Source organism: Aedes albopictus, chromosome 2 (assembly GCF_035046485.1).
Source record: "Aedes albopictus strain Foshan chromosome 2, AalbF5, whole genome shotgun sequence".
Taxonomy (NCBI): Eukaryota; Metazoa; Arthropoda; class Insecta; order Diptera; family Culicidae; genus Aedes; species Aedes albopictus.
Window position 1 is genome coordinate 122,638,296 of NC_085137.1, and position 285,425 is coordinate 122,923,720.

The window sequence follows — 285,425 nt, forward strand, 5'->3', positions numbered from 1 at the left end:
GAAGAAGTTTTGTGGTATATCAGAGCCCTTTTTTTTATTTGTGAATGACCCCTTAAAATCAGTTTTTTCGTTGTAACTTTTTCCAGACATTTTTGGGAATTTTCAAATAATCTACAAAGTTATTAAGTATGACAAAATACGTGTTTCTTCTGAAGACGGCAACATTGTATCTTTGAAAGTTTTTGAGATATTCAATAATTTAATTTGAAAAGTAGCCTTTTTTACGGCTTTGTGACATTTACAGAGACAAAATGGGGCAAGATTTGTCAATTGAATATGAAAGAAGTTTATAATAGGTGTAAATTTTGTTTCAACTCAGACTGGACACTTGCATCCTTGACAGAAAAATTGAGCTATGAAATATTTTAGTTCGCAACTGAAATTTTCAAAAAACTCAAAAAGTATTGAAGATAGAACTTTGTCTTATTAAATGAAAACATGCATTTTATCATATATAATAAGTTTGTAGAACATTTGAAAATTCCTAAAAATGTCTGAAAAAAGTTACAATGAAAAAACTGATATTTAGGGGTCGTTAACAGAAAATGACCCATATCTTTCAAATCTTTCATTGTAACTTTTTTCAGACATTCTTAGGAATTTTAAAATGTTCTACGAAGTTATTATATATGATAAAATACATGTTTTCTTTAAAGACGACAAAATTCTATCTTTAATACTTTTTGAGTTTTTTGAAAATTTCAGTTACGAACTAAAATATTTCACAGCTCAATTTTACTGTCAAGGAAGCAAGTGTCCAGCCTGAGTTGAAACAAAATGTACACCTATTATTAACTTCTTTCATATGCAATTGAAAAATCTTGCCCCATTTTGCCTCTGTAAATATCACAAAGCCGTAAAAAAGGCCATTTTTTTCAAATAAATTATTGAATATCTCAAAAACTATAAAAGATACAATGTTGCCGTCTTCAGAAGAAACACGTATTTTGTCATACTTAATAACTTTGTAGAACATTTGAAAATTCCAAAAAATGTCTGGAAAAAGTTACAACAAAAAACTGATTTTAAGGGGTCATTCACAAATAATGGCCCATATCTCTAGAAATTGAGTAGATAGAGCAAAAATTTGTTCGGCAAGTTTTCTCATAATGATATTTTCTACAACTTTGCTGAAGACATAAACACGCTATCTTCACTTATGAAAAATATTGAATTTCTATCTCACTTTTAGGTGGATTAATCACATTAGTGATACTTCCAAAAGAAGGGCTTTGATATACCATACAACTTCTTCGAAGACACCAAATCTCTAAAATCAATTTTTCATGCCCAAAACAATTTCGATCACGAAATTGGGCCTTTGGAAACAGTGTGCGAGGGTTTCCACCCTCAAGAGATAGTAAAAAGTCTAATCTTTCACCTACCGACTGAGCCATCTGCAACATTTTGCGCCGGAAATTGTTACATAAGGTGAAAGTACACCTCAAAATATGATAAATTTGCCTATAACTTTTTTGTTTTAAGATATAATGACTTAGCATCTTCAGAAGAAATGTGTATTTTGACGTCCTAAACAAGTTTGTAGAAGGTCACAAAACTGTAGGATTTTATCTGTTAAAGCTACACTGAAAAAAATAATTTTAGGGGCACTTCGCACAAAAGGCTCCATATCTCGAAAACCGTAAGAGGTGGAGCTTTGATATGTTCTACGAAGTTTTTTCTCTTACTATGAGCTACAACTTTGCCGGAGACGTCAAACTTCTAAAAAAATAAAAATAAATATCTCACTTCTAGGGGGATTAATCATTAATTACATTTTATCAGAAGACGCCAGAAAAACTTTGTAGAACACGCCAAACCTCTATAACCAACCTAAAAAAAAGTTATACAGTTTTGATCGCAAAATCATCGATTTCGAACACTGTGCATTGTCAATGGTAGTTACGTCAACTATGCGATCATGGTCAGATCAGCCTGTAAGTACTTTCCAGTTTACCACGTTAGCTTTCGGTACTTCGCGCAGTGTTCTACGCCGGGCCGCCGGTTGTTCAAGACCACCACCTCAGACAATCGAGTGGGCAGTAGTCAACTCCACTTCTTCGATCGATTCTCAGCGCGTAGACATCCAGCGTAATGTCGTGAGCGAAACCGACGATCCCCACCCCCACCAGGAACTCTAACCTCACCCAAGCAGCACACAAGTCACAAAGGAGTGTCGACAGCGCAGGTCATCATTTCCAAGTTATTCTGCCTTTGAGTTACATGAATGTAGCTCCTGTACAAACAAAAACCTGCGTTGTCTACACTCCTTTGTGACTTGCGTGCTGCTTGGGTCAACACCTCGTGGTACATGACATTCCATAATGTCGGATCCAGGATGGAACCTTGCGGGAATCCTGGAGTAATGCGAAAGCACTTCCGATCCACCTCTGAACGAGCAGCCGAACTGGTTGCTCGAGAGACAATTTACACCCTTGGTGTGTCTCAACATTCTATTAAGGATGATCTTTGAGCACCTTTCCCGTCGTGTCCATCAAGCATATTGGTTCATATGCCGACGGGTATCTGGGTGGTTTCCCCACCTTTGGGAATAGAACCAGGCTCTGCCTCTTCCAAACTTCTGGGAAAACTCCCTCGTTCAGGCGTTTCTGCATAGCGAGCTGCCAGAGACCCTCGAAACAGAACAGGCCTTTTTGCTTGCCCTTGTATCGGTCTTCAGCGTGGCTTTTGCAGCAGCGAACACCACCTGTCGATCGTTTCGCTCTTCCTCAGATAGTGCTTGCTGTATCCACCGCCTAGTCCGGAGGCAGGCGCATCGCAGGTCCGCAATCGCTTTTGTCCACCAGTAAGCCGGTGGTCTAGGCATGGTCGCATCGCACACACGCGAGAGCACCGCTACCAACTAGTCGCCGCCAACCTCAAGTTCGTTTCGCATACGGTGGAAGGCCTCCATAAATACACCTAATATAATGCCTTCCACCTGCGAGGGCTTGGCCTTGCCCTAGCCGCCGCTTCCTCTACCCGATGCCTACTTTTATTGTAGTTGATACTGTAGTGAACCGATAGTGTATTTATCGTCTACTCTCCTGTGCGAACTACGTGTTAGGCCAAGACTTCAAAAAGTAACGTCAATAGTGATACAATCCAGCATCTGCATGAGCTGCTCGATCGACCAACGCAGAGATGCATGGCAGCTACTGAAGATCATCCCGTTTACTTTGGCGACCACGAAGCCCTCATAGGTAGTGGACACCAACTCCTGTACGGGGTATTTACCCGTCGTTCATATGGTCGCCATTTCTCTGGACCTATCCGAAACCCATTTGCCGTTGCCGGCGGGCTCTCGGTATGGGACCGCTATGATGGTGATAACGCCGTTTAAAACACAGAAATACGCAATGGTATTCCCTTATCGGAAGAACTCGGCGTACCTTCCGTTGAAAGAATCGCATGAGAAATTCTTTTTATTTTTTGAAGGTTTATCAAAACGCCAAATTCAGAGCTTATCTAAACCACGCGGTAATCGAAGGGGCAATAAAATTTCAATTTTGGGGTCGATTGTGGAAATTTTTGTTATAAGTGAGTTAAACTTGAGCCATTCAGTGCCTTGTCTATGCTCAGTTGTTGACTAAGTCAGAGACTAGTTCGTGCTCGCTAGGTGTGCTTGAAGATTTTCATACTCATTTGTTTTTGTATAGGGAAATGAAGTGCTATTTGACAATATTCGTTTTGGGATTAACAATTGTAGGGCAGTTTCAAACGGCATCAGCTGGAAATTGCCTACAATGTGAGAATTGTTCTGAAGAAATAACAGACTACAGCATCAGTGAGCCGTGTGATACCCAATGTGCTGTTTACAAAAGTGCGATAAATGTTACGAGAAAAAAATTGAATCTTATGTGAACAATATTTTTCAGCTGGGATTAATCAGATTGATCGTGGATGTTTCGAAAGTACGGAGAATATTGTGCTGGTTTGCCCGAATGATAACTGCAATTTCCAGCGAATACCATTATGTGAACAATGCACGGATTTGGAAACATGTGGAACTGTTGCATGTGGCAGAGCAGATGACAAGTGCTATGCCGGAAAATTAGGTGAGTGTGTCAAATGTGATTACGCAGTACATGGTGCGCGCGATTTTTTTTTTTTTGCACAACTTGAGGCCGGCCACCTTAAACGCGTATTAAAAATGATTAAATAATAAACCTGTTTATAGTATTTTTTTCTAAGAAAATAAACTTTAAAAGCTCCCTGATGAACCTGGGATTTTTAACGAAATACATGTAAGTAAAAAGAAAATCGAGTTAGGTACTGTTCCTTTTAATTCCACTAAGTCGAGTCAAGTACAAGACACTGAAAACGACCTTACAGTTGAGGTCGAAATACGTTACTGTCAAAGGATTTAAATTCTTGATTGAATAAAAAAAAAATGGTACTTAACCCAATTTTCTTTTTACTTACAGATATACCACTAACATGCCCAGGTTCATCGTCATCACATTGTTGGATTTCTTCGGAAAGCTTAAGGATATTTCATAAATTTTGGTATGGGATTTTATCATAAATTCTTCCATGGATTATTTTTTTTTCAGATATTCATCAATAACATTTTTAAAAATTCTGCTACGATTCTTCTGAAAACTCTTCCAAGAACTTCCACTGGAATCCCTTGGATAATTTTGTCAGGGATTAGAAAAAAAGCTTCATTTTGGTACTGTTCCTGCAGAATTCTTTCAGTTATTCCAACACGAATTTTTCAGAAGTAATTCATGAATTACAAATACTAGAGAAATTGTCAATGATTCTCTGATGAAATTTCTAAAGTTATTTCTGGTGATACTTCCAAGATTGCAGGATTTTTTTATTTTTTATGAACAAAATTCTTTGAAACAATTTCTTAAGTAATCTTTGGGGAAGTTTGAGCAGGAATCTCTTACTCAGCAGAGGAACTCCTTCGAGAGATTCCTAGAAGAACTCTGAAGAGATTACTAGAAGAAATTTATAAGAAATTTTTGGAGGAGTTTAAGAAAAAAATCCTAGAGGAAAAGTCCCTGAGAAGATTTCTCTCACGCTTGAAGAATTTCCTAAGTAAACCCGGAAAATTTTCTGAAGGTATACTTGGAATAATTTCTACAATAATAATAGAATAATATATTCTATAATAGTAAAAATGAATACGATCAGAAATTGTAGATCAAAGTATTGGAGGAATTCTTAAATATGTTTTTCTAAATAAATTTTTGATGGGATTCTTGGAGGATGTTCTGAAGCAAACTTGAAAGAGCTGATGGAGATACTTCTGGAAGAGTTCTTTTAACAATTTCTTGCAAAGTGTCCGAATGCAAATATCTTAAACATTTTCTTAAATAATCGCAAGGAATTCTTAAGGAATGCCTGGAAATTTGAAGAATGCTCTGCAGTTATTCCATGTAGAATTATAAGAAATATTCCTGAATATACGCCAAGAAATAAATACACTTTCTAAAGGAATTTCTTAAGCTATGTCTGAGAGAATCTCTGGAAGAATTTCCAGGATAAAGAAAGGAGCTTCTCGGAAAGCTTCAACAAAAATTGCAGAAAGCAAAAAAATCTGAATTTCTGAAATACATACCCCTCTAACAATCACTAATTTTACAAGCACCTTTACGACGAATTGATTCAGCATGATGCTGAATAACATTTGGATAATTTTCAGCCACAACCTTTGTTCGGGTTTTGTTCACACAAATTTGGAGAAACTTTAAAGCATAGTGTTGTGTACCAACTGAAATGTTTGTTGTTAAATCGTTTTACAAATATATAGTAAAGCTGTTATTCAGCTTTTGCAAAAATGATTAAAAATTAAAAAAATGCAAAATTTTTCAATTTCCATGAGAGTTTATGATTGGAACTTAACGCTGTGAATAAATATTGTGAAATAATAACTACACATAAATTTACCTAAATCCAGATTCAAACTCGAGACCCGTCGATTGCCAGCCGCATGTCTTCCTATCTGCGCCATCCTAGAGATAATTATTGCAGCGCTTAAATCAAAACATAAACTTCCCTTGGTTAAATAATGATCAGACTCTGACTCCCATACAGCAGTGGTGAATTAGCACAACATTATGGTTAACGACTGAACAACAGATTAATTCAGCTGTTGTTCGGTAAAAAAACACGTGTTTTTCATCATGTACTCTGAGTCAAAGTATGATGAAAAGGAAGTGCTTATTTGACTTGTGAAAAACACATTATACAGATACATGTCCTAATTTTTACATGAACTTAACAAGAAGCAGAAAAAAGTCTTGTTAAACAATGTTGTAAAGGAATTACTGCGAGTCGAATAAAAATCTTATTAAAAGCTTGAAACGTGTTTTAAATTATCATTATTGATACCAATGCGATAAGTTGAACATTGGCTACTTTTTCAATTGAAAAAGCATTTGTACAGTAATGTGTACAGCATAATTTTAGTTCAGCTATAATTACTATTATAAAGCAACAATTCAGCATGCATGCTTGTTTGCGGCTGGCGATTGTTAGTTGGGTTGGGCCGTTTGAATTTGGAAAACTTGGGTAACCAGCCCTGATTTCATCATCTTTGGTTACATTTTATAGTTAAATAGACTAGAAGAGGTTCTTAAAACCAGACGAGCTTGGTGATCTAATTGCTACCGCTTCTGATTCATATGTAGAAGGTCCTGGGTTCAATCCCTGGCTCGTCCCTTACCTCCTACTTTGTATCTTTCTATCTACTTTCTCTCTCACTCTCTCTCTCGTACATATACTTCTCATGTATATTCGTATGTTCGTAGCGCGTAGCGATCGCTAGAACCAGAAACGGATTGAAAAAAAAGGCGTTTCCCTTCTTTCCAACTTTCATCACAGCACAGTGTCAATCTATCATACAACGACTACAAGTTATGCAACCAAGCGAACTGTGCCGCTTCAGAGTTGTCTTCACACAATCTATCGCTTTACGCCTGGCATCCTTGCACCAATGCATGATCCATGTGCCAAAAATACCACCAACATCCGCATGACCTTGTGCAGGCGCAAATGATTCAACGGCCTGATGTGGGCGAGCGATTGCAATCATCACTTCCCTCCCCTTCCCCATTGACCTGCAACCTGACGCAGCAGGCGCCATTGTCGCCTAAAAATACAAGACCACCAACGCTCACACACTGAAGATGCCTGTTAGTCCCAAGCAGCTATCTCATTGGTTCCTTATGTGAGTGTAGCTGATCTGGCGATACTGGAGTAGCAAATGCGGGTGGTCAATCAAGCTCAAGCTCAAATAGACTAGAAGAGATTCTTAAAACCATCATAAAGCTAAAATAAAAGGTATTAGGTTTTACTACGGTTCAAAAAACTTCTACAAGATTAACTGCCCATTAAAATGTTACTTGGGCATGACAGCACTTGTCTTACAGCCATTCCATAGAAAAACGATATGGTGCAACTCCAATTGTCGTGAAACTTGGTGACTTAGTAGTTTTTCGAAAATAATTAGACCCATATTTTTTTTCTCGTCATGTTCACTAGAACCGCCTAGTGGCAGCATTTCGAAAAAAAAGTGTCCCACTTTATGTAAGTCTATGTCATAATGATCAATTTTGCCGAAGACACCAGCTGTCTCTAAGTTATCGAGATTCTGAGATATGAGGTTTTGGCTGTTCTTAATTATTATATACGCCGCCGCCGCACAGTGGTACCGCCATAGGCCAAAAATCGAAAATTTGATTTTTTAGTTCATGGGTTAGTATAGTTCTTATAAAACAATGATGTTCCCATGAATATAGAAAAGCTAATTTTATGTAAGTTTCTGTTACATATTTCGCTTGAGAGCATGGGTACTAATATTCAATTTGACATTTTCAAAATATGTTAACAAATATATAACTCTTTTTTGTTGTACACCACGTCTTCGTATAACAAAACCAAGTGGATTTCCAACTGGTTTTCAACGCAAAGAATCAGAATACAGTAAAACCTCCATGAGTCGATATTGAAGGGACCATCGACTCAAGGAAATATCGAGTAGTGGAACAAAAATCCTTTGGGAAGCTTTTTGAGGGGACCATCATAGTAACCCAGAAATTATTTTTCAGTATGGAAAAATTTACCTCCATGAGTCGATATCGAGTCAAGGAACATCGACTAATGGAGGTTCGACTGTAAATGTATATCTGACAAATTCAAAGCACCAAGAAATTAAACTGGATGTTTTTGGATTAATAAGGATGTGAGTAATAAGCACATAATTTCACACTTAGCATATATACACGAAGGAAATTATTTATGATCGCTTCCCTGAACAAATGGAACCACTGTGCGCCGGTGGAATGTGCTTCGGCGCACACGTCTACTACGATTCAGTAAACCACGACAGCACTCAAGCTCACGAGCGATTAAATTCCCACCTTCGCTCTAGGTGTGTCATTTGAGCTAAAACTGAGTGCCAGACAAAATTTCCTTCGCAAGCATTATTGATAGCAATAGCGAGCTTGTCGAATTGCTTATACTTCTTATCGCGCTTATCGGCGGATTCTTCATTTTGTCAATGGCGTCCGAGTGTTTACGATCTACGAAAGCATTAGATTACTGTCATAAACTTGACTATGGGTTGATAAGCTTTCCAAAACAGATTGCCAAACTGGAACTGGCGTCTGCGTCGTCTGTCACGTCGATGCTGGTGGTCGTGACTAACTTTCCGAAAGGCGAGCTTGATTTCTTGATTACGACTATAGATCTGGGGCTCTTAACTCCAAGCTAGTTTGGATGAATTTACCTAATATTGTCAATTAGAATCAATAACTTTCCAAAAGATTTCATATATGCAATGGAGGCATTTCAGGAAGTTTCAGAGTAGTTTTGGCGGGATCCATAGGCCTTACGGAGGCGTTTTCGGAGGTTTTGAAGGGTCTCAAGTGTGTTACATAAAGTGCGAGGGGTTTTAAGGGAATTTTAGAGGCATTTCAGGCACTTTTGAAGCATTTCCGGCGGAATGCAGAGGCGTTACGGAAGCGTTATGGAGTTTTCGGGGGTTTCGAAGCGCCGCAAGTACGTTACATGGGGTCTGACGGGGTTTTAGGGTGGTGATCTACGAGGCATTTCATGAAAGTTTCAGTGCAATTCCGGTGGGATTCAGAGGCGTTACGGAAGCGTTACGGAGGAGTTTTTGGGGGTTTTACATGAGGTCCGAGGGGGTTTTAGGGGGATTTTGGAGCCATTTCAGGAAGTTTCAGATCATATTCGGCTGGATTCAGAGGCGTTACGGAAGCATTACGGAGGAATTTTCGCGGGTTTCGGAGCGCCTCAGGTGCGTTACATGGGGTCCGGGGAGGTTTAAGGGGAATTTTTGAGGCATTTTAGGATGTTTGAGAGCATTTTCGGCGGGATTCAGAGACGTTACGGAAGCGTTACGGATGAGTTTTTGGGAGTTTCTGAGTGTCTCAGGGTTTTAGGTGGATTTTTGAGGCGTTTCAGGAAGTTGCAGAGGATTTTCAGGGACCCCATCAAAAAATCCTTTGAAACGCCCCTAAAATGTTATAAGATTTAAAGATGTTCTTGAAACACCCTGATACGACCCTGATCTAGCATACCGCGAAACGCCCCTGAAATGGTATCATACGTCCCTAAAATCTCCAGAAACGCCCTTGCAATGCTCCTGAAACCTCCTGAAATTCGCTGAAATTACACTCAAATGCCGTGAAACGTCCGTCAAACCCCTTGTAACGCCTTTTAAAGGCTCTTGAGATCTGCTGAATTCCCTTTAAAGCACCCTGAAACGTCCCAGAAACCCCCTAAATTCTATCAAAAAGCCCCTGAATTTCCCGTAATCCCATGAAAACGCCAACGAAACCTGGCATAACGCCCTTAAAAGACACCCCAGGCTCTGAAACAACCCCCTGAAATGCCCCTGAAGCCCCTTGGAACCCCCTTTTTCTGGGCTCTTTGGAAACTTTATGGAAACCCCCTTAGCCCCACCTCAAATGCCCAGGAGCAAAACCTGTTCTCACGAATTAGATACCCTCATTACAGACCAAGCATAATTAATGCACAAATTTTCCTTATTTTATGCCTTTTTTAATTTATTCACATTTTTTAATTTATGTGCATAAATTGTGGTTTTAGTGTATTTGGAAAATGTCGTTCATCACCACTACCATGGAGTTTAGAGCCTTAGATCAGATCTATAGTCGTAACACTTAATTTGGGGTTATACACAGCCCCTCCGACCCTAGAGGTCTAAGGTAAGCACAATATCTGCCATGCAAGCCAGCCTCTACAAGTGTTACATGTAAGCTAATGTATCTAACATAAAATGCTTAAAACTGTCAAGTAATAACCTAACATTTTGCATAAATCGTTTATTCAGATGGTAATCAACAAATCATCTTATTGAATGCCTTAAAAATTGCCTGAATTTACTTGCTTGATGGATGGCTGTCAAATATCAACAAAAGCGCATATTATGCCATAAAATCTGGGGTAATTTAGCAAAATTGTGACGTGCTATGGGACATATCCGAACCCGGATTTAGATAAAGTGGCCTAAAATCTGTCAGAGACATACAGACAAAAGAATGTTTCGCTGTGAATCCATCAAAGTACCTCTGAATTTGTCATCATTAAATGATAAGGTGTTCCCATTAAAGCCTATCGAAATGGTTATTGGTAAGGCAAGAAGAAGGAATTTTGTCCACAATAAAAAGATACTTTGGACACCATCAGAAAGGGCTGTGGCGGCGATTGAAATCAATATCCGGGTCAGATAATATGTACCACAGTTAACTGTACCTTATCATACAGTACTGTAGAGGCGTGGCTCAAAAATAAGCCACTTTTAAGAATGGGCTAGATTGTATACATTCCTTAAGATCGGGTCTACATTTTTTGTTACAATTCGGGTGGCTTACGTCATCGAATACGACAAACATGGTTATCGTTCATTATATACCTGTAGCAAGTATTGGTTGATCAGGTTTTATTATCTCACAGGGTACCATCCATTGATGAATAATCGCGGATGCGTTGCTCACTACAGTAGATGTTTGATAACTAGAACACATTTACGTTCCACACATTCACTTTTTGTTGCAATTATGATGGAATTACCAACAATCCATGGAAAAACGGAATTTGTATTACTTAGACATACTTTCCGGAAGATGTGGATGTTGAAGCTCCACCAGAAGTAGCAAATGTCTCTTATTGCAGAAAGCTGAATGAAGCTTTCATCATTGGTTGTGATGCAAATGCTCATCATACAATATGGGCTACACTTCTTAGATTTCATTTCAAGAATTCAAGTCGATTAATGTAACAGAGGTGATTAACCTACCTTTACAAATGCTTACTTACCTTACCGGTCAGGATAAGGCCTGAGTGGTCTCTCCTGTACATAGTAGCCGTCTCCATTCTACTCGGCCCATGTCTATGTGTCTCCAGTTTCTGCGAAGGGTTCGCCAATCGTCCTCCACTTGATCGACCCACCTAGCACGCTGCACTCCACGTCGTGTTGTACCGGTCGGATGACTCTCGAGAACCATTTTAGTCGGGTTGCTATCCGACATCCTGATGACGTGACCCGCCCATTGTAGCCTCCCGATTTTCGCGGTATCGTCTCAAATTTGCGAACTATAATATCAATATCATCAGCGAAACCAAGCAACGGAACGGACTTCGTGAAAATCGTCCCACTCGTGTTTATCCCCGCTCTCCTAATTACACCCTCTAACGCAATGTTGAACAGCAAGCACGAAAGACCATCACATTACCGTGACCCTCTGCGAGATTCGAAGGGGCTCGAGAGAGTGTCCCTGATACTCGAACTACGCACATCACTCAATCCATCGTCGCCTTGATCAATCGTATCAGTTTATCCGGGAATCCGTATTCGTGCATAATCTGCCATAGCTGTTCTCGATCGATTGTATCATACGCCGATTTGAAATCGATGAACAGGTGATATTTATTTATTTATTTATTTATTTATTTATTTTTCTACATCTTCAGTAAGGATACTGTACAGACTGATTTATATACCTACTTACTATCTAATTTGATTACTATCGCTTGTAATCTACACTGAACGCTTTACATACAGAAAAAAAAACATACACATTATTCAACATTTCAATATATCTGACAAAACATTAAAATAAAATAGTACAATTCATAATTTCAAACAAGTGGAAGCCGAATTTCAAATTGAAAATCAAAATCGTTCAAAACCATTTTTAAATAGATCGAATAAAACGGTCCGGACACCATGTTGTTTCGGTGTGCTCTTTGAATTCACGGTAGCGTATTCCTTTTGGCCAGGTTAATGAGTTCAAAGCTTTATCTCGACACCTTTTATCGATTTCAACTTTAAAAGATATAAAGTCCAGTGAAGAAGCATCTTTCCAGGTAGGTTTGAGGCAGTTGATCGCATAGATTTCATTCACACAAAGAGCATCGCTGACCATTCGTTTGACTTCATCCTCGCTAACGTCAACCGCAATGTTCGAAAGGTAGAGTTTGAAAGTTTCGTTACGCCCATTAGGAACCTCAACACGATCCTCGATACGATCAGCCGTAGACATTGACACATCGGGTGCAATTTTCGTCTATGATAGTAGTGAAACATCTTTCGGAGGTGATGATAATGCATCACACGAGGCAGCATTCGATGAAATATGAAATGAAGTTTTCAATGTACCGATCGTTCCATTCAACTGATTTACCATTTCACTCAAGTTTGCAATTTCACTTCGAATGCTATCAACCACTTTAACATCTGGAGTCTCCAACGCCCTCGCTGCATTAACGGTAGAGCGGAAACGCATATTTTCCATCAAGGTTTGGCAGTCTTCGCACATCCACATAATACTTCTATTCAGGCATGAATCAGCTTCACTATCCGATAGTCCAACACATTTTGCATGAAATCGACGAATACTTTCGCAGAAGCCTTCGCACACAACCAAGATATCTCCAGCAGATAAAACGTTTCGGCATTCACAGCATTTTGGTTCCATTCTGTCGCACCCTATTTTGGAACGAGACTTTGCTATTCAACGGTAGATGGCGTGTAGCAAGTATTTACACATACAGAGTCCGATGCAAATAACAACGATGATGATGATGGCTATTGTTTTGACGAAGATTCCACCAGAACAGATTTTTTTCTCAGTCAATTTCGGTACAAACAAGCAATTAACGTATTTGACTCCACGGGCACTGGTAATGTAGGACGACAGTCACCAATCAATCGATCGACAAGCTCGATTCAAACGGTAAAACGCACGCAAAACGTTGTTTCAATAGAGCGGTAAAACAAGCACAATCGTCTAGCAAGCAGACATACATTATGTGGGTACGTTGTATTCGCGGCATTTCTGCTACACCTGGCGGATGGCGAACATCTGGTCCGCTGTTGCGCGTTCACCCATAAATCCAGCCTGGTATTATCCCACGAACTCTCTTGCAATCGGTGATAGACGGCGGCATAAAATTTGAGAGAGTATCTTGTAGGCAGCGCTCAGTAGTGTGATCGCGCGTTAGTTCCCGTAATCCAACTTGTCGCCCTTTTTGTAGATGGGCCGCACGATACCTTCCATCCATTCCTCCGGTAATACTTCCTCCTCCCCAATCTTGGTAATGACCCAGTGTAGTGCTCTCACCAGTGTTTCTCCACCGTATTTTAGAAGCTCGCTTGGTAGTTGATCTGCTCCAGCGTCTTTGTTGTTTTTCAACCGGCCAACCTCCTCCTCAATCTCTTGATGGTCAAGGGTCGGAAGTCTTTCGTCCTGTGCACATACTCCTAGATCTGTTACCACGCCACCTTCGGTACTTGTAACGTCGCCATTGAGGTGCTCATCGTAATGCTGCCGCCAACTCTCGACCACCTCACGCTCGCTCGTGAGAATATTCCCGTGATTATCTCGGCACATGTCGGCTTGTGGCACAAAGCCTCTGCGCGAGCGATTCAGCTTCTCGTAGAACTTTCGTGTGTCCTTAGCGTGGTACAGCTCTTCCATCGCTTTGTGATCTCGTTCTTGCTGCTGGCGCTTCTTCATCCGGAAGCCTGAGTTCTGCCTGTTCCGCGCCTGTTTGTAGCGTGCTACATTCGCTCTCGTACGGTGTTGCAGCATTCTCGCCCATGCTGCATTATTCTCGTTTTTCAACTGTTCACATTCACCGACGTACAAGTCGTTTCTGTGATTCGGAGTCGCGAAGCCTAGTGCTGTAGCCGAGGTGGATCGGATGTCGGATGTTTTGAGCGCATGCATACAGCGACCAAATAGTGATCCGAATCTATATTCGCACTGCGGTATGTGCGGACATTGGTTATATCAGAGAAGAATTTACCGTCGATTAGAACGTGGTCGATTTGGTTTTCTGTTTGATGGTCGGGTGATCTCCAGGTGGCTTTATGGATATCTTTGCGGGGGAAGAAGGTGCTTCGGACTACCATACCACGGGAGGCTGCAAAGTTTACGCATCGCTGGCCGTTATCATTCGATACGGCGTGCAGGCTATTTCGCCAGATTACCGGTCTGTACATTTCCTCCCTTCCTACCTGCGCGTTCATGTCGCCGACAACGATTTTCACGTCACGCGGCGAGCACCCATCGTATGTTTGCTCTAACTGCGCGTAGAACGCTTCTTTCTCGTCATCGGGTCTCCCTTCGTGTGGGCAGTGGACGTTGATGATGCTGTAGTTGAAGAAACGGCCCTTAACTCTCAACATGCACATCCTTGCGTTGATCGGCTGCCACCCGATCACACGTTGTCGCATCTTGCCCAACACTATAAATCCTGTTCCCAGTTCATTGGTGGTGCCACAGCTTTGGTAGAAAGTAGCCGCTCGATGCCCGCTTTTCTGTCACACTTTCTGTCCAGTCCAACAAAGTTCCTGCAACGCCACGATGTCGAAGTTGCGGGGATGTAGTTCGTCACATCCTGCGTCACATCCTGCGAAACCTAGTGACTTGCAATTCCATGTTCCAAGTTTCCAATCGTAGTCCTTATTTCGTCGCGTAGGTCTTTGCCGATTGTATCGAGTCGTATTTTCTCCTATGTTATTCGCAATGGGGATTTTTACGGGTGGCTTATTGGGCCTACGCCAACACTCCTGTCTCGCCGGAGGGCCATCGTGCCAGTTCTGTTTAACGTCCCAACCAACACTGGGACGACCACGCTGATGGGGCTACCACTTTGGATCTAGCTGGTCGTGATGCAGCATTTCTTACTCAGCCGCTGGACGCCAGATCATACGCTGTTACAGCCTTCGTGAACAGACACTCGAGACGTACCTCCTCAATCTAGCTGAAGTCAGAAGGACAACAGTGCCCAGGCTGCGCTACCAGCTAAGCACACAACTCTTAGCTGGCGGTATTTATCATCGCTTGACCCGTGGAAGCATGAGGTAGGAACTCGTGAGGACCAGAGCTATGTTGGACGCTCTCCTTATCGAGTCACCGTTTTGCAGCCCTGTTTAGTAGAATCTTACCACTGAAACAGGTGGTCCGTAGTGTTCCCAGCTAACACAAAGTCATATATGATGTTATATAGGATGCTAAAGTATTGGCCATTTGCGTACATGCTTCCATTTACCTGTGTGTAAAGTGTACGCATATCGCCTCCACTTTAGCATCCTATTTAACATCATATGTTCGATCGTGTTTATGCTGGGTTATTCTTAGCCAATCAAAACAACCGCTACCGACACTACACAGCTATCTAGGCTGATCGGGAAAAGAAATTAACATTGATGCTTAATTTCTTAACGAGCCCGTTCAGCCGGATTCATTGACCCTTGCTGAAATTTATCCTATGTTTCATTTAAAAAATCTTTCACGAGGTCCTAAAAAAACTCCCAGTGATTCTTAAAGATTTTTTTTTCTTCTCATTTAACAATTATTGTATGAGATGAAAGATTTTCTTTGAGAATCTCTGTGAGTTTTTTTTTCGGGACTAGGAGAGATATAGTAATTCCGACCACTTAGACTTGAGATAAAGATTGCAAATTTTGACACAAAATAAAATTGAGTTTTGACCAAATCATTATTGTTTTCCATCAAACTTGTACTGAAATTTAAAACGTATAGAGTACCAAGCCACTTGGGCAGTGGCTGGTATTTTGGGCAGTTTCTGGCTCCGAAGCAATTGAGATGAAATTTTGTGCACGGCTAGATACTGTAAGTATCTCACCGCGCTCCAAAAATATGTCAATTGATTCAAAATTGGCTGAGTTATAGCAGTAAAGTGCCCAAAATAGAAGCCTTGTCGAGATGGTTCCACTTCCCTAGGAATAAAACGTTTTTGGCAAAGTGTTGTGAAAAAAGGAGAGCAAAGTTGTGTTCCAAATATGGGTAGACAAAATCGGGTCACTAAGGTATTACATACCCATTTTTAAGTCAATACTACACAATGCTGGAGTCCGCTTGGTGCAATAAATAATTCGGCCGTGATTCGACCCATTTACTCCTGTGTGTGTGCATTGATTACACAGTGCGACCCGATAACACGCGGTATGCCTTAATCAATGGATAATGCGAGGGCACAGTCTATAAGTTTGGCCTGATAGATTAGCCGTAACTTATAAAAGAGTGTGCTATCGCAGACAATTCAGTTCCAAATTCAGTTATTAGCCAGGTAGAGTGGTACGAATATTTTAATGCGGGCAAAAGCATTGACATGAAAATGTGCCACTCGAAGAAAGTGATTAGGGCTTGGCTGTTTGCCATACTGATGTTGGGTTCTTTTGATCAATATCAAGCTCAACGCATTTGTGTAGCATGTACAGATTGTCCAGAGGAAGCAAGTGGCATCGAAACAACTGATCGTTGCGGTTCATTTCAATTTCCAGAGAATTGTGTCATTTTTATAAGTGCGGTGGTACCATTTCAAAGTGAAGAAAAAATAAGCTACATTGTTCATACTTTTTAGATAGAGAAGGTCTTGTAGAACGTGGATGTCTGGGTAGCCCAAATATAATTATTCGTTTAAAATCGTGTGGAGAGGACAGATGTAATACAGACCGTGTACCTATTTGTGAAGAATGTTCCGATTTGGAAGACTGCAATTCTGTACCATGTGGCAAACTAGATGATGAATGCTACGCGAGTAAATCAGGTATGTTTTCGATTTTCTATTATCACCATTAAGCTGTAGACAAACAAACTAATAAAGTGAACTATGGCGAAACTTAGTGATTAAAATCTTTTGAACGAATCTATCTCGTAATCACAGAAAGCAGTTGAACTAATGGTAAATGTCTTGAAATAACCGGCTTAGTATCTAGGACTATGAAGTGAGGAACAAGCAAAGCCAATTGTGTGTATAAATTGTATACACGCTCAGAAAACCGTTCTGATAAACGTGAACAAACAAACGCAAATATGAGAACAAGCAAATATACACCGTGAGCTGGAACTAGTTCCAGCTGTCAATATGGGCGTTCTAGAAACCGTGACATCTAGTTCACGGTGTACATTTCTTATTGTTGTTATGGTTGCTATGCATAGTTCCCGTTTGTTCCCGTTGCCGTGACTGGGAGTGCACGTATATCGGAACGGATTTTTTTGCGTGTACATTGTACCGAATCCATATGGGACTATTCACTTGTTCTAAAAGTGCAATTATAGCAGCTCATACGTTTCTAGTCAATCATGCCGTCAGACTAGTTCCTATAGTCAGTTGTGATGGGTAGGAAATGTTCGAATGTGATGGTTGTTGTTATCATTAGAGACCGAGAATACCTCTGCATCTCCACAATCAGGAGGAGTTTTTGCTAGTTGAGAAGATTGTGAGGGTATGTATACAGATATGCTGAAAATAGAATTCGCAATCGAAATCTATTCCAACATTCTATCAAGCAAAATTGAGCAAACGAATTACAGTTTTACTTTGGAACCAGCACTGACAAAGTTGAGCGATTCATTTGTAAACTTGTTCCCGCTGCTGGTGCTACGCACTATGGACCACCTGCTCCGGGGGTCAAAGTCCACCAAACAGGTAACCCCAATCCAAGGTTTTCAGGTGACCCGTGTTGATGATGAATGGTTGAGGGGGTTTAAAACATGCTCGATCTTAAAGGACAAACGTCTTGCAGTCCCGCTTCAACAGTGCATCAGAACTTCAGACGCACAAATCTCAAGAAGCAAGATTAAAACAACAGTGCATTTTATTATTCTGGTCTTGCTCACTTGTAATAAGCTTAAAATAAGAAGTTCAGGTGCACTGTTTTCTTTTTACGAAGAGATTTGTGCTTTCGAAATCGTGAGTAGGTGCCAAAGTCGGCCATTGTGGCGGCCATTTTGGGATTCTAACAAGTCTGTCCTTAACAGAGCCCGTACCGTTGGTAGATCACCTTTCTGGGTTGCGTTGCGGTGAAAGATCTACCAAACCGAACCCTAGTTCTAACTGCTTCCAACTATGGAACAGCCTATTTTAAAGGAAAAACTTTGCCCCTTTTTCATTTCATACCGTGGTAAAAGTGATAGGTCTCGGGTTGGTGCTGGACGAGATGTATCTTGAAACAAGGGAAAAAGGGATTAGTAATTCTAATCTTTTATTCGATGTTCACTGATTTGAGGCAGTAGGGACTAGAGTTCCGATGCATGGTCAATATCGGTATCATCCTTGACTTTATCGTTAAGGGATCCGATTTTGTCTATCAATCAAAAACTGTAACAAAACCGAATACTTTGTAACTTCTCAATGGTGATAAAGTAATACGACATGCACTATACAAAGGACACGGGGTATACCACAATAGATCAAATATTGGTCGCCGTGATTATGTCCCGAACAGAGATAAAGTCTGGATTGTGCTCTCATAGTTTTAAAGTGAAGTATATTGTGAATTTACTGACTTCTCATAGAGTGATACCTATACGTTACCCTTGAATTTCGGTGCATTAAAAAGTATTCGGAGCACCCGCACAAGGCTTTCCTTTTTTTTCTCGTGGCTGTGATTAACCAATCGCAACTGAGTGCTGCAATGTCCCTTTCATCTTTCGCGACTAAGGACTTGGAAGAAATTGTCATCCGGCAGGGATTCCAAAGGGAAGTGTTTGTAAAGTGACTGTGTTCCGTTTTAGTGATGTACAGGGGGTGACCAAAATGTTTAGGATAGGCAACTTTTTTTTCTCTCATAAAAAAGTTCAACATGCTGTAACTTTTCATAAAGTGCATCAAAAATTCTCAAATTTTGACTGTTTGTCAACCAATTATGTGCATCATTGGTACAAATTTGAGCTCGATTGGTTAATCTTTCACGAAGCTAGAACCGTTCTCTAAAACACTAATTTTTAGACATTTAATCTTTGAGCTGTCATATCTCGGCGACCAGTGAACCGAATTGAATGAAATTTTGAGCGATTATCAACAATATATTAATGCTTAAAAATTCTTCAAAACATAGGTTCTTTTCGAACATTGATTTTGTGAGATTATTAAGGGAATTTCTTTGTCAGTTGTTCTTGCAACATAGCATGGCATGCTTTGATGACATTTAATTACCAGGACTGTTCAGCAAGCACATAACTATAACATGAAAATGCTCTATTAAAGAATTCAAAAAAGTCAACCTTACCACAGTATTCACAAATCATAGGGGTGAGTAATTTCGAAATCATCATGGTAGAGGTGAGCTGCGCTCCCGTTATCTCAGACATTAGCTATTGAAGGGTTACTATTCGTTCCGTACGCTATGACCGCTCAGCACTAAAGTGCAGAACTTCCGGACTACACCAAAAATGTGTAACACTTACACATTCACAAAATCAGCTCCTGCGTCCGCAAAATCGTGAAATTTGCAAAAAAAAAATGTACGGAAATATAGCTAGGTTTACTAGTAAACAAAAAAAATATCAAAATTTCAATCTAGAAGAGTGTACGAGCTGTTTTTTTTGAATGTGTAACTGTTACACATGTTTGTGTGGTCTGGAAATTATGCACTTATGAGAAGGCCTTACACATATTAGATGCTGAGCGGTTTTAGCGTGCTTGGAATCTACACCGAAACAAAAATTCTCCTCCACTGGACCCGATCCAGAGCCAACCGCTTTTAGTGCCCCTTGATGAATGTCCTCTTCAACTGCAAAGAGTGCGCGGCCTGCCTTGGAGCAGACAGCATTTCTCTGGTTTTCTACTGAATAATACCATAGTAGACCGGCCCACATTTGTATGAAGCGAAAAAAAAGTTTTCAAAATTCACGGGGCACCCTCTGGAATCGTGCCTTGGGATGAGAAGAACAATCTGTGAAAGATTCAGCTCAATCGGTTAAAAACTGAGCTGGCGCAAATGAGTTGAAGGTTTGTATGGGATTCTTAGTCCAAATATATGGGAAATTGGATGACCTCCAGTCTCTCATACAGCACGCCGGTTTGGCGAGTTCGATTTGACTCAGAATTGAAAGAATAGCAGTTGATACCCTAATGAACAACTTTGTAGAAGACCATATCATGATAAAACTTCATTTAGTTGCGGTTTTAGCCAACGAAACCAGGATTAGGACATCTTCCCCCGCTTATTCTCGGCTGTTACATACAGCACGTGTTTGCCGTTCGAAACTTGCTCACTACATCATAGGCGGCTATGTTGTCCTTCATTTCCATTGCTCACGCATGTGGGTGAGTATCGAGACAATGTAGAATTACATAGCTGCCTATGATGTAGCGCGCAAGCTACGGCCGACCAACACGTGCTGCATATAACAACCGAGAGTAAACGGGGGAAGATGTCCTCATCCTGGTTTCTTTGGCTAAAACCGCAACTAAATTGAGTTTTATCATGATATGTGTAGTAAACAGTCGTTCAAACTCGTGTTTGAACAAGAAAACTGAAAAAATCAACCGACCAACTGTACCTCCACATTGGAGACATCCGTCTGTCGCAAAACTCGTTAACAAACTGAATTCGAGGTTTCACACGAACGACCTATCAGCCAACTTCGTCCCCATTCACCCACACAAACACATTCAAAGCCTTCGCCGATGCCGGCGGCACTCTCCCTTCTTTTTTTTTGGGTACCGTACATCCAGTCAGCTTCATTCACACAACGGTGTACATAAGGGCGCTTGCATGTGTCGGTGAATCATCAACCATCACCGATCTGGTCGCGTATTGCGACTGACTCTGCGGCTGGTGATCATGCAGACAGCAGGCAAACTGTTCATGTTCGGCTTTGGCGGTACGTATCCCGATCATATGGATAAACCAAAATCGATTCTTCTCTAGCAAATAAACACATTTTACAATTTATTAAATTAATTTCATAGTTAAGCCTCTATACACTACAATCGCTTTCTTCTCTACTCTTGGAAATATTGCATAAAAAGCATTTAAATTATAATTCAATCCTGAATTAGGCAAGATTAAATTTCAATTAAGTTCAATTTGGAACAAATTTCATTAAATATTGTTCAATTTGACATAAGCTTCCACTAAGTAAGAAATTATATTTACCCACTTTTACTATATTTCTATCTGGTTTTGGTGAAATTCATTATTATTTCCTTTTGTGTAAATTGTATTCTACTTTCCTTAAAAAAAACTTGTATTTCACCTAGCATGCAGTTTGTAACACCACTTGGCAATGACAATTGAGAATTTATAAATTGTATCTTGTAAAGGTTGACTTAAAACCCCAAAATTCATTTACAAAAATTCACTTTCTTATTTTAACAAGTTCTTTTTTTTTTTGACATACATATACAGTGCCGATTCGTTCGTTGGGGACTCGTTTGATGGGCTGTCTCGATGGTTGAATGTTCACTGGTTGGGGCAAAACCCAATCAAAAAGCACTGTCAATGTCAAAACGAGTTTGATGTCTGACTTTCGTTGCATCGCAGCTCCTATATATGGAACGTTTGTGCAAGTATGTGAGTGTTTCGTGACGTTTTTTTTGTCATTTGCGTGTGTCCTGAGCATTCTAATCAGTTGTCACTTGACCCAACGAACAAACACGGTTCGCTATTCGGGGCGCAGTCGTGACCCAACCAGCGAATCCGGGCTGTGTTTCATGTTACATACTGCCCCTACAAAATAGCATTCATAGAAAAATATAAACATATAACATTAATTCAAAACGTTATTCATATGCAGAAAAATCCCATATGAAATGCCTCACTGCACATCAAATAACAGCATCAATCCGCATTCAATCTAAACCCAATCGGAATCCTAGTACTATCCAAACCAATAATAATGCAATTCTAATTCTTAAGGAAAAAAATTATTCAAAATTCAATCCAAATCCAATTTAAGTTTTGATCCAATATAATCGACCATCCAATTCAAATCCTATTCGAACCCAATTCAAATACAAATACAATACAATTCAATCCAAAACCAAATCTAATCCAAATATGATCCTAATCCAATCCAAGTCCGATCCAAATCTAATCATATCCCAATCCAAATCCAATCTATTTGCAATCCAAATCCAATCTAAGTCCGATGCAATCCAAATCTAAAATGAAACCAAATCATATCAATATATAATCCAATCCAAAATCAAGCTAAATCCAATCCAATCAAAATCTAATCTAAATCCGATCTAAATCCCCAACTCTTAACCAAATCCGATCAAAATCTAATCCAAATCCAATCCAAATCCAATCTAAATCCAATCCAAATCCAATCCAAATCCAATCCAAATCCAATCCAAATCCAATCCAAATTCAACCCAAATCCAAATCCAATCCAAATTCAATCCAAATCCAATCCAAATCCAACCCAAATCCAAATCCAATCCAAATTCAATCCAAATCCAATCCAAATCCAATCCAATTCAAATGTAATTCAGTCCAATCCAATCCAAATCCAATCAAAATCTAATCCAAATCCAATCCAAATCCAATCCAAATCCAATCCAAAACCAATCCAAATCCAATTTAAATCTAATCCAAATGTAATCCAGTCCAATCCAATCCAAATCCAATCAAAATCTAATCCAAATCCAAATCCAAACCAAATCCAATCCACACCCAATCCAATCCAAATCCAATCCAAATCCAATCCAAATCCAATCCAAATCCAATCCAAATCCAATCCAAATCCAATCCAAATCCAATCCAAATCCAATCCAAATCCAATCCAAATCCAATCCAAATCCAATCCAAATCCAATCCAAATCAAATCCAAATCCAATCCAAATCCAATCCAGATCCAATCCAAATCCAATCCAAATCCAATCCAAATCCAATCCAAATCAAATCTAAATCCGATCCAAATTCAATCCAAATCCAATCCAAATCCAATACAATTCAAATGTAATTCAGTCCAATCCAATCCAAATCCAATCAAAATCTAATACAAATCCAAATCCAATCCACACCCAATCCAATCCAAATCCAATCCAAATCTAATTCAAATTCAATCCAAATCCGATCCAAAACCAATCCAAATCCAATCCAAATCTAATCCAAATGCAATCCAAATCCAATCCAAATCCAATCCAAATCCAATCCAAATCCAATCCAAATCCAATCCAAATCCAACTCAAATCCAATTCAAATTCAATCCAATACAATTAAAATCCAACCCAAATCCAGTCCAAATCAAATCTAAATCCAATCCAAATCTAATCCTACTCCAATCCAAATCCAAGCCGAAACTAATTTAAATCCGATCCAAATCCAATACAAATGCAATCCAAATGCAACCCTAATCCAAATCTGAGTTAAAGCACATGCAAACTCGGCTCCAATCCAATTCGCTCCTCGATCGACTAAAAACTCAAATCTAAGCGAATGCAATTTGAAAAACAATTCGATGCTGAATCAAATACAATCTAATTCAATATCAATCGAAACTCTTTGTTTCGAATTGAAATCCAATCCTCCGATCAAATCCTGTCTAAATCCAACCCAAATCAAAGCGAACTCTAATCACAATTTGATTGACAATCAATTTGTAATGCAATCTAATGGGAATCCAAACAAAATATAATCCAAATTCAATCCTCATCAAGTCTCGATCCATTTCGAATTTCCATCTAACTGAGTCTTAATCCATTTCAAAACCATTTCAAATCCATTCATGATAAACTTCAATACAATCAAGATCCAATCCAAATTCAAACCAAATCCAATCCAAATCCGATCCAAATCCATTTCAAATCCAATCCAAATCTAATCCAAATTTAATCCAAATCCGATCCAAATCCAATTCAAATACAATTCAAATCCAATCGAAATCCAATCCAAATCCAAACCAAATTCAATGCAAAACTCTGCTCGCTCTGAAATTTAAATAAAATAGAGTCCTGCTCGCTCTGCTTTCTCATTTATACCATTTGATCACATAAAAAACAATACCGAATGCTACTCGCTCTGGAATTTGAATTGTGTAGAGTCCTGATCGATCTACATTTGAGTTTATTTATTGCATTCAACCACAGAAAAAAAAATGCCACAGAGTCCTGCTCGCTCTAGAATTTGAATAATGTAGAGTCCTGCTCGCTCTACTTTTTTTTATTGCATTTAATCACAGAAAAAAAATGACTCAGAGTCCTGCTCGCTCTGGAATTTGAATAATGTAGAGTCCTGCTCGCTCTATCTTTTTTTTTTTTATTGCATTTAATCACAGAAAAAATGACTCAGAGTCCTGCTCGCTCTGGAATTTTGATTATATAGAGTCCTGCTCGCTCTATTTTTTTTTTTTTTGCATTTAACTACAGAAAAAAAATGCTTCAGAGTCCTGCTCGCTTCGGAATTTGTATAAAGTAGAGTACTGCGCACTCTACTATCCATTGTCGAATTTTCCTCCATGATTTGTATCAACCTTCCAATTCGTACAATTGTTCATATACCTACCAGCTACGCCATGTAGTAAACAGTCGTTCAAACTCGTGTTTGAACAAGAAAACTGAAAAAATCAACCGACCAACTGTACCTCCACATTGGAGACATCCGTCTGTCGCAAAACTCGTTAACAAACTGAATTCGAGGTTTCACACGAACGACCTATCAGCCAACTTCGTCCCCATTCACCCACACAAACACATTCAAAGCCTTCGCCGATGCCGGCGGCACTCTCCCTTCTTTTTTTTTGGGTACCGTACATCCAGTCAGCTTCATTCACACAACGGTGTACATAAGGGCGCTTGCATGTGTCGGTGAATCATCAACCATCACCGATCTGGTCGCGTATTGCGACTGACTCTGCGGCTGGTGATCATGCAGACAGCAGGCAAACTGTTCATGTTCGGCTTTGGCGGTACGTATCCCGATCATATGGATAAACCAAAATCGATTCTTCTCTAGCAAATAAACACATTTTACAATTTATTAAATTAATTTCATAGTTAAGCCTCTATACACTACAATCGCTTTCTTCTCTACTCTTGGAAATATTGCATAAAAAGCATTTAAATTATAATTCAATCCTGAATTAGGCAAGATTAAATTTCAATTAAGTTCAATTTGGAACAAATTTCATTAAATATTGTTCAATTTGACATAAGCTTCCACTAAGTAAGAAATTATATTTACCCACTTTTACTATATTTCTATCTGGTTTTGGTGAAATTCATTATTATTTCCTTTTGTGTAAATTGTATTCTACTTTCCTTAAAAAAAACTTGTATTTCACCTAGCATGCAGTTTGTAACACCACTTGGCAATGACAATTGAGAATTTATAAATTGTATCTTGTAAAGGTTGACTTAAAACCCCAAAATTCATTTACAAAAATTCACTTTCTTATTTTAACAAGTTCTTTTTTTTTTTGACATACATATACAGTGCCGATTCGTTCGTTGGGGACTCGTTTGATGGGCTGTTCAACACAATGATCTTTCAGATAAAAACGAATAAAATGCTCATAACAACATCAAAGTGGCAATATTTCGTTATTTTCTCGTAGATTAAGGATGGATTTTATTATTTTCAATTCAATCCATGTAAAAAGTTTGCTTGGGGCGATACAATTGTGGTTTAAACATGAACCCAGCGCTTAACTCCTCCATGATCGGATCAATTACCCTACTGATACATTTCCTATGATTATTGATTTACATATGTGTCAGCTAGTGTATTCTTCTTTACCGCCGCGTATTAAATCCGACAAAGGTCTGGAATTGAGCATACTACGAACAGCATAGGTTTTGATGCTAATGCATTGGCAGAGAAAGCTCTTGATATGATGTAATGTAAAGCCACCACGGTTCATCTTAAAAGCAAGTCCAAGATTTGCATTGGCAGAGGAAGCTCTTAGTTATTAACTGTGAAAATGCTGATAATTGCAACAAGCTGATGGACTTTCATGCCTGTTGTTCAGTATCGCCCTGGAAGATGTTATGCGACGAACCGGGCTCAACAGCCGGGATACGATTTTCATGAAATCCGGCCAATTTGCCTGTTTCACGGATGACATGGACATTATTGCAAGAGCATTTGGGACGATGGCAGAACTGTACACCTGAAACGTGAAGCAATAAAGGGCCGACTGATGGTGAACGCGTCAAAAGTAAAGTACATGCTGGCGGGCAGAAACGGAAACGACAGGGCGCTGGCCAATCCTAGGCAGCAGTGTTACGATAGGCGGGGACACGTTTAAGGTTGTGGAAGATTTCGTCTATCCCAATAGAAATACACTAGAACTCCAATGGCGCTGTAGTCACTTTTCGTATTTAATTAAATTTATAACTTTATTTGTAATAATTGATTGTTTTTAAATGTCCAGCTGATAGAGGATCTTTTGTTTTGGTAAACAAAATTTTTTTGACACTTCTAGTACCGCTACTGACGCTGTAAGGGCGTGGCAAACTAGATGTTAGTCACACGAATAGTCGCGACATTGGACTTCTGTGGCTAGTTATTCTACTTCTATCCCGGATCCTTTATTTACGACAGACAACAACGTTAGCCGTGATATATGGAGGCGCATCATCAGTGGAAGTCGGGCCTACTATGGGCTCCACAAAAACCTGCGGTCGAAAAAGATTCACAAGAATACCTGGAAGGCAGCGTGCAAGGTGCAGAACGATCTGGCAGTAGTGTTGGCAGTAGGGTGGGGCTAATTTTAAAAAATCTCTCCGGGATATGATTTCCCAAGTGGATAGTGATCTACTAGTCGAAAAAGGTGAGCTGTACAAAAATGAGCGATTTCGGTTGATATTTAGGGGCGGCGCAAAGGGTTTAGGTGAAATTTTTGCAAGAGCAAACCATCAAATAAAATTTCAAATTTAATTTTCAAACACAACCTTTTTAGACTAAATCGGTGATTCTAGAACCCAATTGGGATGTTTAGTGAATAAAATATTGTTATTTTCTATAGCCTAATCAAAAGTGTTCATTTTTCTGAGTATAACGTGATTTTATTGCGTTCCAATTCATTTGTTTTCATGGTTAAATAAACAAAACACTTTTAACCCTAAAAGGGATACCTTCATGGCCTCAGTTTCGCCACCTCGCTGAGTGTGTTCCATCAAAGACGAGCTCTGAAAGCGCCTGGGGTCCAAATGGACCCCAGGTATCCCTTTTAGGGTTAATTTCCGTCGATAAAATGACAGTTCGACTCGAACAAAAAAAATGCCCCATACAAACTTTAAATGCATTTAAAAAATAGTTCCCGGGCATTAACAATTAAGAAACTTTGGATTTTGACTAATTTTTGAACGGAGATTCCGATTATGAAATAATCTGGATACCCCTAAAGAACCCAATTGGGCTAAATTTGTGCTCAAAATTGGGATATCTTCACTGGTTTCTGAGATATTTGAAAAAATATGTCGTATTTCGGTATTTTTTTGGTTGGATACCAAAATATGACTTTTTTTTTATATATCTCGGAAACCAGTAGAGATGGTCGGGGCCCGTGGCGCAGTGGTCCACACGTTCGCTTCATAAGCGGATGGTCATGGGTTCGAACCCAGCCCCGGCACTTGCAATTTTTCGTCAGTTGCTCTTCCCCCCGAGAGCAGCTGGCACCTGACCCTCTTCGGAGCATATAGCTCTAACGGACCCGGAATTCGGATATCGGCGAACCGCAACTCATAATGGACCCCCAATCGGACTGGAAAAAGAACAGCAGCCACACATCAGCATCACCGTGCTCATCATTCATCATGGACAGGGTAGAAGAGTGAAAGAAGCACTCAGGCAACCAGTTCGATGAAGAAGAATAGAATAGAATACATTTAGGCGCTGTACAAAGTGGAAGTGCAGCGTCCAATTGGAATCGCTCACGTAATACCCTAGTGGATAAAAGAGCTGAAAATTAGGTCAAGTGATTAAGAATAAAAAAAAAATGACCAGTAGAGATATCGCAATTTTTAGCACAAATTTGGCCCAATCGGGTTCTAGGTTCACTGATTTAGTTTAGCAATGTTATGTTTGGAAATAAAATTCGAAATATGGGTTGCTCTAGCACAAATTTCACTTAAACCCTTTGCGCCATCCCTAAACATCAACCGAAATCGCTTATTTTTGTACATCTCACCTAAGGACTGTTCAATTTATAAAACGGACAACTTGCTTGTGCGATATCTTTTTTATTTTTCAATAAAATCATTATCAGTTTTTTGCATAACTTTCTATAGCTATTCTCAAACGTAGGAAAAATATAACATTAAGCAAAATGTTCTTTATTGTGTAACTGAAGCGGTTTTCGTAAAACATCAATAAAAACCCATTTCTCAAAATTCGACATAACTTTCCACATACTTAATATGCATATTTTCATGAAGTTTTCAATGTATTGGAATCTTATACTATTCTACTAAAGGTAAAGCTTAATAGTTGGTCAGTAATAATTCACTGGCTTGATATGGTGAGTTGCCTTATTTTCATAGAAATTATGGAAAATTGTTCTTTTAAGTCTTGTGCTGCAATAACATCACGGATTCGGCTAAAAATTTGTCCAGAGTAGTAGAATATTGCTCTCTGAATGATACAGAAGAAAACATTACTTATAATTGCATTTTTCATCAAAAATTTAATCCATATTATATGGCCATATTAAATACTTTTTGCTCCATTGATGCAGATTTTCGACTCTAGCGAATCTTGTTATTATTTTTTTTCAGCAAAGTTCGTCCTATGTTATTGTACACCTTATTTAATAATAATCGGATGCAAAATTTTCATTTCCAACATTATTGTTATGCAAAATTTGCATTAGGTTGCATTGTTATTTGTAAGAACCTTCAAAGAACGAAACCGTTTTGATTACTGTGTCTGCAATAACGCACAGTAACCAAACCAGCAATGCTATTAAGAAGCAGTTTTCTGCATTTAAAACCACATTATTCCCACTTTCGACTGGATGCATAAAAAAATTGATTATTTAATATTTTCATGCCCTTTTTGCTTTACAATTGAATTTTATTGAAAAAATCGGATCTTACTTGAGACTTTAATATCTCAACATTTAATTTTCCGATTGAGTTCAAATTTTGCCAGAATGTTTATTACTCATGCTGCTGCCGCATGACACATACTTTTCTTGTATTAAAAACGATATACCATATGTGAACAGTAATTTTATATATGTTTTCAATTTTCAGCAATCAAAAAATTCACCTTATTTAACACCTGGCCGATTTTCTATGAAATAAAACTATTTTTATTCGATTCAAAAATGATCATTGTAATGACAGATGATGTACTGAACAACGAAGCAAGGGTGGTTAAATTTGAACTACGCGTCTTCTTTTTATAGCCTTATAAAGTTGTCCGTTTTATAAATTGAACAGTCCTTATTTTGACTAGTAAATCACTTTTCAATTGGAAAATCATATCTCGGAAAGATTTTTATTAAAATTAGCCGCACCCTAAGCTGGCAGTAGCAGTACGCGACCAAGGATGGATGACTGCAGCCACGAATTGAAAATTATGGTAAAGACTTGTCAATGCAGTTTTATTATTATTGAAAAGTAATTCTAAATAAATGATGAATAAAGTAGTTCTTACAGAGATTTTTTTATAGACGCTTCAACCACTTTGGTCAATCGCATCTAATTAAAGGAATTGTCCAAAAGTTCTTTCATGGATATCTCCAGGAGTTCCTCCTGTAATCACCCCAGCAGTGCTGCAATTTTTCGACAGGCCGTTATGATAGCGATATTTTGCTTTTTTCATTTTCTCTGTTTTGGTTTTCCTGTCAAAGTTGCTATCCAATCAGCAACGCGGGAGCGAAATGAAATAGGTACTCACACTTGCACGCAGCGTGCTGAAAGCGAGAGCTGACAGGGCTAAATTTCCATTCAATTTTCTGTAGTTGAGTGTTTTCACCCGTGCTAACGTATAGGGCACTCACTCTCACAAGCCACCGCTTGAGACGAATGGCCTTTCAGCATGAGTAGTGTGTGGATGATTGGGAATTGATCTTGTTGGGTCGCTCACGAATGGAGCTCTCGGACTCTGTCAGTTCTCACATCGAGGAACTGAAAACCTAGGTGCTGCGGATAGAAACGGTTTTATTTCTCAAGCTAGCCAACACACACCAACACACTCCCGGCACACAGCTTGTAAACACGCACGAGCGTTCAATTTTCTTGCAAACACCTCTCTCAGCGCAGTTGTCAAACATGCCGTCGCGACGCTGTTCGGAAATGGTAAACATGATCAATCCACCATTATTCCAATTTTGTTGTCGTGTTCAAAGTTTATTATTTTCCATTCGCGATGGAAATTTGGATGGATAGTTGTTACAAAATCAGCTAAAATGGGCTCAAAACAATATTTATTCTTCTCCTCGCTTTCCAACGGATTGATAGCGGCAAATGGAGATATCGTGACAACAGTTTTGATTATATCCGCAGTACCTAGATAGCAATACTCTTCAATCAAGCACACAGGTACAACAAGGTTTAACATAACCTCTATCTTCAATGTTTGGCTCCGAATGTTTGGCTCCCGCTGAGAGAGCATATTGAGTCAGTCCGCGACACTCAGCTGAAAACGACCGCCGCAGTCATTCATTTTCAGCTGAAAAACAGGCACTGAGACTGATAGTTTGCAGGACTGCACCCCAGTAGCCCAGAAGAATTCAAGGAAGCCTCTAGGTGATTTATCAGGGTTCATTTCAGAAGCTCTGAGCAACGATTTTTCTGCGTTTTTTTTTTTGTCAATAACTCAAAAAACGAGTAGAGATATCTAAATTCTAAGCATATTTTTGGCCTCATGTTTTTTAAGCCCCATACAATTTTTGACAACTTTAGGCCCTATGAGGGACCAATTTGCCTTAAGATACGGACTTCAAATTTTGACACGATCATTTCTGAGCTAAAACTATTATTTTCCAACAACGAACTTGTAACATTTCCAATTTTTGCAAAACAAGGGACGACCTAATGGTCACATGACCTGTTATTCAATAAAAAGACACAATTATATACAAAGCGTGCCGATTTTAACGGAGATGTTAGACTAGGCGCACCACGATAGCGTAGTGTATGCACGTAGTGTATTGATCCCAATATCCTACTATGGTTGATTTTACTTATACTGCCGTTCTACGCCCAATTGACCCATGTAATATGGGAATCCTATATAACAATTATGCATAGAACGGCAGTATAGCCTCAGAAACTATATTAATATTTTCAATCAACGATACAGGAAAAATAAAAATTTGTGTGTTTATGTCTCCGTTGGATTGAGTCGGATGTACCTGCATGGAGATCGACATACGATGTATAAATCTTCACCACTAAATTCATCGACTCTAAGAAAATTCCTTAACACACACTAGCTATATTGTTTTAATTTATTGTAATATATCATTATTATTCCACAGATGATCGCCGCGGCTGCACTTCGGATGGCTATTACGATGCAGATTTGGACGGTTTCGAAACATGTGAAACGGACAGATGTAATCGGGTGCCGAGCTGTGTCGTGTGCAACTCTGCTGAGCAAAGCGACGCGAACTGCTTGGATGAGCCGGGAGAGTTCATTGCAACGTGTCCTGAACATGGAATTATTAAGAAAGAAAATTGCTTTCGACATGGTACGTTCGTAAAATCAAACGATTGTAAGTTCGTACAGGTTCAATAAGTTTGATTGTTGGTTTCAATATTTCAGTTGATGGGGAGCAGTTCCAGCTTGGTTGCACCTCGGCAAAAGATGCTCCTTCGAAATGTGAAGATACTGTACCCTGCAGAAAATGTGAAGCTGATAATTGCAATGCAAAAGGTTTGAAAATATATTTGAAAATCAGAAGCTGGCCGTTAGCACGAATCTCCCTATTAACACACGGTGTAGAAAATGCAATCTTACAGATCTCGCTCTTTTTATGCTCTTTCATTTATAGCTTTCCAAACGTGCTACGTCTGCAATAATGAGATAAACTGCCCACAGAACCAGTTGTTCGCCAATCAGGTTCAGTCACTGCCTTGTTCCGAATACAACGCCGGATGTGTTATGGGGTATGACTGTAAGTGGAAATGTTAATCAATGATGAATCATTTGTGGACATTACATACAATAATGAAATCTGGTTGCTCGCACAATGATCAAAGACACTAGCATTCTAAAAGAATCCAAAAGTAGAATATGACAAAGTAATAGTTGGTTTAGCTAAATAATTGAATAATGACTATGAGAATGAGGGGAAAAATGTACAGCTGTGTTCGTATAAAAAGCAGTGAAAGCTGTTTTCCTTACAAAATAGCCAACTTTGACATGCTGTAACTTTGTTGTTCTCCTATGAGCGAATGATCTGAAAATTCGACAGCGAACTTCAAATATGGTGAATTTACAAAAGTAAAACTCTATGCGAAATTGATCAAAATAATTACTGTTTGTTCTGATTTGTTTTTTATTCAGCAAACATTTTTATTTTATTTTTTTAATTTAAACATGAACTTGTTCGAATAACGTGCAAAACCTTCTTCAAGGTAAAGCTGCATTTATTTACACTGCTATTATTTTGAACGATTTCACATTGTTTTCAATTTTTTCTCACGAGCTTCGAAAATTCGCAGATTTTGCTATAACAAAATTCATCATTGTAGTTCGCTGTCAAATTTTCAGCTCAATCGCTCAAAGGAGCAAAACAGCAAAGTTACAGCATGACAAAGTTATCTATTTTGTATGGAAAACGGCTTTCACTTTTTTATGTATGTATTGAATGATACACCTCGAAACTAAATTCCGCGGAATTCCACGGATTTCACCTAGGTGAAATTTATGATTTTGAATTTCGTTTCGTTTCGACAAATTCTAAAAATTTCGCCCCCTAAAAATAGATTTTGACGAAATCAAACGAAATTCCGTGGAATGTCTAATACATTTCGAAAACAAATAAAAAGTGTAAATGCACACAACACCTATCGAAGATCTTGCTTATCTCAAGTTACAGAAAAGAGTTTAAAAAACCATCTTGAAAAACGAGAGATAAACTACTCCCAGGTTCTATAATAAAGACAGAAAAAGTCTCGAATATACTTCTTATCTTGTACCTACCATCAAGATCTTTCTCAATAGGTATGCTTTCAACATTTGCGGTATGCGGAACCATACTTAATATTTTGGTTAAATTTTCTGCTGAACCGAATGCAACAAACACGAGTTTAGTTTCTCTCTTCAGTTTAGATTCCCAACTGAAAATTTTAGCAGAGGAATGCAGCATATTAGAATAGCACGATATAGAATTTAGGATGCACTAGCAAATGTTTTCAGTGGAACTCTTGAATGAGTTCCACATCAAATCTGTATGACGACGCGTTATACACGGTTAAACTCTTGTTTCTTTTGCTGATAAGAAATCCGTAAAATTTCATGTTCGTCTTTTTGTTTTTCATAGAGCTCTACTTCAATAAGAAAGTTTGAAGACACTGAAAAGAGTACTTTGGCGATATATGGATGAATTTAAGTTCAGTGGAATCTTAAATCATGTTTTTAATTGTAAAATTTGTCAGATATGTTCAGGTGAAGACATCGATGTAGGAGTTCATAGCGGAATTCTTGGAGTATTTCAAGTAGGAGTTTATACCGATATTTTATGACGAACTTCAGGGGTAAATTGAAAATGTCAAAATTTCAGACGAGCATGACAAACTCTACCAGCGCTGCGTGCGCAGCCAACTTTTATACTAAATTTAGCTGGATTCCATCAGATTATTCACCAACATACTCTGGGCTGATGATATCAGGTGAGATTTTTTTTTTCAGATACATAATTTCTGAAAAATCTTTTTTAATTTTTTTTTTTCTTCAACTGTTGCAACAATATGTTTTGTTCTAGGTTAGTTGATTTCGGGACCCACAGTCTCGAATCGACAGACCCGAAAGTAGAACTCACATTTTACAAGTCTTTTGGGAGTGGTATTTGATCCCAGGTCCTCGGCAAAAAGGACATGCACTTTAACCCTCACACTAGGTCCGCTATAGTCAAGATCTATCTGGTAGAATTCTTGGCCAAATACCTCGAGATGATTGTGTTTTATTTTTCGAACTTCAAGTTTGTCTATGCCTTCATATTTAATGAGTGCGCATAAATTTCTTACGTTTTCTTTTCCATTTCCATATGAGTTTTACTGGATATTTTCTAAAACATTCAATCATCTATAAATTTTGCTATTCAACAAAGCTTGATTGGTAAACTTCTGGCTGATGTTTCCATATCATTGCTACAGGTTTCAATCGGCACTAGAGCATCTTACATATAGCATAGTCGCAATTATGTAACACATTATTGGTTTGCTTTTATTAAGTCATTGGAGCAATCTCATTAGGTTATTGGTGTAATTGTTCAAATTTTCAATATAGGTCGCGAAAAATTAAAAAATATATATATAAATGGCACTGGTAGCAAAAGAAGCTAGGGTATGAGAGTCTTTGTGGAAATGTAATTCGCGCCACCGCAAACACGCAGTATCAATTCGCACAAAATTATTGTAATTGCAAAATTCCGCGGAACCTTTTCGGAAATTTCGTTTCGTTTCGAAAAATACCTCTCTCTCTCTTCTTGGCGTAACGTCCTCATTGGGACAAAGCCTGCTTCTCAGCTTAGTGTTCTATGAGCACTTCCACAGTTATTAACTGAGAGCTTCCTCTGCCAATGACCATTTTGCATGCGTATATCGTGTGGCAGGCACGAAGATACTCTATGCCCAAGGAAGTCAAGGAAATTTCCTTTACGAAAAGATCCTGGACCGACCAGGAATCGAACCCGTCACCCTCAGCATGGTCATGCTGAATACTCGTGCGTTTACCGCCTCGGCTATATGGGCTTGAAAAATACCTAGTGAAATCGAATTTCGTATCGATCTCACGAAGCATTTTTGAATTTCGTTTCGTTTCGTACCACATCATATCAGAAATTTTATATCTCGTTTCGTTTCGTTTCGGCTTGAAAAAATCCCATACCGCATACTCTTAATAACTACCACCCATTGTTCCACGATAACAAATCCCAACAGCAGTGGGCTGTCCAACCTGATGGGCAGAGGTATTACTATATTGGCAAAAGAGGACGAAACATGGATTGGGAGGGTATTTATAGTCTAGTAACAATTAGCAAAGCCTACTAATTAACCTAAGGTTTGCTTTTCAACACAACCCACGTAGATGTCATCACTGTTCCCTCCATATGCTTGCAGCCAGCATCAATTGAGTTTGCTCATAAACAATGCATTTGGGTTCTCTAAGCATTATTGGTACAAAATGTGGTAATGATGACCATACGTGATGTTATCGCGCCCTAGTGATCCAACCAATGTGATTTGATCAAGCGAATCATTATGTTTATACAATCAAGATCATACAATTATAGGGTTGTTTAATAAACTCGAATACACCATAGAACTGGAATTAATTTCACATCTGTAATTCAGATTTTCAAAGTAAATAGGGGTACTCACTAAACAGATTAAAATGCTGCGTAAGCCATGAGTTTCTGCTTATTTGAAATGTTTCATGATTTTGCGAATGAAATAATCAAAGATTGCCTTGGTGATCGCGACGTTTAATCAGTTCACGCTGTTAAGTAAATCCCCCTAATGTATTTATTGAAAGGTCACATAATACTGATCAAATAATTTGGTTTAAAATATCGTCTTCTTCTATTTGTGAAGAATGAGCTTAAGTTAAAATTCACAAATACAAAGAAACGTAAAAAAAGTCTTCTATTGTGGATTTTAGAGGCTACGTAGTCTTTACTTTTGAAACGGATTTATTGTTTACCCAACCTCATTAATAGAAAAAAAAGTCCACATAAATTCACCGAAGTGTTGTTGAGTCATTATTAACAATTATAGTCAGGACAGTTAAAGTTAGCCGAAACACTAGAGACAAAGCGAGAACATTATTTACCCCCTGGTGAAGGCACCATCCCCAAGTGCCGAAACGTTGGGTAAATAATAAACCCTTACCAAAAAGTTCACAGTTAATAAGTGCAGTCCATCCTGGCAAGCAAGTCTTCCAAAGATGGAAATCTAGTGACCATGATAAGATTTCGAACGTGTCGCGGTTGAAGGGCATTGCGCGATCTTAGCAACAACGATAGAATTTTGTCGTCAAGCATCATAAACAAACCACGCTCTGCGAAGAACGAATCGCTTAGCATGTGCAGATTTATCCATCTCCACGATATTTATCCATCTCCACGATAATTAACTTTCACTGCATGCGATGAAAAATTAAAGTCTCTCACTGCAGCACTCGCGATAATTATCTTTCTCTCTATCCACAACTTGCTTTCTATGCCAAATCATAACTGTCACTGCAGAAGATTATCCGGATAAACAACAAAGTATAAAATTTTTCACTCAACCTGGAGAGTAGTATAACATCCATTGGCGTAGCTAGGGGGGTTCCAGGGGTGCCTGGCACCCCCTAGAATGAATTTGGCACCCCCTAGAATTTTTCCTTGATAGTAGGGTAAAATGGAAACTTCACACGATAACTCCAACATTTATTAATGACGCATTTGAACAAAACTAAAGCTACAAACGAAATGACTTCATTATTTATTTTACGTATTAGCGTTTTGAACTTATATTCTATAATTAAAACACTAAAAAATACGTTTTTTGCTGATCTATTAGTTTAGGACCCTCTAAATAGGATTATCTTGAGACGCTATATGAATATATCAGTTTTTCGGTTCTTACAAAGGTCTGGGTGATTTATTTTAACCATTGGCCCTAAAACTGCACCGCACTCGCGCTGTATAAGACGAGCATGGTTGTTGTATCAGCAATTTCATTGGAAATTTGTTCTGAAATTTCAACGGCAACTCATCTGAATTTCCTTCCAAAATTCTTTTTTCGATTTCTTTACAAACTTCTTTAACAATTTTATGGTAATTTCTTTGTAGTTATTCATAATTTCATTGTATTTATAATTATTGCTTCTAAAAATTGCTTCGGCAATATGTCCATATTTTTTTCAGCATTGTTTTTTTTTTAAATTTATTCGGAAATTTCTTAGGGGATTCCTATGGCTGCATCATTGATGATTTTTTCGGCGATTCCTTTGAGAATTACTTCGGTGTTCAGCACTTTCTTTGAACATTTCTTTTGTTATTTATGTGGAACATCTTACAGTAATTTCTTTCAGATCTTCGGCGATTTCAGTAATTTTTCGGTAATTCCTCTGAAATTTCCCTAGGCAGTCAATTTTGAAGTTTCCTAAACAGTTATGTTTGAAATTCCATGGGAATTTTTTTCACAATTTCTTTTGTAGGGTATGTGTTCCATCATTAATCTCACGCTCCCATATTCATCCTATTCGAAAACAAGCGGTTACGGCACCGATTTATTCCGTTCTTTTTGTTTTCATGGGTACTCACTTCTAACAAAAAATACAAAAATAAGAAACAAAACAAACAGCGCTTCAATCCTTTGTTTTTCGTAGGATGAAAATGGGAGCCACATATATTCTTCGGAGATTTTTTCGGCTATTTCTTTGTGAATTTCTTCGCCCATTCCTTTGCAAATCCTCTGACAGTTCCTCTGGAAATTCAAAAATTCACAATTTAGAACGGAATTGTGATTTCCAAAATAATAGCCGAAAAAATTTAAAATTGAGTTTCCGAATCAATTTGCAAAGTAATTCTCGAAGAGATTCTCCATTAAAAAACCCGAAGAAATTCCCAAAGAAATTGCTGGATACATTTCCATCAAAATATCATAAAAAGTTTCCAAAACATTGGCAACTGTTTTAGAAATTTCTTAGGTAATTTTGATGCAAAATTAAATTGCCAAAATATGTTCCAAAGGAAATACCGATAAAATTTCCATGATACTTTCCACAAGTATTATAAACATTTTTTTCTCAAAGGCATTCTCAGAAAATATGCCGCAAAAATTTTGGAATAAATTTCCAAAGAAATTACCGAACAATTTTCCAAATACAATGCCAGCAAAATTTTTAAAGGAATTGTTGGCAAAATCATCAAAAGAATTTCTGATGGAATTTTAGAATGACTTCCAACAGGAATGGCAAAGGGAGCAAATTCTGAAGGGATGTTCGAAATAATTCTGAAAGAATTGCCGAAAATGTTTTCAAAGAAATTCTTGAGGGATATCTATAAAAACATTGCCGAAGAAATATCCAAAGCATTACCGAAAAAGTTCCCAAAGCAGTAAGAGAGCCGTAGCGTGGTCCCATGGCACCCTTGGTTAGGTTGGCGCCCCACGACAATTAAGGTTAATATAGAACGAAGCCACACCTTGAATTTTCAAAAGCACAAATCTGAGGAACCAATTGACGGATCGCCCTGAAAACTTGATCGATTGGCCACATGCCACATGGTGGTGACCAATCGATCAAGTTTTCAGGGCGATCCGTCAATTGGTTCCTCAGATTTGTGCTTTTGGAAATTCGAGGTGTGGCTTCGTTTTATGTTCACCTTAAACATTGTTAATTTGTCTAAATATGTAGTTTTTTTATTCAAATTTTCTTCAAAATTTATATGTTGGTGTTTCGAAAAAATATATTCCCTTCGATTTTGTTTTAATTTTCTTATAGTTTTTTTTTCATTCGTGTAGTTTCTGTAGGAATTTCAATTGGAGTTAAGCAAAAAAAAACGCAAGTATAAGTACAAACACATTTTGCATTTCAAGAATCTCACTAAGACCAGCTCAATAATTAGAAATAATATTTCAGATTCATAATATAAATAAATTATGCATCATTTTTTACAGGAAATCTTACAGTATTTTTAAAATTTTTGTTTGTTTTGTACTGAATTGAGTTTCACGGGCTCTCAGGAATCCTTAAACGAACTATTTTACCAATTTTCGGGGATTAGTAAAATTGGGTTTACCTGACTTTTTCCATAAAAAATACCAAAGGTTTCTTCTGAAGATAAATCCAAATATTTCTCAGAAGATCCGTAAGAAAATTTTCAGTAATCATTGGACAAACCATGGATATGGAAGAATACCAGGAGAAATTCCTGAAGGAATCTCTACAGAGGTTTTTGTTCTCTGGAAGAATTCCTGCTGGAATCATTGGATTAAATTATGCAAGAATCTCTAAAGGAGTTTCAGCAAAAATATCCGGAGGAATACTGGATGAGAATTCTGGAGAAATTTCAGCAAGGATTTCCAATGGGATTCATGGAGTAACTCTTGCATGAATTCGTGGAGCAATTTATGAAGAAATGCCTGATGGAATGCCTGTAAGAATTTGTAAAGAACAACTGAAAGAATTTAAGAAAGAACACATGTACTTGGAAGAATTTTAACGGCATCACTGAAAAAGTTTCTTAAGTATTTTTTTGGGAATTAGAAAAAAAATCGCTAAAAGGTTTTATGAGGAAATCCCTGGAGGAGGGTTCGAAGGAATCCAAGAAGGCTTTCAAAAAAAAGCATTGAAGACATTTTGGATGGAATCAAAGGCAGATTTTCTAATGGAAATTTCTGAATGAATTCCAAATTTACGATTTTTTGGAGGAGTTTATAAGGAAATTCATGAAGAAACCTTTTCTAGGAATTCTAGCAGAAATATATGGACCATTCCTTAGTAAGCATGAAACAATTTCAGAACGGAATAGTTCCTAAGCGATGTGTTAAATTTCTTGTTTTTAAATAAATTATAGATGACTTTCAGAAGAAATATTTAGTCGAGTTTGTAAAGAAAGTCATAGAAGATTTTCTAGAAAAATCCCTGGAAGAATTTCTAAAGGGATTCTTCGGATTTCTAACAGAATCTCTGCAAGGTTTTCCTTAGGAATTTATGGCGGAATTATTGAGAAAATCTATTGAAGTGTTCCTAGGCACCTAATCCTTAAAGATACTTTTGCAGAAGAATTCCTAAGAAAAATTTGGAACTCTGAAGATATTGTGGAAAATTATTTAATAAAATTCTTGAAAAGATTTCCGGACAAATCTTTTGGCTAGTTTCTGAATAAACTCCTAGATAACTACCTGAAAGCCTCCCTGGAAGAATTTCTGATGGAGTTTAGAAATTCCTTTGAGAAATTACAAGAAAATCTGCAGAAGAATTTTTTATTTGTTTTATTTTTAAGGATTTCTGAATGAGTTTCTTAGAATTTTTTAGAGGAATTCTTGAAGAATTTTTCGAAGAAATCCCAAGAGAAAATTGCTGAAATATTTTTTGAAAGATTTTCTGAAGGCAACTCAGCAAAACATTCTGAAGAAATACTTGGTAAAATTGATTAAGTAATTTCTGGAATATAATATTTTATTTGGGGGAATAGGAATAAAAAAAACCTTATGGTATTTTTTAGGGTGAAAATGACGTAAAAAATTCTGCTAGATTTGCAAGAGACTAAGCGCAAACAGACATTTGCTGGAAATGATAGTTTTATGAACTGAAAGAGTATTGTCTGATTTGTTTTTCATTTAAAATACTTTTCAAGCACTGAAAAATATTCCATTAAATAAATGTGAAGAAAATCCTCGAACGTAACCTCAAGACTACACACGTAACCACAACTCTCTGTGTCAAGACTTTTCCCAGTGCGAATGTTTTGGAATTTACAGAAAGAAACTTTCACTAAACTGCCGAAAGCTTATTGATTATGTTTTGCTCATTACAAAATACTAAAATAGCTTCTCAAAACAAAAAAGTATTCAAATTCCCATGTAACATAAAAATTCAAAATAATCTAGAGAGATCTGACTTTTTGAAGAATACGGAAGAACATAAAAACATATGATCATTCTCAAATAGTGTTAATGATTTAATCGTGATAACATTCAATAAAACAATAGCATACTCCTGTGTCCTTCAAGCTTTAGGTTCTTTCGGTGCCATTTTGAGGCTGGCGCCGTTGGCGGGAACAACCTGGCCAACCGTACGGAACGGATCTGAGCAGAATCGGAGAGGTTTGCCAGATATTTTTTCAAAGGAATTATTAATGAAATTCCAAAGAATTTTTCGAAACATGTAACATTAGAATTGCCGAATGTATTCTGAAAGAAACTGCTGGAGGAATTCCTTAAACAATTACTGAAGAAATCTTAAAGAAAATGCCGAAGTAAACAGAATTGAAACATTTAAAAAAAATACGACGAATTTCCAAAAAAAAATGGAAATTCAGAAGATATTTGCAAAGGAATTTGCGAGGAAGTTGCTAGAGTGATTGTCGAATGAATTACCAAAAAATAAACAACTGACGTAATTGAATAATGCTTAAGAGATTCTTAAAAAATCCGAATGATTTGTTGATGAAATTGAAAAAAAAAATGCCAAACAAACTTCTCATGGGATTGCCACAAAAGTTTCCATGGTAATTAATTACCAATGAAATTATCACAGGATGTATCGATAAAAACCAAACATATTGTCGACGAAAGTCTCAAAGAAATTGCCGAAAGGAGTCCAAGTAAAATGCATAAGAAATTTTCCAATTCCAAAGAATTTACTGAGAAAATTCCAAAATGTATCTAAATTGGCATACAAATGGTAATACAATTTCCAAATAAATTGCCGGGAATATTCCCTGAGGAAAACAACAAATAAACTCGATTATCTGGTCGAGTTTTGGAACTGCCCAAAACATGTGTCTTGTGAACAGAATTTTGTTAGAAGCAGAAATTTTGTCACTGATTACTAATCAAAGTTTTACGAAAGTGAAAATTTTAGCTTCATACAGCATTTCATTTACCAGATACATGTTTGTGAAGCTTAACAACGCAACTCAGGATTGATTTGAAATTGGTGTCTTCTACAAAAAGTTTGTAATTCAGCTCAAGAATAATGCGTTGATGTCACCAACACGATTTGACGCAGTCGCGCACATCTATTTACGATTGCAAATTAATTTACGGGTTAGTACTTCCCGTACCGCATATTATACAAGGAAATTGATGGTAGATCGATATTTCCTTTTACAAAAAAAGCAAATTAGAAACTTCTGAAACTGGCACCCCCTAGGCACCCCCTAGGAAAAAATCCTAGATACGCCAATGATAACATCTCCAATAGTGTGGCTTATACTTATACAGTCGACTCTCCACATGTCGTTGTTCTACATCTCGATATCTTTCCCTATCTCGATGGTTTGGTCGGTCCCTTCAATCTGCATACATTTTACCTTTCTACATGTCGATATCTCCTTATCTCGATATCTCTCTATCTCGATGCGATCTCGTTCGTTTTTGTTCGAGATTTTCTCTCCATATGTCGATATGCCCGTTTTTACAGGTGCTAGATCTAGTTTCTTAGGTGCAAAACATTCTGTGAAGGTGGAGTGACATCTGTTTGTTGACGGTTTTTCCTAGTTACGGACGATTTTTCAATCTAGTGTGCATTACAAATTTGTTCTTGAGTTCGATCTCTCCCTATCTCGGTGGTCCCTTCACTATCGAGATGTATAGAGTCAACTGTATGACAAACAGAAACATCGAAACATGCTTAGACTTACCTCCTGAATCAGTCGTTTTGGACTCCCAGAAGCTACTTTCAAAATTTGAGCGAAGTCGGTTAAGCCGAAGGGGGTGTTCAACGAGCTTGAAGTTTGTATGAGAAAACTTGACCAAATGTATGCAGAAAACTTAAGTTTTCGATTTTTGCCTAGAACATAACTTTTTCACAGGCGTCGGATCATTTTGCGGTCTACATTAAGTTGTTTGGCCAGGGCCGGATCTAAGGGGGAGCCAGGGGGTCAGGGCTCCTGGCCCCCACATTGTAGGGCCCCCCACAAAAACCGTTTTGGCATGCTACACATTAACTTTATTTTTTATTTTGCTCGAGTACTGTTCAAAAACAATGAAAAACTTATTTGCTCATCGCATTCGTACCTCCGAGGGAACTCCACGAGCGGTCCGGCCCCGGGCCCCCACAATCCTTAATCCGGGCCGGTATTTGGCATATATGTAATCACCTACAAGAATACCAAAGGTTTTAACTATTGAATATTTACAGCGCCACCTAGCGGCAAAAATCGAAACCTAAAGTTTTCTGCATACATTTGATCAAGTTTTCCCATACAAACTTCAAGCTTGCTGAGCGCCCCCTTAGACTTAACCGATTTTGCTCAAATTTTGAACATAGCTTCAGGGGGTCCAAAACAACTTATTCAGAAGGTAAGGCGTTTTTCTATTTTTTTTTTGTTTGTTTTTTCATATAAGTGTGGGTCACCCACTCTCCACCGATGCACGAGATGAATAATTTGACATTTAAGCTGTTAGTAAACAGGGTCAAATATTTATCCAAAAAGAAACCAATGCTCAAACGTCTTGTTTGACTCGATCGAATTTTCATTAGTGTCAAACTGATATTGTTTCTTGAGTTCTTTCCTTGTCAAATATTTGACCCTGTGAACTACTGGCCTTAGTGGTGCAGTGTACATATACATAAACTGTACTTGTCTCCATGGCTATCTTGATAACACGACACCGTTCACTCGCTCAGACGTCAATCGGATGAAAATTTGCAGTAGGTAAGTTGTGAGTGAGCGCCAATTGAAGAGAACAAACTTTCATCACGCAAATGATTCTAAATGAGAGCCTTTTCAATCGTCTATGAGTGCATGGCCAATATCATAGGCTGAATTATCAAGATAATATCACCTTTATCGTTACTCACGTGCGTGAGGAAAAAAAATATGCCTGGTTATAACTTCAAATTGATCTCAATATCCTATACATTTTAAGAATTCATAGTATTTAGTTTTTTTGAGCAAAAATAAAACTACTTTAAAATCACCCCGACTGCCTATTAGGGTAAAGGGTCGTAAATAAATAATAATAATAATAAATTTAGAAGTTTTCTGATTTAGTGTAATTTTTTTATTAGAATAATATCAACGATATTCTTCAAACATCTTGTAGACAAATATGTAAATGTTTTAAAATCCTAAAATCTATGGGATACTGAGATCAATTTGAAGTTATAACAAAATTGTACAGTTTTCCTGAAAATTAGTAGATTTTTTTTTTTGTTTAGATTTTTGGTCTTAGGTCTTTGGTCATAATGTTATGAAAGCTTCTTCTGGATAAATATGGAAATTCTTTCAAAACATTAATTGTATGGGATATTCAGATTTATTTAAATTTGTAAAAAAAATACTCTGGGCTATTACAAGTGTATTTTTCCCACGAAGAAAATACGAAGTTTTCTGATTCGTTTTTTATGTAGATAATATACAATATTCTGAAATCCGCTTCAAGACCAATATTAAAAGTTAAAAATCGTTTAATCTGTGGGGTATTGAAATCACTATCAAATTTATGTGATATGTGAGTCGAGCGTTGTCCTGTTGATGAACGAAAACCGGTCAAAGAAAGGTAAATTCAAGGGGTTGGTCACTCGGCACATTGTGCCCGGCACACATGCCGGCACTTCTCGGCACACATGCCGGCACAATCCGGCACACATGGGCACAACATAGAAATCCAACTTTGCGGTATGGAATCAAACTGTCATTATACTTACGATTGCAAAAAATCCCTTCATACAGAATCTAGACAAGTGTTCTGGGTGGAATTTTGTCGGTAAACACCGACTAGACCAATAACATTCGCCAAAAATAGATAATCCTGTCTATTAGCGCAAAAACATTCTAAGAAAATATTCCACTGGGCACATTCGGCACACCTCCGGCACGTTCGGCACACTTCGGCACACACTGAAAAACAACCGGCACAGTTTAGGCACATATTGGCACACGCTCAAAAATCACGGCACAAATGAAGTGTGCTGAATGACCAACCCCTTGGGTAAATTGGAATATCTTGACGGTAGTAAGAGCTATAAGTGTTATGTCTTGTCTCATTTCACACGTATTGGGAATGAAATTAAGGAATAATTTGAGGTATATTTAAATGTACATTTTTTCTGAAATAATCGTAGTTTCCTTTTTTTTTGTGTAATTTTTTGATCATAATAATATCTACAATGATTTTCAAACTTCTTCTGGATAAACGTGCAAATATTTTAAAATCATAAACTGTATGGGATATTGAGGTCTTCTTGAAATTCCATCAAAAATGTTCCTTTTGTCATAAAAAATACATAATTTTGTGTATGTAATTATCGCAGTACTTCGGGTGAAATATATACACAACAATTATTTTACAACACTTGTTTAATCAGCTTACTGTCAAAAAATCATTTGATCACCACATTAAATTTAAAGTAGATATTGGGGACTTCTAAGGTGATGATTTCTGGAGCTCGATTTGAATAGGTCGTATGTGCTTTTGTCGATTAAAAATTCGATCAGTTGGATTCGCTTATTATAGCGAAAACCGTTGAAATTGAGCAAAGTTTATACATACAGCAGAATCCTCACAAAACAGGCTTTCTGTTCCATCATTAAAAGTTTGCAAAATATCTGCCATATTGCTACAATGACTAAAATAAACTGATCGAATTTTAAATCGACAAAAGCACATACGACCTATTCAAATCGAGCTCCAGATTTTGCTTGCGGTTTTCTGTAGGAAAGTGAAAGGGTAGATTTTTTTGCACTCATACGCTCAAAAGAAACCCCGTAGGAGGTTTCCCTGCTTTTAAAAACCTTCGTATTCACTAATAGGGTAGGTAATCATGAATTGAACCAAATTGCGGCTTTCTGAAGCAGCGGCACTTTTGATCGATTTTTTCATCCACATGGAAATAATTTACTACGGTAAGGTCTCACGTATATGAAAGCCACAGGTATTAGCTTTCCGTAAAGTGGCAAAAAGTTAACATTTGCACCAAATTTCATTGAGAAATTCAATTATTTGTCAATAGTGATTTTAATCTTAATTTGAACCATCGTAATCATAATTTGAACCAGTTTTAATCTAGATTTGAACTAGTGACGGCAGCAGCTCGAGCAATTCCCGCAACAGCCAATTTCATGCTAAACAACTAAAAATCACATGGATCTGCTCATTCTTATAACTCTTTTTCATTAGGCAGTGGAATTTCAGCTCAGAATGTTCGGAATCCTTCAGGAATTCGAAAACTAAATTTGGAATTTTCCATCGCCCAAGACTAAACAAAGCAACCACTAGCGCAGTCTGCAGGCCAACACTGGAAGCTCGCCCCCATTCACTAGTTCAAATCTAGAGTTCAAATGGTTCAATTCAAGATAGGATTCTCCAAGTAAGAATGACTTAAATTTGATAATTTTATGACAAATAATGCGGAATATTATTCGGTTGATCGATTCTACGATAAATAAGCTTTCATTTCACGTGTTCACTTATTGCGTGTGATACAATGCCTGAGCTGTACGAGTGCACCGAAAATGTGCTTTCTCTGGGGGGAAATGGGTGGAATCTCAGTGATTTTTCAATTGCCTGTTTTCCATGACAAAAACGCATTTTTCAATGCTTTTAAAGCCCATGTTATCAGGTTATATTACGGAAAGCTGTTTACCATCTTTTTCGGGACAATATGTGCCTAAAAAATACGTCGTTTTAATGAATTTCGAAATGGTTCAAATTAAGATTACAATTTGACTAGTTCAAAGTTTGGTTTCTTACCCTAGAAGGTTCAAATTAGCGTTCCAACTTTTTTGAGGCATCGGCGTTCATGTGTTACTGGTTTTGGGAAATGCTGGTGTGAAATAACGTTGACTTGAATTTGTATGAGAATAAACTGCACACAATATATATACTGTCCATCAATGTTTCTAAACTATGAGTAGTTGTAATACCATTGTGTTTTCTGTTGAACTATTTCAGACGATACTAAATTTACACTTCGAGATTGTTCAGATGAATTACCAGCGGCGATGCTTGGGGACATTGTCGTAGCGTGCGACACTCCCAATTGTAATTTTGCCGAATTTCCTTCACATTTGAAATGCTATCAGGAAACGTTAGGTGAAGTTGAATTCTGCCGGTCGCCGGATGCAACAAAATGCTTCACAGTGGAAGACCAACTTGGAAATAAAATCCGTGGTTGTAATACGGACGAAGACTTTGCAGACATATGCAAAGAGTTGGAAAATTGTTCGGTTTGCAGTTCTGATGGGTGTAATGAAGATACTGTACCAGTGGAATGCGTGATTTGCAGTGGACTAGATCAATGTCGAAATGACCCGCAGCGTCGGGTTTGTGAAGATGCCAAGTTCTACGAAGGATGTTACACGTATCTTGGCAGTGGCAGCCTAGAGAAAGGTTGTCTCAATGAACTGACGAGTGGAGGAACGACTTCGGATGCCAAGGAAGCATGTGGTACCGATAATGCATTGTGTCACAAGTGTTCTGAGCCGAATTGTAACGCAGTTCACTGTTTGAAGTGCGATTCTGAGATAGATGACGAATGTGTGGAAGGAGACCCGGATGCAGTCGAGTATGAAGTATGCTCACCTGAAGACAAGTGTCTTATGTTCAAAGATGGTAAGTAGAAAGTAGGGAATGGTATCATATGATGAAAACCCAGTTTCACCAGTGTCTTTCTTTTCTTCCAGATCAAGGATACACTAAACGAGGCTGCACTAGCAATTTTGACGCGCCTGGTGTTGAAACTACCGATCCTGGCAAAAACTTTGGGCTGGTTCCAAGCGAAGCAATCAAGTGCTATCAGTGCAACGAAAACTGCGATGACCTCAGTGATGAGCAACTTAAATATTGCAGCCGTAATTCCGTGCTGGGGTGCTATTACATTTATGATGGTATGTAAGATACTTACCCTTCTACACAACTGGAAAATTTACTATTCGGCCTGAGAACACGGAAATTATGTTCACAAAAGTTTTGGAACACTTTACACTTTATCAATTATAATGGATCAGTTAGGCTTCTTTGAACTTCTCTTATCATGTTTCAATGTTTCATGAATCCTCCAACTAAATTATAATTTTCGAACAGGATTTTCCGTTACAAGACGTGGTTGTTTGTCCGAAGAAGGATTGGGTTGTGGCAATGATCAAAATTGCTTCGACTGCGCAGACAAAGACGGCTGTAACGCGGAAAAAATCAACGAGTGCTATCACTGCACTTTTGACGACTCGGAGGGAGATTGCGTCAGCAGCGGGGATGCTGCGACTTGTTCTACAACGGGAAACTGCGTGGTATACATAAATCAAGGTATGCGAACTGAACTGAAACACGGTGGACAAATCTCGATAATACTCATTAATCTCTGCAGATTAAAAAAGAGTGTTCGAGATTTCGACAACGAACACCGTATGAGACATTCCTGTTACTAATGAAATATCTTACATTCTAGAAGGAAAATTTGTGCGAGGATGCGAGAATGATATTCCACCCGCGGAGTCACCGAAGTGTGCCAAAACATGCCATGGTGGTAAATGTAACGATAACGATGTTTGCGACGCTACAACTGACTGTAATGGAATATGTAGCGTAGTTTCGGCCGCTGATAAGTGTTTGCGTTACCAAAATGTGGATCAAGTACAGACGGGTTGTTTCGAATTTAGGGACGAAATTTGCTTGGACACAGAACACTGTTACGCGTGTGATCAGAACCTTTGCAATGGAGAAGGTATGTATTTAGTTTTAAGTCACTAAGAAGAAGAATTTTAAGTCACAACAAGAATTCCATTGTCATTGTACTAAATTTAATTTTAAACTCGTAAAAGCTAAACTTTACTTGAGGATTATTTGGAGTGAGGGGGCCAGAATCAAAGGGGTGTAAGTGACCATTTTGTCGATTTTGAGCTAAGCATATCATTAAATTCTTCAGATTTCAAGCTTTCAGGACATTTTTAGATTGTTTCTACGATGTTTGAAAAAAATACAAGAAATCAGAGAAAATTGGGCTGATTTTGAAACTCCATACATTTTGTATGGGATGAAAAATTGGTCAAAAACTTTAAACCGCATTTACTCGAAAGTGGGTTTTTGTCACTTACATACCCCTTTGCTTCTAACCCTCTCAAGAATTTTGATAAACAGGTGTGACAAACATTACGTAGAATTGACAAAACAAGATATTTTGCGGATTGCTGCATCATCCAAACTGATCTTAATTTCAAAACATAAAGTCTACGAATGCGCATAGTTCCGCTATAGTTTAGGTTGTACATATTTACTAAAGCCTAGGCTTACTATTCCGCAGAACCGTTACCTGTTCTGTGGCTAAAGCGCCGGTCTAGCGAATACGGAGTCGTGGGTTCGAATCCCACCAGAACGCGATTTTTTCCACAATTTCATCTCACAATTTGCCACTCTTTATGAACACTCAACTCTCTGTGTCTTCTCATTTTCAAGTTTACCCCAGTACGTTCAGTCGTGCCAGCAAATTAGTACAAGCCTGTATAGGGCAACATAGACATCTGTGGATCAGTGCTTCTCAAACTTTTTGAAGGTATCGCTCCCTTGGAACTGAAGAGGAAAGATGAACACTAAGACGTTTAGTACTTAAAAGTTCTCTATTTGACGCTACCCGTGGCAAACACTCCAAAGTCTAGCAATACTAAATCCGGTAACAAATTGAATATTAAGTCCACGGGTTGTTTCTGATAATCCTTCAAAAACTCATCCTGGGATTCCTTCATGAAAAATTTAGCAAATTCCTTCAAGGACCAGGGATGGGATCATTCCCATGCATTCACTTGCTACTATCTCAGTTCAGAAGTATGCTATTAACAATGTATGGATGGCTTTAATCATGTAGTTTTAACTGAATGTTTGCCGAAGGGTGCTGTCCATAAACTACGTAGACTCATTTTAGGCCTTCTAAGACCCCCCTCCTCCCCCACCGTAGACTTTTGTTCATACATAGTTATGCCACATGGGCATAACTGAGCTGAAATCTTTTGTTTTTACATTAATTTTCCGTTTTACAATTTATTACTGCCCTAATACTATGTTAGTTTGGGAAGCCGAAGTACTCGCGGCTGTTTCGAGGTTAAGGATTGGAAAAAATAAAATAAAATTGGGAAGGAGGGATTTATGGGTTTAAAACTAAATTATTTGCTGACTTATACTAAAAACATTGATGGGATACACTGTCCATATCTGTAACGTAACCAAAAAGAAAGGACTTTATCGGTAGACAACGAAAAGAAGAGGACAAACGGAAGGGGGTGACGACAGACAGGGGAGAACAACAAAACCAAAAGGCGGACAACGAAAACAAGGTACATAATACATCAAACTCTGACAACAACACGTTACAAAAGCTGGTAAATCAGGTTCATGTATTCCAAATCAAGTCCTGCCAACACTTCTCTAACGGGTTTCTGTTGTTTTCCTCGGACCCGGAGAATTTCATGCAGCTCAGATCTGACCTCATGATACTCATTGCATCCCCACACGACATGTTCGATATCCTGGTAAGCCACGCCACAGATACAGAGATTACTTTCTGAGAACCCAATACGAAAGGTATGTGCGTTCAACAAATAGTGATTGGACATCAGCCGACACATCACACGAATGAAATCGCGGCCTAAATTCAACACCATGGCTTCTTTGACACCTGTGGAATGATGGAGTGCAACCATCTACCCATCTCTCCATCTCTCCATCTCTCCATCTCTCCATTTGTGTTGCCAGTTGATCAAGGTCTCCTGACGGGTCAATGCAAAAAAAATCGTCGAAGGTGATTTGACGCTCGTAAATATCGCTAGCGCCCACCTTAGCCAGAGAGTCCGCTTTCTCATTGCCCGGAATCGAGCAATGTGACGGGACCCAAGCTATGGTAATGGTGTATGAGCGTTTGGACAAAGCACTCAAGACTTGGCGTACTCCATTCAGGAAGTACGATGAGTGCTTCATCAGTTTCATTGACCGAACAGCCTCCAGAGAGCTTAGAATGTCGGTAAAGGAAAACTATTTGCATAAAAATAATGAGAAGATCAACGAATGTCATCAATATGTTAAAAGATAGTTTAGTTTCCATACTTAACAAAAAAAATATAGAAACGGAGCCAAAACTACTTTCAGTATTTATTACAGCGTGTGCCAATGATACGAACCGTGTACCTGTTATGGATACATTTTTTAACTTCGGTCCCTTTTCGCACTATTTCCATGCATTCTTTATGGGATTAATCGTAACTGGTACACTATGGCGAAAAAGGGTGCAAGGAAGTCGAAATTTTAAGAAAAATGATTTGTTTGTACAATAATTTGCGCAAAATGTGGAGTTTACATGAGTGCAACCATCTTTTGTGAACGTGATCTGTTTTTCGCATGTTTTTCTTGTCGGCTTTCATCGTTAAAGGGTGAAAATCAACTATGGCGAATAATTGTTACTATAGCCATTATTGGAACACTTACCCTATACTGATTTTTGCTACGATGCCGCTGAAGCGAGTTAACAGCAAGTGAATGTAACTAATTGCAAATCCCATCCCTGTAAGGACTGCTACAGAAGTTTTTCCATGTGTTCCTTCAGGATTTTTTTTTTCAAATATTTATGAAAGTATTACTCTTGGAATGAAAAATGTTGTCCAGGAGTTTTTCTTTTGGATTTCTATAGGAATTCTTCAAGATATTTCCCAAGAGATTATCCTAGAAATTTCCCAGGGGTTCTTCCAGGAATTTCTGTTGAGATTTCTTCAAAAGATGCAATTACAGTTACAGGAGAAATTTGTTCACAGAAATTCGGAGATTCTTTCAGATAGTCTGTCACAAATTCCTCTAGGGTTTTCTTTAGAAATAGGGAAATATTGTAGAAACTTCTTCAAAACTTATTAATGGAACTTCTCCAGAGGTTCATTCAGGGACACTCTCAGGCATTTAACAAGAACTTATTCTATAAAATTCTCAAGAAATCCTTTGGAAGTTTCTCCAGGGGGTTTTTCTAGAGATTCGTCCAGGAATATCCCCCGAAAATACTTCAGAAATTACTGCAGGAATTTCTGTCCAGGAATTCCCCCAGAAAACGTTCGAGAATTTCTCCTAGGAATCTTCAGTCATATCACCAGGAGTTTCAAAGAAATTCCTTAAGGCAATCCTCTAGGGATTTTTTTTCTGATTCCGTCAGGGATTCTTTCAACAAATTTTCCAATGTGCAATTTCTGGAAGAACTTCAAAAAAAAAAATTCTCGAAGGAAAATCTGAAACAATTCCTGAGGAACCCTCTTCTAAATGAATCCCAGGAGATATTTCTGACGGAAACTCAGGTTCAATATCTCAAAAAACAAGGATTTTCTAAAAAAAAAATGAAGGATTCCTTGGAAGGCCTTACTATATGATTTCAGAATAAATAATAAGAGGAATTTCTGAAAAATCAATGGAAGAACTTTTGCAGAAATTAATTGCTATAATTTCTGAAAAAAAGGAAGGAGTCTCTGATTTTTTAAATAAGGAATCTAGGGCAAAATTTCTGAAGATGTTTCTGATCAAATCTCCAGTAGAATCCGGGGTGCCGCGGTACCCCTTTGCATCCCGCTCCTTCTTGTGTTTATCAAGGAGGATGAGTGAGAAAAAAGGAATAGCTAGATTCGCCAATGATCTGGAGGAACGGAGGAATGAATCTTTAGATGAATTTCTGAAGAACTTTCAGGAGGAACGTCTGTAGAAACTCCTTAGTAAACTAGTGGAAACTTGGGTAGACTTCAAGACCAAATTCGTGGAACAATCCATGGGAATTGAGATTGTTTGCTGCGGAGTTTTTGAGCACAGATTAACAGACGTAGCACTTAGAAAGAACAAATTTCATTGAAAAACATCGTCACGAAAACGTAATCGCCCAATGCTAAACGTACTGTGTTTGGCCGGGCCAGCACTAGATGGCGGTAATGCGCAAACGTCAACCTGTTGTAACTTTGCATTGGCTTTAGAAGCAATAGGCTTCAGATTGCCAAGCTCATTACTTCAATCAGGTCATATTTTTTCAGCATTTATACTGCTCCCATTCACATAACAGCTGTCCCATTTGACATTTCACCACTTTTCAGTTAACTGTTATCAACTAAAGCTCTGTTTCTTTCCAGTTGTTGCGGAGTGCTACACTTGCACGGACTGTCCCATCATCGCACAAAAACATTCAACGCAGCTATGTGCAGATATCAACGATCGATGCTACACGGTAGTAGATAATGATGGGTTGGTGTTACGTGGATGTCTTGAAGATATGAGTCCTGAGCTAACCGACCCTGCCCTATGCCGCGAAGCAGCTTGTAATAAAGAACCATTGTCTACGGGAAATTCGTGTTACCAGTGTACAGTGGACTGCGATACCACCGATGGACTTGATCCTTCACCTTGTAGTGGCCCGTTTGAGGGATGCTATACTGCACAAGATCTTTCAGATCCGAATCTTAGCATAACCCGAGGTTGCGCTACGGATGCTGATTTTTCGGAAAAATGTCAGCAATTCAACTGCATAAAGTGCGATGGTGAAAATTGTAATACGGATCCGGTTCCATCGGAACCGTTGTGGTGTTCAACATGCTCTGAGAGGGAATGCTTCGACTACACGCCTCCCCAAGAGTGCAAAGAGGGCATTCTGTTTGATCGCTGTATAGAATATGTAGTGTTCAACACCCCGATTTATAAGGGATGCCTTAGCGAGGGAATCCCCCAGGTGATTCAATCTGATTGTTATGGCGAAAGACAGTTTTGCGGTTTATGCGAAGGTAAATTCTGCAATACACCCAAATTATCATGTTATGAGTGCTCAAGTCCAAGCAAAGACGGCTACGACTGCATTGCAAGTCCGGATAAGTTGGGGATGACTACCGAATGTGGCGGCCATGCGTATTGCTACAGTCGCGTAGATGAAGGTACCGGTCACCTGAGACGGGGCTGCGCCAACGATGCCATTAGTAGATGCACCGAAGGGCCTCTGTGTAAAACATGCCAAGATCACAACTGTAACGTCGTCATGGTACCGATGGACCGTCTGTATTGCTACCAGTGTGAAGGTGTGAGCTGCCTGACACCTCTCAACCCAGAACCGTGTCCAATCTACAAGGATGGTCAACAATGCTACACATACGCAGAGGAGGAAAGCATAGTATATCGTGGATGCACCGATGATTCGGAACCACACTTATGCGATGATAAACCATGCGAATTCTGTAAAACAAGAGGATGTAATGACCACGAGACTATAGTACCGAATACACTGTCCTGCATTCAATGTACCCGTAATAGCGAATGCGATGGCATGGCTTTTGGACAAAGATGTACCAAGGATCTTCTACTGGGTAGATCAGATAGTTGTTACACGCAATATCATTTGCCAGGTATTCCCATCGAGAAAGGTTGCGTATCAGACTTATCCGAGTCGCATCCATGCAAGCAAAATAGCCCAAATTGTGAAATCTGTTCAGAAGAAAATGATTGCAACCGTGGGAAAGCTCTCTGTTATAAGTGTAACTCAAAAACCGATGATGACTGTTCGGAGATATTAAACGGATCAACCCTGACCGAGTGCAAAGGCGAGTGTATGACCCTGGTAGATGACTACACCGAGAGAGGCTGTGTGGAGGACTTTCCGGTAGAGAGTGTAGCCAATTGTGAAAATTCGGAGCTGTGCGAAGTCTGCCAAGGCAAGCTATGTAACGACGGAATGCTACCGAGCACTCGTTTACAGTGCTACGTTTGCGAGGGCTCGGATTGCATTGAGCCTTCGCCAGCATTGTTAAGAGCTTGCGCGCGATACGATAAAACCGACCAGTGCTACACTAGCGTGGAGAGTGCAACTTGGGTTCAGCGTGGTTGTTTGTCTAGTTTGGTAGACAAAAACTGTGGCGAATACTGTCAGCCTTGTCAGGTCAAGGGATGTAACAACGAAAAGGTCATGCAACCGAACACCCTATCGTGCGTGAAATGCGAAGATGGCGATTGCGTCGGAAAAATGGAAGGCAGTAGTTGTACCTCATCACTACTTTTGGGAAGACAGGACTGGTGTTACACGTATCAAGTGGGCGGAACAACTTCGAAGGGATGTCTCAGTGATTTGAAAGAAAGCGATCCGATAAGGGATTCTTGTACAAGTTTGGAAGATGAGAAGTGCGTAATATGCAGCAATGACAATTGCAACGGAGAGTTTCCCTATTGTATCACTTGTGATTCTGAAAATGATCCAACCTGCGGTGGATATATGGCCATTGTTCCTGATGATATGAGGACGCTTTGTGATGATTATAAATGTGTGAGCTACGTTGATGGTAAGTTTCAGTTTCTGCATATGAATGATGCTTTATGCTCATAAATTACATGTCCTCCACCACCTCGAATGTATCTCCATCTATAGTAATGCTACTTTCCACATAAATCCGGTCGTTTTCGGTTCATGTCATCCGTAATACAGACAAGTTGGCCGGATTTTGTGAAGAGTGATGTTGAACTGTAGCAGTATGTCACCTTGTCACAGTTCCCGGCGAGATACGAAAGAACTTGGTAGTTCATGCAAAACCCTTGATAAGCATCTTTGAAGTTTTTGAACTGTAGTGGTTTGCATCAAGAACCCTCCTTTTGCATTAGACAATAGAATGGTTAACTTCTCGCAGCGTGGGTATTCGTTCATTCCAGCCATCTGCTGCACTAACGTAGTCATTTTCTCCGTTGTCTTGGTCCCCAGTGCCTACGTTCTTTGTGTCTTTCAATCAGCTCAAGTCCTTTCGGTCAAGAAGCTCCCGTCTTCATTCCTGTATATGTCAGTTCCTGGATGTTTTATATCCTTCAAAAGAAGAATAATTTGGATTTTAACAAGTCCAAGGTTTATGCAGTCTCTGCCGTATGGCTCAACCACCACCAGTATTTATATTAGCGAAGGTCCATCAATTAGAGATGTTAGGTATCTAGACAAGTAGGTCTAAACTAGAACGTTCCTACCAGTTCGTAGACATTGCAGTCCTTCGGATGGTTGTACCTGTAGGAACACACTACCCTTTGGGAATTTCCAAAACCAATCATAAAATTTAAACCATAAAAACATGGCAATTACAGAGCAAGAACTAATTTATCCAATATTCGACTTTTTAAATGTTTCAAGGAACAATTCAGAAAAAAATATCATTGAATCATTTTGAAACTTTCTTCGAAAATTCCAATAGATACTCCTTCCAAAATTTTCCAAAAGTTCATCTCAGAACATCTTGCAGGGTTGCTTCAGTAATTACTGCATAAATTTCATCAGAACTCATTCGTAAATTTCTCAAAGGATTCATTTAGAAAACCATTCAATTCATTTTTCAAAATGCCCTCCAGAAAGTCTTCAATGAAATCTTCAAGCAATTCTGTCAGGGTTTCCTTCTGAGATTTCTCTAACTTAGTATTATAAAAAAAAAACTTTTAACCGGTAGGGGATCGCGTCGTGTACTGAGTACACGCACCATGGAAGATGCACGCTTGTTGTACTCAGCGTGAGTGTACTTACTTACTGTCAGTCCTGGGCACCCACGGTGGTGCAGAGGGCCAAATTGAAAGATCTCCATCCTGGGCAACTGCCAGCCATCGCCTTGACCTGTGGCCAGGTCAAATTTCTGTCGACTTGCTTGATTTCGTTGTTGAGGCTGCACCGCCATGAGCCTCTGGGTTTGCCGCCACTGCGATGTCCTGCTGGGTTCCAATCTAACGCTTGCTTGCAGATTTCGTTTCCGCCCCTGCATATAGTGTGGCCGACCTCCTCCACTTTCGCTTCCAAATTTCTGTCGCTATCGGCTTTTGATGACATCGACGATGGAGCTCCACGTTGGAGATCCAATTGTGGGGCCACCATGCATGAATTAAATACCACAGGCATCTATTGATGAAGACCTGCAGCCGTTGCGTGTTCTCCACTGATACACACCGTTTCACTGGCGTATAACAGCACAGATTTCACGTTCGAGTTGAAAATTCGGATTTTGGTGCGTCGACTAATCTGGTCGTTTTTCCATACATTTCTTAAGCTCGCAAATCCCTGGGCATAGTGTATCATTGTACTTGCCTCACAATATACAAATTCATGCAATGTCTCGCAAAGAAGGCCCTTAATAACTGTGGAAGTGCTCAAAGAACACTGAGTTGAAGAGATGCAGGCCAAGTTCCAGTGGGAACATCGAGCCATACAGAATAAGAAGAAGAAGAAGAACCTATGTCGATCTTGGTGCCGCCATCGGCTGCCATTTGGCTACCATGATATTGGAAGCTTTCAACATTCTCCACTGATTGCCCACTCCAACTACCGTAAAGCTGAAAGGGTTGACCGTGTTTACTTACATCCAACGATTTGGTCTTGTTGACGATGATTGTAAGACCTGCCGCTGAGGAGCGATTGGCAAGATCATCGAGCTTGCTCTGCATATCAGAGCGCCGTTGAGCTAGGGGAGCAACGTCATCAGCCAATTCGAAGTCATTTAGGGCCTGTCCATAAACTACGTAGACTCTTAGGAAGGGTGGGGGGGGGGGGGCGGTGGATGTGGTCAAAGTCTACGCTCCGAACAAATTTCGAAAATTTTGTATGGAAAAAAGTCTACGAGGGGGAGGGAGGGGGGTTCTGAGATAGCCAAAAATGGGTCTTTTTACGTAGTTTATGGCCAGCGCCTACCCGGCTGTTCAGGCCCGTATGAAGTTAGTCATCAATATTAACTTATTTTCTCGATCAGCCTAGATAGCTGTGCAGTGTCGGTAGCGATTGTCTCAATTGGCTAAGCATAACACTACGGACCGCCTGTTCCGGTGGTAAGAGTCCACCAACAGGTGACCCCTAATTCATGGTGTGATGCGGCTTCATGCTTACCGTGCCTAGGAATGAATGGCTAGGGGGGTCAAATAAAAACCTAACCGCAAACGGAGCCTGTGGAATACCAGGGCGTCCTCCATAGTATTTTGCCCTTACTGCGCCAACCGGAGCAATGGTGCAGTGGACCTTGTGTTTCTCCGAGACAATCGGCTGCCCTTCTTTAGTCTCACTTGAGGCTGAATAAGGGCGGGATTATGAAGATGTTGTTAATTAGTTTAAATTTTCACCTATATGGTTTCGCATTATGCGATTTACACAGTGTATTCTGTGTATCCTCGCCTTTGGCGTTTTTTAATCGATACCGATCTGGTTTTGTTGGTGCTGTTCTTTGTTGTGCTGTTGTTGCGAAGAGTTTAATCTTGCCTAGTTTGGGTAGTGGCTACGGTTAGGATAGCTGAGATCAATCTTCAGCATAAAAGAACAGCAACAGTCAATCTTTGCAGACTTATGCAAAATGGTTCAGCCCAAGAGACCTTGGTCCAAGAACCTTACTTCCGCAAGGAGAATTTCTATCTAGGAAACCTTGTGAACCCGGTGTTTACCACTTTCAGTAAACATGAAATGGCAAACTCACGTGTCATGCCTCGAGCCTGTGTGCATGTCAACAACGCAATAGTTGCTACACTCATCTAACCACCAGAGATGTATGTGCTATCACAATTGATGTATCCGTTGGAAACCTCAACAGGAAATACGTCTATTGTTCGGTTTATTAACCGCATGATGAACCATCCCCTACGGATGCTTTCAAACAAGTCATCGCATACTGTACTTCAAAAGGCCTTCCGCTAATTGTTTGCAGTGATGCTAATGCTCACCATATCATATGGGGCAGCTCAGACATTAACTTGAGAGGCTCCAGTTTGATGGAGTACTTAAGTAGTACAGATCTTTCATTACTTAACATAGGGAACCGCCCAACCTTCATGGTATCTGCTAGAGAGGATGTGTTAGACATAACGCTTTGCTCTAGTTGCATTAGTCACGAGCTGACCAATTGGCATGTGTCAGATGAAGAATCTTTATCTGGCCATCGCTACATCTTTTTTGAACATTTAAATGTTACTTCGCAAACAATGCGTTTCAGGAATCCCCGGTCAACAAACTGGAATCTTTTTACTGATTTGATTGCGGTCAAATTTCACGGATACTGACCATCCATTGACACTCCAAGTGATTTAGATGATGTCGTTGGTACTACAACTACCTTCATCATGGAAGCTTTTGAAGAAGCATGCCCTCTGCGGTCTGTGAAAATCACAAGAGGAACCCCTTGGTGGAACTCTGATCTGGCGAAACTCAGGAAACAATGTAGAAAGAGTTGGAACAGACGACGTTCGGCTGGTTCGGGGGCTTTCAGGTTGGCTCGCAAGGCCTACAGGAAAGCTCTCCGGTCTGCTGAACGATCCGGCTGGAAAAACCTTTGTACAAATGTTTCCAGTTTGAGGGAAGTCAGTTTGTTAAACAAAATCCTTGCGAAATCTAAGGATTTCCGAGTGAACGATCTTCGTTTGCCAAATGGTGAACTGTCTTCCTCTGATGAGGAAGTTTTGGAATGCCTGTTCAGCACACATTTCCCTGGATGTGTGGATATTACATCTTCGGATGAACCTGATGTCATTTCTTGTAGTTATGATTCCCTGGCCTCGGCTCGGAGTATTGTAACTATAGAATCGATTGAGCACTTAATAGCTTTTCTCCTTTCAAATCTCCTATGGCAGATGGGATTTATCCCATTTTGCTTCAGAAAAGATTTGATTATTTCAAACATTTTTCGAAAAAAAAATATACTTGTTTGCAGTTTTGCTACAGGGTATATTCCCAAATCTTGGCGGGATATTACTGTGAAGTTTATTCCGAAAGTAAGTCGTGCGTCGTATGAAAAAGCAAAGAGTTTTAGACCTATCAGTTTGACCTCTTTTCTTCTGAAATGCTTAGAACGCATTGTGATGTTCATCTGGCCAACGTGCCTCTTCATGTGAACCAACATGCCTACCAATCTGGTAAGTCCACTGTGACTCTTTTACACAAGGTTGTTTACGATATCGAGAAAGCATTCGCTCAAAAGCAGTCTAGGAAATTGAGTGTTTGTGGATGCCCCCAAGGGGGAGTCTTATCACCGCTTTTGTGGAATCTCGTGGCAGATACGCTATTGAGGCAACTCAATAATAGCGTTTTTCCTACTTATGGTTTTTCCGACGACTACCTACCACTTAGCATTGTTATTTGGTATGTGTATCACCACCCTTTTCGACCTGATGCAAAGCGCCCTTCAGGTAGTTGAGGGTTTGTGTCGCCAATATGGCCTTTCGGTTAATCCGAGTAAAACATATATTGTTCTTTTTATGGGAAGGCGAAACCGTAATGGCGTTCGACCTTTGCGTCTCTTTGATTCTGAAATCGATGTGACTGAACAGGTAAAGTACGTTAGAGTCATTATTGATTCCAAGCTTTTCTGGGCACCTCACATTGAGTTCAGAATCAAGAAAGCTTGTATGGCCTTCGGGCAATGCCGGCGAACCTTTGGTACAACTTGGGGTCTAAAACCCAAGTATATCAAATGGATCTACACAACTGTTGTTCGGCCAATGGCCTATGGAAGTCTAGTGTGGTGGCAAAAGGGCGAAGTGAGAACGATCCAATCAAAATTAGGCCATCTCCAAAGGCTGTGCTTAATGGCGATGTCTGGAGCGTTCTCTTCAACTCCCACGGCAGCGCTTGAAGTTTTCTTTGACGTTTCTCCATTACACATTCATCTCAAACAAGACCCAGCCAACAAATTGATTCACTTTACTCTGCTACAACTGTGCTAAGTGAACTTCTATCCGTCCAAAACACATTGTATAAGATGCACCAAATATGCTCTATTCGCACAAATTTGGAGGCCATATACGTACATTTTGAAAAAGCCACTTTGAGTTATACAATTTCAGACGAATTCATTTGGCAAGTAATATAACTTCTTTTTATAACTTTGCTTGGCAATATATACGATTTCATTTTCACATGTTAAAATATAAAAAAAATAAGTTTACAAGCTGTGATTTGAGGACCTGCAGCTTATTAATCAGATACCCTACCACTGTGTCAACCAGTGATTGTTGTAGGATGTGAAATTTAAACAAATATAAATAAGTAGGAGGCTGGTCTGAATGGCCACAAGTACCCCTGTTGGGTGATAAAACTGTCCACTCAAACTCAGCCAACAAATTGGTTGTCATTACACTATAACGTACTTAATTATGTGAATATTTATCCGTTCAAAAGGGGTTTAGTAAAATGCACAGATTTTCTCTATCCATATAAGTTTTGGATGCCTTAAACGTGCATATTTTTTTTTTTTCTTCACTTAACCTAATTTACAGCTCTATTGTCCACTGGGGCACTACGTGAGCAATTTCAATTGACAGCTGCACTTTGTACAGTGCCTAGATTCTATTCTACTTTATCGAACTGGTTGCCTTTCTGCTGCTTTCACTTTTTCTACTTTATGCCTAGTAGAATGATGAGCACAAGGATGGCGATGAATGACCGTTGTTCCTTTCCATTCCGATTGGGGGTCCATTATGAGTAGCAGTTCGCCGATGTCCAGGTATCCGGGTCCGTTTGAGCCATGGGGCTCAGAAGAGGGTCAGTGTCAGTTGCTCTCGGGGGAAAAGCAACTGACGAAAAATTGCAAGTGCCGGGGCTGGGAATCAAACCCATGACCATCCGCATATGAAGCGAACGTGTGACCAACTACGCCACGGACCCCCGCACATCAACGTGCATATTGACAATATCATTTTGATATGTATGCAATTCCATACGAATTTATTAGGCGCATTATATAATTTCATATATAACTTAGTTTAGTGCATTATATGATTTTCTTACCACAAACAACAAAACAACAACAAAGTCGTGCTCAGTCTCTTTCTCAAAAGTGTGATTTTAAGCTAAAACGGTGGTGAAAAATTACAGCAAAGTGAAAAATAGGTTTGGGTGGTTTCGTAAATCTATTTATTTATGGTAACATAAGGCTGTGCAGTTGAATGCAGTTGGGAGCGCGAGTAACATCTACTAAGAAGAGCGCAGCTGCTGATCCGCGATACGGCTGGGTTGGTTCTTGAACACAGCTGCAGTAGGACAATCAGGTATGTGAATGTAATAAAAATCGCCTGCATCTTTAATTGTTTGAATTGATCGATGCGCCTAGCGAAACATTTTACAAAAATAATTTATTTCTGTCATCCAATGGCTCTCCAAGTAGATCCCCGCACCGTATAATTTTACTTTTACAAATATGACCCCTTATGTAATCTCACATTTAAGATTACAATGGAGTCGCAACAAGTGCATTTGAAGTTGTTGAAGAATGTCAACTTGCAATTGTATATTTTTAAACGCAAAGTTAAAATTACTTATGTTGCCAAATAAAATCGGATGAAATTGTGGGCTTGTTATACGATTTCACCTAATCTGTTATTGTACCTTATATAATTGTAACTAAATGTGTTCATTTATACAACTTTAGACTAACATCCTTATATGACTTCTGGTTTGCTGGGGAAGCACTTTCTTGTACTTACCGCCTATGGGTACTCGGTTTACTAGAGGAAACTCCTGTGAACCGCAGTTCAACACACACCTCGTTGATTCTACTTTTGGTGAATTGGGACAAAGTTGTCCTTGCTAAGTGATCTTACAATTGCTTGTAATTTCTCATATAGGACATTTTCCACGAAATTCCCTTCCCGGGAAGAGTGGAAATCTGGATATCTGGAAAGAAGTATTTCAGACGGTATAGTATGTTACACTGATGGCCCCCTTCTCGAATGTCGAGCAGGTGCTGGTGTTTATTCTCGTGAGCTAAGGCTGTATCAGTCTTACTCACTTGGTAGACACTGCACTGTTTTTCAGGCCGATATCTTTGCTCTTATGTGCGGAGTGCAATCAGCACTTCAGCAACACGTAATGGGTAATATACTTCTATTCTGATAGCCAGGCTGCAATTAAAGCACTTGCTTTGGCCAACTCCAGGTCGACGATAGTTATCGCTTGTCGAACTCAATTCGAGAAGCTAAATTCAGCAAACGCTGAATTGGCTGATGAGTTAGCTCGCACTGGAGCATCACACGACTTCATTGGCCCTGAGCCAGCTATTCCGATACCGAAGTGTTGGGTAAAGTTTCAGATTCACACCTGGGCTGTCACTCAACACACACAATACTGGAATAGTTTGCAGTCATGTCGTCAAACCAAATTGTATTGTACTGAACATCTCCAAGGGTGGCGAAGTATCTTACAAATCTGTCAGAGCAGAATGGCAGCATTCTGGTCAAAGCATTGACTGGCCACTGCCGATTCAGCTATCACATGGCGAATATTCAGCAAGCTGATTCATTTGCATGCGATAGCTGTGAATCCGATTATGGAACTTCGTATCATTTGATATGTAATACTTATTAAGTGAAACTGACTTCAGAGACCTGAATTTTCAGGATATTCTGTTGTTCTAAACCCGCTGTGGTAAAGAGCTATAGGCTCTCTTTCGCTTTATGCGTTATTACAGTGCCCTTTTTAGGGCGCTGTTTGAACCCTTTGTGGTACGCTTATGCGTTAGTACCTTCTTCCAGGGTATTTTTTTCCTATTTCCCTACCTGTCCTTATCCCCATCCTTATCCTTATTTCCTTTCCCTCAGGTAGATGATGAAATAGGCTATTATTTTGGCGATGGCACACATGTCCCAGAAGGAGGATAATGTTCCTCTGGAGCCGGCCTTCTGATACCTGATACCTGATAGTGCGCTGGATAGAGGACCAGGTCCGCTGTCCAGCGCACTATGTCCGACGTAAGGTTTCCCGTACGGATTGTAGCGTGTGGGGAAACTTCCGGTTTCAACCGCGACGACAATACGCCACTTTAAAATCTATAGATACATGAAGGACCTGCAAGTTTTTTTATTCTTCAATTATTTACTTAACATAATTTACAGCTCTTTTGTCCACTAATGTTGATGTGTGGCTGTTGGTTGTTCCTTTTTTCAGTTCGGTTGGGGGTCCATTATGAGGTGCCGTTTGCCGATGGTCATGTATCCGGGTCCGTTTGAGCCATGGGCTCAGAAGAGAGTCAGTGTCAGCTGCTCTCAAGGGGAAAGAGCAACTGACGAAAGCGCCGGGGTTGGGATCGAACCCATGACCATCTGCTTATGAAGCAAACGTGTGACCAATTGTGCCACGGGTCCCGGTGACCTGCAAGTTGTACTTCCCAAATTTATCGAGAATCTGCCGCATAGTTGTTCCGAAGTTAGGTCAGACGCACGGATTTGGAGAAAAATCCAACTTCGCTAGTCGAAAACTCCGATTTTCAACTAAATTGAGAATACAAACTTACGAGGGCCAGAGCTATGTTGGACACTTCTTCCAGATTCCAACTCACCAGTTTACGCAGCTTGGCAAATTCCACCAGAACCACCACAACACAGACAAATTAATTTGAAGTATGCACGTTTGAAGTCTAATTTTTGACATTTGCCTACCTTCTTCCACAGAAAATGGCTATACCCGGAAAGGATGTGGTGACGAGACGACCAACTGTGATGGCAAAGAGCTGTGCGCCGAATGTACCGAATCGATGTGCAACAATGTTGCATTTCCGGAAGGTCGCATCCTATGCCATCAGTGTGATGATGACTGTAACGATAAACCAACCGGTGGACCTACACCGTGTCAAAAGTATGATTCGGTAGACTCCTGCTATGTGTTCGTGGCCGGTAAGTTGTATTCATCTATTGATCTTTGAATTCGAAACTAACTTGGACCTCTCATATCAGATGAATCGATAACCCGAGGATGCCTGTCGGATGAACAAATCGATTGCAAGCAGGGCACGTGTTTGAACTGCGCTAGTAATGGGTGTAACGATCAACCATATCAATACAGCAGGTCACTATCCTGTATCCAGTGTGAGACTGCACGAAGTTGCGCAAGTGAGACTGAACCAGTTGCCTGCGAAGGGTTGGCTATCCTAGGGGAGGCTGATGAGTGCTACAGCCTCGTAGTAAACGATGAAGTGATAAAAAAGGGCTGCCGAAGTGCATTGGATGATTGTAACGCGCAGGACTGCCACACTTGCAGCTGCAGTGGCTGCAATTCAGCACTTGGGAACACCATAACTTGTGCAGATTGCAATGGAGAAGATTGTGGAAACGGAATCACTGGAGGCGTTACATGTCAAAGCTCGGTGGCTTGTATATCTTTCGTTTCAAGAGACGGTATCGTGTCTAGAGGATGCATAGAAAACTTTCAAGATAAATGCTCTGATTTCGGAAGCAAACATGACACTTGTTTTGAATCCAATTGCAATAGAAACGTTTATCCTGAGGATAGGATTATGTGTCACCGCTGCACGAATTGTTTGGAGACTGTTGGAAATCCTGAAATATGCCCCACTTATGTGGAGGATGACAAGTGTTATACAGCATTATCTGTTGATGGTACAACCGTGTCTCGTGGATGCCTGTCTGAACTACTTACTCCTTGTAATGAACCGTCTTGCTTCCCTTGTGATACATCTGAATGCAACAACGATAATCCTTTCGATCCAGAAACAACCGATCCAACAACCGATCCAACAACGGATCCAACAACGGATGAAGTGACCGATGAAACCGCCGACGGCACAACCGACGAAATAACCGAAGAAGTAACCGACGATACAACCGGTGAAACAACTGACGATACTCCACCCCCAGCAACATTGGCTTGCCTTCGCTGCCAGGAATCCAGTGAAAACCCTTCGTGTGCGTGGGGCTTCCAAACGAGTGCAGCCGAGCAGTGTCCCTCGGAGCACGCAACCGGTTGCTTCACCTGCCGCCAAGATAGCCTCACAGTCCGTGGCTGTTCGTCGGATGAAACGAAAAACTCGTGCACATTGGAACCGGAAACGTGCAGTAGCGATGGCTGCAACAACCAGAACCAGCGAACTCAGCGTTGCGCCCTGGGTTCTAGCTCTTCGTTCGCCGTGAAACCTTGCGAAGGAATCGTGGAGTACGAGAAACGCGGTTGCTATGTGTTACGGAGCGCGTTGGGCGTCATCACCGAGAGAGGATGCTACGCAGATCTCTCGGAACAAGAGATGCGCACTTGCGAGACGGACAGAAATGCGTGCTATCTGTGTCAGGAGGACGGCTGCAACTCAGGTGTGCTTCTGCGCATTATGAACGGTTTGATTTTCACTCTTGTAACGCTAGGATTTGTAAGAAATGTATTATTGTAAAGAAATTTATAGGTTAGTAGTGACAAGTCGCATTCCTTAAGTAGGGGACATGCAACTGTCTAACCATGGGCAAACCATCCTATTTTTAAATAAATATAAATGAATATTTTATAAAGAAAGTCATTAAAAAAACACATCAAACAGTTCCTTTTATCTGTCGAACCCCAAAGCCCTAGTCTTGTAGTGAACTGGAAAAGTTAGAATTTTGTCAGTTAAATCTTCGGCGAACTTCAGTGGTGGCGTCAATGTTGGCTAATGAAGAATTTTCCGTTCGACGAAAAGTTTACTCCGACTGGAGTGGGAATCGAACTCACACTCCGTAGCTTCGAGGATCGAGGATAACACCTAAGTCACGAACTTGCTGTACTCGGTCAAGAGATATACCTGCAAGCGAATAATCAAACGTTATTGGCTTCTGCTTCCGACTGAATGTGATAATCTGGCATTTTTTCACACTGAGAGTAAGTCTGTTATCAAACCGGGATAAAATCATTTGAAGCTCAATGCAGTCGTTGATGCACGTAACGACGATGTACAACTTAGCATCATCCGCATAGAATAGCCTTACTCCTGGCGATAATATCAACGTCGCATCGTTAATAAATAGCACAAACAACATTGGCGTAGCTAGGATTTTTTCCTGGGAGGGGCCAGGGGAGGCCTGGCTTGAGTTGAATTTTAAGCGGGATGGGCACCCGATATGTGAATATGCAAATTGGTATTGTAGTTTTGAGTAATCAAAATGACTGTTTTAGATTTGTTCATAGTTTCGTGAACTATATGAGTACCACCAATTCTCCCAAGATTTTTTTCCATCGCTTGCTTCAGTGATTCCATCATGACTTCTTCCAGAAATTCAATCAAAAATTCATCTAGGGATTCCACTAGACATTTTTTCGGGGATTTGCCCTGGGATATCTTTAGAGGTTCCTACAGCAATTGTTCCATATAAGCGGAGCACCCAGCGGAATGTGATACGCGAGAGCAAAACAAACACGTGTGTTACGGTCGAGTATAAAAGTACAGAATGAATTTTATTTGACAAGTGATACACTGTAAAGTTCAAGTACCCAAATATCTTATGGGATTTACCCAGTGAATAGTTTGTTCTTCACACCCCTCCTCAAACGAATCACGCTTCAATTCCCATGAAGGTTCGGTGCCTGGAGAATGGCATAACTGACAGACCCTTGGTGAGTATATCGGCCGGTTGATCAGCCGTCGGGATGTAGCATAAGTTCACCTTACCTTCTTGGGCGCACTCCTTGATGAAATGTAGCTTTACCTCAGTATGCTTGAGTTTCTTGGATGAGCCGTCCGACTCGGCAATGGCGATTGTAGACTGATTGTCTTCGAAGATAACCGCAGGCTGATGGTCATGGATACCCAATTCCGTGAATAGCTTAGAGATCCACAAAACTTCGCAAACACAGTCAGCCAGCGCATAGCACTCAGCCTCGGTCGAGGAAAGCGCCACGGTCCGCCGCTTCTTGGTGCTCCACACTGTCGTAGCACCGTAGATCTGGATTAGGTATCCTGAGACCGAATGTCGGTCGTTCACGTCAGTGGCCCAATTTGCATCGGCAAACCCCACTATTTGGCGACCAGCAGTATCCGTTCTCCTGTAGATCAGTCCATATTCCGGTGTTCCCTTTAGATAGCGAAGCATTCTTTTTGCGTGTTGCCAATGTTCTTCTCCAGGGTTGCACTGGAACTGGCTAAAGTACGAGACGGCCGCGCTCAGATCCGGGCGAGACGTCACCACCAGGTAAGTTATGCAGCCGATCAGTTCCCTATATGGTTTGTGCAAGTTCTGGTTGAGTTCCGCTTTCTTAAGCTGCAAGCCTGGCTCCATCGGGGTCGATGACGGCTTACACGACTCCATTCCGAAGCGCTTCAGCACAGAATCCACATACTTCGGCTGACTCAGCTTCATTACGCCTTTCTGTCTGTCTCTGTCGATTCGAAGTCCCAGGAACATTCGAGCTTCACCGAGGTCCTGCATCTTGAATTCCTTCCTCAGCATTCGCTTCACCGTCTTCACTTCGTCCAAGTTCTTCGCGATGATCAGGACATCGTCTACGTACAGCAACAGGTACACTGGTCCTGATTTGCCTGCCCGGACGTACAGACAGCTATCCTCCTTGCATCGACGGAATCCGCACCGTGAAATAAATTCATTGAAGCGGTCGTTCCAGGCCTTGGACGCCTGCCTCAACCCATAAATGGATTTGTTAAGTCTGCATACTTTATCCCCCTCCTCAAATCCTTTTGGTTGACGCATATAGATGTCCTCAGTAAGGACTCCATTGAGGAAGGCGGATGTCACGTCCATTTGATGGACTTCAAGGTCGAACTGATTGGCAAGAGAAAGCATTGTACGAACGGTCGACATTTTGATGACTGGCGCATACGTTTCCGAAAAGTCGAATCCGAAACGCTGCGTGAAGCCTTTGGCGACTAAACGCGCCTTCCGCTTCTGAACAGAACCATCCGGGTCGAACTTGAGCCGGAAAACCCACTTGCAGTCAATCGGTTTTCGCCCGGCCGGCAAGTCCACCAGCTGCCAGGTGTTGTTTTCAGCCAGTGACTTCAGCTCCTCGTCTATGGCCAGCTTCCATTCAGGCCAATCTTCCAGTTTCTGCAGCTCCTCGACGGTTTCAGGAACATTTTCGACGTAGCTTTCGGCGTTCAGTGCATATGCGATGCACAGGTAATCACTCAGCTTCTCTGGGGGCTTCCGAACTCGCTCACTACGACGTAGACCTTCTTCCGCGTCACCGTTGTTCCCCTCCTCAGCTTGATCCCGATTTTCGCCGAACAGCCTATCATCCGCTTCATCAAACACCTCATCATCGGAATCTTCATCATTGCGGGAACCAGGAACGGAGCCGCCTCCAGCGTTAGGCAATTCACGCTGCGCATCCTCACAATCAGCAACGATTCTCGAAGAAAATGGTCCAAGCAGTCGACCATGACTCACTCCGTGGCCGACGTCGTTCGAACTCTCCGACTTGCATTCGATGTTCCGCTGTCGCAGGGCTGGTTCATCCACCACGACATCACGAGCGATGAAAATCCGCTTGCCGTCCCACAAACGGTACCCGCCACCGCCGTATCCAACGAAGTAGCTGATCTTGCTGCGAGAATCCAGCTTTCCTCGCTTCTCCTTCGGAATCAGGCTGTATGCCTTGCTCCCGAGTACCATAGCTCATACGGTGTCTTATTTGTGGTTAGCGCTGCCGTAGGGCTCCGGTTGACGAGATAGACGGCCGCCAACACAGCCTCGTTCCACATATTCCGATCCAGTCCGGAATCCGCTATCATTGCTCTGGCCTTGTCGAGAATGGTGCGATTGAACCGCTCACTGACCCCATTCTGCTGGGGAGTATATGGGACAGTGAACTCCACCTGAATACCCTTGCCTTTGCAGAAATCAGCAAATGCCTTGCCGACGTATTCCCCACCGTTATCGCATCGTAAACGGCTGATGCTGGTATCGAAATGGGCTTCGACCATCGCTACGTAGGTTTTAAAGCAATCAAACACCTCATCTTTTGTGCTCAGGATGTAGACCGCACAAAAGTGAGTGAAATCATCTGTAAAGGTAACGAAATAGCGCTTACCATTCCATGAAGCCGGGGACATCGCACCGCAGACGTCGCTGTACACCAACTCGAGAGGCCGAGAGCTCCGCGGAAGTGGCATATCCTGGAAGGGTTTGCGTGTCTGCTTGCCTTCCACGCAAGGGACACACACGCCACCGCCGCCACTGTTTACAGCTTCTTTCTGCAGCGACATTCCTTTCACCATATCTTCACGGATCATCTTCAGTAAGCCACTCTTCCCAATGTGGCCGAATCTTCTGTGCCACAGTTCGGCATTTCCGACAGCCTTCTGCGACACTAGCACCTCAGAGTTCACTGGTTTCTCAATGTCAACGTTCAGTTCGTACAGTCGATCCGACCGACTGCCCGTACACACAACCTCACCATCCCGTTTGATCACCGCACTGTTCTTGGAGGAAATCACTTCCATTCCAAGCTGTCCCACGCGACGGATCGAGAAGAGGTTGTAGTTCAAGCCCGGGACGAACAAGACGTTGTCGACGACGCACTTCAACCGACGTTTCCCGACGCGAGCCACGATATCCACTTTTCCCTTGTGGTGGCTACTAAGCACTTCACCCGATGCAACCTTTATCATCACTGGTGCATCTAGCTTCTGCACGTCTCGGAGGTATTCAGTCGAACAAATCATGTGGTCGGACGCGCCGGAGTCCAAAATCCACTTGAATCCACCTTCCCCACACAATTTTTCGTTTTTGTCCACACAACTACTGACGAACGTGACCTCCGTTTCACCGACGTGTGCTTTTTCCTTCTTCTCGAACTTGTTTTCCTTCTTCTTCGGCTTTACGCCATCCGAATCGCGACGATGGGGACACTCCGACCGTTTGTGCCCCACCTTCCCGCACGAAAAACACTTCAGTTTCGATTTGGCACTTTTTCCGGCGAATGCCGTTGATTCCCCACTTCCTCTAGCATCGTCACAATGTTCGCGCTTCACACTCTCACTCAGCAGACGGGCTTTGACAAAGTCAAGAGTGCACTGGTCTGCCGACAGTGTTTCCAACACGGTGACGAGTTGTCCGTACGATGGCGGCATCGTTTGCAGGAGGTAAAATACCACCAACTGTTCCTGCAGTTTGATTCCGGCTGACTCCAAGTCCCGCACCATCCGCTCGAACTGGAGCAGATGCGCCTGAAGCGGTCCGGATTCCTCAAACTTCATCGCTGACAGCTTTTTCAGGAGGTAAAACTGCCCGGAGATACCCTTCCGAGCGAACGTATTCTCAAGCGTCGTCCAGATTTGCCGCGGCGTTCGCTTGCCCTTGATGTATTCAAGTTGCGAGTCGGCAATATTCCGGACTAGAACCGACTTGCATTTTACGTCCTTCTTCTTCCTCGCCAGCAGTTTTTCCTCCTTCACGCGCTTGACGTCTGCACTGTCGGTCACCAACACCTGAATTTCGGCTACCTCCTCCGGTTCCGCACGAATGCACTCGATGAGGTCCAGCTCCTCCAGGTGAATTTCCATTCGGAAACACCAGTTGTTGAAATTGGCACCGTCGAAAAGATAAACTTTCTTTTCCTCCTCCATTTCAACGCACTGCGCACTACCGACGACGTCAACAGCAACGAGAAATCACTCACACTCGCGACGACTTTATTGCCACACGGCCCGGGGCAACACAACTTTTTGCCAAGCTTTTTGCCATACGCTGCGGGGCAGCTTCTCCTTCCGACGACCAAAAAAAGTTTCGCGACGCGTTCCAACGTGCTCACAAAAGGGGCTCGGGCTATGCTGGGATCATAACCTATAATTCGGAGCACCCAGCGGAATGTGATACGCGAGAGCAAAACAAACACGTGTGTTACGGTCGAGTATAAAAGTACAGAATGAATTTTATTTGACAAGTGATACACTGTAAAGTTCAAGTACCCAAATATCTTATGGGATTTACCCAGTGAATAGTTTGTTCTTCACATTCCAGTGCTTTTTTCGAGGTTTCCTTTAGGAATTTCTCCAGAGATCCTTTAAGGTATTTCTGCAGGTATTTCTCCATATATGGCTTCCAGAATTCCACTAGAGATTGCTCCAATAGTTACATCTGGAATGATTCGAAGTATTTCTGCAGGAATGTATTCCAGAAAATCTTTTAGAAAATTTTACTTAGAGATTATTGAAAAATACTCCAAGAATTGTTTGAAAAAATTGTACAAAAAAAAAACCTTTAGGAATCCTAGTATTCCTTCAACAATTACTGCAGACATTGATTTCTTCAATTTTTTTATCCAGAAATATTCCTACAAAAACTCTTCCAGGTATTCGCTAAGAAAGCTCTCCTGAGATTCCATAAAGAGTTCCTCATGGGGTTGCTTCCGGGATTCCTCATCGGATTTCTTCAGAAATTACTTCGAGTTCCTCAAGGGATTCACCGGAAATTTCTTCTGTTATTCTTTCAAAAACGAATTCCGGGATTATTTCAAAAATGCCTGCAAGAACTCTTGTTGGGATTCCTTCAGAAACTCCCCCAGGAATTAATCCAGGTTTTCAGGATTTCCTCAGGAATTTTAGCGGTTTCTTCAGTATTTCCTCTAAGAATTCATCGGAAACTCCTCCTGGAATTCTCTCAGAAATCGAACTTTGTATTACATCATAAATCTTGAGTTTCCTCCAGAAACTCCTCAAGGGATTCCTTCGGAAATTCCTCCCGGATTTTTTTCAAGAACTATTCCAGGTATTCCTCCTGCCAATCCTCTAGGATTTTATTCAGGCATTTCTCCGGGGTTCTGCAAGAGTTCTACCAAGAATTTCTACAGGAATTACACCAGGTATTTCCTCAGGAATTCCTCCGGGAAGTTATTCTAGAATGGATCCAGGAATTCTTCCAGGGTTTCATCCAAGAATTAATCATAGAATTTGTTCTGTAGGGTTTCTTCTACACATTCCTCCAGGAATTATTTCATGGATCCCTCCAGAAATTCCACCGATGATTCCTGCAGTAATTCCTCCTGAAAATCCTTCTGGAATTCCTCCTGGAATTCCTCCAGAAATTCCTCTGGAAATTCCTCCTGGAACTCCACCAGAAATTCCTTTCAGAATTCCTCTAAAAATTTCTCCAGGAATTCCTTCAGAAATTTCTCCATGGATTTCTACCAGAATGCCTCTTGAGATTCTTCAAGGAATTCATTCAGGGATTCCTCAAGGTATTCGTTTAGGGATTCCTCCTGGAGTTCTTCCATTAATAGTTCCACGGGATGTCCCCAAGATTTCCTATAGAGATTTGTTTAGGAATTCTTCCTGAGGTTCCTCCAGAAATTGTTTCAGGGATTCCTCCACGTTTATTTCCAAGAATTCCCCCCGGCTTTTTCCCAGCCCCCCCCCCCCCCCCCTTTAGCTACGCCAATGACAAACAGTAAAGGGACGACGTTTCGTTTGGATTTGATGAAGTTCCAGAACTGCTGCGGATTTTGGCGTAGATTGTGCTGGGTGCGGTAGATATACCGAGTGTACGGGACCTTGTTGTAAACTCTATACTCCCTGCTAGCGGCGTTGAACAGCTGTTTCAGATACTGCGATCGACAATTGCAATACCGGTGCAGTGCGCCAGAACGACGACGCTTCTGTGACCGTAATCGTTGATTTGACCATATTGGCTTTGGAGGGAGGTCTGACCAGAGGAACATGGGAGGTAACTATATCGCTGACGACATTGGTGAAATAGTCCACCGCATCATTGACGTTGTCGATCGTGAAGAAAAGTCTCCTATCTCAAGAGAGAAACGCAGCATGCAGAACAGAGTAATCAGCTTTACGGAAGTCGTAACTAGCCGCATCAAAGTTAGGAACGAAAGCAAGTGGTACTTTACAACGAAGGTCAACTTCAAGCGGTGGGTGATTAGCGTCAATAGCCGTTAGCGGTTCAGTAGCAGTTCTCACGACACAATTGGGTATTGCAGCATCATTCACGAGGATATGGTCTAGTAATCGTCCCCTGGAGTTCTCGATGGCGTTGATTTGCGTCAGTCCGTGTAGGTTGAATCCGTCCAACAGCGCACCACAAGCAACTGTTGGGCACGAACGAGCTACGTCGTCTTCCATCTGCACTCCGCCGTAGTTGGTACGTAACGCATTCCGTTCAAAAACATCGAGGGTGCGTTGATCCTCTGCACGTAGTGTCTATGTTTCGTGCCCATAGAGGACTACTGGTCTAATCAGTGTTTTGTAGACGGTTAACTTCATGTGATGCTGAACTTTGTTCGATTGTAGAGTTCTGCAGAGTCCAAAGTAAGCACGATTTCCTGCCACAATGCGCCTCTGAATTTCTCTGCTGGTGTCGTTGTCGGCGGTCACCAGTGAGCCCAAGTACACGAATTCTTCAACCGCCTCGATTTCACCATCGTCGATATAAATTCGGGGTTGCGGGCGTGGTGATTCCTCCCTGGAGCCCTTTGCCATCATGTACTTTGTCTTCGACACATTAATGGCACATTCGCCTGGCTTCACTCTTTAGTCAGATGTACGTTTCCGCCATCGTCTCAAATTTACGAGCAATAATATCAATATCATCAGCGATACAAAGCAGCTGAACGGACTTCGTGAAAATCGTCCCACTCTTGTTTATCCCCGCTCTCCTTATTACACCATCTTACGCAATGTTGGACACACCTTGCCGTAACCCTCTGCGAGATCCGAAGGGACTCGAGGGTGTCCCTGATACTCGAACTACGCACATCACTCGATCCATCGTCGCCTTGATCAATCGTATCAGTTTATCCGGGAATCCGTATTCGTGCATAATCTGCCATAGATGTTCTCGATCGATTGTATCATACGCCGATTTGAAATCGATGAACAAGTGATGTGTGGGCACGTTGTATTCGCGGCATTTCTGCAACACCTGGCGGATGGCGAACATCTGGTCCGTTGAACCGCGTTCACCCATAAATCCAGCCTGATATTGCCCTTCGAACTCTCTTGCAATCGGTGATAGACGGCGGCATACAATTTGTGGCAGCGCTCAGTAGTGTGATCGCGCGAAAGTTTCCGCAATCCAACTTGTCGCCCTTTTTGTAGATGGGACACACGATCCATTCTTCCGGTAATACTTCCTCCTCCCAAATCTTGGTAATGACCCAGTGGTGTGCTCTCACCAGTGCTTCTCCACCGTATTTTAGAAGCTCGCTTGGTAGTTGATCTGCTCCAGCGGCTTTGTTGTTTTTCAACCGGCCAACCTCCTCCTCAATCTCTTGAAGGTCAGGGGCCGGAAGTCTTTCGTCCTGTGCACATACTCCTAGATCTGTTACCACGCCACCTTCGGTACTTGCAACGTCACCATTGAGGTGCTCATCGTAATGCTGCCGCCACCTCTCGACCACCTCACGCTCGCTCGTGAGAATATTCCCGTGATTATCTCGGCACATGTCGGCTTGTGGCACGAAGCCTCTGCGCGAGCGGTTCAGCTTCTCGTAGAACTTTCGTGTGTCCTTAGCGCGGTACAGCTCTTCCATCGCTTCGCGATCTCGTTCTTCCTGTTGGCGCTTCTTCATCAGGAAGACTGAGTTCTGCCTGTTCCGCGCCTGTTTGTAACGTGCCTCATTCGCTCTCGTACGGTGTTGCAGCATTCTCGCCCATGCTGCATTCTTCTCGTTTTTCAACTGTTCACATTCGCCGTCGTACCAGTCGTTTCTGTGATTCGGAGTCGCGAAGCCTAGTGCTGTAGCCGAGGTACTACCTATGGCGGATCGGATGTTCCTCCAGCCATCTTCAAGTGTAGTTGCGCCAAGCTGCTCTTCCGTTGGTAGGGCCACTGCTAACTGCTGCGCGTAGTCTTGAGCCACTTCTACGTTACGCAGCTGCTCGATGTTGAGCCGCGGCGTTCGACTTCGACGCGTGGTGATAACTGTCGAAAGCTTTGAGCGCATGCATACAGCGACTAAGTAGTGATCCGAATCTATATTTGCACTGCGGTATGTGCGGACATTGATTATATCCGAGAAGAGTTTACCGTCGATTAGAACGTGGTCGATTTGGTTTTCTGTTTGGAGCGATTCCAAGCAACAGCATCAAAATTAAGCAAATTTTTTAATTCATGATTTTCTATTGAACTGAAACTTTGCACAGTTTTTCAGTTCCATCTAAATCGCCATTTTTCGATATCAAATTTTAATTTTGAATCACGACTAACTTTTCAAAAGGGTGTATGTGAAAATGGTTCAAAAATATTCAAAAATCTGCACAGCCAAAATGGTTCGTTCGATTGCTATGAATTTTTCAGCAAAGTTAGATAACTAAATGGTGATTCCTAAGAAAATATACACTGTGAAAAAAAATCTTTTTTAACATTAAAAAATATCATTTTTGCCACAAAAACTCAAATATCTCAAAACCCTATCTTTTTACCAACGTAATTTTTTTAGCGAAGACGGTCCATTATATTAGCAATCTACCATAAAAATTTGGTGATGGTAAACTAATAAACAAAAAAGTTATAACATTTCAAACATTTCACAATTTTCACATTTGGTAAATATTTTTTTCTGTGTAAATTATTTCGGTCAGAAATCGCAGTTTGATGCTGATTTTATTGTTAAGCAAAGTTAGATAACTAAATGGTGATTCCTAAGAAAATATACACTGTGAAAAAAAAATCTTTTTTAATCTTAAAAAATGTCATTTTTGTCACAAAAACTCAAATATCTCAAAACCCTATCTTTTTACCAACGAAATTTTTTAGGGAAAACGGTCCATTGTATTAACAATCTACCATAAAAATTTGGTGATGATGAACTAATAAACAAAAAAGTTATGACAATTAAAACATTTCACAATTATCACATTTAGTAATATTTTTTTTAAGTGTAAATTATTTCGGCCGGAAATCGCAGTTTGATGCTGATTTTATTGTTAATGGTCGTGCGTGAGTAAAACAAGCTGTTTTTATTATGTATTATGTATATTATATGTACAGTAATGTTCCGATTTTATCACGCCCTCCGCGCATTAGTCGTTTAAGGTACACCGGAGCAAGTTGAAATGGGTGGGGCAAGATGAAACACGAAGTTTTGAAACAGATTTCAATACAATTTTGTAATTTTTCTTTCGTTAAAAGATTGTTTGAATCAAAAACTATGCGTTACGGCGATCAAACTATTTATTATCATTAGAAAACATCATGTTAACCCGCTGTTTCATCTTGCCCCACCCGTTTCAACTTGCCCCGGTGTACCTTATTCATTAATTTGCTGTTACATTTGAGGACAAGTGTTTTCCCTCTTCTTCAAGATGAATGTTGAGAGCGTGTTTTGCAACGTTAAAAATATTGAAATGGGTATAGATGTTGAAGAATATTCCAAAACATTTTTGAAAAGGGGCGTGATTAAATTGTTTAAACAGATGTCGCTGATGGTGCGGTGGCATGACTCTCTGCACTTAGCACTTCTGGCAATTTCTCAGTTGTTGTCGTTTTAGAACTTCCTGCGCCCTGCTTTACCGATGATATACAGATGGCTCGTTTGTCAAAGTCTAGACGGCAGGACGTGCAAGTAAATTTGTATTCAATGTGGGCATTTGGGCATAACGAGTCTCTTTCAGTTTATCTATGGTGCTTTCGGTGAGATTTCGTAACTCTTTTGAACATTTTTTTTTTCATCAAACGGTCTACAAGAGAGCGTTGAGTTGAAGACCTTTGAGAAAGCGACTGTTCATGTTGTTCGTTAGATTATAATAAACAAAATCACTTATTAGTTTTAACTGACTAGTTTGGTGTTGTTTGCTTGACTGAAGAAAAAAATTACTAATAATTAATTTAATATCCATAGCGAAGTATTTCTTTGCTTTTTCGTGAGCATTGTCATGGTATGTATACAGACACACAAACGTAACACTGACGAAATTTTCATTGACCACGCCTTTAACGATCATTTTGAATCTTGGTTGTGGCTTTCATAACCAGAAGAGCGCCCATCGTGCGTTTGACGTTTCACACCAGCGCCTTCTGATGACGATATTGCACAACGCAGTGTTTCGTGAAACATTTCCACCAGGTGGTGTTAGTGTGAACTGGGCGATGGATTTTCACGAAAATTGTTCTAGGCGTTTCGTCTGTTTGTCTATGGTATGTACCTCTCATGCATTTGTTGTTGTTGAAGTTACTCACATTCTTCCGATAAAGTCTGTTCTTTAAGAGGTAATTTTTTTTTTTAGATAAACTAGACGTATACGCGTATATAAAACTTTTATTATACAGCTTTTCTCTTAAAAATAAGTTTAATTCCATTTTTCTTATAATCAACAGCTTTTCAACACTATCAAGGGATTTTTTCACCAGTCACGTACAATAAAAAGTATGACACTCTCAATGTTTTTGATCACAACACTGGATCGCGTCTAAGTTTCAAATAGATACTACAGCAATTATGAATAATCAAACAAAAATATCATGAAAACAATTTGTTTAATTCAGGCGGTAGCCTTTACAATAAAATCAACATCAAAATATAATTCTCGAAATAATTTACACAGAAAAATTTTTTTTTTTGTTACTAAATGTAAAAATTGTGAAATGTTTGAAATGTCATAACTTTTTTGTTTATCAGTTTACCATCACCAAAATTTTATGGTAGATAGCTGATATAATGGGCCATTTCCCCTAAAAAATTGACGTTGGTAAAAAGATAGGGTTTTGAGATATTTGAGTTTTTGTGACAAAGATCATATTTTTTTAAAGTAAAAAAATAAATTTTTTACAGTGTATATTTTCTAAGGAATCATCATTTAGTTATCTAACTTTGCTGAAAAATTCATAACAATCGAACAATCCGTTTTTGCTGTACAGCTTTTAGAATATTTTTGAACTATTTTCACATACACCCTTTTGAAAAGTTAGTCGTGAGTGAATGTGAAGGTTTAATATCGAAAAATGGCGATTTAGATGAAATTGAAAAACTGTGCAAAGTTTCAGATATTTTTGAAATGGTCGCTCAGGATCGACTGACATGACTCCGTGGAATTCCTCTTTGATGGTCGGGTCTCCCACCGAGTTCAACCCTGAGCAGCGGGCGAGAGCGAAACACGCCACATCATCTGGCAACACCCTTTCGCTTGCCGCTACACACCAACACATGCAAGTCGGGCTCTCTACCGACGGTGCCAGCAGAGTGTGAATCATTCCAGTTTCAACCGTGTATCGAGTAGCATAATAAAGTATCCCTTCCTTTCGTTTATAGTAAAACCGCGTTCAGTTATTCCCGAGTGAAAACCATTCCCACTGCCTTGCTTGGTCGCCAACAGGTTATGGTGCCCAGTGGATGATTGGAAAATCGGTCGCTCGTTTTTCCAAAACGGTAGTGTTTTCGTCGGAAGATTTTTTCGGTGCGGTTTCGCGTTCCGGTTAGTGGCTGGTGACTTTGGTGCAGTGCAAAGAAAGGCAACAAAATGGCGGACTTGTCGAAGCTCTCGTTCGCGCGGCTGAATAATGAAAATTGGCAGTCGTGGAGTTTTCGAATGCGCATGTTGCTGATTCGTGAAGAACTGTGGAGTGTTATAAGCGATGAGAAGCCGGAAGACGCGGACGATGATGACTGGAAACGTGATGACCAACGAGCCATCGCGACGATTGGGCTCTGTTTGGAGGACTCTCAGTTCAGCATCATCAAGAAGAAGGAAAGTGCGAAAGAAGTGTGGGAATCATTGAAGACATATCACGAGAAACCGAATATGACGTCGCGAGTGTCCCTTTTGAAAAGGTTGTGTTCGATCAATTTAATCGAGGGTGGTGATATGGAAAAACACCTTGTCGTGCTGGACGAGCTGTTTGAGCGCCTCGATAATGTAGGGCAGAAGCTTGATGATACTCTCAAAGTGGCGATGATTTTGCGAAGTTTGCCTGACAGTTTTGACAACCTTGTGGTGGCCTTGGAAAGCCGCGCCGACGCGGACATTACGCTCGATTTCGTAAAGTCAAAATTGCTGGATGCGTACCAGCGTCGTGTGGATCGTTCGGTCGACGGAGTGGGGCAAGAAAAAGCGATGAAGATGAACACAAAGCGTGACAAAGACAGAGTGTGTTTCTACTGTAAGAAACCGGGACACGTGAAGAAATTTTGTCGCAAGTTTTTGGCAACGCAGCAGGGTGACAGTAGTGATTCGGACTCGGCCGGCAAACAGCCGCCGCAAAAAGCGAAGCAGGTGCAAAAGTCGAGTGAACCGTTGTGTTTTGTCGCGGGGCAAGCTGTGAAAAACGAGTGGATTCTAGATAGCGGAGCCTCATGCCACATGAGTAGTGATAAGAGTTTTTTCACCTCGCTGGTGGAGCGCGCCGGGGCGGACGTGGTGCTCGCTAACGGCAAGAAAACGAAAACGGCTGGCTGTGGTGAAGGACTGATTCGCGGTGTTGATAGTGACGGGAAACCGGTGGAAATCCGTATCACCGAGGTACTTTTCGTTCCGGGACTGGACGGTAATTTGCTTTCGGTTGGGAAAATGGCGAGTAAAGGCTTCGTAGTGCATTTTACGGAAGCGGGTTGCAATATTGTGAACAGTACGGGTTGCATTGTTGCCGTGGGTGATCGTAGTGGTGCGCTGTATAAACTGAAAACGGCGGAGCAGGCGATGCAGTCGGTCAGTGACTGTCATACGCAGATGTGCCGACATCTGTGGCACCGGCGCTTCGGTCACCGGGATGCGGATGCAGTAAACAAAGTGATTAAAGAAAAACTCGGAAGTGGTATTCGTGTAACGGACTGTGGAAGAGACGAGGTGTGCGAAACATGTCTCGAGGGAAAATTGGTCCGGAAGCCGTTCCCGAGTGTAGTGGACAGAAAAGCGAAGAAGATTTTGGACCTCATCCACACTGATTTGTGTGGGCCTTTCAGCAACGTCACACCGAGTGGAAATCGTTACTTCCTGAGCCTGATCGACGACTACAGTCGGTTTGCGGTCATCTACTTGCTGAAAGAGAAGTCGGAGGCCAAGGAGAAAGTGAAGGATTTCGTCTACTTCTGCCAGAACTACTTTGGTAGGAAACCGAAGGTCATCAGAGCTGATGGAGGCGGTGAGTACGTAAATAAAGATCTCTCTAATTTCTATGCCAAGGAGGGCATTGTTGCTGAATTTACCACCGCTTATTCACCCCAGTCCAATAAGGTAGCCGAGCGTAAAAACAGGTCACTCCAGGAGATGGCCTCGTGTATGCTCCTAGATGCGGGGATGGAGAAAAAGTACTGGGGCGAAGCCATACGCACAGCAGCATTTCTGCAGAATAGGCTGCCGTCACGCGTGATCGAAGGTACACCATACGAACGGTTCTATGGTAGGAAGCCGGAGTTGGATCGACTCCGTGTGTTTGGTAGCGACGCGTACGTCCGCATACCAGACGCGAAGCGGCGCAAGCTGGATCCCAGATCAAGGAAGCTGACTTTCGTGGGATACGCTGAGGACCGGAAGGGGTATCGGTTCCTGGATCGCGCCACGGATACGATCACTGTCAGTAGAGACGCAGCGTTCATCGAATGGAAGAATGGTTCGTCGCAGATAGAAATCACCCCTATTCGTCAGCACTGTGTTCCAAATCGTGAGCGGAAGCAAGGAACGGCGGACGAGAAATCGGATGATGAGTATTCAGATGCCCATGCGAGCGGAGATTTCAACGGATTTGACGATGCAGCAGTTCAGGAGGAGAAAGTGAACGAACAATCAAGGAAGCAGTTGCCATTCCGGAAGACGCGAGGTGCGATGCCTACTAAGCTATCGGACTACGTGGTTGGTATTGCAATGTGTGCCGCAGAAGAGTCTACCATGTTGTGCAGCACTAAGGAGGAGCTGAAAGCTAGAAGGACCACCGAGGATCCAGATCTACAAGCCAAACCCAAGAAGGAGTTAACAAGGATGAAACCAGGACCCGTCAAGCAGAAGAAGCATACGTCAGCCTTCAAGCGTAACAGATTCGTGAAGGATTTTTCTGACTGTGAGTCGGAGATTGAGGAGGAGTGTCGGGATATAGCAATCATCGACTCCCACCGAGTTCAACCCTGAGCAGCGGGCGAGAGCGAAACACGCCACATCATCTGGCAACACCCTTTCGCTTGCCGCTACACACCAACACATGCAAGTCGGGCTCTCTACCGACGGTGCCAGCAGAGTGTGAATCATTCCAGTTTCAACCGTGTATCGAGTAGCATAATAAAGTATCCCTTCCTTTCGTTTATAGTAAAACCGCGTTCAGTTATTCCCGAGTGAAAACCATTCCCACTGCCTTGCTTGGTCGCCAACACGTCGAACCTTCAGGTACGAGTTTGGAGTGTTGGAGCGAGGTAGATTTGTTGGCGTAGGTATGTTGTTATTGAAGAAGATTGAACAATTGTATATACCTGGAATGAATAAAGAGTGTAGCGGTTGCTGATTGAGGTATCAGTCGGCAGCCGTCTAGTTTGATGGAAGATGTCTAGAGTTCTTTTTTCATTGTAATTAAGAAACACCCAACTAACAATCACTCATTTTACAAGCGCCTTGACGACGAATTGATTCAGCATGATGCTGAATAACATTTGGATAATTTTCAGGTACAACCCTTGTTCGGGTTTTGTTCACACAAATTTGGAGAAACTATAAAGCATAGTGTTGTTTAGCAACTGAACTGTTTGTTGTTAAATCGTTTTACAACTGTTATTCAGCTGTTATTCAGCTTTCGCAAAAAAAGTTGAAAATAAATAAAATTCAAAATTGTTCAATTTCCACGACAGTTTGTGATTGGAACTCAATGCTGTGAACAAATTTTGAGAAATAATAACTACACATAAATTTACCTAAATCCAGATTCAAACTCGAGACCCGTCGATTGCCAGCCGCATGCCTTCCTATTTGCGCCATCCTAGAAATGATGACTTGCAGCGCTCAAATCAAAACATAAACTTGCCGTGGTTTAATAATGATCAGACTTGGACTCCTATTCAGCAGTGGTGAATTAGCAGACATTATGGTTAACGACTGAATAACAGATTAATTCAGCTGTTGTTCAGTAAAAACCACGTGTTTTTCATCATGTACTCTGAGTCGAAGTATGATGAAACGAAAGCGCTTATTTGACTTGTGAAAAACACATTATACAGATACATGTGCTAATTTTTACATGAACTTAACAAGAAACTGAAAAAAGTCTTGTTAAACTATGTTGTAAAGGAATTACTTCGAGTCGAATAAAAATCTTATTAAGCGTTTAAAAGTGTTTTAAATTATCATTGTTAATACCAATACGAAAAGTTGATCACTAGCTAATTTTTCAATTGAAATAGCATTTGTACAGTAATGTGTACAGCATAATTTTAGTTCAGCTATAATTACTATTATAAAGCAACAATTCAGCATGCATGCTTGTTTGCGGCTGGCGATTGTTAGTTGGGCAGTCATCGACGGAGCTAGCCTCGCTATGGCCTGCGTGGCCATGGTGGGCTAGCCTCCAACATAAATAACATAGAAAATAGCCCGTTTTGTTTTACTCCAGACAAGGCTTCATAATTGTGCCACAAGAAACCTTACCCAACTTCATCTTGCTGCAAAAGCTTGTGAAACGTCAAACGCAACAATGTTTACATTGAACAAGCTGTGTGATAGCGCTAACAGATTCTTCTTCACAGCTTCTAGCTGAAAGAGTGTTCTTTAAACGGCTACGAAGCGCTGCTGTTTTGTGTTTTGGAAACATTACAAAACGTACTGTATAAAAGCAGCTGTTGTAGTGGCTGGGACTCTTACTCGATTTGCACATCTTCCGGAAAATCTTCCGGCATTGAATTAAAGTGCAATAAAAGCAATCCAAATAATTTCACAGCACAGAGATGGATAGCTGTAAAGAATTTGTGTAGTAGCTATATATCCCGCTTAAAGTTTGTTTTGACAATAATGTTTACATCCGACAAGCCATATGTTTCTTTATTACAGATTCTAGCCGTAATGAAATCGCATAACGGCCTTTAAAGCGCTGCTGGTTTGGGGAATTGTCAGTATAACGAATTGTACTGTATAGTAGCAGCTGTTTTGTTAGTGGGGACTCCTATTCGATGTGTTCAAGTTTTCACATCCTCCGGGAAATCTCCCGGAGTTGGAATAGAGTGGAGTAAAGGCAGCCCCAGTGACAAGCAATGGATTTCTGAAAACCGAGTTTGGTAGCTGGATGGTGCTTGTTTTGCAGTCGTGTATTAGCTTATGCTTTATATTTGACTAGCTTTCCTTTTATTCAGCGTTGACTGCTTTTACTCGATGGTTACACAACAGAAAGCAAATGACTGAAGCACAGACAAACAGACGTAACTCTTCGAACATTTTTCGATTCAAATCATAGTCACGGAAACATATTCGCCCAATGCTAAAGGGACAATGTTTGGCCGACCACCAACTAGGTGGCGGTAGTGAGCAAACGTCAAACTCGAACAAAAACTATGCGCGCGCCACGGTTGGGTAGTTGGCCAACTATCAAATTTTGAAAAAGACCGTTAAATCGGTGTACGATGGGAATCATCAGAGTGTTACGTCTGTTTGTCTGTGACTGAAGCTTATAGCGCTGAAAATGTTAGTTGGGGTAGTCAATTTTTGATTTTTGGCCACCTGAATCACCTTTAGTGGTGAGGTAGCATAATCGGCATTATTATGCGCCAGCAGATATGCAAACTTATCGACTCTTACGGGTTGTGAAATATTTCAAATACTTACGATTAAAATTTTTGCATTGGCGTAGCGTCGCGACGTCCACAATAAACATAACGGTTTTCATCGATCAGGCGCGGACGCAGTCATTCATTCATAAAACGAGCGAGCGCATATAAACAACTCCGTTAAACAGTGGGGAGCGGTGGAAACCAGCATTAAACACTCTCGTGTGTTTTAAAGTGAATTTGGTTCGGAAACATGTCGAAGAAAGTGTTCCAAAGGCTTCTGCGTTCTCCGGCAAAGGTTCGGCCGACGGATTTGCTATCCGACCGGGAATACCGTGATTTGTCGTAAGTAGAGTCCATCAAACTCTTTACCATTTCTTCATTCATGATTTTGTTTTCATTCATCCCGCCTGTAGAGCTACGTCATTCGAGGAATATTACCGAAGCAATTTCAACACGGAACAGCTGCGGAACTTGACAACGGCAGAAGCAAACCAGCTGGAAATGTTCTATCTTTTGCGAGAAAGTAAGTTGATGATGTTTTTCATTTACGTATCTTTTTCTCAATTGAATTTCTTTTTAGAAAAAGCCGATCGCATCAAGAAGCGTCTCCGTGATAAACCGCCACGAACTGTGGCTCCTCCGGTGATAGTACGCTACGTGCCTGGTTCTGAGCAGCCGGGGCCCGTGGTGGAAAACGCTGAGGACACCGTGGAACAAGCCGCACACGAAATTGATCTTGTGGTGGACAATATTGAGAGACAGTTGGCTGACGCGCCGCACTTGGATCATTTACCAGAGCAATCGTTGGCTCCGGTGCAACAAGAACCGATGGAAACCTCCGCTCCGGCAGAGGAAATTCAACGTGCCCTGGACAGTTTGGACGTGTCCATGACCCAGATCGATCTTTCCCAAGCTATGCCCCCGAGGGAACTGTTGCTGGAAGAGCCTCCAGTAGAGTTGCCGCCCGTTCCCCTAGGTGCCGTTGAGGCAGATCTGGACCTTGGTCCACCGGGAGACGCCGCAGCTTTTTTCGGAGTCGATCACCCAATGCCCGTTAGTGATCGTGCGATTTTAGATCGTCTGAGGCAGGAGTTCCCAACGCTTGGCCGGCCGCCCATTGCCGGTCGGTTTGAGGAGTTGGATGTTGCGCCCATGCCTATAACAGATGGCGCGGACCTAATGCCACCACCTCCAGCGACCGTAGAAGCAGGAATCAGTGCTTCAACCCCGATTGTGCCGAATCCGAATATTCGCCGGTTTTACCACACCAATCTCAGTGCAATCAAGGCGCCGGCCTTGGCGGCAGAGGAACCGCAAAGGACAGAGCAGGAACCACAGGTAAGGAAAGACCCCCAGGAATCTGAATTCCTTTTGTTTTCAAACAGTTGCGTAACTAGCGGGGTGCTGGTCAGACTCAAAATTTCTCTTGTACTCACATTGATTAATAACCCTAGACAGGACGTTGAAGTACTAGTCACTAGTCCCAAGCCATTCAATATTCTAAAAGTCTTGACTACGCCACTGTTGTCAGATACTATAAGAGAATATCGCTTTATTGTCTTCATTTCTCAGGTTGGTCCACCGGTTGGAACAGCAGATACTCCAGTAGATAACCTCGTCGAGGATGCATCGCCACCAATCATTGAAAAAGTCGCAGAAGATCGAGCGCTCCCTGAACCGATTCAAATTCCCCCTTTGGAAACAGTTCCTACGGTGGAAGCGATGCCAGTACAACAGGAAGATGTGGTCGCTCCACCTACTGTACCTGCTCCAGAACCAATTGAATCAAGCTCATCCGAAGGCCATCCGGTTCCACGTCCTCGCCGATCTCGTAAAACTATTCAAAAAGTTCCCACTTATACGGACAGTTCGATTCCCGTTACGATGAATCTCCGATCGGTATTTACGTTCGACACTAACGATGTCCCGGAAATGTACGAGCAGAGTCGAGCCTTGATTCAGTGCATTATCGATTCGCGGCCCGCCGGAGCTGTTCGACAAGGACGTCCTTCGGGTCCCGAAAGACCCTCACTTCCAAACGGCATCGAAGAGCATCCCATTATGCGTGACATTTCGGCTACCCAAGCTGAGTTGAGCTCCATCAGGGAACCAAATGTCACCAATCAGTCCAAGTTGTATCCGATTGCAGAGAGACCACAACGTGAGCAACAGGAAGAGCAGCAGCTTCCTGGCGTATCCATGTCGGTACCAATAGGAGAAACCACGCTTCCTCCGGTGATCGAACCTGTGGTACCACCGATTCCATCACTGGTCGAAGTGCCCCTCGAGCACACCAGTCAACTATTGCTGGACACCGGACTCGGCAATCAAATGCTCTTCCCGGATTCGTCCGTGAACATTTCCGTGCCGCAAATCGTCATCACAGACACCAGCACGTCGCTCGATACCGGAATCGGCGTGAACCGGGAAACTCCGGACGTGGCTGAGAGACCACCACCAGCTGAAAGATCTCGCGCGATTCAGACCGACTCGGGTGCAGTTTCAACGGAGCCCGTGCAAGTTGTTCCGGTTCGGGGGGAGCCGAATAGGAACGATGATCAGGTAGCGCAGCCTCAGGACACATCACATGATGGGGTGAGTACATACCTTTACATACATTTGGGCAGGGGTTCATCTCAAACAAGAAGCATTACTTTTTTGCACTTATCGCCTATGGGTACTTGCTTTACCTAAGAATACTCCGGTGAATCGTAGAACAACATTCACCTCGTTGTTTGCACTTTTGGTGACGAAGTTGTTTTTGCTCTAAGTGATCACTTACAATTGTAATTTTCCGTATATTCAGGACATTTTCCACGAAATTCCCATGGTCCATACAATTTTTTTTTTATATGAACGAAAGACCACGCGGAAGGGAGGGGGCGGGTTCGGAATCTCCGAAAAATGACCACGTGGTTTATGGACAGCCACTTAGAGGGCTGAATTAAAAGGCACAAAACTGTTACAGTAATCTTTGCTCTTAGGTGCGAAGCGCTTTCAGCACATAAGCAACAATAAATGGGCAAAGTCATATACCTACTGCCTGTGATCGCATAATTGTTCCATATGGATAGGAAACCTATTATATCCGGGAGCGCACAATGGTCGAAAAAATATAAAGTTCGGCCAAAACTCTTTTTATGTGTTTAATCGAAGTTATAGGTTGTCTTGATATGTTATATAGTATTTTTAGTGTTTAAAATGGGGTATTCAAAAATTGTGTAACCTCAATAATTTCAAAAACGGTAAAAATCAGTAAACCCCACATTCTTGCGGTTTTTTGTTAGCAAATCAATTTGAATTTAATTAAATGATCAGCTTTCGATCAAATCCAACCAAGTTTGTTCAAAACATGTGAAAAATGTGGGAAGATAAATTTTATTTCAGTCACAAATGGAAAAATAACGTAAAATATATGAAAAAAACATGACTTTTTTTAAATAGCTCTAATTTGAAAAACTGCAAATTTCTGCAAAATATTTAAACGTTTTTATGCAGCCCTAAGCATGATGTTTGAGATGTACTATTCGAAATTGCGGCGACACGTGACGACACGAACCGTTTTTAACTTAAAAATTACCAAAAATCCTAAGGTACAATATATGAAAATTTGAAAAGTTTTGTGACATATTAATTTTGCACCATACGTGCATTCAAACAGTCCAACAACAAGCTTTTTTATGCTGGATAGCATAAAACATATATTCCATTCTCAAAATATTATTATTTTACTTTTTTCGAATGGTTCATTTTTCAATTTTATGACCTGGGCCACTTTGGCGGTGAAAATGTCATTGAAATACAAAAGCTGGTATGCTTTTAATTAAGAATCATGAACATAGGCGCCCACTTAGGGGGGCAAGCATAGGCGCCAACTTAGGGGAGGCAAGCATGGTTTTGCCCCCCCAATATTTGACGATTTTTCGATTTTCCCTGATTTTCCTATACAAAAAATCCGAAAAACCAGACTTTGCCCCCCAATAAATTGACCAAGTTGGCGCGTCTGATCATGAAACTACAATACATTAACTGTGTTATAAGGTGAAATAAAGTTTAAAAATATCAATTTCGGTTTTTGAGAGTTTTGGCCGCCCCTTTGTATGGAGCCCGACCAATGTGGAGCGGTCGCGTCGTGTACTGAGTACACGCACCATAATAAAAAAAATGCACGCATGTGGTACACAGTGTGAGCGCGGCGCCGCTGCAGGTAATCAAAGACGCGACTGCTCGAGGGTTAAACATGGAACTGATATGCGATCATAGGCAGTATAGTTCTGTTCAGATAGCAAGGCTGTTATATTAAAGCACTTGCTTCAGCCAACTCTCTGGCGAAGTATTAGTTCAGTTGGCGAACTCAAATCAAAAAGTTGAATTCAGCAAACGCTATTTACTGAAATGTTCAAGGTTTCGGATAATAAAAAATCACCGAGGATGGTGTACCTGGCCTTGTTAGGTTTTGTTGTTTGTTTGTTTTATTAACGACCCTTTAACCAATTTTGGTCATTCGGGTCGGAGTACGAATTCAATACATACAGATAGTCTGCACAATTACAATTTACACACTATTTACTATTCGACTCTCGTCTACGCCTTCCTTTTTCGATGCCTCTTTGTACCCAGGCAAGCCATGCATCCATATCATTGCTGTCGGGCTCGGACTCATCATCTTTCCATTCGGTACTCATTTCAGAATCTGCCGTGCGCTCTCCCTGCGATTGTTTTACTCTACGAAAAAATTTTACGTTCCCATACTGCTTCTTTCTCGGCGGTGACTCCGTTGTTGGTTCGATTATTTGTACACACGAGGGGATGATTAACCTGGGCTTGTTAGGGGAATATCTGTAAATAAAAAGAAAATCGTGTTAAGTAACTGTTCCTTTGAATGTATAAAACGTGTAGAATGCGATGGATCTCTTCAGTCGAGTCAAGTACAAGACACTGAGGACGACCTTACAGTTGAGGTCGAAATACGTACACTAGCGTGCGCAGGGTTCTTCCTTAGGGGGGGGGGGGGGTGCAATATATGATCATGGTGCAAAATAGAATCATGGTGTTACACGCAATATGAATTCCCAAGAAGGGGTTTCAACATGCTGTGGTGCCAACATCGGCAAGAACTTCATATTGAGATTCTGGAGGAAGCTTCGAATGGTGATGATTTCAAGGCAATGCGAAACTTGAATATGAAATCATTATCTCGACCCTTATAAAATTTTATAAACGTATCAATTACAATAGAAAAAATCAAGAAAATTACCACTTATAAAAAAAATGTCGCTATGAAATTTCAATCTTGGACAATTAGTACTACTAGCATTAGAGAAGACTCCAAAGCTTAAGTCAGAATTCCTAGATAGAAAATATCGATCGAAATCCTTGCTGCAATCTACAGAGATTCCTCTAAGGATTCGTGCATTAATTTCTCCAGGAATTGCCCCAAAAGCTCTTCCAGGAGTTCCTCCAGAATTTCCTACAAGATGCCTTCAAGGATTTCTTCCAGTAATTCCTCCATGGATTCCTCCAGAAAATCCTAAAGGAATTTTCCCGAAACTGTTCCTGAAATTCTTCAGGGTACCCTTGACGGATCCCTCCAAGAGTTTCTCCAGGATTTTTTTCAGGATATTTTTTTTCAGAAATTCCTCCAGTATTTTCTCCAGGAAGCTTCATATATTTCTCCAGAAATTCCTCAAATAATTCCTCCAGGAATATCTCCAGTAAACACTCCAAGAATTCCTCCTGTGATACCTCCTAAAATTTCTTCCTGGATTTTTTTAGGAATGTCTGCCAGAATTCCTCTTATATATCCTACAGGGATTCCTCTAGGAAATACTTCACGGATTCCTCCAAAAAATACCAAAGGAATTTCTCACGGAACTCTTCAAGGAATTCCTCGAGAAATTCCACAAGAATTTCTGCCAGAATTCTCCGGGAAATTCTTCCGGAATCCTTCCAGGAATTCCTCGAAGAATTCCGCCAGAAATTCCATCAGGGAATCCTCCACGGATTCCTCCAGGAAATTTTCTAGGTTTTTTTAGGAATTTCTCCAGGGACTCATTAATGAATTTCTTCAGAAATTCCTCAAAAAAATCCTCTAGAAATTCATTCAGGAATTCTTTTTGAAATTCTTTTAGAAGTTCCTTCAGAGATCGCACCAGTAATTTCTTCAGGAAGTCTAATATATTTCTTCAGAAATTCCTCAAACAATTCCTCTAGGAATTCCTCCAGTGAATACTCCAAGAATTCCTCCAGAGATTCCTCCTAAAATTTCTTCTAGAAAAAATCTTTTAGGAATGTCTGCCAGAATTCCTTTAATATTTTCTCCAGGTATTGCTGTAGAAATTCTCCACGGATTCCTCCAGAAAATCCTACAGGAATTTCTCACGGAACTCTTCCAGGAATTCCTCAAAGAATTCGGCGAGAAATTCCTCCAGGGAATCCTCAACACATCCCTCAAGGAATTTCTTCAGAAATTCCTCGAGGTGTTCCTTCTGACATCCCTCCAGAAATTCCTCCAAGATGCCTCCAGAGATTTCTTCCAGGAATTACTCCACGGATTCCTTCAGAAAACCATAATGGAACTTCTCCCAGGACACTTCCCGGCATTCCTCCAGAAATTTCTCTAGGAATTTCTTTAGAAATTCTTCAAAAAATTCCTCCAGAAATTCCTTCAGAAATTCCTCTATGAGTTCCTTCAGACATGCCTTCAGTAATTTCTCCAGGTAGCCTCATATATTTTTTCAGAAATTCCTCAAATGATTCCTCCAGGAATTTCACGAGTGAATACTCCAAAAAATTCTCCAGAGATTCCTCCTGAAATTTCTTCTAGAAAAAATCTTTTAGAATTTCTGTCAGAGTTCTCCGGGAATGTCTCCCAGAGCTCTTCCAAAAAATCCTCGAGGAATTCTGAGAGGATTTTTTCCAGGGAATTGTCCGCGGATTCGTCCAGGAATGGAATTTTCCAGAAATTTCTTCAGGAATTCCTGCAAGGATTCATTAATGAATTTCTTCAGAAATTTATCAAAAAAAAACCTCCAGAAATTCCTCTAGGAATCGCTTTAGAAATTCCTCGAGGAGTTTTTTCAGACATTCTCTCAGAAATTTCTCCAGGAAGCCTCATATATTTCTTCAGAAATTTTTCAAATAATACCTTCAATAATTCCTCCAGAGTTTCCTCCTGAATTTTCTTGTGGGAAAAAATCTTAAAAAAAAACTTTTGTCTGCCAGAATTCCTCCAATAGTTCCTCAAGGAATTCCTCTAGCAATTGCTCCACCTGAAAACCCTAAAGGAATTTCTCACGGAATTCTTCCAGAAATTCCTCAAGATTTCCTCCAACGATCCCTCAAGGAATTTCTTCACCAATTCTTTCAGGGATTCATCCATGAATTTCTTCTGAATTTCCTCAGAAATTCTTCCAGAATTACCTCCAGGAACTCTTTGAGAAATTTCCCGAGGAAGAACTGCAGAAATTCCTTCAGAAACTCCTGCAGGGGTTCTACTAGGGATTCTTTCAGAAAATCCTCCAAGAATTTCTGCCAGAATTTCGCGGGAATGTCTTTCGGATCGCTTTCAAGAATTCCTCGAGAAATTCCGTGAATAATTTGTCCAGGGAATCCTCCACGAATTCCTTAAGGAATTTCTCCACGATTTTTTCCAGAAATTTCTCCAGAGAATCCTCGAGGGATTCATTAATGAATTTCCTCAGAAATTCCTCAAAAAAATCCCCACGGTGTTCCTTTAGAAGTTCCTCGAGGAGTTCCTACTGACATTCCTCTAGGAATTCCTCATCGGATTCCTCCAGAAAATACTAGAGGAATTTCTCCCGGAACTCTTCCAGAAGTTCCTCGAAAAATTCCTCCTGGGAACCCTACACGTAATCCTCCAGAAATTTTCCCAGGTTTTTTCTCCAGAAATTTGTTCAGGAATTCCTCCAGGGATTCAATAATATTTTTTTTCAGAAATTCCCCAAAAAATTCTTCCAGAAATTCCTTTAGAAATTCATCTAGGAGTTCCTTCATACATTCCTCCAGTAATTTCTCCAGAGCCTCATATATTTATCCAGAAATTCCACAAATGATACCTCCAGGAATTTTTCGAGTGAATACTCCAAAAAATTTTCCAGAGATTCCTCCTGAAATTGCTTCTAGAAATAACACAGCGTAACAAAAATTTACTTTTGGTTTGTCTCAAGAGCAAACTAATGTGTCTCTGACAGATTTTGGGCCGCTGAATCCGAATCCGGGCTCAGATTTGCTTCAACACGTCACAATTTTGAGCTACACCTCAATTTATAGGGCAAAATCTGCGATTTTGGGCTTTTTTGACTGCAAGCCATTAAGCATGCAGATATTTTTATTAAGCAATCAAAAGGTTAATTGGTCAATTAACATCTAAATTAACGACTCATGCTAAATATTTCGCTTTACCAAATCGAATTTGATAGTTTTAAGCGATTTATGATAGGTACGATATTTCCCATACAAGTCATCCTCCAAAAGTAGCATGCAAGTTTTCATACTAACATAAAATGCTTAAATTTATCAAATTTGATTAGGTAAAACGAAATATTTTGCATGAGTCGTGAATTTAGATGTTAATTGACCAATTAATCTTTTGATTGCTTGAAAAAAATATTTCCATGCTTAATGGTTTGCAGTCAAAAAAATGTTGCGCTGTGTAATCTTTTAGAATTTCTGCCAGAATTCCCCGGAAATGTCTCCCGGAACTCTTCCAAAATTTCCTCGAGGAATTCCGCGAGGTATTTTTCAAGGGAATTCTCCATGGATTCGACCAGGATTTTTTCCAGGAATTTCTTCAGGAATTTCACCAGAAATTTCTGAAAAAAAATCCTCCAGAAATTCCGCTAGGAATTGCTTCAAAAATTCCTCGAGGAGTTTCTTCAGACATTCCTCCAGGAAGCCACATGTATTTCCCCAGAAATTTCTCCAGGATGTCTCATATTCCAGAAAATTCTCAAATAATACCTCCAAGAATTCCTCCAGGGATTCCTCTAGGAATTGCTTCACGCATTCCATCAGAAAATCCTAAAGGAATTTCCCACGGAACTCTTCCGAAATTTCCTCCAAGGATTCCTCCAGGATTTCTTCAGCAATTCTTTCAGGGATTCATCCATGAATTTCCTGAAATTCCTCAAACATTCTTCCAGAAATACCTCCAGGAATTCTTTCAGAAACTTCTCGAGGAAGAATTCCAGAAATTCCTCCAGGAATTCTTTCAGGGATTCTTCCAGAAAATCCTCTAGAATTTCTGCCAGAATTCCCCGGGAATGTCTTTCGGAACTCTTCCAAGAATTCCTCGAGAAATTCCGTGAATTATTTGTCCTCCACGGAATCCCTAAAAAATTTCTCCACGATTTTTTCCAGAAATTTCTCCAGACAATTCTCCAGAGGTTCATAAATAAATTTCCTTAAAAATTCCTCAAAAAATTCCTTATGGTATTCCTTCAGAAATTCCTCGAGGAGTTCCTACAGACATTCCTCCAGAAATTCCTCCAAGATGCCTCCAGGAGTTTCTCCACGGATTCCTCTAGAAAATCCAAAAAGAATTTTTCCCGGAACTCTTCCAGGAATTGCTCGAGAAATTCCTACATGAAATCCTACACGTAATCCTCCAGGAATTTCTCCAGGTTTTTTCTCCAGAAATTTCTTCAGGAATTCCTCCAGGGATTCAATAATAAATTTCTTCTAAAATTCCTCTAAAAAACCCCTCACGAACGTTGGATTACAAGTTTCGAGTGGATGATGGTTGACTTTTGGAATTTTCGGCTCTCAGTCTAATAGTAGGGGAAATATTCTGTACCGACCGGCTGATAGCAGGTAGTATCCGTACATCAGCTAGGGAATCCTCAAACCAAACCAGAACGAATGGCCCATAGTGTACCAGACGGCGTGAGCCTTTACAACCCGACTGTTTGAACGTTTGCAAAATTTGTGTGACTTGTTGATTTGTGTATCGAGCCCTGAAGATGGTCCAATAGCCGGACCGGAACGTTGGCGATGATAGAAGAGTAATCAACGCAATTTGTTAGACTGAGAGCCGAAAATTCCAAAAGTCATCCTCCAGAACTTCCTCCAGGAATTCCTCCAGAAACTCATCGAGGAGTTCCTTTAGACATTATCCAGATTGTTTTCCTGGAAGTCTCATATATTTCTTCAGAAATTCCTCAAATAATTCCTCCAGATATTGCTTCAGTAAATACTCCAAAAATTCCTCCAGACACCCCTCCTGAAATTACTTCTACGAAAAATCTTTAAGGAATCCAGAATTCCTCCAATATTTTTTCCAGGGATTCTTCCAGAAAATTCTAAGGAATTTCTCAGGAAACTCTTCCAGAATTGCCCGAGAAATTCCTCCAAGGATTCCTCCATGGATTCTTCAGTAAATTCTCAAAGAATTTCTTCAGGCATTCCTCCAGGGATTCATCCAATAACTTCTTCTGAATTTTCTCAAAAATTACTACAGATATTCCTGCAGGAATTCTTTCAGAATTTTTTAAAGGAAGAACGTCTGAAATTCCTCCAGGAATTCTTTCAGGGATTCCTCCAGAAAATCCTCTAGAAATTTCTGCTTGATTAGTGCATGATATCAGCATAGTGCGTAGATACCTAGATGATTCTGTGAACGCTTTGAAGAAGGTGCACGATGTTTGTGGTTTGTATTAGTTGTCGCCGTTATTCAGCGATACTCGACATTTAGCCATACAAGGTGCACGAATTGCAAAAATGGTGCTTGGAATTCGATGCGGTGCCGAAGTCACCATGGTTCACATACAAAGAATACAGTTTTGGAATACGAAATACCAAGAGGCACTCAAAATCGAATGAACATTCAGATAAACGGGAATTATCCCTTAGGTCGAATTCACTTAAACACTGCTGTTCTTTCTTTTTAAGGAGAAACTGGAAGCATTTCCTCACTTTTTGGTTTTTGATTTTTTATTAAATAACGAAGCAATATTTTCAAAATCGGTTTTCGTACACATGTAGAGTATGGATCAGGGTATCTTCTGTTTTTTTTTGTTGTGGAAAATATTTTTCGTTTTTGCAGAAACCATTTTTGAACAAAATTTCACAAAAAAATGGTTTCTGTAAAAATGGAAAACATTTTTCACCACAAAAAAATTCAGAAGATTCCTTGATCCATACTCTACATGTGCACGAAAACCGATTTTGAAAATATTGCTTCGTTATTTAATAAAAAATCAAAAACCGAAAAAATGAGAAAATGCTTCCAGTTTCGCCTTAAGTTATTATTGCATCCAATTCACTGAAAATTCATTTTTTTACTTATATCTAGTTCACATTTAAAAGTTCAACGGAAATTAATTCATTTACAATTATTAACAAAACAAAACAGATACAATCCAATTCAAATTCACTTGTAGGGTAATCAAAATTTGAACCAAATTGCGGCTTTCTGAAGCAGTGCAAATTTTAAGTGATTTTTTCTCCCACATGGAAATAATTTACTACGGCAAAACCGTATGTACATGAAAGCCACGGGTATAAGCTTTCTGTTAAATGGTAAAAAGTTAGTATTTGCACCAAATTTCATTGAAATATTCGATTTTTCATCAACAATGATTTTAATCTTAATTTGAACCATCGTAATCATAATTTGAACCAATTTTAATCTTATGTCGTTTTCGTTTTTGATTCAGTTCCAACCTGGGTTGGAACTGGATCAGATCACAGTTTCAACCCCAACCCGACTTCGGTTTCGCTTGTACTAAAGTTTGTTTGACGTTGTTTGTTTACACATTTTCCGCCGATCCAGTTCCAACCCAGGTTCAAAAACGAATTCGACATTAATTTGAACTACTGGCGGCAGCAGCTCGAGCAACTCACAAAACAGCCAATTCCATGCTAAACAATTAAAAATCACATGAATCTGCTAATTCTCATACCTATTTTTCATTAGGCAGTGGAATCTCAACTCAGAATGTTCGAAATTCTTTAGGAATTTGGAAACTAAATTTGGATTTTTTCATCCCCCAAGAGTAAACAAAGCAACCACTAGCGCAATCTACAGGCCAACACTAGAAGCTCACCCCCGTTTACTAGTTCAAATTTAGATTACAAATGGTTCAACTTAAGATAACATTATCCAAGTAAGAATCGCTTAAATTTGATAATTTTATGACAAATAATGCGGAATATTATTCGGTTGGTCGATTCTACGATAAATAAGCTTTCATTTGACGTATTCACTTATTGCGTGTGATGCAATGCATGAGTTGTATGGGTGCACCGAAAATGGGCTTTCTCTGGGGGGGGAAATATGTGAAATCACAATGATTTTCCAATTGCTTATTTTCGATGGCAAAAACACTTTTTTCAATGCTTTTAAAGCTTATGTTATCAGATTATATTATGGAAAACTGTTTAACATCTTTTTCAGGACAATATTCGCCCAAGAAGTACGTCATTTCAATGAATTTTAAAATAGTTCAAATTAAGTTTACATTTTGACTAGTTCAAATTTTGATTTCTTACCCTAGATAAAATCTTCGTTAATTTTGCGCCATTGCGACCATTGCTAGATGGGTTGTAAGATGGACTTTTGAACACTTTTATTCCTTGTCGCTCAAGAAACGACACGAATACCGGAGGACCGCCGGCAGTAATTACCATGTCAGGTATCCCAAAGTAGGAAAAAATTTAGGTGAACCTTCTAATAACTCTTGAAGCGTCTGTGCCGTTTTTCATCCATTCAATCTCCCGCCATTTAGAATGACTATCCACTATGAGAAGAAATATTTTATGCTCGAAATGATAAAAATCTGCGTGTAATCTGCTATGGGGCTGTCCATTTATAACGTAAGGCAATTTTTCTGAAATTTCGACACACCCTCCCCTCCTTGTAAGATTTTTTGTATGAAACTCCAAATATTTTTTGTATGCCGCGTAAGATTTTCCAAACCCCCCTCTCCCCCCAAAAATTCTTACATAATTAATGGACAGCCCCTATATGGTCTTGTCGTTGGAATCCACTCTGTGATTGAGCTAGGCTTTGGTACGATAGACATCTTTGTACAAGTGTCATAAATAATTTCTCACAAATTCGTCTATATCTTTGTTCTTCCCTGGCCAGTAAACGGTACGTCTCGCATTTTTAACATTACCGGATTGGTTTATAGTGAAACAATTCACATTTTCGATAATTTTGAAGTAAATTCTTAATTGTTAAGCGTATTTTCAACGTAAGTCATCAGAATGTATTGATCCAATAATCGAAATTGAAAACCATCTACATGTTTGAGCTCTCTGGAACAAGACATACATCGCCGTGCATGTCCAAATACATGTCCAAATTATATTTTTTACCCTACGAGGCTAGAGGCTGATCCAGTAGGAAACGCCAACAATTAGGCAATGCTAACGCATTCTGAAATGTTTCACTTCGTATAAAAAGCGGAGCAATCTAACCAATCTAACCGACGCCGACGCCGCATCACATCGACCACGTGAACACAAAATCCGAGGCGTCTGCGTGCGTTGCGTAGTGTCAATTACAGAAAAATTCTAAACGATCCGGAAGTACTCTTTGTAATTATTTGCCATAATTAGTGTAACAAGGACGCAAAAATGTCCCGTCTTCGAAGAACTAGCATCCGCACGCGACAGAGCGTTAATCGTAGCCTCGATTCTACTGGAATACGCGATTCTCCATCCCTCGTTGACGGCCGCAGCGATTCCTCTTGGGCACCACCACCCGTCGTTGCACAAAACTTGGCCCGTTTGAACGATTCTCCCATGGTGCCGGTCAATAGAGCGTCACCCGGCTGCCAAGAATCAAACCCGTCTGCTTCCCATTTCAAGTCTTTTATCGGGGATTTTTTTAATGGCGCTGCAGGGAAGCAAGGAAACATGAAGGTACCAAGCCCCGCTAGCTTGTCGGCTGCAAAATTCCAATACAAAATGGTACAAGCCGCACCGGATCGCTCATCACCACTTGGAAAGCGCTCCCACAATGACAGCGTTGAAGTTGGCGAGAACGAGCTGCTGGTTGTGGAAGACGAAGAAGATGGCATTCCTCTGCCTCCTCCCCAGCTGCCGGAGGACGCCAGAAGGACATCCATCGATGCGGACGAGTACGATCTCGCCAAATCTCCGTTCCGTACCCAAACCAATCCCATTCCGTCACCATCGCCTCGTGCACCGAAGGTCTCACGGGTCTCGTCATCACCCGAACCGCCACGAATCGAAGCCATCCACGTGATCGATTCCGACGAAATGCCACCGCCCAGAATGGAGGACGATCTGAAGGACTTTCGCTTCGACGATACCCAATTGATGCCAACGGCAGCTGGCCTGGCGGGATCGAAAAAATCCTTCACTCAAGACATCGTCACCGGGTTCCTGAACACGCAGTCGGATTTTTTCGAAACCCAACAGATGGGTAAAACCGTGGATCAGGATTGTTTGTTCCCACTGCGGAAGGAACCGAACAGGAAGTCGGTGGGAACGATGACCGATCCGGTGCGGGAAGAAGTCCAAATACGGCAACCGTTAACCGATAGAATTATTCGCCAGCGGGAATCCCTCCGCGCCATGGTCAACAGTCTGAATCGGGCCAACACGGCCATTGTTAGGTTTATGGGCCAGATTGAGAAAGTCTGCAGCAGAACTTCCAAACCGTCGACCTCTTCTTCAATGATGAGAAATGGACACTAATGGCTCTTCATTTTTCTTTTTTATTCCAGATGCTAATTTCGGTAAGTAGAAACATAAATGTATGAATCAGCTCATCTAATCCACTTGATGACAAATTGTATTGATAATACCATCAGGGTACCAGATTCCGCTCATCTAAGGCCAGTTTCGCAGAAAAACATCATCTGTTGAATGACTGTTAAGCCAATTTGTAATGTTTTTCCATTTTATGTTAGTTCAATCTTAGTGCAATCAGATATAAATCAAGACTTATGTAAAACTTTTCATAAAAGTATGATTTTATTACATTTGGTGTGAGACCAAAGTGGTCCTAATTCCGCTCACGAACAAATTTATGCTATCTTTTAAATAAACTTTTGCGGAAAAGTGCATTATTTTTGCAACTCTATGTTTTTACAATTATTTTTTCCTGTTCCGTAGGAGTGTATAATAGGGATTAAACAAACTGTGTACTAAAATCGGCAGATTTTACGATTTTGACGTATTTTTTTGCGTGAGCGGTTATTGGAACACATAAAATTAGCTACAGCTTTTTTGGGCCCAATAGCCGCTCAAAAAAATTCATTGTTTTGTTTTTAAAATTTATGTTATCCGGTAAATATTGCATAAAATGGCTTTGCTCTCGTCTAATTTATATTGTCCAAGAATATCAGCACCGAAAAGAGTGTATTTATGCGTGTAAACTTGATTTTTGCAACAGTGAGCGGCTATTGGGTCATGAGCGGCTACTGGTACACTGACGGTACTTAAATTGCTCAAGAATGCAATGTAACTTTGTGGGTTTACCTGATTCAATTTCACATGATCATTTCAATTAACCCTCTAATACCCAACCCCGCCTTTAGACGGGGTATAGTTTGAGCATTTTTGTAATTTTTGTTTCGTAGAAAATCAAATTTTTTATATTTTTGATCGATGTTTAGGACTGTTTTGTATATCTCAAAATAGTTTTTAGTGTATTTTAAAACGTATTTATATTTTTTTAAAATCATTGAAAAATTGATGTTTTAGTCACCTTTGGGAATGTTCAAAAATTACGTCCAACATTTGGGGGAGGGGGGGGGGTCTAGAAAAGTGTGACAGTACGTGTATTGGGTATAGGAAAATTTCGTGACAGAGGGGGGAGGGGGGGGGGTCTAGTAATCCTGTAAAACGATGGACGTAATATTTGAATCTTCCCTTCTAGAAGTCATTGTTTATTTTGTATTGAATCGCTACAATTAACATATTTTAATTTTTTCCCAAATCATTCTATCCTAGTTTTATAGTTTAAGGGGATCGAATACACTCTAAAATTATTTTCCTTAAAATTACACGGAAAATGAAAAAAATGTAAAATAAAAATATTTCAACAATAATCATAAAATCTCAAAATGTTTTCATCTCAAAAAATCCGTATCCCAAATAGGCTTCCAGGAAAAATATAAAAATGTGGGGATGTTCAAAAATAAAAATTAGAAAAATCAAAAACTGAAATTCGCGAAATCGAGAATTAAAAAGAATCATCTTCCAAAACATGTTTAAATCGATTTTAGATGACGAAAAATGGTATTTAGATCAAAATCAAAAATTTGGGTATTAGAGGGTTAAGCCCGTATAATATTGAAAGCGAGAAATCTTAACGTTACTCACGCTTTCCAAAACATATTGGTTGCATTGCATTCTGAGAAACTGTTGACGAGAAATTTGTTCATTCTTAGAATTATTTACCGTTTTGATATCCACCAGATGCTGAAACTTTATTTGGCGCAACAGCGTGAAATTGCGAAAACCAAACGAAATGCGATCACAACCGATAGGCTTGCGCAAATTACCGACACCGGCAGGATGGCCAGTGCCAGGCGCTTCAAGCAGTTGCTGACCCTAAAGGAGTGGGGCTTCATCGAGTTGGAGACTGGGGCCACATCACAATTGAAGAAAATCTCATTGCGTAAGTTTGTTGATTGAATAATTTTAGTTATTTTAAGACATTGACGATGCACACGTGAAGTGTGATTGAATACCCATGTTATGTCCCTAGCGGTATGTTCAGAACAACGTATTCTATTACTATAAGAGTAGGTAAAACTGATGAACAGTTTTGATCGAATATTTATTTAAAATCTTTCAAATACATAAGTGTGTGGTATGTGTCTGACAATGAGTATTTCTCAGTGTGTTTAGAGTCTTGCCCCTCAACATGTCAATAGACAATGGATAACGCACGCACATTTCCCACCAGGGGTAAAGCTGCTGGCGAGATCATAGCAGGCCACGACTCTTCCTCTTTCTTCGGTCAGCGTTCGACCACGCCGGACGTACTGCAGTGTGTTGGGTCGCTGCGCTGGGCGATTCTCGCCGAGAGCCATCAGCCGAATTCCCACAATAAGAAATATATCTATACCTATACCACATAACATGATTCTAGTTTGCAAAACGCTGAACTTTGACACTTTGACTTCTACTTCACGGAAAGCGAGATGGAAAGGGCGAATTTGGTGAGTGCACTCACCATGGCTGGTTCGCAGGAACCTATTACACAACGAGCGAATTGGATCATCAATTGTATCGCTATCCGATTGCGGCACGGTAAACTACATGAGATGAAGTTTTCGAAAAAATCCGATAAAGGAGCATCCATTTAGTACGTCACGCAAATTTTGAAAATTTTTGACCCCCTCCCCCCCTTCGTACGGGTTTTTCGTATACCATCAGGGTACCAGATTCCGCTCATCTAAGGCCAGTTTCGCAGAAATACATTATCTGTTGAATGACTGTTAAGCTAATTTGTAATGTTTTTCTATTTTATGTTAGTTCAATCTAAGTACAATCAGATACAAATCAAGACTTATGTAAAACTTTTCATAAAAGTATGATTTTATTACATTTGGTGTGAGACCAAAGTGGTCCTAATACTCCTAATTCCGCTCACGAACAATTTTTTGCCATCTTTTAAATAGACTTTTGCGGAAAAGTGCATTATTTTTGCATCTCTATGTTTTAACAATTATTTTTTCCTGTTCCATAGGAGTGTATAATAGGGGTTAAACACACTGTGTACTAAAATCGGCAGATTTTACGATTTTGACGTATTGCGTGAGCGGTTATTGGAACACATAAAATTAGCTGCAGCTTTTTTGGCCCAATAGCCGCTCAAAATATTTCATTCCCTGGGCTTGGATTATATCTTCCAGGAAGCTTCGATTTCAGGCATGTGGTCGATGTGTTTGCAGTAATGATTGGAATAGCTGAATGTATAATCAATGGCAAACAATTCTGTAAAAATCAGATCTTCAAGTCATCGTCATCTGATATAGTTATACTGATCATGATACTGCATAGTATATCGAACATTTGTCGAAGTCATTTATGTGCCGGGAAAATATAATTCCAAGTTGGTGAGAATATTACAAACTGAGGGAGGGTAGGCCCAGTCAGACCCCTGAATAGGTAATGTGGATTAGTGTATGGGAATGCCGTTGAAGGTTTGTAATATTCTCCGAGGCTTTCGAAATCCAACAGGGCGCGTCCCCGGGTTGCGGATAGGGGGAAAAGGGAGATTTTTCGCATTTGTACTGTAATCAGCCAATGTGACATTATCTCCTATGGTGTTGTAGTGCGAATGAATGATCTCATTCTATGGGAATTCGAACCTTGTAATGTATTATTTATTAGCTTCAATTTTCTAAGCTTGACAAGGTTTTGAAGACAAACATGAGATGAGAGAATTGCCTAATAGGAAAGTCACATCAGCAAAGCTCTTACATATGCAAATGCTATCCATGGGGTCATGTCTAGCATTTAATATGTATGGCAATGACTGGTTCTTACCTAGCAGGGGTACTACAAGACCACGCGGACAATTCAATTAAGGGCTTAATTGGGGATAATATATTTTCCAGAACTGAAGGAACATTTTTTCCGGGTGACTGGTGAGTCGGTGAAGTTGGAAGTTTCCGTTTGTTATAATTGACAAAATAAACAATCGGGTGTTTTTTCTTTCTATGACTTGCTTGGCATTTTGAGGATTATTGTTTTTTTTTGTTTTGGAAGGTATGCGATTCACTATTGAGCCTTAAAATTATTTTGCATCTGAATAGCATTGATATTGTCAAGTCTGTACCAACACCCTAATCCCTCACCAAAATTCCCCTTTTCCTATCCCATGGCGTTTATGTGGTCAGCAAAGACTATTCAGCCATTACCCCTCTGTATCATCGGTTTTGGACTGACTTGCGCTCTCATTGCCCCACCAAATGCTGCAAAATGAAATGAAAATGAAAATAGCCGCTCAAAATATTTCATTGTTATGTTTTTAAAATTTATGTTATCCGGTAAATATTGCATAAAATGGCTTTGCTCTAGTCTAATTTATGTTGTCCAAGAATATCAGCACCGAAAAGAGTGTATTTATGAGTGCAAACTTAATTTTTGCAACAGTGAGCGGTTATTGGGCCATGAGCGGCTACTGGTACACTGACGGTACCTAATAAATTTCTTTACCACACTTTCCGAAACCCTTCTCCCCCCTATGACCGTGACGTACTTTATGGATGCCCCCTAATACTGTTGTTATGTTGTAATCTATATAAATAAAAATACAAAGGTGTTTGTATGTCACGAATAGGCTCGGAAACGGGTCAACAGATCGACATGGTTCTTTCACTGTTGCATTCCGCCAGGGCTCCGACGTGTTCGTACCTAAAATAATTAGAAAAAGTGACCGGCAAGGCAAGAAAAACGGGAAAATCTGAAATTCCATTCAGAGTAGGCAGGCAGGACGACGTTTGCCGGGATTGCTAGTGCAGAATATACAGGGGATGGCCAAAATGTTTGGGATAGGCAACTTTTTTTTCTCTCACAAAAAAGTTCAGCATGTTATTACTTTTCATAGAGCGCATCAAAAAATCTCAAATTTTGACTGTTTGTCAATCTATTATATGTGCATCATTGGAACAAATTTGGGCTGGATTGATTGATATTTCGCAAAGTTAGAACCGTTCGGGTAAAACACCTTTTTTTAGACAACGCATTTTTGAGCTGTCATATCTCGGAAACCAGTAAACCGAATTGAATGAAATTTTGAACGTACACTAACAATATGTAAATGCTTCACAAACTATTAAAACATAGATACTTTTTAAACGTTGAAAAAAGTTATCATGGATTGACAATTTTTGGACTTTTCTCGAAAAAATGTAATTTTTTTACATTAATGTGAATAAATTTTAGTGTTGATATCCAAAGATTTTCCACTTCTGTTCTCAAATTATCTCTAATCAGATATAACAGAGCCTATTTAGATTGAAGGAAGAACACATTTAATAATTTTTGTGTGGTATTGTAAATTTTACTTATTTTCCTCTATATGGGTAAAAATTTTAACCCGATATAACTTAATTCGCCGTGAGAGAATATTACATTTTATAACGTCGTATTGAGTATCAATATATTGTTGATAAACGTTAAAAAAATCATTCAATTTGGTTCACTGGTTTCCGAGTTATGACAGCTCAAAAATGAGTTGTCTAAAAAATAGTGTTTTACGCGAACGGTTCTGTGGGAATTTACCTGATGGTTCTCGATGAGAATCGCCCAGCGCAGCGACACGATACACTGCACGTCCGACGTGGTCGAACGCTGACCAAAGAAAGAGGAAGAGTCGTGGCCTGCTGTGATGTCGTTAGCAGCTATCACTCGATAGCGTGGGCGTTACCCTGGGTGGGGAATGTGCGTGCGTTATCAGTTGTCTGTTGACATATTGGGGGATAAGACTCTAAACATACTGAGAGATGCTTATTGTCAGACATATACCACACATTCCCCTTCTTCCCTCAAGAAAAACGAGAAAAAAAATGCTCCTGCCAAGGGATTTCACAAATGCAAAGCATTATTGCTTTTTTTCACTGAAAATTTTCTTTGCTTCGCTGAATTACATGAGCGTTTTAACGAAGGTTTACGCGGTACAGCACATCTTAAATTCCTCAATAACACACCAAGAAATCTGTCAACATTAACTTATAGCACAAGGCAAATGCTCTATCTGCATGACATTAATGCACTCACACAACTAACGGGTAACCGCCGTCAAATATCAGAATAACCAACTGTCCGGTAACTGCTGTCATAGTTATTTCTTTGTCAACGGATCTTGCGTCGGATCTTTGGCGTAGAAACCCAAAAGTGGGCTTAAAGCTTTAAAGTTGGTGAACAATATAAAGTCATCAACTAAAAGCGCCATCATACTGCATTACCTTTTTCCGTGTTTGATAACCAACTTTATACGATTTGCAATCAATTTACGTATTTATTTCTTCATGCATCAATCCATTTTCTCACATTATAAGTGCAGGAAACTTTGGAAATCGATCAGCTTAACGATTTAGTTGATAGTGAAGAATAGTCTATTACGCGATGTAAGTGATCAAACATATGACTAAGTTACAAATTCATAATACAACTAAACTATTCGCATCTTACTAGCAAAGCGATGACGAATGATATCACTGCTGTACCGTTCAGTCCAAATCCTGTTTCACAAAACGACTAATTTTCCCATTATCATTCGTACACAAGTACTTCAAGAAGTTTATTCTTGACAAATGAAAACTCCAGCTTGAGCATGTTCGGAGTGCTATTGTAACGGTTTTGGGATTCGAACACGGTCGATGATCCAAATGTCATGGAATGTATCTACTAGTCGATTACATTTGTCCTTTTGCCTCTTTATGTCCTAAACCAAAGATTTCTCACGAGTTTCCTAGAGGCGTCTTCCCATTTCACAAAATAAACACTTAACATTTCGACGGCGCGTCCGTCGATTCCTTTTTTATTATTCCAAAACAAAGTCAACCCAACCTGCGGCTTTTGAGGCAAATATAACCTCGAATACAACACATGTGATTGTAACGATCTACGCGGTGAAACTTCCGGTTCTTCAAAACCATTTCATTAAAACACGACGTTCTTCGAGACACGTTCCTCATTCGCTATTTTGAAGTTCAAAATCAATTCGACGGCCTTCAAGGCACGTCCTTTTTTCCTCGATCCTCTTTTGAATTTCTCGACCGCCTTCGAGGCGCGCCACTCTTTTCCTTCTAGGGCTGTTTGCAGTTCAGAAGGAATTTTTCGGCCTATCTTGTTCTTGATCTTGTTGCATGGGAAATTCCTTGCCTGAATCGCCCAAGAAACCGTTTTTCTTCGATCGCAGTACGCAGTTGTGAAGAAATGACAAATCAAATGGCAGTCAGTGTACAAACTTTCTGCCAGGAATCGGCCAAGAAATTTCTTGATCGATTCCTTTTGAACACGAAACTGGGCTTTTCTCGATAGCCTCCAAGGCGCATCTTTCTTTTCCATTTTTCGACGGCCTTCCAGGCACGTCCCTTTTTGCATTTTCCGACGGCCTTCGAGGCGCGTCCCTCTTTCCTTTTTCTCGACGGCCTTCCAGACACGTTCCTTTTTCGCATTTCTCGACGGCCTTCGAGGCGCGCCCTTTTTTTGCATTGCTCGACGGCCTTCGAGGCGCGCCCTTTCTACGCATTTCCCGACGGCCTTCGAGGCGCGCCCTTTTTCCGCATTTCTCGACGGCCTTCGAGGCGCGCCCTTTTTTTGCATTGCTCGACGGCCTTCGAGGCGCGCCCTTTTTCGCATTTCCCGACGGCCTTCGAGGCGCGCCCTTTTTTTGCATTGCTCGACGGCCTTCGAGGCGCGCCCTTTTTTCGCATTTCTCGACGGCCTTCGAGGCGCGCCCTTTCTACGCATTTCCCGACGGCCTTCGAGGCGCGCCCTTTTTCCGCATTTCTCGACGGCCTTCGAGGCGCGCCCTTTTTTCGCATTTCCGACGGCCTTCGAGGCGCGCCCTTTTTTCGCATTTCCGACGGCCTTCGAGGCGCGTCACTTTGTTTTCTTTTCCTCGACGGCCTTCGAGGCGCGTCTCTCTTTTCCAAAAATCAAACATAACCTATCCGACGGTCTTCGAGACACGTCTCTTAACATGGGATACTGGAAAATCAGGTCATTCGGACGGTCCTCGGGACGCGTTTTTTTATATTTTTCCATCCAAAACTTCAATTCGGTGAACGACGTGACACTCCTTTGCACATCTTGAACGAAAAAAAAAAACAAACTCATACCTGCCGCTTCACCACTATACTGCATTTTTCAATCATTTTCACTTTTAATTTCACACTTACTGGCTGAGCGATTCTCACCTATATTTGAGTTTATTGCAAAAATAAAAATCGCAATAAAGCCTGGCAGGATTGCCATTGTGGGAATTTACCTGATGGTTCTCGATGAGAATCGCCCAGCGCAGCGACACGATACACTGCACGTCCGACGTGGTCGAACGCTGACCAAAGAAAGAGGAAGAGTCGTGGCCTGCTGTGATGTCGTCAGCAGCTATCACTCGATAGCGTGGGCGTTACCCTGGGTGGGGAATGTGCGTGCGTTATCAGTTGTCTGTTGACATATTGGGGGATAAGACTCTAAACATACTGAGAGATGCTTATTGTCAGACATATACCACACAGGTTCTAACTTCGCGAAAAATTAATCAATCGAGCCCAAATTTGTACCAATGATGCACACATAATAGATTGACAAACATTAAAAATTTGAGATTTTTTGATGCACTCTATGAAAAGTTACAGCATGTTGAATTTTTTTGTGGGAGAAAAAAAGTTGCCTATCCCAATCATTTTGGCCATCCCCTGTATGTCTGTGAGTTGTTGTTTGAAGTAAACCAAACGCTGCGACGAGCAGACGCATCTAGTATTGTTGCTTCGTATAGGCTCTCCGTTGTTACGTGGCCGAAAGTTGCTGCGGTAATTTATCGGTGCCCTGAGCTTACTTTGTGGACCTCGGTGATCAGTGTTGAGTGTAATCCAACAGGTTATGGGCCCAGAGTGGTGGAATAGCCAGTGAAATCGCTCGAGAAGTCGCTAAGTGCAAAAATCATCCTGCGGATTATTGCTCTGTGCTGAGAGGTGCCGATTGGTGTGTGCTAATTGATGAATTAATGAAAACCCTAAAATTTTTGTATGGGCCGTAACGCTCGGCCATACTCTCCCCCTCCCTAGAGCGTTACGCAATTTTCATTTTTCGGTTGAAGATGGTTTATAAACCGGCACGGTAAAGGCTGGGTATGCTGCGCAATTCAGATCCCATTGTGATCCACTAGCCTCTGCCCAGCAACTCCTATGGGGCTGTTCATAAACCACGTAGACCAAAATTTGGCAATCTCAGACCCCCCCCCCTCGTACACTTTCGACCATACCAAAAAATTGAAATTTGTATGGAGCGTAGACTTTGGCCAGACCCCCCCTCCCTCCAAAAAGTCTACGTGGTTTATGAACGGCCCCTATCTCTACCTCCACGCGGTACCGGCCGGAAACTATGAGCAACCTTAGGGAAGATCGGGTAACCAACCCCGGTGGGAACTTTGGTTGTAGGCTGACAGGGAAGGGGGGGGGGTTTGCTTCGGCAAACCTGAGCGTCTATTCTCCAGGAGGAGCGGCTCTCAACAGCGTCTGATCCCCATGTAAGGGGCGGCTTATCTACGTCTGAGAGCCAGGGCAGGACTCTAAGCTCAACTGTGCACTATGGTCCTCCGGAAAGTAGGGGGTTGGTGTCAGGCCCTACGAGCCAGCCGTAAAAAACCATTGTAACGGGAAATCAGCAACAGAATAATACGAACCGAGACCAACGGCAACGACCCCAGCGAACAAAAAGGACTTGCGATTGGAAACTCGGTACGTGGAACTGCCGATCTTTCAACTTCATTGGGAGCACCCGCATACTCGCCGATCTACTGAAGGACCGCGGGTTCGGCATCGTAGCACTGCAGGAGGTGTGTTGGACAGGATCCATGGTGCGAACGTTTAGAGGTAATCATACCATCTACCAGAGCTGCGGCAACACATGCGAGCTGGGAACAGCTTTCATCGTGATGGGTGATATGCAGAGGCGCGTGATCGGTTGGTGGCCGATCGACGAAAGAATGTGCAGGTTGAGGATCAAGGGCCGAATCTTCAACTTCGGCATAATAAACGTGCACAGTCCACACTCCGCAAGTACTGATGATGACAAAAACGCATTTAACGCGTAGATCAAACTCGAATACGATCGCTGCCCAAGCCACGACGTCAAGATCATCATAGGAGATTTGAACGCTCAGGTAGGCCAGGAGGAGGAATTCAGACCGACGATTAGTAAGTTCAGCAAACGAACGAAAACGACCTACGACTCATTGATTTCGCCGCCTCCAAAAATATGGCCATACGTAGCACCTTTTTCCAACACAGCCTCCCTTATCGTTACACCTGGAGATCACCACAGCAGACGGAATCTCAAATCGGCCACGTTCTGATTGACGGACGGCACTTCTCCGACATTATCGACGTCAGGACCTATTGTGGCGCCAACATCGACTCCGACCACTATCTGGTAATGGTCAAACTGCGCCCAAAACTTTCCGTCTTCTAACAATGTATGGTACCGGCGACCGCCACGGTACAACTAAAACAACTAGATGTCGCCTCAGCATACGCGCAGAATCTCTAGGCCGCGTTACCAGACGAGGGCGAGCTCGATGAGGCCCCTCTAGAGGACTGCTGGAGTACAGTGAAAGCAGCCATCAACGACGCAGCCGAGAGCACAACGTGGAACGGAATCGATGGATCGAATGGTTCGACGGAGAATGCAGAACGGTTTTGGAGGAGAGAAGCGCAGCGCGGGCGGTAATGCTGCAGCAAGGGACCCGACAGAACTAGAACGTTACAAACCGAAGAGGAAACAGCAGACCCGCCTCTTTCGGGCACGCAGAAAAAAGCATGGTAAAATCAAAAATATTTCAGGTAAACTCAAATAAATTGTCAATTTGTTCTGGCAACAAAAATAAAACTGTTTGGAGCAAATCGAACGTCACATTTGAAGCAAATTCAATCCATTTTTAAAACAAACATGCATCTTCTGACAGGTTATGTTAGAAACAAACGTAAAAATTTTTGTTTTTTGTGGCAGGTCGGCCCTACGGTAATATTTGTTTTCGAATTAAATTTACAAAGTCATTTCCTCCTCTAGGAAAACCCACTTCCCGCGTGGCATTTTCAATGCCAACATCATGTAGATAACATATGCTCCCGAAATCAAAGGGATTTCGTGGAAACTTTTGGTGAAATTTGCCTTTTTTTGCAAGAGGAAATCTTGTTTGGTGCTGCAGCTGGAACTTGAGAGTTTTGTTTATGTTCTCGACGGCGGAACGGGGGGCTCTTCAATGGGTATTGTAGAAATCAATATGTAATTGAGTTAGTTTTAAAAATTAATATTTTAGTTTTAAATATTTTATCAGTTTACCAAATAAACATGAATATTTTTGTTTCAAACGAACGAAATTTGTCTCCGTGGGAGAAAATAACAACGCCTGGAAAAAACGGAGTGTGAAGAAATGGAACTACCATGCCATTTCCATGAAACACGGAAGTTCTACCAGAAGCTCAACGCATCTCGCAACGGCTTCGTGTCGCGAGCCAAAATATGCAGTGATAAGGACTGAGGCCTCTTGACTTACGGACGTGACGTGATCGAAAGGTTGAAGCAGCACTTCGATCAGCACCTGAATAGCGTGGAGAACGTAGGCACAGGAGACCACGGCAACGGAGAAAACAACGATACCAGTGCAGCGGAGGACGGAAATGAACCAACTCCCTCGCTGAGGGAAGTTAAGGATGCCATTCATCAGCTCAAAATCAACAAAGCAGCTGGTAAGGATGGCATCGCAGCTGAACTCATCAAGATGGGCCTAGAAAAGTGGGCAACCTGTCTACACCGGCTGATAGTCAGGATCTGGGAAACCAAACAGTTACCGCAGGAATAAAAGGAAGAGGTAATCTGCCCCATTCACAAGAAAGGCGACCATTTGGAATATGAGAACTTCAGAGCGATCATTATTTTGAATGCTGCCTACAAAGTGCTATCCCAGAACATCTTCCGTCGTCTGTCACCTAAAACGAACGAGTTCGAGGAAAGTTATCAAATCGGCTTCATTGACGGTCGGTCAACAACGGACTACAGGGGATAGACAAAATGATCGGGACAGGCAAAATTTTCACTTTTCAAGAAATGGTGGAAACGCTATAACTTTTTGAAAAATGCATCAACAAATCTAGAACCAAAATAAAACCCAGGGGGTTGGGTTTGGTCTATGATATTTGTTTCATCTAAGAAAATATGTTTGAAATGAGTGCAATACTTATCTTTACTTATGCGGCAATCGTCAAGGTTTGTTGATTTTGTTCATTAGGTTTGACGGTTCGATAAGTTATTTATGGATTCACACTATTCGCTTCTCTACCTATTTTCTCTGAGAAATTGGACATTTTACGCCGTGCGAGAAAATATTCATGACAGAGAATTGAATGAAAAAAGAGAGGCATTCAGCTGAAAATGAATGTGACCAAACACGAATGAAAAAATGAGAATGTCAAAATTCACTTTGAATTTTCGAATTTTTTACACTCTGATTGGTATACCAACATTGGTATACCTAGCAATATCTTTTGGGGGCTTTGTGATATCTTCAACGGGTAATGGACAACAAGCGATTTAAGTTTTGAAAGATATACACATATATTTTCTGTTCTGTTTTTTTTTCTTCTTTTTCTTCTTTCATTCATCCATTTGTGCTACGCACTGACTGCCGGTTGAATGGTTGTGGATTTTTTTTTGTTCTGAGTCTGGATAATGAATTTGTACACAGGAGTGAAAATATGCGACTGATTGTTGCGGCTATAAATTTGAATACACAATAAGTACACGACAGCAGAAGTAGTGTTAAAACGTGAATAAACATTGTTTTGCACGTGAATAAATTCCGTGTTCCAAGCAGAATTGATTCTTTTATGCTTTTCTATTTGTGTGGAATGTTTAAAAAAAGTAATTCACTGATTGATTTCCTTTTTTGCGCGTCGTTTCTGCTTAGTCCTTGTCTGTTGATCTAATAGAAATAGTACAGAATTTTACAAATACGTACATCTATTTGTGGCACCATTCTGAGAGATTTGATATGTTTTTCATTTTCACTTTCAATGGGGCGACATTTGATTAGAAGCACGTGTGTCATTTCGCTTTTGAACCTAGGCCTAAGAAGCAGTAATCAGTGTTTTCCTTTCCGGCGAATAGGCATCCTGCAGTGTTTTCCAGCAGTGTTCGTGATCGTGCAACGTTCCGGAAAGATTTTTAATGGACTCGGGGTTTCAGTGATCGTTTTGTTTTAACTTTCATGACGTTTCCAGAATGTTGCACGATTGCTTTTGTTCCGTTCGTGTATACACGGCCTTATGTGACAGTTTATGTGCAATTGTTCTTCAGAGTGTGCGCTTCTTTCGAAGAAAAGCTTTTGTTGTTAGTTGGTACACGTTTGTGGTTGTGTCTAGCTTTCGTACAATTTTGAGTTCGTCGAATGGAAATATTTGTTATTCATTGTACACTCTGAGTGTGGTTGTTGTTGGATTTTGCTTCACATTAGTCACAGTTGGTTTGAGTTTTTTTTCTTTTCTAGTTGTTGATTGTTGTCTGCCTTTCGTTGGATTATTCTCTATTCGCTCATTTTGATTTCAGTCAAGAGATTTCGTAAGCCTTGAAATGAGTGTGTAAAAAGTGAGGAAATGTTTTGCTTCTGATCTTGCAGTTGTGTGATATTCAACCATAACTTCTTCTGGGCATTTTCGTTTACTTCGATTCGTTCGGCATTCATAAAGATATTCTAATTTTCAATAATTCTGATTTTTATATATTAGTGTATACTAAACATACGATAAGTAAATGTCTCAGCCAGTATGATATCTTGTTGTTCAGTTTTTTTAGGTCCTAAACTTACGTGGTAATCACTTTTACTCTAAGTTCATTTTGTCTTTAGTTTAACTTTCTTTTTAATGTAATATAACGATATGTTTCTTTGCATAAGAACCGATAATATCAGTATTATATCTGTGACTCTTCAATTTCCGCCTTTTGATGTTTGCAATTTTCTTTTACTCCATATGGTCATATTTTTGCGGACTACAAATGCGTAAAAGTGTGTACAGACGCAGTTGTATTATATCTTACATGGTTATCTCGAAGTAGTATAAAAACGATTAGAAGAAGAACATTTTTAGCAAGACGAAGGATCAATACATCGGATTCCGCCGGTTCTTTAAACTACACAAAATGAAGATGGGATTTGTCACTATTGTACCTTTTGAGCAGCCGTTCAGCAGTAAGATTTTTTGAAGTTTGATTTTAACACTTTTTTTTCGTTTTAGAGCATTAAATGAGCGTGTACGCTTCATTTCCAGCTTTAACATTTGCTTTAAAACAAAAGCCATATTTTTAATCTTAATCCAGAACTGTTTACTACAATTAACGATATGAAAATAGTTGATAATTGATCAATTATTCCGATAATCATCTTCTATGTGTCATTTGAAGGAAATCCTTTACCTTCCTGATTTTGGTAAGTAGATCGCTGAAGAGAAGCTTCGGCAACCTGTTCTGGTTGCACTAAGCTTTCAGTTTTTTCAGATAGTCAATAAGTAAGTAATAGAGTTGTTTCAAAAAGTATCAATCTTTGACATCGTAGTAGGGCTTGTCGTGTTTGTTTTGCTCAAGGTTTTCATCGTCACATAACGTGGCTGGTGCTACGCCACCGGAATTGTAGTTTGCTCTCAGAATACTAATTTGAGATACTTAAACGTAGACAACGGTAATTATGATAAGGAAAGGAATTTTATAGTTGTTATATTCAAAATATCGGAAGGGAAGTAAAGCGTGGGTCCCCAGATGAACTAGCCTAGGGCTAAAAATCTCGTTAATACAGATAAAAAAAATATCAAACAGTGTGAACGGCCAATTCCCAAGGTGACAATTCCACATATCTTCTTAGGTCGAACCGGCGGTCGAACCACATTTTTACGCCGAAAATTCTTCTCGTCGTAGGTAGGTTAAGTTTTCAGGTGTTTTTGTGTTCTCAGTGCTTATGTATTTAGTATCGGTCACACTTTTTCTCGTGGAAATTTCCTTTACCATCGATCATAGGAAGCTTCAATGGAATTAAAAAGTTCGCTTAGTGGTAACATCGTAACATGATAATCTCTTCTGTTGTTTTGCTTTCCTTGGAGGGACATTTTCGCCTAACTTAACTCATGCAAGATATGCATTTTTTCAGCTTTCTACGGGAAAATTGCTCGTCACGGAACCTTGCTCATAAGCATAGTCTCTTATAAGCTATAATATAACCTCTTAAAAGAAATGCTATCATTCACTATTTGTTATCAATATAAGTATATTTATCTCGGCAAGGACAATAAGGACATTGATTGATATGTATTAGTTCATTTGTGTTGTAATAGTGTGTGCTGTTTTTCCTTTTTGTTCAGTTGTTCCGTCATTTCGTCATTTATGTAGACGTTCTTAACTAACATTATACCACAACGAGGGAAAACTTTTTTAAAGTTTCGTGCCATTTTAAGTAAATAGGTCGTTTATCACCTTGTCATGCATGATTCAACAGGTTTGGACTCATTCCACATGCTTCCGCTCTCTTCCACGCCATTCATGATGAAAGTTTTTCAATTTATTCTCGATTCTATTTTTTCTTTCAAGCAACTATAAACTTAACAGTTTTCTCGACTTGCATGGTGTAACAAAATTTAAAAAAAAACTTGAGGAAGTTCCATGTTCGGTTAAGTGACTGAAATTGGGAAACACATTCTGTACACTAATGTATAAGTAGGTAAACGCTACTGGTATCTGGTATTTTTGATTATGCTTGTTTTGCGTTTGTTTGTGTGTCATTTTGTCGCTGATTTTGTCTGTTTCCAGAAACGTTTCCGTCTATCCGGGCTTTTGAGTGCTTTATGTTGCTAAAGTAGTTTTGCTGCTGTGACTTTCTCAACCGCTTAATGCTTGTTGTAGATGATTCGTTTTTCTCCTGCGGTATGCTGGATTTCGTGTTTGACCTGAAATGGTGAAGAATCCTGTTTATAAATGACCATTAACATTCGTAGTTGCTTCTTAGAGATAATTCAAAACAATAGCCAAACTGAAAAGTCATCACTTTTATTCATTCATTTGGACGTATTCCTTATAACTACTCAACTGAGTTAGCACAGACAAACAGACCTATCACTCTAATAATTCCCATCGTACACCGATTTAACGTTCAATTTCAAAATCGGATAGTTGGCCAATGGCCCACTAGTGGCGCTCGCATTGGTTTAGTTCGAGTTTGACGTTTGCTCATTACCGCCACCTAGTTCATGGCTGACCGAACTCAGTATTTTGGGCGTTTGTATTCCCGTGACTATGCTTTGAATCGACACAATTTCGGAGTGTTTCGTCTGTTTATCTGTGAAGTAAGTTTTCGACACACAAAGCTTAGAAAAAGAGAAAGAAAAAAAAAACAGTTCTGGAATAATCAGATAGTTTTAGTCAGAAAACAGTAGGTATGTGGATACAAGAACGTTAGAAACAAAGATAATTTAATTGTATTCTGTAAGTTCTGCCAATTATCATTTTTAAAACATTTCTGATTCATTTTACGTAAATTTTGACAAGAAGCTGAATGATTAGTTTACAAAATTTACAAATATTCAACAACACATTCAATTTTCTTATTAGTTCAGTTTTCCAATCGACTCTTTATGCACAATGTACATTATTATCAATTCACTGTGCGTCCCCTCTCATACATCCAAATTCATAGGCAATCGCTATCACTCCGGCCAGACATAACAATATTTTCGCAACTTTTCTTTATTATTCAATCCACTCTCCACAGCAAAACCAATTAACCGTTCATTCTCGTTGGTGATGGTTGTACCACCGTGGTGCCTCGGGACGACGTATTGTCGGTCTCACCTGATCGGCAGCAACGGTTCCAATGCACAGCAGAGGGTCCTTGAAGTACGAGCAGACCTGGTACGAAAAAGAATACATGGTAATCAAATTCAGGTGAAACATTTGCCTAAACGATGATGTTTGACAGAGAGTTCAATCGATCCAATTTCCCGTTCGATTCTGCATGATTCCATCAACTCACCTTGCGGGGTACTTGTCGATGTCTTCTCTGCACCTGGCAGCAAAGTCCTCTGTGCGGTGGCGGCGTGGGAAAAGAAAAGCAAAGGCACAATCAGTGTATGTTTTCCGACAAAAAGTTGAAGTATACGATTAGTAGCATAAGTTACAAGACGTTTGCAGACATTGTTGATGGTGATGTGATTGGAGAAATAATATTTTTCGTGATTATGGATTTTTTTAATTCTGCAGGAACAGAAACAATTGGTTAAGACCCTAGACCGTATATTGGATTCTTCGGCATGGCTTCCTCACCCTCCAAGACCAAGACCAATCAATGTTGTTGAGGACGTAAACTGGGTCAAATTAGGGGAAGCGCGAACACTGGGTACATTTTCTTGCACTGGTTTTGACCAAGGAGTTGTCAAAAGTGATGGAGAGTCCGATCAGGGAGTTAGCTCTGACATTGATACAATTGAGAAGCAGTTGGAAGAGGGACAACTCGCCAAGGAGAAGGCCTTCGCGAAGCAGATGGCAGCGCGGAAGAAGTTACTCGCCCGGCAGAAAGCATGGAAAGAAGAGTAGCTGAAGCAAGAACAGGAGATGCGTAAGCTGCAACTCCAGGTTCAGCGCGAAATGGAGGAGCAGCAGTTGGGGCATGTACAGAAGTTGCTAGATGTTTAATTGGCTGCAGAGCAAGAGTTTGTGAAGAAGCGGGAAGGGATCCGAAGGCAGTTCACGAGCAGCGTCAACCGAGTCAACGCGTTGCGATTTTAACGGAACTTTGAAGATCCATCCGAAGAAGAGAGTCCGGGGTGGCTGGAAGATCACTGATCAGCCAACGGCAGTCGACAAGCCGTCGACTGTGGATTTTCAGGAGCGTACCCGAAAGGAAAATACCCTTTTGGAACGAGATGCTCGAAGCGAGTTGGCAAGCCAATGTCGAAAGTTCCGGTAATTACTGAATCCGAAGCTGGCACAAGTCAAGCCAGTGACAGCAATGGCGACAGCAGCTTTCAAAGCGTTCAAAGACGTTCGTGCGGAGAATAGTTGGCGTGGCAAAGTTATTCACGAGCCGGGGCCAAGTGTTGGTCAAATCTTCAGGGGGTTAGCTGCTCGAAAAGCGGGGAGAGTCCGAGATGTGGCCGTTGTTCATTAGCAACTTCGAATACACGACTACGCCAGGCGAAAACCTGAAGTGTTTGCAGACTCAATTGAAGCGATCAGGAGTCGGCGTGTGCTTGCCGGATTCTGTTCTGGACGTGATTCGTGACCTTTGGAATTTGTTCGGAAAGCCCGAGAAGCCATTGGAGTCGCTACTGGCGAAGGTGAGGAACGCTCCAGTGCCGAAAACCGATCGGCTAGAGACCTTCATAAATTTCAACATCATCGTGAAACAATTCTGTAATCAACTCTAGACTGCACAGCTCTGCATCCACCTCAGCAACCCGATGTTGTTGCAGGAGCTGGTCACACCAGCGGTGTCATGGTCGCAATTTTTTCCGCAGTCAAGTTCGCAGATTGTGAACAATCCTCGGTACTCACTTTACGTAATTTATGTTTAGTCCCTTACTGTCAGAGCTGTCAGATCAGTGTAGCACGCTAAATAAAAGTTACACAAAAGGCAATTTACACGGAAAAAAATACACGGTTATGAATATTTATTGGGTACCGGACTGGTCACCGAAAATTTGATCGTTTTCTTTGGTACATCGAGGTCTTGAAATTAGTCTATGGTCACACCGCACCGGTGGGCAATCAGGAGATCCATGATATCACATCAGTACTGCAGGAGCAGTACGTGCTGGAAGAACCGCCGGTTGCATCGTTCGCCGTAACGGAGCCATCAGAGGAAAAGTGGACTCGAGATATTTTCGAGTCGACAACGAGGCGTGTAGGCGATCGTTTCGAAACTGCGCCTCTGTGGCGGAGCGATGAGAGGCGATTTCCTGACAGCTAATCCAATGGCACTCCGATGAATGCAGTCACTCGATCGGAAATTACAGCGCTGTCCAGCCCTCAAGGAGAACGTCTGGACAGATTGAGGAATATCAATTGAAGGGATACGTCCATAGAGTAACCGAAGCAGAGCTGTTGAAGGCACCATCGGCGTTTCAATATCGAACGCTTGTCAGCCGAAGGGACTGCTGCACAGTACTATCAGAAGCTGAACGAGAGGATAAAAGTGATCAACGGATCTGTAGATGGTAACAGTTTATGGGGATTTATCCATGAAGCAGTGACAGCAACAACACAAGAGGTGATAGGTACCGCTCAGCGACGAGCAGTGCCAGTACCCGGCTCAACAGGCAGCGAAACAGAATAGCAAGAACAGCAGAGAAACGTATCCACTGCAGTAAAAAACGGCAGCACGAAGAGAGTGTGATTGCTGAAACGCAGTATGGACAGGAATGATATGTGGAGGTTTTATGAAACTGTCAACTGTCAATGGTGCGCGGCACAAGACTGCGCCAGTGTGCGACATGCGGAATGACAGGGAAGGAAATTTGTTAACAGACAAAACAATAATGGCAGCCAGGTGGAAGGAGCACTTCGAAGATTTGTTGAATGATAGCATTGACAGCGGATTACCATAATAGATGACGGTCAAGCAGTGGAACCACCAACACTGGATGATGTTAAGAAGGCCCTTAAGGAACTGATAAACAGCAAGGCTGCTGGGAAGGATGAGTTCCTGATCGAAATTCTTCAGATCAGTGAGCAGCTACATCAATCAATTCACTAGCTGGTTGCATGGTCTCATATGCCCAATTTACAAGAAGGGGCACAAACTGTAGTGTGCCAATTACCGCGGGATTACCCTTTTAAACTCGGTATATAACGTACTGTCGCGCGTTCTATTCAACAGACTAAAACCTCTTGAAGAGTTCTTCGTCGGCGAATACCAGGCTGGTTTTCGCGAAAGCTGATAAACTACGAATCAAATGATTGCTTATCGACTGTAGACTTGAACGGATATGGGGATTAGACCGATGCAAATTTTGAAATTTTCGCTCCCCTATGCTTAATTGATGCCAAATTAGGTTCTGATTATCCTAACAAAATTTGAGCTCATTCGGATCAAATTTGATTGAGCACACGCCATAAAAAGATTGTATGGGAATTACTATGGGAAAGTCAAACTTTTATTTGCACAAGTTGAAACTTTTTCCCATGTTGCATTTAAAATGAAACCAATGTGGATTCGTATAGCTGACATTGCAATCTTTCACATTGCCGAAGACACCACACACGTGAAACATACAGAAAATTTGCTATTCATAAAAATGTTTCTTTAAATCTTTTTAAATGATGTTTCTCTTTGCTTTATGGGAACACTGCCCGCGGACATTTTTGCCTAGTAGGCCGATAGAAAAAATTGCAGCGCAGATGTCAAAACGAAAATGTGATGGTATGGCATACCAGGTATGCAGTACCAGCGAGGACAGCGATGATCGTTGTTGACTAGGTGGTTAATTAGGCCAGGAATAAAAGACAGGAATTGTCAAACTACCTATCTGCTATCGTTCGACAACCCGAAACTTTTAAACCCAATGGGGCCATAAACTATGTAGACTCCAAGGGGGGAGGGTGGTCTGGCCAAAGTCTACCGTCCAAACAAATTTTTTATTAGCAGAAGTCTACGAGGGGGTGGCAGGGGTCTGAGTTGACTAAAAAATAGGTTTAGTCAAGGGTTTAGTTTATGAACAGCGCCTCGTCAAGAATTGTATTTATGGTCGGTCATCATGTCATGCAGTACAGCCACTTAGACTTTTGCTGAAATTATGAAAAACCTCTCCCTTGCCGCCTTTGCTTGAAGTTGAATCCATAGGAAACTTTCACAACAGATAAACTATCCGAAGTCCACGCACCATGCAAATCATAAAAGCATATGACCATAAGTCTGTGAGGGGAAGCAATTTTGATCTATAATGATTTATCTTGAGTAATTACAGTAAAAAATGTGTTCATCAGTAAGAACATATTGAAAAACACATTCATCATTCATAGGTTTCACCGTTTCACTGCTACTATTGATTGTTGTACATATTCTCATTCTGTCACTTTGAATTGCAAAATTTTGCTTTGGCCTACTAGGCAAAATTTTCCTCACGCAGTGTTCCCATAAAACAAAAAGAAACATCATTCCAAAAGATTTAAAGTTTTATTTTGTTGAATAACTTTTTTTCTGTAGGTTTTACGTGTTAGGTGTCTTCGGCAATGTGAAAGCTGATAATGTAAGCTATTTGAATCCACATCGGTTTCACTTCTAAGGCACAACGGAAAAAAGTTTCAGCTTGTGTAAATGAAAGTTTGACTTTTCCATAGTAATTCCCATACAAACTTTAAATTGCGTGTGCTCAGTCAAATTTGATCCGAATGTGCTCAAATTTTGGTAGGATAATCAGAACCCTATATGGCATCGATTAAGCATAGGGGAGCGAAAATATCAAAATTTGCATCGGTCTAATGGGGATTCTCTCGGCTTTTGCAGTTGGTGACAGCAGCGAAAACAAGTTTGCCTCAACTTCCGACGGTTTCGGTTTATTTTAAACCTTCTTCAGGGGATTAAAGGCTTGCTTTCTTGTTTTACTCGCCTACACTTTTATCGATACCTGTTATGGCAGATACCTACGCAACTTTGTATGAAACCCAAAAAAATCAGCTGAAAGCGAAGCAAAAATAAGCTTAAAAACGAAGGGAACAGTTTATACCACTACAGCGTCTACCAAACGTATCGATACAGGCAAACCGAAGTGGCGCCATCCAAATTCCGTTGGACAATGTTTCATGGGCTTGCATGGATTCTAACAAGAAAGCAAGCCTCTAATCCCCTGAAGAAGGTTTAAAATAATCCAAAACCGTCGAAAGTTGAGGCAAACTTGTTTTCGCTGCTGTCACCGACTGCAAAAGCCGAGAGAATGCCCATACCCAAATGTTGAACTTGCGGATGATCCCAGATAAATTTCGGGAATGTAACTTGCAGACCCACCATCTGTTCATTGATTTTAAAGCAGCGTACGACTCAGTGAAAGCGAATAAACTCTGGTAGAACAAGGTTTTCCGGCGAAACTAATTAGGCTGATACGCGCAACGCCGTGTGGATCAAAATCAAGTGTTCGGATCGCAGACTAAGTGTCTACCTTGTTTGTGACCTTGGATGGATTGAAGCAGGGTCTATCAAATATTCTTTTCAACATTGCACTCGAAGGAGCGATTAGGAGGTCTGGCGTGCAGAGCAATGGCACTATCATCTCACGGTCGCACATGCTCTTCTGCTTTGCGGACGATATTGATCTCATCGGCATCAATCGTAGGACAGTGGAGGAAGCTTATGCTCCTCTGAAGAGAGAGAGAGAGAGCGAGGATAGGTTTGGCGTTTAACTCTGCCAAGACGAAGTACATGATAGCGGGTAGAGACAGAGACAGGCCTAGTGGTATTAGTCCCAGACAACCAGTAATCGTATAGAAAGTTGCATAAGATGCTGAAGCGGAGGTGATATGCGTGCATTTTACATGCGCCTAAATGGAGTCATGGAGTCATGTTCATGAAAAACTTTCAGAATTGTTGAGCGCAAAGTGCTGAGAAAAATTCTCAATTGGAAACAAAAAAATGGAGTGTGGCGCAGACGCATGATACACGAGTTCTACCAATTGTACAAAGATGCGAAGATTGTGAAACGTATTAAATACGACAGACTCCGGTGGACTGGACACGTCGTGCGAATGTCAGAAGAAAGAATATTAAGAATATTCAGAAGGGAAACAGATAGAGGTCAGCAATTTCATGGGCGGCTGCGAACACGCTGTTGCACGCAGTTGAAGAAGATCTGCGATCCCTACATGTTCGGGGAAACTGGAGGAACATCGCCCAAGACCAAAGAAAAAGGTGTTCTACTATACGCTCGGCGTTGGAGGAAAGTTACTTTGTAGACAACAAGGTATCAAGGGATGTACGATTCAAGTTCCTGGGTAGTTGTTACTCTACCCAAGTAACCACGAAGCACGATAATTCACCTAGAGGCGAATATAATGCTCTTAAGCAGCTGATATGCTCTATACTGGCCGCTTGATAGCCCTTTGAGCCAAAAGTGCGAAATATAGTGCTAATGGTTACTAGGGTAGATATGGACATATCTCATTATATATATATTTTTTTTCTAAAACTTAACAAAGATGGAACTGTTCTGTAAATTGTGGCAGGGTCATACGCGCCAACTTGTAACGTAGTTGGGGGGAGGGGGCAAAGCTCTTCAAAATTGAACAAAATGCAACTTTTTTCGACTAAATGCGCTAGTTTCCACGTTAATATGCCTAATTAGGATAAACTGCATCGATTTTGATAGTATTTTATTGATTTGAAGAGGCATTGCCCACCCACCCCCAACTACCGTTACAAGTTGTCGCGTATGGGCAGGATATTAACCCTTCTAAGATGTTAAACTAGACGCACCACGACAGCGTAGTGCACGCTCAGCGAGCTTTTCTGGGTCATATTGACCCCGATGTTCTATTAGGGTTAAATCAACAATCAAATGTTCTTTATTATACATGTTATGTTTGAATTAGGAGGTTCTTCAAATGAACGTTCATCATCCATGTTTTGGAAGCATTCGAATGTGATCGCCCTACTCTATCATCTTTACTTACCGCGTGATATCACAGTCACTGGACGTGATGCAATCCTCGGCGTACTGCTTGGCGAGCACGATCGGCGGTCGGCACACGCTGGCACCGCTCAGCGTGGAGATGTCGCAAACCAGTCCGCTCTCGCAGTCGGAGTCCCGCTGGCACATTTCGCCGTACTTGCGCCCCAGCGAGAACATACAGTGGCCGATGACTGAAATAGGCGAAACTTGATAGGGTCAGAAGCAAACGGAAAAGCGAGAAAAAAAACCGAAACGGAAAAAAACAGGGTGATAGAAAAACTCGATTAGTGCAATCAATCGACTACCGGGGGGTTGGCGGGTGGTGATGCTTGATGCTGATGCTGATGCTGGAAGATGCGGTGACAGGTGTTTTGTTGGTCTTTCTACATACATAAAATGTGTCCTAATAATGTGTCTAGTCTGTGTCATACACCGGCAGAACATTTTTCGGAGATATGAGATGTTGACTGTGTATACGGCATCCGCACTGTGGACATGGATGCATGATACTCACATATAAGTTCTATGTCATATAGATATAGACACAAAGTGCACGTGGCCTCACCAAATACTCTGAGTTATGTAACACAGAAGTTTGTTACCCATTTATATTACGAAATAACACGCAGATGCTTTCTCACCTACAGTAGACGTTAGGAAAAAAGCACCTATATCTAAAAGGATAATGGATGAAAGGACACCTCTCGGTGCTGAGTGGATTTTCCCGAAAGCAGAAAAGCGGTAAGTAGTTCCACAAATCACTGGCTCAATAAGAAAAATAATAATGTTCCATTAGCTAAGATTATGTTTTTTTTTTATTTATGGTGAACATTGTAGAGTTATGATCTATCAAAATGAATAGAAATCATGACGGTCTAGCGTGTTGATTAAGCTTTAGGCTATATTACAAAATAATATCTATGATCGATGTGTTCAGAGCAGTAGCGTGATTCATCAGCTTCTGGCAAACGCCAATCCATTTATTTTTTTTCTTTTTATTTTGTTCTACTTTAATTCGTTGTTCAAATGCTTATTGACATCTATGTACAAAAATAAACAAAAAAAATCCTGACAGACGCTCGCTTAGTCATGTTTAGTAGATGCGCTTGTTACCGGCCGGTTTTGCAAAATTGCATTGTGTTTGCCTTATATCACTACTGGATATCAGCATGATGAATTGAACCAACTGCATCCTAACATGCATTCCGTGTCACATCTGGAATGTACACACAGTTTCCCTCGATAGCAAGAGCATCATCTGTCTTTGTTTTGCGCAAATTTCACAGTCTATTGCATGCCACATTTCACACACGGTCGGCTGTTGGCTTGTGAATGATTCTACTTCTGGGAAGCTGTTTCCTGGCAAACGAGGGCATCCTAAAATGAAGCGACGACGACATGACACACATCCACAGCCATGGAACCACAAACTTTGAATGCTTGTCATGTGTCGCTTGTAACAAACTGCACCCTCTGCACCTAGTGTGCACCATTGCGCAAATAGCGAAATAAAAAACGATAGGCACCCATGCATGCAAACAATTATGATCCAGACCACCAGGACCACCCCGAAATATGTATTGCAAACGACGAAAAACGTGCTCTGTACACTGGTGGTGGTTGACATTTACATTCTCTGTTTTCCAAACCACACCACCCCCATGTTGATGAAAATTCTGTCAACAGTCGCAGTTTCGGTTGGTTAAAAGGAGAATGAGGACATCATCCTTACTTGCCAGTGCATGTGTCGAGTATAGGAATATGAACATGCTACAAAATATTCACTTCACAGTATGTCAGTGAAAGAAGTTCCATTTTGCTTTAGACTATTTCATAATTCTACTGCATGGATGCACTTCTTCGAGTGCAATTGTATAAAAGCTATATATTCGTTTTCTTAATAATTTCATGATATTTTTTTCAGAATCCATTTCTGATTTGATTTAAATCATCTGTTTTTCATTTGAAATTTCGATAACACTACCTTACAGCATTTTTTAACTCGGTAAGCTGATGATCATGCCCTGAGTTTGAAAACAGGAAGGAAAAAACTACAGTAGATCGGAAATTTTTTCGACTTTCCATACAAGGTTGATGATTTGAAATCGATTTTTGTTCTATTTTTAAGCAAAGTCGCTTACTTCACACATCTCATTCTCCGTTATCAATGCTCCGATTTATCTGATTTTTGTTACTGTAACTCGCCTACATAATATGATATGTCAAATAAACGATGAGAAAGAATTTTTGAATTGTTTTTTTTTTTCTTATTAAAAAAAATACATTTCTTATGTTTTTGGAAATTTTGCTAAAATTTAAGGAGATCGTCCCTTAAACTCGTCAATATCTTGAATTTCGTCAATCAGACGCAAAACCTGCATTCAGATGATCGAATGATATTATATTCAGCCCCTTTATGGAAAAAGATTTAAAATTGGTTGAACAAAACACAAGATAATTGAATTTTAGTAAATTCTATATTTTAAAAAGTAGTAAAACTTAATATTGAGCTGAAGCTTTTGATGCACTGTTTTAAAATCAGCGCTAGTGCTTCAAATGTTGGTCGTTGACAGAAGTTCACAACTTTCGTTTTATTTTGTAAACTAGTGTAATTATTCCGTTTAATTCAAAATTAGCAGTTATAGGAGATGGCATCAAAACGTATTCTCATTTCGAAAAACTGTAAAAATCTTTATTTCATTTTGTTTTTTATTAAGCCTTTTCTCTACAATCGGGAAAGGATCATCATTTCTTTCTCGTTTCAGAGAGCGAATAATGGCGCTTAAGCCTTGGCTTACAAGCCATGTCATAAGGAGGAAATTCCTTTGCCCCATCCCAGGAGAGCTTCGATGGAGTGTCATCAACCTTCATCCAGCCAACGTACATTTTCCACCTTTGGAAAAGCACAAAAATGGTCATAACTTTTTTGTTTATCGATGGATTTCGATGAAATTTTCACAACTTCCCGAAAAACTCTTCTAGTTTTTGATGCCGGGGACATGGGTGCCTGGTCCACATGGTTCCGGAGTTATTCCGGATTGTCTTGGGGTACCAAAATTGGCCACATACTTTGCGCAAAGTATATCTCAAGATCCCGATGAGATAGAAGTATAGTGTCTTCGGCGAATTTGTTCAGCAGGTTAAGAACTAACTGGCAACGGCGACTTTGGTTCGTGATTCGGCCGCTAGGCGGCGCCAGTGTCAAAAATGTTCAAACCCTCATATCTCAGAAACCTGATAAGATAGAATGATGCTGTCTTCGGCAAAATTCTTCAGCAAGCTCAGAACTATCTGATAGTAAAGTCTTTGGTTTGGGATTTATCCGCTAGGTGGCGCTTTGTGCCTGAAAAATTCAAACACGTAAATCTCGATACCCTAATAAGGTACAAGCATGCCGTTTCAGCAAAATTGATCAGCAGACTAAGAACTATCTGGCAATGGCGTCTTTGGTTCGAGAATCGTTCGCTAGGTGGCGCCAGGGTAAAAAATGTTCAAACTTCTATATCTCAGAATCCTGATAAGATAGAATGATGCCGTCTTCAACAAAGTTCTTCAGCAAGCTAAAAACTGTCTGATAGTTGAGTCTTTGATTCGTGATTTATTCGTTAGGTTATTCGCTACACCATCTTTGACCCCCTGTAGACAAATTATGTCACCCAACAATATTGCTCCGTTTAATTCCGGGAATGTTTCCGGGAATTTCTACAGGAACTCTTCCGGATTTTTTCCAACAATTTCTCCGGGAATTTCTCTAGGAATTCCTCTGGAAATTTCTCCGGGAATTCTGCAAGAAAATTTCCAGGATGTCCTCTAGAACCCACTTCAGAAACTCCTTCTGGGAATTTCTCCAGGAGTTTTCCAGGAATGCCTCCGGATTTCCTCCGAGATTTTCCACAGGAATACCTCGATGAGTTCCTCCGGAAATTACACCATGAATTCGGGATTTTCCTCAGAAACTCCTTATAGAATTTCTCCAGACTGGATTTCTCCGAGAATTTTTCTAGGAGTTCCTCTAGGAATATCTCCGAGAATGTTTCCGGGAATTGCTTCGGAAATTTCTTCAAGAAATTGTCCGGGAAATGCTCCTAAAATTCTTCCAGGAATTCCTGCGAGAACTCCACCCGAAATTCCTTCGGGAATTTCTTCAGGAACACTTCCGTTTTTTTTTTTCAAAAAAAAAATCCACTGAAAATTTTCTCCAGGAAGTCTTTTTTCAGTAAGTCTTCCGTGACTTTTTTTCAGAAAACGCTCTGAGAACTTCTCCAGGAATTCCTCTGGGATTTTCTCCGGGAATTCCTTCTCTGTTTTCTCCAAGAATTCTGCCGGGAATTTCTCTGGAAATTCCTCCGAAGAAGTCTCTAGAAATTTTCCCTGGAATTTCTCCAGAAATTCCACTAGGAATTTCTTCAGGAAATCCTTCCAAAATTTTTCCTGGAATTCCACTAGGAATTTCTTTACGACTCCCCCTTGGAATTTCTCCGGGAATTCATCAATGACTCCCATCAGCAATTTCTCCGGTGATTCCCAAGGTGATTCCTTCAGTTATTTCTCCGGGATTATTTCCAGGAATTCTTTTGGATATTTCTCCATGATTTCTCCCGGCGATTCCTCCAGAGATTCGTCCAGGAATTTCCGTCGGGGAATCCACCAGGAAGGAGGATTCCCTGAAGAGTTTACCAGACGAATTGCTGAAGAAAGTACCGGAGGAATTCCTGGACGAAATCCTAGAGGCATTCTCTGTGGAATACTTTGAGAAATTTCCAGAGGATTTCCTGAGAAAATCCCGAAGATTTCATTTAAAAATTCTCGGGGGTATTTCAGAAGAGTTCCCGGAGGAATTCCTGGAGGATTTTCGGGAAGATTTGCAGAAGAAATTCCCAAAAGAATTCCTGGAGGATTTCCTGGAGAAATTGCCGGAGGAATTACAGGATGATTTCCCGGAGGTATTCGTAACGGAAGTCCTAGAGGAATTCTGGGAGAAATTCTCAGAGGGAATTGTGAGAAAATAAAATCACGAAGACTTTCGGACGAGATTCCTGGAGAAATTCCCAGAGAATTTTCTTGAAAAAAAACCGAAAGTTTTCCTTAGAAAATTCCCGGATATATTCCTGGAAAAAATCCTAGAGAAATTCTTGGAGAAATTCCTAAATAATATTCTGGGGAAATTCCTGAAAAAATTCCCGGAGGAGTTCGTGGAGGAATTCCCAGAGGCACTCATGGACGAATTCTTGGGGAAATTCTCAGTGAAATTTCCGGAGAAATCTAGGAAAAAAAAATCCGGAGAAAATTCCTGGAAAAACTCTCCGGAGAATTCCTGCAGAAATTGCCGAGTCCTGATGGGAGTCCTGTAGGAAATCCTGGCGAAATTTCCGGAGGAATCCCCGGAGGATTCCCTAGAGGATTTACCGGAGGAACTTCTGGAGGATGTCCTAGAGGAATTCCCGAAAGGTTTCCAGAAGAAATTGTTGGAGGAAGTTCTTGGGGAATTCCCAGTGGAATTTTTGGATAAATTTCTGGAGGAATTTCCGGAGAAATTCCTGGAAAAATTCGCGGATGAGTTCCTGTAGAAATTCCCGGAGACATTCACGGAAGAAAAAACGGAGCAAAAGAAGCAATATTGTAGGGTGACAAAACTTGTCTGCAAGGGGTCAAAGACGGTGTTAGAGTATTGCCTCTTGTACCACCGTACTCGACCGTCTACTATCCTGCCAAATGGTTCTTAGCTTGCTGAGCAACTATGCTGGAAATGGAATATTTCTTGTTCATTAGGGTGTTCATACAAGTATTTTCTTAATATTAGACGGAACCTATCGAATAATATCAGAACCAAGGACGCCAGATACGTCTTACTTCCTCTTAACTTTCGGAACAATTTGTTGGACGTTTTCCGATTTTTGAGATAAAATTGTTCGAATGTTTTGATTGCTAGTGTCCCCTAGGTTCACCATTCTCGGATAGTTCTCAACCTGCCGAACAATTTTACAGAATACGCCATGTTTTTAGCATATAACAATAATGAGACACACGTGTTTAAATATTATACACACGGTGCCACCTAACGAATAAATCACGAATCAAAGACTCAACTATCAGACAGTTTTTAGCTTGCTGAAGAACTTTGTTGAAGACGGCATCATTCTATCTTATCAGGATTCTGAGATATAGAAGTTTGAACATTTTTTACCCTGGCGCCACCTAGCGAACGATTTTCGAACCAAAGACGCCATTGCCAGATAGTTCTTAGTCTGCTGATCAATTTAGCTGAAAACGTCCTGCTTGTACCTCATTAGGGAATCGAGATATACGTGTTTGAATTTTTCAGACACAAGGCGCCACCTAGCGGATAAATCCCAAACCAAAGACTTTACTATCAGATAGTTCTGGGCTTGCTGAAGAATTTTGCCGAAGACAGCATCATTCTATCTTATCAGGTTTCTGAGATATGAGGGTTTGAACATTTTTGACACTGGCGCCGCCTAGCGGCCGAATCACGAACCAAAGTCGCCGTTGCCAGTTAGTTCTTAACCTGCTGAACAAATTCGCCGAAGACACTATACTTCTATCTCATCGGGATCTTGAGATATACTTTGCGCAAAGTATGTGGCCAATTTTGGTACCCCAAGACAATCCGGAATAACTCCGGAACCATGTGGACCAGGCACCCATGTCCCCGGCATCAAAAACTAGAAGAGTTTTTCGGGAAGTTGCGAAAATTTCATCAAAATCCATCGAAAAACAAAAAAGTTATGACCATTTTTGTGCTTTTCCGAAGGTGGAAAATGTACGTTGGCTGGATGAAGGTTAACTTTCTTAGCAAAGGCACTCTCAACGTACAAATCCAATCCCCATAAAAACGAAACGGTTGGTACGGTTGTTCCCGTTTCTTTTTTTTATCATATTAAAAAAATGCGTTAATTATGTTATTCATATGTGGATAATATAATTGCCACAAGCTTTTGAACTATCTTCAAAAGCTTGTGGCACTGTTCAGCCTGAACAGTGGGCCTGGCCGTTTTAATATTTGTATTACAAATGGTGCAAATATTAATATTATTACTAAATATCGAAGAAAATTGTGATATTTCCAGGATGCTTTTCAATACTGGCTGTGCAAGCACTAGAATAGAATAGAAATTCCAGTAATTATTCCGTAAAACACATAAAACTGGTATGTAATAAAAGTTCCTTCAAGATATCTTCTGTAAATTTTCCAGAAACAAATTGAACACAGTTGTTTTGCTTCGTGAATGCTTTCAGTAGTTGCCCAATGCAACGAATCATGACCGATTGGTTTATAAAACTTGTATGTACCCTTTTCCTTCCATAAACCACCAGCCCAGGATACGACATTCGTTGCGCGGGAGCATTCAAACGTGGTTTGATCTCTCTCGTCCCAGTCCATCCAAGTGGATTCATTGCTATGCACTTGCAGTCTCCGTTTTCCAGCGAAATCAATTTACTACTTTCGGAACTTTTTGGCTGGCTTTCCCAGACCTGTGCAAAATCTGTCCCACGTGGGATGTGCCACTGTTGTTGTTGCTGCTGCTACAGCTGCTGGCGCTTGTGACGAAGTCGATACACAAAAAAAGGTAGCCTTTTCAGTGAAGCTACTGAATTATTCATGGGCACTATAGGAAACATGAATTGAGCAACGACGATTTATATCTGCATTATTCGACAGTGCTGTTTGACGTGGAAAGAGGGAAAAATCCGTCCCGTTTGATTGTGCTTTCGAAATATACAAGAGGATTTGTGTCATCATTCTGATTGTGACGGCTGATGCAAAAGAAAAATAACCATTTGCTGTTCTGTTCAGTTCCCACAGAGCAGAAGATGCACAACTGCACTTGAAGCCAGTTGATTGGACTTCCGTTATGCCGTGAAGGAAAACGCTGAATCTGAACGGCTCATAAACGAGGTTGGAGAAGGATGGACTGTCTGTTGGCGGTCCGTGTTTGGATTCTGGGAAAAGGTACCACTCCGCAACCAGGGTGTAGTGGCCAACTGTTCCTTGTGGAACCTTTCGTAGTCGAGGGCCTGATGACACGCAAGCTATCTGGAATTCCGGACCATCCACTAGGCAGCAACGTCCACTCCCAGACGCTATCGTCACAACACTCCCATTTTCCCGCTCATTTCCAACACGTCTTCTGTCATTCATCTTCCAAAGTCACTCTCATCCAAGGTATGCTACCTACTCACATATACTAGTATTAGTGAACCAATATCAAGTCCCTACACAGGGCATTACAAGACCGGTGTTGTTTGCTCGAGATTTGTGTAAAATGATAATGATGAAGAAGGTCTTGTCTTATCTTGTCGGTTAACAAAGACCACTTAGATAGGTCTCCATCGTAAGAGAAGGGGAATTTGCTACTGTGCAGTAGTGATGCTGGATGTAGGGTGGGGCGGGGCAAGATGGGTCAGTGCCATTTTTGGGCGCATTACTCATGTTTTGATTATGTTAATAATTTTGTTAGATGACCAGCATGAATATTAGACCTGTTCACTTTGAAACTTTTTTTGTCCGATTCTCCGTGACACATCAAATTATCAATCCACATGTAAAACCAAGTCTTCAGTCCAAAGTTGAGCCAAATTGATGAAGATTTAAAGGTGTATCAAATCGATTTTGTGTTTTTTTAGTCGTTTTCACAGAAATTTACTCAGAAATTCACAAAATTGCCCCGAAAAGATGCCGAAGATACCGTTACACGGTGTGTCTGGTAGAAGAAATTTATTACAAAAAAATTGGCATCGCTAATTTTTACGTTACGTGAAAGTTGACGCTTCTAGCTTTCATTCAAGCCCAACATCGGAATATTTCGATCGGGGGAACTTTTTCATACAAAAATTGGGTATGTTTGTTAAGTAGAAATGAGCATGAGCATGATGAGCATGATTGACAGCCCGCGGTTGCTCCTCTGTTATTGCAAGGACAACTGCATTTACACAAAGAACCAACAGATGATGCTTGGGATTAGCTTTCTCTTCATTGTGTAAATGCTGCAATCCCAATACTTTTCAATAAGCAATACCAGCGCCGGCCGCATCCGAATGCAGGTCAATTGAGGATAGGGAAGGAAGTGATGACGTGATTCTCGCTTAGGCCAATAACCGAGTAATTCTCTGCGTTACTACGAGAAATCACTAGGAGTTTGGACAGGGGAAATGGAGATGTGTTGAGGATTTCGTCGTACGAATGTAATGTTTTGATTCACGATTAATAAGGCTGATACAAATTTATTTTTGACTTCTTGTCTCCCCCCCCCCTTCAAAAATTTTTGGCTGTATTTTGCATTTTGAGGGGGCAGATAAAAAAAATATTTATCAAAATATCGGGTCTTGCCAAAATATCTTTAACAAATCCGATGAGTTTTTAATATTTTTCAGAATAAATGCTATATTATTTTTATCCCCCCCCCCCTCGACCAGCCAAAGAGTGGTGGGACAAAAAGGGAAATAAATATTTGTAACGGCCTAATGCGCTCGCGAAGAAATACCCTTCCAAACCTTGGACGACGAACGAGATCTATTGTGCCTCCAAGCTCACCCTACATAAGTTATTCATTCGCAACTAAGGAGAACACAATGCTAAACACCGACGCATCAGTAGTTTGCGTTTCCGCGCGAGATAATGCTGAACGCGATCGATTCACAAGTATTAACAAAATAACATGTGATAAATAAATCAGAAAGATCTTACCGCATGGTTCGCCGTTTATCTTTTACCGACCCTCTCTTTTTCCAGAAATTCATGCAACCTTTATTTGAGTCAAAACATTTATTCATTTGGGCTGAAATATTACAAATGTCGACACCAAAGATGACGAACCATTCAAAAAAATGAAAGAAAAATATTTATTACCAACTAAATGTGCATTTGGAACTAGTGCCGACACATGACTTGACGAACTTTTCAATATTTGTTAGATAAATGAGCATGAGCATGAGCATGATTGACCGCCCGCGGTTGCTCCTCTGTTATTGCAAGGACAACTGCATTTACACAAAGAACCAACAGATGATGCTTGGGACTAGCTCTCTCTTCATTGTGTAAATGCTGGAATCCCAATACTTTTCAATAAGCAATACCAGCGCCGGCCGCGTCCGAATGCAGGTCAATTGAGGATAGGGAAGGAAGTGATGACGTGATTCTCGCTTAGGCCAATAACCGAGGAATTCTCTGCGTTACTACGAGAAATCACTAGGAGTTTGGACAGGGGAAATGGAGATGTGTTGAGGATTTGGTCGTGGTAAACGCATGTAATGTTTTGATTCGCGATTAATAATGCGCTCGCGAAGAATTACCCTTCTAAACCTTGGACGACGAACGCGATCTATTGTGCCTCAAAACTCACCCTACATAAGTTATTCATTCGCAACTAAGGAGAACACAATGCTAAACACCGACGCAGCTGTAGTTTGCGTTTCCGCGCGAGACAATTCTGAAGGCGATCGATTCACAAGTATTAACAAAATATCACGTGATAAATAAATCAGAAAGATCTTACCGCATGGTTCGCCGTCTATCTTTTACCGACCCTCTCTTTTTCCAGAAATTCATGCAACCTTTAATCGAGCCAAAACACTTATTCATTTGGACTAAAATATTACAAATGTCGACACCGAAGATGACGAACCATTCAAATGTGTGTGTACATGCAAAATATGAAAGAAAAATATTTATTATCAACTAAATGTGCATTTGGAACAAGCGCCGACACTTGACGTGACGAACTTTTCAATATTTGTTAGATAAATACACAAAAACTAGAGCAGAATTTTATGCATCCTTTAGCATTAATTATTATGATAAAATGGAACGAGCTCACCAATAAACATCCTTCGAAGTGTCCAGTGCGTATGTGCTGCAGCATCTTCCACTAACTGGTCTCGAAATCACACTGAACCGCTACAACAACACACGGGTACGACGATGTGCACATTCAAATTGTCGACGACGACGCGGCCGATCCGAATGAAAAAAGCGGCACTTCCACTTTGCCTCCAAAAACACACTCAACCGCCCCGTACGAAGATGAGCACGCACGCAGTACGACAACGCGATGGCATCACACGACCGACTCGCACGAAAACTAGTTTTTTATCTCTATGTTTGTTAAGTAGAAATAGGGATTAATTTGGAACCGTTCATATGGGGAAAAACAGTATTCTGAAAAAGTTGTTCGAGATCCCTCGGTGGATTTTTTTGAGGGACCGTGCAAATGAAAGCTGAAAGCACTTTGTCGAAGACACTACGGTGTTTAAATTGCGTATTTCGAAGTTATTCATCAATTTAAGTTAAAAAATCACGAAAAAACACGATATTTTTACGATTTTACATATAAAAGTCATGTAATTTTACATTGATTTATGTGACTAAATTAATTAGCGATTACTCCTTTATGTAACGAACATTTCTTCCATACATCGTTTTTGTGTAGGAATTCGTTTTCATTGACTAATTATCAAAAGTATGTCACGTTGATACTAAAAATCGCACAGAGTTACCAGCACGAATTAAAACAAAGTTACCCATGATTAAGAAGTCATGCCATCGTATTCTAATGTCTTTTGATTTAGGTATCAGAAATGGTACAGATAGTAAGGCTCGAGCTTGCGGATCAGAAGGTCCCAGGTTCAAGCCTCAAATACATGATAAACTTTTTTTGCAACTTGGCACTATAATATTGAGTTTTAAACTTGCCGTTTTAGTGTCACTACGGCCTACTTTTCCTCACTATAAAAAGCAGTTGCATTATGATTCATAATGCAACTCATTTGGGTTGCATTATGAATCATAATGCAATTGTTTGGGAAACAACCTGTGTTTCCATGTTAAGAGCTTGAAAAAATGTGACGGTTATAGCACAGTTTGCTTGATTCAAATTTTGCGTCTAGCTTGATGGAACACGTGGGTGATCCTGTTCAACCACCAGGAAGCATGATGATACTGATGGAAATGGTCATATTAAAGTGACTTTTTTTTCTCATTGCAAAAAATGTTGTATGCAACTCGTTGCAAAACTCGATTTTTACAGCACTCGTCATATTTATCCAACTCGGCAAGCCTCGTTGGATAAATGTACGACTCGTGCTGTAAAAATCATCATTTTGCAACTCGTTACATAAATAACTATTTTTTCTTTCTTTGTAGCAGTTAGGATGATGAATCTGCCATGACTTACACGCAATCTCCCAAAGAATAATGATCGGGACCTGCCAATTAAGCCCACTTGAGGACTAGCTAGATATTTAGTTTATACTTGTTGACAATAAATCGTGTCGACGATATCAGCTGGGCGAAATATTGAGCATCTGTTTGATAATGATCAATTTAGTTAAAACAATTCAATACGATGATGGAACTGCTTCTGGATGCAACATTTTTCATACAACTGTGGGTGGAGCTTACTTGTTATATATCTACCCACAAATCAGCACTACTACACGATGAAGGGAAACTTCATTCTTACTATGCACTCTACAATTCCGAAACAATGCTATGATGCCAAATTGCAATGAGATGCAGTACGTAGTTCCATCAACTTATTAGCAGGATCGAGACGCAAAAAAATGCTATTCCAGGACTCGAACCTTGAATCTTCGAATCCACAACCTCATGCTCAACCAACTGCACCAAATTTAAACTGATGCAGATGAGACAAGGAAGTGTAATGACGTTTAAATCATGGGTAACTTTGTTTTATTTTATGCTGGCAACTCTGTACAATTTTTAGTCTCAACGTGACAAACTTTTGATAATTAGTCAATGAAAACGAATTTCTACACTAAAATGATGTATGGACGAAATGTTCGTAACACATAGCAGCAATAGCTCATAAAATTAGTCACCTAAAACAATGTAAAATTACATGAATTTTACATGAAAAATCGTAAAAATATTGTATTTTTTAACGAAAATTGTTGAATAACTTTGAAATACGCAATTTAAACACCGTAGTGTCTTCGGCAAAGTTGCAGAGTATTATTCTAGCTATATTTTAACGGTATTGTCGGTACCTTTTTGGTGCAATTTTCTGGATATTAAAGTACATTTTCGTGAAAATACTTGAAAAAACACAAAATCGATTTGATACACCTCTTTGGCTCAATTTTGGACTGAAGCCTTGTTTTTGCATGGGGATTGATAATTTGATGTGACACGGGTAGGTCAAAAAAAGTGAACAGGTGTAATGAATATACAAAAGTTTGGAGAATTGATTGAAAAATCATTCACTCTCATTGGAAATAAAAAATAAAATGGTTTTTAGCCATTTTTCTTATGCGATTCATTCCATATAATCTCCATATAAACGGCCGCGAGGCAAAATGGGTCACCTTCAATTTTGAACGTATTTAAGGAACATTCAAAAGATAACTATTTTTTATTACAAGACTGTCTCATAAATGACTTCAATTAAGCGGAATGAACACTCAAAATTATAACATAAAATTGTGATATTTTTTTAGTGAAAACATCGATTTTCAAGTCGCCTTAGGACCACTCAAATCGTAAAGTTTTTCATATTCCAAATAAGTTAATAAAATGTTTACTAGTAGCTCTTGTTTACTCAGTATGGATCTGGAGCATATATGAATGCGGAACAAATCTTATATTTTGATGTTTTTCGTTGAGAAAATATGAATTATCTTGCCCCGCACTTTTTTCACGGCGCAAAATCGATCACTTTTTAAAACTGTTTGTTTAACATCATATTTTGTATTTAATGAACTTTCTAACTACTTTTAGCATAGCTAACTAGTATATTAAAGAGTAGCGGACGAATACAAACCAATACGATATGTATTTACAATGTTATGGTGATCCATCTTGCCCCGCCCCACCTTATGCAGGGATGGGAGCACTTACTTGCAAAGAGTTAAACTCACTTGCTTTTTTTCAGCTCAGAAGCGTGCAATCAAAAAAAGATGTATGGACGACTTTTGCCTTGTGGTTTTGTCTAAAAGTTTGCCGAATATAGTAGGGGTCGTACACGCATACCAATGTCGTGACAGAGCTGTGAAAGCGACTCTCCACGAGGTGAGTGTAATTTACATTCGTCTCGTGGAGAGTTGCCTTTGCAGCTCCCTCACGACTTCGGTATGCGTGTGTGACCCCTACTCTATTCGGCAAAGTTTTAGACAAAACTACAAGGCAATAGTCGTCCATACATCGTTTCTTGATTGCACGCTTCTGAGCTGAAAAAAATAGCAAGTGAGTGTAACTCTTTGCAAGTAAGTGTTCCCATCCTTGGATGTAAGGAACGCGGTCAATAGTGTAGTGCCAGCTTAGTAACTTTTGCCGATGTAGTTCTGCGTCTACCCATATAGGGTGACGATGGGTATTATCGGCAGGTTTGTTCTCTTCGGCTTGGGCTGCAAAACGGTGAGTCGATAAGGAGAGCATCCAATATAGCTCTGGTCCTCACAAGTTCCTACCTCATGCTTCCACGGGTCAAGCGATGACAAAGACCGCCAGCTAAGAGTTGTGTGCTTAGCTGGTAGTGCAGCCTGGGCACTGTTGTCCTTCTGACTTCAGCTAGATTGAGGAGGTACGATCCGAGTGTCTGTTCACCAAGGAGGTGCGGCTCAAACAGCGTCTGTTCTGGCATCCAGCGGCTGAGTAAGAAACGCTGCACCACGCCCAGCTAGATCCAAGGTGGTAGCCCCATCAGCGTGGTCGTCCCAGTGTTGGTTGGGACGTTAAACAGAACTGGCACGATGGCCCTCCGGCGAGACAGGAGTGTTGGCGTAGGCCCAATAAGCCACCCGTAAAAATCCCCATTGCGAATAACATAGGAGAAAATACGACTCGATACAATCGGCAAAGACCCACGCGACGAAATAAGGACTACGATTGGAAACTTGGAACATGGAATTGCAAGTCACTAGGTTTCGCAGGATGTGACAGGATAATCTACGACGAACTACATCCCCGCAACTTCGACATCGTGGCGTTGCAGGAACTTTGTTGGACTGGACAGAAAGTGTGGAAAAGCGGGCATCGAGCGGTACCGTCTACCAAAGCTGTGGCACCACCAATGAACTCGGAACAGGATTTATAGTGTTGGGCAAGATGCGACAACGTGTGATCGGGTGGCAGCCGATCAACGCAAGGATGTGCATGTTGAGAGTTAAGGGCCGTTTCTTCAACTACAGCATCATCAACGTCCACTGCCCACACGAAGGGAGACCCGATGACGAGAAAGAAGCGTTCTACGCGCAGTTAGAGCAAACATACGATGGTTGCTCGCCGCGTGACGTGAAAATCGTTGTTGGCGACATGAACGCGCAGGTAGGAAGGGAGGAAATGTACAGACCGGTAATCGGGCGAAACAGCCTGCACGCCGTATCGAATGATAACGGCCAGCGATGCGTAAACTTTGCAGCCTCCCGTGGTATGGTAGTCCGAAGCACCTTCTTCCCCCGCAAAGATATCCACAAAGCCACCTGGAGATCACCCGACCATCAAACAGAAAACCAAATCGACCACGTTCTAATCGACGGTAAATTCTTCTCAGATATAACCAACGTCCGCACATACCGCAGTGCGAATATAGATTCGGATCACTACTTAGTCGCTGTATGCATGCGCTCAAAACTTTCGACAGTTATCACCACGCGTCGAAGTCGAACGCCGCGGCTCAACATCGAGCAACTTCGTAACGTAGAAGTGGCTCAAGACTACGCGCAGCAGTTAGCAGTGGCCCTACCAACGGAAGAGCAGCTTGGCGCAGCTACACTTGAAGATGGCTGGAGGGACATCCGATCCGCCATAGGTAGTACCTCGGCTACAGCACTAGGTTTCGCGGCTCCGAATCACAGAAACGACTGGTACGACGGCGAATGTGAACAGTTGAAAAACGAGAAGAATGCAGCATGGGCGAGAATGCTGCAACACCGTACGAGAGCGAATGAGGCACGTTACAAACAGGCGCGGAACAGGCAGAACTCAGTCTTCCGGATGAAGAAGCGCCAGCAGGAAGAACGAGATCGCGAAGCGATGGAAGAGCTGTACCGCGCTAAGGACACACGAAAGTTCTACGAGAAGCTGAACCGCTCGCGCAGAGGCTTTGTGCCACAAGCCGACATGTGCCGAGATAATCACGGGAATATTCTCACGAGCGAGCGTGAGGTGGTCGAGAGGTGGCGGCAGCATTACGATGAGCACCTCAATGGCGACGTTGCAAGTAGCGAAGGTGGCGTGGTAACAGATCTAGGAGTATGTGCACAGGACGAAAGACTTCCGGCCCCTGACCTTCAAGAGATTGAGGAGGAGGTTGGCCGGTTGAAAAACAACAAAGCCGCTGGAGCAGATCAGCTACCAAGCGAGCTTCTAAAATACGGTGGAGAAGCACTGGTGAGAGCACTACACTGGGTCATTACCAAGATTTGGGAGGAGGAAGTATTACCGGAGGAATGGATGGAAGGTATCGTGTGTCCCATCTACAAAAAGGGCGACAAGTTGGATTGCGGGAACTACCGCGCGATCACACTACTGAGCGCTGCCTACAAGATACTCTCTCAAATTTTATGCCGCCGTCTATCACCGATTGCAAGAGAGTTCGTGGGGCAATATCAGGCTGGATTTATGGGTGAACGCGCTACAACGGACCAGATGTTCGCCATCCGCCAGGTGTTGCAGAAATGCCGCGAATACAACGTGCCCACACATCACTTGTTCATCGATTTCAAATCGGCGTATGATACAATCGATCGAGAACAGCTATGGCAGATTATGCACGAATACGGATTCCCGGATAAACTGATACGGTTGATCAAGGCGACGATGGATCGAGTGATGTGCGTAGTTCGAGTATCAGGGACACTCTCGAGTCCCTTCGAATCTCGCAGAGGGTTACGGCAAGGTGATGGTCTTTCGTGCTTGCTGTTCAACATTGCTTTGGAGGGTGTAATAAGAAGAGCGGGGATAAACACGAGTGGGACGATTTTCACGAAGTCCGTTCAGCTGCTTGCTTTCGCCGATGATATTGATATTATTGCTCGTAAATTTGAGACGATGGCGGAAACGTACATCCGACTAAAGAATGAAGCCAGGCGAATCGGATTAGTCATTAATGTGTCGAAAACAAAGTACATGATGGCAAAGGGCTCCAGGGAGGAATCACCGCGCCCGCCACCCCGAATTCATATCGACGGTGATGAAATCGAGGCGGTTGAAGAATTCGTGTACTTGGGCTCACTGGTGACCGCCGACAACGACACCAGCAGAGAAATTCAGAGGCGCATTGTGGCAGGAAATCGTTCTTACTTTGGACTCCGCAGAACTCTACGATCGAATAAAGTTCGCCGTAACACGAAGTTAACCATCTACAAAACGCTGATTAGACCGGTCGTCCTCTATGGGCACGAAACATGGACCCTACGTGCAGAGGACCAACGCGCCCTTGGAGTTTTTCGAACGGAAGGTGTTGCGTACCATCTACGGCGGAGTGCAGATGGAAGACGGGACTTGGAGAAGGCGAATGAACCACGAGCTGCATCAGCTGCTGGGAGAACCAACCATCGTCCATACCGCGAAAATCGGGAGGCTACGGTGGGCGGGTCACGTCATCAGGATGTCGGATAGCAACCCGACTAAAATGGTTCTCGAGAGTCATCCGACCGGTACAAGAAGACGTGGAGCGCAGCGAGCTAGGTGGGTCGACCAAGTGGAGGACGATCTGCGGACCCTACGCAGAGTGCGGAACTGGAGACAAACAGCCATGGACCGAGTGGAATGGAGGCGGCTACTATGTACAGCAGAGGCCACCCCGGCCTTAGCCTGACCGGTAAGGTAAGTTGTTCTCTTCGTCATGGGGGGTTTTTATCGGCAAAATTTCCTGAAACTTGGCCATATAATTCAGCTTGGTTGGGAAGAATTTGAGACCAATTTTGAGTTCAACAACTTTCAAAAAACACTCCATGACGAAGAGAACAAAACTGCCGAAAATACACAATTCCTCCTACTTGTACTATTCTCGGAAGTTACTTCCAGTCCCGAGTAATAGTTTGCGACACAGAGATGGATTGGAAGTGCTTTCACTTAACCCCAGGAGTTCCGCCAGGTTTCAGAGTTCGGTGTTATGGAATGCCATGTACGACGTGGTGTTAAGGACAGGGATGGGATCATTCATTTGTAAAGAGTCACATTCACTTGCTTTTATCTCAGTTCAGAAGCATGCTATCATAAAACACTGTATGGATGAATTTAACCTTGTAATTTTTATCTGAAAGTTTGCCGAATAACATGGGGGTCACACACGCATACCAAAGTCTTGAGCGACCTGTGAAGGCAACTCTCCACGCGGTGAATGTGAATTACATTCACGCCGTGGAGAGTTGCGTGTGCCGCCTTCTGTTGACTAAACTATTGATTCTACGCTAATATATTCTTCTACAAAGTTTCAGGTAAAACAAAAATGAAAAAGTGTTCGATACATTGATTTTTGCTACGGTTTTTCTGAAGCAAATTAACAGCAAGTGAATGTAAGTGGTTGTGAATGGATGATCCCATCCCTGGCTAAGGATGAAATTCCCAGAGGGCGTGGATATCGTCGGCTTCACTAGTTATATAACAATGAATCGATCGAAGATGTTGTGCTGAGTGAATGTGCTCCAGAAAACTGGAATCAGCTTACCGCAAAAAAAGTTCGTTGAAAATAAGAATTTCCCTTCACTGTTAATATCTAACATCCAATATAACTGATACCTTCATGGTATCTGCCAGAGAGGAAGTGTTAGACATAACGCTTTGCTATAGAAGAATTATTCACGAGCTGACCAATTGGCATGTGCCAAATAAAGAATCTTTATGTGATCATGGCTACATCATTTTTGAACATGTGAAAATTACTTCCCAAATTTTGCGTTTCAGGAATCCCCGGTCAACTAACTGGGATCTTTATACAACGCTTTGCTCTAGCAGAATTAGTCACGAGCTGACCAATTGGCATGTGTCAGATGAAGAATCTTTATCTGACCATCGCTATATCTTTTTTGAACATTTAAATGTTACTTCGCAAACATTGCGTTTCAGGAATCCTCGGTCAACAAACTAGGATCTTTATACTGATTTGGTTGCAGTCAAATTTCATGGATATTCACCATCCATTGACACTCCACTCCACTGATTTAGATGATGCCGTTGATACTACAACGACCTTCATCATGGAAGCTTTTGAAGAAGCATGCCCTCTACGGTCTGTGGAGATCAGAAGAGGAACCCCTTGGTGGAACTCTGATCTGGCGAAACTCAGGAAACAATGTAGAAAGAGTTGGAACAGACGACGTTCGGCTGGTTCGGAGGCTTTTAAGTCGGCTCGCAAGGCCTACAGGAAAGATCTCCGGTCTGCTGAACGATCCGGCTGGAAAAACCTTTGTACAAATGTTTCCAGCTTGAGTGAAGTCAGTCGGTTAAACAAAATCCTTGCGAAATCTAAGGATTTCCAGGTGAACGAACTTCGTTTGCCAAATGGCGATCTGACTTCCTCTGATGAGGAAGTTCTGAAATGCTTATTCAGCACACACTTCCCTGGATGTGTGGATATTACATCTTCGGATGAACCTGATGTCTTTTCTTGTAGTTATGATTCTTTAGCTTCGGCTCGGGGTATTGTAACTATAGAATCGATTGAGTGGGCTCTTAATAGCTTTGCTCCTTTCAAATCTCCTGGGGCAGATGGGATTTATCCTATTTTGCTTCAGAAGGGATTTGATTATTTCAAACATGTTTTGATAAAACTACTTGTTTGCAGGGTATATTCCCCAATCCTGGAGGGATATTACTGTAAAGTTTATTCCGAAAGTGGGGCGTGCGTCGTATGAAGAAGCAAAGAGTTTCAGACCTATCAGTTTGACCTCTTTTCTTCTGAAATGCTTAGAACGCATTGTGGATCATCACATCCGTGATGTTCATCTGGCCAACGTGCCTCTTCATGTGAACCAACATGCCTACCAATCTGGTGACTGTGACTCTTTTACACAAGGTTGTTTACGATATCGAGAAAGCATTCGCTCAAAAGCAATCTTGTTTGGGTGTTTTCTTAGATATCGAGGGTGCCTTTGACAACGTGCCTTTAGATGCCATATTGGAAGCCGCACGGAGTCATGGTATATCTCCAATGATTTCCAATTGGATTCACCAAATGCTCAAAAACCGATATCTCTTCTCGACATTGCGTCTAGCAGGGATTAGGAAATTGAGTGTTTGTGGATGCCCCCAAGGGGGAGTCTTATACACTGAAGTTTTTTTTTTACGACGGTAATGGTCCCGCGTAAAAAAACCGCGTAAAAAAACCGCGTTATTTCAAGACCCGTCGTAAAAAAAACCGCGTTTTTTTCAAAAAACGTCGTAAAAAAGTCAAGTCACGTTAGATGTGGTGCTGACTATTTTACGCGTGTTTTTGAAAAAAAAAACGCGGATTTTTTTTACGACGGTTTTTGAAATAACGCGGTTTTTTTTACGACGGGTCTTGAAATAACGCGGTTTTTTTTAGGACGGACCGCGTAAAAAAAAACGCGTAAAAAAACGGCGTAAAAAAAAACGCGTAAAAAAAAACTTCAGTGTACCGCTTTTGTGGAATCTCGTAGCAGATACGCTATTGAGGCAACTCAATAATAGCGGTTTTCCTACTTATGGTTTTGCCGACGACTACCTAACATTGTTAGTTGATATGTGCATCAGCACCCTTTTCGACCTGATGCATAGCGCCCTTCAGGTAGTTGAGGGTTGGTGTCGCCAATATGGCCTTTCGGTTAACCCGGGAAAAACATCTATTGTTCTTTTTGCGGAAAGGCGAAACGTTCGACCTTTGCGTCTCTTCGATTCTGAAATCGATGTGAGTGAACAGATACTTCTTCTTGACTCCAAGCTTTCTTGGACGTCTCATATAGAAAAGCTTGTATAGCTTTCTGGTAATGCCGGTAAACCTTTGGTACAACTTGGTGTCTGAAACCCAAGTATATCAAATGACACAACTGTTGTTCGACCAAATTGGATTATGTATGCCTTGGGCAAAAGGGCGAAGTGTGAACGGTTCGATCAAAGTCAGGTCATCGCCAAAGAATGTGCTTGGCGATGTCTAGGACGTTCTTTTCAACTCCCACGGCAGCGCTCAAAGCTCTCTTTGCCGTTGCCCCACTAGACATTCAGCTCAAACAAGTGTGTAGCACTTTCTTGCACTTACCGTCTACGGGTACTCGGTTTCCTATTGGAAACTCCTGTGAACCGCAGATCAACACACACCTCGTTGTTTCCACTTTTGGTGAAGTGGGACAAAGCGGCCCTTGCTCCATTGATCTTAGAATTGCTTGTAGTTTTCCATATAGGACATTTACCACAAAATTCCGTTCCCGGGAAGAGTGGACATCTGGATATCTGGAGAGAAGTATTTCAGACGGCATCGTATTTTACACTGATGGCTCCCTTCTCGAAGGTCGAGCTGGTGCTGGTGTTTATTCTCGTGAGCTAAGGCTGCATCAGTCTTATTCACTTAGTAGACACTGCACCGTTTTCAGGCCGAAATCTTTGCTCTCATGTGCGGAGTGCAATCAGCGTTTCAGCAGCACGTAATGGGCAAAGTAATATATTTCTGTCCAGATAGCCAGGCTGCTTTTAAAGCAATTGCTTCGGCCATCTCCAGGTCGAAGATAGTTATCGCTTGTTGAACTCAAATCGAGGAGCTGAATTCAGCAAACGCTGTTCACCTTGTATGGGTACCTGGCCATTCTTCCATTGCTGGAAATGAAATGGCTGATGAGTTAGCTCGCACTGGAGCATCACATGACTTCATTGGCCCTGAGCCAGCTATTCCGGTATCCAAGTGTTGAGTAAAGCTTCAGATGGACACCTGGGCTGTCACTCAGCACAAACAATACTGGAATAGTTTGGAGTCATGTCGTCAAACAAAATTGTATTGTACTGAGCCATATCTAGGTGTGGCAAAGCATCTTATTGTTGAAGCATACTGGTCAAAGCATTGACTAGCCACTGCCGACTCAGCCACACACTGGCGAATATTTAGCAAGCTGATTGATTTTTAAGTGATAATTGTGAATCTAGCTATGGAATTTCGTATTATTTCATAGGTAACTGTACAGTTTTTGTGGAACTGCGTTTCCGAATACTCGGTTAATATGTATTAAGTGACACTGACTTCGGAAACCTGAATCTTCAGGTAACAACCTATCTATGGTTGGTAAAGAACTAAAGGGGAACCTAGGCTCTCTTCACGGTTTATGCGTTCTCACAGGCCCTTTTCAGGGCGCTGTTTGAACCCATTGTGGTACGCTTATGCGTTAGTATCATCTTCCATGGCATCTTTTCCTAATTCCCTACCTGTCCCTATCCCCATTCCATTCCTAATATCCTTTCTTTTCCCTTAGGTAGATGATGAAATAGACTTTTGTTATGGCAATGTTATAAATGTCTTAAATGGAGGATAACGTGCTACTGGAGCCGGCCTTCTGATACCTGATCGGTGTTCGTTGATTTACTCTAAGGTTCCGAGAACACAGCAAAGGGTCAAATATTAGACCAGGAATGAACTAAGTAAAGAGTAAGCATCTGTTTGACACTGATGTAAATTCGATTGCGTTGAACCAGATGTTTGAGCTTTGATTTTTATTTGGTCAAACATTTGACCCTGTTGTGTACTAGCATCTTAATAATGCACGATATTGCTTTTGGAGGAGCTATGCAAAAGTGCCTTTTGTTATCAGAAGTAAACCAATCAGTAGAGTGTTCGCCATTAGGCTAAATGGATTGCAAATTGCATTCTGATCATACGTTTATCTGAACGGTAGGATCAAATGGGAAAAAGTTCTATAAAATAACATGAGCTTCCATTCCAGATACAAACAACCCTGCCAACCACCACCGCCGGCCATATTTCTTCAACCTCAATCTCGTTCTATCCATTCAGATTCAACACGTCTTACAGACATATTTTCCTATTATCTTCGACGGTTATGGCGCTGGTCTTCCATGGAGCTTGCATGCTGCACGGCAGCAACCACCACCGCCGGCGACGTCGCTCAAGGACCCGCCCGACGTCAAACCATTAACTTTATAATATACTTGGGTGCACAGAAAAGTGGCGCCATTAGGATGCCCAAGTTATTGCTGCGATGTGCTGGTGCATTCGGTCTCTGTCTCACATATTATTTGCTCGCTCACTCACTCACTTAGGTTGTTGTGGGATTTCTTGCAGAAAACGCGACAGACATCGTCATCATCGTCAGTTGCCGCCTGATCCCGATTGGGGTGGAGAACGCTTTCCTACGATACATGGCTCTAAGCTAGAGTGCTGGTGGCTGAGATGTGTGTGGTTTCAGAGGAAAAATTGAATCATGCACCAGGGAACATGCAACAGTGAGATACAAGACGTCAGGATTAGCTTTCTGGGCTGAACGATGAGTTTGTCAGTACCATATAATTGTTAATTGTTGTATTAGATGGATATTTAATCTAACCTGGTTTTCTAGCGTTTCATACCTTCAACCACAATTACTGGGATGCTCTTTTTCAAATTTTGTTAAATATCGATGTTATATAGCGTTGCATAAAATAATAAACACAGCAAAGCCTCTTTATATGTATGACAAACTTAGACCATTCCGTAGTACTCGTGAGAGAAATTTTCAAATATCGCTTGCAAGTACTTCACATTACAGCAATACTTTGTTTGTTCGTGGCATTGTTTACTGGAACCAGCTTCCAGCCCAAATAAAAGCTTCACGATCTCTAAACGAGTTTCGTAGGGGGTGTATCTTATGGTTGAACACAAGTAATCAGTAGTTTTTAGTTTATAACCTATTTCAATATTGTTAACTGAATTAGAAATAGTAGTATAATGTTAATATAAATTCTGTACTTCTTCTGATTGTAGAATTAAAAAAGGCTAAAGCCTTACTCTACATGTATTATATGAAATAAATAAATAAATAAAATATAACTGTGTTGATTAGTTTGACTCCCATAACACATACCCGAGTAGTACACATGATCTACATAAGTTTGTGCAATTGGTATGTGACTAAAGTTGGTGGCATTTTTCAGTATCACGAATTCTAAAACAGCAGAACGATGCGTGTAAAATGTCAAAACATAACGCTTGTCATCCGAAGGCGTTGTTCACAATGAAGGCAATCATGGATCAGAACGATATGCGAAGGTTTTATACAACTATCGACTGAAACTTCAAAACTCAGTGAACGGTAACATTGAGAACGTCTGCCATATGGTTTTAGAATGGTCAATTTGCAAACAAAGCTCTTAGCTAATAACTACAAAAGAGCTCATAGAACAGCTGAAAAGCAGTCTTTGGGAAGTTACTCCAAAGAGAAGAAACAGTCAAATATGATTCCGCACTTCAGTGTGTATGATGGAAGCAAATGGTCCAAGATAGTGATAATTGAAGATAATTAAGATAACTTTTATAAATGACTGCTACGCCCTCTCCCACACGAAAAGACAAAACATAACAGAAAGAAACTCTTTCAATTGAAGCCGGTATCAGATCCAGCTCCTTGGCACGTACAACATGCTGCAAAAGTAACCATCATCCATGCTTGCGGCAAACCATAATTTCCTGCTTCCCATTGTTGGGCGGCATTGTTTGCGTTAGCCCAGATTGGATGACTTCCAGTTACAACCACAAAGTAAAGGTGCGATGTCAAAATTTCATCCTACCCTCGTCGTCCGTCTCCGGTCCTCTCACTTCGATCCGATGGTAACCGTCAGGATTTTATCAGATGATGTTACATAGTACCTACTTTCCTCTCCCTCCCCCGAAAGTCGCATTAAGTCGTTTGTTTGGTTGGGGGTACAAGTTTTTCCGCATTATGCCAAACGTGTTAACGTTCAACGTGGAACAATGGGCAACAGGGAAAGTCGAGAAAAGCAGCAGCAACAATCAAAGCCTACAACAAAACAGCCAGCGCAGCGTGGCGATGCGATGGTGTCGAATATGGTGTAGTTCCCGTTAGCTTGATTCATAGAAGGCCCAAATCGTGGATCATCGTAGCAACTTTTGAAGAAAAGCAATGAAACAAAAGTTTGGTGGTGGAGTGCGGTCGGAGGGAAATTTCACGGCGTCCGGGTAGTAAAATTGGAATTGTCCAAATTTCTCATGACAGCCGTAAAATTATAAATGACTTGCTTCTGGATATATACTGAGATGAGAGAGAACTTTGGAACGGATGAGCGAATGCTTGTGAAACATAAAATATGACCTTTGAACATCATGCTTGTTGCTGGCTTAAATACAATTTCTTCTTCTCGACGTAACGTCCTGATTGGGACAGAGCCTGCTTTTTATCCAAGTTCCTTGGGCACTTTGACGGTAATTAATTGAGAGCTGATCAGCAAATGTGCAATTGTGCAATACCTAAAGGTAGGTTTAAAGAGCGACCTTTTTTTCTAAATACCATGTAATCTCTGCAGGACAAGAGCCATCATTTTTCATAATTATTTTCTTATTTTCACTTCCCTTGCGTAGCTAATTACATCCGTAGCTCCTCTATTATTCTGTCCCTCCATGCAAACCTCATAAAAATCCATCCCACACATCCCACGTCACATCATCATTTCAAAGTCGGCCGAAAAAAGACGGTAAACACTGAACACAAGTACGCTTTTAAGTTGGCAATCCGGCAAACAGACAGCCTCCGCCAACTAACCTAAGCAGCGCCATTCATTGCTGTAGGCGTTGTGCCTTCCAGGCCACCATCGGATATCCGACTAGGGGAGACGAGGTACATACACTCCCGTTCAAAAATTTGGGGTCACCCCCTCAAAAACATGTCATTTTTTTAGGCCCATATCTCCGCCAATTTTCGTCCGATTTCAAATCCCTAGGTTTCATTCAAAAGATAATAAGTCAAAGAAACTTTGAACATGATTTAAAAGAAACTTTTTTAAAAATTTTTGTATGTAAACTTAACCCAAAGTTGCCAAATTTTCTAAAAAATGAATATAAATTTACGGCAGTGTCGCTGGAAGTTGGGTCGACCAAATTTTAAGATGAGAGCGGTAATATGACCCATTTTCTATTAGCTTTCAACTGCTTTTTACAGAACTAAGCTAAAAAATCTAGGAAAAAAGTTATTAAGTAAATTAATCCTTGATGTCATCGACCAAAAGTTTGGGGTCACCCCTCAATATGATGTATCGGCCAAAAGTTTGGGGTCACTTTCGTAAAACATGGAAAAGTGATTTGGTGATATCTTTGTCATCTATAGTTCAATTTTAATTATTTTGGCTCATTTCAAAGATAATTAACTAAATTTACGTTTGATGTCTTCAACTTAACGTATTTAACAATTTTTGTATATAAAAATGTTCTGTAAAGTTAGCACATTTTACCACGCTTCAAAAAATGAGGCAACTTTACGTTAAGTTTTAGTATGTAAATTTCAACAAATATGTTTGGTTCAATGTCTATGCAGTAAGTATCATTCATTTTGTTTCAAATAAGCCAAGAAGAATTAAAATTGAATGAAAGATGACAAAGATATCAACAAATCACTTTTCCATGTTTTACGATAGTGACCCCAAACTTTTGGCCGATACAGCATTTTGAGGGGTGACCCCAAACTTTTGGTCGATGACATCAAGGATTAATTAACTTGATAACTTTTTTTCTAGATTTTTTAGCTAAGTTCTGTAAAAAGCAGTTGAAAGCTAATAGAAAATGGGTCATATTACCGCTCTCATCTTAAAATTTGGTCGACCCAACTTCCAGCGACACTGCCGTAAGTTTATATTCATTTTTTAGAAAATTTGGCAACTTTGGGTTAAGTTTACATACAAAAATTTTTAAAAAAGTTTCTTTTAAATCATGTTCAAAGTTTCTTTGACTTATTATTTTTTGAATGAAACCTAGGGTTTTGAAAACGGACGCAAATTGGCGGAGATATGCGCCTAAAAAAATGACATGTTTTTGAGGGGGTGACCCCAAACTTTTGAACGGGAGTGTACATACCCAAAGTTTAAGTAGCTAGTAGGTACCTACAACACTATACAAAACTGCCAGGGCGTGGAAATGCTTGACCGAAAGGACAGAGAAAAGGCGGGAAACATTTTACATGCACACTTTTCTCCGCAATCAGTCAGAGAGCACTTCAAAGGGGCACTTTGTATGTTCCGGCTAAGGAGGCTGATGCAATGAGGGGGTAGGTACAGCTACAGTTATATCTTGAGTAGTAGGTTATGAATACCCTAGTAACCACACTGTTGAAGTTGTTCGAATTGCACATACAGAAGCGTGGGTCATAGAGGTCGTTTTTTCAGATCAAGTTTTTTTTAATCCATTTCGGGTTCAGAGTGACTGTACAAAGTTTGAGCGCAACATGTTATCCCAACGCTTTGCGCATCGCGATTGAAATTTGTGTGGGATTTTATATGGGAAAATTACATTTTTGCGTTCTCCTCATAAAAGAATAAAATTATTCTGAAAGTATGTAACCGATTATGTAAAAGTTCACCTCGGATGTCTTGAAAACTTTGCCGAAGACCGCAAAGCGATCCGAATCTTGTGACAAAAGTTATATCCAGAACCGTAGCGTGCTCCCATGGCGCCCTTGGCAAGCATCCAGATTGGCGCCCCACAATAATTTGACATGGTTAATTTGGAATAGTGTTATTATTCATTTTTTCAAAGTTTCTTAAAAATGCATTTTGGCGCTGCAAAGATACAAATTCCCCCCGATTTTATTTATTTTCTTCGAATGTTTTTCATTCGTGTATTTCATTAGTAATTTCAATGGGAGTCGCCCAAAAATGTTCCCAAATTTATTTCTCTTATAATACGAGTATGAGTACGAGCACATTTTGCATTTCAAAAATTTCACTAAGACCAGTACAATAATTATAAATGACATTTTAGATTCCTAACATGAGTAATGCATAAAATTCTTTTAGGAATCTGACTGATTTTTTTTTTATTTTTTGTTTTCAAAAATATTTTTCTTGAAGAAGAGTTCCTGCTGGGATCACTAAGCGAAATTAAGGAATAAATGACAAATGACATTCGGCCAAACGACATTTAGCCAAATGGCCGCACGCCTTTCAAAAGATACTTTTGAAGAAATGTGGGATAAAATCGATGGCTCACTTTCCAATTGAAGATCTGGAGAAATGTCTACAAGAATTCCTAATTTATGATCTTATGGAGAAATTTATGAGGAAAATTGTGGAAGGTTTTCTATAGGAATTCTAGCAGAACTTTATGAAGCAATCTGTAGTGAACATGGAACAATTTCGGAAGAAATCAATGGAAAATATTTTGAGAGATTTTTTCTTTCTAAAAAAATTATAGAAGATTTTCTGAAGGAAACTGATTGAATTTCTACAGGAATCTATACAAGATTTTCTAAAAAAATCTTGGAAGAATTTCTGAAGCAATTGTCAGAAAGATTTCTTAAGAAATCTTTGCAAGATTTTCTATAGGAATCTAAGGAGGAATTCCTGAGAAAATCTATTGAAAAGTTTCTAAGTAATCCTTACCCGAGCAGAGGGGAAAAGCTCAATAATAGTATATTTTGATATGGAGAACAAAAAGTGATATTTGTTTGTTTGAGATAAGAGGTAAAAGTGCTGAAAAAATATCTCAATTTTACTCCTGTAACATCATCATCATAGCACATTTAGCTCTTGGTAAGAACCAATAGCAGTGAGCTATTTTATTGATCTTCAAATATCATATTTTGCTATTGGTTAGATGGTTCAAGAACAAATTTTTGCTATTATTTTCAGTACTTTTACCTCTTATCGCAAACAAACCAATATCACATTTTGATCGTCAGTACTTGAACTCTTCCCGGGTAAACATATTTTTCACGAATCTCTATGAGAATTTCTGAAGGAAACTCGGGAAAATTCATTGATGATTTTCCAGGCGAAACTCAGTATCAAGCCCTATCAGTTTTTTTGAGAGAATATGTGGAGAAATTTCCTTAAAGAAACTGACCAATTTTAACCCTGAATGATTTTTTGAAAGAATATCTGCAAAAAATATTAATGAAATCATGAAAGATTATCTAACAAAATACTTGTAGAAATATCGGCAGGAGTCCTTTGATAAATTTCTGAGTAAATTCCTAGATAACTTTCTGGGAACCTCTCTGGAGGAGTTTCTAAAGAAATCGTTCAGAAAACTTTGAGAGGAATCTCCAGAAGAGTTTTTGATTTGATTTTTTTTAAGATTGAGAATTTATAGAGGAATTCTTGAAGAAATGTTCAAAGAAATCCTTCGAAGAATTATTGAAAAACACAACAAGAAATTTGGAAGAACTACTTGGTGAAATTTGTTTATAGGAAATAAAAAAACTCACTGGTAGTTTTTTGGGTGATAACAACTGGAATCTTTTCTGCTAGATTTACAAGAACAAAGCCCAAAGAAACATTTACTGAAAAAAAATTGTATGAGCTGAAGGAGCTTTCTCTGAATATTTTTCAGTTTAAGTATACTTAGTTGTCAACACTGTAAAAAATTTCAATGAATGCGAAGAAAATGCTAGGAAGTAACCTCAGGACATCTTCCAATAAGAATGTTTACAAATTTTCAAATTCAAACTTTCACTAAAATATCGAGAATTTGAAAAAAATAATAGTATCTCTAAATAAAATCTAGCCTTAAGCCATTTCGGCGCCCCTCTAATGCTGGCGCCCTTGGCGGGGGCCAACCTGGCCAACTGCACGCTACGGCTCTGGTTATATCCTACAGATCGTCTTAGTGAGCTTATCATTTAACATGTAAAGAAATAACATCAATAATCTCAATTTTTATCCATAATTGCCAAGAGTATATCTTTTTCCACATGCATCGTATCGCTTTGTGGTATTCGACAACGTTTTTCGACACATCCTGAGCTTCTCTTTTTTATTATAGATTACATAGTATAGGAATAATTTGAGCAACTTTCAAGAAAAAACAGGATGCCTGTACCAGTTATCACACTACCTAAGCAATACTATTTCTACAAAAATAAGAAGAAGATCAACGAATGTCATCGACATGTCTAATGATAGATAAGTTTTTCATACTGCACATGAAAAATATAGAAACCGAGCCAAAACTACTTTTAGTATTTATTACGGCGTGTGCCAATGATAATAACCCTGTACCAGTTATGGACATAATTGTTAATTTGGGTTCCACTTCGCACTATTTACATGCATTCCTTATGGACTTAGCCATAACTGGTACACTATGGCGAAATAGGGTGCAAGGAAGCGGAAAAGTTAAGGAAAATGAATTATTTCTATCACAATTTGCGCAAATTGTGAAGTTTGAATGATTGCAGCCAACTTTTGTGATCGTGATCTGTTGTTCACGATTTTTTCTTCTTGATTTGCATCATTAAAGGTTGAAAATCAAATATGGCTAATTTGAGGTACTATAGCCATAACTGGTACACTGAGCCTACGAAAAAGTATGTTTTTCCATGTACAGTCCCATACAAACTTCAATCGCGATGCGCAAAAATCAGGCTAAACAAATCGCGCCCGAATTTTGCACAGTTGTTAGGGATTTCAAATTTTAAATTCATAATTTTCCCAAAAAACTTTGAGGCATTCTAATATACAGCCATTCCATTGTAAACTAAAATAGTGGTTCTAAGAATTTCGTAAAAATTGGAAGGATTGTTCCGTATCGCAAAGACACCTTTTTTTTAATTATTATTTTTTTAGGGTCACCATTTCCGTGTCAAAGCGGCGTGAAAAATCGAACTTTTTTAATTCTTTGCTTATAAATGACTTTTAAAAAATCATAACTTTTGAATAACTGAGCCGATTTTTAACTTTTTGCATGATTTGACAGAAAGTGGACAGAAACATATATATTATTTTTATCAAAAATTTAGGCTTTTTACACATTTTGAAAAAGGTCTTACGTATCGTTTTTGAGTTATAATTTTTTGAAAGGTATGAAGTTTTGAGTTTTTGCTCAAAACACTTATGTGCCTAGACTACCATGCGCCTCCATCGATCTATAGGAGATTTTTTATTATCGTACAAAATCTGGGGGGTGACACTAGTTTTCCCAAGCCTTTTGGTTGAAAAAAGACGAAAAAAAAACCGGCAAAACCCGCGAAACTTTTGAGGACTTCGTCTTTGACGGACGGGGTCTTGTTGTTTGTACTTAGAGAAATTTTGTCGATAGCCATTGTGATGGAAGTGTGGTTCAATAGGCATCCAAGTTTGGGAGTGTGTATTATGGGAATGAACATGAATGGTAGCAAGAACCAGTGCTGCTACAGGAGAGGGGGGGGGGGGGGGGTATGAAAATGTCAATTTTAGCGTTACGTAATAAATGGATGCTGCCTAATGCAAAACAGATAAATACCATATGTATCAAGAAGAGCTCCATCTTATTTGTTCCAGTTGCATCTGGGATCCCTTCTTTTGAGAACTCTCCTTTCTGGGATCTTCAGGAGTTTTACTTTCAAATCCCTCTTTCTGTGGTTCCTTTTTCTAAGACTCCTCTAAAATTTCCTTCAGGTATTCTTCAGGGATTCTCAAATATTTATTTCGAGATTGCTGCAGGAATTCCTCCCGAGATTATTTCAGGAGTTCCATCCAAAACCTCCCCTGGAGTACCTTTTGGGATTTCTCCAGTTATTCTTTCTAAGATTCTTCCCTATGTTCGTCCAATGATTCCTTCAGAAGTTCCATCTGCGATGCACCCAAGAGTTCCTTCTGGGATTCCTCCTTTTAAGAATTCCGTCTTCAGAGATGTCTCGCATGTCTCCTAGATTTTTTCCAGGTTTTCTCCTGAGTTCAACTAAGAACTCCTTCTGGGATTCTTCCATAAGCTTCCTCTAGGATTCCTCTAGGAACTTCTTTTAATATTCCTTCGAGAAATTCGTTACGAGTGTCCTTCAAGAATTTCCTTTGAGATTTACCCAGAATTTCTTCTTGGGAGTTCTGCAGTAATTCCTTCTGTGTTCTTTCCAAAAATTTATCCAGAATAGCTCCAGTATTTTTTAGTTTCTTTTTATTCGTAAATTTTAGATAATAACTCCAGGAGTTCTTCCAGGGATTTCTATGGGAAAGTCTTCAGAGATACTTTCAGAAATGTAATCGGCATTTGTTCTGAAGTTCCACCTGGAATTCCTCCAGGAATACTCTCCAGAATTATTCCAGGAACTCTGTACTGGATTCCTGTAGAGATTTAGAAGGAAGTCTTCGAATACTTCCATAGGAAATTATGAAAAGGAACTCCTGAAGGATTTCCGTGGGCAATATCTGAGAGATCTCCAGAATGTAATTCCGCAAGAATTCCGGAACCATCTGCATGAATTCAATGATTATATTCTGCAGGAATTCAAGAAAAAACTCTGGGAGGAATTACGGAAGGAGTTGCTGATATAGTCCCTGAAGAAGTTCTTAGAGGAGCTCCCTAGAGATTTTTTGACAGAACTCGACAAGAAATTCTTGGAGGAACGCCGGAAGAATTTCATGGATAAGGAAGGAATTGCTGAAGCAATCTCGATAAGAACTCCTAAAAACCCGGAGATAATCCCAGGTGAAATTTCTAGAGGGTTTCCTGATGCTATTCCTGGTGTAAAATCATCTCTGGTGGGGGGTAGTCATCTCCAGTTCGCCGAAACTTGTCTCATTTGAGAATGTTGCGACGATATCGCATGTATTTGGGGTGAAACTGGCAACTGTACTATCCAATAGGAATTTGTAAATTAGGAGGTTTAGTGTTAAGTTGTGCGCCGAGTGAAAGAGTTCGTTAGTGATCAAGAAACTATCATGTAAGTTAATGTTAAGTAAAACACAATGTAAATTATTAAAATGAATTTCTATTAAAATAGCATTGAAGCTGCCGTAAAATACGCTGCTCTCAGTATGTGTTTTATTAATCCAGAACCAGAAAAAACTCGCGCCAACACCTGGAGAAATTCCAGAAGGAACGATAAAAGGAACACCTGAAGTAACTGCTGGAGAAGTCCCAGAAGGAGTTCCTGGTTGAATCCCATAAAAAAAACTCCTGGAGAAATCCAGGAAGGAACTCTTGGAAGCAACTCCTGGAAGAAGCTTTAAATTAATTATGAATGCCTGGAAAAATCTCAGAAGGAACTCCTGGAACGATCCCAGAAAGAATTCGTTCGGGATTCTCGGAATGACTATCTGAGTGAGCCCCGGAAGGGGTACTTTTAAAAAAATCCTGGTTGAAATTTCCGGATGGAGGTCTGCAAAAAACCCTGAAGGAACTCCTGGACGAATCCATTCTCCTAGGGGAACATTTGAAGGGGCTTATGGAGCAATTTCTTGTAGTACTTCGAATTAAAACCCAAAAGAGTTGTATACTTCGGTGGAAGTGCAGCCTGGGCACTGTTGTACTTCTGACTTCAGCTAGATTGAGGAGGTGCGTCCCGAGCGTCTGTTCACCAAGGAGGTGCGGTTCAAACAGCGTTTGTTCTGGCATCCAGTGGCTCAGTATAAAATGCTCCTCCACCGTAAGCTATACTTAAGGTGGCAGCCCTATTGGGCTTAAGGTTTCAGTGGAATGAAATGCTGAGTTTGTTTAATTAACGAAAGAAACGGAACTTTATTCAACTACGTGTTTACACTTTGGATTCTCATTTACTTCTGATAAAATGGCGCTCCATGCGCAATGATGTTGCTGCCACTAAAGACTCTCGAGAAAGAGGATGCAGCATAAAGAGTACACCTAAAAAGAGGTGTAGCGTGGCATGCTCGTTGTATATATCAACAAGCCCCACCACGGTGAATAAGCGATCTTAGGCCAACAACCTACTGTTTCCAAACCCAAAATACCTTAACAGAAACCGAAAATGAAAGAAAACGAACTGATTCAACGGCAACGACTGTTAGCATGAAACAACGGACAAGAATTGGAACGTGGAATGTATTAACCCTTACCCAGAAGGGTACAATGGTACAACTAGCCAATAAGGCATGCCGTATGAAACTTGAGATCCTAGGACTGAGCGAAGACTGTTGGCCGAACTTTGGAGAATACAGATTGGCGTCGGGTCAAATTGAGCCATACCTTGGCCACGAGGTGAACAATGAACATGCTCCTCGTCACCGTAGAGCCCACGCTGCGCTGATGTGGGAACCTATTAATGAGAGGATAATTGTAGCCAGATTCAGAACACGGGTTCGAAACCTCAACATGATCTAATGTTACGCGCCAACCGCTGCTCCCGAATTGCAAGACAAAGAGAACTTTTACAGTCAACTGAATGCTGTCGTGGATATGATTCCAAAAGGTGATATGAAGATCCTCATAGGCGAATTGAACGCGAAGGTTGCTTCCGACAACTCGGATTGTGAGTACGTCATGGGACGCCATGCTGTCGAACGAGAACGGTGAGCTGTTCGCAGAGTTTTGTGTCAACAATGACATGGCGATTGGGGGATCACTCTCTTTTCCCATAGACCAATGCACAAAGTGACCCATGGGTTATACGTTTTGGTGTCACGGAAAAGCAAATCGACCACATCTGTATTGGCCGCAAATGGAGACGGAACATTCTTGATGCAATGATGCAAATTATCACCTCACGAATGCTCAATCAAGTTATCAATTGTATTTTTATCGCTTGCGATTGAACTGCACACTGCTCAGCGATGACCAGAGGCAAAGAGGTGGCAAAACGAACATGATGCAACTCACAAATGATTTTGCACACATCTGTCAGTGCCGCCACATGCTCACCCGAACAGCCGAAAAACACCGAATGGGTTGGTTTTAGAAGCTACGGTACGAACGCTCGACACGCACACAGAAGTAACATTCGCATGTACCGACACCACACCAATAACGTTTCCTGCCTACGATGCTTCGCAATAAGCTGATCGAAAAGCATCGACAGCGATGAAAAGACGGGCTTGGCTGGAACGTAACAGCTCAACGGCGAAAAGGAGCAGCCAACAATGCTGATCAGCGTCGAGTCTGTTCGTGTGCTATTCGTACGGGAGGTTGCACAGTGGCGGGTCTCCATACAAAAGTCGGACAAAACCTCAAATGTTAACCGAAATTACTGAAATTCACAGGTTATGATGATTTTAGTTCCCTAAATCTATTTCAGATATGGAACTTTTCATATATTTTGATTTTACTATATTAGGGTGGTTCAAAATGTTAAAATCTGCTGATTATGGAAAGCATGTAAAAACAATCGATAATAAGCTATCACGATGTGCTTTCTGAACGTAGATTTTGATTAACCTTTTAATTTTAGGGTTCTTAAATCATGTATTGGTATTGAAATAAACTATAATTGTGTATTTGTTGCTGTTAGGGTGGTCCAAAATCTTCAAAACTACATAAATTATTAGAAAAAATCGTTTATCTACGTTCTCTTTCAATGGATCAATTCAGATACACGCCAATGTTGGCTGACAAGATGTGGTCTACTCTCAGGGACTGCCCATAAACCACGTTACATTTTACGGTGGGTACACGGAGGTGTATTATGGGGTCAGAAAGTCTAATATTGAACTGCGTAAAATTTGAACTGCTTTTTATCAATCTCGTTTTAACAACTTCATATCCCAACAAACATTTTAGCTGTTTAAGAGTTGAACAAACAACTCTTAAGCAAACTTCAGCTTAAGAAACTGTTATGCAGTTATCTCTGTTACTTGGGATATGCTTTTCCAAGTTTGGGTTGTAAGGTACATCGATCTCTGCTATCACTTCTCGAAGCAACCGAAACAACCCTATCTATAAAAAATTGGCAATTCAAATTCGCAATATTGAAAGGAGTTTTTGATAAACGAACATCAGAGATCGGTAATCATATTGATGAACAGTAGAGTTCCAGCAAATGTTTTCAAAATCTTCATCACTCTATGTGTCGTTCAGTAGAAATGTGTTTAACGAAACCGCATGAATAATATACAATAAAACTTCAAGTTTGAAAAACTCTTGGATTCACTAAAGAGCGTAAAATATTCGTTTCATAAAATTGCGATCAAAATATTTAGAGATTGCCTTGGTGATCACGACGTTCACGCAGAAAAATATTTAACGTACGTTTTACGCCGTTTAGTGAATTCCTTTTATAGTTTATAGATGATTGTTGCTTTGATCTGTAGCGATGTGCGTGTAGAAAAGAAACCCGTAGATGTCGACGAATTTGTGTCACTATATATTGAAACTTCGATAGAAGTTCGTGAAGAGATTGCTTCCAAGGTTGTTGAGCAATTCTAACGATTAAGATAAATAAAAAAAAATGATCAGTTTAAGAAAATCAATGAGCAATGGTTTGTAGTTATTTTTACATGTTTTTCACGGTTGTTTTTGTCTTTCTTTTATTTTGAAGGTTAAAATACTTAGTTGTATCTGGTGAAGCAACATGTAGGTAGTGTCTAAGTAAATAAAGGCTTATTCATACTTAGTCATCACTCCTTTCCTCTCCAGTTTACTGTTTTTAACTGGAGCACCCATCTTCTTGTGTTTTTTTCTGGCAAAACAATACAATATTAAAAAATAATAATAATAATAAATGTTAAAGCTGTGGCCATTACATAATCAGACCCCCCCCCCTCTCCTATGACCATCTGACTTGGTGAAAGTCTCTCACAAGAATGAAAAATACACTAAATTGTTAGTACTCTGAAGTCAATTTGAACTATGATAAAATTTAAACTTCGAACCATATCACTTCCTCCACCATGCGGCTCCATTGTGACCTGATAGAAAAAAAAATTTCGCGCTTAGCGCAAAAATGCGCAAACAGTGACCTATATAGCCAAAAACTAGACAAAATTGCACGTCAGATCCGGGATACGGCGTCGTTTTCTGATGTTTCCTAAACAAGTACTGGATCTCTTTAATGCGAAGTTTTTCTCCAAAATTTCATAAAAGTCAATATATTTGCATATTGTTAAAACATAATAGTTTTGTGATTGAATTCCAAATAATCCTCGAAATGTAATGGTTATTCATACCCAAAAACACAAAAAAATATTGTCACATTATTCAAGTCTTCCTAACTTTCACAACGAACTCATGAAGGAAGCTCATGAAAAAAAGACAATAAATACTAATATTGTAGCACATAAAACTTCTACTTTGAAAAAATCTACAAGACTCAATTTTCGACCAAATGACTTGAAAATTTGGGGTTCTCTAAGTTGAAGTATCTATAATGGAAGAAAAATATTAGAAAAATAAAATATTGAAGTCGATTTTTGAGGTTTTGTCCGGCTTCCGGCCACTGTGGGTTGGTTTGACAAAGCGAGAAAGGGTGAAAGCGTATTCGTTGTCGAAAGCGAATCGTATCATTTCGCGAATGTTTTCACCAAATAGCAAGCTTGTCTTGATGTGTCGAACGAACGTAGCTCCGACATTCAGTAGGTCGGCTCCAGATGCACGTTCTCCTCCATTTGGGAAATTTGTGCAATAAGCGCTGACATTGTGTCCGACCATCATTTTCTAATCAGCGAGATCCGGCTGCGCTTTGCGAGAATCCATCGACGGGAGGAGAAAATCGGCCGCCGGTTCAATACACGCCGACTGGAAGACGCTGCGGTGAAAAGGTCTTTCGTAGAGGAGCTGGAGAACCGTGCTGCGAATATTCCAGAAGGTGGAAGTGTAGAAGATCGATGGAGCGCCATCAAGAACGCGTTCATCGCCACCGGCGAGAATATCTTTTGTGAGCTCCGCACCCGGAGCAAGCACAGTGGATCATAGATGATACCTAGAGGAAGATAACGGAGCAAAGGAACGCCAAAGCCGCGATAGAGCGAGCGAAAACGCGAGGAGCCAACGCCGTAGCCCTTCAGCGGTATTCGGCTCTCGAGAAGGAGTTGAAGCGCACAAGTAGACGAAAGGTAGACGAAAGCGAGAAAACCACAAACACTGGCTACATTAGTCTCCTCTACGATGTTTCACGTCGCCTTAGTGAGACTAAGATGAATGCTACGATGCCCGTGAAATCATGTGGTGTCTCCGACATAAGTGCACGGATCAAGAAGGCAAGGGCTGCTTTTGCGAGTTTAAGACATGTATGGAAAAACAGTTTGATAAGTCAACGCACCAAATTTCGAATTTTCAACTCAAATGTGAAATCTGTGCTGCTGTACGCCAGTGAAACCTGGTGTGTATCAGAGGAGCACTTTCATCGGCTGCAGGTCTTCATCTATGGATATCTGCGGTATGTAATTCGTACAAGATGGCCTCTCAATTGGATCTGCGTGGAGCTCCATCGTCGGTGTCATCAATAGCCGATAGCAGCAGATATTCGGGAGCGAAGGTGGAGGGCCCATATAGCCGAGGCGGTAAACGCACGGGTATTCAGCATGACCATGCTGAGGGTGACGGGTTCGATTCCCGGTCGGTCCAGGATCTTTTCGTAAAGGAAATTTCCTTGACTTCCTTGGGCATAGAGTATCTTCGTGCCTGCCACACGATATACACATGCAAAATGGTCATTGGCAGAGGAAGCTCTCAGTTAAAAACTGTGGAAGTGCTCATAGAACACTAAGCTGAGAAGCAGGCTTTGTCCCAGTGAGGACGTTACGCCAAGAAGAGAGAGAGAGGTGGAGGTGAGTCGGCCACACTCTATGCTGGGGCGGAAACTAAATCTGCAAGCAAGCGTTAGGTTGGATCCTAGAAGGCCCATAGGCTCCTGGCGGCGCAGCCTCTACAAAGAATTACTTTATTTCTCGACAGAAATTTGACCTGGCCACAGGTCCAAACGATGGCGGGCAATTGTCCAGGATAGAGATCTTATAATTCGGCCCTCTGCATCACCACTTTTGAAAGTAAGTAAGTTATAATCCGAATAATGCTCTCAATATTGGATCATATTTCATGCAGAAAAATGTGTTTTACTCCGTTAGACCCTAAGGGGCTGTCCATAAACCACGTGGTCATGAGGGGTGGGGGGGGTGGGGTTCGGCCAATGACCATTTTGTATGGACAAATAAAAAAATTTGTATGGACTAATTACCACGTGGGGGGGGGGGGGGTTGAAAAGTCCCAAAAAAATGACCACGTGGTTTATGGACAGCCCCAATAGGGACCCTAATTGTAGATTGGTGGTATAACATGACATTTTCATATTCTAATTTCGAATCTTCTACACGTCCTCAACTTACAAAACCATTACACCATTCCAGGTACTACTGTCTATTAAAGTTACGTTGAGTGCTGCTGTTTTTTTTTTCTTTCGTGTAAAGGGTTTGTCGTTGGTGCTCCAAATTTGCTACAGTCCTATCTACATACACTAGCTGTACTAACTACCATGCGTTTCCACATATATTCTACGGGTTCAACTGTACAACGTCGAAATGACAAATGGAACCTAACGAGACGAGGGTTTCCGCTACTGTGGTGAGGGCGTGTGGGTGGTGAGGGAAGGCAAATGGCAGAAGTAGTGAATTTGTACAACAGCTCGAAACATTGAGCATCGACTACTTGATACAGTGCCAAATTGGGTGCCGCCGGTGTACTACCTTGGTGGTTAACTCCTACGAACGAACGTACAAGAGTGAATGTGCGCTGTGGTGGTGGATTGTGTAGGTCTAAAGTGGCATAGATACAATTTGTGTGAGTATAAACGCCAGGCGTTCTGCTCGTGATGGCTTTCCGGCGGTGATGTGGTGTACATATCTATCTCGTGGTGTTGTGGTATAATATTTGTTGTTCTTGTAAAGTATAGTAATAGAATGATGGTTTCACTTGCATTTGGAAATGTAGGGGGCGAGCTCACCTCCGTCAACGTTCACACAAACCAGCCCGGGGCAGCAGTTTTCGTTGGAGTAGCACGGCCGTCCGTAGCAGACATCCTCGCCGTCGATGCGCTGGTTTTGCTGCTCTTCGTCTAGGATTTCATTCTGTAATGGCAAGAGTAGAATAGAAGGTGGGAAGCGTGAGCTACAGCTGCTGACGTAAGTGTTTGAAAGCAATTTGATTCAATAGCTAGAAGCCTCGTCACAGTACGTGGCATATAATGTGTTGTGGATGTCTGAAAGTTGTTAAGGGTCTACTGAAATTTAAGGCTCATCCTGCAAACCTGCAGGGATAGGACGGAATAAAGATTGGTAAAAAGGATTGTAAAATTGGCTTGTTATTTGAGAATGAGAAACGATTTCACTATATTAAAAAAATCGCTTTCGTAAATTTGTAATAACTTTTTTTGGCATTTATTTCAAAATCTTCATACTGGAAATTCTGTGCAGCTTATTTCAGCTCAAAAGCATGATCATAGAATGCAATAAATTCTATCCAGACTTATCGTACTAGAAGTGACAGCTAAACAAGTAAATGCAGCTTCACGAAGTACCGTCAAAAGTCTTCATTACCGATTGATTCTGTTCAATCTGAACAATAGTCACTTCCAAATTATTCAAATTTGTATTAGAAATACAACGTAGATAACTTGGTAGCTGTCCATAAACTACATAGACCCAATTGTTATTATCTCAGACCCCCCTCGTAGACTTAAGTTCACAAATTCTCGAAACTTGTATGGACCGTAGACAGTGGCGTAGCCAGAAATTTACTCTGAGAGGGGTTTTGACGATTAATGATACCTTTTTTGTTGTTTGACTATCACATTTCGTAAACAGTAGTGTATAATGAGGGCATAAACATTCGATTTCAGTCGTAGCGTCTGATTACTGAAAATTTGTTCCAAAAATATCGGCTATGGGGGGGCGGGGAGGGGCGGAGGTGTTTGCCCTAAACCTCCACCCCCCATGGCCACGCCAGTGACCGTAGACTTTGGCCACGAAGCCCTCCTCCCCCTAAGAGTTCACGTAGTTTATGGACAGGTCCTTGTGAAATGTAGGTACCCTTTTTAGACAGCTGTGTACTGAAATAGTCATGTTCCCGAAACTGCAAAACAAATCGATCAGTTCAAATGATATCCTACCGGATTTATTACATGGACAACCCACAACAGAACAGCCTGCGAATAGAAATTTTTCTTTCACAATAACGATGCGGAGAAAGCTATCATCTCAGTCTCGAGCTCTTTCACAGCAGCAATGCGACGGACGGATGCCTGCTGCAATGGAGCCAATGGAAAGTGACGCATATCGTTCGCCTCCAGCAAGTGGACTTCATCAGCTACTTACAGACAATCAGTTCTACTCCGCACCAATAGTGTGAGGGAGTAATGTGGCATGGGTGGAATGAAGATGTGAAAAGCAGTGCCAAGGGAAACGTGTGTCAAAGATTTTTAGTGTACGTTTGGAAAAAGTACGTGATGAAGCTGGGATAGATCGTGCGTTTCCGTCCAATAGTTCCAAGGGACTTTAGGGGCATTTCAGGGGGTTGTTTCAGGGGATTTGAGGATCCTTTTAAGGGCGTTCTGTCAGGATTGGTTGGCTTTTTAATGGGATTATGGTGAATTCAGGGGAATTTCATTAGTATTAAGGGGGTTTCAGAGACATTTCAAATTGCTTTAAGGGCAATTCAGTAGATCTCAGGAGCCTTCTAGAGATTTTACGGGCGTTTGATAGCATTTCAGGGGAGTCTCAAGGGGTTTCAGGAGCATTTCTGGAGCCTATTAAAGGCATCCAAATGGGCAGGCCCGGAATAAGGATTGTGGGGGCCCGGGGCCAGAGCGCATGTGGAGGCCCCTCGGAAGTGTTGGAGTCCACCATGACCACGCAGGCCATAGCGAGGCTAGCTCCGTCGATGCCTGTTTCTAAATTACAATGAAAATAAAACGCTAGACATCTTCCATCAAACTAGACGGCTGCCGACTGATACCTCAATCTGCAACCGCCACACTCTTTATTCCATTCAGGTATATACAATTTAACAATCTTCTTCCATACCTATGCCATCTTCACAACAATTGTACCTACCAACAATACTGCCTCCGTTCACGTACCTGAAGGTTCGACGCTACCCGAGCGTTCAACGCTACCTAACTTCCAACAGGAAGTACAAATGCTATGAGCAAATAAGCTTTTTTTTGTTTTTGTTAATGTTTAGCAAACAAAAATGTTTTTGTGGGGGCCTCTAAAATGTTGGGGACAGGGACCTGCCCCCCCGGCCCCTCCTTAGATCCGGCCCTGTAAATGGGGGTTTGATTATGATGATATCAAGGGCATTTCAATAGGATTGCGGAGGTTTCAGGGGCGCTTCAAGGACACCATTAAATTAAAGGGCATTTTAAAAGATATTGTGATGGGATCTCCGAAAATGATGAAACTTCCTCCATGATCCCCCTGAAAACCCCCTCGGACCCCATGAAACGCACCTGAGACCCTGTCACCTCCCCTAAGAAAGGTTGCATGAGACAGGGACAAATACGGTAGAAAAGAAATTGGAGAGTATTGATTCCAAAACTCAAGAACCAATCAAGGAAATCTACCAGGTTCAGGTACTTGGGAACCATAGAAGTATGAAATCGAGTCATTCCATGGCAAAATAAAAGCATACATTTTACATATGAAAATTAGTAGTGGTTTATTACTTACGGTTATGGTTTCTACTTAAACCTAATGTGGGGGTGTATGTGTCAGTCTGTAGAGTATCCCTCGGCGGCTGCAGAACTGGGGGTCTGTCCGGACAGAAGTTGGTTATGCCGGCAATCCTGCCGACCACTCCGTATCAGAACCCACGGTTGCTGGTCCGACATGGATATGCACCACACTGGCTTGATGGCCAGCATCGCCATCGATATGGGTTGAAAGAAAGGCCTGAATAGAGGAGGCATATGAGGGGCACATGAATCACCATGCAAAGACATATTTTTGGATAGGCTCTAGCTCACTCAACTTAGTTTCAGGCTTACCGATCTCAAAACTATCACCACTCTACTCCATCACTGCATGCACTTGGGGTTTTGTGGTAATTGGCTGTAGAATACAAAGTAGTGATAAAAACTATCCCTTTTCTCACTGTACACTGTTGCTACCTCAAGGTGAGCACAAAAAGGCCCAATCCCCTTCATTTAATCACTTCACCACAATCCAGTACACTATCGCGTTATCCGATACCAGTCAGGTAAAAACTATTATTGGCGCGCGCACTATGCTCTAACCTGCTTAACGAATAACTGGTTACTACTGGACACCGCAAATATCAGGACAGTACAGTCAAGACTCCTACTACACGGCTTCCGTCTACACGGTCACCTATTACACGGATTCCTATTACACGGCCGTCCGTGTTGGGGGAATCACAGAGCTTATGGGATTTCGCCTCATTGGGGGTGTGAGCGAATATCTCAGGCGTATTACAAGATAGCACTATACTTTCTTTGGCAAAGTTGTAGTACTAGAATAGATCTACCACACAATGCCAACTATTATTCAATTAGTTGGCAATTTGGCCGATAGAGGCGCTATGTAGAAGTGGTTGCTATGTACACTCGCCAGTACTTAGAAGCACTCATAAGTTATCACATGCGATATCTCTAGATCTATTTTATTTGGAATAATGCTGTTTTCGGCAAAGTTGTACAGTAGGTCAACAACTATCTGGCGATTGGATAATTAGTTGGTTATTTCGCCGCTAGGTGGCGCTAGTTGTCAAGCAAAGCTTCAAACTCCGCTATCTCGAGATCCAGAGCAGATAGCAATGTGCCGTCTTCGGCAAAATTCATCAGGAAGTCAAGAGCAATCTGGTGGTTCAACAATTAGTTGGTGATTTAGCCGCTAGGTGGCGCTAGTTGTCAAGTAAAGCTTCAAGCTCCACTATCTCGAAATCCAGAGCTTTACTTGACAATTAGCGCCACCTAGCGGCGAAATCATCAACTAATTGTTGAACCACCAGATTGCTCTTGATTTCCTGAAGAGCTTTGCCCACGACGGCCCTCTTCTCTCTGCTCTGGATCTCGAGCTAGAGATGTTTAAAATTTTACTTCACGACTAGCGCCACCTAGTGGCGAAATCACCAAATAATTGTTAAACCACCAGATTGCTCTTGACTTCATGAAGAACTTTGCCGAAGACGAAACTTTTCTATCTGCTCTGGATGTCGAGAAAGCAGAGTTTAAAGCTTTACTTTACAACTAGCGCCACCTAGCGGCGAAATCACCAACTAATTGTTGAACCACCAGATTGCTCTTGACTTCCTGAAGAACGTTGCCGAAGACGGCACTTTTCTATCTGCTCTGGATCTCGATATAGCGGAGTTTGAAGCTTTACTTGACAACTAACGCCACCAAGCGGCAAAACCCCCAACTAATTGTTGAACCACCAGATTGCTCTTGACTTCCTGAAGAACTTTGCCGAAGACGGCACATTGCTATCTGCTCTGGATTTCGATATAGCGGAGTTTAAAGCTTTACTTGACAACTAGCGCCACCTAGCGGCGAAATAACTAACTAATTTTTAAATCACCAGATAGTTGTTGACCTACTGTACAACTTTGCCGAAAACAGCATTATTCCAAATAAAGTAGATCTAGAGATATCGCATGTGATAACTTATGAGTGCTTCTACTGGCGAGTGTACATAGCAACCACTTCTACATAGCGCCTCTATCGGCCAAATTGCCAACTAATTGGATAATAGTTGGCATTGTGTGGTAGATCTATTCTAGTACTACAACTTTGCCAAACAAAGTATGGTGCTATCTTGTAATACGCCTGAGATATTTGCTCACACCCCCAATTAGGCGAAATCCCATAAGCTCTGTGATTCCCACAAAACGGATTCCTACTGCACCCCCGAACCAACCGTGTAGTAGGAGTCTAGACTGTATATCGGCGTAGGTAGTTTTCTGATTGCTACATGCTGATGGGTGGCGATAACAGTGATGAGAGTTAAAGAGATGAAGAGATTAGCCGTTGCAAGAGAACCTCTGTTAACTAGGGTTCCTGCTATCCATTTATGGCAGTGATGTGTCTATGGATTTACAGTATAGAGATCGGAATATGTGCTCTCCCTCGCCTCTATTCGTGCAAATAATGACCTTTGTGCCTTCTTGATTCTCCAAAAGCACAGATGTGTATTCGACATGACAGGGTATGGCTAATCCGAGATTGTGTTCTGTTGTTCTGTTGTGAGTGTGATGTATTTTGAACATGGTAAGATAATCTATCCCTCTATTTTGTATGGCAGACTGTGAGCTAATTTGATGCTCTCGCGATACAAGCTATCATGGTCTTGGGTAAGGTTACAACCCTGTAAAACCCAAAACTGGTCTCTCCAGTTAGCCTAGTGGTTATGGCTGCGGATCGCCAATCCGGAGACGGCGGGTTCGATTCCCGTTCCAGTCGGGAAATATTTCTCATAGGCATAGTGTGTATCATTGTACTTGCCTCACCATATACGAATTCATGCAATGGCAATTAATAACTGTGGATGCTCAAAGAACACTAAGTTGAAGCGAGGCAGGGCACAGGGGACGTCGAGTCATAAAGAAGAAGATGAAGAAGAAGAAGAAGACCATCCAAAACCCTCGAAATCGTCCTCCAAGATCAAACTTCCCTCGGATCCCATGTAACGGACGTTCTGAAATCCCCGAAAACTTCTTTGTAATGCTCCCGTAACGTTTCTGAAACCTACCGAAAATGGTTGAAACTTCCTGAAATGCCTCAGAAATGCCCCTAAAACCTCCTCAGACCCCATGTAACCCACCTGAGGCCCATCAAAATTCTGTAAACTCCTCCGTAACGCCTCTAAATTCCGCCAGAAATGCTCTAAAACTTCCTGAAACTTCCCATTATTAAATTTCCCTATGCACAATATTGGTTCTGAGTAGCTTTCACTTTTTTATGATTTCTTTCCTTGTAAAATATTTTACCCTGTGTACTTATAACCTTACAGACTTCTTTAATGTCGAGTAATTAAGTCGAGCACCTTCCACAGGTACTCAGGGCACTTAAAAGGGCCTTAAAGCCGTTTAAGGGGCTACCAAGTTCTCTCAGGGACATTTCAGGGGGTCTCAACGGCGTTTCAGGAAGTTTTAGATAGTACCATATGATCTTAGGGACTTTTTAAGTAGGACCCAACGGGCTTCAGGGGAATGCCAGGAGATCTCAGGGGTATTTGCAGGGGGTCAGAGTGTTTGAAGGGTAAGGAAGATGTCTCAGAGGTCTTTCCAGGGGATCTCAGGGAGACTCAGGGGCGTTACATCCAGTGAGCTCGCTGGAACGCTTCAAATGATCTCAGGAGTTCCAGGAAACTTCTAGAGGTCACTGAGGCGCTCTAGAAGGGGTCTCAGAGGCGCTTAGGGGGTCATCAGGTAGGTACCAAGTGATCTCAGTGGTGATTCAAGGGGGTTCCAGGAGCAGAGACAAATTTCATTCGTTTGAAACAAAAATATTCATGTTTATTCGGTAAACTGATAAAATATTTAAAACTAAAATTTTAAATTTTTAAAACTACCTCAATTACATATTGATTTCTACAATACCCATTGAGGAGCCCCCCCCCCCCCCCCCGTCCCGTTCTGCCGTCGAGAACATAAACAAAACTCACAAGTTCCAGCTGCAGCACCAAACATGATTTCCTCCTTCAAAAAAAGTCAAGTTTCCCCAAAAGTTTGCACGAAATTCCGTTGTTTACGGGAGCGTATGTTATCTACGTAGTGATGTTGGAAGTGCTACGCGGGATCTCAGTGGCGTTTCAAGGACTTTCAAGCCTCTGAAACCTTCTGAAACGCCCCTGAGACCCTCAGGAAAATCCCTAGAAACCCCTAAGACCTTTCGAAGCATCCCCAAGTCTCCCAGGAACCCTATGAGACCCCCTGAAACGCCCCTGAGTCTCTAGCCTAGTGGTTAGACTTTGAATAGCCAATCTGGAGACGACAGGTTTGATTCCCGTTCCGGTCAAGGAATTTTTCTTGGCTTCCTGGGCATAGTGTACCATTGTGCGTGCCTCACAATATACAAATTCATGCAATGGCAGGCAAAGAAAGCCCTTCAATTAATAACTGTGGAAGAGCTCAAAGAACACTAAGTTGATGAGATTCAGGCGAAGTTCCAGTTTGAACATCGAGCCAGAAAGAAGAAGAAGAAGAACCCCTCTGAAATACCCTAGAGGCCTCCTGCAACCTCACTGAGACTCCCTGAAACGCCTTGACATCCTTGGAGCCCCTTGAAGTCCCCTGAAGCCTCCTGAAATGCCCCTGTGATCCCTTAAAGCCCACTGAGACTCCCTGAAACGACCATGGAACCCCCTGAAACCCCATAAGACGACTCTAGGACTACATGGTACTTAATGAAACTCCCTGAGTCCCCTTGAAATGCCCCTGATATTTCTTGGTAACCCCCCTAAGCGCCACTTTAACTCTCTAAAATTTTCTTTGAGACCTCCTGAGAACCGTCCCTGAGGCCTCCTGGAACCTCCTGAGACTCCTTAAAATATCCCTAAGACCCATGATGCGACACTGAGATTCCCTGTAAACCTTCAAAACCACCTGAGACTTCCTTAAACGCCCCTGAATTATCGTGTGACCTCTTGTGAAACACCCCTGAAATTTCTTGGTACCCCCTGAAACCGGCCCATCATACTCTCTGAAACGCCACGGAGACTCTTTGAAGCGTTCCCGAGGCTCCCAGAAACTCCCTGAGACCATTCAAAGTGCTCTTAAGGTCCCATGGAACCCCTTTGAGACCTGCATAAACGCCCCTGAAACCCCTGAAACAAAGATTAATGCTCATGATACTATCTGAACCTCTCTGAGGCTCTTTCAAGTGTTCCTGAAGCCCCTGAAACTTCCTGAGACCGTTCAAAGTGCCCCTGAGGCCCCATGGAACCTCTCTGAGGCCTGCAGAAACGCTCCTGAAACCCCGTCAGACTTCCTTGAAGGCTTCTGAAACCTCCTGAAACCCCCTTAGATGACCGTGAAATCCCCTTAAACGCCTCTGAGACCTCCTGTGATTCCCTTGAAACATCGCTGAGATCCTCTGGAACTTCAAGCCATCCTACTTGGCCTACTTGGCAAACTTTGAGTCTGGAAGGAAATTTGTACAGAAAAATAATAAAAAAAGAATCGAAGGATAAGGCTTTTGAAAAATTGGAATTACGTATATGTTATCTATCATAGATATGCGATGAAAATTTTTCTCGCTGTTTTTTTCTTTCTAAAAGCGCTTCAAATATCCTCCTTTGAAGACATCTTCTCTTCTTTTGTTTGGCTCTACGTTCCCACTGGAACATGGTCTGCCTCTCTTCAACTTAGTGTTCTTTAAGCATTTCCACAGTTATTAATTGAAGGGCTTTCTTTGCCTATCATTGCATGAATTAATTATTGTGAGGCATATATTAAATATTGTGAGTCAAGTACAATAAAACAATATGGCTAGGGAGTCGAGAAAATGTTCCCGACCGAAACGGGAATCGTACCCGCCGTCCATAACCTTAACCGCTAGACTAACTGGAGACCCATTTGAATCCAACAAACCGAGTTATGTTTTTTTTGCAGAAGAAAATGAGTTTTTTTTTTCATACGCAAAAACAAAGTTAGGTGAGGAAAAATGGTATGTAGTGACTAGTGTATTGATATAAAAGTAAATAAGCGCAGGAAAAAAATCTAAATAAAATTTTAAAATATCGAGTCAAAATTGTCGGATTTGTACGTTTTTTAAGCTAGAAATGCTCAATGTGGATAGATATAAATTTACAAAGTAGGATGAACAGCCGAGCCAGGAATTGAACCCACGAGCTTCTGCATACGAATTTCATACGGTGGTGTTAATTTATTTATTACAAACTTTGTTAGATCATGCAATAGAGAAAAGAACATAACTACTATCAGTAGTTGCTTCGTATTGAAAATAGTGCAAATTTAGGTAGTGTTAGCTTTAAGTAAAACAGAAAGAAATAGAATATTCTAGTGTGTGAATTACCTACTTCAAGATAAAATAAATTATAATCATTTTTTGATAGTTATTTTTTCCTTACGGCATCTTCCATTCAGTTTGCTCCCTGCACATATCAATGCTCATATCCGGTGACAAATTTCTATATTGTTACTCGAATTGGCAGGATAATTGAGTTTGTCCCGAGATGATGGAACATAACGATAACGAAATAATAAAGGCAACATTGCTTTACTTCACTGATTCCACCACACACGCAAAAAAATCCGTTCCGATATTCCTGAACAAAATATCACGAATGAAGGAACGTGCAACACGATCACAATCGTGATTTAGTTTTCGTAAACGTGACTCCGATAGCCACATTACACGAACACCAATTGTAAATTCAAGAACTCAGTTCCAGTCAGCTCAATTTCAATATTCGTTTAGTAACGCATCGAAAACTGTGAACATAAATCGCGATACAAGAAACCTTAAAATCAATTTTGGGACTTTGTTCCTAAATGCGAGAACTCCGTTCGCGCGCGCTGTCATCCACACGACACTCATCAAAAGTACCGCGAGAGTGAGACTTTTTTCAAAATGTATTCCTTCTGTCTTCTGTTATGAACTATCATTTGTGATTGATGTTGTGAGAAATAGAATAATCAACTTCGACAAGTGGCGATTAAGTAATTAAGTGCTTCTTACTGTTAAAGTGAAGGCAGCTTGTAAGTGCTTTTCGGATTTTAGCGATTTGTGTGCTCAAAAGTAGGCGAGGCTGTTGCCGTTAACTCGTCGTCGTTCCCCGGATGCTGCTGTTTCACGAAAAAGACCCCGTTGAGGCATTCAAAACACGTAAGTTTGTGAAAATGAGATACAAATATTCATGCAAAATTTAGACCACGAAAACTGTGTTGCAGTTGCCAGATTATATCTATATCGTTTCAAAACATAAATTTATCAATGATGCTGTTTCTATAGAGAGAATCGTAGGTTCACGGTTTTATGGTATTTGCATTTGTTCCTATAGCAGACCATGAACTAAGTTCCACATCCCGTGATTCAAGATCCAGTTCCCGTGAACCAAAAACTATTTTCCGTGAACTTGGTTCCCACTTCTGTGAAGTGAACTGTCGATAGCAGAACACAGTTCATATTTACGTGATTTTTAATCTTTTATGTGCCCGTTACTCATGCGTTACGAATAAGTAGCAGAACATAGTTCACGAGCCCGTGAGTTTTAATCATGGTGTATATTCGTAAGCGATATTTCTGCTTGTTACAGAAATCGTGACTAGTTGTAGACGAATTTCGGAACGGATTTTTAAGCGTGCAGATGTCATCAGTCCTTGTTTTGTGGAGAAGGAAACGAACAGTCCAGCTATTGTAGCAGTTGTAGTCAAATAACAGAAGCAATATTTCAATTCATTCCTGGAAACGTTTTCTACCACGATGAAAAACACAAAATAGCTCCCCTGGGGCGACTGAACTTTGGTGTCCTCGTTTGTGTTCCACCTCGCATTTGTTTGCTTCTCCAAATACATAGAGAAGAGAGACCCCAAAAACTCGGCTTATTTGGGTTTCTACGCAATCAACCAGTCACACTGTGTGACAGTGAATGCTATTGTTTTGTCAAAATTTACACTACTTCCGTCGCTGTTGGTAGATCCCACAGCGGCTGTCATGATGAAAACGATGTCATTGCTGGAAGTCCTATTCTCGCATAAATAATCCCCGGAGGATATTGAAGGGAAAAGGGTTTTTGTGACAGTTGGCAAACGAATACTTCCATTGATAATGTAGCAATTTCCACAAATGTTTTAAAGGTTTTATACACGTAACTTAACATCGGTATCTATAAATTATATTATTGCTTTGGCATTTAGAAAACTTTCTTAGAAGTTCTATTCCGTTGGCAATTTCCTTTCTCTAGTTGTTAATGAGAAATAAACTTTTATATCTTCACTCATAAACCATGTACATTTGAGGAGAAGATATCTGCGCTCCATAAGGGAACGTCCATAAATTACGTCACGTTTTTAGGGGGGGGGTGGCTCAGTAAAGTGTGACAACCCATGCAAAAATTTCAGAGGTCTGATACAAAAAGTGTGACATAGAGGGGAGGGGGGTTCAAAATGAGCAATTTTTGCGTGACGTAATTTATGGATGCTCCCTAACTAGAACAATGTTTTTTAAACAAAAATATTGATATAAATTAGCCTATCTGCTTTTTTGTTCATGTTTAATGACCTGCTTCTATTTAAACGTATCCCGCTGAATGATAACCTTACTTGTATTGTGAAACAATACAAAACCAAGTTGCCAACAAGTACCCGCAAGGCGTTCAATTTTCGGTGGTTTGAAACTGACGTGGGATCATGGGATTTATCGTGGGAGGCAAAATATAATAAACTTCCCTTCTACCGCTACTTGTTGCCACCGGGGCGGCACTCGGTGTCTTATTTTGCTTGCAAACCTATTGATCGCGAGCAGGTGGGTGGGAGTAGAACGGTTTTAAAATTATGTGTTGAGGTTTGTAGAACCGAGCGAGGTCTGCGGGGAATTCACTAATTGCTGTTTAATTGACGTGATACAGACTGGTGGGTTATCCGTTTAGAGGAAGAAAGATGGAGTGACTGCTTAAAAAAAAGTAAGTTTCAAACTTTCCAAATGCCCACAGGAAGCAGACGTCTGGGACCTACCTTATCCTTTTTTTCTAGAATTAAACCTTTTAAACAATTATCTTCGCCGGCCCAAGATCTAACGTACCACTTTTACGTCATTACACTTTTAAAATCCAAGGTTTATCAGACCAACCACGATTTCAAAACCTTTCTTTGTATTAGATCAGACTATCCGGCGTATCGCGTGTACTGTCGAAATATAAAGCAAACCCTAATTGAGAATAGTTCCTAGAAATAATAGTGGATGGGATTGGGGGTCTAAGGATAATGGCTTCTGGTTCGTATGCAAGAGGTCCTGGGTTCAATCTCTGGCCCGTCGCTTTCTTCCTACTTTGTATCTTTCTATGTACTTACTCCCTCCTCTCTACATATTCAATTCATGCATATTCACATGTTCGTTCATAGCCATCATTAGAGCTAAAAACGGATTGCAAAATGCCAATTATTTTCCTTCCAACTTCAATACACAGCACAGTGTTAATCTATCAGATAATGCTTACGTGTTAAGCAATCAAGCGAACTGTGCCGCACATCTTCAGAATAATAAAACAAACAATTCTAACACCTTACGCCGGGCATCCACGCACCAATGCGTGAACTCTCTGCCAACCATATCCCACCAACACCATGCCATCCGAATCGCATGATTTTTTGCAGACACGTTTGTTTGTCAAAGTACTTGGTTTCAAATGTTTTCATTTATTTCCATTGTATATTAGTTATACTAATGACCGGATTTTATCACTTCGAGAGAGATTTCCCAGTACCGGAAGTACCGGTACCAAGGTTCAGTGAGTATCGGTATTTCAGTACCAATAATTGGTTGGTAATACCAGTATTTTCGGTACCGGTACTACCCGTACTACATCCCTAATTAATGAGTTTTATTTACTCGTGAATTATTTCTTCTGAAGCTCAGATTTTTTTTTGTTTTTTCTTATATCTGCAAAACATTCGTAAGAAGTTATAGCTGAACTGTTTTGGAAATTACGAACCTTCTGAGGACTAACCCAGAATTTTCTTCATGATTTCCTTCGAATTTTTTTTCCAGTAGAACATAACGGAAACCCGTCCGAAGATTTTTTCAAAATGTCTACATAATGTCTTCCTTGACTAACTGGAATTCTTTCAGTAATAAATCATCCAGTTTGTCTATGCTTATAAGCAATCATGGTATTCTGGATCTCTCTTTCTATAAGAATACCTTCCGTTGAATTGTTCCGGAGACATCCTTGCCGGAAAATCCTTAAAGAAATGTCCCTAAAGAAATGTCAATTAACGTATTCCTGGAAGGATCCTTGGAAGAATTTTTAAAGGTATTCTCGTAAAAGCCTTGAAAATATCACTGGAGGAAACCTTTGAGTTTTTCCTGTGAGAATTCCTGAAGGAAATGGCTTGAGAAATTCTTGAAGAATTTTCTGCAGGTATTCCCGGGAAACTCTCAAATAATGGATTTTTTGAAGAAATACTGGAATATATTAACAATGAAATGTTTGGAGCAATTTAAGAAGGAATTCCTTGTGCATTTTCTAGAGAAATTCCGGAAAAAATCCCTGGAAGAATTCCGAAAGAGTCTTCCCTGAATGGATTCCTGAAGGATTCCCTGGAAAAATGTCTGAAAGCATTTTTAGCATGTAAGTACTTATATGTTTAAAGCAAGTCACACTGACTTCTACGCAACTGAAACAAGCGCTGCTGAGACTCTTCTGAAGCATGAGTGTTGCTTGGACGAATCCCTGGAGGTATTATTGTAAGAATTCCTAACGGAATCCCTGAGTAGACTTCTGAAAAAACTGCTTGAGGGATTCCTGAAAGAATCCCTGGATATTTTTTGGTTCCTGTATGCCTATTTAAACTATCTTCCAATACTATTCGCTGGAGAAATTCCTTCATAAATTCTTGAAGTTATTCAAAAAAAAATCTTCAGGAAATGCTGAAGAAACTCTTGGGTACATCCCTGGAAAAGATGATTGAAGGATTTGTGAAATTTCTGAAAGAACTTCTGAATAAAATTTGGAGGAGAAGCTGAGAGGAATTTTTGGAGAAATCACTAGAAGAATTCCCGGAGCAATCCCTGGAGGAATTTCTGAAAGTATATCTGATGTACTCCCTGGATAAACTCTGGGAGGAATTCCTAGAGAAATTTATGAAGAAACCTGTTGAGAAATTCCTAGAAGAAATCCTAGATAAATTTTTGGAGATATTCCTGGAGGAATTCTGGAAGAAATCCCTAGAAAAATTTCTGTAGTAATCCCTTGAGGAATTTCTAGAGAATATCTTGAAGAAATTTTCTGCAGGAATCCTTGAAGGAGTTCTTGGAGAAACCCCTGGAGTTTCTCTGAAGAATTCCTGGGAAAATCTCTAGAGAGAATCCTGGAGAAATGCCTGAAGGTACTTCTGAATAAATTCCTGGTGTAATCTTATGAGGAATTTCTGGAACAATTCTTGGATAAGATCGAGCAGGAATTTCTGGACAAATTCCTGGATGAATTTTAGGAGCAATCTGGAGAAATTTCTGAAAAAAAATCCCTTGAAGTTCCAGAAGGATTTGCTGGAAAAATCCTTGGAGGAATTTCTGGAGGATTTCCTGGAGGAATCTCTGGGAAAATCACAGGAGAAACTCGAGGAGAAATCCCTCTTAGGTTTTCCTAGAGGTACTCCTGTGGGAATTGCTGGAGGAATTCCTGAAGGAATTCCTGGAGGAATCTTGGAAGGAATTCCTAGAGGAATCTTTAGAGGAATTATTGAAAGAATTACTGGATGAATTTCTGAAGGAATCTCTAGAGGAATTCTGGGAGATTTCTATTTCTATTATTTTTCAATTCTCTTGAGAAACTCCTGATGCAATTTCTAGGGGAATTTCTTAATGACTTCCTGGAGAAATTCTCGAAGGAATTCCTGAAGGAATCCCGGGGGGAATCCTTGGAGAAATTTGTGGAGAAATCCCCGAGGAATCCCAAGAGAAAGCCCTGAAGATATTCCTGGAGGAATGCCTAAAACAATAGTGAAGGTATTCCTGGAGAATTTCCTGGAAGAATTTCTGAAGAAATCCTTAGAAAATTTCCTTGAAGAATCCTTGCCGGAATTTCAAGATGATTTCCTGGCGGAATTCCTGAAGAAATTCGTGGAGAAATCTCTGGAGGAATCGCTGGAGAAATTTTTGGAGAAATGCCTGGACGAATCCCTGAAAAATTCCTGAAGAATTTCTGAAGAAACCCTAAACACAGAGAACAGACATCCAAGTCCAGTTCCGAAGCTGTGCAAGGAATTTAACGGCCATTTGAAATCGGCAACTCAAGTGGCAATAGCGTGGCACTGCAATCGGTTAATTTCCCATACTAATTGATTTCACCACTTGAAATGTTTCAATTCACCACTGACTGTGGCAATATGGTGTTTGGTGGCGTTAGTGTTGTCATCGTGTATTGGTTTGCAACCTTACTCAAGTAAAGATTCAAATCCTTACACAACTTTTCGAATGAAATTTGTTCTAGCCTGGATGTCTGTTCTCTGTGCCCTAAAGGATTTCCTGGAGAAATTCATGGAGATATTCCGGGAGAAATTGATAACATAATTTCTGAGGGATATCCAGGAGCATTTCGTGGACCAATTCCTGAAGAAACTCATGGAGAAATTCCTGTAGAAATTCCTTGATGAAATCCTGGAGGAATGCCTGTAGGTATTCCTGTGGGAATTACAAGAGGAATCCCAGAAATTATAACTGGAAGAACCTCTAGAGGAATTCTTGAAACAATTACTGGATGAATTTCTGGAGAAATCTATAGAGGAAATCTGAGAGCAATTTCTAAAAAAACCCTTGAGAAATTCCTGGAGAAATCCTCGAAGAAATTTCTGAAGGATTCCCTGAGGGAATCCTTGGAAAAATCCCTGGAAGAATCGTGGTAGAATTCCTGGAAGAATTGCTGCAGCAATTCCTGGAGAAAAATTTGGTAGAATTCCTGGAGAAATCCCTGGAAAAATTTCAGACGGTATTCCTAGAGAAAATCCTGGAAGAAGTTCTAATGGAATCCCTGTATGAATTGATGACAGAATTTTTAAAGGTATTCCTAGATTCTCTTCCTGAAGGAATCCTGAAGAAATTTCAGGGGTAATTTATGGAGGAATTCCTCGAGGAGACCTAGGAGAAACTCGTGGAAGAACTCCTGGGGAATTCCTGGAGGAGTCCCTAAATCAATTCCTGGAGGAATATTCCTGGTGGAATTCTTGGAGGAATCCCTGAAACAGTTCCTGGAGAAAGTACTGAATTATTTCCTGGAGGAGTTCCTTAAAGAATACGAGGAATTCTTGAAGGAATCCTAAGAAGAGTTCCTGGGGGAATCTTTGGAGGAATTTTTAAAATAGCTTGTTCCAGATAGAATCACAGCAAGAATTTCCGAGTGAAGCCCTGGAGAAATTCTTGGAGGAATCCCTGGAGGATTTCCTGAAAGAACTCTTGGAGGATATCCTAGAGGAGTGCCTGTTGTGATTCCCGGAGGAATCTTTAGAGAAGCTCCTGGAGGAATCTCGAGAAGAAATCTTGGATGAACTTCTGGAGGAATTTCTAAAGGATTATCTAAAGACATTTCTGTAGGAATCCCTGGAGGATTCCTGGAATATTTCCTTGAGGAATCCCTGACGAAATTCGTGGAGGAATCACAGGAAGAATTCTTGAAGAAATCGTAGATGGAATTCTTGAAGAAATCCTTAAGGAATCCTAAGAAAAGTTCGTGGAGGAACTCCTTGAAGAATCCCTGTAGCAGTTCCTGAAGAAATCCCTGCAAGAGTTCCTAAACAAACCCCAGGAGGAATCCTGGAAGCAATTCCAAGAGGCATCCTAAAGGGAATATCCAAACAGTCCGTGGAGAAAGTACTGGCTTAATCACCTGGAGGAGTTCTTGAAAGAATTCCAAGAGGAATTCCTGAAGGATTTCTAAAATGAATTCCTGGGGGAACCCTTGGAGGAATTTTTAAAATAATCCCTGGAATTGTTTCTGAAAGAAATACGGAAGAAATTTTCGAGTGAATCCCTGGAGGCAAGGATGTTTTCGATCACCTGGCAATCGTTTGACTCATTTGTCCATAACGCAGTTCAGAAGCCTTGTATTGAAATGTTGGGTACGACAAAGTTTTAGATTACTGTTTTTCCTACAATTATCACCAAGGACGCCGTATTCTAACTTCAATATTTACGTCGTAAAAGTGTTAGTACCATCTACTCATGCTAAACGATCGGATTTTTCGATCGTTTAGTATGAATAGGTGGTACTTGAGCTCTAGCGCCGTATATATTAGAATTAGAATATGGCATCCTTGGTGATAATTGTAGGAAAAATAGTAATCTACAACTTTGTCGATCCCAACATTTCAATACAAGGCTTCTGAACTGAGTTATGGACAAATGAGTCAAACGATTGCCAGGTGATCGAAAACATCTCTGCCTGGAGGAATTCTTGGAGGAAAACTTGAAGGAATTCCTGAAGAAATTTTACGAGGATCCCAGAAGCAATCCTATGAAAAATTTCTTGGGAATCCTAAAAAAGCTTTTTAAACAAATTCTTGGGAGAATATCTGTAGGAATACCTAGAAAAAATATATTAAAGAATCCATGTCTACAATAAAATCTGGACGAATTATTGTTCGAATCATTCGATGGACTCCCAAAAGAATGTTCTGCCCAATGTTTGAAGGAATTCCTGGATTAATTTTTAAAATTAAATTTTTTGAAAGGGTTTCTGGAAGATATTTCTGCTGACATAGGGTATTGTACCATTTCGGCAGGTGTACCTATTTTGGGCACTTGTCGCTATAACTAAGTCAATTTCAAACCGATTGATTTGAATTTTTGTACAGAGTTAGATACTGTACGTGCCTAACTCTGGACAAAATTTCAAATCAATCGGTTTAAAATTGACTTAGTTATAGCGGCAAGTGCCCAAAATAGGTACACCTGCCCAAATGGTACAAGACCCTACTTCGAATTATTTAAAATTGAATTATTGGAGCAATCTCTACTGGAATTCTTGAAGAAATATATAGAGAAATCCCAAAAAAAATCTTGCAGAAATACCTAAAAGGACCTCTGTTGCCATTCCTTTGGGAATCCCTGGAGAAATTCCTGAAGGAATCCTCATAAAAAGCACTGGAGGAATCACTTAATGCTGTAATTATGCAGCAAAGGTGTCTTATGCGTACAAAAGTAGAGGCGATATTCGTGCACCGCACTAATTCAGTATTTGTTGAAACGTACTTGGTCTACCTGCGTTTGAGCGTGTAAGATAGACTATCTGGAGTTAAAATGACTAAACGCGAGTGCCTGCAAAGTGGCAGTACATTTTCGTTAACTTTTTGGCACTGCTTTCGCAGTCAAACATCATCATTGTTATCACATACCAAATCGCATTATGTCAACATAAGCGACTCCAGATTATGCGAGTTTGTATGCTCATTATAACGAGTTCATTTATCTTTTATGTGATTTCCTCCGTATATAAATGCGAGATAGGCTGGCATGTTACAAATGAAGTCGTATAATCATCGCAGTATGTTATGTAAATTACCTAAATGGAGGTCCAGCGTAATTACTCTTTCACACCTAGAAAATATCATCCACTTGCATGTTCACGCCGATAGATCTGATCGGATGCCATTCAATCCCGCTTACCTGTAGGAATGCCTGTGGCCGGTATGCTCCCCCGTGGCTACCGTAGCCCATGTTCGCCAGCATTTCCGGTGAAAATCTGTTGAATAGGCCACCCCAGGCGTTCGCAGTGCCGCTGAAGATCAGTATCGCTCCGATGGCCGCCCACAGCGCGGTTGCCTTCATTTTGCTAGTTAGTTTTGTCTAGTGGGGATGGGTGGGGCACAAACGTGGGTGCTTTACTCGCACAAACGGATGGGCGCGGGGATTATGGGGGAAGAAGCCTGCGAAACGAGAAGAAGGGAAAAAAGGCACGAGATGAGAAAATGCGTGTATTGGTTTTAAATAGATGGAAATTTATGAAAGTTGCGGATCGGGTATGTTCACTGTTCAGCTACTTTACAGAGATTATCGGTACAGAGTCTTGAGGGCTCGGTAGTAAGTGTTCCTAACCGGCGGAAAATAGTTGGGTGACAGTAACCCTTGCGGTTTCAGATTGTATTATACGGAAAAAAGGGCTTTGGCCTAGTCCTGGAGGATTCCAGCATACCAATTTGTTCCTTTGCTGGAAGAATGTAGACAGGAAAAAATGTCGAGTAGAGAGCTTCAAAGCGTTTAGTTTATTATGTTTTATTAATATTATATTACAATTTCCAAAGCCTTTGTTCTTTTGTGACTTGCCGAGCTCATCCCCATAATTTCATTGCAACGATGATGAATATCATAAACTAACGGAAGCATGATTAAATAAACCTGGGCCATAAATTCTTGCTCTGTGCACAGAACGGAATGTGCCACTTTGTTTAATTACCTTTTGATGACTGTTTATATTCCAGCAGAGAAGGGAAATGTTTGGAGCTCATTAGCACAAAGTAAATATTAAATATTGAACATAGCTGCCATAACTTGCTGAAGAGAAGGAGCAGTATAAAATGAGCATATAGCTTCTGCAAAATTGTAACTGTCCTAGTAATGTTTCAAGTATATTTGATGATTCGCCGTATGCACCGAAACTTTCTGGCAGTTGCTTTAGACGGCTTTTATACTGTGTAGAGCACCTATGGAGACGCATGGTTTTTTATGTTCATTTTTTTCCAAAGGTATCAGTTTTATTCTCGGCGAGTAGCATGCAAAATAAAATTTTCGTAACATATGAAAAACTGTTCACATTTGTATGCGCGCTATCCAGTACATACATATGTCTTTCGGTATGACTTATTCAATACTTTAAATACCATAATTTACCTTTAGGTATACCTTAAGCATTTCTGTATTTAATTACAGAAAAAAATGTGTAATTCACAGCAGATTGAAATAATAAACCACGTTTTAAGAGAGTTAACATATGAATTGACGTAAAACTAATTCTATGCGTTTTTGAACACTCTCCCCTTTGTGAAGCGAGTGGCCGTTTTTACGATGCTATTTCATGCCGTTCATCCAGCTTGTTGGCAAAAGTCCGTTCAAGACGCCATCGTCATCTTTTGGTTGCTCGTCGAGAAAAATGGAACCGCTTCAAATATTCTTCGCATTATTGCTGGCAACAACGCTGTTGATACAGTCAACGAGAGCTGCTCCATCGGCGGATCCGGGTTGTTGTTGCGGAACCTGTTTCAGCTGCAGCTGCTGCTGCTGTGGAGGGTGCCGTGGAGGTCAACAGGTCGGCGATACTCTCGAGGGACTTGAGTCCGAAACCGAAGAGGCCCAGGTTCGTTCTCCGTTCCTGCCGGCACTGGTGGCCGGAGCCGTGGAGGCAGCCGAACTGATTGGCCCAGCTTTGGCTATGGCCGGTCGTTTTGCGTTGAATGCCATCAAGAATGTTCCCCCGCAAATGTGGGATAACATAGGAACGGCGACGGGAATAGCGGCCGATGCTGCAACTGTAGTGTTCGATAAACAGGAGGAGGAATAATAGGGAAATAAATACATTCTCACTTGTTTCAGCAAAGTTGTTGAGCAGGTCAGGAATTCTCCGGTAGTGCGTCATTTACTGCGTATATGCTCCGGTATTAGGGTTCGACTTCCTGGGTAAGGGTGCCAATGGAACGTATGGGAAAAATTTGACCATTGAATTTCAAAAACGGGTAGTGCTCAAAAGTTTCGTCTCCTCAAAAAAAGTCCCCATGCAATATTTCAGCTCAATCGGACTTCGCTAAGGGGTGGCCCAAAGCGGTCAAAGTTTGGCTGTTTTGAACACGAAAAATATCCCAAGGTAGGGATACATGAAAATTTCGAAATCGAAAAAAATTTTTTGATGCCAAATGCCTTAAAAGTGCATGAAACGTCGAGATCTGGCGTTATCTCAAAAAATTTTTTTTTGGAAAAAAATTGAATTTTTGGACTTAGAAAATTTTTGAGTTGGAGGAGTGAAATGAATTTGAAATGGAGGATTTGCATTTAGTTGCTGAAATATTCATAGCAATAGTACTGGAACATGTCTTATATCATCGTTGGCAACTGCTAGCATATTATATATCATATATCGTTAGGGTGGTTCACTTATTTTGCATTAGGGTGGTCCTTTTTGTAGAAAAAAATAAAAAATAAGATAATAGTATTAAAAAATCTCGTATGTAACTGTAAGTCATTTTCAATGTTGAATATATATATAATATTTCGTTAGGGTGGCTCATTTATTTTTAATAAGGGTGGTTCTTTTGAGATGGAAATTAAGAACAAAAAAAAATTTCCAGAAAATTTAACCCTCCAATACCCAAATTTTTGATTTTGATCTAAATATCATTTTTCGTCATCTAAAATCGATTTAACACTTATGTGGCCGGCAGGGTACCCGGGCAGAGATGGCATGCTCCTCAGTGCGAAACGTGAGAAGAGAAAACATACTCTCTACACACGACTTTCAACGAGAGCGAGGGTGAACTACGCAACTTTTTTCACACACAAACCAGCCGCTCACTCTCTGGCATCCATCGCGGCACCCTGAAAATGAGTGCTCAAACAAATGTTAGATCAAACATGTTTTTTCAGTTTCTGCGTGCACATTTTGTGCGCGCAGAAAATGTGCACACAAAAATTCGTGTTGAGAGCGCACTCAGTCGTGCTTCCAGTGCAATACTGTGTGTACCACAGGAGTATGAAAGTACTTGCTTGTCTAAGATATCACATAAACCACAGACAAATAGATGTGACACTAACGAAATTTCAATCTCATATATCTCATGATCCTGATTACTTAGAAAGTTGGTGTCTTCGGCAAAGTTGTTTGGCTGGTCAAGGACTAACCGATAATAAGATTTAAGATTCAAAATTCCACCGCTAGGCGGCGCTAGTGAGCTAACAAATTTTATTTTCCATAAATATCAGGAAAATTTGCAAAAAAATGCAACTAGCGCCGCCTAGCTGCAAAAACTTGAACCAAATGGTAATTATTCTGAAAGCCCTTGATCTACCAAACAATATTGCCGAAGACACCATCTTTCTACAAAATCAGGATGCTGAGATATGCGAAATTTAAAATTTGTTTGCTCTCTAGCGCCGCCTAGCAGTGGAATTTTGAATCTTAAGTCTGATTATCGGTTAGTCCTTGACCAGCCAAACAACTTTGCCGAAGACACCAACTCTCTAAGTAATCAGGATCAAGAGATATATGAGATTGAAATTTCGCTAGTGTCACATCTACTTGTCTGTGATATCTTAGACAAGCAGATGCAACACTGACAAAATTTCCATCCCATATATCTCAGGATCTTGATTACTTAGAGAGTTGGTCTCTTCGGCAAAGTTGTTCAGCTGGTCAAGGGCTTTCAGAATATGGGCCGTGTGATTCGTGATTTCACCGCTAGGCGGCGCTAGATAGCGTACAAATTTTACATTTCACATATCTCAGCATACTGATTCTTCAGAAAGATGTTGTCTTCGGCAAAATCGTATGGTAGATCAAGGGCTTTCAGAATAATTATCGTTTGGTTCGAGTTTCTGCAGCTAGGCGGCGCTAGTTGCAATTTTTTGTAAATTTTCCTGATATATATGAAAAACAAAATTTGTTAGCTCACTAGCACCACCTGTTTGGTGCGCGTAGAAATTGCGCACTGGGATTATGACTTGCGGGCTCTCATTGCTCTCACGCAGCACTCTAATCACCCGCACAAAAACTCTGCGTGAGAGAAATTATGTACATTTTATTGCGCGTTTTTTCTCTTTCTCTTTTGTAAGGTAAATGAAACTGAGAAGTTCAGTGAAAGATGAGCGTAAATGGGCACAATTTCTGGGTGACATGCCATCCCTGTACCCGGGTACCTTTTTCAATTTCAAATCTCGATATTTTAATGGTTGTTGAGACTAGGGTGTTGGAACTCTGTTAGATCTTAGAACTCGTGAATATACATCTATTAATGGGGTTGACCGAATTTTAAAGTGAGGAGGGGCAGGGGGAGGGGCTCCTGCATTTTTTTATTACGTGGAAGGCCGGCAGGGTACCCGGGTACCCACGAAATTGAAATGATCATATCTCCGTCAATTTTTCATAGATTTTGGAAGTTTTTAGCTCATTCAACTCAGAAACTCATCATCTATCGGGAAAATATTTGGTTAGACCGATCTAATCACCGTGGTTTTCGGAAAATCCATATTTTTGGGAGCATGTCCTTATACCATATTGAAACCCACTTTGTTAAGGCTAGGATATCTTAAAGTGTTTATGGTCAACCATGGCCCCACGAGAAGCGTGTTCCGAAATCACAGTTTCAAAGTCAACACGTTTTATGATTCCAGGCCAGTCAGATACAATATGCCAAAGCAATTTTACGATGCTTGGTACCGAAATTGCTACTAACCTACCGAAAATCCCGTATATTGTATTGTATAAAAACATGGATCCGTAAATCCGGATTTTCCGGTACCCATGGTGATCGGACCGGTCCAACCAAATACGATCTCGATAGATAATGAGTTTCTGAGTTGAATGAGGCAAAAACTTTTAAAATCGGTGGAAAAATCGCTGAGATATGATCATTTCCAATTCGTGGGTACCCGGGTACCCTGCCGGCCTTCTACGGGTGTTTTTTTTGCTGGCCACACTACGGTTAAACATGTTTTGGAAGATGATTCTTTTTAATTCTCGATTTCGTGAATTTCAGTTTTTGATTTTTCTAATTTTTATTTTTGAACATCCCCACACTTTTATATTTTTCCTGGAAGCCTATTTGGGGTACGGATTTTTTGGGATGAAAACATTTTGAGATTTTATGATTATTGTTGAAATATATTTTTATTTTTATTTTTTTTTATATAATTTTTTTTCCGTGTAATTTTAAGGAAAATAATTTTAGAGTGTGTTCAATCCCCTTAAACTATTAAACAAGGATAGAATGGTTTGGGAAAAAATTTAAATATGTTAATTGTAGCGATTCAATACAAAATAAACAATGACTTCTAAAAGGTGACCAAAACATCAATTTTTTAATGATTTTTAAAAAATGTAAGTACGCTTTAAAATACACCAAAAACCATTTTGAGATATAGAAAACAGTGCTAAATATGGACCAAAAATATAAAAATTTTGATTTTCCACGAAACAAAAATTACAAAAATGCTCAAACTATACCCCGTCTAAAGGCGGGGTTGGGTATTAGAGGGTTAACACTCATATTTTTGTATAGTTTAAAATCATGATCCTTTATTGGCATGTAACACTTTGTTAAGATATTCCTAGACCAACATGTGGAAAGGGCGTAACAACCATTGCCAATTTCTGCTTCTCCTGTCCCTCCCGGGCGTTTCCCCAATTATTCATGAAATATTTTATTTTCTTTTTTTAAATTTTGAATCTGTTTATTTTTTTGGCGCTTCACTTATTTTGCATAAGGGTGGTCCTTTTTGTAGAAAATTAAATGAAAAAAACGATAATAGTATTTGTATTTGTATTGTATTTTCCGTTAGGGTTGCTTATTTTTTGGAAATTAAGATCAAAAAATACTTCCAGAAAATTCAACCAGGTAATATTTTTCGTATAGCTTCAAGCCTTGATTTCCTACGAATCTTTCGGTGACTTATCTATAATGAGATTATTATCTCTCCTCTCGTTCTATTTCATTAATCACATAGTGATTAAAACCGATTTCTATCTACAGAATTAAATATTGTGGTACGGACTACTAAAGAGATTAATTTATTAGATAAGTTCATCTCATTGTAAGATTTTGAAAAGTTTTGTGAGACTAAATTCAAAAATTCGAGTAAACATTTATTCAGCTGTTCCTATGAGGAAGAAGAGTTTAGTTTGAAGAGTAAACTGTTTTTTGAACCCCTAAGATGGGGAAGTTTTTCATTAATGTGGTATTTGCAGATATAATTTACTTTTGCAATGGTCATCACCAAGCATGTCCGTACTTGGCGGATGAAATTTATGCTCGGAGTTCCGCACGGGGCGTTAAAATTCACACGGGTGAAATTCTCTCCGTGTGCTCAGTGTGGTACTGCGGTGCGGTTTCTTGACAGTTCGAAAAGACATTTAAATTATTTCAACATCCATCAATCAGTTAAGATAGGAAGATTTAATAAATATGATGATTTCGGTGGTGCAAATCAATAGAGCATAATTTTCATACGCTCAGTGCGAACAAGCCTGGTCGTAGTAAAAGGGAATATTTGGCATAAATCGTTAGTTTACATGTTAATCGACCAATTTACACTTTGACTGCTTTAAAAAATATATAATTTCCATGCTTCATGGCTTTCAGTCAAAAAAGCCTAAAATCACATATTTTGCCCTATAAATTGAGGTATAGCTCAAAATACTGATGTGCTGGAGCAAATCTGAGCCCGGATTCGGATTCAGCGGCCCAAAAACTGTCAGAGACACATAAGTTTGCTTTTGAGAGAGACCAAAATTTATTTTTTTAATAAGTTCGCTTCTAAGACAAAAAATGTTTCGCTGTGTAATCGTTCTTTTGTGTGCTGACTGCCTTGTACAAATGAGTGCAGTTCAAGTGTAGAAATGTCGTTTGATTCGATTATGGATTTACCAGATACATTTTTTGATTATATGATATCAAAATATGGCTGAAAAGATATTGCGATTACTAACCAAAAACTGCAGATGTTTCAAGAACCCTTTATGTACTGCTTTGGCAACTTCTTTGTCAACAGCCTTGTAGATTTTGAGCGATCCTATCAAACATGTTTGTGCCTATGAACTTCAGACATAACGTATGTCGAACATACCATTTCGGTTGGTTATCCGAAAAACATCAACATTCGAGGAGAAGAACCAGCCATAGGCTGAAAATCTCGATAATAAAGATATATAAAAAAATCAACATTCGAGTTGATTTTATCAAATTAAGGTCATTGTTTACAGAAATTGCAGCACACGAAGACAAAAACCAGTTTTTCAATATATTTTTACAATGAATACGATAAATCGTGCTAACTTTTGTTGAGCTGGCTTAGGTAACGCAAAAGTGTGTCAGTAAAGGAACATTTTTAGTGAATAAATATTTTTTCCCATCTATCTCGTATTATGGAAAGCAGTGATCATAGAGGTCTTTCTTTTGTCATCGTGTGTTTAATTCCAACGTTAAATTATTGTATGTTTTTGTATCACGTTAGAGTTTAGGTTCACTCACCACTTCGGTATGCTATATGGTAATCTTGTAGCTAAGGTATATTTTGTTTAGATAGATAGAAAGGAACCTACTGTTGTTCTTTCCCCAGTAACGTAACTGTGTTTTCGGAAATGAAGCTGCCCAAGGCCAAGAATCTTTTTAGAAAAGATAAACAAAAAATTTTTGTTGCACATTATCATCGCCTATCAAGCTGTCATAATTTGGATACGTTTAAAATCAGTTTATTATTCCTTATTTTAAACCATAATAACAATCTGGACCAACATTTGTGTTGCTGAACAACCATTGCAAACGCTTACTTTTCTCGTCCATCCTGGGCGTATCTCAATATTTTATGCAAACTTTTCCCATTAACAGATAGAGGAGAGTCAGCTCTATCTGTTACTGGAAAAAGAATCCAGGGACATGAGAAGCAGAAATTGGCAATGGTTGTTACGCCCTTTCCACATGTTGGTCTAGGATTATCTTAACAAAGTGTTACATGCCAATAAAGGATCATGATTTTAAACTATACAAAAATATGAGTGTTAAATTTTCTGGAATTTTTTTTTTGTTCTTAATTTCCATCTCAAAAGAACCACCCTAATTAAAAATAAATGAGCCACCCTAATGAAATATTATATATATATTCAACATTGAAAATGACTTACAGTTATATACGATCACGATCAACGATCAATTCTGACTATACATGTCAATGGTTGCTCCTCCGTGATTGATCTGAGCTGGTACCAGTTGCACTGTGATCCAACTGAATAAGGGGCTGGGACATTCCACTTATTCTCAAAGTGCAATTTTAGCAGCTCATGCATATTTGATCAATAACGGCGCCGGCCAAGTCCTTATAGTCAGCTGGGAAGGGAAAGGAATGTTAGAGTGTACTGGTTGTTGCTACTAGAGACCGAGAGCACTCTGTGTCTCCACAACCCGCACGGACTGGGGTATTTGTTAGATGGAAAGGATCGGAGATCTGGGAGTCACCGTTGGGTCGGTGATGCGATCGATGGATAGGGTTATTTATAGTGTTCGTGATAGATTGTGTGGTGAATAAGGTGAATAAGGTCAAGCGGCACAGCACGCTTTGGTTGCATAACTTATAGGCGTTATATATACACTGTGCTGTGAGTGGAAGTTGGAAGGGAGGGAAACGACTTTTTTTTTTTAATTCGCTTCTGGTTCTAGCGATGGCTATGAACATATGAATATACATGAGTTGTATATGTAGAGAAGAGAGAGCGAGAGAAAGTGGATAGAAAGATACAAAGTAGGATGAAAAGGACGGGCCAGGGATTGAACCCATGACCTTCTGCATACGAATCAGAAGCGGTAGCCACTAGACCACCAAGCCCGTCATTGAAAATGACTTACAGTTATATACGAGATTTTTTAATACTATTATCTCATTTTTTATTTTTTTTCTACAAAAAGGACCACCCTAATGCAAAATAAGTGAACCACCCTAACGATATATGATATATAATATGCTAGCAGTTGCCAACGATGATATAAGACATGTTCCAGTACTATTGCTATGAATATTTCAGCAACTAAATTCAAATCCTAAATTTCAAATTCATTTCACTCCCCCAACTCAAAAATCCAAAAAGTCCAAAAAGTCAATTTTTTTCCAAAAAAATTTTTTTGAGATAACGCCAGATCTCGACGTTTCATGCACTTTTAAGGAATTTGGCATCAAAAAAAAAATTTCGATTTCGAAATTTTCATGTAACCTTGGGATATTTTTCGTGTTTCTAAACAGCCAAACTTTGACCGCTTTGGGCCACCCCTTAGCGAAGTCCGATTGAGCTGAAATTTTGCATGGGGACTTTTTTTGAGGAGACGAAACTTTTGAGCACTACCCGTTTTTGAAATTCGAAAATTCGATTTTCATTGGCACCCTACCATGTGCGTCATCATCCCACCTACCTAGGTAGCTATCTATTTCAAGCGGATATACCTCATGCGTCGGCAGGGGATATTTCACCTAAGCGGGACCATCAATCCAAACTTTATCACCCGCTGGAAAGAAAAAAAAAAAACCCCAAGCACTGCCACACCTAAATCAAAACCGTAGGCCTTTTTCGGCGAGGTTTCTGCGATGCCATGCAAAAAATTGTTGCTTCCGTTCAAACCGGGGCCAAAAATAGTAGGATCACGAACGAAAAAAAAAAATCGACGACCGGCAAAAACAGCGGAAGTGACTGGACCGGATGTGACTGGTTTCTTGCGACCAGCCAGCGGCAACATCATACAGCTAGCAAATCTGCGCGCGAAGTGAGGGTATTTAGGGTTTTGGGCCCACAGTTTCGACTTTCGTCGTCGTGCAACTGCTACAGGGCGGTCCAACGCATGAATGACTGACAGCTTTCGGCGTAGTTTGGCCGGCTAAAACGATTGCTGGGGAAAGTGACGTAAAATGCATCTCTGTAGGGTTAAACGAAATTCTCCAACATTTACACAATCGAACATTTGTTCCGATCTTTACAGTCAGACAAGTTTACCTAAGATTTTCGTATCGTCCAACTCATGAGACGACCTTCAAATAACTCACATCGATCAGAATTAATTTTATGATGTTGCTCCCCAAACATTGAAATGTTTAATGACCGATCAGTTTTGTAAAGGTTTTGAGAATTGTAATAAAAATAAATTTTTATTTTGGTTTTATAATGGTTCTAAGTAAGAATCTCCCCTAGTCTATTTGACTAAAGACTGATAGAAATTAGGCATAACAAGCACAATAAATGTTCATAAGAATCGCAAATTCATTATAAAATATACGAAAATCGTGTTGTAAATCTCTCATTTTTAAATTGTCTTAAAGAAGATATTTTCTATTTTTAACTGTTGAAAACTGATATTTTGAACTTCACTAAACAGCAACATAAATGATTCAAATATTTATTGGCTTTGGACCAATGTACGCTTTTAACCTCATCCTCCACAACAGTGCGTGCAAAAAGAAGCCTTCTGAAAACGATGACAGTCAAAAAGACGGTGGCAACGCTGCTGATGATGGTGGATTTTTGCACGCTCCAACAGCTTTTGATGGATTGCATTTCAGTAACAAATTTTGAAAACGACGTATAATCAATGCTACACCATTGATTATACGTCGTTTTCAAAATTTGTTACTGATTTCACCTTCCTACCTACCGGGTGACAGAGGACTTGAGTGTGGACATTTTTCCGCCAGTTGGCTGCGTCATATCCAACACAAACACAACATGTCCGCACGTTATGAACTTTATGACAGGCTGGGGTGATAAATGGCCGATCGGCTGATATAAAGGAGCGACAGAATCGGTCCTTCTGTCTTGTCCAGCCACATGAGGACTTGATGATTTATGGCGGCGTTATGGTAGGCAATGGCTGTGGTGATGGACTTGAAACTTTGAACTTTATAAACTTGTGAACAAATTGCGCAATAATAACCCAAGTAGGGTAGGTAATCAAACTTTAAACCAAATTGCGGCTTTCTGAAGCAGTGCAAATTTTAAGTGATTTTTTCTCCCACATGGAAATAATTTACTACGGCAAAATCGTATGTACATGAAAGCCACGGGTATAAGCATTCTGTTAAATGGTAAAAAGTTTGTATTTGCACCGAATTTCATTGAAATATTCGATTTTTCATCAACAATGATTTTAATCTTAATTTGAACCATCGTAATCATAATTTGAACCAATTTTAATCTTAATTTGAACTACTGGCGGCAGCAGCTCGAGCAACTCACAAAACAGCCAATTCCATGTTAAACAATTAAAAATCACATGAATCTGCTAATTCTCATACCTATTTTTCATTAGGCAGTGGAATCTCAACTCAGAATGTTCGAAATTCTTTAGTAATTTGGAAACTAAATTTGGAATTTTTCATCCCCCAAGAGTAAACAATGCAACCACTAGCGCGATCTACAGGCCAACACTAGAAGCTCACCCCCGTTTACTAGTTCAAATTTAGATTACAAATGGTTCAACTTAAGATAACATTCTCCAAGTAAGAATCACTTAAATTTGATAATTTTGTGACAAATAATGCGGAATATTATTCGGTTGGTCGATTCTACGATAAATAAGCTTTCATTTGACGTATTCACTTACTGCGTGTGATGCAATGCATGAGCTGTATGGGTGCACCGAAAATGGGCTTTCTCTGGGGGGAAATAGGTGAAATCACAGTGATTTTTCAATTGCTTATTTTCGAAGGCAAAAACGCTTTTTTCAATGCTTTTAAAGCTTATGTTATCAGATTATATTACGGAAAACTGTTTAAAATCTTTTTCGGGACAATATTTGCCCAAAAAGTACGTCATTTCAATGAATTTCAAAATAGTTCAAATTAAGATTACATTTTGACTAGTTCAAATTTTGATTTCTTACCCTACCCACGGTGCTGAAGCCTTATTGCATGCAGATATACGGTGTATTTAGTGCAATCATTACTTTACATGCAAACTTAGGGTTGATTTAAAGTGGAAGTGGGCAATTATAGAATCAAATTAAGATTATACTGGTATAATCTTGAAGCAGTCGCATAATTGCCCATTCCCACTTTAAATCAACTTTAAGTTTGATGTAAAGTAATGATTGCTCAAAGTACACAGTATATCTTCAGCACCGTGGTTACTTGCGAAGAATATGTATAAGTTCTGTATTAGGCTGGCGATAATGGCGGCATAATCTTGGATGAATATCGGGCTTCAATGGCAAATATTTGTCATAATGACAAACAGTCTAATGGCACCTTTAGAATCCGCAAAACCGAAAGTGGAAGGAAGGGGTATAATCTAACCTATTCACAAAAAAGGCCTGACATACTCAGGGTTAAATATTTGACAAGGAAAGAACTAAAGAAACAACATCAGTTTGAGACTAACGAAAATTCGATCGAGTCAAACAAGATGTTTAAGGATTGATTTCTTTTTGACAAATATTTGACCCTGTGTACTAACAGCTAAAGGCGAGGATTTGGAATATAAGAACATCAGCCCACAAAGTGCTTTTCCAGATACGTTATCTGTCACTTAACCCTTTGGAGCCGGAGGGGCAGTGCTGAAAAATTCATTTCGTCATATCTAAATTCAATCACCTACAGCTCATTTTGGAGGCTGAACCTGAGAATATGGTATATGAAAAACTTGTGCGGCTAGACCAGTTCTGCTAGAAAGTCACGAAAAAAACGCTATTTTTCGAATATTTAACGTAAATGTCACGGGCTTCCTTTGAAAAATGCCAAATGATATTCACGGTGAATATCATTTAGCATTTTTCAAAGGTGGTCCGTGACATTTACCTTAAATATTCGAAAAATATCGGTTTTTCCGTGACTTTCTAGCAGAACTGGTCTAGCCGCACAAGTTTTTCATATACCATATTCTCAGGTTCCGCTTCTAAAATTAGCTGTAGGCGATTGAATTTAGATATGACGAAATGAAATTTTCAACACTGCGGAGGGGTCATAAATGACCCCAACATAGAAGCGGCTGTATAAATTCGCCCATTCGATAAAACAGAATACTGTCTTCGGCAAAGTTGTTGCAAATTGAGTCCTCTATTAGGGAACAATTTGAATATTTGTATTTGGGGCTTCATGGAAAACCTAGAACATCCTGAACACCATGAAATTAAAAAAAAAAACAAATAATTGACATACCAGTTAAACCACATCCAAGTTTAACTGGTATGTCAATTATTTGTTTCGTTTATATGTATCCATTTAGCCTTCATCAAGAATATCAAAAGGAGTTTTATATGCTGGGATGTTCTAGGTGTTCCAAACTATCCTGTAGTGAAGTCCTTCAAATCTACAAGAATGATTTTATGTATTTCCGCCACAACTAATAGCATTGCATCATAAGATACTGGGATCCGTGAAGCTCTTGACATTTACAATGTCATTTATAGACGCTATAGGGATATTCCAGGGCCCATATAGCCGAGGCGGTAAACGCACGGGTATTCAGCATGACCATGCTGAGGGTGACGGGTTCGATTCCCGGTCGGTCCAGGATCTTTTCGTAAAGGAAATTTCCTTGACTTCCTTGGGCATAGAGTATCTTCGTGCCTGCCACACGATATACACATGCAAAATGGTCATTGGCAGAGGAAGCTCTCAGTTAAAAACTGTGGAAGTGCTCATTGAACACTAAGCTGAGAAGCAGGCTTTGTCCCAGTGAGGACGTTACGCCAACAAGAGGAGAGAGGAGGAGGGATATTCCAGGTCAGCCAAACTACCTTGGAGTTCAGGACTTCAGGTCTACACTCGTAACTGTATCCATATCTGTTATACTGAGTAACGCTGCATAATCAACCGCAGTTACTGGAACAATCTGAAGTCTACTTTTTTAATACAAACCTTTGGGACATTCACGGTCGTCCAAACTGTTGTATAATGAAGCCCTTTAAATCTACAAGAAAAACTTTGTGTTTTAACCATTAATAATAGCATAGGATCTGCTGAGATCCACGAAGCTCTTGAAATCTGAAATGTCATTTAGAGACACTATAGGAATGTTCCAGGTCAGCCAAACTATCCATGAGTTAAGAACTTCAGGTCTACACTCGTAACATCAGGTATATCTGACATACTGAGTAACGTTTCATAATCAATAGCGATGACTGGACCAACCTAAAGTCTACTATATATTTTTATGAACCTTTGGGACATTGAGGGTCGTCCAAACTATCCTGAAGTTTAGCTCTTGATAGTAACAGTAGTTAGTCTCACAATGAATTTTAGTCTGTAATCTGTAATGATAGTTTTGAGATATCCCAGATCAACATCACTACTCCGGAGACCATAGCTTTAGATCTACACTTGTGATAATAGCTTTTGCCACTACGTTAAGGTGTTACATAATCCACTGTACTAACCAAAACAGTTAGAGGAACAATACGCGTTGTTATATATTTTTGGGATATTATGGGCTCCTTACTGTTATGAAGCTTAGTTGATAAAACCAACAACTGTAACTTTCAGAAGACTTGTTGGACATGATAGATTACAAATCATAGCTTTTAATGTAATAAGTTTACCGTTACACTCGTAAACTTTAGGATCTAAACTCAAGAACAGTATGGATGACCTAGGATATCCGGACTGATCTGATATTGTCTATTTACCTTTCAGAAGAGTTACTGGACATAATAGATAACAAATCGCAGTTTGGTATAATGAAAGCAGTTACCGTTACACCCGTAGACTTTGGGATCTAAACTCAAGAACAGTTTGGATGACCTAGGATATCACGAATGATCTGATATTGTCTATTGAATTTTCAGAAGACTTACTGGACATAATAGATTACAAATCGTAGATTTGCATAAGGAAAAAAGTTACCGTTACACCCGTAGAATTATGGAATTAAACTTAAGAACAGTTTGGATGACCTAGGATATCCCGACTGATCTGATACTGTCTATTTACCTTCCAGTAGACATACTGGGCATGATAGATTACAAATCGCAGCTTTGTATGATGAAATCAGTTACCGTTGCACCCACAGACTTTAGGATCTAAACTCAAGAACAGTTTGGATGACCTAGAATATCCCAACTGATGTGATATTGTCTATTTACCTTTCAGAAGACTTGCTGGACATGATAGATTACAAATCGCAGCTTTGTATAATGAAATCAGTTATCGTTACACTCATAGACTTAAGGATCTAAGCTCATGAACAGTTTGGATGACCTAGGATATCCCGTATGATCTGATACTATCTATTGAATTTTCCGAAGACTTACTGGACATGATAGATTACAAATCGCAGCTTTGTATAATGAAATCAGTTACCGTTACACCCGCAGACGTTAGGATCGAAACTCATGAACAGTTTGGATAATCTAGGATATCCCGAATGATCTGTTACTGTCTATTGGATTTTCAGAAGACTTGCTGGACATGATAGATTACAAATCGCAGCTTTGTATAATGAAAGAAGTTACCGTTACAGCCATAGACTTCAGGATCTAAACTCAAGAATAGTTTGGATGACCTAGGATATATGATCTGATACTGTCTATTGAATTTTCCGAAGACTTACTGGACATGATAGATTACAAATCGCAGCTTTATATAATGAAATCAGTTACCGTTACACCCGCAGACTTTAGGATCGAAACTCATGAACAGTTTGGATGACCTAAGATATCCCGACTGATCTAATATTGTCTATTTACCTTTCAGAAGACTTGCTGGACATGATAGATTACAAATCGCAGCTTTGTATAATGAAATCAGTTACAGTTACACCCATAGACTTTAAGATCTAGACTCAAGAACAGTTTGGATAATCTAGGATATCCCGAATGATCTGTTACTGTCTATTGAATTTTCAGAAGACTTACTGGACATGATAGATTACAAATCGCAGCTTTGTGTAATGAAAGAAGTTACCGTTACAGCCATAGACTTCAGGATCTAAACTCAAGAATAGTTTGGATGACCTAGGATGTCCAGAAAAAATATTTCGCATAATATTCTACCGTTTTTAATTATTGAATACCAAAACTACAGAAAAACGTAGAAAAAACTCCAGAAGAACGCTTGGAAAAAATCCCGCTTCAAAGGGTTAAAATGAATGAGTTCGTTGCAAGTTATTAAGCCGGCTTCATCGACGGCCAGTCGGCAACAGACCAGATCTTCCAGAAATGCCGTTAATACCAAGTCCGACGCATTTCTAGCGTTTGAAATCCAAATACAATCATCTACGAACATACGACACATCCCTTCACACCACGTGGATTCCTTTCAATGACCAGGAATACAAATTTGAATAAATGTAAATATAATTCCATTTGGCTTATGATTAACAATTGCAGATGGACTGATGGCTAAACAAGTTTAAAACCCGGTAGCCCATACTAAATCCACTTCCTACTATGGTTGTGTGCACCTTACAGCACAAGTTTGTGTGAGAGTTTATTACGTCTAACCTAAAGTCAGTTCCAGCACTCTATACTATCCCCCGTCGTTGCGTGTAAAATACGTAATCTAATTCAGCACTAACGGCTTGAAAACATTTCACCACCCTGTCTCTGTATATAGTAACGCGTCCTCGGCTAACTCGGACCGTTGTCATCGTGACTTTCATATTCTGAACCCAGAGGCTAAATCGGGTGTTCTTGCTCTTTTTTTTTTTTTTCTAATTTGGCCCTACAATTTATGCTTCGACATGTAATCCTCATGCCAGACAACACGAACGCATGTAGGGCGCCGAAACCGCCCAAACACACATCGAATATGGAAATTGGATTTCAGCCAGTGGCAGCCAGGTGTATGAACTGTATAGAGGTACCAAAATATTGACGTTGTTGTTGTCGTTCCGCTACGAACTGGGTGCCAAACAGCTGCCAGAATATACTGTCCGTAAATTTAATGGGCCGTGTCATGCCATCTTGGTGATGCAGGTAGGAGAGAGGGGAGGAGGCCTCCCGGGCCTCGTAGATCCTTGCTTCTTTCGTGACACATGAAATGAATGATTGTTATTATTTGTTTACCGAAAATATACGAACGCAAAAGCTTGTAAGTTGTAGTTGGATTAGATGTCTAGGTCCGTCCATTCATTAATTCAAGGGATTGAAGGTAGGTTATTGTATGTCACTTAACTTTGTCGTAGTGATGCAACACTTTGAAAAAAAAAGTTATAATACAAACATTTACAGCGTCACCTTACGGGAAAAATCTGAAACTTCTTCTTCAAGGCTCTACGTTTCCACTGGAACTTGGCCTGCCTCGCCTCAACTTGGTGTTCTTTGAACACTTCCACAGTTTATTTGAAGGGCTTTCTTTGCCTGCCATTGCATGAATTTGTATATTGTGAGGCAAGTACAATGATACACTATGCCCAGAGAGTCGAGACATTTTTCTACAGCAATTCTATCTGATGATTCCATCTGTTGCATGTTTGAGAAATGCCTTCTTGTATTCTTTCTAGAATTTCAGCTGAGGATTCCTCCAAGAAATACCTTCTGGAGATATCACCTTGGATGCGTTTTGTGGATTCTTTCAGATTCCTGAATTTCTACTTGTAACTTCTCCTAGCAATTCTTTTGAAGCTCCCATAAAGATACCTATAGAAGTTAATTCTTGGATCCAGAAATTTCCAGGAATTTCTCCAGGCACACGTGGAGAATTTCAAGATGGAACACTTGGAAGATTCTCAGTTGAAGCCCATGCAGGAGCCCTGACAAGAAATTGTGGAGGATTCCCAGAAGGAAGTCCTGGAGAATTTCTAGAAAGAATTCCATCAAGATTTCCAAAAATAATGTTAGAAATATTCTCAAATTTCGGAGGATTCCCAAGAAAAAAAAAAACCGCTCGAGAATTTTCCTAAAAAACACTAGGAGGGCAACCAGAAAGAGCTTCTGGCAGATTTTCAAAAAAAAAAACTGAATAATTTTCAGATGCTGCATCTGGAAGATTTCCAGAAGTAACTCTTAAGGAACTCCTAAGTACTCCCAGAGCGTATGTGTGGAGCATTTCCAGAAAGAATTTCAGAGTTTTGAAAAAAAAGGAAACTTTTGGAAAATTACCAGAACAAGCTCCTGCTGGGTACCCACAAAACAGAAGCAGCTTGGATAATCTCCTGGAGGATTTCCGGAGAAAAATGATCTGAGAAAACGCAGTAAGAAATCCCGGAGAAATTCCAAAGACTTTTGGAAGTATTCAAGATCGAAGTTCCATAATAAACTTCTGCACAAACACTGAATATAAGTCCTCTATATTTAGCTAACATTCCGAATATTTAGCTATTCTTATCAATATTGGGAGTCACTAGTTAGGCTTGGGGAAAACAGGAAGATAATCGCGAAATGTCTGTTTATTGCCGTTAATTTTGTAAATCTTGTTTTCCAGCTTTAAATTTTATCTGAAAATCAATATTATCAGTGAAGCTCTGAAAACATTTCTACACAGACTTTCAACGAACCCTATTTAGTTATTTGGCTTCCGCAAAGGAAGTCATTATTACTCTTAGACCTCTTTTTATGCAGGTTATTTGTATGAACTTCTAAATTATGCACCTTTTTTATGTACTGCAGCTATTCTGAACCCATATTGTGCAAAAAAAAAGGAAAAAATGACGGTACCTATGGCAACGGTGGCTAGGGCCGTTTACAGGGAAAAACAAAGGGAGGTTATATGGGTGTTTCAGGGAGTCCCAGGAGGTCCTATGATCCTTTAAGGGGGTCTTAGGGGATCTTAGCGATCCAGGGAGTCTCAGGGGTGCCTCAAGGCATTTCAAGGATTCCAAGGGAGTTCCAGAAAAGTATTTGAAAGGGTATCAAGGGGTCCCAGGGATGTTTATGGGGCTCTAAATGGCGTCTCAAGGGGTTTCAAGGGATTCCAAGGGCGTTCCAGGGAGTGTCAGGAGTGTTTTATGGGATCCTAGGGGGTTTAAGGTGGTACCCGGAGCCCTCAGGAAGGTTCTAGGGGGTGCATGGTGCATGAATGTTATTTGCCTTAAATACAGGATATTGCACCATGATTGTAACACAAATCCAGACCATGAGAGTATGAAATTACAGTTTCGAAATGTAGATCTGGAGTTCCAGTGGGTTCGGAAATTGCGAAAAAGTCATGCGCGTAACTCGAAAAGCGGAAGTGTGAGAATTGGCTTCTTTAACGGTTTTGAGATAGTTCCATATTCAAAATCTGCACACCAAACTGGGCAGAAATCCAAATTTTCATGATTTGGGTGCCCGGGAACCTATTTTAATATCAATTTGAAGTTTGTATGGGAGCGATTTATTGAATCACCCCTCGTCGGATTTTGTACTGGACAGATCTGTTAAGCAGTTGCCCAGGTTGTTGTCAAAAGGTGATATCAAAATATCTCTTTAAAATTGATCTTAGGTATCCAAATGAAGTTCTAAAAATCTTAAAATGTAAAAAATGTGCTCTTTAGTGTTAAATTTAAAAAATGAATATTTTTTTCAAATTTAAGAACCCAATTTGCGGACATTGATTTTTGGAGCAGGTTTCAGGGGTGTTTCGGGGGAAAAGAGGATTTTCGAATGCATTGCTGAGAGTTACAGAAGATTTTTGATGGGTTTTGGAGGCGGTACAGGTACGCGTTTGGTGGTTTTGGATGGTCTCAGGTACGTTACTTGGGGTCCATGGGGTTTTAGGGAGATTTAGGAGGCATTCCAGGAAGTTTCTGATGATTTTTAGAGATCCCTTCACAAAGCCCTTGAAACCTCTTGAAATGCCCCTGAATCCACCATCATCCCATTGAAATACCATTAAAATCCTTGTAATCATTTGAAATGCCACTGAAACCCCTTGGATATAATGGTGTTCATGAAACCCCCCAAATCGACCCTAACCTGGAATGCCTAGGAACTCTCATGAAACCTCCATAGTTCGATTGATACGCCCTTGATATTATCATAATCAATTTGAATTGATCCAGAAACCACTTGAAACGCCTTTAAAAGGCTCCAGCAACCCCTTGAAACGTCGCTGAAATGCTACCAAACGCTCCTAAAACGTCATGGAACACCTTCAACCTTTCTAATGCATCACGTTGGGAAAATCTCGCTGAAGTAGTGTACAGCGTTTGGGGCAAACATGACTGCAATGCACAAGAAGGTTGGCCAATTCTAAAAAACTCTCTGAAACTTTTCGAAATACCTTGAAACTTCCCTGAAACCCTTGTAACGTCATTGAAAGGCTTTCGAGATCCCCCCCTCCTGAACCGTTCCTTGGAACGTCTCAAAATCTTCCTAATACAATTGAAACGCTTCTTAAATCCCCTTCATTCGAGTAAAACACCAACGAGGGTGACCTGACAGAACGCCCTTGAAAGGCTTCTAAAACTCCCTGAAATTTCTTGGGAGCTTCCGAAAAACGCTCTTGGCCCCATCTCAAATGCCCAGGAGTAAGACCTGATCTTGTGAACTAGATTCCCTCATTAAAGCTCTGACTTCGCCGTCCACGTCCTTACGGTCATCTGGAAAGGTAAGTGTTGGCGCGAGTTTCTTCTGGATCAATGAAACACATATCGAGAGCAGCGTTTGTTTACGACAGCTTCAATGCTATATTAATAGAAATTCATTTTAATAATTTACATTGCGTTTTACTTAAAATTAACTTACATGATAGTTTCTTAATCACTAACGAACTCTCTCACTCGACGCACAACTTAACACTAAATCTCCTTACAATTCTAACGCATTCAATTAATTCCTATTGGATAGAACAGTTGCCAGTTTCACCTAAATACATGCGATACCGTCGCAACATTCTCCCCCCCGTGACAACTGGTAACTAATTATCTCACTTTTCGAATCTGTATATGTACATTTTAATTCTTGCTTTAAATGTCCTCAATAACATTTTTCTGTGCCACTGTGCACTGCAATGTGCAAAGCAGCCCCGCCGGGGTCGAAAGCAACACATCTAGAAACAGCGTTGCGACCAACACTGACGACGACGGGGGCTTTCTTTACTGCACTTTCCGATTGGACCATATTCACCGTCGATTGTTTCGCTTCTATCTCTATTGCATCAGTAGATAGGCGCACACTGTGTGCTGTTTGATTCTTGTTAGAACGGTTCGTCGTCGTCGTCGTCGTCGTCGATACGAATGGGCCCGTGTGCGGGATGCCTTTATTCTCAACGCAGCCGACTGAAAGCAGCTTACTTAGTTGCGTTCGCGGAGCAACGAAATGTGGTTGGGATATCGTTTTGATTGGATTGGAGCAGGCAAACTGTAATTGGGTTTTGTCGTTGCACGAATCGGACCTTACTGTTGTCGATTGTACTCGGACACCTTTCCCACTATTTTTGCACATTAGTGCCTCTTTTTTCACCGTGTACTCCAATTCAATTTTCTCCATCGCTTTGGAGAACTTTTCATTCATCTCCGCAAGCTCGCGCTCGAATTCCAGTGCCATGCGCCGTTCTTCATCCTCGCACTGTTTGCGCCAAAGTGCTTTCCTTCCTTCCAACTCTTCGAGTTGCTGTTTCAGAATATCCAGTCGGGTCGCCATACCGACCTCTTTGTTTTGATGAGTTATCATCATTGAAGTTTGTTGGCGCGAGTTTCTTCTGGATCAATGAAACACATATCGAGAGCAGCGTTTGTTTACGACAGCTTCAATGCTATATTAATAGAAATTCATTTTAATAATTTACATTGCGTTTTACTTAAAATTAACTTACATGATAGTTTCTTAATCACTAACGAACTCTCTCACTCGACGCACAACTTAACACTAAATCTCCTTACAATTCTAACGCATTCAATTAATTCCTATTGGATAGAACAGTTGCCAGTTTCACCTAAATACATGCGATACCGTCGCAACAGTAAGGAATGTTAGTTCGACAACCGTTGGTATCCACAGCATACACACAGTTGTCACATGAAGGAGTTTTTGTTAGTAGAATATGGTAGGGTAGGGTGTGGTTCTAGGAGCCAGTTATATGGAAATACACGTCGTGGTCTTCATCATGATTATGATTTATTTGGTTGCGATTACTACCGCACACAATAATAAGAGCAATACACATACATCAATGGTCGTATCAAATATATCGAACCCGTTAGCGTTTTAATCGTATACTTAACCGTGAAAACCAACTGACCTACGAAAATTGTCGCGCGATTCTGATCTATTAGGTATAAAATTGACTTAGTAATAGCGGCAAGTACCCAAAATAGATACACCTGCCCAAATGGTGCAAGACCCTTGCATATAATATTGAGGTAGGCTGCAAAAATTGTTCTGGTTCTCACAAGTTCCTATCTCATGCTTCCACGGGTCAAGCAATGGCAAAAACCGTTAGCTAAGAGTTGTGTGCTTAGCTAGTAGTAAAGCCTAGATACTGTAATTTTAGCTAGTTGTGACTCTTGCTAGCTTGAAGAGATGCGTACCGAACCGAGTCTGTCCACCACGGGCAAAGGTGCGACTCAAATAACGTCTGAAATTATAATGTGGGAAAATAAATTGAAATAATAAATAAATCTCTCGCTATTCAGCATAAGCATTAACTTCCTCTCCTATAGCTTATACAGGGTGTTAGGTTCCTTAGTGCAAACTTTTTAGAGGGTAATAGAGGACCATAAATGATGAAAAAAATGTTCTACGCATATGGTCAAATCTCAACCGTTACGTAGTTATTGAACTCCCCATGTTTTTGGATCTTATTGCCTTAACTGGCTATAACATTAAAATGGTCAAACTTATCGCAGTTTTTTTACCCTTATTTGAAAGATTATTGAATTTTCTATCAAATGGCATCTTTGAACCGATTGGTTTAGTTAAATGACTAAGTTTTCTAGAGCAAAATAGCTAAAAACAGTGTGTTTTAATTTGTTTATGTCAATTATCTTTAAAACATGCGTAATAAATTTAAATTCTTTCTTTGGCAAAGTTGTGGTCCCTGTTCCACTCTACAATTCATTCTTTGACTTCAAACTTCTAACTCGAATCGTTTTCTTGCAATTTTCATTTAAATGTGCAGCACAGTGCGCAAAAAAGTGCTGACCATGACGATTGCAAATTTATGATCTGAAATGCGACGTTTAAATCGAAATTGCAAGAAAACGATAAGAGATAGAAGTTTGATGTCAAAGAACGAAATGTAGAATGGAACAGGGGCCACAACTTTGCCAAATAAAGAATTTTAAATTATTACGCATTTTTCAAAGATAATTGACAAAAACAAATTAGAACACACTACGTTTGAGCTATTTGCTTTAGAAAACTTAGTTTTTTAACAAAACCAATCGGTTCAAAGATGCCATTTGATAGAAAATTCCATTATCTTTCGAATAAGGGTAAAAATACTGCGAAAAGTTTGACTATTTCAAAGTTATAGCCAGTTAAGGCAATGAGAGTCAAAAACATGGGGAGTTCAATAGCTACGTAACGGTTGAGATTTGACCATATGCGCAGAACATTTTTTTTTCACGATTTATGGTCCTCTATCACCCTTTAAAAAGTTTGTACTCAGGAACCAAACACCCTGAATAGGAATGCCACTCACAAGCTAATGAAATACCAGTATCATAGCTAATCCCGTTTTTTTTTCTAACGACCCATTTCTTCTACACTGTGCCCAATAACGTGGCCCATAAACTCAATGAACTTGAACGAGGATTTCTTACGCGGGTGGGTACATAATATTTTTTCTTTCCCCATTGTAGGGGGCGTACTTCCAATCCGATCATAAGAAAATAACAGGCTTTAAACTTCTAAAAATGAGAACTGTTGTTTTTGCTCGTTTAGGCAATCCTTTAATTATTGTCTGTTTTTTGCCTTTCTCGTACACCAAAGTGTACTAAAAAAACGAATTTTCTATAGAAGGCTCGGAGGGTCAAGTCACATATACCAATCAACTCAGTTCGACGAATTGAGATGATGTCTGTGTGTGTATGTATGTATGTCTGTGCGCAAAAAAAAGTTCACTCAGTTTTAAAGCATTTTCCATTGGCCGATTTTTCGGATTACACTAGTTTACAAAATAAATCGAAAGTCGTGAACTTCTGTCAATGACCAAAATTTTTGAAGCATAATTTAGCGCTGATTTCGAAACCGTGCTTCAAAAAAATTAAAGTAGAACAGTTTTTGAGTTTTAGCTCAATATCGAGTTTTACAACTTTTTAAAATATGGAATTTATTAAAATTAACATATCTTGCGTTTTGTTCAACCAATTTTAAATCTTTTTCCATAAACTAAAAGCTGAATATAATACCATTCGATCATCTGAATGTAGGTTTTGTGTTAGATTGATGAAATTCAAGATATTGGCGAGTTTTGGGGAAGATCTCCTTAAATTTTAGCAAAATTTCGAAAAATATATGAAAATTTGTATTTTTTTCAATGAGTAAAAAACGATTTAAAAATTCTTTCTCGACGTTTTTTTGACATATCATATGTAAGCGAGTTACAGTAAAAAATTCAGCTCAATCGGAGCATTTATTACGGAGAATGAGGTGTGTGAAGTGAGCGACCTTGCTTAAAAATAGAACAAAAATCGATTTCAAATCATCAACCTCGTATGGAAAGTCGAAAAAATTTCTGCTCTACTGTAATTTTTTTCCTTCGCGTTTTCGAACTCAGGGCATGATTCTACACCAAAAACGATCATCAGTTTACTAAGTTCAAAAATGCTGTAAACTAGTGTTATAGCTCGAATCGAACCGGAATTTTACTGCAATGTTTGCTATTTAAAATGGTTCGGATCGGGCAAGGCGTTCCAGAGTTAACTCTCAAAACCCCGGGACAAACTTTTTATTTTTAATCGGCTGATACTCAGGAACTATAAAATATAAAAAAGCGGTTTTCACTATAATCGATGGGAAGAGTTGTACTTCATGCAAGTGTAGTTGTCAAACCGGAAGTCTATGCTTGAATCTGATTTTGCACCGGAAATAGGTGCTTCCTGGTGCAATGTTTTGGCAATATGTTCTACAGCTGTCTTTTGGTTATTTTTTCAATAAATAGCTGTTTATTCTCGGTAGATCAATTCAAGTGGAATATAAATCTGGCCTTCAAATTCTTACCGAATCGTGTTTTTACAAATTGGAATTAATTTTGTAAATTTGGACAGAAACCAATAAACGCCTAAAGTATGCAATAGTCTTGTAATGATTCGTTGGTTAAAAGTATGACCCGTGTATGAATTCTAGGTGGATTAATCACATGAGTATTAGTTTTAAAAGAAGGACTCTGGTATACCTAACAAATTCTTCATAGACACTAAACTTCTAAAATAATCTTTTGAGGTCCACAATGATTAGGATCACTAAAAACGGTGTGCCTCGAGTCCTACCGGAAGTACACATTTGGGATTAAGTTTCAGATGCAACTCATGCTTGAAAACAACCTCAGCAATGTGTTCTTGCGTTGCCCTACCATTTCAAGTTGTTAAAGAGTTCAGAATTATTATAAAATGCCAGATTCATAGACGAACCGCTAATACATTGCACCAGGGAACACTTATTTCCTGTGCAAAAACAGGTTCAAACATGAACTTCCGGTGTGACAACTATCCTAACATGAAGTACAACTCTTCTCATCGATCGTAGTGAAAACCGCTTATTTTTATATTTTACAGATCCTGAGTATCAGCCGCTTAAAAATAATAATAAGTTTGTCCTGGGGCTTTGAGGGTTAAAACTGAACCAAGCCCCATCATGCGACACATCAGACTGCGGCGATTTTTGTATCCTTTAGCATGGTTGACGAATTTTGTGCGGAAAACAACACTGGAGACCGCAAATTCAACGATGTCGGCCCAAAATTCAAGATGGTGGTCCAAACTCCAAGATGGTGGCTCCAATTTCAAGATGGTGGCTGTATAATGGAAATTTAGGTCGTAAAACCATGGGTATATTTGGTATGAGGAAGATGTCCGGAGTCCAAAAATGGCAATCAGAATATTCGAAATAGCGATCTAAAATCCAAGATGGTGACTCCAAATTCAAGATGGCGGCTCCAAATTCAAGAGGGTGGCTGTTTAATGGAATTTTAGGCTCTAATACCATGCATACGGGCTAGGCCTGTCCAGCTTTTCAAAAATGTTCTCTGAATCTTTAGTCCACCCCCATATATTGATTGGCATCCTTGTTGACATCCTAAAAGAAGTAACTGGTCAAAATTTCAGCCAAATCCATTGAAAATAAGAGGTGCATCAAATCAATTTTGTGTTTTTCGACTATTTTTGAGCTTCAAAAAATCATAACTACACTAAAACTTGTCAAAACTTCATTCTTTCGGCAGAAATTGAAAGCTATACTTGTTTGCTACAACTTCTCCGAACAACATGTGCCAATAAAATTGAAGGAAACATGTGTAATTATCACATTTGTAATCAGAAAAACCTTAAAAAGATGATTTTTTGGTAGATTTCGTTCTGGAACACCCTAATATTCATAATAAGTTGAATTTTTCAAAACGGCATCATATTCTCCAATGTTTTTTGATCATTTGCTTCTTTGACACCAATGCTGTAGGAGTTGAGCAAAAATTACTAAAATTCGTGAAAGCCAAATGTGGCCTAAAAACTAGCTTTTCGGGTGCAATCATTATGATATTGAAATGAGAAGTATAAAATTGAAATTATGGTACTGAATTGCATGAATGCTTTTAATGCAATCCAGAATCATAATTTCAATTTTATACAACTCATGTGAGTATCATAATGGCCAACTTTTCCGCACTGGTTCATTATGCAACTGAAATTAGTTGCATAATGAAAAATAGTTGTATAATGTTCATTATGCAACTCATTTGAGTTGCATTATGAACATTATGCAACTCAAATGAGTTGTATAATGAAAAAATCATTGCATAAAATTTTGTATGGAACTCGTTTTAAACTCGATTTTTTCAGCACTCTTCGTATTTATCCAACTCGGCAAGCCTCGTTGGATAAATGTACGACTCGTGCTGAAAAAATCAACTTTATGCAATTCAGTATCATAATTTATGTTTTATATAACTCATTTTGGTATCATAATGTCCATTTTTTCGAACTGGTTCATTATGCAACTGAAATGAGTTGCATAATGAAAAATAGTTGTATAATGTTCATAATGCAACTCATTTGAGTTGCATTATGAACATTATGCAACTCAAATGGGTTGCATTATGAAAAAATCATTGCATAAAATTTTGTATGGAACTCGTTGCAAAACTCGATTTTTTCAGCACTCTTCGCATTTATCCAACTCGGCAAGCCTCGTTGGATAAATGTACGACTCGTGTTGAAAAAATCAACTTTTTGCAACTCGTTTCATAAATAACTATTTTGCAACTCGTCACATAAATAACTATTATGAATTTACCTCCTTAATTCCTTTTTCATCGGAACTCCATCTATTTCATCATTTTGATGTAGTCTGACGTTATTTCCTCCTGTTCGGGGAAAAAAAGCTCCAAGAATTATGCACTACGTTAGTGGTACCTACCTAGTTTGCAAATGGCCACCGCATAGGGAGCGAATAATGACCGAACGCCAGCAACGACGACGTCGAGCATGAAAAAAGGATTGCACGATTTTCTTCCTAGAAACGGCCAGTCAGTACCAGTGCTGCCGAGCCACAAGCAGCCAACCTTATCCGGTGGCAATGAATCTGGTGAAAGACGCGGGAGCAAAGAGCGTGAGAACACGCAATAAATCTGGCACACAAATGCAAGGAAATTTGCATAGCGATAAATTCAAGTGCCAAGGGAAGCATTTTTCTTGCGTACGACGGCGGGTGACGTGGCGTTGTTTTTTTGTCTGCACTTTTGCTGAATGGGACATTTTTGTCGAGTAAAGGTAGGAGAAAAACTGTTATGCGAATGCAACTCTTGCGCTTTTCGGTTTGACAGTGGATGCGATTCTGAATGGCTTTTAGTGGCATACAAACGGGTGAAATACGGAATGCAACAAAAACTGGAAGCATCTAGGGTTCCGCGCTTGTTTGTCCTGTATGTTAAAAAAAAAGATCTGTGACATTTAAAAAAATATTCTTGAACATTTTGTTGAAAGCGAAGGCTGTAGCATTGTGAGTGGCTTCATGGAAATTCGCTCTGGTTGCACTGAAAAAAAAAAACGTTTTTTTAGGATGACTTAGCTTGATACCTTACGTATTCACCTAGATGTACAATGTCATGAGCACAGCATGCTTATGATTCAAAGCTATGTATTGTCCGCGGTCCATAGCAAAGGGGAGCTACTTTGATATGGCGAGAAATGACGCTACTGCTAGAGCTTTACAGAGCGTAGAAGCAATTCCAGCGACTTGTTCGAGTTTAGCGGGTTAGTGCTACGTTGGATCCTGAAATGTTCATTTGAATAATATATAAGTGCAAACACTATTCGCATACGTGGGTAGCATACCTACCCGGAAACATATGCACCAATAACGTCAAGCAGCATGTGTGTTATACTTTCTACTTACTTTACTTAGCTAGCAACAATGGCAATAGCTTGTAGTGACTGGCTCCTACTTACATGGAAGTACAATGGATAACTACTGTTGGCACAGTCAGACCCTGATTCGCTTACCTGTCCTAGACTGTGCTGCAGAATTGATGCAAAGTTTCACCTTTGGTGAATGGTCATGCCACAGAAAAGTACTCGCCGCCGTTGCTAGGTACCAAGTTCTGGTACGGACGGTGTACATTTTCCATAATTACCGGGTTAATAGCGGGGCTTATTCTTGCAGTTCCACTATTAGCACCTAATCTGCATAAATTACAATGTACTTCAGTGATGCTTTTCACTTTGACCTTTTCAGTAGGAAAGGATTATTGGCTTATGAGCACATATGGAAGAGCGTGAATTGTAACCTTCCTAGCTGTTCCCGGATTGTTTTTTTTTTTGAATTATTTCAATTTAAAGAAGGATTTTCATAATCTAAGAAATGAGCAAATATGCACTGAAGATGATCATATGGATATTGAATCATGCTAATGCTAATGCTCATGCTAATCATTTGACCATAGTTTTTGAGATTCATCAAAAACTTGAATTTTAAATAGTTTAAAAATACGGAACTTACTTAAGGACAAACTGGAAGCATTTCCTCATTTTTTGGTTATTGATTCTTTTTACTAGATAACGGAGCAATATTTTCAAAATCGCTTTTCATACACATGTACACAGAAGTCTGCAGTTAGCCTAGTGGTTCAGGCTATGGATGGCCAATCTGAAGACGGTGGGTTCGATTCCCATTCCAGTCAGGAATATTTTCTCGACTCCCTGGGCATAGTGCCTCATTGTACTTGACACACAATGTACGAATTCACGCAATGGCAGGCAAAGAAAGCTCTCCAATAAATAACTGTGGAAGTGCATTAAATTGAAGAGAGGAAGGCCAAGTTCCATTGGAGATGTAGAGCCATAGAGAGGAAGAAGAAGAACACATGTAGACTGTAGAGGAAAGATCAAGGTATCATCTGATTTTTCCCAGATGGAAATGAAATAGGCTGTTCTTACTAGTCGCATTGTTTGAAAGTTCTTTGACAGACGAGCTGCTTACTTTTTCATCGAAGAGCGTTCTATTTAAGTCATTATAGGATGTTCTTTTGAGCTGCACCATTATACAGTGTATTGGCGTGCAAACTACTATCTATAAAAAACTATTTCTTCTTTTTAGAATAGGCTGTTCTTTGAAGTTGGAATGTAACGGAGTTGTTTGGCAACCAAACCTTTCATATAAAGAATTCCCTTCTTTGACTGTTTTTTTGCAGTTGGTCTTAATTACTATTTTTCTCAGGCTAGTGTGCTTTGGGCCGAATAATATTAGACCTAATAAATCAGCATATTTTTTTACACTTTGAATTGCTCTGGTACACGATAAAGTTTCATGCAAAAGCTTAATTTACAACCCTGGCGATAATAATTTAGGAAACTCCAGATTTCAGAAGAACAGCGGAAAGAGTAGCTGATTTGTTTCATCAAAAATTTCTGAGTTACTCTGTTTCGCTGCAAGTTGGCATTATAGCTGCCATTTGATTAATCAAGATTTTCTCTTCATCGGCTGTTCTTCAAAGTTATACTGATAAAATGGTTGACATTATCAAAAGTGTAAACATTGTAATAGAATGCACGCTTTTTTAAGATAATCCTGTTATTTTAGGTAGCTTTGTTATATGGGGCCGTCCATATGCTACGTGAACAGAAAAATCATGTTTTTTTACTTCCTCCCCCTCCTCATGGACAAGCATGGACTTTTCCTTGACCACTACCCCCCTCCCATAATGTCCGCCTGGACATCACAAAATCAAAACGATTTTTTCTATTTGGATTTTTAATATATTAATAACAGTGATTTCGATAATTTTTAGGGAATGACTTTTTCTTGCGTTCCATAAACTACGTAGAAGAGGTTGGTGCGAAAATACTGCAAAAGCGGCAATTTTTCAGTAGTTTCAAGGAACATGTCGCCGGTGGTGGTCGTCGGTACTGTACATTGTTGCTGACGGAGAGTTTTGGGCACAGATTGAAATTTTTTTAAGCAATACCGTGATTTTTTCCTTTGAGAAACCGCATCCAACTGCTGTCCAAAGAGCTGTAAATTAGGTTAAGGCACCGTCCACTTATTACGTAATGCTCTTGGGGAGTACGGTCGATCGTTAGCGGTTCCGGTGGTAAGAGTCCCCTAACAGGTGACCCCTGATTCATGGTGTGATGCGGCTTTATGCTTACCGTGCCAAGGAATGAATGGTTAGGGGATCAAATAACAACCTAACCGCTAACAGAGCCTGTGGAGTACCAGGGCACCCTCCACAGTATTTTACCCTTACTGCGCTAACCGGAGCAATAGCGCAGTGGACCTTGTGTTTCTCCGAGACAATCAGCTGCCCTTATTCAGTTTCAAACTTGAGGCTGAATAAGGGCGGGATTAAGTGTAGAATTAGCGTTATGTTAAAATACACATAAATAAAAACAAAAAAAGGGCGGGATTATGAAGATGTTATTAATTAGTTTAAATTGTCACCAATATGGTTTTGCATTATGCGATTTACACAGTTTATTCTGTGAATCCTCGCCTTTGGCGTTTTCCAATCGATACCGATCTAGTTTTATTGCTGCTGTTCCTTGTTGTGCTATGATTGTAAAGAGTTTGATATTGCCTAGTTTGGGTAGTGGGAGTTCTATCTAGGAAACCGGTGTTTGCTACTTTCAGTAAAAATGAAATGGCAAACTCACGTGTCATGCCTCGAGCCTGTGTGCTTGTCAACAACGCAATCGTTACTAAACTCGTCTCTGAATTAACTATCAGATATGTATGTGTTGTCACAATTGATGTATCCGTTGGAAACCTCAACAGGATATACGTCTAGTGTTCGGTTTATTTACCGCATGATGAACCATCCCCTACGGATGCTTTTAAACAAGTCATCGCATACTGTACTTCGAAAGGCCTTCCGCTGATTGTTGACAGTGATGCAAATGCTCACCATATCATCTGGGGCAGCTTAGACATTAACTTGAAAGGTTCCAGTTTGATGGAATATTTAAGTAGTACAGATCTTAGATTACTTAACATACACACTTAGAATAAATTACAGTATTCGGTGAAAAAAAATCACCGAAACTGGTCTGTAAATAAGCAAACTACAGTATTACGGCGAAATCGATGAAATTGCAGGAGAAAATCTGTGAAATTTAAGAAATCACCGAAGAACCGGTGAAATCAGACAAATTTACAGGAGACCTGTGAATATTTTACCGTACTACTGTAAAATGCGTTTGACAGCCACGCCGGCAGCTTCGAGCATCAGTTCTATTAGAATTTGTGCATCATCTCCAAGCAAGACTCTCTTGTACAGTGGCAGCAAGTGTGGTTCCTGATCAGAAGGTCATGTATTCAATCCCATCATCGACGTTTTTTATGAAAATATTGTTTTTTGTGCTCGCATAAAATCGCCGTAAATTTGTAAAATTTACCGTACGTTCAGTGATATTGAGAATTCATTTGTAAACAAACATACCGAACGTTCTGCGATTTTTACGGTAAATTTGTAAAAAGTACCGAACGTTCCGGTAATTTTGACAGATGCATTTTCCTGAGATTCACAGTACGTTCGGTGGTTTGGAAAATCACCGAACTTTTTACCGTACGTTCAGCTGTTGAGATTACGGTAAAATTTTACCGTAATCCGTCATTTTTTTCTAAGTGTGTAGGCAACCGCCCAACCTTCATGGCAGTGAACCGTATAGTACATTTTTTTCATTATCGTCGCAACGCCTTTACCGTCATGACTAATGTTGCATACTACCGTCACACACTACATTCATGCTGCCGTCGATGCATCAATGTCGTCTACCATGAATGTAGCATTTGGCACCATGATTGTACACAAATCAAGATGATGGGAGTACGAAATGACAGTTTTGAAATGTAGAGTTGGAGTTCCAGTGGTTCCGAAAACTGCGAAAGAAAAATGCGGATAACTCGTGCTAGAGGGTGTCAAGGGCGTTACTTGGGGTCTGAGGGGGTTTAAGGGGGATTTCAGAGGCATTCCAAGAAGCTTCAGAGCATTCTCAGCGGATTTCAGAAACGTTACAGAGGCGTTACATGGCGTTTTCTGGGGTTTCGGAGGGTCTGAGATGCGTTACATGGGGTTTCTGGGGGTATTAAGGGGATTTTGGAGGCATTCCAAAGAGCTTCAGAGCCTTTTCGGCGGATTTCAGAAACGTTACGGAGGCGTTACTTGGCGTTTTCTGGGGTTTCGGTGGGTCTCAGGTGCGTTACATGGGTTTTCTGGGGGTTTTAGGGGGATTTTGGAGGCATTCCAAGAAGCTTCAGAGCATTTTCAGCGGGTTTCAGTAACGTTACGGAGGCGTTACATGGCGTTTTCTGGGGTTTCGGAGGGTCTGAGATGCGTTACATGGGGTTTCTGGGGGTATTAGGGGGATTTTGGAGGCATTCCAAAGAGCTTCAGAGCACTTTCGGCGGATTTCAGAAACGTTACGGAGGCGTTACATGGCGTTTTCTGGGGTTTCGGGGGGTCTGAGATGCGTTACATGGGGTTTTCTGGGGGTATTAGGGGGATTTTGGAGGCATTCCAAGAAGCTTCAGAGCATTTTCAGCGGGTTTCAGTAACGTTACGGAGGCGTTACATGGTGTTTTCTGGGGTTTCGGAGGGTCTGAGATGCGTTACATGGGGTTTCTGGGGGTATTAGGGGGATTTTGGAGGCATTCCAAAGAGCTTCAGAGCACTTTCGGCGGATTTCAGAAACGTTACGGAGGCGTTACATGGCGTTTTCTGGGGTTTCGGGGGGTCTGAGATGCGTTACATGGGGTTTCTGGGGGTATTAGGGGGATTTTGGAGGCATTCCAAAGAGCTTCAGAGCATTTTCGGCGGATTTCAGAAACGTTACGGAGGCGTTACATTGCGTTTTCTGGGGTTTCGGAGGGTCTGAGGTGCGTTACATGGGGTTTCTGGGGGTATTAGGGGGATTTTGGAGGCATTCCAAAGAGCTTCAGAGCATTTTCGGCAGATTTCAGAAACGTTACGGAGGCGTTACATGGCGTTTTCTGGGGTTTCGGAGGGTCTGAGGTGTGTTACATGGGGTTTCTGGGGGTATTAGGGGGATTTTGGAGCCATTCCAAGAAGCTTCAGAGCATTTTCGGCAGATTTCAGAAACGTTACGGAGGCGTTACATGGCGTTTTCTGGGGTTTCGGAGGGCCTGAGGTGCGTTACATGGGGTTTCTGGGGATTCTGGAGACATTCCAAGAAGCTTCAGAGCATTTTCAGCGGATTTGATTTCAAAGTCGTTACAAAGGCGTTTTTGACGATGGCGGAAACCCTCAGTAGTGTCCCTGTATTGTCCCAGAAACCCCAAGCGCCATATTGAATTCCAAAATGGCCTAGGATATCGGGTTTCAACATCAGCTCAGTTAGCCAGGTCTGAAAATATCCGTATGGCATGAGACTTTTTGATTTGTTAGACGTGGGCCGTAACTATTCAGTTGGGAGCCACTGACTTTTGTTCCCCTGCTCCATTGGTGGTTATGACCCTCGGAACGCACAATCCGAAAATCTTTGTCTCCGCTTCTGCACACTTCCGGTTCCTAAATTATACGCATGTCCCGTTCGCAGTTTTCGGAACCACTGGTATTTCATTAGTTCACTCAATTTGAAAATCCACTACATTTTTTGCCGTGATTAAAAAAATGTCACAGTCACCCATGAATATTTCATCTGGTCATACGTGAATGTTTTTGTTGCATGATAGTCAAGACCATACATCCACGATTATCATGCAAACTACAGTTTTTGATAGTACATTTTGGATCACTGCTTCATGGTATCTGCTAGAGAGGAAGTGTTAGACATAACGCTTTGCTCTAGTAGAATTAGTCACCACGAGCTGACCAATTGGCATGTGTCAGATGAAGAATCTTTATCTGACCATCGCTACATCTTTTTTGAACATTAAAATGTTACTTCGCAAACTTTGCGTTTCAGGAATCCCCGTTTAACAAACTGGGATCTCTTTACTGATTTGGTTGCGGTCAAATTTCATGGATACTCACCGTCCTTTGACACTCCAAGTGATTTAGATTAAGCCGTTGATACTACAACGACCTTCATCATGGAAGCTTTTGAGGAGCTTGCCCTCTCCGGTCTGTGAAGACCACAAGAGGAACCCCTTGGTGGAACTCTTATCTAGCGAAGCTCAGGAAACAATGTAGAAAGAGTTGGAACAGACGACGTTCTGTTGGATCGGAGGGTTTCAGGTCGGCTCGCAAGGCCTATAAGAAAGCTCTCCGGTCTGCTGAACGATCCGGCTGGAAAAACATTTGTACAAATGTTTCCAGTTTTAGTGAAGTCAGTCGGTTAAACAAAATCCTTGCGAAATCTAAGGATTTTCGAGTAAACGAACTTCGTTCCTCTGATGAGGAAGTTCTGGAATGCTTGTTCAGCACACACTTCCCCGGATGTGTGGATATTACATCTTCGGATGAACCTGATGTCTTTTCTTGTAGTTATGATTCTCTGACTTCGGCCCGGAATATTGTAATTATAGAATCGATTGAGTGGGCACTAAATAGTTTTGCTCATTTTAAATCTCCTGAGGCAGATGGGATTTATCCTATTTAGATTCAGAAGGGATTTGATTATTTCAAACATGTTTTGAAAAAATACTTGTTTGCAGTTTTACAACAGGATATATTCCCAAACTTTGGCGGGATATTACTGTGAAGTTACTCCGAAAGTGGGTCGTGCGTCGTATGAAGAAGCAAAGAGTTTTAGACCTATCAGTTTGACCTCTTTTCTTCTGAAATGCTTAGAACGCATTGTAGATCATCACATCCGTGATGTTCATCTGGCCAACTTGCCTCTTCATGTGAACCAACATGCTTACCAATCTGGAAAGTCCACTGTGACTCTTTTACACAAAGTTGTTTACGATATCGAGAAGGCATTCGCTCAAAAGCAATCCTACTTGGGTGTTGTCTTAGATATCGAGGGTGCCTTTGATAACGTGCCTTTCAATGCCATATTGGAAGCCGCACGGGGTCATGGTATATCTCCAATGATTTCCAATTGGATTCACCAAATGCTCAAAAACCGACATCTCTTCTCGACATTGCGTCAAGCAGCGATTAGGAAATTGAGTGTTTGTGGGTGCCCCCAAGGGGGAGTCTTGTCATTGCTTTTGTGGAATCTCGTAGGAGATACGCTATTGAAGCAACTCAATAATAGCGGTTTTCCTACATATGGTTCTGCCGACCTTTATTTTACATTGTTGGTTGGTATGTGCATCATCACCCTTTTCGACCTGATGCAAAACGCTCTTGAGGGTGTTGAGGGTTGGTGTCGCCAATATGGCTTTTCGGTTAATCCGAGTGACACATCTATTTTTTCACGGAAAAACGAAACCGTAATGGTGTTCAACCTATGCGTCTCTTTGATTCTAAAATCAATGTGACTGAACAGGTGAAGTACGTTGGAGTTATTCTTGATTCCAAGCTTTCCTGGACACCTCACATTGAGTTCAGAATCAAGAAAGCTTGTATGGCCTTCGGGCAATGCCGGCGTACCTTTGGTACAACTTGGGGTCTAAAACTCAAGTATATCAAAAGTATTTACATAACTGTTGTTCGTCCAATATTGGCCTATGGATGCCTTGTGTGGTGGCAAAAGGGCGAAGTGAGAACGATCCAATCAATATTAGGCCTTCTCCGAAGGATATGCTTAATGGCGATGTTTGGAGCGTTCTCTTCAAATCCCACGGCAGCGCTCGAACACACTACACATTCATCTCGAACAAGAAGGACTTTCTTGCACTTACCGTCTACGGGTACTCGGTTTACTAGAGGAAACTCCTGTAACCCGCAGATCAAGACACACTTCGTTGTTTCCACTATTGGTGAATTGGGACAAAGTGGTCCTTGCTCCAAGTGATCTTATAATTGCTTGTAATTTTCCATATACAGGGGGTGGCCAAAATGTTTGGGATAGGCAACTTTTTTTCTCTCTCAAAAATATTCACATGTTGTAACTTTTCATAGAGTGCATCAAAAATTCTCAAATTTTAACTGTTTGTCAACCTTTTTATGTGCATCACTGATACAAATTTAGGCTCGATTGATTAATCTTTCGTAAAGCTAGAACCGTTCTCGTAAAACATTATTTTTAAGACAACCAATTTTGGAACTGTCATATCTCCGAAACCAGTGAACCGAATCGAATGAAATTTTGAACGTTTAGGCGGCGTCCACAAATTACGTAATGCTCTAGGGAGAGGGGGGAGTATGGCTGAGCGTTACGGCCCATACAAAAAACTTCGGGTTTTCATACAAAAAAAGCGTTACGGAGGGGGGAGGGGGGGTTAAAAAAATATCGTTTTTAGCGTTACGTAATAAATGGATGCTGCCTTATCAACAATATATTGATACTTCATGCGGCATTATAAAATGTAATATTTTCTCACGACGAATAAAGTTCTACCGGTTTGACATTTTCACCCACATAGAGGAAAGTAAGTCAAATTTACAATACCACACAAAAATTGCTAAGAGTGTTCTTCCTTCAATCCAAATAGGCTCTAATATATCTAATTAGAGATATCTCGAGAACAGAAGTAAAGTTTCTTTGGATATCAAAACTAAAATTTTATGACATTGATGTAAAAAAATACATTTTTTTCGAGAAAAATCCAAAAAGTGTCAATCCATGATAACTTTTTTAAATGTTTAAAAAGTACCTATGTTTAATTAACTTATGAAGCACCAATATATTATGGATAAACGTTCAAAATTTCATTCAATTCGGTTCACTGGTTTCTGAGATATGACAGTTCAAAAATAAGCTGTCTGAAAAACAGTGCTTTACGAAAACAGTTCTAGCTTCGCGAAAGATTAACCAATCGGGCTCAAATTTGTACCAATGATGCACATATAATAGGTTGACAAACGATCAAAATTTGAGAGTTTTTGATGCACTATATGAAAATTTACATCATATTGAACTTTTTTTATGAGAGAAAAAGAGCTGCCTATCCCAAACATTTTGGCCACCCCCTGTAGGACATTTTCCACGAAATTCCCTTCCCCGGAAGAGTGGACATCTGGATATCTGGAAAGAAGTATTTCAGACGGCATCGTATGGTACACAGATGGCTCCCTTCTCGATGGTCGAGCAGGTGCTGGTGTCTATTCTCGTAAGCTAAGGCTACATCAGTCTTACTCACTTGGAAGACACTGAACTGTTTTTCAGGCCGAAATATTTGCTCTTATGTGTGGAGTGCAGTCAGCACTTCAGCAACACGTAATGGGCAAAGTAATATACTTCTGTTCAGATAGCCAGGCTGCTATTAAAGCACTTGCTTCGGTCGGAGTTAGTTACCGCTTTTTGAACTCAAATCGAGGAGCTGAATTCAGCAAAGGCTGTTCACTTTGTATGGGTACCTGACCATTCTTCCATCATTGAAAATGAATTGGCTGATGAGTTAGCTCGCACTGGAGCATCACATGACTTCATTGGTCCGGAGCCAGCTATTCCGGTATCGAAGTGTTGGGTAAAGCTTCAGATTGACACCTGGGCTGCCACTTAGCACAAACAATACTGGAATAGTTTGGAGTTATGTCGTCAAACAAAATTGTATTGTACTGAGCCATCTTTTGGGGTGGCGAAGTATCTAAGTAATCTGTCTAAGCAGAATTGCAGCATGCTGGTCAAAGCATTGACTGGCCACTGCCGACTCAGCTATCACATGGCGAATACTCAGCAAGCTGATTTATATGTATGTGATAGCTGTGAATCCGATTATGGAATTTAATTTCGTATCATTTGATATGTAACTGTTCAGTTTTTGCGCAACTGCGTTCCCGAGTACTCGGTAAACATTTTTGTTGTTCTTAACCCGCTGTGGTAAAGCGCTATAGGCCGTATTTACGCTTTATGCGTTATTACAGTGCCCTTTTCAGGCACTGTCGATTTCAGCGTTACGTTATAAACAAAAAAAACAATGTTTGCTCAAGTTGGTGCTTTCTAAAAAGTAATGTGTACTTACTTGAAAAAAAAATCGCTGTGTGCAATTGCTCGCTGTGTGCAAGAACTCGTATAGTAAAAAAATCGACTTACTTTTATGAGAAAAAAATTATGTAAAATTAAACCAATTCTAGAGTTCATTTATTTTAACAGACATACAAAATAATCCATTTTATCCCGAACTGCATTACTTCAGGTTATGGCATCGTGTTATCTACCCTTGCGTACCATGGTCCAAGTTGTAGACGTATATGTTGACCCCTCTTGTCTGCGCAGCGTCTGAACCTCCGCCCACAGGGCTTTCGTTTTCTGGTGGTGGATTGGTTTGGATCACTCCATCTGAGACTTCACGGCAGCATGGCGCAGCACAACAGCAGGTACACCCACAGCAGCTGCCTCGTGGAGCACCGGCAATGAACGAGAGCAATGTGAAAATACTGATTATTGCCAGTAGGGTGTTCATTATTGGGTGGAGAATCGAATACTGACTGGAGTATCTTGAAAGGTGTGAAACAACCCAATGAGCGTAGTTTAAGTACCAGCTGTTTATTTGCAGATGACCAGTTAATTAATGCGGTCGACATAACACGATACATTTAAAACACGTTGTTTTGATTAGTAATTTTAATTGTCCGACAAACGTTAGTAAATTTACAAACATTATAGGGTCTTGTACCATTTGGGCAGGTGTACCTATTTTGGGTACTTGACGCTATAACTGAGTCAGTTTCAAATCGATTGCTTTGAATTTTTGTACAGAGTTAGGCACGTACAGTATCTAACTCTGTACAAAAATTCAAATCAATCGGTTTGAAATTGACTTAGTTATACCGACCGGCAAGTGCCCAAAATAGGTACACCTGCCCAAATGGTACAAGACCCTATATGCATTCAACGTTCCAGTTAATGTTCGTTCAATGATCAACGAGCTCAAGGGATAGTTTTGTAACCCAGCCATTGCAACGGAAGGACATGTAAACCGGTATACATTTCAAGCACATTTGTTTATACTTTCAGCAAAAATAAGCACTTCACTGAAATAGCAACAACTCCGCTTAAAACAACTTTTCCAACGTCAACATTCATCAGTACACAAACCGGAATCCATCAATCAAAATGAACAATATTCTAATAATATTGAGCATTTGCACAATTATCGCCACAGTTCTCGGTACGCCGCAGTGTGGATGTAGATGCGGATGTTGCTCTTGCTGTGGTGGTGGAGCGGGTGGACAGGCAGCAGATCCATATGCAGCGGATCCGGAGTCGGATTTGGAGCGACGATTCAATTTTGCCGGGATAGGACGGGCAATTGCCAAAGGACTGGGAAAGGCCGGAAAGGGTGCTGAAGCGATTGGTCATGTGGCTGACACCGCCAGTGACATCGCAGAAATTGTCGATATAGCGACCGGTGGCGGTGAAAAATAGAAAAGAAGATCGTTGAATTTTTTGTTTTTTTTTTCTCATCACAAAACAATAAAGTGAGTTATTATATTATGTTCTTTGATGTTAATGCAATTTTTTCCAGCGAAGCATAATTGAAAAATCCACCGAAATTAGGTGAACGTTTCGGGCTTGTCATGGAAGTTTGGGCATGTGAAACAACTTTTAAAACCACTTTGACTTTTGATGGACAGCTAGGGCAAAGTTTTTCTGGCTAGGCTACCAATGGGAAATGTAGTTCCATACTGTGCAACAATGTATGGATGGGTATTTTTTGGCATACATACTAGAGAGGGTAACCGGTTGGATTCAGTTTTCAGGTTTTCAATATTTGCTGAAAAAATGATTTTTTATTTTTTAATATTTTAATTTTAAGTTTTAATATTAAGAAACAGAATATTTTCCCAAGCTACAATAATTGCTTTAAACATGTTTTTCAAAGCAACGTGGTTAAGTTAAAAATTCAAAAACAAATGTATCTAATTTAGTTCAAATGCAAATTCTCGTAAACTTGTGTTTGCCCTCAAATGAGAACCTGATCAACAACAACCGTTCTATAAGCATCAAAATTGCATGTTCATTCAATGATCATAGCTCGGTTCTGGAGCTGCAGTTTGAACCATCAGTTCTTTATTATAATGTCATAAACTCTCCTTCATCGTTTCTTAAACAATGTTGTATGATGCAATGCTGCATAGTTGTCTAAAAAGGTGCAAGAAACCGTAATTGCGGCTTCATAATAACAAGCTTTAATTATTGCAGGAACTATTTTTCTCAGTTCAGCAAGAATACCCCCAAAGGTACCTCCAGGAATTTCTTAAGAATTTCCTTCAAGAATTTTTTTTTTGAGATTTCCAGGAATTCATCTACAATTTTGTCAAGAAATTCTTCAAGATATTCCTCCACGCCTTTCTTCAAATATTCCTCCGGTTTCTCAATTTCTCCAGAAATTCTTAAACAGATTGAAGAGGAGTTACTCTAGCGATTACTTCAGATGTTTCATCAAAGATTCTTCCAGTTGTTTTCCCAGTAACTCCTCAAGATATTCTTGCAGGAAATTCTCTAGAGGTTCCTATGGGTATTCAACCCAAAATTTCTCCGAAGATTTCATCGGAAATTCAGATTTTGTTTCTGCATGAGGTTTTTTTTTTCAATATTTTGTGGGTGTTCCTCGAGAGATTTCTTCAGGGTTTTTTTTCTGTAAAATCCTCCAGGGTTCTTTCTGGAACCTCTTCGGGATTTTCTCAGGAATTTCTTACGGAATATTCGTTCAAATTTGCTTGAAATTCCCGCTATTAAATTTTCCTCCGAGAATTTCTGTAAGCTCTAGGGATTACTTCAGAAATTGTTGTGCACTGATAACTGTCAGCCATTTTGCAAGAAATTCTTTCAAGATTTCCTGCGGAAGAAGTTCTTCCAGAGTTTGAGTTCTAGGAATCAATTAAGAAATTTAATTAGAGATTTATTCATTGATTCCTTCAGAAAATTCAAAAATTTCTTCTCAGAATCTCCAGTTGTATCTCCAAAGATACTCTAGAAATTCCTTCAGGAAACCGTTGATGAATTATCCAGCTTTTTTATGATATTTTATAAAATACTTCTGTAAGAAACCTTGGACGAATAGAAAGTATTCCTGGGAGAATCTACGAACGAGAAATTTCTAAAGGAACCGAAAGAAAAATTCCAAAAAGAATCCTTCTACAGATTTCTTAAATTAAAAAAAAAAAAAATAGGTGAATTGCTGGAAAAAAATCCATGGAAAAGGAGAATGGAAAAAATATGTGTAATGTCTCATACCATGTACATTAATGACTCATATCTTATCTGAAAGGCGAGAATAGAAAATGTCTATTTGGAGTGAATATTCTATACACCGGGAGAAAGTTATAGTAAGAGCCGTTCCGTGATTTTGTATGGGATTTTCAATTTGATAATCTGTTTATTTTACTATCTAATCAGATATATGGAAATCATGTTTTACTCCCACTACCTATATAGAATTTTCGTGTACTTTTTCTTGTTTTGATAAAACCTTTCAGATAAGGTTGTCAGCATGATGAAATCCTTTAATAACTGAATAAATCTCAGGAAATATTTCTGAAGAAATTCATGTAGAAGTTCTTGAAGGAATCAGTGGAGGAATTTCTAAAGGATTCGTTGGGGGATTTTTTTCAATAATGCATATGCCTAATTCCTGTTAAAAACCCTAGGGATATCTATATATATAAAAATGACTTTGAAGTCCCTTTGAGGCAACAAAACTCACGAACGGGTGAACCGATCAGGATGGCTTATGCAGGGTTTGATTCGTATTCATGGTGGCTGTGTTTATATGCAGAAAAAGTTACGGAAATCTTTTAAAAATGTATGAAAATTGTGAAAATAATGATTTTTTTTTGAACCGGGAACAAATTCAGCATGATCAAAATTAAATCAATCTAGAGTGCGGTGACGTTATGAGCTCAACAGTTGTCAAAACACCACAGCTTGGCAAGACAAAGTTTGCCGGGACAGCTAGTTCTTAAAAAAAACCTGAAGGAAGAATTGTTTCCAGGAGTCCTATCTGGGGATAATTTCAGAATTTGGCTCTAGGAATGCCTTCCGGAGTTCCCTCTGGGGATTCCTATAGGATTTCGCTTTTGGGATTTCTCCAGGAGTTTCTTCTGAGTAATTCTCTAGCAGTTCCTTCTGAAGGTTTCAATGGGAGTTTCTGCAGGTATTTTCTCCAGTGACTACCGGTAAGGGTTCCTCCAGGAGCATGATTTCAAGAATTTCCTCTAAATATTTCAATTGAAGTTCCTAGAGGATTTTTTCCCAAAAGTTCTCTCTGAGAACTCCTCCAGAAGTTACATCTGAGGATCCCTCTAAGATTTGTGTCCAAGGATTTCTCCTGGTTTATCATCTGTGGATTCCTCCAAGATATCTCTCTGGGGATTCCTCTTGGACTTCCCTATGAAGATTCCTCAGGAGTTCCCGCTGGCAATTCCACCACAAGGAATTCTTCGGGAGTTCCCTCTAGGGATTTTTTTTATAGCTCCGACTAGGGATTCCCGAAAGATTAATCCTGGCAGAAGGCATCTTCAGAGGTAAAAAAACCCTGGAGCACAAAGTAAATCTTTGAGAAATCCTCAAAGAAATTTTTTGAAGAAATAATCCCCAGAGAGTACTTCAGGGGAATCACAAGAGGAAATCAGGATAAACTCCTGTAGGAATCCCTGAAGGAAATTCCATTGAAATCTTTAGAGAATACTTCTGAAAAATACCCCTGTTCGGATTCTTAGAAGTATAACCAGAAGGAACCACCAAAAGAAACTCCTGTATATTTTTTTTTACAGAAACTTCCATTGAAATGCTCAGAGAGAATTACTGGAGGAATTTCTGAAGGGATCTTCTGAACCCTGGAGGAATCGCCTATTAGAACTCCTGTAGAGATACCCAGAAGGTATTCCTGCAAAAAATCCCGGAAGGCAGTTCCTTTGAAATCCCAAAAAGAAACTCCTGGAAAAATTCTCAGAGAAAACTCTTGGCGGTACCTTCAGATGGAACTTCGGTAGGAATCCCTAGAGACAAATCCTGGAGGAATCCTCAACGGTAATTCAAAAGGAAATCCGCAGAGAGAACCAAGGTTGCAACCATTCATTTGCGAAAATTTACATTCATTTGCTATTATCTCAGTTCAGAAGCATGCTATCGAAAAACAACGTATGGATGAATTTAACCTTCACGCAGAAAAATGTCGCATATTTGAAACAAATGCATAACCACTTTGATTCAAATTCATTACTGTTTTTAAATCAAAGCAAATTAATATTTAATTCTAATACCAAGCGACTTTGATTCTAAAATAAATGTATTAGAAACAAAGTCGTTGTGTTTTTGATTTAAAAAAAATAACTACTTTGAAACAAATATAGCATTTTGCACAAGTATATCCGCCGGCATTTTGTTTTTGTTGAAAAAATAAAAGACTCGCCGGACGAAATTGTTAAAATAGAGGTCGTAGTAAGAACACTAAAAACATTCAATTTATTTTAACCGTTTGGTTTGTCGGATGACACAGTGACTGCCTTCTTTGGTAAGTACAATGAAGTGAAACTTATTGTTCATTTCTAAAATTCATATTTCTCCTTCTAAATATCGGCTACACAGCTAACCTGTTCAGCAAAATCGAGCGCAAGGATCTCGAGGAACTCAATCTGTAGCTGATTCTAGCGGATACAAAGAAAGTGCATGTTGCCGTAATGGAGAAAAGACCTGGTAAGCATCTACTGTTCATAAAATTATGTTTACTAAGGAAACCTTTTCTGATTGACAGATTCTTCCTCCGCTATTCCACTGAACCTTCCGTCGAATCTGCGTCTGCAACTACACTGCCTCCACCTCCACCGGCTGTTGCTGATACAACAAGGGACAGCTGCACAACAACTTATTTGCTACGAACAGCAAACATGTCGATGTTCGAAAAGTATAAAACTGCAAAATTCTGAAAACTATTGTTAAGATTATATATTTAGCTCAATCTAGTAAATATGATTCCCCAAAAGTCTTATCCATCTTTATTGGATTATCTACTTTGATTGAATACGATCTTATAACTAATGGGAGCATTTTGATCACATGCTCTCAGTATTTATTAGATCGCAATCAATCAAAGCAGATAATCCATTACGAATATATTTTAATGGTCTTTTTGAAATGTATTAGTATCAAATAATATTATTTTTAAAACGAAAATAATATGTATTTGATTCAAAAATATGTGTTTTTTGAATCAAAAATAAATATTTTTGAAATAAAGTAGAAATATATTTGTTTCAATGAAATTGAATATTAGAATCAAATATTTTTCACTTTGAATTTACATTCAGGCTTATGACAGCTAGACTTAAAAACAACAAAATAAATGCTTTGAAGCAAATACTTGCTGTTGTTGATTCAATAAAAATCGCACTTAGGCCGTGGATCAATGGTATTTTATTTTTGTTTCAAAGTCGTTTATTTTAGAATTTAATATATATTTTTCTGCGTGTTGTAGTTTTATCTGAAAGTTTGCCGAATAACATTGGGATTGCACACGCATTCAAAAGTCGTGAGCGAGCTGTGAAGGTAACTTGCCACAGCGTGAATGAAATTTACATTCACCGCGTGGAGAGTTGCCTTCACAGCTCGCTCACGACTTTGGTATACGTTTGCGACCCCAATGTTATTCGGCAAACTTTCAGATAAAACTACAAGGTTAAATTCATCCACACATTGTTTTTCGATAGCATGCTTCTGAACTGAGATAATAGCAAATGAATGTAAATCTTTGCAAATGAATGGTCGCAACCTTGGAGAGAACTTTTGGAAGAATCCCTTACAGGTACTTCAGGAGCAATACTCAAAGGAAAATTTCATACGAATCCTCAGGGAGAATTCCTGAAACAAAAAACCTTTCTGAGAACTTCCATTGAAAAAATCATTGAAACTCACAGAAGGCTTCCAGGAGATCCCCGAAAGAATCTATTGGGTAAATTTTCTGAAGAAACTGCCATCGAAAATTCCCTCAAGAGATCTCCGGAGAGAATTCCTCTATTAAGGAATTCCCAGAGGGAACTTTTGGAAGATTGTTAAGAAGGACCTCTTAGAAGAATCCACAGAAAGAACTCCTTGAGAATTCCTCATATGGAAATTGGGGACGAATTATCAGAGAAAAAACCTAGAGGAATTCCTAGAACTCTTGGAAAAATCATCAGAAGGAACTCTGAAAGGAATCCTCAAAGACAAGTCCTGGGAGAATCTTCAGAGGTAATTCCTAGAAGAATCTTCAGTTGGAGCTTTTTGAAAAAAAAACTCTATAAGAACTTTAATTGAAATCTCTAGAGGAAACTCCTGAGTCCTGACAGAATGCTCCTGGAAGTATCCTTAGAGATGTTTCCCAAAGGAATCCCAAATAGGGATCCCCAAAAGTATTTCCTGGAGAAATTCCTTTAACCTTCGAGCGATCTCGCTGTTGTATTTTGTACAACACGTTGAAAAAAATCTCGCTTTTTATACTCAGCATTAGCGTTGTGCCGACGGTGGCGGCCATACAAGCGAGTTACGGAAGGTTAAGGAGCTTCTATTGGAATCTTAAGTATAGAGTTAGCTTAATGTTAAAATGAACGTTAATAAGAACAAAAAATAAATATTCTGAAAAATTCTTGGAGAAATTCTTAAGAGACCTCCAGAGGGAACTCCTGGAGGAAACCACAAAGGAAACATTGGATGATATCCCCAGAGGTGAAAAAAAAAATAAAAATAAAAAAAAATGTACATGAACTTCCATTGAAATATCAAGAGTACACTCCTAAAAAAATCTTCCAGAGGATATCATTGAAATTTTTCATGGCAACCAAATCCAAAGAAAGCCTTTCAGAATTTTCGTGTAGAAACTTTAATTGCAATTTTCAAAGGAAACTTCTGGATGAATTAGAAAAGGGATCTGCTGGAGGAAATCCTTGAGGAAAATCTTACAGGTATTGCCAGAGGTAGCTCATGGAGGAACCCACATAGTAAATTCCTAGAAGAATTCCAGAGAAAAATTCAGAAGGAATCCCCAGAGGGAGCTTATGGAAGGAGGACTCCCCAGATAAAACTGACGGAGCTTCTGAAAAAAAAATCTGTTATGGGAACTTGAATTGAAATCCCTAAAGGAAACTCCTAGAGGAATACTTCCGGAGGAATCCCTAGAGGTCTTCCTTATAGGAATTCCCAAAGTTAGGTCCTGGTGTAATTCTCTGCAGAAACTTCCATTCTTCAGAGGGAACTTCATGAGAAAGTCCCAAAAGGATCTCCTTGAGAAGTCTCCGAAGGGAGCTCCTGTAGGAATCCTCAAAACGAACTCCTGGAAGAGTTCCTAAAGGAAACGCCTGAAAGAATCCTCAAGAGCAACTCCTGGAAGAATTCCCAGGGGAAACTCCGGGAGGAATTCCCAAAGACATCATGATGGAACTTCATAGCGAACTCTTGCAGAGGATTGTGTTAAACTTTAAAATAAAGTTCAATATTCATAAAGCATGAAGCGCCTCACAGAAACAACCTGTTTATACTAAGTATACTGTATTTTGTGAATTTATTGTGGGATTGCGCTTTCTTAAGTAATCAGTCATTTTTGAAGGATTTTTAGGCAAATACCCGATATTTACTTGATATTGTCCTTAAAGATGCTTAGTTATTGAAAAATCACTTATTTTTCCAACCTCTTATGTCCCCAGAGTTGCGTTAATGAAAAACAATCGAGATCGGTTAAAAAACAACGAAAAGATTGAAAACACCAAAAACGCCTGAATGTATGCACGTTTTAATACACATATCAAATTGAACACCCCAAGTTCTTCATACAAACTTCGGTCATAAACTGTGAAGCCCCGTTACAATATTTTTCAAAATTGCTTTCACTATGACACTTCTAGGCTCCAAAACCTTTGCTCTTTTTTCTCATCCCATAACACAAGCTCAAAAAAAAAAAAATGGTCGAGCAGTGTAATATTTCTGACAACTGTTGTAGATTGTTGATTGATTTGTCTTTATTTAAGAGACTTTCAGCCCTTGGCTGGTTCAACATATTTTCCAAATTTTTTTGGGCAGCTGCTTTTAAATTTATGAAATTCGACCATGTACTCTTTACAGGATTTCCACGACCAGGGTTAACTTTGTTTCGGAAAATAGCTAAATGCTACTCTTTTGAATAGGATATATGTACTGTTTTTAATGCAAAATGCTCGTTTAAGAAACTGTTTCTTATGCTCATATAATAATGTACATACACAGCAAAAAATGGTGAAATTTAAACGATGTGTAAATCGTTCAAGCTGTACATTTACACTAATTGAATCAAGAAAAAGATTTAAATTTGAGTTTAAATTAATGCACATATTTAGAGCACGAAAAAACACTCGATAGTACATTATTATGCACACGATTTTACGACACAGTGTATTTTTCAACCTATGTCGTGAAAATGAATTTCTATCAATGGATTTTTCGATTGAGAAGAATTTAATTTTCAATCGACGTGTAAAATTGCTAGGTTTGGTGCCAAACAAAACCAAACATGGCCATCATGTTCAGTTGTGTCCCCGGTGAGCTGAGAAATTTCGATTAGTATTGGATATCGGCTGATAGTTTCGTGGAATAAAATGAAGTTGGCAAGTTATTCTTTCCGCGGAAAAGTATCGTTTTTAATTTTCCATAGGTAAGGATCCGCTTAACCATTTGATTAGGTGATAATCAATTTCCGAACCTGTTCGTTTTAGGTACCGCAATGATGGCATCAGCAAGCACCGAGCGCAAGAAGCACTTGACTCCGACAAGCTGCGTTAGCTGTATAAAGTAGTGTTTATGTATAAAATGTTCAAACAAAAAGGCAATAAAATCATTCATTTCGTACATTATTTGAAGTGCGTCTCTTTGTTTTTGCTTCCGATTTACCGGGGAAAAACAGCGGCGGGACGTAGTGTTGAAACAATTGGAAAATGGAACGAAGCAAAGCAAGGCACCAACGCGGCTTTGTTTATAGTAAAATTCAACGGCGTTTAAATTTACACGATTCATTCGTTATTTTGAGTCGTGTAAAATTAAAGCGTAATGGAAATTTGAGTCTTTTTTGATGCTCCAAATATGTGCATCAAATTAAACTTAAAATTACATTTTTATTTTAACTGTGTATGTATACCCTCGAAGTCGCTCATCAGTTGCTTGTCCACATTATGACATATATGTCCGGTCCTTTAATCATTCTCGCTAATTTATATCGAACTAACCGTACCAGGTATCTTATTTCAAAATTTCATTACGTAACCCCGTCAACGAATGATGTGTTTGCCTACCCGTTAGTATAGCTGATTGCATGCACGGAACAAACCACAAAACCAACCCCATGTAGCGTGTGATAGCGGAAAATCGAATGAGCAATAATTGAGACATTGATATGTTTTTGTTTTTCCGCCAAGCTTATGCCAGCAACCACCCACCCACCAATTGGTGCGGATTGCACACAGTTGGTTTTGCCACGAAACAGCACAGAGAGACCACAGTTTGAAAGGGATGAGGAGGAATTCTATCGTGTTGGTGTGAACTCTGACACCAGACACCATGAACTCTCGCGGGTTTCGGTTTGTGCGGTTGATTGACGTTACCTTTTTACTGCTGTAAAACGAATCCGCCGTCGGTAGGAGTACCCAACAATCGATTCCAGTCGATTCTAAAATCCTTCTTGGGGCGGTTTAGAACCTAATTGTATGGCACCTTCACTTTTCGCACTTCAAAGAAACGTGACTTTTACGCACAATGAACACACACCGAACGCACTAGAGTGAGTATTTCTTTCAGCCTTTTTTCTTTGTCAACAAAAAATGGATTTTCCCGCTGCGTAGTATCAATACACTATTTTCCCACTTCGTTTGGATTTTCCACCGAAATTCACTACACAATTCGATACCAATTTATCACTCTTCACGAATTATTCACCGCTTTCCGAACCGAACTCGCTCACGCTGGAGCAAGGACCTCACTGACTGAAGAAGAGGACTCTTTTATTTCCAGGAAAAATCTTCTTTTTCTTCCCACACCTCAAGCGCACTCCCGGGGTCAATCCGATCTGCACACCACCTGCAGCTGGTGTTGGTATTTCAGCAAACGTTCTATTCCTCGGTCAAAAGTGTACTGCAGCGTGCCAGACGGAAACTGTTGAAATACATTCTCGACCGATAGCTCTAGTGTGCTTCCGCCGCCGTGTGTGTGGGCGAGTCGCGTCGTCCTGATGATGTTCCGAAGGCACACAGCGAGAGAAAGAGAGTGAGTCCTGCCGTCGTCATTCGCGTTGGGTTTGAATGAAAAGCTTCCCGTACGGACAAAGTTCCACGCCGTTGACTACGGTGACGAAGACCACGACGACCGCGTGCAGCGTGACAGCACACGTTACCACCCGCAGGAGGGTAGGCCATGGTACCTACACGGTGCTGAGTATACGATCTCGTGGGTGAGCGCGAGACAGCATGGTGAAAGCTTTTGCGGTTCTACTACATACTATACTCTCTGGGCACCTGAAGGACCTTGGGTGGCAGCGCGCATGCTCGGGGACCCAGTTCGGGGGAGAACGTGCTGTTTCGGTATAGGGTTGAAATGGTGCAAATAATCTTTTATGGAGTATTTACTAAAGTTTAAACAATTTCAATGCTTCTAGATCGAGTTCGGCAAAGCGCGAAAGTAACGCATGATGAATTTCTCTTCATCGATACTCTCTTCTCCAAACTGAAGTAACAATATGTAAGGATGACTGCAATTTTTGGCCACAAAATGCTAGGCTGTGATGCAGTCTTACGTCCAAATGTAAGAAAGAGTGAACAAACTTGCATTTTGTCTCGTCAGTTTGATGAAGAGAGAGCCGAATATTCACCCCTATTCAAAATCAATCAAGATTTATTCAAATATATAATACAACATTATCCACCCTCCATTAAACTAACTTCACCGTATTTATATCTCAGTGAGAGTTTGACAGGCAAACTTTTTGTTGTACTGAACCATTTTAAGCTATCATCTCCTATGTTTGTGAGGAAACATGCTACCGAACTGTTGTCACTGATGGCGATCGATGGTGCGGCACATTGTGGAAGAAGGCGAAGCTCCCCATAGACCAGTCATGACGAAAGCAGTGAACGCTTTTGAAATGGAAGTGATGCCAACTTAGATATGCTAGTTGGAAGACTTAAGGGAAAACCTCTTTTTAAATAACAGGAGAGCGTAAATGGATAAATAGAGAAATTGAATTCTCGCTATTGGAGTTTGCTCAACTGACACTTGAGAGGAAGCTTTTGAATCAGAGGATCTCCTCCGCCTACAAAGAAGAAATGACGACTTTCCCGGTCCTAATCCAAAACCGTAATCATTACCACCAAGCCTGTCGTCTCTCCGGGACTACCAAAAGATATTGTTTCAAAGAGGGGCTAGCGTAGATCGCAACCTCGAGGTCAGCTACCTAGTCTTGCAGCTACGGACTTTGTACCACGCCTTTTCGGAAGACATCAATGTACGGCACAGGTGTATGGCAAGCTTCCTAAGTGGTCCTACCACACCGTTTGTCCTCGGAAGGTGGTACAGGGTCAACACGACATCACGCCTGCATTCGCGCTGCACTGGACAATATCAAGAATTGATACTGCGTGCACCGCAATTTGAACTTCAAGCAAGTAAAGCCTTATCCGCATATATCGCAGAAGGACGCCGACATGAGATCTTAAGCTGCTAATAACTTGCCTACTTCTAACAGCGATAACACAAAGTTTGTCGGTACGAAGCTCTTTGTCCCAAGCCGGATTCCAATACCTGAATATGGACGAAGCGACATCAGCCAGTAGCTTCCATATACTGGCATGAACCGTAGAGTTATTGGATTTGGTTCAGGACAGTGTCACTATTGCTGAGGAGGCTCTTTTGGGGACATATGCGATCGGGTGGGCAGCAGTGAATTCCTCTTCTGCGATAGTTTCGCCGTAGACCCCCAGCGAAATATCGCCAGCTAAGCCGACAATGGCCACAACAACCGGAAACTCGAACCTCAAAACTTTGTCGTACCTGACATTCCATAACACCGAACTCAGGATGGACCCTTGCGGAACTCGTGAGATTGTGTGAAAGCACTTTCAATCCACCTCTGTGTCGCATATATACTAGTACTCGATTCTGGAAGTAACTTCCGAAAAACTTGTACAGGTACCCGGGCAATCCCAGACGCAGGAATACATTGGCAAAAGCTGCCCAACTAACGCAATTGAACACGTTTCTTACATCCCGAGTCATTACTACTCAGTAGCGAAAGCCGTTACTTTAACGCTGGAGCACAAACTCGGCTGTACTTGTAACCGACACGATAGCGCCTACGATTGAACTCTCCTTCTGATCAGGGTTCGTAATTTTCGTTTCAGCGATACGAAATATGGCTATTCTCACGGCGGCGGGAGAGCTTAAGGACTGTTCATTTTATGAAGAGGACAACTTTGCAAGGCTATAAAAAGAAAACGCGTAGTTCAAATTTGAGCAGCCTTGGTTAGTTGTTCAGTACATTATATTAGCAGATAATAACCATAAATAAATTGGGTTAAAATTATTGAACTTCATAGAAATGTGGCAAAGTGTTTCGAGAGATCAATTTTTCAATTCCCAGATAAACATAAACAAGATAAAGATAAACACAAAATTTCTGTAAAACATCGGTGCATCGTTTTTAATTGCATAAAAGTGTTTGCCATGCTGCAGCAGTTTGAGTGATACATATTCTGGCAAAATATAAACCTAATCGGAATAATGGTTGTTGAGATATCAAAGTTACAAGTTGGACTCGATTTTCAGAATAAAATTTATTAGTTAAACAAAAATGTATAAAAATATTAAATTTTGAATGTTTTCAATGGATCTAGTCGAAAGTACTAATAATGCAATTTCAAATGCAGAAAACCGCTTCTTGATAACATTGTTGGCTTGGTTACTGTGCTTCATGGCAGTTACCGGAGATAAAACCGCTTCGTTCTTTGAAGGTTCTTCTAAATAACGATGTACTCTATTGCAAATACAACTTAACAATGATGTCGAAAATAAAAATTAACATGTAGTTATTTTCAAATAAGGTATATAATCACATAGGGTCAGACCTTGCTGAAAATAAATAATAATAAGCTTCTCTAGAATCAAAAACTTGAATTTATGGAGCAAAAAGTATGCAATTTTTAATTATGGCCATCATTAAGTATTAAATTTATGATGAAGAATGTACTTTAAAGCATATTTTTCTTCGGTATCATTTAGAATGCGATTCTCTTCTATACTGGACAAATTTTGAACTGATTCCGTAGTGTTATTGCATCACTGGACTTAAAGGTGACAAGTTGAATGCAACAAATTATCGTCCTATATCTATATTGCCTGCTTTGTCAAAAATATCGGAGAAAGTTATCCACCAACAGCTAACTAATTATCTGTTCCAACATCAACTTATTCACAGCAACCAATTTGGATTTATCCCGAAATCAAGTACAGAATCTGCAACTTTAGAACTAGTTAATTTTCTTGTCAAAGGCTTGGATGATGGACAATTTGTTGCGTGTATTTTTATAGACTTGCAGAAAGCATTTGATTGCATTCCTCATGATATTTTGATTGAGAAAATAAGGTATTACGGTTTCAGCAATCAAGCGACTGAGCTTTTAAGATCGTATATCTCTAATCGCCAACAAGTCTGCTGTGTAAATGATACGTTAAGTAATCCTATGCTAATTTGCACTGGTGTACCTCAGGGGTCTATATTGGGGCCAATGCTGTTTAATATTTTTATAAATGACTTGTTACAGTTGCCTCTGAAAGGAATATTGCAATGCTATGCTGATGATGCAGCCAGCAAATATCGTGCTAGTAGCTTATCTGAATTAAAAGAGATGATGCAACATGATTTGAATTTGTTGCATGAATGGTTTAACTGTAATAGGATGTCAATCAACGTGAACAAATCGAATTTCATGTTATTCACACTGTCCAACGAAGTACCCGAAATAACATTATCGATAGACGATAAACCTTTGCAGCAAGTTTATGAAACAAATTACCTCGGTTTAGTATTAGACTCTAAATTAAAATGGCAGTCACATATCCAAAAAATAAAAAGTAAAATTATCCCTTTTATTTTTTCAATAAAAAAAGTACGTAAATGTATTGGCTTACAAAGCGCTTGGCTTCTATATTATTCATACATTCTTCCTCATCTTACGTATCTTATTTGTCTTTGGGGTTCTGCTGCAACCATCTAAATTTATTGAAAGTACTTCAAAATAGAGTTATTAAAATTATAAAATGCTTGCCTGTTTTATTTCCCTCAAACGAACTGTACTCACCAAGTATTTTACCATTGAATTATCTACATAAATATAGCATTATATATACTATTTACAAAATCAAAAATGGATTCATCAAACATAACTTTGAATTAGTACCAGCAACAGAAGTACACTCGCATTTCACTAGACAAAGAGAAAGAATTTACACTAGTATGCCTCGAACTGAACTAGCAGCAAGAAACGTCTTTTATTCCGGTGTAATACACTTTAATTTGCTTCCGCAATTCCTCAAACAAGAAACAAACATTGTACATTTTAAAAGAAATCTAAAAAAATATGTATTTGAGAATGGAGTTTAGTTTTAAGTGATTTAGCTTAAGTTTAGGTAATTTAGCGATACTTGAACAGGAGTGGCTTCCCTAGATTTGTAGCTGACCACAGTTTGTATTAACTTTTCAGCTATGTATTCAATAAAGGAAAAAAAAATAAAAAAAAATAAGTATTTTTTATCAATTGCATTGATAACAAGGCAACTCACTATATCAAGCTGTATAATGCTTGGTGCATTATTACTGACCAACTATTACACTCTACCTTTAGAAGAATAGTATTAGATCCCAACACATTGAAAAGTTCATGAAAATTTTAAAGTTATATATGTGGAAAGTTGTGTAGAATTTTGAGAAATGGGGTTTTATTGAGTTTAAACGAAAACCGCTTCAGTTCCATAACTTAGGACAATTTGTATAATGTTATATTTTTCCTACACTGTAGAATAGCTATGGAAATTTATGCAAAAAACCGATAATGATTTTATTTAAAAATAATAAAGATATCACACAAATAAGGTGTCCTCTTTATAAAATGAACAGTACTTATTTTCACTATTTTGCTTGAGGAACACTTTTCCCCTCCAGCACTTCTTTCGAGAGTAGCGATTCATGATAACTGAAAATCGCTTCAACCTGCAGATAATTTCTTTTCGTTCTGTTAGATTTTCTCTCACCCACTTTTCACGAAAATCTTTTCAAAGCAGATTAACAAAAATTGTGCCCGCGACGGGATTTGAACCTGGAACATTACTAAAAACGTACGCGACACGCGCACTCTATCCACACCACCACGCCAACCACACAGAGGGTGTAGAAAATATAATGCATAAAACCAATCATCGTCAGCGTCATATGAGTCAAGGAAAGACAACATAATCGGCCGATAAAGGGCAAACGAAATTCTCGCACCTTTGGGAGTGAGTGAAAAAATGTTTTCGCTCTGCTCTTTGTGCGCGAGATTTCTCAAGCCAGATTTTCGCTGAAAATTGGCGTGAGGGAGAATTCTATTTTCGTGAGAATGAGCGAAAATTCCGACCGCTGCTTCTGATATATTTATTGGTTGTTTATATTTTTCGGTGATTGCTACACACTAACGCCTCGATTTATTACGTTTCGGCTTACTCTTCTTCAGCCATCATCAGATTTGTCTAAATCGATGCACTCGTCACTAGTGTGGCTCTATTACTCTCCTTCTGATAGCCAAACTGGATGCTCAAGAGACCATTTGTACCCTCGGTGTTCCTCAACAGCTCCGAGCACCTTCCTCGCGTGTTGCTCAAACATATTAGTCTACATACCAACAAGACTCAGGGTAGTTTCCTCGTTTTTAGCAATAGTACCAGGCTCTGCCACTTCCAAACCTCTTTTTTTCCTTCTAAACCATAGGCGGGAAATCTGCTCAACAGACACCCTAATATGAAGGTTAGGGTGATTAAGGCCGTCTTCTACAACAATAGTAAAAGCCAAGACTACACTCTCCTCGACCCACTAAAACACATTCCTATGGTCGCCAAACCCTTCGTCTCTCCGGAACCACCAAGAAGTCATTGCTTCGAAGAGGGGCTAGTGCACATCGCACCCTCAAGGTTAGCTATGTATCCTGCGGCAACGAACATCGATGACTCGCTTTGGAGAGTCCATCACGGTAGCATGCTGGCGCTTAGCCAGTTTCCCGAGTGGTCCTCACCACTCCCTTTGTCCTCGGAAGGCGGCAGGGTCAACCCCGCCCGCGACCAACTGCTCAGCAGGCATCAAGAACTGATGCCCACGTGCAACCCGATCTGACCTGCCCACAAAGGAAGGGTATCACTACCCTTCAGGCCCTATCAGATGCAGCCGAAGGTTGCAGACAACAGGGTCTCACCTACCCCAACCCTTGCCGTGGACCCCTTTCCAACCGCGGGCTCGGATCCAACCCAGTAGACCGACGCCACGACAGCTCCGCTACCGGGCCTTCCTCTCCGCGGCCACTTAATCGCTGTAAGGGTCGATCTCGACCGCAGGGCACCGGTATGACCTACGAAGCCGACTCCGAACCCCTGGACCACCTTTTGTACCGCATCTGAACTAGTCATTCTCTGAGTCCACGCACCACCTCCTCTGTAGCTCCCAGACGATATGGGTGATAGCCGTTGGATAGCGAAACGTCGTTCCAGCTAACCTCATCCCTACACATCCTCTAGACCAAATTGTCCGGAGTTGTGTCCTCCCCGCATGTGGCAAGCATGCGATCACGCATTGTGTGAAAACGCGGGTACACGAACAAAACGTGTTGCGCCGTTTCCTCTAAACCATTGCACACTGGGCATTCGGGAGAATCCGCATGGCCGAAACGGTGTAGATACTGTCGGAAGCAACCATGACCTGTAAGGATCTGTGTCAGGTGGAATTTAACTTCCCCATGGCGCCTATTAATCCAACTGTCTACCCTCGGTATCAATCTATGGGCCCACTTTCCTTTGGTGGAACTGTCCCACGCGCGCTGCTATTTGACCATAGAGGCCATCCTGGCAGTCCTGCGTATGCTATTTGTGCCGCGCATTTCGAAACACTCCATGTCCTCACTGATAAGGCTGCCGATAGGCACCATACCAGTAATGACGCAGAGTGCGTCGTGTGACACGGTACGGTACGCGCTCGCAACCCTCAGGCACATAAGCCTGTAAGTACTTTCCAGCTTCCGTCGGTAGCATTCAGTACTTAGCGCAGTGCCCCACACCGGGCCGCCATACCTAAGTATGGACGTAGCAACACTAGCCAGAAGCTTGCGCTTACTGGCGTACACCGCAGAGCTATTGGACATCATCCGGGACAGTGCCGCAATAGCTGTGGAGGCTCTTTTACAGGCATAATCGACGTGGCTACCGAAGATAAGCTTATCGTCGATCATCACGCCCAAGTGATTGACGGAGCGCTTTGACAGGATAGTGCAATCGCCTACACTGGTCACTGCTTGCTGTTCTGTTTTTCGGTTGTTCACAACCATCACCTCTGTCTTGTGGTGAGCCAGCTCCAGTTTCCTGGACCGCATCCACGCCTCCACAACCTTGACCGAGTGGTCGGTAGTCAACTTCACCTCCTCAATCGTTTCACCGTAGACTTCGAGCGTAATGTCGTCGGCAAATCCGACAATCTCCACTCCCACTGGGTACTCTAACCTCAACACCTCGTCGTACATGACATTCCATAACACCGGACCCAGGATGGAACCTTGCGGGACTCCTGAGGATATGTGAAAGCACTTCCGACCCACTTCCGTGTCGTAAACTAGTACTTGATTCTTAAAGTAAATTTTGAGAATCTTGTACAGGTACCCCGGTATCCCCAGACGCCCAGACGCAAGAGCGCATCGGCATCATCAGACCAGCTGGCGCTATTAAATGCATTCCTTACATCCAGAGTCACTACCGCACAGAAAAGAACTCCCCTCCTTTTAGGCTCGAGTGCTAAACACCAGGCTCTGCTTCTTCCAAGCTTCTGGGAAAACTCCCTCGTCCAGGCATGTCTGCATAGCAGAGATGAACATATCGGGAGCCTCTGCAATAGCTACTTTTAAGGCCAGGTTCGGATCTCCGTCCGGACCTGGGGCCTTACCTACGCTAAGGGACTTTGCTATTCCCGCAAGTTCCACATCGGTGACCCTCTCCTCATCGCCAGCTCCAGTCCCCGGCTGACCTACGAAAGGAGGCCAAGGATCATGACGCGGAAAAAGCTCCTCGAGGATCCCCTCGAACATCTCTGGAGATTGCTCTGTAGGAGCCATAACACCTCTCGTCTTGACCATCACGATCCTGTAGGCATCATTGTGGTAGTCGATACGGTAGCGAACCTCCAGGTGATCGCAGTGAGTGTAGCTATCGTCTACTCTCCAGTTCGAACTACTTGTTAGGCCCAGAACTACAAAATGTCACTTCAATAATCGACTCCTCACCGTTTAGGTTTAGACTAAAGGTACTTTGGAGATCATGGAATTACTTCGGTATGCCTCATGAATTTTTTTCAGAGATTCTTTCAGGATTTCTTTCAAGAATTGTTCCAGAAGTTCCTTCGGTGATCTTTCCAGAAGTTTGTTCAGGGATTCCCTAATAGCTCCCGGAGTATTCAGGGTGCCTCCAGATGTTCATTAGGAATTCCTTCAGAAGTTCCCTAAGCAATTTCAACAGGAGTTCGCTCAGGTATCCTTCCAGAAGTCCCTTCAAAGATTCTTTCAGAAGGATTCATAAATGCCTTCTGGAGATCCATCGAGAATTCCGCAAGAGGCATTCCTGCAGGAGGTCTTAAGAAATTAGTCTACAAGTTTTTCCAGGGATCGCTCCTGGGGTTCTTTCAGATTATAGATGAAGATTTATATTTATCCAGGGGGACTCACGGATGCCTCCAGGAATTACATAAGAGATTTTTCCAGAAGCTCATTCAGGAATTCCTGCAGAAGTTCCTTCAGGGAATCTTGTAGGAGTTCCTTCAATAATTTCCTTAGGATTATAATCAGGCATATCTTTGGGACGTTCTTGAGGGATCTTTAATGGAGTTTCTACTAGTATTCATTCTGAACTTCCTTCTGGAATTTCCGCTGGAAATCGTTCAGAGATTCCTACTTCTCCTTGCTTCTTGCTCCTGGATTTTTTTTTGAGGAATTCTTATGGGGCTTTATTCTAGATTTTTTTTCTGGCATTCCTCCTAGATTTCCTTCGAGGATTTTTCCTGAAATTCTTTCTAGGATTCCTCCTGACACTCTGTCGTGAATTCCTCCTGGAGTTCCTTCGCAGTTTCCTCCTGGAATTCCTTTAGTGATTCCTTTTATGTAGAATTCCATCGGAGATTCCTCCTGCAAATAATTCGGGTATTTCTAATGGAATTCTTCCGTAGATTTATCCTGGACCTCGTTTAGAGATTCTTGCTGGACTTCCTTCGAGGATTTATTCTGGAATTCCTTTGGAGATTCCTCCTAGAATTCATTCTGCAAGTTCTCCAGGTATTTCTTCGGGAATACTTCCTGGACATCTTTCGGGGTTCCTCTTGGACTTCCTTCAGAGTTTCCTCCTGAAATTCTTACGGCGATTTTTCCTAATATTCTATCGTGGAATTCTCCTGAAATTCCTTCGGGTTTCCTCCTGGAATTTCTTTGATGATTCCTCTTAGTATTCCTTTGCAGATTCCACCTGAATTTTCTTCAGGAATTCCTCATTGAATTCCTCCAGAAGTGCTCCTGGAATTCCTTCGGGGGTTTTTCAACGGTTTCCTTATGGAAGTCCTTCGGTGATTTATTCTAGAATTTCTTCCGGAATATTCCCTGTAATTCCTCCGGAAAATTCCTCCTGGTCTTCCTAAGAGATTCCTCTTGGAATTTCTTCGGGGTTTCCTCTTGAAAAATTTTCGAGAATTCCGCTCGGTAATCCTTCGGAGATACCTCCTTGAACTTTTCGGGGATTGCGTTTTAGAATTCGTTCGTGGATTCCTCCTAATGTTCCATCGGGTATTCCTTCTGGACTTTCTTCGAGAATTCCTCCGGAAATCTCTACAGGGATTCCTTCTTTATTTTCTTAAAAGTTTTCTCTTGGAATTCCCTTGGTGATTTCTAATCGATTTTTTTCGGAGATTCCTCGTGGAATTCCTTCGGAAATATTCTTCCTGGGATTCCTCCTACAATTCCATTTTTTCTGGACTTCTTTCGGGAATTCCTCTTGGAATTCCTTTTGTGTTTTTTTTTCGATATTTTTCGTTGATTCCTCCTAGAAATTCTTTGGGGATTCTTTCTCGAATTCCCTTGGAAATTCGCACTGGACTTCTTTTTTTGGGGATTACTGCTGGAATTCCTCTGTGGATTACTGCTGGAATTCTTTAGGGATTTCCTCGTGGAATTTTGTGGAGATTCCTCTTAGAACTATTTCTGGAGTTCCTCATGGACTTTCTTCATAACTTACAAAAACGAACACTTCTGTTCACAAACATCCATCTGGTTGAAATTGAAGTACGTATCTCATCACCGTGAGCGATACACAATCCCAGACCAAAAGGGTTGAATCCAATTTAAAAGTTTTAGAATTCGTTCGTGGATTCCTCCTAATGTTCCATCGGGTATTCCTTCTGGACTTTCTTCGAGAATTCCTCCGGAAATCTCTACAGGGATTCCTTCTTTATTTTCTTAAAAGTTTTCTCTTGGAATTCCCTTGGTGATTTCTAATCGATTTTTTTCGGAGATTCCTCGTGGAATTCCTTCGGAAATATTCTTCCTGGGATTCCTCCTACAATTCCATTTTTTCTGGACTTCTTTCGGGAATTCCTCTTGGAATTCCTTTTGTGTTTTTTTTTTCGATATTTTTCGTTGATTCCTCCTAGAAATTCTTTGGGGATTCTTTCTCGAATTCCCTTGGAAATTCGCACTGGACTTCTTTTTTTGGGGATTACTGCTGGAATTCCTCTGTGGATTACTGCTGGAATTCTTTAGGGATTTCCTCGTGGAATTTTGTGGAGATTCCTCTTAGAACTATTTCTGGAGTTCCTCATGGACTTTCTTCATAACTTACAAAAACGAACACTTCTGTTCACAAACATCCATCTGGTTGAAATTGAAGTACGTATCTCATCACCGTGAGCGATACACAATCCCAGACCAAAAGGGTTGAATCCAATTTAAAAGTTTTAGAATTCGTTCGTGGATTCCTCCTAATGTTCCATCGGGTATTCCTTCTGGACTTTCTTCGAGAATTCCTCCGGAAATCTCTACAGGGATTCCTTCTTTATTTTCTTAAAAGTTTTCTCTTGGAATTCCCTTGGTGATTTCTAATCGATTTTTTTCGGAGATTCCTCGTGGAATTCCTTCGGAAATATTCTTCCTGGGATTCCTCCTACAATTCCATTTTTTCTGGACTTCTTTCGGGAATTCCTCTTGGAATTCCTTTTGTGTTTTTTTTTTCTCGATATTTTTCGTTGATTCCTCCTAGAAATTCTTTGGGGATTCTTTCTCGAATTCCCTTGGAAATTCGCACTGGACTTCTTTTTTTGGGGATTACTGCTGGAATTCCTCTGTGGATTACTGCTGGAATTCTTTAGGGATTTCCTCGTGGAATTTTGTGGAGATTCCTCTTAGAACTATTTCTGGAGTTCCTCATGGACTTCCTTCATAACTTACAAAAACGAACACTTCTGTTCACAAACATCCATCTGGTTGAAATCGAAGTACGTATCTCATCACCGTGAGCGATACACAATCCCAGACCAAAAGGGTTGAATCCAATTTAGAAGTTTCTAAAAATAAAAGAAATTCAATGCTCTAATGCCAACTGTAGATGTCTATCTGTGTTGAGGATAACCTTTTCTTTCATCTTTAACCCCTTCCTCGTTCGCAGGACAAGGCCAATGTGAAGTGCTATTTTTTGCCCGTTCTATATATCCGATAAACTTTTCAACCCACTTGAATTGTGTGTCACTGAACCAGCAGCAGTGTGAGTTGAACTGGATCAGATATGCTAGGTAAACTCTTTTGTTCAAAGAATGAAAAATGGAAAAGAGATGAGGAGAAATCAAATCCTCTCTCAATTCATCTGATTTCAAATGGTTGCTGTAATTTGTTTTGAGCATTTGTAGGGCATATTGGGAATCTTGGAATTGTTTTGAACAATTTTCTTTGTTGAAGTATCAGATTCCACATAACTTAAATGAAACAATATTGCTTTAAGAGAAGCTTTAATTGGTCAGTTAATCCACCTTCATAAGGACTGTTCATTAAAGAAAGTGGACATCTGTTTACTAATAGTTTAGAGTTAAAACTAAACAAAAAAATGTTAATTTATGCTCAGTGTGTAAAAACATTGTTCACTTCGGCAACACATTCAAAGAAAACAAAATAAAGTGAGAAATTTTGAGCAATGGGTTGGATTACCTTATCGACTAGCAGATAAATTCTGCACAAATGGTGTTCCAAAAAAATGTCGTTTTGAGAATGGGCGTACTAGTAAACTTCCGGGACCGCAATTTTTCAACGCTGAGCAGGGGACAGATGTGCTGGATGATGTAGGGTACATCAGAACCGAAAAATATGGCAAAAAGTTTTTGGTGTGGCAAGCCAATTGTTCATGCGTCTTAAACAGTTCTTCGTATTTCATAACAGGAACAATCAACGGTGAAAATAACATAAAAGAATGCATCAAAAACGACTTCTACCTATCTATCGAAAACATACGGATCCTCCATTGTTTTGGCCGGATCTAGCATCCGCTCATTACGCTTCTACTACACTAGAGCTGCACAAGACGGAAAAAGTCGATTTTGTCGAAAAATGGCAAAATCCACCAAACTTCCCTGAACTGCGTCCTATGAAAAGATACTGGACAATAATTAAGCGGCATCTCAAGAAAGATGGAAGAGAAGCAAGCTCTGTTGATTGCTTCAAGAAAATTTGGTCTGCGGCACAACGAAAGGTTACGGAGAAAGTTGTGCAGAATCTAATGGGAGGTATCAAGAGGAAAGTCCGAGCGTTCTTCAGAAATGCGAAGTAAATGTTCAAACTCACGTGAATTCGGTCACATGTATGTTGATTGTCTTATATACAAAATAAGCTTATGAGTTAGTTCGAAAATAAATATTTTCTATTGAAAAACAGGTGTCCACTTTCTTTAATGAACAGTCCTTATCTATTGCAGATGCATCAGCTAGTTCAGTACAACAGCAGATTACTCTTCAGGTAAATTGTTGTCCAACGACACAGTTGCCATGTCCCAGAAGCGCATTTCCAACTTTGCATTCTAAATCCACAATATCCCATTAACATTCGGAATTTACATCTCTGATAGTTTTGAGGCAGTCAAACGATTTCGGTTCATCCAACATCCGGGTGAGCAGAGCATATCCTCCGGAATCCCCCGCTTTCATCGTATAACTCATCAAGTATGCATGCAAATAAGTCAGAAATAGTCGGACCACTGCCAGGGGTTTGACTATCGTACTACAATCGCCATAAACCGTATCTTTCTGTCTCTAAACACAGGAGACACATCGTACGGATGGATTTCTGACTATCATCCTTGCTCGTTTTGATTTTCCATATGGAAATATACAGGCAGTCGATTTTGTATCCATACAACGGCAGTGCTTCCAAACCAATGTGGAACGTTGGTGATTTTCGACTGGGATGTTTGGATATTTTTCTGAAAGTTTTTGTATGAGTCACAACAAGTTGCGTTAATTTAAAAAAAATCTTCGCTGACGTTTCGATCCCTTAGTAGATGATCTTTATCAATGCTCGATACTAAATCAACAAGTTAAAAAAGATTTTCAAATCTTAACCGACCGACATTTTTAAGATTAGAAAATCTTTTTTAACTTGTTTTTTTATCTTTATCAAAGAGACTCTCAGCCCTCGGCTTTAATTTGTTGATTTAGTATCGTGCCTTGAAAAAGATCCTATAAGGCACCGAAACGTCGGCGAATATTCTATAAAAATCAACACAACTTGTTGCGACTGATAGCTAGACCCCCAGATAAATATCAAAGGGGAACAAATTCTTCGCAGAATAAAACGCTGTGCGAAGTACGTGTGATAACTGATCAAAATGAAGCATGGACCATAATGGTATGCAGAGATTTTATGCAATGGTCACTGACGCGTAAAATAAGACTGCGCCGCTGAAGTCGGTCATCTATACAGTTCGTCTAGCGAGATAGAGTAAGAAGAGATGTATTTTCAATTAATTTTGTGCTCAGCGGTGACGCACTGTCACGCAGATGACATTAACTGTCTTTTAATTGATCAGTAAAGAAGTAGAGAAAACTGACGTTCCACTGCGGTTCAAACTTGAACCGACGACGTTACATGCGGTCACGGGGAAGAATTCGAAACCGCTTCACTGCATGCAAGAATCACTCAAAACCATCCACAGATGGATGTGAACATCTGTATCCATTCGGAAGCGGCTCGTTGCAATTCAAGCAGGTGATTCGCACACACCAGCGCCCGAGGCAATCGATATGAGGTGCAACCTTGAAATGAATGATATGCTTTGATGCTGCTGCCACTTGAAACCCAGCAGGGATCGAGAGTAGAATAGAATGGTTTGCGTTCGAGGTCGTTCGTACCAAGAAGGATTTCGCCATAAGCCTTTCCTTCTGGTAGGTTTGTGCGGACTTTAGCGACTATGACTATGACGATAGATGGCTTTGCCATTATTAGATGAGGGTGATGGGAAAAATTCGATTTAAAAAGGGTTCGAACAATGGACACTATCGGTTTCTGCCTTGCTTCGGAGAATGGTGCTGAAGGATTTACCGGAAAAGATGTATATTTTTGGGCTCAGCAGAAGATGGCCTTTGTCTGACCTGGTGTTGTTATTTCTGATGGCAAGGAAAGCAAGACCATTATAAGAGGATTGATGTTTTTTTCGATCTTTTGACTCGATGGTTATGATAGTGGATTAGAATAGCTGGTTGATTGATTGACATTATGTGTGAGAAAAATTGCCGACAGTATTTCACATTAGTTTTTACGTTGTTGAAGAGATCGTTCCATAAACCGGCGGAATATTGTTGAAGTGTTATCTTACTTCCACGTTGAACTTATTATATAGAGATTTATTATAGAACTCTTTTACGTCTCGGTAAAAATAGCACCCATTCGCAGGGTATTATTTCTGCAAATAGCCACCCACTACTGCCCCGGTCAGCAAAGGTATCATTGTTTTCAACTCGCGTATCGCTACAATCCACTCAATTGGTTCATCGATATTTTCCTTCCAAGAACACTTTTTTCCACCATCATCGTGTAGTCGTCGTCCCGCTGCCCACACACTTAGGCTCAGCCGGTCGTCGTCGGTGCGGTTCCAGTGCATCTCGACGTTGTTGTTTTATTCAACGCTAATCCGATTGAGCGTAATCCCTGCTGTTCGTCACGTTCAATAATTGAATATCGCAGCACGGATGTTCGCTCGGTGGTGATTGACAGACTGCTCTATATCTGTGGGTATGACGACTGAGTGACGAAGTCGACTGATGATCGATCGAATCTAGCTGGCAATAAAGTGTGACATCATGGTTCAGGACACTCAATTGACATACAACACGTCATCGGCACAGGATATTGGATGCCGGTCGGTTGTCATCAACTCGGGAACTGTTGCACTTTCGTTCCGGATGGAATTGTCATCAATTATTCAAAGAGCACGGAAATGAATCGGTTTTAACCTTTAGGAATAATTATTTTCAAGAGATAATGATAATGTGTTGTATTATAATGTAAAATTGTTGTGAGCATTAAAAGAGTAGAAAGGAGAATTGATAAAACTTCCAACAAGTTTCGGAAAAGTGTAACTTAGCCTAGTTTGAGCTTGAGCTTGAGCTTGAGCTTGATTGACCGCCCGTGGATGCTACTCCAGTATCGCCAGACCAGCTACACTCACACAAGGACCAATGAGATAACTGCCGGGGACTAGCAGGCATCTTCAGTGTGTGAGCGTTGGTGATCTTCTATTTTTGGGCGACAATGGCGCCTGCCACGTCAGGTTGCTGGTCAATGTGGGGAAGGGTAAGGAAGTGATGATTGCAATCGTTTGTATCCACATCTGGCCGAATATACCTCTGCGCCAGCACAAATTCATGCGGATGTTGGAGTGTTGGTGGGAATTGGTTGGCAGATGGTTCACACATTGGTGTGTGGATACCAGGGGAAGGTGATAGAATTGTGTGTTTTTATTATTTTGAAGATGTGCGGCACAGCTCGCTTGATTGCATAACTTGTAGGCGTTTTCTAATAGGATTGTGACACTGTGCTGTGAAAGTTTGGAAGGAAGGGAAACGGCTTTTTCAACCCGTTTCTGTTCTAGCGACGGCTATGAACATGTTTATATACATGAGTTGTATATGTAGAGAGCAGAGAGAAAGTATATAGAAAGATACAAAGTAGGAGGAAAGGGACGGGCCAGGGATTGAACCCAGGACCTTCTGCATATAAATCAGAAGCGGTAGCCACTAGACCACCAAGCCCGTCTGTTTCGGAAAAGTGTAACTTAGCCTAGTTTGTTGTACAAACTGAGACTGAGAGCGGTCATAACGTTTGATACTGTGCATTATTCAGTAACTCCACTGTTTATGTTGGCCACGTAAAGAAATCAAAAGGTAAGCAAGAACTCCCTTGAGCATAGGTAGCTAAATCTTAAAGTATAACTAATAATCATTTGAAGCACTACGAACAAAGGTTATGTTCATATAGCTCATGCAACTATGTACGGTCAAGGAATGAGTTCAATAACTGTTCAGTAGACCGGCCCACATTTGTATGATGCAAAAAAAAAAAGTTTTCAACATTCACGGAGCACCCTCTATAATCGTGCTTTTGAATGAGAAGAACAATCTGTGAAACATTCAGCTCAATCGATTAAAACTGAGCTGGCACAAATGGGTTGAAGGTTTGGATGGGACCTGTTCATTGATTACGAAAAAGCTTTCGACCGTCTCAATCACGGAAACATGTGGGGAGCCCTCAGGCGTAAGGGTGTCCCTGAGAAAATCATCGGCCTCATTGAAGCACAGTACAGGGCATTTTCGTGCAGAGTACTGCACAACGGTTTTTTGTCCGAACCCATCCGGGTCGTTGCTGGAGTGAGGCAAGGATGTTTACTATCACCGCTGCTGTTCCTCATCGTAATCGACGAGATCCTGGTTGGTGCGATTGACCGTGAACCTTATTGCTGTGGCAACCCATTACCATGGAGCACCTAAATGACTTCGAACTGGCTGATGACGATGCTCTCCTAGCTCAACGGCGCTCTGATATGCAGAGCGAGCTCGATGATCTTGCCAATCGCTTCTCAGCGGAATGGCTTACCATCAACGTCAACAAGACCAAATCGTTGGATGTAAACACGGCCAACCCTTCCAGCTTTACGGTAGCTGAGCAATCAGTGGAAAATGTTGAAAGCTTCCAATATTTTGGTAGCCAAATGGCGGCCGATGGCGGCACCAAGATCGACATAGGTGCACGGATCAAGAAGGCGAGGGCTGCTTTTGCGAGTTTAAGAAATGTATGGAAAAACAACCAGATTAGTCGACGCACCAAAATCCGAATTTTCAACTCGAACGTGAAATCTGTGCTGCTATACGCCAGTGAAACATGGTGTGTATCAGTGGAGAACACTCAACGGCTGCAGGTTTTCATCAATAGATGCCTGCGGTATATAATTCGTGCATGGTGGCCTCATAATTGGATCTCCAACGTGGAGCTCCATCGTCGATGTCATCAAAAGCCGATAGCGACAGAAATTCGGGAGCAAAAGTGGAGATGGGTCGGCCACACTCTACGCAGGGGCGGAAACGAAATCTGCAAACAAGCGTTAGACTGGAACCCAGCAGGACATCGCAGCAGAGGCTGACCTAGAGGCTCATGGCGGCGCAGCCTCAATAACGAAGTCAAGCAAGTCGACAGAAATTTGACCTGGCCACAGGTCTAGGCGATGGCTGGCAATCGCCCTGGATGGAAATCTTTCAATTCGGCCCTCTGCACCACCGTGGGTGCCCAGGACTGAAAGTAGTAAGTGAGTTTGTATGGGATGTTCAGTTCAAATATATGGGAAATTGAATGACCTTCAGTCTCTCATTCAGCATGCCGGATTGACAAGTTCGTTTTGGCTCAGAATTGAAAGAATAGTACTTGATACTCTAATGAACAACTTTGTAAAGACCATATCATGATAAAACTTAATTTGGTTGCGGATTCAGTAGACGAAAGCAGGATGAGGACTTCTCGGTTGTTATATACAGCACGTGTTTGTCGTTCAAAACTTGCGCGCTACATCATAGGCGTCTATGTTGTCCTTCATTTCCATTGCTCAAGCACGTGGATGGGTATCGAGACAATGAAGAATTACATACCTAGCTGCCTATGATTTAGCGCGCAAGCTACGACCGACAAACACGTGCTGCACATAGCAACAGAGAATAAACGGAAGAAGAGGTCCTCATCCTGCTTTCGTTGGCTTCAACCTCAACTAAATTAAGTTTTATCATGATTTGGTCTTCTACAAAGTTGTTCATTACAGTATCAACTACTATTATTTTAATTCTGAGCCAAATTGAACTCGCCAAACCAGCATGCTGAATGAGAGACTGGAGGTCATTCAATTTCCCAAATATTTGGACATCCCATACAAACTTTCAACTCATTTGTGTCAGCTAAGTTTTCATCTGATTGAGCTGAATCTTTCACAGATTGTTCTTCTCATCCAAAGGCATGCGCAAACCATGCCCCCCCCCCCTAAATTGAATCTAATCATCAATAAATTAGGCGGTAAAGCCAGCTCATTTGAACAGATTGTTGGAATTGTAATGAACTTCAGTGAATTGGAACTCTTTAGAAAAGTATCATGGCTCATTCACTCGGTTTCAATATCGCTTTTTAGGCGATTCGCAAGACAGTTACCCATGTCTTTCTGAAACCTTCTGAAGTCTCTTAAGGCCCTTAAGGCCTCCTGAGATCCCCTGAAATCCATTAATACCTCTGAAACGCTTTGAAACGACTTGAAATCTTATGAAACCCTGTGGAGTTTTTCATCATTTGTGCATGCATTACCAAAGATCACATTCCGATGATCAAAGGACTTTTCCTTACAAAGAAGCAAAAGTTATTGAACAATGCACGTGGAAGTATGCATTTTTTACCCATTCCCCCAAATCGGTTGCAGAACTCATTTAGAGACACTTAAGAGAATTCCTGATAAAATCGCTGCGTAAATTCCGCCAAGAATAACAATAAAACCATTGATTAGTATTGGAATTCCTCTGGAAATTACCTCAAAAGTTTCATCATAATAATTCGGGTATCGCGCCACTTGGGCGGTGGCTTCTATATTCGTCTGTTTTCCACTAAAACTCAGTCAATTTTGAACCAATTGACTTGAAATGTTGTACACGGGTAGATACTATACCTATCTCACCACATTCCAAAAGTTGTGTCAATTGGTTCAAATTTGAATGAGTTATAGTGGAAAACAGACGAATATAGAAGCCACCGCCCAAGTAGCGCGATTCCCTCCTTGATTTTTTTTATGAAATTTTTGGTAAATTTCTTCAGAAATTTCTTTAAAAATCGATTGTCGCATCGACACTTTCTTCGGCAATTATTCCAATAAATTCTGTAAGATGAGATTTATTGGGAAAGTAACAAATCTTGTTATTCCCTCCGGCAATTATTTTAAAAATTCATCCTGCATTTTTTTAGGAATTCCTTCAGAAGTTTCTTCCGTAGTTCTGGCTGCATTTCGATCAGAAATTTCTTCACAAGTTAATTACACAGAGTTCTCCGACAATTTTTCTAGAAGTTTTCCTGAAAATTTCTTTAGAATTTTCTCCGGTTACTTATTTTTGATTTTGTTTTAAGGAATTTGTTTAGGAATTCCAGGATTTTTTTTGGAAATAGATCTGGTATTTTGCAGGACCCTTTTCAGAAATTTATTTTTAAATTTCTCTGGCGGTTTCTTAAGGAACTTCCAAGGCTGTTCTTTTTTGTTAGTTAAAACATCACTTAAATATGAAAAAATAGCAAACTCTTTCAAAAAAATCTCCATCAGTGTATTCTTCAATCAATTTCTTTGGAAATTCCTCCAACATTTTTTTTTCAGAAATCAATTCAATAAAAAACAATATTTGTTTCAAAATTTTGCTTGGCATTGGGAGTTCCCCCTATTTTTTTTCGCAAATACCCCAAGCGATTCTTCCAAGCATGCCTCTGACGATTGCTACAAAAATAATCTGGACAGTTTTTTAGGAATCATCCGACACTTTCGTCAGGAATTCCTTTTACAATTTGTTTAGGAATTTCTCTGGCATTATTTCTTTTTAAATATTCCTTCATTTTTTTATGATTTTAACAATGTTTTGAAGGCTTCCCCCGTTAGCTCTTATAGAAATTCCCACAAAAACTTCGATAGGACTTTTTTTCAATGATTCTACGGAAATGTCCTCTTTTTTGTGGTATTCTTCCCCAATCTTTTCGGAAAATCCATTAGAAGTTTCCTGCGAAAATCAATTGCCTTTTTTTTAGTAATATCTCCAAAAACACATTTAGATTTTTTTTCCAGTTTTTTAGACATTTTATCAAAAACTCCTTTAGGACCTTCAGGAATATTTCCGGAAATTCTTTTAAAAAAAAATTCCGAATTTTTCCTTTAGGAATTTATTTGGGGTAATTATTTTCTCGACTGTTCGCTGAAGATTTGACGGAGGAATTCTTGATGAAATTGTAGGAGGATTATTTTAGAGTTTTCCGAAAAAAAACCATATTAGATTTTTGGATGGAAGAATCTGCATGAATTTCTATAAGAAATCTTGGGGGAGTTTGCAAAGCAATCACCTGATGAATTATTGGTAGAATACCTGAACAATTCCCCAAGGAATTGCAGTAAAAATTCCTGGAAAAACTGGATGAAAATCCAGAGAAAGTTCTAAGGAATTTCTAAAATTGCTGTGGGGCTGTTCATAAACCACGTAGACCAAAATTTGGCAATATCGGACCCCCCCTCCCCCTCGAAGACTTTTGTCCATACAAAAAATTTGAAATTTGTATGGAGCGTAGACTTTGGCCAGACCCCCCCTCCCCCCAAAAAGTCTACGTGGTTTATGAACAGGGGCCCCTGTCGGAAAAGTGTACCTCTATTACGAACTAGAACAATGTAGTTCATTTTAAAAAAGTTGATGATTTTGCCCTTTTTTATCCCGCAAAGTTATACCCAAGCTTGCTTATTAATTGAAAGAGCAAGGATTACTATTTCTCCTTTGTGGTCCGTAAATTTGCCGTGGCATGCAAGCCTTGATTGAATTCCCCAAATTAACTCGGCTCACTCATATTAATTCATGAAATTGGTATAATATATTAAAGCTTCATCACAATGTTGGCTTAGCATTGCCACAGGACTAATCTTCCTCAAGAGAGATGACAGCATGCCGTGTCCAGTCACCATATTCCTTTCTTCAGGTTGTCTCTCAGCCCCTCATATGCTCCCACAGTCACATCACGAAAAGTTTTTGCATAATTTTATAGAGCAAATCCGGAGCACTAGCCAGCCCTTCGCCGGAAGAACACATTTTGTTCATGCAGGCAGAGTTGCTCATTCAGTCCAGTGCTCTCATTTCCTCTTGACACTACCCACATATCATCTCAGTCCAGTCGTCCAGCCCAGCAGAGGACGACAACGACGGAACCGAACGAGCTGAATATTTAATTGGGCGAACATTGTTTTAAATGGTAATGCTGAATTATGAAGGTTATGAGTCGTGTCTTGGCATGCGACTCTCGCTCCCTATGGGAGCGGGTGATTGGGAAAATCATATCGCATAATGGATATAGGTAACTTATCACATTCCAAAGCCTGAAGTGGTGAATGCTTAGAACTAATGATTTGCGTTCCCAGGCGTTCCCGGAAACTATTGCATGTATAATTAGTTTGGAAAACTTTTGAAGCCCACTCACAGTAATGCTCCTCCACCGCTCCAGTGACACCTGTTTATGATGCATTCGAGTTCCGCTCGCAAAAAAAGTTTTAAACATACACAGTTGGATATGAGTTTTCTGCCGTTTGTGATTCTGGGCAAACAAAAACAATCGTGGGAAGGGTTCGAAATAAGTTGCAGGAAGAAAAATGTGCAAACTTTGCTCGTTTGGTTCTCGGTAGTGGTAGAGAGTTGGTATTACTTTCTATTATTTTTGGAGTTGAAGTTTTCGAGATGAAAAACAAGTCGGAGTAATGAAACGTGTTCTTGTTACAGAGTGAACTGCTGCATGAATGTATCTGCTTTTTTATTTCTTCTGTCTTCCATTTATCTCTCTTTTTTCTAATTCCTATTCTTATATAGCCCGATCATTTCCAAATTCGAACCACTAATACACAACTAGTTGACCAACTTACAGTGCAAGTTTGAGTAGTTATTTATGTAACGAGTTCCAAAAAGTTTATTATTTCAGCACGAGTCGTACATTTATCCAACGAGGCTTGCCAAGTCGGATAAATGCGACGAGTGCTAAAAAAATAAAGTTTTGCAACGAGTTCCATACAAAGTTTTGTGCAATGATTTTTTTCATTATACAACTGATTTGAGTCGCATAATGTTCATAATGCTTCCTAAATTAGTTGCATAATGAACATCAAGTTTCATCAGGGTAGATGAATATTGAATATGTATGTACTGCGATTTACGGAAAGAGCACGATTAATCATTTGAAGAGAAAGGCACTATCACTAATAGGTGGATTGTCCAGTTTTTTTTTTTTTCATTTTCGGCTGCATTCCTCTGCTAATTTCCTCATTTGTTTTCCGATTCTTCGAAAATCCTCAAGCACTTCATTCTTGAACTCCCCCAACATTTTCGAAACAAATTTATGAATTCGGCATATCAATTTTCACGGAAACTAAGAAAAACAAACCTTAGGCAATTTCTTGAGGGATTCATCTGTAAATTTATCAACATATTACTGAAGAAATTTTAAAAAAGAATTGCTCTTGATGAATTCCGGAAGGAATTATTAAAACAATTAATAAGTAATTGACTAAGAAATTGCTAAAGGAAATTCGGAGAAAGTTTGTAGATTTATTAGGTTTGGCATGGATTCCTGAAAGAATGGTGGTTCAACGGAAATTTCCGATGGAATTTCCAAAATAAATGTCCGAAATAATCTTTCCAGAGAAACTCCGGAAGAATTCCACATAGTCAATTGAACTTTTGAAGGTTTTGGTAGAGAAATCCACAAGAAAAAAAAATTCCAGGCCATTTCTGTAGTCTAGCATTGAGCAAATCTGGCTGAGACATCGATTTTTGTGAATCGATCCGAATCGGATCAGCGGAATCGATCGGATATCCCCAGAACACCCTGGTGGATTCTTCAAGAATCCTGAGAGGGATTCTCCTGCAGTATTGAAAGACATCCCGTTAGAATACTGAAAGAGATTGCCCTGAGAGAGATTCTCCCCATTATTAAGAGAAATATCTAGAATCCTGAAAGAAATTCTCAAAAAAAAAAATGTTCGGAGTCCAGAGATGGACTGACCTAGAATCCGTAGAAGGATACGCTAGAACTCTGAAAGGGACTCCGGTGATGCCCAAAGTGAGCGAAATCGCCCCCCAGGGGGTGAAAATCATAGTAAAGGGGGCGAACATTTTAAATAGCAAAATTGGGGAGCGGAAATACTAAAATTGGGGGCGATTTTTTTGAATAATTGGGAAATATAAAAGTTATTGTTTCTAGAATTGTTGCAAAGTGCTTGGCAAAATGTCTATTTTGAGATCGATTCAATTTTACAGAAGAGCGAGCGCCACTATTTTTAAGAATACAACATCTTATATGTAAATATTTGTGTATACAATATTTTGTTATTGTGGATACACGATAGATATTGGCTCCTTTCAAATTCATTAGCTGGCAATAGGATCACCACATACGTGATGTGAACTTATAGGCGAAATTCCAAGAAAATAAACAAATAAAAGCAGTCTTATTTCCAAGTTTTCGAAGGAATTCTTAATGATTCTGAAGATCAAATAAATAAGAAACTGCTGTGGCGAAAACTCATGATTGACTTTTGTCCAAATTATTAAGGGAACAGTTTTTTTTTTACTTGCTATGAAAGTTTTGTTTTTTTTTTTCAATTTATTTGCATTTTTTTCATGAAAATTTCAATCAAAATCATGAAAAATCACATTGTTTGATCATTTTTCAGATAAGCTTTCCGGAGGAATTCCAATCATTGTTTATTACTAGGAGCAATTTTGAGAATTTCTCCAAAATTTAGCACTGCATTTCTTAAAAAAAAGAACAAGTAATGACTGCATGCCTGCATATCTACAGGTTTGAGAATAAAAAGTATACCAATGCATAGGAAGGTTGTGAAATCGCATCACTGGATTTTCTTAATTTTCAATATCTAAGCAAAGTTGACTACATTTCAAAATACACCAATATATTCCCAAGGTGTACTTTTTACATATACAATATTTTTTAATTATTTTTCAATTTTCTACCAGTCTTATTTGAGAACTTATGATCAAACATCTTCGGTGTTGAAGAATCCCCTTTTAGAGCACATCTGAATGAGGATAACAAGTGTTCGTAAATGTTCACGATCAATTCTGTTTGCTCCATTTTGTTCAAGAATATGTATAGTACAACCATGATTTTAAACTGTATTTTTTAACATGCAATATTGCAGTTTTTTTAATAATTGAGACAATCATCGCATTTGCATAACAACTCAATGAAAATAAAGGCGATACTAATTTAGATACATTGAATACCAGTTTTGCCACAGTAGTGTCAAATAGTGGATTTTGAAGGCTGAGCATATTTTGGAAAAATTAAATCTCTTTAGAGGGAGATACCTCCTAAAAGTTTGGGAAAAACTGCATAAGGAGGATTCCTTTAGAACCCTGAGAAAGATTCACTTAGACTCCTGGGAGGGATTGACCCAGAAACTTGATATAGAGGTATGCCTCGATTTAGTGGACCCTAGATTATATAGACCCCATTTTATATACTTCGATTTTATGTACATTTTACCTCGATTTTATACACAGCTTTTGGTTAAATTCTACAGTACATTCTAAAAAAAGGTAATTTAATATTCGAAAAATCGACTGTACAAAAATGATTCAATCGATTTCGTGGGGCTTCAACATCGATTCAAAAAATTGATTGATCAGAATAAAAACATCAATGTTACGAACATCGATTGAAGATTGCCCAACGCTACTGTAGACACCGTTAATAAAAGAACAAAAATTCTAACAAAACTCGTTCCAATGTAAACAAAAATATAACAAGTTGAGATATAATCATAATAAAATTATATCAAATTTTGTTAGAATAAACATGCGAATTCATAATAAAATTATAACAAGTACTGTTATTTATTTGTTACAAATTTTTTACAAGTTTCGTTATAAGTCTCTTGGCTCGAGTGACCAAAATAACATAAATTATCATTCCTTTTCGCGACAACACAAAAAATCTTATAAATTCTGAAATAAGTTTGTAACAGATTGCAATAAACGTGTTACGAAATTATGTTAGAGACAATTTAGTTATGAGGACTTTTGTTTATTATCGTTCAAATTGGGCCGAAGGGTCTAAGATTTTCATGAAACTTTTTCCACAGGCAGCGCTCATGGACATTTAAACAAAAAAAAAATGAGAAAAATTCAGGGTCGCCTATTTTCCCGGAAAACTCATATGGAAATTTTTTGTTTTCCCCTGATACTACTTACTTTGAAAAATCATAACTCAAGAACGAAGCATCATAGAAACAAAGTCTTTTTTTTTTTTTCTGAAAATGAAAGCAAGTTTTCTCAGAAAATATGAACTGGAAAATTTTTTCCACAAAATTTTCCACAGTTGAGAAAATTCCTAAAGAAAAGCCGGAAAAACAATGCTCGAACTCGTGGAAAATTTTCAAAAAAATATTTGTGAGAAGGTTATTTTATAAGCTTTAATCGCTGAAATTCTGGAATGCACTTTTTTCTCGTTTTTGAGTTATGGCCAATTTTGTTGAAAAATGTCCAAATGTGTCATCTAAGCCTTTTCTTTGAAAAATCATAACTCAAGAACGAAGCATCGTAGAAACAAAGTTTTTAAATGAAAATGAAAGCAAATTTTCTCAGAAATCAAAAAAAAATATGAGGTGCAAAAATTTTTCACGAAATTTTCCACCGATGAGAAAATTCATAAAGAAAAGCCGGGAAAACTATGCCCGAACTCGCGGAAAATTTTCGAAAAAATATTTTTGAGAAGGTTATTTTATTAGCTTTGATCACTGAAATTTTTGGAATGCATATTTTTTCCTTTCTTGACCATAACTCAATTTTGTGAAAAATGACCATGTACGCATATATTATATGGTAATTCTTCACATAATTGGCCATAACTCAGGAACGAAAAAAAAAGTGCATTCTAAAAGTTTCAGCGATCAAAGCTTATGAAATTACATTTTCAAAAAAAAAAAATGTAAATTTCTTGCGAGTTCGGGCATAGTTTTTCTGGCTTTTTTTTTATGAATTTCCTCAACGGTGGAAAATTTGGTGGAAAAATGGTTCCATTTAATATTTGTTTTTGGATTCCTGCGAAAATTTGCTTTTATTTTCAATAAAAAACTTTGTTTCTACGATGCTTCGTTTTTGAGTTATGGGTTTTTAAAGAAAAGGCATATATGCCACATTTGGACATTTTTCAACATAATTGGCTATAACTCCAAAACGAGAAAAAAGTGCATTCCAAAAATTTCAGCGATTAAAGCTTATGAAACAATTTTCTCAAAAATATATTTTTGTAAAATTTTTCGGGAAATATCTAAAAAAAATGATGAAGTGATTTCCAAAAAACTGCATGAAGAATTCCTAGAAATGGAAATATTGGAGAATTCACAAACAGTGTCACAATAATTTATGAAGATACTGCCGGAGGAATGCCTGGAGAAATAGCTTCAAGAATTTATTAAGACATTTCAGGAGAAATTCCCAAAAAAATGCCTGATATAGAAATTTAATTGAACAAAATTAAGTAAATTTCCTTGCGGAATATCTGTAAAATTATGCCGAAATTCCTTAAAATACTGCCTAGGACTTTCCGAACAAAAATGTTTTTTTTTTATGAAAGGGATTTTTGATTGATTTATCTTTATTATAGAGACTTTCAGCCCTTGGCTGTTTCGTCTCTTTAAAGGGATTTTTGAGCATTTAGTAAATTACTTAGAAAAAGTCTAAGAAATTAAAAAAATAATATCTGGAGGAAGTCCTCACAAAAATAATAAAGAAATTTTCGGAATCCCATAACAAACTGCCAAAAAAATTACGAATTAATTGCCGAAGAAATTCATAAAATTATTTTTGGGAAAATTCATGTACAAATCTTCGTTTAGAAAATATTACAGGAATTTCTGATAAAAAAATCATTGAGAAATTGCCGGTCTTAATTCCATAAAAATGTTTAAAGAGAATTCAAGAGGAGTTTGAAAAAGTATTTCCGATGGAGATCCTGAAAGATTTGCCGGTGAAATATTCAATGAATTTCTGAAAGACTCGAAGATGATTTTTTTTAAATTTGCGCTGGGTGGCTTAAGTACTTAAGAAATTATTGGAATAATTTCTGAAGAAAATAGCGAGGACGGAAATTTGTTATCCACTGTGGATGCCTGATGCTGACAATCTAAACTAACGTACTTGTCAAAAAATAAGTATTAGAGGCCGGAAATCAAAGGTGCGACTCTGATTAGAATCTTTATTTATTTTCATGCTACACATTAGTGGTTGAAACTAAAACTCCAGCAATTTTTCATCGCCTACCTTTGCAAAATGCTCCCTCAGCACAAACAATGCAGCAATTGCCACAAATTTCAGTTATCTCCATAAACCTGTCATCACGCGCACGTTCGTTAGAGCTATCGTCCTGTATACCTACTGCCGCAGACATAACACTGCTGACGTCCAAGCTCAGCAGCAGCAGCATCCCCCATTCACTAAAACTGGATTTTCAAAACGTTATTGAAGGCGAATCGAGAACGCCAGTTAGCTAAGCCGGGCCGCCTAGCGTGGGAGTGGGAAATGGATACCTTTCGGTGCGCTTGGCTGTGTGCTGGCACAGCCGAATCGACATCGAACTATATGTACCAGGTTAAAGGATTACCGAAGCATATCGTACAACACTGGAGGAGAGGAGTGGGGATGACGTAGAAAAATCAAATCGGGATCAAAGGGTGTTAGCGTTGAAACCGTAAACGGAGGATTCGAAGAAGAAATTCTCTGCTCAGCGTGGGAGGGAGTCGAGTCCCGATGTGCTCGGTTCGTTCCAAGCGAAGTGCATCCATTTCCACGTACCAGTTTCAACTCAATTCATTTTGCAGCGTTATCTTTATCTTTCGACAACAGTAGCAGCGCAGTGCTGATGAAATTGCCACTCTGGAGAACAATAGAAACAAGCATCGGGACATAGAGTAACAGATAAAACACCGCATTGCCCCGGGCTGTAGGGTGAATTATTTCTTCTGGGATATTGGGAGAAAAGCTTTCGGCGAGAGGGTGGCAATGAACGAAATTTCGAGAGGTTAGTGGGTCAAGGTTGGTGCGCGGGAAAACAGCAAAAGCGCAGCACCGTGCTGGTCTGTGTTTGTTCGGGGTTCGGAGAATGGAGGAGAGAGGTATTTGAAAGTTAATTCTGTACTAGGACAGTATGGAACTGCATCACAAGATGACAAACTTTATTTTGAAACTCTTTAATTTAGTCCACACTACTCTGAGCATTGAATGGGGAGCCATAATGATATCGTAAACTTTTGAGTTCAAATGTACATCTCAAGACTTAACTTCAGGACCCCATAGGGTAATTTAATTTCTTTCCTTTTCGACTGAGCTACCATTTTCCAAAGTGCACAAACTAGCCCACCCGGGTCAGAATTCAATCTTTGACCTTCTTACTCGGTAAAATCTGCACCAAGTGCTTCCGCAATGCCACCCCCATTCTTTTACGAGAAAAACTTCCTTCCGTTTTATTCGCAATTGGTTGCTCCCATGCATGCAAGGAAAGCTATCATCCCTAGCCTGGCCTGCCTGCAAGCCGTCTTTCACGGCATGAGGCAGATTTTTCTCGTTTGCTTGCGCCCCCTCCTCCCTTATAAAGGGCTTTTATTTCAACACTTGTGCATCCTGCTCACGTAGTTGGTCGTTGGCGTCGCTACTGCAGCTGCAATCCCGCTGATACGGTTGCTGCCGCCCCGTGCCGATGGCATTGCTGATTGCCATCCGAATCAGAAGCCTCTGCTTCCTATCCCGGGCCAAAATGGGTGAGATCGGGCCAGAATTGTCCTCGTTAGGGGATTTGCTTTTTTTTTCTTCTTGTGGCCGGGCTGCTGTTCGATCGGGTGACATCTTATGAAGGGTAATGCTGCAGGCAGGGGGTCTGAAGTACTGACAGGCCGGAAACGGTGATTGCAGTGTGCACTCATGCTGAAATATTGGTTCGGGTTGTGGAAGAATTGTGTATTTGAATCAATAGACTCTACTGGAGATTTTTAGTGAAAAACTAGGAATATAAGCAAACAACCCTCACAATTTTGAAACTTATAGACTTATAGATGAATAAACAATGTATTAGTTCATATCAACGCAGCGAATCCTAATAGTTACTTATGCAACAAATTGAGAAAATAGAAATCTTTAAAACATTTCCGAAGCTTCTCATAAAATTATTCTTGAAGTTGATTTTGGAATCCTTTAGAAGTCTCCCCTAGAACTTTTCCAGGAGTTCTTTCCGGGATTCTGCTAGAACTTCTCCAGGAACTTCGAGTTCCCTTCAGAGATTCGCTCAAAGATTCCCACAAATTTTAATTCTTAAATTCTTTCAAGAATTCGTTCCGAGATTCCTTCAGAAATTCTGCACATGTTTTCTTCAGAAATGTCTTACACGATTACCTAAGAGATACGACTCGATACAATCGGCAAAGACCCACGCGACGAAATAAGGACTACGATTGGAAACTTGGAACATGGAATTGCAAATCACTTGGTTTCGCAGGATGTGACAGGATAATCTACGACGAATTACATCCCCGCAATTCTCAACTGAGGGATCACAATACAATTTATTTTGATGAATGAATTTTCTCACTTATTCATTCATTTTTCTGTAACTGACATTTTTCACTGGGAAATATAACTAGACCGTAACTCCCAATTGTAGAATACTAACTATCTGCTCTATTTGTCCATTAAGTTGGATTAAACGTCTGTTAATAGAAATTGGACATTTTATGACGTTTGATGATGATGATGATGATGATGATGATGATGGTCCCGCCACATACCCCTACAAAGGTTTGAGCTAGACGATATATCTTTAAGATAATTATTAATTATAAACAATGTAATCAGATTTGCAAACTTAATACGGTCTGATTATTTTCACAGATATTAACAACTTTATAATTTGTCATACTATACAGCAAAAACATAAATTTTAAAATACTGATGCTCTCAACTACAGATGTTTGCAAGCATTACCAGTGATCATGAAAAATCAGAAAATCAAAAATATTGCGAGGATTGATAACGTTCGCGCGATGTCAAAACAGTCGGCAATATTCTCATTCTCATGAAATTCCCGACATTCAACCAGACAACTCACTACTACTCTACAGAATCCTTCAACAGTACAAATATTCCATATGATAAATAAATACAAAAAAGTCATTTATACCTGTCACCGCGCGCGAGACTCAAACTTTTGTAGACTACACAAAAAATAGAATAAATTACGTCAATACAATAAAATTCCATCATCATTATCGAGGCGAACATTATAGTTTATTGGTGCCTCAATAAATATTAAAAGGTTATACAAAATTGTTCAAACAAAAATATCCGTTTGCAGGAACTTCGTCAAGATACAAATTTAGTCAAGTATTTAAAATTTTACAGTTTGAGACATTCATTCATGAGAGATAATTGAAAAAAAGAGGCATTCATTGTCAGAAATACGTGGCCAAATTCATTGTCAGAAATACAATGGCCAAATACGAATGAAAAAATGAGAATGTCAATCTTCACTATGAAACTTCGATTTTTTTTACTCTCTGCTACACTAAAAATAATCCGCATCTAGTATGTATATGCCGCGCACATAGATTTTTGCAATCAAGCTTTGCACATAAACTTCACTGGCTTTGCACATAAAACCAGATTTCTAGCCCATCTTAGTTTCTACATGCAATGCACATAAATAATAAAGATCTGTACTTTTTCATCTTAAAGGTCAGCCTATTGCATTTTATATGTCTTCACAAATAAATACTATGTGTGATTTTCTAGAAATAAAATAAATCAGGCTACTTATTTTATGATGAAAAATATATTTGAAACTTGATTTAGAAACAAAACTTAGAAAGCTTTCTCCCCGGAAAGCCATGGTGGCGTGGCGCGTTACTGGTGCTGCTGTCAAACTCGTAATCCGTTTCAGCGTTTCTGCTTCACGACCAGCACCTCCACTTGAGCCCCTGAAAGAAAATGTTTATTATTAAATCAAATGCTGTTCTATCAATCAAAAATAAATCAATACTTACGGACTCTTGTCTCCAAGCAAAAATCCGCTGGTAAATTTCACCTATTTATGTTTATGTCAGATTCTGACAAATCTTCCAGAAGCTCGTCTTTGGTCAACTTGCTTTGCCGCGTTGTAACCTCGATCTCGATCTGTTGGCATATTTGGATTATTATTACGTAAAAGAAAATGATGAAAATACGTTACTGCAGGAATTCGCCAGGGAGACTTCAAATATAGACCGTGAACTCGGCCAACAACAAACGTATTGTGCTCTACCATTTTCCGTTAACGAAATGTTTTGAACGTTTTGAAATATCAATCGATACACTCAAAATTTATATTCAGTTAACTTAGGTTGTAAATGTATCATTTTAAGAATTCATAGCTGTGCATATGAAAAATATGTGCAACTCAATTATATTTAATGCAAACACTTTAAAATCCAAATGCCGCTCATAAAGTGAGGATTTGAGCCACCGATTCGCTTTTATATGCTTTGCGCACATAAAAACTAATGGTGTTTTCGTTTCAGTGTAGGAGTATGTACACAGGACGAAAGACTTCCGAAGCCTGACCTCCAAGAGATTGAGGTGAAGGTTGGCCGGTTGAAAAACAACAAAACCGCTGGAGCAGATCAACTACCAAGCGAGCTTCTAAAATACGGTGGAGAAGCACTGGTGAGAGCACTACACTGGGTCATTACCAAGATTTGGGAGGAGGAAGTATTACCGGAGAAATGGATGGAAGGTATCGTTTATCCCATCTACGAAAAGGGTGATAAGTTGGATTGCTGGAACTACTGCGCGATCACACTACGGTGCGCTGCCTACAAGATACTCTCTCAAATTGTATGCCACCGTCTATCACCGATTGCAAAAGAGTTCGTGGGGCAATATCAGGCTGGATTCATGGGTGAACGCGCTACAACGGACCAGATGTTCGCCATCCGCCAGGTGTTGCAGAAATGCCGCGAATACAACGTGCCCACACATCACTTGTTCATCGATTTCAAATCGGCGTATGATACAATCGATCGAGAGCAGCTATGGCAGATTATGCACGAATACGGATTCCCGGATAAACTGGTACGATTGATCAAGGCGACGATGGATCGAGTGATGTGCGTAGTTCGAGTATCAGGGACACTCTCGAGTCCCTTCGAATCTCGCAGAGTGTTACGGCAAGGTGATGGTCTTTCGTGCTTGCTATTCAACATTGCTTTAGAGAGGGTGTAATTAGGATAAACACGAGTGGAACGATTTTCACGAAGTCCGTTCAGCTGCTTGGTTTCGCTGATGATATTGATATTATTGCTCGAAAAATTGAGACGATGGCGGAAACGTACATCCGACTAAGGAGTGAAGCCAGGCGAATCGGATTAGTCATTAATGTGTCGAAGACAAAGTACATGATGGCAAAGGGCTCCAGGGGGAATCAGCGCGCCCGCCACCCCGAATTTATATCGACGGTGATGAAATCGAGGCGGTTGAAGAATTCGTGTACTCACTCACTGGGATCACTGGGACTGCCGACAACGACACCGGCAGAGAAATCCAGAGGCGCATTGTGGCAGGAAATCGTTCTTACTTCTGACTCCGCAGAACGAAGTGCCCGTGTAGCTGCCGGCTTAGAATAGCACTACGGACCACCTGTTCCGGTGGTAAAAGTCCACCAAACAGGTAACCCCAATCCAAGGTGTCAGGCGACCCGTGCTGAGGGATGAATGGTTGAGGGGGTTTAAAATATGCTCGATCTTTAACGGAGCCCGTAGCGTGGGTAGATCGCCTTTTTGGGTTGCGTTGCGATGAAAGATCTACCAAACCGAACCCTAGTCCTAACTGCTTCCAACTAGTGGAACAGCATAACTTAGTAACACTAGTTTACAGCATTTTTGAACTCGGTAAGCTGATGATCATTTTTAGTGTAGAATCATGCTCTGAGTTCGAAAACGCGAAGGAAAAAAATTACAGTAGAGCGGATTTTTTTTCGACTTTCCATACAAGGTTGATGATTTGAAATCGATTTTTGTTCCATTTTTAAGCAACGTCGCTCACTTCACACATCTCGTTCTCCGTAATCAATGCTCCGATTGAGCTAAATTTTTTACTGTAACTCGCCTACATATGATATGTCAAATAATCGCTGAGAAAGAATTTTTAAAATGTTTTTTTCTTATTGAAAAAAATACATTTCTTCAAAAAATTTTGGGAATTTTGCTAAAATTTAAGAAGATTGTCCCTAAAACTCGCCAAATTCTTGAATTTCATCAATCTAACGCAAAACCTGTATTCAGATGATCGAATGGTATTGTATTCAGCTTTTAATTTATGGAAAAAGATTTAAATTTGTTGAACAAAACGTAATATATTTGAATTTTAGTAAATTACATATTTTGAAAAGTTGCTAAACTCGATATTGAGCTAAAATTCAAAAACTGTTCTACTTAAAAATTTTTGTAGGTCGGTTTCGAAATCGGCACTAAATTGTGCTTCATAAATTTTGGTCGTTGACAGAAGTTCACGACTTTCGTTTTATTTTGTAAACTTGTGTAATCAAAGGAAAACACTTTGGTCCTTATTACATTTTACACCTTGTTGAAAGTGATAGGTCTCGGTTTTAGGTGTGGCCGAGATAGACCTTGAAACAGGGACAAATGGATTAGTATTCCTAATCTTTTATTCGGTGTTCACTAGTTTGAAACAGTAAGGACTAGGGTTCCGATGCATGGTCAATATCGGTACCATTTCTTGACTTTATCGTTAGGGGATCCGATTTTGACTGAAAAAGGAGCGTGTTCAAAGCGGAACCTATCAATCAGAATCCTCCCTTGCGATCAAGCTGAAAATGACTACTGTAATAAAACCGAATACTTCACAACTTCTCAATAATGGAAAAGTAGTACGACATGCACTATACAAATGACACGGGATATACCACAATAGATCAAATATTGGTCGCAGTGGTTTATGTTCCGAACAGAGAAAAAAAAACACGAAGTTAATTATCTACAAAACGCTGATTAGACCGATAGTCCTCTATGGGCACGAAACATGGACCCTACGTGCAGAGGACCAACGCGCCCTTGGAGTTTTAGAACGGAAGGTGTTGCGTACCATCTACGGCGGAGTGCAGATGGAAGACGGGACTTGGAGAAGGCGAATGAAAGGCGAGCTGCATCAGCTGCTGAGAGAACCAACCATCGTCCACACCGCGAAAATCGGGAGGCTACGGTGGACGGGTCATCAGGATGTAGGATAGCAACCCGACTAAATGGTTCACGAGAGTCATAGACAAGAAGACGTGGTGCGCAGCGAGCTAGGTGGGTCGACCAAGTGGAGGACTATCTGCGGACCCTACGCAAAGTTCGGGACTGGAGACAAAAAGCCATGGACCGAGTGGAATGGAGACGGCTACTATGTAGGTACAGCAGAGGCCACCCCGGCCTTAGCCTGATAGGGAAGATAAGTAACAGAAGTTCCTCTTGAATTTTCCAGTATTCTTTTTTGAGATTTCTAAAGATGTTCCAACAAAGATTTCTTCAGAAACTCTCACCGGTAGTTCTCTAGTAACGTTGCGGTATTCCTTCAGAGATTTCTTCCAAGATTTCTCCAGGAACACCTACCGGAATTCATTCAAAAGTTCCGGGAATGTTCTAGTAGTTTCGAGATTCGTCCTTCTTAGGTACGTCAAGAAGTTTGTTCGCGATTCTTGTTAGATTCCAGTTTATTTGACTTCACAAGTTTGGTCTGGGAACTATTGATACCCAGAAAAAAAGTGAACACAAACGCGAGTATGTTGTGGATTGGCATCTATGCCGAAAGAGAGATGGATTTGTGAAAAAAGAGTGTTCATGGTGTGGCTTCGACGTCAGTTTGGAATTTTATTCCACAGAATCGTTACATGCTCTGTGGCTTAATTGGTCAAAGCGCCGTTCTAGCGAATTTTTTTTCACAAATTTCATCTCTCAATTTGTCAGTAAGTAAAATTTTGTGCCTTCTAATTACAAGTTTCCTGTATGCTTTAGGAGTTTTCTCTGAGATTCCTCAGGGAACTTGTTCTGAGATTTTGTCTAGAATTTGTTCAGGGATCCTACAGAAGATCTTTCAGTAATTTTTCCAGAAGTTAATGGATCCTTTTTAGATTCCTAAACTACCTATGATCGCATATCAGTCCCATATTTACTGGGTTTCCCATTCATATGGAACAGTAATGGGATTATAGGTGGTATGCTGGGATTTGTGGTGGGATTAAACGAAGAGTGCATACAAGTTCTTCAGGAACTGCTTACGGGAATCCATCCATGGTTTCACTAGGGATTTCTTTCAGGATGCCCAGGATGCCTCAATAAATTCCGGAAATCCCCCAGAACTAATTTACGAGGTTCCTGTTGGAGTTTCTTCTGAAATTCCAGTTTCATCATCTTGAGGGTTTCTTTCGGCCTTGCAGTCTTCGGTTTGCAATCAAAACGACATATGTTCTCTATGTCCAAGAATCAACTGTCGATAGCATCCACAGAAGTTTCATCAGTGATTTTAATAGGTGCTCTTTTCCCGCAGTTCCTTCTGGGATTCCTAAATAAGTCTTCTACTAAAATTCCTTGAGGAGCTTTTTCTGGGAGAATTTTTTTCTAGGTCTCCTCTAAAAGGTCTATTCTTGGAGGATTCCCAAAAATAAATTTCTTGTGGGAACCTCGGAACAAATTCCGGGAGAAATATCGTAACGGATTTTCTTTTGTTGGAGGAATCTCGACACATATTCCTAGATGAATCTGAAGAGGAATTCCTAGGAGAATCTCAGAAGGAATATCTGTATGAATCTTTGAACGAGTTGCTATAGAAATCATGTACGAATTTCTTAAGCAATCCCGTAACTATTGGATAAACCTTAGAAAGATTTTTTGTTGAAATTTGGGAAGGAATCTCTGGAGAAATCCCCGAAGAAGTTGCTGGAGGAATCCTGCATAAAATTCCTAAAGAAATCTTTAGAGGAGATTTCATGGAAAATTTTAGAATCATATCCCACAGTTATTCCAGAAGAAACTTCTGGAGAATTCACAGAAAGAATTGCTGAAGAAATCTCGAAATAAATTCCTGGCGAAAACCCAAAACAACAGACGAAATCCCAAAAGAAATTCCGAGAGAAACCGCAGAAGGAATTTCAAGAGCAATCCCGGAAGGGTTTCCTGGAGGCACCCCGGAAATAGCTTTTGGAGGAATCCCAAATAAAACCTTTTTTGGGATTACAGAACAAACTCCAAGAAGAATCTAAGAGTGAATTTCTGAAGCAATCGTAAATAAACCTCTCGAAGGATCTCATAAAGAGCTCCTTGAGGAATCCCGAAAAAAAAAAAATGGCTGGAGAAACCAAGGAAGGATGAATCCCAGGAAGAATGCCAGGGGTATCCCGAAAGGTATTCCTGAAGGAACTCCTGTACAAATTACGGAAAGAAGTCCTGGAGGAATCCCTGAGAAGAAGCCTCTGAGGAAACTTCACCAGTATTTAACAAATTACGATACTTCTGAATCCACGCAAACCCTCAAAGTGTTCGATTCGTTTTTCAAAATAATTCCCAAATGTTCAATGCCAGTTTGCGCAGCACCCAAGAACGTCTTATTTCGAATCTCATAATTCAGATGTCAATTTCTTGATTTTGCTTTGGCTGACCAAACCATGTGGGAAATTACACTGTTGAAAATGCTTTGAAATCCATGTGCACAACAGAACATGTGCTCGATGAACAAATCGAGATTTGAATTATGAAAAGAAATCCACGTACTCCGGTGAGACTCGAACTCACGACTCTTCCACGATAATTTCCTCTCCCGCTTTGACACACATGTGCACAACAGTGTATGTGTTTGATGTTCATCTAATCCCATCCGAAGGAGGTTTTGATTGTGAAAAGAAGATAACCATGTGAGACAGTGGAATCGAGTTCAGTTCTAAGCCTGCTGGCGACGGAGATAGTCGTGTGACTCCGTAGCTTGAAGGAATAGAAGCGCCCGTCTAGCGAATTGGGAGTCGTGAGTTCGAGTCTTACCGGAGTACGTGGATTTCTTTTCATAATTCAAATCTCAATTTGTTCATCGAGCACATGTTCTGTTGTACACATGGATGCCAAAGCATTTTCAATAGTGTCATAATTCAGGTTTATCCAAAATCACACCCAACAGTTTTGGATTGGTGTATTTACCACGTGCGCGCGAACCATACCTACTTTTTGCCTTTCTCGTACACCAAGGTGTACCGAAAGGCTATATGTTCACTCCAAAAACGAAAATCTGATAGAGCCCCCGGAGGAGTCAAGTGTTATATACCAATCGACTCAGCTCGACGAGTTGAGATGATGTCTGTGTGTATGTATGTGTGTGTGTGTGTATGTATGTATGTGTGTGTGTATGTGTACAAAAAGGTCACCTAATTTTTAGATAGTAAATATGAACCGATTTCAACGACCGATGGTTCATTCGACGCGGTATATTGCCCCATTGTTTCCTATTGAAAATGGTTCAGATCGGTCCAGCCGTTCCGGAGTTATGGCCATTTAGGTGTTCCGGACCGGTACCCCAGGAAGGGGCCAGATATGAAAATGCAACAAACCCATGCATGCGAACAGTGCTTCGGAACCGGTTCCGTGTGTCCCGCCGGAAGTGGCCAAATATAAAAGTGAACATAACCCATGCATGCGATACGTCAAATTGCGGCATTTTCGATAACCAGTTGAATGGTGAGCCGGAAAGTAGTTTCAGACTATATTTGAACCGGTAGTGTTCCAGAACCGTTTACAGGTGTCCTGCCGGAAGTGGCCAACTAAAAAAGTGAACCAAACCCAGGCATGCGACACACCAAATAGTGGCTTTTTCGATAAACTGATGAACGGTAAGCAGGAGAATAGTTTTAGAATATCTGAACCGGTTGTGTTCCAGAACCGGTTCCGGGTGTCCCGCAGGAAGTTGCCAATTAAAAAAAGTGAACAAACCCAGGCATGCGACACACCAAATAGCGGCTGTATCGATAACCAGATGAACGGTAAGCAGTAAAATAGTTTCAGACCATATCTGAACCGGTTGTGTTCCGGAACCGATTCCAAATGTCCCACTGGAAGTAGCCAATAAAAAAAACCAAACCCAGGCATGCGACACATCGAATTGCGGCTTTTGCGGCAACCTGATGAACGGTAAGCAGGAAAGTAGTTTCAGACTATATTTGAACCGGTAGTGTTTCAAAACCGGTTCCAGGTGTCCCGCCGGAAGTGGCCAACTAAAAAAGTGAACCAAACCCATGTATGTGACACATCAAAGAGCGGATTTTTCGATAACCAGATGAACGGTAAGCAGTAAAATAGTTTCAGTCCGTATCTGAATCGGTTGTGTTCCGGAACCGGTTCCAGGTGTCCCGCCAAAGGTGGCCAACTATAAAAGTGTACCAAACCCATGCATGCCACGCATCAAAAAGCGACGTTTTTGATAACCAGATGAACGGTAAGCAGGAAAAAAGTTTCAGACCATATCTGAAACGGTTGTGTTCCGGAACTGGTTCCAGCTGTCCCGCTGGAAGTGACCAATTAAAAAAGTGAACCGAACCCAGACATGCGACACACCAAATAGCGGCTTTATCGATAATCATATGAAAGGTTAGCAGGAAAATAGTTTCAGACCATATCTGAATCGCTAATATAGTAAACTGACGAAGTTGAAGGGGTGAATCCTGCTGAATGCGTCTGATGATGACCGAAGAATAGTAGGTCGAAACGCTTAACAAGCTGTTTATCACCGATAATCACCAACCAATCCTCTAAATCAGTGCTTCCTAAACTGTGCGCCGCGGCGCCCTGGTGCGCCGTGAACAATGCGTAGGTGCGCCGCAGGCTCTTGAGCCAAAACAGAAAGAAACAAGTTTAAGTCAGTATGAGTAAGTTTTTTTTTCGTTTTATGGAACTTGGAAGTGTTGCTTCACGGCATTTTTCAAAAATTTATCCCAACTTCGAATATTTTATGGAATGTTCGGTATCCTCTTGAAACATTTTGACATTTACCAAATTTTTCAATTTTAGGAGTTTTGAAAATTTTTGTTCAGATTCTAATATTGATTAAGAGAATTTTCAATACTTCAATTGAGTTTTCGATTCTACCAAAGCTTGCAATTAGAAGTAAATATTTCAAAAATATTATTTATGTTTTCATAATAATTTCTGTCAGTCTCCGCCATATTTTATTAACGTCACTACTTCTGCACGTTACTAACAAACTATTTCTGTAGATATTGTCAAATTAGAAGGTCATACCTCAAAATTGATTATTCTTGAGATCTTGATGGAAATGATGGAAACTATATTACTTTGATCTCGATAGGATTTGTTCCGAAGTTCTTTGAAAATCGCGAGATCAAGATTTTTTTTAATAAATGTTGAGCACCAAAGGCACTTCTTAAAGTAAGTCAACAACGCTCGTGAACATTGAAATGTCATCCAAACCTCATGTGAAAGATGAAGGGCTATCTCAAGACATGATGATCAAACGCATGGTAACGAATAATCTATCATCAATCCTGAGCATTATATTTTTGTATCTAAGCTCCCGCAGAAATCTAAGATTTTCTTAAATTTCTGTGAAATTATTTCAATTCACCCGACATTATCAAAGTAGGTATTGCAACATTTTTACTGTTTTTGGTTGAATGATTATAATCAGCAGCTTGCTTCAGATGTAGAAATTTTTGGCAGATTCATTTAGTTTGTGCTATGAATAAAAAATAGAACATTTTAAATCTAACAATTATTCATGTAATCTTTAAACGTTTTTTTCTAAAAAAAAAACCTGTTGAGAAACTAAATTTTATTTGGATTTTGAGAAAACATGGTACTCATACCTTAATACCTCACAATTTTGCATACAATTTTTCGAACTGAATGTTGTTTTAAATAAAGAAAATTCTCTGTTAAAATTTTGGTGCGCCGCGACATTTTCAAAAATTTCAAAAGGCGCCGCGATAGTAAAAAGTTTGGGAACCTCTGCTCTAAATAACATATCTGAACCGGTTGTTTTCCGGAACCGTTTCCAGATGTCTCGCCGGAAGTGGCCAGTTTAAAAGGTGAACCAAAACCATGCATGCGAAATATCAAATCATCAAAAATGTTCGATAACCAGATAAACGGGCACCACGGGCCGCACCTAAGATTACCGGCAGTGTTACAGAATCAGGATTAGATGCATCGCTGAAATTACAAACAAAATCGATGCAAGCGATACATATGCGTGAACGAACAAAATTTTGATAAAAAATTAAGCGATCTTGTCAAACCCCACCATTTTCCTGAGGCGTAATTATACAGTAGGATGGATCAATGTTGTATGGGAAAATTTTAATTTTATAGCATCAATCCCCTTTTGCGACTTAAATTACTGCGCACAATTTTGATGCAACTGATTGAGCCATCGCGCTCTGTAACACGGGAATGGGTGTTATTATGGGAAATTTTACTTGCTTGCACTTTTTTGTCAAATTTTACATGAATCTTATACTGCCGTTCCACGCCAATTGTCCCATGTTATATGGGAATTACATATAACATGGGATAATCATGCGTAGAGCCCCGAGCAAAGTCTGATAGCAAATTGAAAACTAATTTTGATGTTGTGATATTGCAAATTTTGATAACTCAGGTTGTTATCGTTTTGGTCGTTTTAACGGTTAAAACATCAAAAAAGAGAGCAGAAAAATGTTCCTGTGACAGCAAAGTTGAAACCATTCCTGCTATCGATGATAGCAAATTGATAACTGTTTTTGTTATCAGCGCAATAAAAATGAAAAATCGTTAAATGTAGAGTTTTTCGGTTGATATCAAATCCTAAATGCAATAATACAATTGCACTTATGATATATCCCTAGAATTACTTCACATAGATAACTAAAAAATTTAAAAACTATTGTAACACTAAATATTTACATTAATTCAAAATGACAGCAAACCGAAAGCAAAATTTGAAATCAAATTAAGTAAATATAAAATGATATAAAAATGTGATATCAATTTGTTGCTGAATACAAATCATATTTTCGATTTGCTGTAATTTTGTTGTTGGACTTTGCTCGGGACGGCAGTATGACCAATGTTAATAAAGTAAAGGCTAAACTATGCAGAAAAAGAAATTGCTGAAATGTCTTGATAATGTTCGGCATCCAGTGCTAGTGAAGGTGGTCAAGCAGTCAACTGAGAGGTTTAATATTTTTCAGCTCTGCTTATACGTTTAACATAATACATAACATAGGAATATGAGCCATCAATAAGTTTCCAAATTTGATTATGGCTTTGATAAGGTTCTTGCTTCGGGGTCATCCATTAAGTACGTCACGGTCCTAGGGGGGGGGGGGAGGGGGGGGGGTTGTGAAAGTGTGACAAGCAATGCATGAGATACAGTATGCGGCAGCAAAAAATGCGAAAGTGTTTTTCAACTTCAAACCTCATTTTCGTCCATTTGACATTAACCAATCTATGTTTCAACGTTCCATGACCTATAATAGGCTAGTTTTCTGAAAAGTTAATTAAAAAATTTCCCATTTTGGTCACTAACCTTTACAGGGCGGCGCCTGAAGATGAAGACAACCAGAATTTTCAAACCGCAGAAAATCGCACAGGTCGCTAAATTTCGCATCTGATAAAACAAAATTTTTGATTTTCTCTACAATATCATCAAATATATGTACTTATTTCATCTGGTATGTGAAACTACATGACTCTGGATCAGTGTGGTCTGGTTGTTCATCGAATTTGAGCTAATTTTGTTACTGTTATAGTCATTTTGTTTAATGACCATTGGGCGCGCAGTTTATTGATATCCGCTAATTAGGCCTACATTATCACATGTTAAACATCAAATGTGTTCATTTTTATTTTTCAGTGCTAGAATATAGACATTGACTGATACACTGTCATGAAAAAATAGTCATATATATCCCATATTTAGCGTGTAATAGTGCCTTGAACTTTTCGCATTTTTTCCTGCCGCACCCTGTATAGGAAAAACCCGTACGAAGGGGAGAGGGGGGTCGAAAATTCCCAATTTTAGCGTGACGTACTTAATGAATGCTCCCTTTTCTGAACAAGGCTGACACCAATTTCGATTTTCTCAAGAGGGCCCCCCCTTGGAAATTTTGGATTCAACATTTTGAGGAAGGGCACAAATGAATAAACCAATAAATTTTTAAATTTTAAGGTAAAGAGTCCTCCAGAAAATTTCTTACCAAACCCGATGAATTAAGCGATTTTGCTTAATTGTTTGAGTATTTTTTTCATCAAATCGGCACCAACATTTAAAAAGGGCGTAACTGCATTTACAACCAATGCCTTCTCACAAAGCTGTGGAGCGTATCCCATCCCTCTCAGAGCAATCCACTAGGACAAATAGAAAGATAAAATCCTTCTCTTTCGATTAATGGATGTGAATTGCGTGAGATGAATGAAATACGACCCACAGCTTTGTGAGAAGGCATTGGTTGCAAAAGCAGTTACGCCCTTTTTAAATGTTGGTGCCGAAATACATTTATTATTTATCAACTCCACCCCATCATTGACGAACGAGCACTGTGACAAAAGAAGAAAATGATATTTGTTCCGTTCTAGAGTATTTTCAGGATTCAGGAACACTTCGGCTTATGGCGACGGATATATCTTAGAGAACATATTCGTCGAGAAAGGCGCTATCACCACTAGGTGGATTAATCTGGGTTTTTTATTATTTTTTTATTATCTTTTTGCCTTTCTCGTACACTAAGTGTACTGGAAAGGCTATATATTCACTCCAAAAACGACTTTTTGATAAAAAGCTCGGAGGGTCGAATCACATATACCAATCAACTCAGTTCGACGAATTGAGCAAATGTCTGTATGTGTGTATGTATGTGTATGTGTGTATGTATGTCTGTGTACAAAAAGGTTACATCACTTTTTTGAACTAAACTAAACCGATTTTAATGACCGATGGTTCATTCGACGCGGAATGTGGTCCCATTGTTTCCTATTGAAAATGGTTCGGATCGGTCCAGCCGTTCCGGAGTTATGGCCATTTAGCTGTTCCGGACCGGTACCCCAGGAAGGGGCCAGATATGAAAACGCTACAAACCCATCCATGCGACACATCAAACTACGGCATTTTCGATGACTTGATGAACGGTAAGCAGAAAAATGGTCTCAGACCATATCTGAACCGGTAGTGTCCCGGAGCCGGTTCCGGGTGTCCCACCGGAAGTGGAAAACATAAAAGTGCACTAAACCCATGCATGCGGCATATCAATCCGCAGCTTTTTCGATACCCTGATGAAAAGTAAGAAGGAATACATTCTCAGACCATATCGGAATCGGTAGTATTCCGGAACCGGTTCCAGATGTCCCGCTGGAGGTGGCCAAGTATAAAAGTCAACCAAACCCATGCATGCGACATATCAAATAGTGGATTTTTTGACATCCTGATGAAAGGTAAGCAGGAAAATATTCTCAGACCATATTTGAACCGGTTGTGTTCCAGAACCGGTTCCGGGTGTCCCACCGGAAGTGGCCAAATATAAAATTGAACTAAAACCATGCATGTGACATATCAAACCGCAGCTTTTTCGATAACCTGAAGAACAGTATGCAGGAAAGCATTCTCAGAACGTATCGGAACCGGTAGTGTTCCGAAACCGGTTCCAGATGTCCCGCCAGAGGTGGCCAAGTTTCAAAGTTAACCAAACCCATACATGCGACATATCAAATAGTGGCTTTTTTGATATCCTGATGAACAGTCAGCAGGAAAATATTCTCAGACCATATGTATCTGAACCAGTAGCAATCCGGAACCGGTTCCGGGTGTCCCGCCGGAAATGGCCAAACAAAAAAGTGAACCAAACCCATGCGACAAATCAAATCGCGGATTTTCAGGTATCTTGATTTGACAAAAAAAAAGTTTTCGGCCATATTTGGAACAACCGGTAGTATTCCTCACCGATTAAGGGTGCCCCATCGGAAGTGGTCAAATGTAAAGGAGAACCAACCCCATAAATATCTGTTTTGGTAACCTGATGAACGGTTAAAAAAAGAAACAATCATAGACCACACTTTGGAAAACCAATACTGTGCCGAAACCGGTTCCAGGTGCTCCGCCGGAAGTGGTAAAATGTAGAACGGAACCAAACGCATTCACACCGCGTATTAAATATCGGCTTTTTAGATGACGCGCAGAACGGTCAGCAAGAAAAGTCTCAGGCCACTTTAAGACTACCGGTAGTGTACCGGAACCACTTTCGAGTGTCTCGCCGGAACTGGCGAAATGCACAAATAAGTGTTTGACAGTACTTCAAATAGTAGCTTTTTTGAATACGATTATCGATTTGTAAGAACATAGCCTCAGACCATATTTTAGACAACCGGTAGTGTCCCGAAACCAGTTCTGGGTGTCCCACTGCACTAAGGGCCAGAATCGCAATCTAGCGGAACAAAATTAATTACTCCAAAACGAAGCATTGCCGACACATGGTATCTTCGACAAAGTTGCTTGACATCAGCAGGGGCATCTATTGATAAGAACGTAGTAGTTCGCAACTCGTCCGCATAGGTGGCGTCACCATCTAACTTCTTTGTTTTACGTTCTAGAGACTTGGCGTCTTCGGCAAAGTTGTTCATTTTGGCAAAATAAACAACTCTTTCTTAGACGTCAAAATTCCACAGCCTACTGTTTTCGAGTTATTTTAAAAATAAAATACATTCTATGAAAAACCAGTTTTTTAAGCTTATTTTGACATTTTTACTGGAAACCACGTGAGTTTAAATTTTTTACCAATGCAAATATGTCAAACCAAACACATTCTATGGAAATATATTCAATATTATCATTAAAAATTTGAAATTAAAATACAAATTCGAAAAAATAGTGTGAATTTCAAGCCTTAATATCTCACAAAGCGCAAAAAATCGCAACTTCAAATTTTCAGCAAATACGAATCAATGCTAGGTGAACATACTGTCAAAAATTTGGAGAGGTATTTTTTGGTGTTTTTGAGATAATAGCTTTTTAGTAACACCATAAATATAAGTAGTGCCAGCGTGTAACTTTTTACTGTTACACATTAGAGAGTTTATGTCTTCGAGAAAGTTGTTCATTTTGACTAAATAAACAACTGTTTCTTAGACGCCAAAATTCCACGGCCTACTGTTTTCGAGTTATTGTGTATTAATTAGATTTTATTGATAAAATTTGTCAATAAAACACATTTTGATGAAATAGTATGAACTATTTTTTATTGTTTTTGATTGTACGATACATAGTAGGTCATGAAAATGTCAGTTTCGTGGAGCTCCAGTTTCACAATCTCTAGAGATTGATCAACGTCCTTTCCATCCAGGAACAAATCCACGAGCTCTCAGCAAGATATTTCGCGCTCTAAAATTTAAAATGATTGACAAAAAAGGTTAAGCTTAAAACATTTGGAAAATAACATGCAAAAAATTAAAAGTTACCTTGAGCCATGCTGACAATAGTATACTGACATTTTCATGACCTACTATGTATCGTAAAAATTAAAACAATAAAAAATAGTTCATACTATTGCATCAAAATGTGTTTTATTGACAAATATTATCAATAAAATCTAGTTTATATACAATAATTCGAAAACAGTAGGCCGTGGAATTTTGACGTCTAAGAAACAGTTGTTTAGTTAGTCAAAATGAACAACTTTCTCGAAGACATAAACTCTCTAATGTGCAACAGTAAAAAGTTATACGCTGGCACTACTTATATTTATGGTGTTACTAAAAAGCTATTATCTCAAAAACACCAAAAAATACCTCTCCAAATTTTTGACAGTATGTTCAACTAGTATTGCTTCGTATTTGCTGAAAATTTGAAGTTGCGATTTTTTGCGCTTTGTGAGATATTAAGGCTTGAAATTCACACTATTTTTTCGAATTTGTATTTTAATTTAAATTTTTGCCTTTCTCGTACACTAAGTGTACTGGAAAGGCTATATGTTCACTCCAAAAATGACTTTTTGATAGAAGGCCCGGAGGGTCGAGTCACATATACCAATCAACTCAGCTCGACGAATTGAGGTGATGTCTGTGTGTGTGTATGTGTGTATGTGTGTATGTGTGTGCGTGTGTGTGTGTATGTGTGTATGTGTGTGTACAAAAAACTCACATCACTTTTTGGCAGTAAACCTCAACCGATTTTAATGACCGAGGGTTCGTTCGATGCGGCATATAGTCCCATTGTTTACTATTGAAAATGATTCAGATCGGTCCAGCCGTTCCGGAGTTATGGCCATTTAGGTGTTCCAAACCGGTACCCGGGAGGGGCCAGACATGAAAATGCAACAAACCCATGCATGCGACATATCAAACCACGGTATTTTCGATCATCTGATGAACGGTAAGCAGGAAAATAGTCTCAGAACATATCAGAACCGTTAGTGTTCCGGAACCGGTTCCAGATGTCCCGCCGGAAGTGGCCAAATATAAAAGATTCAAACCCATGCATGCGACACATCAAACAGCGGCATTTTCGATAACCTGATGAACGGTTAGCAGGAACACAGTATCAGACCATATCTGAACCGGTAGTGTTCCGGAACCGGTTCTGGGTGTCCCGCCGGAAGTGGCCAAATATAAAATTGAACATAACTCATTCATGCGACACATCAAACAGCGGCATTTTCGATAACCTGATGAACGGTTAGCAGGAACACAGTATCAGACCATATCTGAACCGGTAGTGTTCCGGAACCGGTTCTGGGTGTCCCGCCGGAAGTGGCCAAATATAAAATTGAACATAACTCATTCATGCGGCACATCAAACAGCGGCATTTTCGATAACCTGATGAACGGTTAAATGGAAAACAGTATCAGACCATATCTGAACCGGTAGTGTTCCGGAGCCGGTTCTGGGTGTCCCGCAGGAAGTGGCGAAATATAAAATTGAACATAACTTATTCATGCGACACATCAAACAGAGGCATTTTCTGAAACCTGATGAACGGTAAGCAGAAAAACAGTCTCAGACCATATCTGAACCGGTAGTGCTCCGAAACCGGTTCCGGTTCCGGATGTCCTGCCGGAAGTGGCCAAATACAAAAGAGAAACAAACCCATGCATGCGACACACAAACCTCGGCATTTTCGATAATCTGATGAACGGTAAGCAGAAAAATTGTCTTAGACCATATCAGAACCGGTAGTGTTTCGGAAGTCCCGCCGGAAGTTGCCAAATATAAAAGTGAACCAAACCCATGCATGCGACACATCAAACAGCGGCATTTTCGATAACCTGATGAACGGTTAGCAGAAAAACAGTATCAGACCATATCTGAACCGGTAGTGTTCCGGAACCGGTTCCGGGGGGTCCCGATGGGTGAATGCAAACTTTTTAAGGAGTGATAGAGGATCATAAATGGTGAAAAAAATGTGTACGCATATGGTTAAATCTCAACCGTTACGTAGTAATTGAACTTTACATGTTTTTAACTTTGCTTGCCTCAAACTGGTTATTACTTGAAAACGGTCAAACTTATCGCAGCTTTTTAACCCTCATTCGAAAGTTTATTTAATTTTCTACCAAAGAATATCTTTCAATCTATTGGTTTAGTTAAATAACTTAGTTTGCTAATGCAAATAAGCTCGAAAGATTTGTTTTGCCTTTCTCGTACACCGAAGTGTACTGAAAGGCTATATGTTCACTCCAAAAACCAATTTTTGATAGAAGGCTCGGAGGGTCAAGTCACATATGCCAATCAACTCAGTTCGACGAATTGAGATGACGTCTGTATGTGTCTATTAGAGTGGGTCAACGTTGTATGGAGAAAACTTAATTTTGATCGCATCAACCCGGAACAAAGTTTTTTCAATCTGTATAAGCGTCCAAAACAATTGTGCAAAATTTGGAAGCGATTGGTTGCGTCCTTGTATTCCGCCTTGCGATTGAAATTGGTATGGAATGTAGTATAGGAAAACGTACTTTTCTGCATTTTATTCAAAATTTGAATTCTTTTGTCTAACACCATGTAACTATTGACGTTAAAGTATAGCCTAGGATAAGCCGAAAAACTTTGCCGAAGACCGCAAAGTGATCTCGACTCTCTCTTTCGCTAAAAACTTGATCAAAACAAATTATTATTCTTTTTGTTTCTAGAGCAAGATGTAGTCGTCGTCTTCGCATTTCAACCAAAAAATCTTTGGAAAACTTAATACACTTCCCGTAATAACACAAAGAGAGGATCGATGAAGAGAAATCGAAAATGCCAGAATCAGTGTCGAAATTTCAATCGCAATGCGGAATACGGGGACGCAACCAATCGCTCCCAAATTTTCACAGCCTGAGGGCATCCCGGGAAGGAGTTCCCAAAACCCCTGCTCCCACCTGGCTCCGTCTCTGCGGGGACGTGAGCACATTCGGTGACGCCAAACCGGCCAATAGCCAGCCCCATATCCCAACCTAATACAGTCCACTGCGGTAAGTATCCAACAGCGTCTTAAAATTCAAGATAGCGACTGATTAATGGAATTTATGGACTTGAAACCATGCAGTATGGGTATATTTGATGTGGGGAAGAAATCTGGACTCCAAAAATGACAAACAGAGTATCCAAGATGGTGGTCTAAAATCCAAGATGGTAGCTCAAAACTCAAAATGACTTCTGTTTAATGGAGTTTTAGGCTCTAAAACCATGCAATATGGGTACCGTAAAACGGGGTATCATTGATCAGAGGGGTAACATTGATCGGCTTGAACGACCTCATGAAATGATCAAACAAGCATTTTACATTGAATCAGTTTCTGCTATCGAATGGTACATCGTTATCTGCTATTATTTAGCTATTAAATGACATGCAATTTATGAAAATTGAATTTCATAAACAATGAAATAAATCGATTTTTCCATAACTGTGTTTCGTAACACAATGAGATACATTGTCAAACATTCATGCATGGCATGAATACTAGATACAGTATAAGGTTCGAAATCACTGTATTACTTCAATATGATATCCTAGAGTAGGATTTAATAACTGAAACTTTTAAGAAAATGCTTCTTATCAATAAAATATACGATTTATTAAAAGTAGGCTATCATTTCCTTAAGCCATTGCCAACATTTAGGCGTTATTCGCGGTTTGGAGGATTTCAATCCTAAAATAATTAAAAAAAGTACATAACTTGTAAGAATTTGGACAACATATTCGAAATCAGCGACCCCGAATTCAGTAAGTAAGGGTATTTTTAACACAAACGAACATTGATCACTGACATGATCAATGTTACCCCAATTGAACAAAATCAAAAATTATATTAAAAAGCCTACTTAAACATATTTTAAAGTTTTACAAAACTTTTTCGAGTAGTTTAACACATACTCAGAGGGCCAGTACTTGTTTCAAAAATATAAAACATGTAACGTTTGCTTAAACAATAGAATTATTCAAGAAAGATCGAAAATTCTGATCAATGTTACCCCGGATTACGGTATATCTGGTATTGTGACGAAGTCTGGAGTCCAAAAATGACGATTAAAATATCCAAGATGGCTACCAAAATATCCAAGATGGCGTCTCAAAATTCAAGATGGCAGGTGTTTAATGAAGGTTTAGGTTCTAAAACCGTTCAATATGGGCCTATGGGTAAGACAACCGGAGTTCAAAAATAGCTCCCAGAATATCAAAGAAGGCGTCTCAACATTCAAAATGGTGGCCGTTTAATGAAGTTTTGGACTCTAAGACCATTCAATATGGGTGTATCTGGTATGAGGAAGAATTCTGGAGTCCAAAAATAGCGACCAGAATTTCCAAGCTGCCGGACTTCAATCCTAAACGGCGGCTCAAAAATTAAAAACCAGATGAACGATATGATCTCTGATTTCAAGAAATGAATTTCTGTTAAACGTATGAAAGTGCAATATTCATCAACATGTCACTTGAGTTGTGTTGAAATGTGTTTTCGAAGGCACGAGAAAGGCGCCATCACCGCTAGGTGGATTAATTAGGGTTTTTAATGATAATATTGAATATATTTCAATACAATGTGTTTGGTTTGACATATTTGCATTGGGGAAAAATTTAAACTCACATGGTTTCTAGTAAAAATGTCAAAATAAGCTTAAAAAACTGGTTTTTCATTGAATGTATTTTATTTTTAAAATAACCCGAAAACAGTAGGCTGTGGAATTTTGACGTCTGAGAGAGTGTTGTTTATTTTGCCAAAATGAACAACTTTGCGGAAGATGCCAAGTCTCTAGGACGTAAAACAAAGAAGTTAGATGGTGGCGCCACCTATGCGGACGATTTGCGAACTACTACGTTCTTGGCAATAGATGCCCCTGCTGATGTCAAGCAACTTTGTCGAAGATACCATGTGCCGGAAATGCTTCGTTTTGGAGTAATTAATTTTGTTCCGCTAGATTGCGATTCTGGCCCTTAGTGCACTGGAAGTGGTCAAATGTAAAAGTGAACTATACCCACATATGCATGAGATAAATCAAATCGTGTTTTTTTTTGGGTAACCTAATGAACGTTAGCAATGAAATAGTCTCAGACTATATTTGGGAGACCCGGTGTGCTCCGGAACCTGTTCCGGTACCGCATCGAAAGTAACCAAATGTACCAGCTTTTTGAATAACCCGAGGAACGGTTAACTAGAAAATAGGCTCACACCACATTACAGACTACCGGTAGGGTTGCACAACTAGCGTTTGGTGCTTCGCCGGAACTACGAAAGTAAATAAAACCAATGCAAGCGATAAATATGTGTAAGAGAACAAAATCTTACAAATTAAACCCACATACAAACAGACGTCGCACTATACTCACTACCTATCGCTCTTGTTTTCAACGGTCAATAAGGCTGACACAAATTTCGATTTTCGCTTATGTCACCGGTCACCTCGGAAAATTTTGGTTAGAATTCAACATTTTGAAGGGGGACACAAATAAATTTTCCAAGAAATTTAAAAATTTGAAGGAAAAATTAGAGTTGCCCAGAAACTTTCTCAACAAATCCAATGAGTTTAATGATATTGCCTAATTGTTTGGGTATTTTTTCTTTTAAATCATTTATTATTTATCATCCCTCCCCTTGACGAGTCAACGAGCACTGTGACAAAAGAAGAAAATGAGATTTGTTCCGGCCTAAGATACAGCCCAAACGTTCAGAAAAAAAAAATGTGATCTGTGATTGTGTAAAGAGTTATAGCTTAGCTTGTTAGTATCGTCTTGATATTGATCAGCCTCCAGTGCTAGTGAAGGTGCTCAACAAAGTGCTCAAGTAGTCAACTGAGAAGTCTGATATTTTTCAGCCCTGCTTATACGTTGAACATAATATCGGACTATGTGCAATCAATAAGTTTTAAGTCAATTCAAAGATGTCTGATAAAATGCTTGCTTTTCTATAAAAATATTCGGATTCAGAAACACTTTGACTTACGTTGCCGGAAAGATTGTGAGAACATGTTCGACAAGAAAGGCACTATCACCGCTAGGTGGATTATATTGGGTTTTTAAAGAGACTTTCAGCCCGTGGCTGGTTCATCTCTGCCCATACCTACTTGATGATGTCAACGAAACTGTTCTAATTCCGAATTGTAAACAACAAGGCCTTTTTTCAACCAACCTATCCTGGACAGAGTCACCCTAATTAAGAACTAATAAATACGGATCTATTGATAACTACAAAACCACTGGATGGTAAATAATGTGAAAATTAAAAAAATGGACAAGATCAGAAAAAAATAGAAAATTACGCTTCTGAATGCGCCAAAATCAAAGCGCTTTCTTTTGCACGAACCCATGAACGAATTTCTGAGCGAATTTGAGAAGAAATATTTTGCGAAACAAATGTGTGGTTAACCTAAAATATTCCTAGACAAATTTGTTGTAAAATTTCTGTGGGGACTCCTGTAGTATTACTATTTCCGATTTCTTTCTGAAGAAATTTCTGAAAAATATGCTGAACTATTCTAAGAAAAAAATGCCTTTTTTCCTCATCTGTAGAGCCTTTTTAACTACTGCGCTCATTATTTAAGAGTGTTCTGGTATGACCCATAGTTAATTTGGTGCCTTAAGTTATCATTATTGGAAGAAATCTTGGTGGAATTTCTGAGCAAAAGAAAAAGAAAAAGAAAAGAATATCCAAAGGAATTCCCGAGGGAATCTCTATATGAAATTTTGTACGAATTATTCCTAGTAATCATGCAAAAATGCATGATCGAATCCCTGATGATACATGGAGGCATCCTTTCGGAAATCTTCAATGGAATCCAAGACTGAAACCCTGGAGAAATTCCTGAACGAATCTCTGAGGGAATTCCATTCGAATTACAAAAAAAATACATGGGAAAATTTTTGAATCAATCCTTAGAAGCGTCTCAGAAAAAAAAAATAACTTACCCTAGAGAAACTCATGAAGGAATTCGTGAAAGATTTGCTACAAAAAATTCAAGAAGTTGATAGATCTCAAAGAATGTCTATAGTTATTCTTGCAAATAAAACAGTTTGATTTCCAATATCTTTGAAAATATGGACCAACCTATTTTTCATGCACATTGGAAAAACTTTGTTGAAGACCATATTTGTCTAAACAATCATTTGAAGGAGCTGAATGCATCTTTTCTCATAAATAAGGTTCGTGGATCACTGTGCACTGTTGTGAGGGTTGCCTCATTTCCGTCCGTTACCAGAACATAGCGATCTGGTGCTATTTACTGACTCTGAGGTACCGAGAACACATGGCCAAATGTTTGACATGGAATGATCTCAAAAGTAAACATCTGCTTGACACTAATGAAAATTCGATCGAGTCAAACCATGTTATGTTTGAGCATTGATTTGTATTTCGTCAAATATTTGACCCTGTGTACCAGCATTTCAGGAGACCTTATCGCTCAGGCCGGCCAGGAGTAGGAATTCGGACCGATGAACAGTTCAGCGCCAACCAGCTGACGAACGAAAACCGCCTACGACTCATCGATTTCGCCGCCTCTAAAAACATTGGTATACTGCACCTTTTTTAGCTCCAGCCTCCCTCATCGTTACTTCTGGAGATCACCGCAGCAGACGGAATGGTTAGTCAACCACGCTCTGATTGACGGACAGCACATATCCGATATTGTTGACATCAGGACCTATCGAGGCCCTAGAATCGGCTCCGACCACTACCAGTGATGGTCGAAATGCGCCCAAAACTTTCTTTCACCAACAATGTACAATACCTGAGAATTGCACTGTACAATTTAGCGTGACTAAATCAGCCGGATGTAGCCCCAGCATATGTGCTGAATCTCGAGGAAACATTGCCTGACGAGGATGAGCACGATGTGGTCGCTCTAGAGGACTGCTGGAATATACAGTAAAAGGTACAGCCATCAACGACGTAGCCGAGAGCTACGACGAAGAAAGTTGACAGAACGAACTGTTCGACGAGGAGAGCAGAGCGATGTTGGAGGAGAAGAACGCAGAGCGGGCGGTATTGCTGCAGCATGGTTACGCAGCAGAACGTGGAACACTACAAATTGAGGCGGAAACAGATATCTGCTTCTTTTGAGAGAAAAAATGTCATGCGAGCAGATGGAATTGCTATGCTGGCCTCGGGCCGCGAGCCGAAATATGTAGCGATAAAAACGAGGGCCTTTTGACAAACGGACGTGGAAGCAGCACTTTGATAAGTACATACTTGAATGGAGTGGATAATGTAGGTACGGGAGACCACGGCAACGGAGAAAACGATTGCGCCACTGCAGCAGCGGACGGAAATGATCCAACTACCACGTTGAGGGAAATTAAGGGTAGCATTCATCACCACAAAACCAACAGATTAGCTGAACTCATCAAGATGGGCCAAGAAAAGTTGGCTACCTTCCTCCACCGAATGATGGTCATGGTCTGGGAAACGAAACAGCTACCAGAGGAGTGTGAGGAATGACCCATTCACAAGAACTGGCGACCATTTGGAATATGAGAACTTCAAGGCGATCGCCATTTTGAATGCTGCCTATAAAGTAAATATTTAAGATCATCTTCTGTCGTATGTAACATAAACAGGGTACGAAAAACGGATCCGCCGAAAAACAAACGCTTTGTCCCAAACGGTTTATGTCGGTCACGAAGGCGCTTCGCAACAAGCGCATGTCAGGCGATGAGAGCAATAAAACAAACATCGCTTGCCGTGCGTATTCTGATGTTCCGGCTTTTCTGCAGAAATTTTCGACCCACATCATCGAATTTATACGCATTTGGACGGATTAAGACTTTTGCAAACCTTAAAGTCAAGTTTCAGTTGTAAAACAATGCGAAAATCACGATGTGAACAAAACGAGACAAATATTCCTACCGTTTTTGTTTCAAACAAACTCGGGAGCGATCTT

At 40.1% G+C, this 285,425-nt stretch overlaps 4 protein-coding genes and 1 long non-coding RNA gene across 8 annotated transcripts; 4 read left to right on the top strand and 1 right to left on the bottom strand.

The window, feature by feature from the left end:
* Window positions 1-3,648: 3,648 nt before the first annotated feature.
* LOC109414896 (uncharacterized) lies at window positions 3,649-66,340 on the top strand. The gene is made up of 12 exons (XM_062850313.1): window positions 3,649-3,823; window positions 3,879-4,058; window positions 31,707-31,919; window positions 31,994-32,104; window positions 32,223-32,345; window positions 47,014-47,673; window positions 47,745-47,948; window positions 48,145-48,363; window positions 48,506-48,781; window positions 53,187-55,370; window positions 64,462-64,683; window positions 64,744-66,340. The coding sequence occupies exons 1-12, from the start codon at window positions 3,664-3,666 to the stop codon at window positions 66,186-66,188; spliced, it is 5,997 nt and encodes a 1,998-aa protein (XP_062706297.1). The 5' UTR covers window positions 3,649-3,663; the 3' UTR covers window positions 66,189-66,340.
* An 18,235-nt stretch (window positions 66,341-84,575) lies between these two features.
* LOC109414801 (fibrous sheath CABYR-binding protein) lies at window positions 84,576-102,030 on the top strand. 2 transcript variants are annotated; one of them, XM_062850312.1, is made up of 7 exons: window positions 84,576-84,742; window positions 84,814-84,923; window positions 84,981-85,738; window positions 85,973-86,995; window positions 99,124-99,135; window positions 100,823-101,024; window positions 101,502-102,030. In XM_062850312.1, the coding sequence occupies exons 1-7, from the start codon at window positions 84,651-84,653 to the stop codon at window positions 101,573-101,575; spliced, it is 2,271 nt and encodes a 756-aa protein (XP_062706296.1). In that variant the 5' UTR covers window positions 84,576-84,650; the 3' UTR covers window positions 101,576-102,030. The 2 variants fall into 2 exon arrangements, with proteins under 2 accessions (XP_062706296.1, XP_062706295.1); XM_062850311.1 differs by lacking the exons at window positions 99,124-99,135; window positions 100,823-101,024; window positions 101,502-102,030 and adding an exon at window positions 89,091-89,627.
* A 9,648-nt stretch (window positions 102,031-111,678) lies between these two features.
* Window positions 111,679-230,843, bottom strand: LOC109419404 (prohormone-3). 3 transcript variants are annotated; one of them, XM_029853180.2, is made up of 7 exons: window positions 229,984-230,843; window positions 180,853-181,112; window positions 162,472-162,622; window positions 122,783-122,972; window positions 116,157-116,205; window positions 115,976-116,032; window positions 111,679-115,074 (listed from the first exon to the last, which is right to left on the bottom strand). In XM_029853180.2, the coding sequence occupies exons 2-7, from the start codon at window positions 181,012-181,014 to the stop codon at window positions 115,015-115,017; spliced, it is 669 nt and encodes a 222-aa protein (XP_029709040.1). In that variant the 5' UTR covers window positions 181,015-181,112; window positions 229,984-230,843; the 3' UTR covers window positions 111,679-115,014. The 3 variants fall into 3 exon arrangements, with proteins under 3 accessions (XP_029709040.1, XP_029709041.1, XP_029709042.1); XM_029853181.2 differs by having other exon boundaries at window positions 122,783-122,987; window positions 162,499-162,622; window positions 229,984-230,837; XM_029853182.2 differs by having other exon boundaries at window positions 162,499-162,622; window positions 229,984-230,829.
* On the top strand, window positions 182,264-182,796 carry LOC115255236 (uncharacterized). The gene has a single exon (XM_029853183.2). The coding sequence runs from the start codon at window positions 182,333-182,335 to the stop codon at window positions 182,738-182,740; it is 408 nt and encodes a 135-aa protein (XP_029709043.2). The 5' UTR covers window positions 182,264-182,332; the 3' UTR covers window positions 182,741-182,796.
* On the top strand, window positions 220,325-220,879 carry LOC134289055 (uncharacterized). The gene is made up of 2 exons (XR_009998236.1): window positions 220,325-220,364; window positions 220,426-220,879. It is a non-coding gene; the product is annotated as an uncharacterized LOC134289055 (long non-coding RNA).
* Window positions 230,844-285,425: the final 54,582 nt, after the last annotated feature.

What these genes read in the sequence shown, in the direction of transcription:
- LOC115255236 (XM_029853183.2), top strand. Translation starts at nt 182,333, where the DNA reads ATGGAACCGCTTCAAATATTCTTCGCATTATTGCTGGCAACAACGCTG.
- LOC109414896 (XM_062850313.1), top strand. Translation starts at nt 3,664, where the DNA reads ATGAAGTGCTATTTGACAATATTCGTTTTGGGATTAACAATTGTAGGG. An exon ending in GTGTCTTATGTTCAAAGATG is followed by an intron (nt 47,674 to 47,744) that starts GTAAGTAGAAAG and finishes CTTTTCTTCCAG; the next exon opens with ATCAAGGATACACTAAACGA. An exon ending in CGTGGTATACATAAATCAAG is followed by an intron (nt 48,364 to 48,505) that starts GTATGCGAACTG and finishes CTTACATTCTAG; the next exon opens with AAGGAAAATTTGTGCGAGGA.
- LOC109414801 (XM_062850312.1), top strand. Translation starts at nt 84,651, where the DNA reads ATGTCGAAGAAAGTGTTCCAAAGGCTTCTGCGTTCTCCGGCAAAGGTT. An exon ending in GTTCTATCTTTTGCGAGAAA is followed by an intron (nt 84,924 to 84,980) that starts GTAAGTTGATGA and finishes ATTTCTTTTTAG; the next exon opens with AAAAAGCCGATCGCATCAAG. An exon ending in ATTGAAGAAAATCTCATTGC is followed by an intron (nt 101,025 to 101,501) that starts GTAAGTTTGTTG and finishes ACATGATTCTAG; the next exon opens with TTTGCAAAACGCTGAACTTT.
- LOC109419404 (XM_029853180.2), bottom strand. Translation starts at nt 181,014, where the DNA reads ATGAAGGCAACCGCGCTGTGGGCGGCCATCGGAGCGATACTGATCTTC. An exon ending in GGCCACAGGCATTCCTACAG is followed by an intron (nt 162,623 to 180,852) that starts GTAAGCGGGATT and finishes TTGCCATTACAG; the next exon opens with AATGAAATCCTAGACGAAGA. An exon ending in GAACCGTTGCTGCCGATCAG is followed by an intron (nt 115,075 to 115,975) that starts GTGAGACCGACA and finishes TCACCATTTCAG; the next exon opens with GTCAAACACGAAATCCAGCA.